General features: G+C 38.6%; 5 protein-coding genes and 1 pseudogene across 13 annotated transcripts; 2 read left to right on the top strand and 4 right to left on the bottom strand.

The window, feature by feature from the left end:
• Positions 1-7,495: 7,495 nt before the first annotated feature.
• Positions 7,496-66,381, bottom strand: LOC127444912 (prostaglandin F2 receptor negative regulator-like). 2 transcript variants are annotated; one of them, XM_051704567.1, is made up of 9 exons: positions 66,258-66,381; positions 60,265-60,630; positions 51,847-52,254; positions 40,771-41,136; positions 26,755-27,171; positions 25,166-25,576; positions 21,754-21,861; positions 13,810-14,115; positions 7,496-12,542 (listed from the first exon to the last, which is right to left on the bottom strand). In XM_051704567.1, the coding sequence occupies exons 1-9, from the start codon at positions 66,298-66,300 to the stop codon at positions 12,379-12,381; spliced, it is 2,589 nt and encodes an 862-aa protein (XP_051560527.1). In that variant the 5' UTR covers positions 66,301-66,381; the 3' UTR covers positions 7,496-12,378. The 2 variants fall into 2 exon arrangements, with proteins under 2 accessions (XP_051560527.1, XP_051560528.1); XM_051704568.1 differs by having other exon boundaries at positions 25,166-25,573.
• A 9,799-nt stretch (positions 66,382-76,180) lies between these two features.
• On the bottom strand, positions 76,181-155,806 carry LOC127444973 (proline-rich protein 7-like). Its single transcript, XM_051704665.1, has 5 exons — positions 155,783-155,806; positions 89,729-89,968; positions 88,708-88,776; positions 81,857-82,009; positions 76,181-77,622 (listed from the first exon to the last, which is right to left on the bottom strand). Exons 3-5 carry the CDS (start codon positions 88,739-88,741, stop codon positions 77,336-77,338), a joined length of 474 nt encoding a protein of 157 aa, XP_051560625.1. The 5' UTR covers positions 88,742-88,776; positions 89,729-89,968; positions 155,783-155,806; the 3' UTR covers positions 76,181-77,335.
• LOC127444965 (T-lymphocyte surface antigen Ly-9) lies at positions 103,637-112,857 on the top strand. 2 transcript variants are annotated; one of them, XM_051704656.1, is made up of 6 exons: positions 103,637-103,801; positions 104,053-104,361; positions 104,787-104,975; positions 111,383-111,457; positions 111,686-111,726; positions 112,152-112,857. In XM_051704656.1, the coding sequence occupies exons 1-6, from the start codon at positions 103,735-103,737 to the stop codon at positions 112,155-112,157; spliced, it is 687 nt and encodes a 228-aa protein (XP_051560616.1). In that variant the 5' UTR covers positions 103,637-103,734; the 3' UTR covers positions 112,158-112,857. The 2 variants fall into 2 exon arrangements, with proteins under 2 accessions (XP_051560616.1, XP_051560615.1); XM_051704655.1 differs by having other exon boundaries at positions 104,715-104,975; positions 112,152-112,847.
• Positions 122,437-173,606, top strand: LOC127444954 (uncharacterized). 6 transcript variants are annotated; one of them, XM_051704643.1, is made up of 11 exons: positions 122,437-122,779; positions 123,588-123,887; positions 124,068-124,307; positions 126,090-126,194; positions 133,404-133,445; positions 133,603-133,638; positions 134,064-134,129; positions 139,826-139,862; positions 151,776-155,839; positions 170,494-170,763; positions 171,960-173,606. In XM_051704643.1, the coding sequence occupies exons 1-8, from the start codon at positions 122,728-122,730 to the stop codon at positions 139,852-139,854; spliced, it is 870 nt and encodes a 289-aa protein (XP_051560603.1). In that variant the 5' UTR covers positions 122,437-122,727; the 3' UTR covers positions 139,855-139,862; positions 151,776-155,839; positions 170,494-170,763; positions 171,960-173,606. The 6 variants fall into 6 exon arrangements, with proteins under 6 accessions (XP_051560603.1, XP_051560602.1, XP_051560600.1 ...); XM_051704642.1 differs by having other exon boundaries at positions 170,969-173,606; XM_051704640.1 differs by adding an exon at positions 160,347-160,619 and having other exon boundaries at positions 170,494-173,606.
• LOC127444956 (uncharacterized) lies at positions 156,772-161,519 on the bottom strand. Of its 2 annotated transcripts, XR_007897898.1 has the most exons (5): positions 161,273-161,519; positions 161,036-161,144; positions 160,170-160,602; positions 159,295-159,454; positions 156,772-158,793 (listed from the first exon to the last, which is right to left on the bottom strand). XR_007897898.1 is itself a non-coding variant. In XM_051704644.1 (4 exons), the coding sequence occupies exons 1-4, from the start codon at positions 161,517-161,519 to the stop codon at positions 159,383-159,385; spliced, it is 861 nt and encodes a 286-aa protein (XP_051560604.1). In that variant the 3' UTR covers positions 159,042-159,382. The 2 variants fall into 2 exon arrangements, 1 of the variants encoding a protein (XP_051560604.1); XM_051704644.1 differs by lacking the exon at positions 156,772-158,793 and having other exon boundaries at positions 159,042-159,454.
• Positions 173,332-183,465, bottom strand: LOC127445579 (sodium/potassium-transporting ATPase subunit alpha-1-like; annotated as a pseudogene).
• Between the last annotated feature and the right edge of the window lie 54,199 nt (positions 183,466-237,664).

Raw genomic sequence — 237,664 nt, 5'->3', positions numbered from 1 at the left:
CGATGTGGCAGTCTCCACGGGTTACGAGGACAGGCCTCTTCATCCCCCGTCCCAGGCTGTTCCAGGGGTGGTCACAAGGAGCCAGGTAAGTGCTTCGATGTCCCTAGACTCAGCACGGCCACGACGTGATGTGGCACCTCAAGCTCCGCACCGCCGCGAGGCCCCACCTGCCTGTACGTCCATCGACGTTGTCCCCTTGGTCCCCCTTGCACGGAACTTGGATGCGTGGCTTGCGATTTCCAATCCGTCGCGTTGGCTGATCTGGACCGTCTGACTCAGCCACGCGATTCAGTTCACCAGGCGCCCGCCCAGGTTCAGCGGTATTCACTTCACCTTGGTTAAGTGCGAAAATGCTGCTACCTTGCGCGCGGAGATCGCTACCCTCCTACGGAAGGGCGCGATAGAACCTGTCCCTCCAGCCGAGATGAAGAAGGGGTTTTACAGCCCCTACTTCATCGTACCGAAAAAAGGCGGTGGGTTGCGGCCAATCTTGGACCTGCGAGTACTGAACCGGGTCTTACACAGACTCCCGTTTAAGATGCTGACGCAAAAACACATTCTGGTGAGTGTCCGGCATCAAGGTTGGTTCGCGGCGGTAGACCTGAAGGATGCATACTTCCACGTCTCGATCCTTCCTCGACACAGACCCTTCCTGCGGTTTGCATTCGAGGGTCATACGTATCAGTACAAAGTCCCTGTCTCCTCGCGTCTTCACGAAGGTCGCAGAGGCTGCCCTTGCCCCGTTAAGGGAGGTGGGAATTCGCATTCTCAACTAGGCAAGCACATGTTAGTTCGGACAGACAACACGGCAACGGTAGCATATGTCAACCGCCAAGGTGGTCTGCGCTCTCGTTGTATGTCACAACTCGCCCACCGTCTCCTCCTCTGGAATCAGCAGCACTTCAAGTCGCTGTGAGCCACTCTCATCCCGGGCAACCTCAACACTACAGCGGACGCGCTGTCACGGCAGGTTACCCTCAGGGGAGAGTGGAGACTCCACCCTCAGGTGGTCCAGCTGATTTGGAGTCAATTCAGACGGGCACAGGTGGACCTGTTTGCCTCCCAAGAATCCTCCCACTGCCCGCTCTGGTACACCCTCACCGAGGCTCCCCTCCGCACAGACACGCTGACACACAGCTGGCCCCCTGGCCTATGCAAGGTCAGGGAGGACGAGGAGCAGGTCATCCTGGTAGCACCCTACTGGCCCACCCAGACGTGGTTCTCAGACCTCACGCTCCTCGCGACAGCCCCCCCCCCCCCCGGAGAATTCCCCTGAGGAAGGACCTTCTTTCTCAGAGACGGGGCACCCTCTGGCACCCGCAACTGGAATCTCCATGTCTGGCCCCTGAACGGGATGCGGAACCACCCGTGGTGGTAGACACAATCACTCAGGCTAGGGCCCCCTCTACGAGGTGCTTGTATGCCTTTAAATGGCATCTGTTCGCTAAGTGGTGTTCTTCCCGACGGGAAGACCCCCAGAGATGCGCAGTCATATCAGTGCTTTCCTTCCTGCAGGAGAGGTTGGAAGGGAGGCTGTCCCCTTCCACCTTGAAGGTGTACGTTGCCGCTATAGCAGCACACCACGACACAGTCAACAGTAAGTCCTTAGGGAAGCACGACCTGATCGCCAGGTTCCTAAGAGGCGCCAGGAGGCTGAATCCCTCCAGACCGCACCTCGTTCCCTCATGGGACTTCTCTGTAGTTCTTCAGGGTCTACAGAGAGCCCCCTTTGAGCCTTTGCAGTCAGCCGAGCTTAAGGCACTCTCCTTGAAGGCTGCTCTCGTGACTGCACTCACTTCCATCAAGAGGGTAGGAGACCTGCAAGTGTTCTCTGTCAGCGAAATATGCCTGGAGTTCGGTCCGGGTTACTCTCACGAGATCCTGAAACCCCAACCGGGCTGTGCGCCCAAGGTTCCCACCACCCCTTTTAGGGACCAGGTGGTGAACCTGCAAGCACTGCCCCAGGAGGAGGCAGACCCAGCCCTGTCGTTGCTGTGTCCGGTGCGCGCTTTACGCATCTATTTGGATCGCACGCAGAGCTTTAGAATCTCTGAGCAGCTCTTTGTCTGTCTGCTTTGGTGCACAGCGGAAAGGAAGCGCTGTCTCCAAGCAGAGGATCGCCCACTGGCTCATTGACACCATAACTATGGCATATCACGCCCAGGACATGCTGCCCTCGGTAGGGCTGTGAGCCCATTCTACCAGGGATGTAGCGGTTTCCTGGGCCCTGGCCAGGGATGCCTCTCTAAAAGACATATGCAGAGCAGCGGGCTGGGCAACACCCAACACCTTTGCAAGGTTCTACAACCTCCGGGTGGAACCGGTTTTGTCCCAGGTAGTGGCACGCAATACAAGCGGATAAGCCCGGGATAGCCAGCCGGGTGTATCACTTGCACATAGTGCCTTCCACCTCCTTTTGAGCTGAAGACATGTGCCATTAATTCCCAGTAGTGTTCACAAACTATGTTCCCTGGTTGACTTCCTCCGAGCCCTGTGGCAGTCGAGTTTTCGGAGAGACTCGCTGCCGGCCCAGTACACGTGCTAACTAAGAGTCCTGTTCTGGGGTAGGTGCTCCGCATGTGGCGGTTCCCTGTAAGGCTAACCTCATGCGATATATATCTTCCAATAATTTGTTTCCCTGTTGGCAAACTGCGTCTTCCTTGGGAAGAGCCCCTCTGCCCCAGTCTCCATGTTTGTAGTAACTCCTCCCCTGTTGGGTAGGATCTACCTTGAAGACTCTCCACATGGTTGGAAAGACCATGTGACGTATTCTTCCACTTAAATATCCCCCCCTCTCTTTGGGTGAGGTGTGGTCTCCGCGGTGTCATCCCCTTGGGAAGGACACCCCCCGACTAGACCTGGCGGCCCAGTCGGATAATTCCCCTTCTTTTTTAGGGAGTGGAAAAAAGAGAAGGGGAAAAGAGGCCACGACTGGGTTAAGCCTGTCTCTATCTCTTGGGTAGTCGACTTGTCCCCAAAGGGCCATTCGACACTCATAACTATGTTGGGGGAGGTTACGTGTCGACCTGGTGTGCTGGCTATGAGGCACACAGAAGTCTGCCCACCACACACCGCCAGTTCACGTAACACAGTTCAGCCAATTGTGGCGTTTCGTATAGGGACCCCTAGTGTCACTACATCGACACAACGTCGAGTGAGTGACAGATAGGGAACACCATGGTTACTTGTGTAACCTCCGTTCCCTGATGGAGGGAACGAGACGTTGTGTCCCTCCTGCCATAACGCTGAACTACCCGCTGAAATGGCCGGACCTTATATCAGCTCCTCAGCATAAAACCTGAATGAGTGGTTGCATACCAGCTCCTTTTATACCCGTATGTCTGGGGGAGTGGCATGCAAATACCACTCGCCAATTTTCATTGGCCTTTTATCAAGGACCAGAGATGTCTCGGGCTCCCAAGAGTGACCCCTAGTGTCACTACATCGACACAACATCTCGTTCCCTCCATCAGGGAACGGAGGTTACACAAGTAACCATGACGTTAGATCCAGTGTACACAAGACCTCTCTCTCCATCAGAAGATATCCACATATCACAGTTCTGTCTGATATCCAAAACCAGTCAACATCAGCAGCTTTTTATGTTAACTCACTCTCCTACCAGCCCAAGAGTCAGCAGGGGGGAATACAGAAGAAGGCAGGAGACAAAGCGATGGTAAAAATGAGCAGAGTTTATTGAATAATCTTGAGTTCAGTCTATAGGCATGCGTGCGAGTACTTCAAAACAACATGCGAGACATTCAAAACTACAATGGTGGACTATAGGACTGTGTTTGTGCTGCTCAAGATTTTGAGTTTATTGACACTTCTCCAGCAAAGTAATTATAGTAATAAAGCAACCTCATTGTCTGTCCAAACAAAATTGCTCGATACTTTCGCCATCTTCATTGTTCATATTCACCGCTCTGTGGAAGAATGCTTATGTGCGCAGGTGCGTAGTGTTTCTTTACAAAGTGACATCGCCAACTACTGGCCTGGCATGCATAATACAGCGTTTTTAGTCGTTTTCAAGGATCCATGTGAACGGGGATCGTTTTGACAACGTTGTTGTCTGTAATTGAAACTTTTCAAAAACATAGGAAAAACGTTTCCGTTTATAGTACATCGTTGTCATGTAAACTTACCCTAAGTACACTAATGCCAATCTGTTAGTTGGAACTCTAAAGTCTCAGTCGGTGTGCCCCATGCTCCACTCAGAACTGAGCTTTAGTCTGCTACTAACCTGGTCATAGATTTGCTGAAACATGGACTTAACATAATCTACTAAAGACAAAAATTTCAGAGTAAATCAGAATAAACTCAAATGTAACAATTTATTTACCAGGTAAAATAATACATTCATCAATTCCAATTAGACAATAATAAGTCAAATTTAAACATTTATCAAAACATAAGAAATAAGAATTGCAAACCTGGTAGAGAAAACGACACACAGCAATTGTGCGGGATATCTGACTGCAGATTCACCGAGTTCCTTGCCAACCTTCCTTAAATATCCAGACAGAAAACATTGTGTATCAAATGAATTTATAACACTGTGGTGATATTCAGGTGAAGATTTCAGCGTTGTAAAACAATGCAAAGGCGATTTGCAATTTATCACACGTGGTGATATTCAGGTGTAGATTTCAGCTTTTGTGAGAGAGTTCAGATGTTGTCTGAAGTCGAAAGTTCTTTGTTATTCCATGAATTGATGTGTGTTGGGCTATCAGACATCTTGGCATCAACCTTACACAACCATTGGAGCTCGACTGCTTGAACAGTACTACCGTAGTATGAAAGAACACTTCCGCCCTTAAAGCCACACTGCACTGGTAAGTTTTAGAGAAAAGTGGTTGTTTAATATGGTTCTGGGCACAAAACTTCTTGCATGTTAAAATAATGAGGACATGCTATTTTAGTCTCACAAACAATGATCAAAGTACACAGAACGGCTCACCAGTGCCTTGTTTGATAGTTTAAAATCACAGTAGTTTTGGCTTTGCTAAACACTTACTGTAAAGGAGTTTACCCCAGAAATAAAAATTCTGTCATCATTTTCTCTGCCTCAATGTGTCCCAAAGACCTATGACTTGCTTTTTTTATGTGGGACATGAAAACATTTATTTATAGCTGTTCTTTTTCATGAGGGTGAGTAAATGATCATTTTCATTTTGAGTGAACCATTCAGATCGAATAGTGTGCTGATAAGACATGGCTACAGAATGGACATACAGTACTTTAACACCGCTAATGATTACGTTACTCTAATGGTCACAAGTTTTAAGAATTTAAAATGCACATTAAATTAAACAGTTTTTGGACAAAATTGGATCAAAAATGCATATTTCCAAGATGAAAACTTGATGCCACTTGCTATATTGAACATGCCACATAATGAGGTCATATGACAACAAAATAGCATACTACTGTTTGAAATGTTTATCGTTGAAAAATGTGTTCCATTTCACTTTTTAAAAAAAAAGAAAAAAAAAAAAATTAAGTAACCAGCAGTGTGTAGAGGTCTGAACAGGCCTTTCAAAGAAACTCGAACCCGACCCGTAGGCTACCGAGACCATGTGACCCGACACTACCCAGCCCGAACGATACCGTCAGATTTAAGCCCGAACCCGACCTGAACCTGCTTACTATCTAATTTCTTCTCATAGCTAGTACTGTTGCAATAGGCTGTATCTTATGCAAGCATATCGCAACATTCATATGACTACTGAAACATAAACATACAGTTTTAAAAAGGCACGGCAGCTCCTTAGTACACCAAAGCAGAAGGGGAAAAAAGCATTGACTTACCGTTTATGCGCTGAAACGTCACCTGGTGCAGAACGATCTGCAATAAACAAACAATCTGCAATGCAAAATGTTGAATCTTTGTGACACCTGCGCTAAAAACAATGACGCAAAGAATGAAAGAGAGAGCAGGTGCATTTCTTTTTAACTTGACATGGTGTTTAAAATATGCCAGTCCTGCGCAAGACGCTGAGAAAAAAAAAAAAAAAAAAAAAAAAAAAAAAACGAGATGCGGTGAAAATGTCAAAGATATTCGTCCAGCATGTGTTTAAACAATGGGAAAACAGAACAGACACGCCAAAAACACATTCGGTGTGAATGGCCCCTAAATCGTTCGCGCGCGTCTGTGAGTGAGAGCGCCTGCGCGAAACAAGTTCCATAAGCCTGGTTATTTTTCATTAATTACAAACCCGAACCCCAACGGGTTCTCGGGTCCCGTTGGGCCCGGGTCGGGTTGCAGACCTCTAATAGTGTGTACTCAGCATGCCTAAACTGAATGCTAGTATTCCATTCTGCACACAGCCTTTTTCATTCTGGCATGTAAAGTGTCATATGGGTAAGGCTGGTGGCATCATTCCGTGGGGAGTATGTGGGCACAGACTTTAGTAAAAGAAGCAGTAGGTTGTGTGATGAAATTACGCCCTTCACAGCAGACTGCCTTACAAGTAGAAGAGGACCTGTTTGAACACTTGCATATCTAGCCAGCATTGTCTGAGTTATGAGAGTGTGAAAGTATTTTCCCACTAATATAAACTATATACAAGTGTACCAGTCTTTTTGTGTGTTATTCAATTGCAACACTTGCATTATGCATGCTAAAGTTTATGTAACCTGAGCACAAAACCTGTCAAGAACATGTCAAGGTCACATTTCTCCAAAGTAAAACATTTAGCATGAAGAAAATTAACTCATTTTTTCTACAAATAAATGTTTTTCTACTTTTATGACAATCAAGCACCCCAAATTCTAATTACAAATCCTTTATCCATTACTTTAATTAAAAACAAAAAATATATTTTATTTGAATTGTAATATGATGGCATTTGTTGTGCACTTGCTAAAGCAATTTTTTAAAGTCAAACTGTAAAAATCACTGTAATAGTAATGAAAATCACCACTGAGAATATAATTTATTGTACTCATTCATATTTATGCAAATATATATCTTTCAGAGTGAAATATGACCCAGACATGCTTTTCCACACATTCATACATATCTGTTTGTGTTGGTACAATAAAATACATTTCTAAAAGGACCTTGGAGTGACAAATGTAATATAAATGTGCAGGGGTGGGGCCAGATGGAATGGGGTGGCATCTGCCACTCTAAAAATGAACTTTGCCAGCCCACTAGCCATCCCAACTTGTGGCAAACTTATCTTGTAAACACAACAATTTGGAGTCAAATGGCATATTAATCAGTGAAAGAAAATACTCATGTAGAAGTACCATGCCCTGTTTTTTGGACACGTATTATGGAATCTCCTTGGAGTATTGTGTAAATACCAAGGTATCTGAATATGGCAATCATACAGTGCCATGATATAAACACACACGCACGCACACACACACACACACACACACACACACACACACACACACACATATATATATATATATATATATATATATATATATATATATATATATATATATATATACAGTTGAAGTCAGATTATTACATACACTTAGGTTGAAAGTCATTAAAACTCATTTTTTTAACCACCACAGATTTCATATTAGCAAACTACAGTTTGGCAAGTCGTTTAGGACATCTACTTTGTGCATGACACAAGTAATTTTTCCAACGATTGTTTACAGACAGACTGTTTCACTTTTAATTGACTATATCACAATTCCAGTGGGTCAGAAGTTTACATACACCAAGTTAACTGTGCCTTTAAGCAGCTTGGAAAAATCCAGAAAATGATGTCAAGCTTTTCGACAATAAGCCAATTAGCTTCTGATAGGAGGTGTACTGAATTGGAGGTGTACCTGTGGATGTATTTTAAGGCCTACCTTCAAACTCAGTGCCTCTTTGCTTGACATTCAGGGGAAAATCAAAAGAAATCAGCCAAGACCTCAGAAAAAAAATTGTGGACCAGTTTTCCAAATGCCTGAAGGTACCACGTTCATCTGTACACAAAACACTACGCAAGTATAAACACCATGGGACCATGCAGCCATCATACTGCTCAGGAAGGAGATGCATCCCGTCTCCTAGAGATGAACGTAGTTTGGTGCGAAAAGTGCAAATCAATCCCAGAACAACAGCAAAGGGCCTTGTGAAGATGCTGGAGGAAACAGGTAGACAAGTATCTATATCTACAGTAAAATGAGTCCTATATCGACATAACCTGAGAGGCTGCTCAGCAAGGAAGAACCTTGACCTAAGTTAAACAATTTAAAGGCAATGCTACCAAATACTAACAAAGTGTTTGTAAACTTCTGACCCACTGGGAATGTGATGAAAGATATAAAAGCTGAAATACTCTCTACTATTATTCTGACATTTTACATTCTTAAAATAGTGATCCTAACTGACCTAAGACAGGGAATGTTTTCTACGATTAAATGTCAGGAATTGTGAAAAACTGAGTTTAAATGTATTTGGCTAAGGTGTATGTAAACGTCTTAAACTGTGTGTGTGTGTGTGTGTGTGTGTGTGTGTGTGTATATATATATATATATATATATATATATATATATATCAGAGTATGGTATTACCAACTGATACCATCACTGTACCATGGTACAGCTACAGTGTTTTTAACATATTTTCACGCTGTGTTCCCTGCCTCAACTCATAATAACACATGTAACTGACAATGACAAATAGCGAGGTTAGAGTGACTTCAAGAACAGCAGCAGACTGTAGCTAAAAAAAGAAATGCAAGAAAGAGAAAAGTGGAGCAAGCTGAAACAGAGCGAGCACAAACTGCCTGTCACAAGCGGCAAACGTCTTTCCAATCACACACAGCCAATCAGCAGCAATTATAGCAGAAGACAGCAAAGATTTCTCAACGAGAGGGAAAATTATGACCAAAAAAAAAAACAGGATAATGAAACGTCATATAGAAAACATTTACTGTAATTTCCTTTGAGAGCTGAAGAGGTCTTAAAAATCCTTATTGAAACATGGAAAAAAATATATGGCACAGTTATACAGAATTTAGTACAAATGTGCTGTTGGGAAAAAAATAAATAAATAAAACTACAATGGGGTCCCAAAAGCCCACAATGAAAATCTGGGATTCAAAATGTAATTTACACCTTTTAAAGTTGTAGAAGTTTTAGGAACAACTGAAAACACAGAAAAAATAATGATGCAGTGATGCAACATGAATAAGAAATGTCAGAATACTGAAATTCATGTATGTTTTCCACTAGTGATCTCAGACTTATGGACCCCACTGTATGTCAAAAAATATGTTCTAAATAGTAAAAAAAACAAAAAAAAAAAACAATAACATGAATCCATAGCAACAACATATGCATCTATTGTAAATGAAAGCCTTTTCTGTCTGCAATATCTCACAAACATATAAAACCAGATTTATCCAGATGCAGCTCTAGTATATATCTGCCAAACACTATCCAAGAACACATATGGGGCAAATCTTTGTTTGTTTGTTTGTTTAAAGCATACAATACATCTATTAAAATTTAGTGAAAGACTATTTGCCAATGGTTAAGAAAAATAAACATAATTCAATATGTATTCTCTGAAAACAAGTGTAAAAATCTTACACTATTTTGTATAATTATTTCCCTTTTAAAATTTGAGCAATTAGCAAAACAATTATTTAGTGCACCTTTAAAGACATTTCAGCCTGATCTCATTAAAACTGCATGACTGTGTTGACATTTTTGCCAAATTATATTATGTGGCTCCTAAAATGCATCACTGCAGTCACGAGGTGAAATGTCTTCTGTGTGGCGCTAAAAGAGAGTTCAATGTTCTCCCAAACGGATGAGGTTTTTTTTTTAAGGTTAATGCTCTATCGAGTTTTAAATAAATAATAATAAATTAAAAAAAACTACCTCCCAACCCTAAACCTACCCGATTGTGTCAGAGAAAGCAAACAAAAAACAAGCGCTGAAGCAACCACTTCATTTTAGGTGCTTCTATGACACTTTCAGCTTACGTGTTGACTTGCTAAGGACCGGGGTATGAGTCCTGAAGAGCATGCATCACAAGTGCAACACTATGAGCTGAGCTACCGCACAATTCGATTACACTCAAACAAGCTTGTGAATGCAGTTGGTTATGGAAATGCTAAAGTATATCGCCTTACAAGTCATGCACTATTGTAAAAGTGTTTAGATGTCATAAGACAGCATTGCGTGAGGAACAAAGAAAAAAGTAAGGGTTTATGAACTGATAATCTGATGTTTTACTTCTGATTTGTGGGAAAGTGAATAAAAGTAATTGCTGTAGTGCCTCTAGTGTTAATTTCACCAGGACACCATGCGATACATACAAGCCACGCAAAAGTACAGCTATAGTAACAAGATTCAGTGAGACCAGGTTGAAACGTTTAAATATTTATACTAAGAAAATAATTTTTTTGCAGTGCCATACTGCCTTGCGAGCACTGTAAATCTCTACTATCAGGGCTCTTTCGTGTGAATAGGGCTTTGTTGTCCTTGTGATGGAGAAGGTACAAAATGCTGAGAAAACCTTTAAAAGCAGGCCCAAGGCACAAGTCCATACTAACCAAACCTTGACCTCAATTGCAGTCAATGAGCCAAAACATAGTCTATGCTCAAGTACATGAATGCAAATGCTTGGTTCCCACCCTTTTTGACCAATGAAATTTCAAGACTTTTCCATTACTTTTCCAGTCATTGGTGATTACTGGAAAAGCATTTTTGAAAAGCATTCAAAGTCAGATAAAATCAGAGTTCCGAAAGTAAAAATCCCATAATTTTTTTCCATAGGTGAATTGATTTTTAAAGATAACTTTGATAAACGATAAAACCGATGGTATATGCTTCTGTTGGAGCAATCAGTCCACATTATTTAAACTTTATTTTGAAAAATGTGTGTTTATTAGTGGAATTTCTGGTGAAGAAATACACTTCCCATTATCCTGAAGGGAAACAATCCATCAATAAGAGAATAGCAGTCAACAAAGCGTGCAAAAAGAGCTCTGCAAAAATGTGAATGATGCAATCGAGTCACTCTCCCAACAGTCTCAAACTACTTGTATATTTGTATATATCTGAATATTTAGCAATGAACAACTTTAAATCAATAGTTTTATATTTTTCACTTTTAAATTAGATTACATCATTCATAATACTTCATGGAATTGTAGTTCATTCCTTTGTTAAAGATGTTAAGTACACAGTCTTGTCCCTTGATCTTTTGTCTGATTTTCAAATACTTTTTTGCTTCAAATCAAAGTTTGTAATGTTGTGATTCACCCCAGAGCTGGTTGGTTTGGTTCATGGCTTAAAACGATTTTATGAAATCCCTATGGAAAAAAAATGAATGGGAAAAATACACACGGAACCAAGGCGGACACTATTTTGCTCTCTATATCTAGCCGATTGAATAGTTAAGAAATTTAAGTTAGTTAAACTTAGTCAATCTATAAATTGTTGACATGTTCACAGCTAGCTACCTGAATAGTAACACATACTGTTTAATTGCACAGACATTTGAAGAAAACTCTATTGCCCCCTTGAGTACTGAGGTTTGTTACCGATACAGTAATGCTATAGCGTGTGTGTTAAGTATGTTCAATGGGGCGCTTACAATGCGTTGGCCCATTTGCAAAGAGTACGTTTTTTTGCCTACAAGTCAACATTTCATTACCTTAACCATGGCAACTAACCAGTCGGCCATTCACTCAAACTTTCATTCAATTACATGGTCAGTTTAGACCGATCAGTTTTGATCAAGATTTGTAGCACAATAAGACCGAACAGTGCATAAAGTCTGACACATTAACATTGTGTCACAAAATCAAGGACAAAAAAATAAGCTCATTTTACTCACATTCTACAGAGCTTCAGCTCTTCCAAATGTCTTACGAAAGGGGAGTAGCACCATACTTAGAAGAATTGTGGTATAAAGTAGTATCTTTAAAGTTTATAACTTGCGTCTAACTGTCTAAAAGTATAAACTAGTATTTTTAACCCTGATGTGAAAGCAGATAGGCTCTTTGGAGCATTGATGTAGTGTAAAACAATCGTTCAATTTTGAGAAAACTTGGTAGGTATCTCGTAAAATACTTCTTTTTTTTCCATTTAAAACTGTAGTGACATTGAAGAAACTTCCATTAATCCAAAAAAAACAAAAAAAAAACAAACAAAAAAAACGTGTTCCTGCTGATAGAACAATATGTTTAGTGCAATAAAGTCTGTAATGTCGCCCAGGCAGTTGCCGCTTTTACAGTAGTTATTTCCTCTGAGAGTGTAGCTCCCATTTCCTACGGTTGTCCCTTCCAGCCGTGCGTAAAAAGTAACAGTACTTCATCTCCGATGCTTCGCTTGTTTGTTTAATTGTCACCATGGTGTCCATTTGGGAAGGGGGAAGCTATTTCAACACTGTGCTTGTCAGTCCATCTCCAGCTCCATGAGTTTGTTGCGAGAGCGTGGTGTAGGTGTAGTGTTTTTACAGCAGCAGTGAGCACAGATCAGACCCAGGACGAGGGAAATGACACCCACAGTCACTGAAGCACAGATCCCGTACAGCAAAGGCAGCTTCATTGAGTCCCACACTAAAAAGAGACCAAACATTTGACACATACACACAAATTCTATGGACATCGGAATAGTTCACCCAAAAAGCAAATACTGTTATCATTTTTGTGATACCCTCATGTTATTTTGAAACCCGTTTGACTTTCTTTCTTAGGTGGAACATTCACATCACGTTGTTCAGTGCTCCCCTCCATCATAGCTTTTTGATTTAATTCGTATGGTTGGGAACATAGAAATGTTTCTGAATAAGATTTAAAAAATATATATTTTGTAAAAAATTCCAAGAACCAGAACAAAATTATTTTAATGACTTCCGGTTTAGTTAACGTGTCCGATTCCCGAGCAACTTACTCTTACTATGAGAAACATACAGCAAAATCAGTGCTGTCTAATTACAGAACAAATGATTCTTATGAGTCGTTTGAATCTATACCACAACATACAGTGTTTCCTACCAAACTAATGGCTTTTACCAGCCTATTCTTTTAGTGAATAATAATAAAAAAAAAAAACTTACTGAACCACAAGGAATTATTTTCTTTTTGTTTTTTTTAACATTAATGAATGAATAAAATATCTTCATAAAAGGTCTGCATAAACACACCTTTTGCAAGAATCAGTTCTGTTAAATATGAAATAATCATATCATTTGGTAACAGACTGCTAAGGGTAGAATATCCAATAAGAATTGCATTATTTAAAAAAATATTTATTACTCAAAAGTACTAAAAGAATCAATAATGGAACCAGAATCATTACATTTCTTTTTCCATTTGCTATTACATGGCTTCAGAAGACAAGGAATATAGTGCACAAGTCATAATACTTTTATTAAGTCATACTTCATGGACTACTTATAGTACTTTTTATGGTGTTTTTGGTCTTTTTCGGAGCTTGATAGTCCCTGGTAAATGTATTTCACTGTATGGAAAAAGAGTAGCATGAGCATACTTGAAATATTCTCCTTTTGCCTTTCACTAAAGAAGAAATGTCATACAGGATTTTTAACAACTTGAGGTTGAGGAAATAATCAAAGTATTTAAAGTTCTGAGTGAACCATTCCTTTAACAAGCAAATGCACAAGCTGTCTCAATTTTTACACTTGCAAGTTCCAACATGCATTGAGAATTCTGGCTTAACATAATACTATCGTGGGAACAATGTCAAACATTGCATTGGCAGCTTCCCACTAATAATAAAATTCTGTGTAACTAGTATAACTTCAGGCACGATAAATGTTGCAACTGTTTGTTAGTCATCAGAGAATTTCCTCAGTGTACTCACATGCGAACTTCACGTTCAGGAAGACTCTCTTTGAGGTCACCTCTGGCGCTTTGCTCCAGGCCCCTGTGGCAGTTGATCGTATCCATGGTGTGGCAGTACAGTGATACTCGCCGGCATCGCTGTCCTGGGTGCTGTGGATATTCAGGGTGAAAGCTTGGGGTCCCAGACGCTCCAGGCTACAGTCACTGCTGTCATTGCGCGGTATTTTGCGCACAACGCCCCAGCGATCCATACTGGCTAGCAGCAAGGGGCTGTTCGAACCCCTCAATCGACTCAGAAACCACTTCATCTCATACGCTACATCTTCTAATGGAAGAGACATCATAAAATTATGGTAAAAATGCATCAGACTGAGTGTTTGGTAATACTGTATGTATCGCTGTTAGCCATAAGCGGTTGTGAGTTACAGTGATTTTACTATGGTTAAGGGTTTTATTTTTAGGCAAAACCCAAAGAAGAGTCCCTTAATTGCATTTTTAATTGGTGGAAAAACAAATATGATCAATAATTGTTATGAGAAAAGCAACAGGACTCATGATACAGTCTCAGAGCGAGTCTCATGCACTGTAAAAGCAAAGTGATGCATGTTCACACATTTGCACAATTCCAAACATTTGTAACTGCTACATAAATGTAAAAACTAGGGATGCACTGATACCACTTTTTCTCTTCCCGTCCGATTCCGATATCAGAAATCTTAGTATCGGCCAATACCGATACCAGTGTTGTTTTTTTGCATAATCAGTTTAGAATATCTTTATTGTGTGGAACTAATTGGGAGTGCTCTTTAATATGTAAAGAAACACAAACCTCTAACTACACATTATTTGAATGTAAATGTATAGCTTATTAAGAAACACTTTATTATTAACTAGTATACTGGATAATGTAGCAGCAAAATTAACAGTAATTCCAGTCTTCAAGTCTCCAGTAGAAAAGAAACCAGTGTTTTATTGTTAATAATATTATTATTATTGACTTTTAATTTAAATTTTAAATACAACAGTAATATATTTAAATTGTGCATTTTTTAAACCCTCACACTTTTATTTTGACATTCTAAACTCTCCAGGAAGTCCTGTATGTGTCTGTTTGTAGGCAAGTTCACTGTAGTTTAATTTGCTTCTTATTCAAATTCTGGTAAAATGCACCTCCAGTGTCATTCTAAATGCATATTATAAGTGAACCGAACTATTGAGCATCTACATCTGAGATGCTGTTCTTGAGTAGCGCTCAAATATTGCACACCGCTGTGAAGGCTAAAAATAGCCGCAAGTGCATCACCAGCCTGTGCGTGAGTTTGTGTCAACAAAGCAGCACCATTCACTAATGCGCTGGCGCTGCGCATACTATATATTTACTTATTAATCACAGCCTTTTGTGATTCACCGAGCTATCGCACATCTTCAAGTGGCTTTGAATAAAATGCACGAGTCATATGAACTGCTTTAATGGTGTTTTTATGGTTCTTTTATGTCATTTTTGGAGCTTGACAGTAAAGAACATGACTAACACACAGTATCGGATTTGGATCAGGCACGTCGGACCGATACACAATCCGTCTAAAAGCTTCAGTATCGGAGCTGATACGGATCCAGGTATCGGATCGGTGCATCCCCACGCAGCATTGTATCACTGAAATGGAGATGACTTCGTTTCATCTGATTCTATTTATTTTTATTTTGTTTTTATTTTTTTACTTTTATTAGAAACAAGCCAGAGGTATACATAGTACACAATAATTCAAATATACTTTAGAAGAGTGCAAAGACATTATATTCACTACACAGGTTTCACCTGATTTGTAACGAGAAACATTGTAAACTGTCAAATTCACTCCAGGTGAATGAAGTAAATATGACAGAAATATTTTACTAATGTGTAAAAAAAATTATAATCCTATATTACATTATAGTAATAATATCCTATTATATTATTAATAATAAGATACTGTATATATTTAATGTATTACATTAACTTAACTAGGTCCCATAATAATAATTCAGTATATTACACATATTTGAAAAATGTGTGAAGTTGCAGTTTTTGCACATCATGTTTATTCACAAAAATAATATCTTTTAGCAAAAATATATGTATGTACATAATGCTGTTTATTATACATCTATGTATTATTTTACATTGGTGCATATAATTGAAAATTATTAAATATCATTCTTATCATTTTTAACAATATTTGTACTTCATGCATTAAATAGTTTAAATGTACTTGCCAACAAATGGCTGATATGAAATAATGGTTTCCATGATTTAAAAAAAACAAAAAAAATTCTAAGCAAATACATAATTAAAGATACTGAATATCATCAATAGGCTGAAAAATATCAAGATATCTTTTTTGTAGCCATATCGCCCAGCCCTACCAAGAAATATTCATCAGGCTATCTGTAGACTGTGATGCTTTAATGGTTTGTATTAATATAGAATTCAAATGAAGCAAAACAGATTAGTTTACTATATAGCTAACCAACAGATTTAGAGCTTTAACACTGTTTTATAAAACTTTTTTATAGAATATTCACTTACAAAGCTTAAAAATATTTAAAATATTGCTTCATGTTTTTTTTTCTCTCAATTTAATAAAATAAAATAGATTTATATTTCTTATCTGCCTCAATAATAGATGTTATAACAGCACAGTTTCCCTAATAGAAAGAAAATAAATTGCCTCTAAAAAGACAGTTGTGATTCATAGAAAACCCGGACATATTTTTAGAAATAAAAATCTCCTTTGAGTTGCTTTTACTTGAGGATCCACAACTATGTGTATGATATGCTTTGCTTTTTTTCTGTTTAGCGTATAGCTTTAAATTTATGGAGGTTGTGTCAACATTTCTTCGAACTGCAAATGTTTCAGCTCCATTTCTTGCTAAAGTCTTTTACTGGTTCAAAGAACTACAGATCAATTATAAAATGTGACATCCCATAAAAATAACAGACTTTTGCCCCTTCAGATAAACTGCAAGAGAGAGTATAAAGCTACGCCGGTCCCAAACTAGCAATTAGACTGACTGTACAACAGCCCTCCGCTGTCAAACCCACGCACAGACCTGAACAGCGTCTGCCTTCAGAACTGCCTCCTCGGAGAAGACAATGAAAATAGAAAAGAGGATGAGGGAGAATGAGAATGAGAAACAACCACATTACATCAGTGCTTCTCAACTGGTTTGGCATTGGCCATCAAGTGGTGACCAAACATATACCAAACTGAGCTTGTGTAGCCAAAAGCGTCTGTGTTCATGTACTTACGCAGAGTCTGTTTTGGCCTTGAATAAGCATGTTTATATTTAATCGCAGTTTATTATTTGCATTTACCATTTCTGCATCTGAATGACACAAGCCTGCTGTAAATTTCTTAGATGTTGCTCTTTCAAAACTCTGGAGACTTCATGGAGTACTTTGTTATATTTTATTTAAGTATCAATTTGGTCTCAGATGCTTCTGCTTAACACTCTAATGAGAAATAAAAATAGAAACAAATGCGTCGACATAACAGTAAAGAGCTCTAAAAAGATTGTGGTCAGCATAGCTCTGATCATTTGTTCTCGGGAGAATTTGATGAGAAATGTTTGAGCTCATATTGAGTGCTCAGGTCTTTCAATGCTCAGAGTCTATGGGATTTTTTCCCACACATTTTAGAGCACAACAGACAAAATGTCTTAATCCAATTGCTTAGAAATCATAGCACACCCCTACTAAACAAAATCATACACATCCGTAACACAACCATTGTAAGATCAGTTACATGCTTAAATTTAGTATTTAAGGTTAAGCCTTTTTTTAATACTCAGTACACCCTCAATAATTTTGATGTTTGCCTTAATAAACTCAATAGTTGAAAGAAGGGACTGATGTGAATCTAAATGGTCCACAATTTACTGATAGAGTCAACAATGGAACATTTTATCATTATGCCTTCCCACAATCACTATCCAGTGTCCATCCTGAGCTGATGTGTTTGGAACTTGACTTACAATAATGATGAGGACAAGGTCAGTGGATTGAGTGATGTTTATAGAGTCTGTAGGGTGAGAACAGAGAATGGATCATGGTTGCTTCTGAGGTCATAGCTGGTAACTCAGAGATATGGACTGACATGCCTGTGCACACAATTGGCCTGAGGGACTTGTAGTGAATAAATAGCAAAAAGGCATTTAATTTAATGTGCTTAACCCAACTGATTTTCAACAATGGCCATAGATCTTTGTAAATCCTTTTTAGAGGTCCTTTTTAGAATTATTCTAGTGTTACTGACAGTTCAACCGAAACAAATTTTCGCTGCGACAGTTGTAAAAAATAAACAGCCCATCTGGCACCAACAACCATCCATGCGATTATCTAATCAGCCAATCGTGTGGCAGCAGTGCAGTACATAAAATCATGCATATATGGGTCAGGAGCTTCAGTTAATGTTCACATCAACCATCAGAATGGAGAAAAAAAAATGTGATCTTTGTGATTTGAACCATGGCATGATGGTTGGTGCCAGATGGGCTGGTTTGAGTATTTCTGTAACTGCTGATCTCCTGGGATTTTCACCCACAACAGTCTCTAGAATTTACTCAGAATGGTTCCAAAAACAAAAAAACATCCAGTGAACGGCAGATCTGTGGACGGAAACGCCTTGTTGATGAGAGAGGACAACAGAGAATGGCCAGACCGGTTCGAACTGACAAAATCTATGGTAACTCAGATAACCACTCTGTACAATTGTGGTGAGAAGAATATGATCTCAGAATACTATTCTGAGATGCGGGTTGGCACTGTTTTGGTGGCACGAGGGGGACCTACACGATATTAGGCAGGTGGTTTTAATGTTGTGGCTGATCGGTGTATAGTAAGTTTCATTGTGAATTTGTAAATGTATGTGAATGACCGCAGTTTACTTTTGTTTACGTATGCAAAGATGAACAAATATTTGGATAGTTTTATACAAATCTTCTATTGCGATTTTTGTCAGTATTGGTTTTGGTGTGAATGGGCCTTAATATTGTGAGCCCCTTTTCTCTTCCTGTAAAGTTTGATGATGTTCGGAAAAACGTAAGGATTTTAATACAGAGGTCTAACTATGGCCTACTCTTTTAATTTTTGCAGTTTCCAGATTTGTTTTCCAGGACAACAGGCATGCAGAGCATTACATAAGACATGAAAAATGGCAACAAAGATCCACAACCAAGAGGAAGTTCAAGCTGTTTCATCCCTCTAATCCTAGCGCTAATGATGCGGCAAGCCTTTAGCCTTAAGAAATAATAAAGCAGCAGCGAATGAGAGATATTAGATGAAGGAAAAACTGCAATGAGTCAAAGCATCCTTATGGGGAAACAATATGGCATTTATGTGTCTTCAAGAAATATTGCAAACATTTGAATTGGCACACCCTGAACTACAAGAGGCGATTAGGCTATAAAGTTTTTAAAACATATGCACATAAACTCACAAGCATACATTGCACTCCCAAAGGAAATGGAAATCACAAATGAGCTCTCTTTAATATCTCAAATGCTTCTTTGGAAAGCTATGGAATTCAATGGAGAGCAAATGTACATCTTTTAATTACTGTAACATTAACCAAGATTAATAAATGCTGTAAAAACTGTTGTTCATTGTTAGTTGATGATAGCTAATTCACCAATTAATGTTAACGTATAGAGCCTATTGTAAAATTTTACCAAAACACTACATAATTTCCCCATCAGCATATATATATATATATATATATATATATATATATATATATATATATATATATATATATATATATGATCTATTTAGCATTAGTAGTACTTTTATCGTAATATATGGTGTTTAATTCTCCATGCAGCGTGGCATGTTAGTGCATGTTAAAAAACAACACATTGTGACTAGGTTCCCAAGACATCAGTCCTATTGCAAACTGTTTTCCCAACATTAAACATTAATTTCAACTTTTGTACTGCAAAAAGGACAAGAATAGACACGTGTGAACTTGATTCCATTCAGGAAGTAACATCATAAAAAAATTGCAGTTTATTACCTAATTCTGATTAACATTTATGCTCTGTGAGTTGTGCAACAGGTTGTAGGTGTTTCCTGAGCAAACTGACAAGTAGATATTTCCAAGCATTGTAGTAGACAAAAATAAATTGAGGCTATGTAAAAATTTAATTCTCACACACACTTCTAGTTACTCAGAATAATGCTTTGAAAGTGCCACAACGTTTACACACTTTAGAAAGTCAACCTACAAATGGTTTACTTATAGCTGGGATACGAGAAACTTATTTGAACATAGAAAAAAATGACACTCATCCCTTTAACATATAATAAAAAATGTATTTGTGCTCATCTTAAAGGTGCAGTATGTAAGATTCAGAAACCCTTGTTATTAATGACACTTGTGGCCATTAAGTGAACTGCAGCCAGCTACCTGTTGCTCATGCTCGCGCTACGTGCACACACTCCATAGGGATGCGAGAGAGCATCGGCTAAAACAATGATGTAATGTACAAAGAGGCTGAATGTGATTCACCGACATCATGCTGACAGATGAGGTAGCCTAATTAAAATTACACAGTTATTATTGTTTTACAACAAACTTTGAATCTGTATATTATATTTGACTCTCCAGTGCTGGAACAGGGCTAAAAAAAAGTGTGGATATAGGTCTGGCTTTGCGAGACTGTAGTTTGAAGTAATCACTTTTCTTTGCATGATACATAGGCTATCGTATAAATGCAGTCAGTGTCGGCATTAGCTAGCTAGCCAGCTTTATCAATAGCTGTTAGCTAAATTTGGTGGATGATGACAGTAGCTGTTTATAAAATAGACTGTACATTGTAAATATGTTGACACAATTCAGTACTGATGTGATTCCATCACAACTGTCATTTTGATATATCGATGCGCTATTGTTTTATAACAATAGAATGTACATATTTTCTGTATAACCAAGTTACGTTACACTAATGAATGGAGCTTTTTGCATTATCTTGAACATTGTCTAGCATTCATTTCATGTGTTATTGTAGTTTACCTTGCTGAATAATTACATATTAACATTATGTCAGTTACTGTGAATCAGCATACCTGACTTTTAGTATAAAGAGAAGATAGTTGAAATTATTTGAAAGTTACGAAGCAAGGTAGCTTACAATTCGTCAGCGTTAGTAGGCAAAAATTACACAGATCAATCCTTATGACACTATATTTCACATGCTTTACAGTTATGTAAGCTTACCTGTTCAATAACAAGAATGCCAAGTCAGGGTCAGTTTTGATCCACAAAAACAAACGAAGGTCCCTCCAGGAATCAAATGCCCTGCCGATGTTCACTCTAGTTTTCGCTCGACCACAATCACGTTCCTGCTTAGCTAGACGGGATTCAGTAGATAAATGTTTTGTTTTTTTGGCTTACTCTGAGTTTGTGTAGGAGTCAGTGTTGTGCTGGGAGCCGGCCGTTTACTGGTTTCCATCTCAAAGATAACGTTACCTAGTGTTGCATACAGTTGTCGCTGTTGAATAGTGGAAGAGAAGCACTGAGGCAAGGCTTTTTGGAGTACACATAAACGTCACATCCTTTGGATTTTCCCAGCAAATCCGGCCCACTCCCTTTTCATGAAAATCAGTCTACAGGCTTTAATAGGCAACCTAGGAAGTCCAGGAAGGGCTAATTTGTTAAGTTGCGTTACGAGCCGTTCACACATCGGCAAATAAAAGGTGAATATTACATGAAAATTGTTACATACTGCACCTTTAAACATGTTTGCTTTCAGCTCAGAGATGTCTATATTAACATACTCGTATGATGTTTAGATAAACACAGAATAATGGCCATTCTCAAATAGAGAATTACAACTGACACTGTAATACAATCCATAAATAGCCTTAATCTGTGCTTTTATTTTTTCTCCATGTGTTGATTACAAAAAAATGATGTGTACTCGCCTGTAGCAGGGGACGTGCCGGTAACACTCACATCACACTCCATCTTGGTGGTTTCCCAGGGGCTAACACTCGTTGTGTCAGAACCGATGGATACATCAAATACTGGACCTTGTGAAATTTGATTAAACAAGATGAAAATAGCTTCAGCTGTATGGCAATGACCAACATTAAGAAATTTTGCTTTTACATACTCTGGCAGCCAAACAGATTTAGCTGTTTCAGAAGGAAATTAGTACTTTAATTCACCACAGTGGCATTCAACTGATCACAAAATGTAGTCGGGACATTACTGATGTAAAAAACAGCACCATCACTATTTGAAAAATGTCATTTATCAAATTTAGACAGGCCCCATTTCCAGCAGCCATCACTCAAACACCTTATCCTTGAGTAATCATGCTAAATTGCTAATTTGGTACAAGAAAATCACTTGCCATTATATCAAATACTACTGATTTGTTAAATGAAGCTTAACATTGTCTTTGTGTTTGTTTCTGAGTTGCCACAGTATGCAACAGACTGGCATGTTTTAAAGATAATATTAGGTAAAAAATGGCAAAAAAAGAAACAGCTTTCTCTAGAAACTCGTCAGTCAATTATTGTTTCGCGGAATGAAGGCTACACGATGCTTGAAATTGCCAAAAAAGATTTCATGCAAAGGTGTACACTACAGTCTTCAAAGACAAAGGACAACTGGTTCTAACAAGGACAGAAAGAGATGCAGAAGGTCAGATGTACAACTAAACAAGAGGATAAGTACATCAGAGTCTCTAGTTTGAGAATCACATGTCCTCAGCTGAGAGCTTCATTGAATTCTACCCGCTCAACACCAGTTTCTTTTTTTTTTGGGGGGGGGGGTTTCACCTTTTTCTCCCAATTTGGAATGCCCAATTCCCAATGTGCTTTTTAAGTCCTCGAGGTCGCGTAGTGATTCGCCTCAGTCCGGAAACCCAATTGCCTCTGTGTCTGAGACCATCAACCCGCTCATCTTATCACATGGCTTGTTGAGCACGCTGCCACGGAGACATAGCGCACGTGGAGGTTTCACGCCATCCACCGCGGCAACCACGCTCAACTCACCACGTGCCCCACCGAGAATGAACCACATTATAGCGACCACGAGGAGGTTACCCCATGTGACTCTACCCTCCCAGTCACTCAGCACGCCCTGGGATTCGAGCTAGCGAACTCCAGGGGTGGTGGCCAGCGTCTTTACCACTGAGCTACCCAGGCCCCCTCAACACCAGTTTCACGTACAACAGTAAAGAGAAGACTCAGGGGTGCACGCCTTATGGGAAGAATTGCAAAGAAAAAGCCACTTTTGAAACAGAAAAACAAGACACAGACATTGGACAACAGTTAATTGGAAAAGAGTGTTATGGATCTTAACCACATTGAGCTTTTGTGGGATCAGCTAGACTGTAAGGTGCATGAGAAGTGCCCGAGAAGACATCCACATCTATGGCAAGTCCTACAGGAAGCGTGGGGTGAAATGTCACCTGAGTATCTGGGCAAATTGACAGCTAGAATGCCAAGGATCTTCAAAGCTGTCATTGCTGCACATGGAGGATTTTTTTGATGAGAAAAAGTAGTTTAAGAAGTTCTGAATTTTTTTTTTTCAAATTGTAATAGTGATTTTTCTCATTATTAATGTCCTGACTATACATTGTGATTAGTTGAATGCCACTTTGGTGAAAAAAAGTACCAATTTCTTTCCATAAGAACAAAATCTGTACATTATTCCAAACTTTTGGCCGCCAGTGTATATGAAAGCAAATGTTATAAGACATGACAGGTCATGCGTTACAGTGACGGTAATATGATAGTACAAGACACTAAGTAAGGGATAATGTACATTCAGCTGGTTATCGCACAATTAATCTTGACAGGGTGATCAGGGTTTGTATCAGCCTGAAGGGGTTTATTTTGCGATAACCTGCAGACTGTACATTATCCCGCTTATTACATGGCTACTAACCAAATAAATAAACACATAAACATGAAACATTGATTTGAGTTTAAATTATTTTAATAGCTTATTGTAGAGTTCGCACAGTGATCCGAGAAGCAGGAGAGACAGCTCGCAGTACCAGGATGAGCGGTCTAATATGTGGATGTGCAGTTGTTACAGTAGAAATATAGGACCACTGGATGGCATCATTGACCAATCAGATTTGAGTTTTCCAGAGCGGCGTGTAACAGTGTTTAATAAATATAGGAATTCACAATTATCGCAAAAATGTGTTAATTCGCCAAGAAATACAGTTCATTAACTTTTTGTAGGTCAACTTGTCTGCGCCACTAGCCTCACCAAATGGAACTGCAAAAATAAATATTGTTTTCCCAACTGCTCCCTCCATGTGCCATTGACCGAACAAACAGATAGTGCCACCCCAAACTCCCCAAACTGGTAATGGCAGAGTAAGCAATATTTTTATAATGCCAGAACTATATGTTTTTTAGGTAAAAATGGAAAAATCAGCATTACTTACCAATGAAAAAATTTACCATTACGAACACATCAACGGATAATTATTATTATTATTTTTGCAGATTATAATTGTTTTGTACAATAGTAATATAATTTTGTCATGTTTACTTCATCTGGAGCTTTTATTTTGGTAAAACACTGCATGTGCACTGTAGTGTCAGTGTGTCTTGTTTTTAATGTTGCTCGTTACAAACTTGGTGAAAAGCTGTCACCTTGTTTTCTGTGATACGGTGTCCCGTAGCGGTTACAAATTTTCGGAATTGCGCAAATGTGTAAACCTGCAGCACTTTGCTTTCACAATGCACGCAAACTGCTCTGAGACAGCTACATTGCGTCACTCGTTCACTCTAAAGTGCACACAGACCATGTATTCATTGAAGTAAATCGCAGCCATTTGTGGTTTAATAATCACACATGACAATACTGAGATTTTAATGTTATTTTGATGAACTGTGCAGCCCTGAACAATTGTGAAATTAGTCTAATGTCGCGTTCTTTATGAAACATAGTGGCCCAATAAAATGCACATTACAGTCATCGCGATATTCACGATATTGCTTAATTTTACAGTGTATCGGCAGCAAAATCAATGCAATAATATTGTGAATATTCAATATATCATCCAGCCCTACCCACATACATTTTACATTTTCTACCCTGGTGCTCAAAAGCCACGTGAAGCTTATTGGACACTGATTTGTCCATCTCCAACCAGTCTTCCAACAATCTTCTTCTATGTTCATCTTTTACTCATCCTCATGTGACTCAGGCTAACATTATGTTTAAAATCTGCTTTTGTGTTCCATTTACCTATTATTTGTTTACCCAAACAAGGGTCAATTTGTTTACAGCTAGCTATCTAGAGAGAAACGCTAATGGTTTAATGGAACAAACATTTAAAAAATGCCTTAAATTCTCTACCTTTGTGCTCGAAGGCGATCTGAACCTTATTGGACACTCCTTTGGCCATCTCCACCCAGTCTTCACCAAGTTGCTTCGTCCAGACTCTCATCTCACATGAGTAGAACCCACGATCAGTCACCTGCACCCCTTGAATACGGAATTGGAACTCCTTCTTCCCAGTCTTCACCAGCATCAAGCTGTTCCGTCGACCCGGTTCACCCAAGTCCTCCAATCGAAGAACCATGTCTGGACCCAATGAGGCCAGTTTGTGGCTGGGTGACCCTACGGCCTTCTCAAATAAGATAAGAATGGAAAAACCGACTCCTTGCGGGAGGTTTTGAGCGTTGGCCTGGCAGCTCATCTCAAATGTCGATCCGGCAGCCGTCGCTTCTCGAAGACGTCGGGCCACTACACCGAGGACAGGGCCTGCTTTTCGATTAAAAAAACAAAGCACAAATAAGTTATTTTTATTATTTCAACTGTGTCTGCTGTAGACTGATATATTGATTTTACCGATTAATCGGTGCAGATAGTTGATTTTTGGAACTATTGGTTATCGGCAAAATCCACATATAATATACCACATATGGAATTTCATTCATTTTGGACTCTTTTTCTGTGCCCGCAATAATAAAAATAATAATGTTAACATTCTATAAATTGATTTTAAAAACTAATCGGCCAATTAATCGGTTATCAGCCTTCCCACCACCTTAGTTATCGGTTTAAGGAGAAACATCAGAGAAAAGGTTAATAATTTAAAGAAACGTAAGAACTCCATGAAGTCTCCCAAGCTGCAGAAATTTCAACATAAAAATACATACATAAGAACACTCAGTTTACAGCAATTCAGACATTTAGTACTTTGCAACATCTTATTGGACTTTTGTAAAAAAAGACAAAGTACTGCCAAGTGTCCTGAGATACAGAACAAATCTAAATATAGGAGTGACAATATAAGATAATGGCAAAATTATGCCAAATGTTCTTAGAGTTGTTATAGCAGCAATTGCAACTGTAATTGTCAGTACAGTGATATTGTTTTGAAACTGCACAGCACATGTCAGAATAAATTGTGCCCTGCAGAGACATGCATCAGTCCTGCATCTCAAAAAACACATCAGCATGTAATAGAAAACTGCATTGGTTTACTTCCTCATGAAAATGACAATTGCCCATTACAGAGGACAAAGAGATGTTGTTAGCGTAAGTCAACCGGTACCAATGTGTCTATGGATATTGGATGTGGAAAATGCATTGGATTGATGCAGAAAATGAGCTGCAATGTGTCAGACAGTCAAAGAGTGGAGGTAACACTGCCATCAAGAACAGAGGCGTGAACATTTCATCTGTGATATTAACAGCAGGTGTTTGTAGAGCCTTAATAACATAGAACTCTTTTATGAAAGACTTAATAAAATCTGTATGGGAAAATACTTCCGGAACCATGGCAGCTGAAACAGTGGGCGGGCACCGTTGGGCTCTATAGAGATTATTTTCTTTTGTGTTCGATGGTGGGGAGAAAGTCATACAGGTTTTGTGAGTAAGTAAATGATTTTTGGGTGAACTCTTTAAGATTTATAGAATCCAAACGCATGCTTACTCACGCTGGTTAGCAAAGCTGACTTTGAGTCCAGGGGTCAGGAACTCTGCAACCTTTTTCCAGTTCCCATGACGAGACAGAATCCATGCTGTGACGGTGCAAGAGTATTCTCCAGTGTCTGTGTCCATTGTGTGCAGGAGACGGAGCTTGAACGTGTAAGGTTCTGTTCGTGAAGCTGTGATATGTCCCACCTCTATGCGACGCTTGTATGACTTTCCTGGTACAAGGGTTCCATTTTCATCCAATAACGCAATTGTTTGAGCAGTTGCCGGGTCAACTCCAGGCAGAGTTCCTTTGTATAACCACGACACTCCTAGTCGTACATTGTGAAGGTTGGACTTGTTCACAACTTTGCATTCCAACTCTGTTGGGTCACCTGAGAACTTTGCCGTCACAGGTGCGTTGAGAACAACAGTGTAATCTGGAACAAAAAGAGAAAGAGAAAATATTAAAGATGATTTTTTGAAAATAACAGTGGTGCTTGCCTATGCAGAAGTTGTCATACAATGCTAGGTTGTGGGTCGTTGTCAGAACAATGCCAACAGGTTCTTCGGATGTTCAAAACTATTTTTAACACATTGCTAAGTTGTTGCTTGAGTATTCTGGGTGGTTGCAGATAGATGATGAAGTTTAATACTTTGGGTTAGATGTTTAAAACAATGTGGACAAAACTTTCTGCTTTAAAGCTAGGGTATTTTTTTCATGTACCGTCACGTGTCAAGCATGGTCGAGCGCTCCTGCCTTTTAAGGTATACTCTTTTTACCATGAGCCCATACAGACTGCTTTGTGATACTCTTAAAGCCCTGTCAACTCCACAGATACGTGCACAGATACAGACATTTTGCATCATTGTGTGTCTAGAAAAACTGGGCTGTACGCAGACAGTCCGCACGTATTGCGCTGATGCCGGAATTTGCGCAAGCTGTAGCAGCACACGACAAATCGCAGTATGTTCTGGCTTTTAGTCTAGAACTTAGAAGAGACAGGGCATTTCTATTAAAATTTATGAGAGAAATTGGAACGCCTAACCAAGAGGCTCTAAGCACCCAACAGTCAACAGGTGTAGAAAGGAAGTCCCGCCTTACATTTAAAATAGACAAATTATCTTTTAGATGCAGACATCGCCTGTCAATCAACTCAAAAACGAGCATGCACATTAGCAATACAAGCCAGGAAAATGGCGTTTTTTTAGTGTAATATGAGGTAAAGAAGCACAACTTGTGATTCCAGTATCGTCAAATTTTATTGCTAATTTAAAATATGTTCTTTGATCATAATCTTGACCAACCATTTTTGAGATTTCTGTCTTTCCCCATTCAAGCTGCACTGTCACGACTGGAAATAGCCTCCTGAGAGCATTCCAAAGATGGCCGCCAGTGGACTGACTTTCTAGAAAAACTTTGACAAAACCCCGCGTCCTGCAACATGACAATTTTCCCATCTTTACTCGAAGATTAAAACGTATCTCTTGCTGGCCATCCAACAACTTGACCTTGACTTGAATATATTTATTGTGGAAATCACACAAACATAGCTTTGAAAGTGCCACAAAGCCATAGTGTTTTTACTCGTCTAATGTCTTAAGGCTTACTTATAGTTGACTGTGCAAATTAAACTAAATTAGGAGGAAGTACTTGAATATAGACAAACATTACACACTTCACCATTAAATAGGTGAGAAATCTGAGACAGTGCAATTGTTCCTCTTCACTTTCAAAATATACACACAAATGCACACTCATTAAAGGTGTACAGTGACCCTGCTACCAGGCTGTTAATACAACACTGTCAAGTGTTTCTGGGCTGTGTGCCCAGCAGCATGATGAAAGGTGCACACTTGGTGAAGGACTCCCTATGTCTTTTCCTATACAGCTGGCACCTTCATGCTTGGGTGAGCAGTACAAGACACACATATACACACACGGAAAAACTAAGACTTACATGGTTTGCCTAAGAAAACATTCTCTCAAACTAGCACAAGACTTTAACTTTTAAGGGGCAATATTTGCCAACTAAATTGATTTTCAGGGGCATTTTTACCTTTTATAAGGGCATACTAACTATATATATATACACACACACACACACACACACACACACACTACCATTCAAAAGTTTGGGGTCACTTGCCTGAAATGTTTCTCATGATCTTACAAAGCTTTTGATCTGAAGGCGTATGCTTAAATGTTTGAAATTAGTTTTGTAGACAAAAATATATTTGTGCCAACATATTAATTTATTTAATTACAAAACTAAAATTTTATAAAAATAAAAAAAAGTTTTTGAAATGGATGACTTGGACCGAATAATTAAGAAAAGCAGCCACTAAGTACCCAGCATATAGATGGGAACTCCTTCAATACTGTTTAAAAAGCATCCCAGGGTGATACCTCATTAAGTTGGTTGAGAAAATGCCAAGAGTACATTTCTGCAAAATCTAGGCAAAGTTTTTGTAGATGCAACATAGTTTTTAGTCACAACATAATTCTCATATTTCCATTTCTATTATTCCATAGTTGTGATGACTTTACTATTATTCTAAAATGTGAAAAAAAAATAAATAAAAAAAATAAAGAATGAGTAAGTGACCCTAAACTTTTGAACGGTAGTGTATATATAAACAATCATTCACTAAAATTAAATCTGAAAGACACCTTAAAATTACTGGTGCAGTTTTTTGTCCTAATGAAACAGGAACTTGAGGCAGGACATTTCGAAGGTTAGTGTTACCCTAACACTAACAGTCAATGGGTCACATTCATCACATGTCACATTCATGAACTATGATTTGCTACCTGCTATAGGGAGCAAAAGTCTGGTTCTGGAAGTAAGATTTGCATTTTTTTTTCTTCATAGGGGAATTGATTATTAACGATTACTAGGGCTGGGCGATATGACTCTATATATCGTGGCAATGATATAAAGTGTCAATCGATAGAGATTTTGCTGTATCGTGTACTGTATATCGCGATATATAAATATCCATGTGCTTGTGTAAATATGCTTGTCATCTGACGCGCACATCTCTATATCTCGTGAATGTTGCGCACACTATCTCTGTAACACGCAACTGCGTGTGAGTACAGCAGGCTTCCCGACAATTGTGCTCCACAGACAGGAGATCGCAGTGTGGGATAACTCGCGCTACTCATTTTTGACACAGTAAAAACCATAATGGAGAAAGACATCTCCACAGAATGAGACGACTCCCAAACAAGTCATGAAAATGAAGAGGAGCTCACTATTAAAAATGGTGTGACATCTGTGGTGTCTGGTGTGGGTTCCCAAAAGCCGACACTGAAAAATGTCATCTGCAAACTGTGTTGCACGACAATAATCACTTGAAATACAAGCAATCTGTTTTATCTTCTCAAAATGCCTCCTAACCCTAATGCAACAGAATACTATGAAAGCCAAATGGTGCACTCTGCAAAATTAGCTAAATTGTTTTTCACAAGAAGTGTTTATTGTTAAGGTAATAATAATAATAATAATAATAATAATAATAATAATGGTTAACAACAAATCTGACTAATGTGGCATAATGTGAAACTTTTTGGTAAGTTTTTATTTATTTTTTTACTTTGACTATATTTGTTTGGAGTTTCTAACTATAGGTATTACACTACATTTATTTAATATTTAAACACATTTTTATAAATTTTCCAGAAAGATTTGACTATATTGTGATTGTTATCGTTGTACAAAAGTTTTTTTGTCATATCACCCACAGTTCACAATTACTTATAAACCTTTAAAGACAGACCTGTTTGAGTTCCATATGCGCTTTTGGGTTTTGTGTTAAGCTTTTGGATGTCACAGTGATTGAGTCATTGTGACCATCTGCATGGTGTGGCTTTGATCCGCATCACTTCCTGTTTTTTATTTAGCTCCTCCCAGTTCTGCTTTAATAAGCAGCAGCTATTCTTCACTGGACAATTCATTAAGACAAAGGCAAAAGAGGTGAAGTTTTATCAGTTTTATCTCTGCTGGGCAAAATAAAAAAAACAGCCAAAGCTCAAACAAAGCTCATGACCAGCTTAAATGACCACTTAAACTATATTAAAGTCTAAAATCTTACTACAGTTAAAAGACGGTGTAACGAGGAGGAGGGCGTGGCTGGGCCGTGAGGGTGCACGGCCGGCACTGAGTCAGCTGATCATCAGTAGAATGAGATAAAGGGAAGCCAGAGACGCCAGTTCGAGAGAGAGAGACACATGCGGCCACTGTGTGTGTGTGTCTGTGTGTCTGTGTGTTTGTGTTTAAGTTGATTTGAGTTAATTTATGTCATGAAGGTTTACGTTGACTGTTCATTTGGTTCTCGCCTCCTCCTTGACCACCTTACCCCGTTACAGATGGTTACAAAAATCTTGTTACTTATTGTTTTGGGCACTTTCATGCTGGTTTATACCAGTTAAAAAGATTTACCTGCAACAATAGCTTAAGACATATATTAAATTCTTTATTAAATTCACTGGCATAAGCCTTCGGATCGAAAGGTTTTTAATATCAAGAGAAACAAATCCAGTCAAGAATGTCCAAACTTCTGAATGGTAACATTTGTAACATGCTATTCTGGTTCAAGTAAAGTGATCAAGTTAGTAGAACAAGACAGCTAAAGCAAGAGAAAGTTCAAGTTAAAGAAAGATAATAAAAAGAGGCAGAGAGGGTCTACAATGTGTTTCTTTAGCCAGACAAACAGAGTGGACAAGATGAATGTCTCTTAGTTGCTCTTTAGCCGGTCGCTATGGACAGTTTTAGAGTGTCCTGGGAACAGAAGACGGTGACGAGGGAGGGTCTTAAAGTGAATGCCAATCAAACAAGAGCCTCTTCACTCAAGACATTCAATGTACATTATCAGATATGAAAGGTTTTATTTCCCGCTAGCTCTCTCCTGGTTTTCAGAATGCTTTTGTCTTCTTTCCTCCATTTCTCCCTTTCATTCTACTTTTGTTTGCTGTGCTACACACCTGTCCAAAGATTCAGCTTCAGTGCTTTTACGGTACCAGGTTTGATTCAGGTTGAAGCATGTCACATTTCCTCCTATTTGGAATGACAAATGCAAACATGTCAAAGGTGAGTTTAGATTACAGGTCACATAATTAAGGTTAACTTGAGAGAAGCAAGAAATAAAAAAGAAAAAGGGAAAAAAAAAAGAGCACTACACTGTTTAATGTGGAGCCCGACCGATATAGGATTTTTGAGACGATACCGATTTTAGAGGGGGAAAATTCACAGATTACGGATATGGTGGCCGATATAGTTAATTTTTGAGCTGGAATGAAAACAGACCATTTCTATGTGGATTGTGCACCGATTTTGCACCGATATGACTATGCAAAGGCTGCTTTCTTAAATATTTTTTTATCAAAGAATATTTGACATTATTATTATACATTGTCAACAAATTCTAGAAATGAACACTGAGAAAATAAAGAATAAATAAAAATACAATAAATAGCTTAAAAAAACATCAGTACTGCATGTTCAGTATTAGTCAGTTCCTGACCATTTAAATAAAGAATAAATAAAAATACAATAAATAGCTAAATAAGGATCAGTACTGTTTAGTATGTCAATTGCTGACCATTTAAATAAAGAATAAATAAAAATACAATAAATAGCTAAATAAAAATCACTACTGTATGTTTAGTATCAGTCAGTTGCTGACCATTATAATAAAGAATAAATTCAAATAAAATAAATAGCTAAATAAAAATCAGTACTGTATGTTTAGTATCTGTCAAATGCTGACCATTAAAATAAAGAATAAATAAAAATATAATAAATAGCTAAATAAACATGCATACTGTATGTTTAGGATCAGTCAGTTGCTGACCATTAAAATAAAAAATTAATTGAAATAAAATAAATAGCTAAATAAACATCAGTACTGTTTAGTGTCAGTCAAATGCTGACCATTAAATAATCAATAAAAATAAAATAAATAGCTAAATAAACATCACTATTACTGTTTAATATCAGTCAAATGCTGACTATTTTAATACTGCTAGTCAATTATGGGCAAGTTGTAAAACAAGAAGCATTTACACCTGTCATGAGATAAACATCGGCAGCGGTGTTGTATTATATTCTGCTATACAAGTTCAGGGGAAACTTTCAACGGTGGAAACCCAGACTTTTAAATATTACATTTTATACATGCAATGACTGGAATTGTTCAGTTGAAGGGGGTACCAAACTGTGAATCCTGAACAAAACAGTTTGGTGAATACAAGTTTACACATTAGCTTCCACTCAGCTGAAAAGCAATGAAAGTAGCTATGTGGTTAGCTAGTTAGCTTTAAGCTCGTTGTCACGGAGAGTAAAAGATGGACCAGCATTGCATCTCACCAACTAGGTAACTACGCAACGTGAAATCAACATTCAACAGACACAATCTACCACCGCACCGTTGTCTGCTGAGCTGCAAAAAGATGCTCTGATGTTTATCTTTCAATCTGCTACATTACTTACTGTACTGACAAACTTTAGCTGGCTAACATAGCAAACAGATGTGATAAACATGAGTGACATAGTTGTCAGGGACAGGGTTAACGTTATATTAGTTATATTGAACAAGGAAAATGATGGGGTCATTGTTTATTAATTTTCCAGTATGTATTTCACAAACTATTTAGCAACTTACAGAGAAGACACAGCTTAACTCCGCACTGATTTAACACTGCACCGCTTAACTCCGCACTGTCTGCAGAACCACCATCAGCTCAGCTCTGTAAACAGTGGAGTCAGAGTGCACTCTGATGGACAAACTACATTATGATAACAATTCTAAAGCATTGTTTTCTGCATTATATGTTCTGAAAAAAGTTTTCATATCTGCGCATATCGTAAACATACGCCGATACCGATATATCAGTGAAAGGCTAATATCGGGCACTAATTTAATGACACCTGATAATCTTAATTTGACCAATGGAGAAAAATTAAATCAAGTAAAACAAACAAAAACAACCCGAGATCTAACACAATATGAAACAATTACAACCTAAACTCAAACCCAAAATAAAAAATAAACAAATAAATCTAACCCAAAACGGAAAACACAACCTGAATACTTACCCAAAGCTAAGCAAAACAAAACAACCTCAACTCCAACACAAAAGAGACAAAATAACTACAACTCTAACTGCAAAAAATAAAATAAATAAAAATAACCAGAATTCTTACCAGTGAAACAAAACAAAACAAAAACAACCCCAACTCTTAGTCAAAAGTATGCAAACAAAAAAACTCAACCAGAATTCTAACCCAAAATGAAACAACAACAAAAACAAACTCTAATCCAAAATAAAACAAAACCTGAAATCTAACCTAAAATGAAACAAAACACCCCGAACTCTAACCCCAAGCAAAACAAATAGAGCAAAACAAAATAACCTAAAATCCAGCACAAAAATGAGATGAAACAACCCTAACTCTAACTGAAAACTTTACAAAAAATCAACTGAATTCTCAACCAAACCGAAACAAAAACATCCCCAACCCTTACACAAAACTACACAAACAAAACAGTGCTAAGCCAAAACAACCCAAAGTGATGCAAAACAAAGCTAAAACTACCTCAAATTCAACACAAAAATGAGACAAAAGAAAACCAACTTTTACCCAAAATGAAATAAAAAAACCTGAATTTTTAACAAAAATGAAACAAAACAAACTCAAATTAAAAACAACAACCTGGATTTTACCCCAAAATGAAACAAAACAACCCCAAGTCTCTGGAAGACTTGGAATACAGTATATTGCATGAGTTGTATGGACTACCTTTATGGTGATCTTTGTCTTTTTTGGAGCTTGACAGATTCAACTTTCATTGTATGAAACTCTTACCCAAAACTCCACAAAACAACTCTAAGGCAAAACAAAATGAAACGAGCAACAACAACAACAACAACAAAACAACAACTCCAACACAAAAATGAGAAAAAACAACCAAATCTAATGAGAAAAAAAAAAAAATTACAATTAAAACCCAAAAAGAAAACTCTAAATCAAAATTAAAGAACTTAAATTAAACTAGAAACCTAAAACTAAGCGAAACAAAAACAACCCCAACTCTTACACAAAATTACACAAAACAAGTAAGCCAAAACGAAATGAAAAAAGCAAATACTAAACTCCAACACAAAACAAATAAATCCTAACTATTACCCAGAATGATAATAAACCCATAATAAATAAATAAAATAAATGCATAATGACCATGATCCTGGTAGAATACATCTTTTATGTCTTTTCTACAAACACGCAGGACAAATAGGCCTGCGTGTGAGTCTAGAAAGAATTAGTATGGTTCTTGGTCATTAGGTTATGAGATCTTCAAAATATTAATAGTTGTGAAGTCATCCGTCACTGTACAAAAACATCTAGTTAAATCTATTATAAATTCTCAAACCTGATGAAATTAAGGATATTAACAAGAAAAAAATATATATTTCCAAATGTCTCACACAAACACATTTTCTTGTGCAAAAATATTAGCTGCTTTACTAGTTAGGTGTTTCAGCAAGAGACCTGTCACTTGGAATTGTATGTGAGCACCAAGAGCCTCTGGCAAGATGTTTTCAGAGCTGTACAAATAAATGTTTGGGTTTCAATGAAAGGTGAAAAGGACAGTTTTGGAAGTTCCATCAGCAAAACCTTGCTAAATCTTCTCAAATGATCCTTGCGATAAAGCCAGATGGCCAAATGAAGTCCATGATGGCCCTTGTTTTTGTTTTTTTCTGTCAAGTTATAAGGAACAGACCTTTCTGAACCTTAACTTTCATTAATTTTGGAAATGAATGTATTCTAGAAAGAAATAAGTGGGATGTGACTCAGTTCTGTTGTGACTCAAATAGTCTTGGTGCAGGAAACTGTGTGACATTAGATCAATAAACATCTGATGTACAGCAGGAGAGACAATGCAATGATAATACACTGTAAATTTAGCTGCAGTACATTGCAAAGTGAATTAGAATTGTCAAATTTTATTCAGGACTAGGGCTGCACGATTATGACAAAAATCATAATTGCCGATTATTTCATCTTATATTGTAATTGCGATTATTCAAATCTGATTAATAGAATTTACATTAAAATACTTATTTTGTGTATTGACGCTGACTACCACTCCTGGAGTTGCGAGTTCGAATCCAGGGTGTGCTGAGTGACTCCAGCCAGGTCTCCTAAGCAACCAAATTGGCCCGGTTGCTAGGGAGGGTAGAGTCACATGGGGTAACCTCCTCATGGTCACGATTAGTGGTTCTCGCTCTCAATGGGGCACGTGATAATTGTGCGTGGATCGCGGAGAGTAGTATGAGCATTTACATGCTGTGAGTCTCTGCGGTGTCATGCACAACGAGCCACATGATAAGATGCGCGGATTGACGGTCTCAACTGAGCAACTGAGACTTGTCCCCCGCCACCCGGATTGAGGTAAGTAACCGCGCCACCACGAGGACCTACTAAGTAGTGGGAATTGGACATTCCAAATTGGGAGAAAATGGGATAAAATATAAATAAATACTTATTTTGTTTGGGGCAGCTGCATGCCATATTCTTTATGTGGGCTGTGCATCAAAACATGCTGAGAACTGTGTTTCTGAAGTGCATTATTATTTTAATTGCATGAAAAACAAAGTGTTATTCACTTTTGAATAAATTAAACACAGTATTCATTTAGATATTTAGCATTACCGATATGTCTTTAGACTAATTTAAATGCCTCTGATTTACTTTTGCATTCATGCACACAAAGGGCCAAAAATGTTTTTTACAAAATTTTTACAAAAATGTTTTACTGCAATGGGAGTACACCTAAATGGAATACTGTAATTGACACTTTTCACAATTGTATTTTTTGTATTAATTTTGCAGCACAAACAAAAGTTAATTCTCATCATTGCGTTGTTTTTAATGCTTGTTCTTCACACAAAAGCTCTAGCTTCAGAAGACTTGAAGTATATTGCACGAGTCGTATGGACTACCTTTATGGTGATTTTTGTCATTTTTGGAGCTTGACATATTCAATTTTCATTGTATGAAAATCATTTTAACTAGTCATCTCCTTTTGTGTTCCACAGAAGAAAGAAAGTCATATGGGGTTGAGACCACATGAAGGTGAGTAAATGACAAAATTATAATTTTAAGGTGAACAATCCCTTGAATTTTCTCCTTAGACAGCCTGAGGCTCTCCTGTTAATCACAGTGCCACTGGGATCCCAAACGATTATCACCAACTTCTAACAAGGACAACTGGCTTTTATCCTGTAAAGTTCGACCACCCACAGCCTTTGATGCATTAGCTGTTGACAGCACGAATCTGTAGAACAACTGTCTCATTACACTCCCCCCCTTTAAAGAGTGAAACAAGAGACAAACACGGATCATGTCATATGGTCGAAGCTTATATATTAACACCCCAGTGCTAAAGACCAGGCAGACCTTTAACTAAACGGCATATGGTCAGTAGGTCAAAAACGCAGCTTATTCTAATAACAAAAACACTCACTATGGGTCTGTTCCAAAACCTAGTGAGCGTCCTCTGGAGGCAGCATTTTAAGACATCAAAGGAGCGCTCCTGATGCGAAGGCTGTTCCAAAAGGTAGGCATCATAATTATGCTGCTGTCTCTTATGAGGCATCATTTCATTAAGGATGCTGCCATAGAAGACAGCTGCCTATGTAGACAGGAGACAGCGAGGCAGCTCACTAAGTTTTGGAACAGACCTTTAGACAGAAATAGACTGTTTCATAGACATGTAAAGCAACCAATCACAGTCTGTTGTGCTTTTATGCACAGTTTAGGGGTGGGTTTATCTGAAACAGATTAAAACACAATAATAGACTGGAGTGAGATCTTTGTGCAATTTTTGATACAAATTTATGTGAATGTGTACTTCTGGAAGCAAGAATGCTGAAAACTGGTACTCAAAATAGGTCATCCACATTTTGGTGACAGAATTGTGTGCTAAAACACGACCAAAAGCCATAGCTTACGAGATTGGCCTGACATATAGAAAGCTATTTCTGTTAGGCACCATTATAAATGTCAAATATCAATTTTTAATGTCATTTAAATACCAAATAATCACCATCAAATTAGTATTCTAAGAATGAGGGTAGAAGCTGTAGGTAAAGCAGAACACATTTGTATTAATCTGTAAAGTACTTCAGATGGCATTTCAGAAAATGGCATACTTTGCCACATAATACAAGACCCTCCGGCCGTTTATGTAAAAACAAACAACAGAACGCATAATATTAATGACACTCCAGTATAAAGGGAAAAAAACTTTCATTTTGCTGTGTGTGTGACAAGAGTTGCGAAGCTCCTTTGAAGCTTGTCAAACTACTTGTATAGGAGTTTAACAATAGTCAAGAGAAGCTAGAAAAATAGTTAGCTATTTTTCGAGCAACTAATAAAAAATAGCTAACTACAATGATGTTAATTGCTAAACTTTAAAACAGAAAGAAATCGTAGTAGTAAAATTTTTGACAAACACGTTTAAAAAGACATTAAATGACATGTAAACACAAGTCTGCTTCCCACAAGACGACAAGGAACACCCACTACATGACACACCCACTCCAAGTAACAGCCCCCTTGGATCATAAAGCGATTCTATTGGCTAAAAGAACTACTAAAATCCAATGCAATCGCTGTATTATTCATGTTCTCTTAACTGTGTAAACTTGACAAAAATTTACTTTAACATTATATGTCACTTAATATTATTAAACTGAAGATATAAGTGGTGAAATTAAACATTTATTTGTTCTGTTTTCTGCAGTTAGCTCTTAAGTTAACCGTTTAGCCTATTAGCTTAGCATATCACTAGCATCTTCTCCTATTCATTTTCATCACATTTGTCCTCACTGTCGCCACCTAGTGATACATTGTATGATTGTATTCAATAGAACCTTTAAAGTCTGCATGTAATCAAAATTGACCCTATTTACTTTGTTAGCACACATTACTAGTCTTGTGGTGAACAATTCATCTGTGCAATTTAATCCACAGAATAAAATTGTTTGTCTTCATAATCTTCAATCAAAATCTAAAAATTAGCTTTGCGGACATTCCTTCTCTGATGATGTCAGTTTGACTGCTTGGGCAGAACATCCTTTAACCACTCCCCTCCAACCGCCAGTCTGCGTTGAGCTTTGACAGTGAGTAAAAAAGACGCATAACAAACAGAGATGGCGATGAGTTGCGTTTTAGGTTGTGGCTCTCCCAAAACTCTTTTCCCAATCCCCCAAATACCCTGGATGAGGGCCCGATGGCTTGATTTTTTGCAATTTGAAGAAAGAGGGATATCTAAGAGGTCACGGATGTGTTCGAGGCATTTCACCCGTGAATGCTTCAAAAATTGGACAGAACACAAAATGGGGTTTGTGAAATTTCTGTCCTTAACAGATACAGCTGTCCTGTCAGTGTACACCACTGGTACCTCACAAAGTTTGAGGGTAAGTGAAACTAGCTAGCAAGCTTGTCAGAAACATAGTTTTAGGCTACTGTTCTAAGCAATGCACCCTATTTAAAACCTTGCCAAAACGCAGTAATTAAACACCAGTTAATTTAATAAAGGTTGCAGTAGTAATAGCAAATAACAATTAGCTTTACCATTGGGAGACATCGAGATGCTCTCAAGGGTGAACTTGCTCCAGATCCTCCATGTCCAGGTCACCGTTAGTACTCTCAGCAGGTAATGGCTCAAACATATAAGGCCTGATTCCCGCAATAAAATGATCCTCTGTGTGCTCCTGCTCCTCGTCCTCCTCCGCCTGCTGGAAACAAACTTCTTCCCCATCGAAAGCGCTTGCTGGTGGTGTGTCAGATGGCGAGTAGTCCTCCACAACTGATTGTAAACTTGCGTTCATATCTGCCTCTGTATGGAACGCCTACTTTTTTAGATCCAATCAATTCCCAATGGATAAAATCCCATAAAGTCCCGCCCTCTATTTTTTCTCATTCAATATTCCGTTTCACTCGGAAATATGTCACGATACTGAAGACGGTCGCAACTTCCGTTACATGCGGACTTTAAGTTTTGGTATATTAATAATTTTACAAACTTTTCATTTGTAATCCTTGTGGTTATGGTTAGGTTTAGGGGTAGGGATAGGTGTAGGGTTGCTGCAGGACTCCAAATAAACACAAACAACAGTGTATAAATGTGACATCCAACTGTTACAAGACTAAGCATTTCTCTGGTTATTTGAAGGTGGCATGCCTTGTAGTGGGTGTGTCTTGTAGTTGTCTTGCAGGATCCAGGTAGACCCTTCTCATGGTTTTGGCTTCACATTCATGAGCGCTGCCATATTTAGATCACATGACTAGCTTAATATAACTCACTTTATCACAATAATCCCCTGTAATTGGATATTCAATTAAATCACTTTCAGAGATCAATAACTGAGAACGTCTGTTTTTGCATGATGGTGCATCTAGGTGTCAGCGGAACAAACACGAATATTACAGAGGGCGCATTTACAGAATTTCATTTAGATATCTTTTATTTTACAATTGATTGCAATCTTCTTTTGAATGATCCCAATACTGATTCTTTAAATCCTAAGATCTATCTTTCACTTTAAATTTACTTCCAGTCTGGTTGTGTTGATTATTATATCTTTTATATACATGGCAATTGAACTGCATAGTTTGGGCCCTGTTGTTAATTTTTTTAATTAATATTTTCATAATGTACCAAGGTAGGTTACCTTTATAAATAACAGCATTATCTGAGAGAGAATTACTTATATATGCAAAAAAAAAAAAAAAAAAATTGACATTATAACTGAAATACTGTACATCCTAATGAATCAATCAAATTGAGCTTGTGAATCAAAATTGGGAAATCTGTATCGATACCCAGCCCTACTTGTTAAATATATATTATTTTGAAAACAGGTGAACTATGGTAATGCTACAGTGTCATCAACATTCATCCATGTAATCAGGAAAATGTAAGTGTATGAATTGGATTTTACAAACTGTCGATCTACTTACTTTGCTTAGTTACATGAACTCGCACGGGGGCAGATATCTTCTCTGCAGCCTTGTACCATTCTCCATGGTTGTGCTGTAGCCATGCGCTCACTTTACATGAATAAAGTCCTACGTCAGACATGTCCGTGCTGTGAATCTTTATCTGGAAATCCCATTTCCCCAACCGTCTCACATCCACAACATCAGACGTGTTGGTCAGCACGCCGTCACGATCCATGTGCGCCAACACAAGGGTGGTATTCAACAGCCACGTCACTTCCAGGTCAAATGTGGGCACGTCGTCAGTCGTAATCGAACAGGTGAGGAGTACAGAATCTTCCGTTGACAACGTAGTGCCATCCTGGACTTCAACACTGAGGGAGTTCGCTGACAATTTAAAAAGAAAAAGTAGAAAAAACATGTATCAGAAATGGATCTGATATAATTAAAATCGCAATGTGCAACCTAAAAGTATAGTTTACCCAAAAAAGAAAATACTCTAATTTTTATTCACCCTCACATTGTTTAAAACCTGTACGACTTTCTTGGGTTACAAATAAAAAGAGAAGTTCATACTACAAGCTTGAAGTGTGTATTAAATTTGAGAGGTGCAACAGAGAGGAACATACTGTAATTAGTGAATAACAACTTAAATTTTCAATCCGTTTCTCACAAAAAGACATGGAATATAGCGCACAGTCCATACAGACTACTTTTATTTAGGAATACACAACGTTTTGACTGCAATTTTTGGCAAAAAGATTTCGGTTTTCGCAGAAAGAAAAAAATAGGACGAAAATCTTGGACGGACCTTTGAACAGAAACCGATACTTTAACATTTCGGTAACAGAAACACTTGTATAGAGAAAAAGCTTTGTTTATGTTGCACATTAACGTCCACATCCCCAAAAGTAAAGTAATTGTTCTCTTGGTTATTAGCGCATTTAATTCAGTGCTCCGTTATTTATTGTGTGTCATGGTCGTTACTGTCAAGCTCCAACATGGCATTAAAGAAGCATAAAGGCAGCATTAAAGCAGTCTATATGACTTGTGTATTATATTCAAAGTGTCTTGAAGCCATATACAGTAATAGTTTTGTGAATCGCAAAGGTATGTTAAATAAGTAAATATACTTGAATAATATGAATGTGCAGCACAATTCAGTGAATGAGTGCTGCTCTGTTGTTGACACAAGCATGCAGTGCTTCCTGGAGTGTTCCAACAAAATAAAATCCAGAGGGATTAAAGTAAAAAATTAAATAAATAATGACTGAAATTGTATTATTGTATAATATAACTATTTTCTTGTTATTATTATATTATTATGATTACTATTAATATTATTATTAATAATAATAATAATTTTTCTGCTGCATTTTTCAGTTGAGTAGTTAACAAAAAAGGTTTTATCAAGTTGAATAAGTCTACACATTTTTTTTATTATTCTTCTTCTCTGTATACTCTATTTTATAATGAAATGTGTAGTTATAGAAAAAGTATTTTCGATGCATCCCTAATAATACACTGATTCTTGAGATAATGGACAAAATATGTCTTACATACAAAAGTCATTTTTATCTTAAAAATCAAGAAATTCATAATAATAAATATACTGGAAAAGTTACATCTAAAGGAAATGTGTATACTCAGGGCATTTATTACTTTTAAATAATTTCATTAGATATTTTTTTTAAATGCATGCTCTATACTTGGAAGCACATGTATCTTAACCTGTCCTCAGCAAGAGGTCACAATGTTAAACTGCCAAACAAAGTGTTTAAAAATGAATAAAAAATAAATAAATATACAATGAATGGTAAGGATCTGCAAGATATAAAACAATCTAAAAAGTAAACTTTAAATTATATTTTACTTTTAAAACTGCCTATAAAATTTGTGTAAACTTTTTTTTATAATCCTGAATAAATCAGACAGTGTCATGGTCAGCTATAACTATGAGTACCATTTTCACACTTCCTGCTCATGGTGGATGCAACAGTAGGACACATGGTCTGGTAAGTTTTATATATTTTTATATTTTAAACAAACAATGTCTAAATCTCTGCAGTCACAGCTTTAACATGTCAACTCAGTCATTCCCATTATGATCATTTCTGTTAGAATTGTGGAATAATTTTGGCATTTTATAAGACAACAAAATGTTTTTTTTTTCCACATTTTAGAATAATAGTAAAGTCATTAATGGAATAACATAAATGGAACTATGGGAATTATGTTGTGACTAAACAAAACTGTGTTATATTTGAGCATCTTCAAAGTAGTCACCCTTTGCCTAGAATTTTCAGAAATGTACTCTTGACATTTTCTCAACCAACTTCTTGAGGTATCACCCTGGGATGCTTTTTAAACAGTATTGAAGGAGTTCCCATCTATATGTTGGGCACTTATTGGCTGCTTTTCTTAATTATTTGGTCCAAGTCATCAATTTCAAAAACTTTTTTTTTTTTTTTTTTATAAAATTTTAGCTTTATATTGAAATAAATTAATATGGTGGCACAATTATATTTTTGTCTACAAAACTAATTTCAAACATTTAAGCATACGCCTTCAGATCAAAAGATTTTTAAGATCATGAGAAACATTTCGGTCAAGTGTTTCAAACCTTTTGACCTGTAGGGTATTTTATCACTTATCTCCTTTACTGAACACCATTATTAGATAATTAAAGACTTTACACTCTTGTTGGATGGATTAAATTAAAATAGCATGCTTTACATTGTGTCTAATGGATTTGACACAAATTACAGAAGTTATAAAGTGAATAAATGTCAATTTTCAGAAAAAAGTGTTTTTATTAGGGATGGCCATTTAAGTACCACCTGTTTTCTCCAGGAGGCAGTAAGCAAAACTTTAGCTTTATAGGCAATGTGCAGCTTATACACAGAACAAAACAACCATTCAGCAGACAGCACAACATGTTCTTGCGTTCAAAACACAACTTAATGTAGCACAAATCCGAACTAAGGGATCTCAAGACGTGTTCTTCAAAGTATTAAACTACATTTAACTTGACACAGTGACCTAAAAATTGTATTTTTATGACGCGATGCATTTATCACGATATCACGGTTCGATTTCGCTTTTAATTTCAATTATTTGGGTATAGTTCAGTTATAATGTCCATTTTGTTTGCATACAGTATGAAAGAAATTCTCTTTAAGCTAATGCTATTATTCATTATACAGGAGACCTTATAACTTGTTAAATTACTTTGTGTCATTTCTGTGACATTTTAGCTTTTTTTTTTTTTTTAAATGTTGTCCATGTACTACATCAATATATAGGGTATATTGAAAATGCATATATTATTTTGCATATATACAGTATATTGTTACATGTTTGTTGTTTACACGCCTAATTTGTTCTATTTACAACTATTTGTTTAGATATGTAGAACAAGTGCTAAAATGGTACTGTCTCTTTAAGACCTGTGGCAGGTACTTTGACAGTAATGTTTGTTTAGTTGAATGGTTTCTTTACAGCATCAATGCTATGTGTGATTTGAATTTAATGTTTCATTTGTTGTTTTTGATAAATAACTGACTGTAGAGAACTGAAAGTATATTAAAAGAGACATTATTAAACAAAAAAATGGTTTACTTGGATCTAGTATTTGGACACACATCACACAGAAAGAGTCAAAACTGTTCCTCTCAGCACACAGTGAAAAGATCTCGGTGCTGAACGTCTTCGCCACTACACCACTCAAACACTTGTGAGTGAAATCTAAAAAAATGACCAGCCAGTGGCTAATCACAGACATTTTTTTGTAACATATGGGAAGTATTTCCAAACGTCTAATTGTTGAAGATTGCAGCTAGAAAGAAACAGCAATCTTGGCATTTTAAGAATTGACACTTGGCTTGTACAAATGAAGATTACGTAGAAGATCAATATTTTTTCCCGGCCCTAGATTCAAATGTGTGAAAGAGTTCCAGTGTGTCCATGAGTGAAACCGTGAATCCTACAGGATTCGTGCCTCATAGGAGCATCTCTGACGGCACTGAAAATATCACGATATCTCACGATACATAGATCTAATTATCGATTCAATATTGTAAGAAAAAGTATCACGATATATCGATATTTGATTGTATCAACACTAGGGATGTGCGAGACTGGTCGACTAGTCGACTAAACGGTTCTGATGCTGCTAATCGACACTGGAATTACTAGTCGGTTAATATTTCCCCCCATTAAAATTATCATAATTTTTACACATTTACGTTTGGCTTTATATTTTTACAGAGGCTGCACTTATATTACCATCATATTAATGTTACATATTTTAAATAGAATTAATAATAAAAATATTATTTAAAAAGAGGATTTCTGGAGCAGATACAGAGTTTAATTTCACCTCAGGCTGCGCGTGCTTCTTCCCTCTCTCACTCGCGGCGCGAGCAGGAAAATATCCTCTCGCTAGACAAGCAAACTCAGCAAAGTAGTAATGAAATCACTTTGGTGGTGCGGGAATGGATGTTTTCATATTTGAGTCTTCTTTAAATTTGTGCATGCTTGTACGTTATTTTTCCACTGAGCAGGCTTTTTCAAGCACAGGATAGATGCCTCAGGTGAGTCAAGTCCCATCTTTCACCGGACCATGTCGGCAGGTTAATTTTGCTCATCCAAAAAATTATGCTTTTGAGTAAGTAGCCTAGAAAATAACTGTTTTAGGCTAGGTATGCCATTTTTTAATCTGCTGATTAAGAAGGCTATTTTCAACAAGGTGCCGACTGCTGAATGGGTTAAACTATATTTTCTTCTGTGTACAAGTCATGTTTAGAATACATTAGGTTTATTGTAGGCAACATCACAGGCCTATTTTTTTCTATCCTATAGCTAATTTATTTATTTTTTTTTTACATCGTAACTGTTATTGGTTAACGTTCTTTACCAAACAGCTGTCATATTAGATCAATGGTTAATGCACGACTGCACGTCGTGAAATACCCGCAACTTTTCAGTGCATTTTTTTCTCTCTCATAGATTTGGCATAGTCTACCTGTTAATTATTTTCAACAATGTCCTGACTGTTTTAATATGTTAAGTAACTTGGTGATTTCCATTTAGAACAGGCTTTTAGGGTTGTTCCATTGATCCTGCACTATTCATTCAATTGTTTTTCAATAAATATGTTAAATATTTGCAAACGTTGATTCAGTGAATGCGTGTCATGTTCTATATTTAACGTACAATGATCATAATTCAAGGCGAGGATGTCGCAGATAAATGCCCCTTTTCAGTGGAATTTCGCATCGGATTTGGAATAGATCAAGTATTTTAAATGGGTCACATAAACACCCTTTTTTTTTTTTTTTTTTTTTTTTTTTTACTGTTTTCTGAAGGTTAGTTTCTCTTTAGACTAGTCGACTAGTCGGTTACAAAACTTCTGTTTAAACGACAGTCAAATTAGTCATAGCGCACATCCCTAATCGACACAGCCTTACTCCAAAAGCATCCATCTGACGCATGTGTACATTGACGGGTCCTTAGACAAGCCCTCATAATAAATGACTGATTGACAAAATTCACTTGCAAAATGGATTGCTGTGAACTGTATGCCAATGATTAACTTATGTTCAATAATATGCAAATAAACAATGCATTGGATTCTAAAGCTGCTTTTTGTATTGTCTTATCAATGCTTAACTCCTATGCCACAATAATGTAATACATTGTATTTATCGATGTAATACATTGTATTTATCTGATGTAATACATTGAGTTATATATATATATATATATATATACACACACAGTTGTGCTCAAATGTTTGCATACCCTTGGAGAATTGGTAATATATGTACCATTTTTAAAGAAAACATGAGTTAGCAGGCAAAACACATTTCTTTTATTTCTTATAGGATTCATATTCAACTGTAGGTTATAACAGAATGGCACAATCATAAAACATAACATGGCAACAATGAAAAAAATGAAATGACCCCTGTTCAAAAGTCAGCATACCCTTAGTTCTTAATACTGTGTATTGCCCCCTTTAGCATCAATGACAGCGTGCAGTCTTTTGTAATAGTTGTCTATGAGGCCCCAAATTCTTGCAGGTGGTATAGCTGCCCATTCATCTTGGCAAAATGCCTCCAGGTCATGCAAAGTCTGTGGTCGTTTTGCATGAACCACACGACTGAGATCTCCCCAGAGTGGCTTGATGATTTTAAGGTCAGGAGACTGTGATGGCCACTCCAGAACCTTCACCTTTTTCTGCTGTAACCACTGGAGGGTCAACTTGGCCTTGTGCTTAGGGTCATTGTTGTGCTGGAAAGTCCAAGAGCGTCCCATGCGCAGCTTTCGTGCAGAAGAATGCAAATTGTCTGCCAGTATTTTCTGATAACATGATGCATTCATCTTGCCAACAATTTTCTCAAGATTCCTCATGCCTTTAGAGCTCACACACCCCTAAAACATCAGTGAGCCACCACAATGCTTCACAGTGGGGATGGTATTCTTTTCACTATAGGCCTTGTTGACCCCTCTCCAAACATAGCGCTTATGGTTGACCATAAAGCTCTATTTTGGTCATGTCACTCCAAATTACATTGTGCCAGAAGCTGTGAGGCGTGTCAAGGTATTGTCGGGCATATTGTAACTGGGCTTTTTTGTGGCATTGGCGCAGTAAAGGCTTCTTTCTGGCAACTCGACCATGCAGCTAATTTTTGTTCAAGTATCGTTGTATTGTGCTCCTTGAAACAATCACACCGTCTTTTTCCAGAGCAGCCTGTATTTCTCCTGAGGTTACCTGTGGGTTTTTCTTTGTATCCCGAACAATTCTTCTGGCAGTTGTGGTTGAAATCTTTCTTGGTCTAACTGACCTTGGCTTGGTATCAAGAGATCCCCGAATTTTCCACTTCTTAGTAAGTGATTGAACAGTACTGACTGGCATTTTCAAGGCTTTGGATATCTTTTTATATCCTTTTCCATTTTATAAAGCTCCATTACCTTGTTACGCAGGTCTTTTGACAGTTCTTTTCTGCTCCCCTTGGCTCAGTATCTAGCCTGCTCAGTGCATCCATGTGAGAGCTAACAAACTCATTGACTATTTATACATAGGCACTAATTGCAATTTAAAAAACCACAGGTGTGGGAAATTAACCTTTAATTGCCATTAAAACCTGTGAGTGTCACCTTGTGTGTCTGTAACAAGGCCAAACATTCGAGGGTATGTAAACTTTTGATCAGGGCCATTTGGGTGATTTTGGTTATCATTATGATTTAAAAAGGAGCAAAACAACTATGTGATGATAAATGGCTTCATATGATCACTATCCTTAAATAAAAAAGTTTTTTTGCATGATCAGTCATATTTACAAAATCAATGCCAAAATTTCACAATTTCTGCCAGGGTATGCAAACTTTTGAGCACAACTTTATATTATTTGAAAATATTTAAAGATAATTAATTCATCTTTATATATTGAATTATTGTTATTTGAGGTGCTCTCAGCAATTATTTATATATGCGATTAATTCGATAAATTAATCGGGACACCGTGTAATTAATTCAGTTAAAAAAAATTAGCGATTGACAGCCCTAGTTTTTATAAAACCTTGTTTCCTTACATTGTTCATTTGCTGAAACATCTACAAATCTATCGATTTCAAATTAATTTAATAGAAAATAAATAAATAAATAAAAAACTCATATTTTAAACAAGTTTTGTACCTTAACTCAAGAATCAGGGAATAACATTTAGAATTTGTTTAATTATTCCACAAAATTCTAATTTAAGACAATCAGTTATGGCCCACAATAATCATTTCAGTGCATCACTACCTTTATTGTACTTTTTTTTACTTTTTGAAGCTCAACAGGTCGTGGTCACTATTTGCTTTCGTTGTATGGAAAAGAGCAGCATAAACATTCAGAAAAAAAACTCCACTTGTGCTCAATGATAAGAAGTCAGTCATACAGATTTAGAATGACATGAGGGTGAGTGAAGTATTCTTTTAATTAAAAAAAAAAAAAAAACTTAATACCTTACCCTTAAAAAGGGATTGGTGGAACAATGTGATATTAAGTACATCACGTTTAGACTGCATTAGCAAAGCATACCGTATATACAGTTGAAGTCAGAAGTTTACATACACCTTAGCCAAATACATTTAAACTCAGCTTTTCACGATTCCTGACATTTAGAAAACATCGTAGAAAACATTCCCTGTCTTATGTCACTACTTTAGTTCAGGATGTTTTAGTTAGGATCACTACTTTATTTTAAGAATGTGAAATGTAAGAAAAATCATAGAGAGAATTAATTATTTCAGCTTTTATTTCTTTCATCACATTCTCAGTGGGTCAGAGGTTTACATACACTTTGTTAGTATTTGGTAGCATTGCCTTTAAATTGTTTAACTTGGGTCAAACTTTTCGGGTAGCCTTCCACAAGCTTCTCACAATAAGTTGCTGGAATTTTGGCCCATTCCTCCAGACAGAATTGGTGTCACCGAGTCAGGTTTGTAGGCCTCCTTGCTCGCACACGCTTTTTCAGTTCTGCCCACACATTGTCTATTGGATTGAGGTCAGGGCTTTGTGATGGCCACTCCAGTACCTTGACTTTGTTGTCCTTAAACCATTTTGCCACAACTTTGGAGGTATGCTTGGGGTCATTGTCCATTTGGAAGACCCATTTGCGACCAAGCTTTAACTTACTGGCTGATGTCTTGAGATTTTGCTTTAATATATCCACATAGATTTTCTTCCTCATGATGCCATCTATTTTGTGAAGTGCACCAGTCCCTCCTGCAACAAAGCACCCCCACAACATGCTGCTGCCACCCCCATGCTTCACAGTTGGAATGGTGTTCTTTGGCTTGCAAGTCTTACCCTTTTTCTTCCAAACACAACGATGGTCATTATGGCCATACAGTTAAATTTTTGTTTCATCAGACCAGAGGACATTTCTCCAAAAAGTAAGATCTTTGTCCCCATGTGCACTTGCAAACTGTAGTCTGGCTTTTGTATGGTGGTTTTGCAGCAGTGGCTTCTTCCTTGCTGAGCAGCCTTTCAGGTTATGTCGATATAGGACTCGTTTTACTGTGGATAAAGATACTTGTCTACCTGTTTCCTCCAGCATCTTCATAAGGTCCTTTGCTGTTGTTCTGGGATTGATTTGCTCTTTTCACACCAAACTATGTTCATCTCTAGGAAACAGAATGCATCTCCTTCCTGAGCGGTATGATGGCTGCGTGGTCCCATGGTGTTTATACTTGTGTACTATTGTTTGTATAGATGAACGTGATACCTTCAGTCATTTGGAAATTGCTCCCAAGGATGAACCAGACTTATGTAGGTCCACAATTTTTTTTTTCTGAGGTCTTGGCTGATTTCTTTTGATTTTCTCATGATGTCAAGCAAAGAGGCACTGAGTTTAAAGGTAGGCCTTAAAATACATCCACAGGTAAACCTCCAATTCAGTACACCTCCTATCCGAAGCTAATTCAAAGACATTAGTTATTAATCTTAAAGTTCATTAAAAAATATATATATTTTTTTTCTTTTTAAAACACTGGACCTTAACTCTCACTTAATATACAAATTTAAAACCATGACCTGCACTGCACATAAATAACTAATATTGGCATTATATTCATGTTGTTTAGCCAGAGGGGAACTGGCCCCCACAGTGAGTCTGGTTTCTCCCAAGGTTATTTTTCTTCATTAACCAACATCTTATGGAGTTTTGTGTTCCTTGACACAGTCACCTTCAGCTTGCTCACAGAGGTTCTAAATACAATTATTATTTAATTTCCATACACATTTTACAATCATATTTAATCAAACTACACAATGATCACTGTAAGACTTATTTTTTTTTATTATACATATTACAGTTTAATTGATTAATTTATTTTATTTTTTTAATGCAAGATTTCCTGTAAAGCTGCTTTGAAACAATGTGTTGTGAAAAGCACTATACAAATAAAAATGACTTGACTTTTTGGCTAATTGTCTAAAGGCTTGACATCATTTTCTGGAATTTTCCAAGCTGCTTAAAGGCACAGTTAACTAAGTGTATGTAAACTTCTGACCCACTGGAATTGTGATATAGTCAATTAAAAGTGAAACAATCCGTCTGTAAGCAATTGTTGGAAAAATTACTTGTGTCATGCACAAAGTTGATGTCCTAAACAACTTGTCCAAACTATAGTTTGCTAATATTAAATCTGTGGAGTGGTTAAAAAAATTATGTAAGTGTATGTAAGCTTCTGAATTCAAATGTACACACACACACACACACACACACACACACAGATATATTATTATTACTTTATTTTTATTTTTTTTGGTGCATTGTAATCTCTTTAATACTTTTGGTTACATTCAGAGTTTTCTCAAAGAACACAAAGACACTGCGAGTCTGTGTTTGTGTAATGTCTGACACCCGTAGTCTTCTCGTTTTTAATTAAAACCTCCGCAGTAACATTGACAGTCTATATGGTAACCGGGCAGGAATTTCAGCAGCAATGAAAATTCAAACACTCGGTTTGTGAGAAAGGTCTGGAGACATTAAACAAGATAAAACTGCACAAGAGAGCAGTTACTGTCCTCAAGCGAGGCGCACATGACTCGAACAACCATAATCAAAACTCATTCTCTCATTTTCTCATTTTCTCTCCATCTCCAAATGAATCTCTTTGCACACACTTTCAAAATCTAATGGCACGACTGATGAAACAGCCTTTGGGAAACTTAATGGCCAAATTAAAATCACAGCGATATTCACAATGTTGCTTATCAGCAGCGAAATCATTGCAAAAATATACCCACAAAATAACAGAATAAAGCCATAACACAACAAAAATTGGCCACAACACAGATTAATAACTTTAAATTTTTATTAATAAATAAATATTTACCTTCAGTCTTCTTAAGGTCAGCTTTTCCTTTAAACTTCCCTTGTGAAATTGAAATGCAGTATTTGTACGACTATTCCATTTCTATTAATTCCTTTGTGGTATATTTTATTGCATTATAGGCTATTTTCATTGGGTTGTGGCTTAATTCCATAGTTTTGCCTCTTCTTTTGTAACACAGTTAACTCTCTGAAGTACACTAACCTGTAGGGGTGACGGCAACTTCCCCCATCTCCATCGATTTCTCCTGAATCCTCTTCCAGGCACCCTGCTCTCTCGTCCACAGTCCAGCCTTACACACATACATCCCCTCATCTTCTGGCAGAGCTCCGGACAGCACAAGACTGTGAGATACACTGTTTCCCATTTCTAGACGTATTCCACCATCTTTGTAGCGTTGCATGGAGTTGACTCCAACCGTCACACCCAAATCAGGACCAAAGGTGAGTAATTCCTTCAGTACAAATTGTCCCTCCTTGACCAACCAGGTAACAGACACGTAAATTCCCTCGATCAGGTTACGAGAGACGTTGCAAAGGAGCCTGATGGATCCACCCTCAGGAACAACAGAGTTTGGGGCCTCAGGTGCCACAATTAGACTATTAGGAACAACTGCAAATTTTTAGAGAAGCAGATAAAAAGGTTTTTAAAATCATGAGAAACAAATTCAGAACAAACTTTTGATTATGTACAGTATATTTACACACAGTGGACCCAAAATGTATTTGGACACTTAAGCAACATTTAAAAATGCCATTGCATTAGAGAACAAAATATCAAGCCAAGTGGCATTTAATTAAGAAAGACAGCACAAGTACAATTTTAAAGCAATACTTTTCACCAAAAGAAATATGACTTGGAATATTTCCAAGTCTTCTGGAGAAACACCTGGACTATACAATATTTTTATGTAACCAATAGAAGTCGACCGATAGTGGATTTTTCAGATAGTGATAACTAAGGTGGTGGAAAAGGCTGATAACCAATTAATCGCAGAGATAAATTCTGTAACGAGGAATGTTCCTACTACCATTGGAGCAATTCAAATTCGATGTACCACCTTGATGCATTAGGGGGCAGTCAGTGCTCTGGCTGTACAGGCAACGCACCTTGTCAAACCAATCTCAAGATGCATTTTTCAGAGTGTCAAACAAAGTTTAACTTTGCACATCATCCTAAAAACACAGCGCTTATGACTATAGTTGCTGATAACTATGACTGATGACCAAAAATGTAAAATAGAGCAAACTAGGCCAATAATTGGGATATCTTCAATGATATGAAATTAAAACAAATTATATTTTGACTTTTAAAGACACTTTTTCTATTGTCTAAATGCTTCACTCGACTGTTGCCACAATATATAGTATGTATATGATGTAATGTATTTGACTTACAATAGTCTAGTCTACGATGTAGCCTGAAATTCAATATTTATTATACATATTTATAATTATTTGAATTATTTTATTCTAAATTACCTTTATATGGTGGCCTTTCACTGGAAATATTGATGTGTGATTAATTTGATTATTTAATTTAATTTAATTAAAATTTGAATCGATTGACAGCCCTAATATTGACATAAAACCTTACATTTTCTAATTTTCTAAAAGGTGTGGCAAGGTGGTTTCCAAGTAGCCCAAGTCAAAAGAGCCCACCTTCAAGTATCCATGATTTTCTGGTCCCTCCTTCAATGTAAATCTATGGGATTATTTTGCCTGTTTTTTTTTGTTTTTTTGTTGTTTTGTTTCCACCAGGTGAAAATCTGATCATACAGAAAAGTAATATCACACAAAACAAACAAATAACAAGCTTTGAGGTTTGAGGTTCCATTCATATACATAACAAAAAATTATGCGGAATGAGTTAAGCACCAAAGTTTAATAATTAGGGAGTTCGAAAAACCCCAAAATGAGCAATTGTAAGTGGTGCTTGCTTTAGCAAACACTACTAATAATAAACCTTAGCATGTGGGGAAACTATTTGATTTAGCACACCTTACTGCGTCAATGAATTACGGTAATTACACTTAGGGAAATTCCGTTGTACACAGTCATCATAATGCACCAACCACTGAATTAGGCATACAGTTGAAGTCAGACGTTTACATACACCTTAGCCAAATACATTTAAACTCAGTTTCACAATTCCTGACAATTAATTGTAGAAAACACTCCCTGTCTTAGGTCAGTTAGGATCACTAATTTATTTTAAGAATGTGAAATGTCAGAATAATAGTAGAGAGAATTATTTATTTCAGCTTATATTTCTTTCATCACATTCCCAGTAGGGCAGAAGTTTACATACACTTTGTTAGTATTTGGTAGCATTGCCTTTAAATTGTTTAACTTGGGTCAAACATTTTGGGTAGCCTTCCACAAGCTTCTCACAATAAGTTGCTGGAATTTTGGCCCATTCCTCCAGACAGAATTGGTGTAACTGAGACAGGTTTGTAGGCCTCCTTGTTCGCACACGCTTTTTCAGTTCTGCCCACAAATTTTCTATCGGATTGAGTTCAGGGCTTTGTGATGGCCACTCTGATACCTTGACTTTGTTGTCCTTAAACCATTTTGCCATAACTTTGGAGGTATGCTTGGGATCACTGTCCATTTGGAAGACCTATTTGCGACCGAGCTTTAAATTCCTAGCTGATGTCTTTAGATGTTGATTTAATATATCCACATAATTTTCCTTCCTCATGATGCCATCTATTTTGTGAAGTGCACCAGTCCCTCCTGCAGCAAAGCACCCCCACAACATGATGCTGCCACCCCCATGCTTCACGGTTGGGATGGTGTTCTTTGGCTTGCAAGCCTTACCCTTTTTCCTCCAAACATAACAATGGTCATTATGGCCAAACATTTCAATTTTTGTTTCATTAGACCAGAGGACATTTCTCCAAAAAGTAAGATCTTTGTCCCCATGTGCACTTACAAACTGTAGTCTGGCCTTTTTAATAGCGGTTTTGCAGCAGTGGCTTCTTCCTTGTTGAGCAGCCTTTCAGGTTATGTCGATATAGGACTTATTTTACTGTGAATATAGATACTTGTCTAACTGTTTCCTCCAGCATCTTCACAAGGTCCTTTGCTGTTGTTCTGGGATTGATTTGCACTTTTTGCACCAAACTACATTCATCTCTAGGAGACAGAATGCATCTCCTTCCTGAGCGGTATGATGGCTGCGTGGTCCCATGGTGTTTATACTTGCGTACTATTGTTTGTACAGATGAACGTGGTACCTTCAGGCATTTGGAAATTGCTCCCAAGGATGAATCAGACTTATATAGGTCCACAATTTTTTTTCTGAGGTCTTGGCTGATTTCTTTTGATTTTCCCATGATGTCAAGCAAAGAGGCACCGTTTGAAGGTAGGCTTTAAAATACATTCACAGCTACACCTCCAATTCAGTACACCTCCTATCAGGAGCTAATTGCCTGATGGATTTACATAATTTTCTGGAATTTTCCAAGCTGCTTAAAGGCTCAGTTAACTTAGTGTATGTAAACTTCTGACCACTGGAATTGTGATATAGTCAATTAAAAGTGAAACAATCTGCCTGTAAACAATTGTTGGAAAAATTGCTTGTGTCATGCACAAAGTAGATGTCCTAAACGACTTGCCAAAACTATAGCTTACTAATATGAAATCTGTGGAGTGGTTCAAAAATTAGGTTAAATGTCTTCAACCTAAGTGTATGTAAACTTCTGAATTCAACTGTACATAAAAGAGAAACAAAACATAGAATTTTTTTTAGAAAGACACACTAAAAGCTTTGTTTCCCAAGTCTAACCATGTGAACACCATTCAGGAGTGACAGAACCAGATCTGCAAGTTTTAACCAACAAAAGAGGACCTGTGTACAAACAGATGTAATTAAAGTTCAGTATAAAAACCAGAAACAAAACAGTGCTATATCAATATTATCGATAATCATGCTCTATCAAATCTTTTTATTATGAACCACAGAGTAATCTTAGACACACCAGTACATCAGATAAAGCAATAGCTACAATCTATACTAATCAGCTAATTATAGATCTTAAAGGAATATTTAGAATTCAATACAAGTTGAGCTAAATCGACAGCATTTGTATAATGTTGATTACCACAAAATTAAATCACGACTCGTCCCTCCTTTTCCTTCAAAAAAAAAAAAGCAAAAATCGGGGTTAAAGTGAGGCACTTACAATGGAAGTGAATGGGGCCAATCCGTAAACATTAAAATACTCACTGTTTCAAAAGTATAGCCACAAGACATAAATAATACGCGTTAACATGATTTTAGTGTGATAAAATCGCTTATTAACTTTTTCTGTGTGAAGTTATTTCCAATTTTATAGCTTCATTGCCATGGCAACCTGGCGGCGTAAACCCTGTAATCTTGATTCAATGATTTAAACAACTTTACAGCTCAAATAATACACAAGTTTTAACAGAAGAATTAATGTATGCTTTTATAAAATAAAAATCACTTCCAACCTTGAGAAAGCAACACGTACATGCGTTCTAACACATTTTGGAATGCAATTACACACAAAATCAAGCATGCATAGCTACTAGCTAGAAGCTCCTGCAATCACAAACTTGTGTAGAGTATGTTTCGGCCTTTAGAGTCACGTAGCCATACTCATACAGAAACAAATTTCTGAATATCTTTTAAAGATCTGATGCAACTAACCTGGAAACCAAGTGATTAGTTTATCCTCAAAATTGCTCAATGTATTAACATGGCCCCTTGCAAACACGACTTCCCGAAAGGTTCGTAGCAACCAGCCAGTCAGATTGGAACTGTGAATTTCAGTCAGCTTGTCACAATATTATTATACGCATATTATTTGTATTTCGTGTATTTGTCTCAGATGCTGTCCATAGCATCGTAACTTTCATTGAATCCAGAGCATCCAGCTTGAACTGCCGAGGCTAGCAAAGCACACCACAAGGATTCCACTGATCTGAGCTTTAGCAACTCAAGAGTTTCTAGAAACACTCTGTTGGTGCTGGTGTAGTCTGCCAGAGCTCTCCACCTGGTACAGAAGGTATGTTATGTCATGGACAGTTGAACAGGAGGGAACACAGCACCTAACAGTAGGTAGTTGGTATGAGTATAAGTGTTCATCATCTTGTTTGCAACCCAGGGATGCTACTTAGCTATAGGGATGGGAATCATAAGGAATTTAACAATCATAAGAAGTCCAGTTCCATAATGGTTTCATTAGTGATTATTTTCATACATTTGAGGAAGAAATATTTGGAAAAACTCTAATTAATACTGGATTTACTGCCCTCAGCAGCTTGTTACAAAATACAGATTCTTTAACAGATTCTTGCAAAAGTAAAAGAAAAAATGTATTCATTCTTTTTTATATTATAATAAAATACCACTAATTACAATAAGACACATAAAGTGTATCTCTTCAACAATCATATCAACAACCATCCAGTAATGACTCTGATTAAAGTCTCACAAACCTTAAATACACATAACACAGTCTCAATGGTTCTCTCCTTTAGAGTTAGACAGAATGAAATGAATCACTTGTGGTTCAATAAGTCATTCTCTAAAAAGATGCGGCTGATAGGAGTAATTTGTTGGGGAATCAGAATACACTGGTCACGTTGTATGTTTTGCGCTGTAGATTCAAAAGAACCAACTCATAAGAGTCATTCATTCAGGAATCAGACTACACTGGTCATGATGTAAATTCAAAAGAATCAGCTCATAAGAGTCATTTGTTTGGGAATCAGATTACACTGGTCACACTGTATGTTTCGTGTTGCAGATTCATAAGAAACAACTCAGAGTCATTCATTCAGGAATCGGACAACACTGGTCGCGCTATATGTTTTTTGCTGTAGATTCAAAAGAACCGGCTCATAAGAGTAATTCGTACAGGAATCAAACTACACTGGTCACGCTCATAAGAGTCAATCATTCAGAAATCAGGTAACACTGGTCAAGCTGTATGTTTCATGTTGTACTTAAATAAAAACTGGCTCATTATAGTCATTTGTTCAGGAATCTGGCTACACTGGTCACGCATTCATGTCTGAAGCACAAACGGTGCAAATTACACACTGAAATGTAATAGTATGATATTTGAAAAAAAAAAAAAAAAAAAAACCTACAGGGGCGGTCACACTTAGGGGTGTAGATTCCAGGGAGGAATCAAAACAAGCAAGTACAACCCCTCCAATATTTATACCATGATCAATGGAAACATGTAAATGCTTTACACTGCAACCCAAATCATGGAAAATGTTCAAACCAAATCAACGCCCTTGGTCACACTAGGCTTTGAGCACACACATTTTTTCTGGACAATGCAACGAACTAGTATATGATGTCTCATGGGAGGGCTTCTGGTGTAAGTAAAAAATACATCACAAATATCAAATAATATTATATTAAAAATGTTAAAATATATTGTCTACTCACTGCATCAATAAAACACGCAACTTTAAAATACACTATATTGCCAAAAGTATTCGCTCACCCATCCAAATAATTGAATTCAGGTGTTCCAATCACTTCCATGGCCACAGGTGTATAAAATGAAGCACCTAGGCATGCAGACTGCTTCTACAAACATTTGTGAAAGAATGGGCCGCTCTCAGGAGCTCAGTGAATTCCAGCGTGGTACTGTGATAGGATGCCACCTGTGCAACAAGTCCAGTCGTGAAATTTCCTCGCTACTAAATATTCCACAGTCAACTGTCAGTGGTATTATAACAAAGTGGAAGCGATTGGGAATGACAGCAACTCAGCCACGGAGTGGTAGGCCACGTAAAATGACAGAGCGGGGTCAGCGGATGCTGTGGCGCATAGTGCGCAGAGGTCGCCAACTTTCTGCAGAGTCAATCGCTACAGACCTCCAAAGTTCATGTGGCCTTCAGATTAGCTCAAGAACAGTGCGTAGAGAGCTTCGTGGAATGGGTTTCCATGGCCGAGCAGCTGCATCCAAGCCATACATCACCAAGTGCAATGCAAAGCGTCGGATGCAGTGGTGTAAAGCACACCGCCACTGGACTCTAGAGGAGTGGAGACGCGTTCTCTGGAGTGACGAATCACGCTTCTCCATCTGGCAATCTGATGGACGAGTCTGGGTTTGGCGGTTGCCAGGAGAACGGTACTTGTCTGACTGCATTGTGCCAACTGTGAAGTTTGGTGGAGGGGGGATTATGGTGTGGGGTTGTTTTTCAGGAGCTGGGCTTGGCCCCTTCGTTCCAGTGAAAGGAACTCTGAATACTTCAGCATACCAAGAGAGTTTGGACAATTCCATGCTCCAACATGACTGCGCACCAGTGTACAAAGCAAGGTCCATAAAGACATGGATGAGCGAGTTTGGTGTGGAAGAACTTGACTGGCCTGCACAGAGTCCTGACCTCAACCCGATAGAGCACCTTTGGGATGAATTAGAGCGAAGACTGCGAGCCAGGCCTTCTCGTCCAACATCAGTGTCTGACCTCACAAATGCGCTTCTGGAAGAATGGTCAAAAATTCCCATAAACACACTCCTAAACCTTGTGGAAAGCCTCCCCAGAAGAGTTGAAGCTGTTATAGCTGCAAAGGGTGGGCCGACGTCATATTAAACCCTATGGATTAAGAATGGGATGTCACTTAAGTTCATATGCGTCTAAAGGCAGATGAGCGAATACTTTTGGCAATATAGTGTATGTATTCCTTGTATTGAGCCAAGAGGTCAGGCTGTGACGTTTCGTTCTTCTATTGGTCACGCATCCTCTTGCAGTACGAAGCTTGAACTTACTAACTGACCCTTTGCTAAGCTCCACCCCCTCGGTTATGGTTGCTCGCTCTGATAAGCTCTGCAGAACTCCCCATTTGAATGAATGGGAGACTGCCGTGAACAACACGGTTTTTGGCAAAATATTCTCATAAACGGAATGGATAATATTTTTACGTGGGCTGGTATAAAGAGTGACATTGTAATGCATATTTACCTGAAGTTTTTTGTAAAATAATTTGTTAAATTACATAATAATTTGATTAAAAACAGTGGAGACTGTGAATCAGAATCAATGCAAACCATTATTACAGTCACTTGAAAACAGAAAAACTTAATTTAATAGCGATTACACATCTGCTAACATTAGCGTAAGTGAACAGAGCTGTTTATAACGTCTCATAACACTCATTTTGATGCTGTGAACTGTTTATTTACAATCGTTTTTACTATGACTTGAATCAATACATAAATAATCAACATTCATTTATTAGCTTTTATTTACTTTGGAGCAAATGTAGGTGTCGTTGCAGATGTTATTTGTTTATTTGGGAATGAGGGCTGACACACTTTAATCCATAACTATTACTATTACAAATGACATGGCAACAACATGTTTTAAATTTTTTTAATTATTTTTAAATTAAAAAGTACTTAAAAGTACTCAAACACACATTACTTCCATAGGCTGTCATTGGAAAATAGCAAACGTGTGTCAGAGTAATGGCGGCAGGGCAACAGTTGCTAACGCAGGATTGGTCAGAAGCGCTTTTAAGGCAGGGCTTAGCGAAGGGTCAATTATTAGCATTATACTATTTTAGAGCAAATGCAGGGCTAAAAACATGCATTCAAAAACACCCTTACAGACAAAAACCCACCTTGCAGTTTGACAGCAGCATTATAGTTCCCATTAATAATTGAGTCTGTGCTTGGAGTACTGCATCTGTAAGTGGCGCTGTCTGTAATCCGAGCATCTTTGATTCTTAGTTCCACTGCATTGTCACCCAGTCGAATCACACTAATGTCCCCACTGCGTATTCGGTCCTTAATTGAGCGGTCCGGGAATGTAGGGTCAAATGTTGAAATCACATTGACGGTTTCAGTCCCTCGTGTCACTGTCCATTCAAATTCCTGCTCTTTAGGGCCTTCGTAGTCTGATACATCACAGCGAAGAGACAGCAGCTCGCCCTCCACACGGAGCAGGGGGCCCTTAGGCACCGTCACCACTCTGCAGTGGCATAAACCTTGGTAAACAAACACAAATAGTTACATATTTATGGACTGTACTTTACATGAATACATTTAAAACTTCTTAATCTACTAATTATCCAACATGCAAACTTCACAACTTCTGAATATTTTAACCTCAGGAGTGGCACTAGGATGTGATCTCTGGGGGGCATTTTGAACTTTAGGGTGGGCAACTGTTTATCTCTGTCACACCTCCTCCTTGGTAATTTCACTTGGGTTGGTACCCCTTGATTGTGTGTGTCAGAAGTTTTAGGTGGCACAAGGAAAGATCAGAAATCTAGGGGGGCAATGTGGGTTGTTGACACACAGATAATTAATACTTCAGATGCTGTCAATAGAGCTTCTATTCCACAGTATAAAGTCATGTGGATTTGGTACAACATGAAGGTGAGTAAATGATGACTGATTAGAATTGTTTTGGCGGGGGGAGGGGTGTTATACTACTGTATCTCTTTGACTTGTAAATGAACCCAGAACATTCCTTTAACAGTCCAGATTCAAGCACCTACTGAGTAACTTATTTGCCATACACTTATTTATTCTCTGTTGCTTATTTAAATATATCAAATTGCATTGGTAATCTTGTTAGCATGGGAAAACAAGTGTAGAAAATAACAGGAGTGTTATACATCAGAGACTGGTCTATAAAAGATGTTGAATATGCATAGCAAGCAAGAAAGAAAGGTGATATACAGTATTCCCCATTTGGTATAACAACAGTTTTTGTTTATAGTGCACAGGTTTAGTCCATAGTTGGTAAATACTGAACATATGCATATATGCAAATAAATAAATGCACAAAAACACAAGCATGTGACCATCTCATGCTGAACCAAATCAGGATTTGAAATGCTGTCAGAGTAATTCACATTATGACATACATATGCATAAAAACAGATACTAAGAAACTGACATTGATTTATTTATTTTTTTATTTTATTTTTTGTGGTGGACATCTATGTGTATTATCTTACTGTATTAATATGCATTAAATATATTTACAGGGGTTTCATTAGGTTATACATTTTGACCATGCAAATCTACAAATCCTGAGAAATCAAATAATGATTCGAAGGTGTAGTTAGATCTCACTTAATGTGCAACTCTATATTATAGTTTTGATATGCTTCTCTATTTTGATCCTGCAAATTCTAAACTTTTAAAGAATCAAGGTAGAACTATTCTACAATGATTAAAAGGTCTGGTTAGATCCAATTTAATATGCAAATCTACACTATACTATACTTTAGTATAGAAATAATATACATCCATTTAGGAAGGCTACTATACAGTTTGACTGTGCATATAAAAAAAATGGCAAGAAATCATAGAACTATTCTAAAATAATTGAAAGGTTTGGTTTGTTCTCATTTTATATGTAAACATACAGTATATTAGCCTAAGCTTTACAAAACTGTACTATACTATGCAAATACTTCCATTGAGGTAGGTAGGCTATCATATATTTTGACCATAGAAATGAAAAAAAATGTAATAAATTAAAATCTAATGATTTAGAACCTGTGGAAAGCAGCTTGATACTTTTGATACAGGTTGATAAACTGTTAAAAGAGTGAAGAGGTGTTATCTTAAAGGAATGTTCCAGGTTTAATACAAGTTGAGCTCAATCGACAGCATTTGTGGCATAATGTTGATTACCACAAAAAAAAAAGTGACTCATCCCTCCTTTTCTTTAAAAAAAAAAAAAGACCAAGGTTACAGTGAGGCACTTACAATGAAAGTGAATGTCACCAATTTTTTGAGGGTTTAAACACAGAAATGTGAAGCTTATAATTTTATAAAAGCACTTCCATTAATTCTTCTGTTAAAACTTTTTAGCTGTAAAGTTGTTTAAATTGTCATTTTTAAGGGGGGCCTGTGTAGCTCAGCGAGTAAATCAGAATGAGCTTTATTGCCAAGTATGCTTACACATACAAGGAATTTGTCTTGGTGACAGGAGCTTCCAGTACACAACAATACAAAAACAGCAACAAGACTTTTAAAAAATAATTAATTGAATAAAAAAAAAAAAAATAGATAAATATTGAAAAGAAAAAAGGTATATATATAGAATACAAAATATATATACACACACACATATACAGTGCATCCGGAAAGTATTCACAGCGCTTCACTTTCTCCGCATTTTGTTATGTTACAGCCTTATTCCAAAATGGATTAAATTAATTATTTTCCTCAATTCTACAAACAATACCCCATAATGACAACGTGAAAGAAGTTTGTTTGAAATCTTTGCAAATTTATTAAAAAAATAAAACAAATAAAAAAAAATAATAATAATAATAATTCACATGTACACAAGTATTCACAGCCTTTGCTCAATACTTTGTTGAAGCACCTTTGGCACCAATTACAGCCTCAAGTCTTTTTGAGTATGATGCTACAAGCTTGGCACACCTATTTTTGGGCAGTTTCTCCCATTCTTCTTTGCAGGACCTCTCAAGCTCCATCAGGTTGGATGGGGAGTGTCAGTGCACAGCCATTTTCAGATCTCTCCAAAGATGTTCAATCGGGTTCAAGTCTGGGCTCTGGCTGGGCCACTCAAGGACATTCACGGAGTTGTCCTGGAGCCACTCCTTTGTTATCTTGGCTGTGTGCTTAGGGTCGTTGTCCTGTTGGAAGATGAACCTTCACCCCAGTCTGAGGTCCAGAGCGCTCTGGAGCAGGTTTTCATCAAGGATGTCTCTGTACTTTGCTGCATTCATCTTTCCCTCGATCCAGGCTAGTCTCCCAGTTCCTGCTGCTGAAAAACATCCCCACAGCATGATGCTGCCACCACCATGCTTCACTTTAGGGATGGTATTGGCCAGGTGATGAGCGGTGCCTGGTTTCCTCCAGACATGATGCTTGCCATTCAGGCCAAAGAGTTCAATCTTTGTTCTCATGGTCTGAGAGTCCTTCAGGTGCCTTTTGGCAAACTCCAGGCAGGCTGTCATGTGCCTTTTACTGAGGAGTGGCTTCCGTCTGGCCACTCTACCATAAAGGCCTGATTGGTGGAGTGCTGCAGAGATGGTTGTTGTTCTGGAAGGTTCTCTCTCTCCACAGAGAAACGCTGGAGCTCTGTCAGAGTGACCATCGGGTTCTTGGTCACCTCCCTGACTAAGGCCCTTCTCCCCGATCACTCAGTTTGGCCGGGCGGCCAGCTCTAGGAAGAGTCCTGGTGGTTCCAAACTTCTTCCATTTACGGATGATGGAGGCCACTGTGCTCATTGGGACCTTCAATGCTGCAGAAATTTTTCTGTACCCTTCCCCAGTCCGTGCCTCGATACAATCCTGTCTCGGAGGTCTACAGACAATTCCTTGGACTTCATAGCTTGGTTTGTGCTCTGACATGCACTGTTAACTGTGGGACCTTATATAGACAGGTGTGTGCCTTTCCAAATCATGTCCAATCAACTGAATTTATCACAGGTGGACTCCAATCAAGTTGTAGAAACATCTCAAGGATGATCAGTGGAAACAGGATGCACCTGAGCTCAATTTTGAGTGTCATAGCAAAGGCTGTGAATACTTATATACGTAATTTTTTTCGCTTTTTTATTTTTAATAAATTTGCAAAGATTTCAAACAAACTTCTTTCATGTTGTCATTATGGGGTATTGTTTGTAGAATTTTGAGGAAAATAATGAATTTAATCCATTTTGGAATAAGGCTGTAACATAACAAAATGTGGAAAAAGTGAAGCGCTGTGAATACTTTCCGGATGCACTGTACATATATACACACACACGTACACATACATATATATACATATACACATATACATATATATATATATAAAACCAATATTCCTCTCAGCAGTCCGAACTGTCCTTTGTAGCCTTCTGATGTCTGATTTCATAGCTGAACCAAACCAGACAGTTATTGAAGTGCAGAGGACAGACTCAATGACCGTATCAGCAGCACCTGTGGCAGGTTGAACTTCCTCAACTGGCAAAGGAAGTACAACCTCTGCTGCCACAGTGCTGTTTAGAATGGTGAGGGGGGACAATGTTGGGGGGTTCCTCCTAAAGTCCACAATCATTTCCACCATTTTGAGTGTGTTCAGCTCAAAGTTGTTTTGACAGCACCAGACAGCCAGCTGTTTAACCTCTCTTCTGTATGCAGACTCATCATCATCTCGGATGAGGCCGATGACAGTGGTGTCATCTGCAAACTTCAGGAGCTTGACAGAGGGGTCCTTGGCAATGCAGTCATTGGTGTAGAGGGAGTAGTGGGGAGAGCACACATCCCTGGGGGTTACCAGTGCCGATTGTGCAGGTGCTGGAAGTGAATTTCCCCTGTCTCACAAGCTGCTTGCTGCCTGTCTGTCAGAAAGCTGATAATCCACTGACAGATAGACGTGGGAACAGAGAGTAAATACACTGACTACCACCCCTGGAGTCGCGAGTTCAAATCCAGGGCGTACTGAGTGACTCCATCCAGGTCTCCTTAGCAACCAAACTGGCCCAGTTGCTAGGGTGGGTAGAGTCACATGGGGTAACCTCCTTGTGGTTGCTATAATGTGGTTCCTGCTCTCGGTGGGGTGCGTGGTGAGTTGTGCGTGGATGCCGCGGAGAATAGCGTGGGCCTCCACATGCACTACGTCTCTGCGGTAACGTGCTCAACAAGCCACATGATAAGATGCACGGATTAACGGTCTCAAACGCGGAGGCAACTGAGATTCGTCCTCCGCCACCCAGATTAAGGCGAGTCACTACACCACCACAAGGACTTATAGTGCATTGGGAATTGGGCATTCCAAATTAGGGAGAAAAGTGGAGAAAAATAAATAAATAAATAATTTCTTGTCATTTTTACAGTCGTTTTAGGATTTTAGTGTTTGTTGACACTACATTGTAATGGTAACGAAGTTGTAAATTTGGTTATAACTTTACACAGAAAAGGTTAGTAAACGACTTTATCACACTAAAATCATGTTTTCATGCATATTGTTCATGTCTTGTGGCTATACGTTTGAAAAAGTGAGAATTTTAACCTTTAAAAATTGGCTCCACTGGGGGCCTGGGTAGCTCAGTGGTAAAAGACGCTGGCTACCACCCCTGGAGTTCGCTAGTTCGCTAGATAAGATGCGCGGGTTGATGGTCTCAGACGCGGAGGCAACTGGAATTCATCCTCCGCCACCCGGATTGAGGCGAATCACTACACGACCATGAGGACTTAAAAGTGCACTGGGAATTGGGCATTCCAAATTGGGTAAAAAAATTAAAAATAAAAAAATTTGGCCCCATTCACTTCCATTGTAAGTGCCTCACTGGAACCAAAATGTTTGCTTTTTTTAAAGAAAAGGAGGGGAGAGTCAAAATAATTTACTGTGGTAATCAACATCATGCCACAAATGCTTAACTTGTATTGAACCCAGAACATTCCTTTAAGGAGTTATTTCTAAATGAGTTGAACCTTAAAAACGACTTTATTGATGTAATCTAATGTAATCATATTGATTTGGTCATATTAAGCAATACATTTGATATTAAAAAAATAAATGAGGTGAACTGACTTGCGAATCAAGACAAATTCTCTCTGTTCAACGGTTTACAGTTGTTGTTACAATTACATTTTTAATAAATCTCAATTGTTCCAAAACCTCAAAACTCACCGACAGCGGCACACAACAGGATCAGGGCTCGAGTCTTTCCCATGTCGTGAAGGCGCGTGCAGTCCGTGTATTGCTTTGGTTTATTCCTGAAATGAGCTTAACGCGGACTGCACGAGAGACAGACAGGTTTAGGAATGCACTTGCGATCCGGAGACCCTTGGTGAGATGACGTCAAGCTGTTAATGTAAACGCGACCGTGAGATGACAGAAGCATTTCCAACGTGCGCTCCCGTGTTTCTCGCTCTTGGAGGGACTGAATGACGGAAGTGAAGCTGGAATTCCCTACGAGTGACAGGAGGAGGGGCACTTTCTGCTGGAATCGTTGCGTTCAATAGAATGACAATCAGACGCAAATATGAGAGTCCTCCATTTGAAACTATTTAAAACAGCAATACTTTTATAATTATTATGCATTTTATGACCTCATGTTAATTGAGACAAAAACTGGAATATTTGTTTAGTTAACATATCATGAAAATTACGTTTATTTGAATTCAACAAAGATTTTGATTTTTTTATTATTATTATTATTTTATTATTTTTTTATGTTTAAGGAAGAGTGTGTATTTAGTTGCAATATTAAAATGTTCGAGGTTGTGAGGGATAGTAGTTTGTTAAATATGTGCTAATCTAAATCTGGTAAGAACTTAGTCTCATAGAATGAATGTTCTTGTGTAACAACATTTTTGCAAACTGATTTGTGATCAGTTTCCTGGTGAAATGAACACTAGAGGCGCTACAACAACTGCTCGGGTTTTTTATTATTATTATTATTATTATTTTTTTATTATTTTTTTTTTTCCACTTTCACACAAATCACGACTACAACGGCTGATTATGACTTTATTAACTCTTAATTTTCACTCTATTACTTACACACTGCTACGATATTATATCAAAACACTTACTATAATGCATCATTTAAAAAAAAAAAAAAACTATACATTTTAACACTTGTATTAAAGACTCACCTACTTTACACATTCCAACGAGCTTGCATGGTAGTTAACTTGATAGTGTTGTACTTTGAACTCACAGAAACATGCAGACTGACAGGTGAGAAGGAAGCCTCATAGAAACAACAAGAAATGTCATGGTTGTTTCAGAAAATGCGCTTTTTTATTTTGCATTTTGGTTTTGCACACATGGAGTAACCTTCTCTGTCGTTTAGGTTTATGTGTTGGTTTAGGGAAAGGATTTTTTTTTACCTCTCATTTGCTTTAGTTGGTTATGTCTAGGCAAACATTTTAGGTTAGGGAGGTACATTTTACTCATTGAAACCTCCATCTAATACTTACCTTAAAAACCTTGTGCTGGATTCACGAAAATGTTCTTAAGAAAAAAATGATGATACATTATAAGAAGTTTGTAAGAACGTTCCTAAGTGCAATTCTTTTTTTTTCTTTTCTCCCCAATTTGGAATGCCCAATTCCCAATGCGCTCTAAATCCTCGTGGTGGTGTAGTGACTCGCCTCAATCCGGGTGGCGGATGATGAATCTCAGTTGCCTCTGCGTCTGAGACCGTCAATCTATGCATCTTATCACGTGGCTTGTTGAGCACGTTACTGCAGAGACATAGCACGTGTGGAGGCTTCAAGCTATTTTCCGTGGCATCCACACACAACTCACCATGTGCCCCACCAAGAGTGAACCACATTGATGTTACCCCATGTGACTCTACCCTCCCTAGCAACCGGGCCAATTTGGTTGCTTTGGAGACCTGGCTGGAGTCACTCAGCACGCCCTGGATTTGAACTCGCGACTCCAAGGGTCAGCATCTTTACTCGCTGAGCTACCCAGGCCCCCCTAAGTGTAATTCTTGAAAAATTCTTAAGAAGTTCTCAAATGTTTTCTTAAGAACATCTTAATTGTTTTCTTCAGAACAAAAAGACAGGCTTTGACATTGTCTCATCAGCCTGCTCATGGAGTTGCCTTGTCAAATAGCCTACAACAAATCCAATACTTCAACACTGGTAAATTGTAATGATAAATTTATCTATTAACTTTTTTTTTTTTTTTTTTTAAGTAGCAAGCACCGCGATCATTTTTTTGAATGTAAAGTGCATGAGATGTGTTAGTTTAACGACATTAACCATCATAGGAGAATTTACTTGCTGCTAACCATTTGATAACTTTTAATTTGACATGGAGGAAAAGAAACAAAATCTACAAGAGCTGGATGTTCTTGTTGAGGAAATTACTGCAAGGAAAACGTTCTCCTTGGGAAGCTTGATAATAATATCATGTCGGAAAGTACGATCGGGTAAATGGGAAAAGGTGGCGGAGGCTGTCTCTGCTGTGCCCAACTCCGATTGAGATGTGGATGGTGTGTGAAAAAGAAAGTCTCAGCTTTCTAATGTTATAATTATTATGTTTCTATGAACTCTAAAGATCGCAGAAAGACAGCGCTATGCAGCACATCCATTTGAATTAGCATGATTGGTCACCACATTAATAAGATTCAACACAAAATTTATTGTTTGAATTTGGTGATAACATTTACATGGTTTACAAGCTGAAAATAGAAATATAATTAAACACAACAGTCAAAAACATTTTCTGGTCTAAAATATAATTTCTACGTAAACAACCCATTGTGACTTGAGACTCAACATGAAAACCCAGTAAATTCCTTAAACATTTTACCTTTTGGGATTTAAGACAACTGTGAGGTTATCCTAACTTTAAGTTGTTACTTACAATGATTTTTACGAAAATGCTTCTTAAGTTTTTTCTTAAGAATAATCTTAAGGAAAAGATAAGAACTTTCTTAAGAAATTTTTCGGGAATACAAAATATTCGTAACTTTTTTCTTATTTTAGAAATTAAGAAGAAAATGGTAGTTAAGAAGAAATTTCTTCTTAAGAATGTTTCGTGAATCCGGCCCCTTGTCTGATTACAAGTCCATTTCACTTGCTTTTGGTGCCCCCCGCTGGACATTTCACTGGGAAACTGCAGCGAAATGTGTGATAAGGCACATAATCTCACTTTGCAAAAATGTCGCCACTGTCACGTAATATTCACGAGATCAGGCTGGTTTTAAATCACATTTTCACAACCTATATTTTCAGGAGTTTAATGTTCACTGGAATTTTTGGCACAGTGATTTTTAAATTAAATATGGCATCTAAGCCGACTAGGTCTAAGGCTCTGCTAGGGCTCTTTTGTTTACTGGGGCACAAGCAAGTTTTTAATAAATCCTTGTCTGAAGAGTGATATTACCATATGACCTGATTAACATTTTACCTCACTAAACTTCAGCAATCATGTCGCCTGTCGTGTAGTTTCTGTCGTCATTCCATTTTTGTACCTTCTGAGTCAATTATTTTCTATGAATTGTTCGAAAGTGTTGGCAAAACAGACTAAATCAGTTCGCTCGCTCATGAATGGAATAGTCTGGATAGTCTTCTCACTCTGTAAAACAGTAACAAAATATTTAAAAATACAGAGAACAAATAGAGCGCTGAAATATTTATACTTCATTCAACTGAAACAAAACCCAAGTACATTATATTGTTTGCCAGCAACGAAGGTCTTCTTTAATTCAGCATAGGTAAAGACCTTTCAAAACACTTAAAGTACTAAGGCATTAGCATGTTTTAGACATACCTTGGAGTACCATGTTAATATCATGATACATCATGGATAATCATTGAGAAATATAGGCTGCATACGAAAACCTAAGCAGCTGACTTGCTGCCTAATCAGTTAAATGCTTAACTGACAGCTGTTTTTAATGACTGGAAGTCTTAAGAACCTTATTTTCATCCTGCCTCCTTATACAGCCACCAAAGCAGCATTTTCCTGGTTTCGGACGCAGCCATAGTATGTATCAAAGTACTATTTTTGGGGGTTTGGGTAGCTCAGCAAATAAAGACGCTGACTACCAAACCTGGAGTCGCCAGGTTAAATCCAGGGTGTGCTGAGTGACTCCAGTCAGGCTTCCTAAGCAATCAAATTGGCCCGGTTGCTAGGGTGGGTAGAGTCACGTTGGGTTAACCTCTTCGTGGTCACCATAATGTGGTTCTCGCTCTCGGTGGGGCACGTGGTGAGTTGTGCATGGATGCTGCGGAGAATAGCATAAAGCCTCCACACGTGCTAGGTCTCCACGGTAACATGCTCAACATGCCACGTGATAAGATGCATAGATTGACGGTCTCAGACACGGAGGCAACTGAGATTCGTCCACAGCCACCCGGATTGAAGCGAGTCACTACGCCACCACGAGGACTTAGAGTGCATTGGGAATTTGGCATTCCAAAATCGGGGAGGAAAAAAAATAAAGTACTATTTCTGGTTGACTTTTATTAGTTTTTCATCATTTTCACCATTTTTAATAGCACTACCTAACTGCTATCACTTAAATTAAAAAACAACACACCTTGATCTTTTAGGACAGTGGTTCTCAACCTTTTTTTGATGAACACCCCCTACTTCATTTGATGCTGCTAACCAGATACTTCAGATGCATCACTAGACTTCAAAATCAGATGAACCGTGGTACAAATGCGTACTAATTGACAACCAACTGATATACTCCAAGTGTAGATAAACGTTTTAATGCAAAGAGGACCTTGACAGTAGATTTGATTAATATGACTAATCATAAATGCCCCCCATTTGTAACCTAACGCCCCCCTCTCTACTAATATGCTCTCAGTGCCCCCTGGCATGAACGCCCCCGTTGAGAACCCCTGTTTTAGGAGGGCAGTCTGCGTTTTTTAGCCAATCGGAAATGCTCTCTTCCTGTTAGTCATTGCGTGCATTTGGGATTGCTGAAATTTGGTTGGCTGACATTTCTTTAGAGGGCGGGATTGTGGAGAAAGGGCGTGCCTTGTGTTTGACATCAGCAAAATGGCAGAATTTGTAACAATTAACAAAACAGGTGAAAACACTTAGCACAGTGGTTCTCAAAGTTTGGGGGCACCCTGTAGAAGAATCGCCCGTTCTCAAATCTCTTTCACACATTCAACAAAAATACTGACACTTTTCTCCTGCCTTGTTTAAACTTTCACCTGGCTCCGCAGCAAGTCCTGCGTACGCAGCTCAAAAGCCCAAAGCGTTCATGGTGTCAGGTGCACTCACAGTGCTAATGTAAACAAGCCGTTCTGGTGTGTGCACCAGTTTCAAATGGGTGAAGAGGTGAATTAACTCTTAAATTCGGTCTGTTCCTCTCTCTACGCTATCACATGGCTTCAGAAGAATTCAAATCTAAGGCACGAGTGTTACGGAGGACTTTAAGGTGCTTTGTTGCGTGCTTTTGGAGATTGGACAGCCACAAACACTCATCTCAAACCTCAGTCTTGTTTCACGGATGAAAAAGTCATACTGGTTTTGAACGACGAGGGTAAGTAAATGATGGCAGACAGGTCCGTTTTTATTTCAATGGTAATTAAAATGTGTCAGTATAATTAATCAAGTTTAAAGGAGCAACATGTAACATTGACATGAAGCATTTGAAATGGGTACTGCGGTCCAAATTCAAAATATTGGAGAGAGTTGTCTCCCCCGCCCTGTCCTCCCCAGACTCAAAGCTCACGCAGGTTGCCAGGTGAGAGGACACGCAACAGGAACGAGCAAACTGACAATGGCTAGCGACAAGCCTTACACTGTAAGTTGATCAGCTAATTTGTACGTTTGCAATGTTTTTATTGTTTGCAAATTATAAACCAGCTCATGTGAATTTTTTATAACTCTGTCAATGTTAGCTAGATGTATGGCTTCCATGGCTGCAGCGCGCCGTGTTTGCCAGCTAACTTGTTTCAAATTTGGCAACCTGGGGTGTCAAAATACTATTGGGAAATGGGCGCCGGGATCACACAGGCCAAAACACAAACAGAAATTCCAGCCCGGAACGGACATTTCAAAGTAGAATATACTGGCTGTAGCATTGTTTTCTGAGAAGCCAGTATTTCAGCTTAGCATATTTTCAAAATCTATGATAACATATTATGATAATTGTATGCTTTAGTACAGTAAATATATTACATATTGCTCCTTTAAATTATTGTACATTGGTCCTGACCGCAACCAAAACAGCGCATAGAGCCCACTGTCACGTGATCCTTGTTACTTTTTTCAGTGCTGGTCAGGATGGCCAATCACAGTCGTTTATTACTGGATGAGGATTTTAAAAATACTTTTATAGAGACTGCTGAGGCTTATTTCCATTGAAATGTTTGAATCCTTGCAATTATATATATATATATATAATAAATAAATAAATAAATAACTGGTGTAAAAATGTATCCAAGGAGATATAAAACTTTCTAATAGTTAAATGCAGATGAATGGAGGATTCGGTTTTCTGAATCCACTGACTTGGCACATATTATTTTAATAAAACTGAATGAAAATGTGACGAGTTAAAAGTACAATTATTTAATGTCTTTCAATTAATTAAAATAAACTAATGCATTTACATGTACAATTTTGAAAATGTTTTTATTTTTATTTTAGATGTAGTATAACATGTCAGCTGCCCAAGACGTTATAAAATTTTATTTTTAACAGCACTATCTGATAGCTTTTTCTGAAATAAGTGACTCTTAACAAATGACATCGGTTTCCGACTGTGTAAACAGCGGAAAAAAACGCACCTTCAGAAGGCCAGCCCGCGTTTTTTAACCAACCAGAAAGGTTCTGTACCTGTCAGTCATTGCGCGTGATTGGCATTGCTCAAATTTGGTTGGCTGACATGTCTTTGAAGGGCGGGGTTTTGGAGAAAGGGCGTGCCGTGTGCTTGACGTCAGCAAAATAGCGGAAGATATCGCAATTAGCATAACAGGTGAAAACGCTTAACACATTTACAAATAGCCCTGAGTGACAAATGTGACCAATTAGAAGTACAATAATTCCACGTAGTCTCTAATTTATTAATATAAACTTATAAAACTGCATGTGTAATTTTAAACATGTAGCCTAGCTGTCAGCTACCCAAGATGCAATCAAATTTGTGTGGTAATCATATTTATACGTAGAAAATGACCGGTCATTAGTCTAGCGCAACAGAGGAGAGTTATAGGAGCCTTTTGTGCCATCTAGTGTGTAGTAAAAAAATCAATAATACCAGAGCAATCACTTGCAGTACTTTGCTGTGCCTCCTGTAGAAAGCTTTGCTGCTGGCATTGTCAAGAAGACAAATGTTTTTCACTTGATTGCTTTACCTTTGACATAGGAATAGTGTAACTCATGTTTAAATGAAATATTCTCTATCACAGTTGTTTTACTGAGTAATATTAGTGTCTTTAGGTTATCAGTGACTGTTTGTGGTGCATCTGGCTATTAGCAAGTCTCAGTGTTGATTAGCCTACAGTATTTCAAATGGGGAATAGCAAATTGAGTGAACAATGCAATATATCAGACAGCATAATTCATTTGAAAAGAATGGAATTCGTGTCTTACTGATAATACATAAACCTGACTATGTACTGGTCCAAAACACAATATAAAACTTGAGTTCTGATTGACAAGAAAACAGCGAGGAAAAGCATGAGTGCACATGCATGTCATTTTAATACTTGTGTTGCAGGCAAGGTTAAAGGAATAGTTCACCCAAAAATGTAAATTCTCTCATCATATACTCACCCTTATGCCATCCCAGATGTGTATGACTTTTTCATCTGCTGAACACAAATCAAGATTTTTTAGAAGAATTTCTCAGTTCTTTTGTTCCATACAATGCAAGTGAATGGGTGCCAATGAGTGAAGCTCCAAAAATCACATAAGTCAGTATAAAAGTAATTCATGTGACTCCAGTGGTTAAATCAATGTCTTCAGAAGCAATATGATATTTGTGGGTGAGAAACAGATAAATATTTAAGTCCTTTTTTTTTTTTTTACTATGAATTCTTCTCCCTTGCCCAGTAGCGGTCGATATGCATGAAGACTGAATCACCAAAAACAGAAGAGGAAGAAAGTGAAAGTTAAAGTGGAGATTGAAGCTGTGTCCGAATATTCATACTTCCCAACTATATAGTATGCCAAAAATATTATGCCCAAATCCACAGTATTCATGAAGCAGTAAGCAAGAAAACTTCAATTATTATACTCATTCCCAAGACAACCAAACCTTGTGAGCTTAATTATTATTGCCCTATTGCACTAACATCCCTGGTGTTTGTGTTTTGAAAGGCTTACCGGAAGTTATGTCATTTCAACCACTTAGAACTAAATGGACCCTTACCAATTTGCCTATCAGTCCAGAAAAGTGTAGAAGCTCATATTTTCGCTCAAAGATTGTAAAACGAGTTCTCCCTAGATGATGGATTGATAGGTGGCTTTTAGACTGCGTAAGCTGCAGGGTTCAGCAGGTGTGAGGGGGAAGCTCTGTGTCCGATGAAGTGCTTACCAGTGTAAGTTCACCCCAAGGTTGTGTTCTCTCCCCTCTGTTGTTAATTGAACCTATTTTTGAATATTTACAGAAGCTTGGTGTTTAATGTTGTTTGTCTCCTTATTTATTGTAAAGAATGCCCATGCTGAAATCTACTGAAAGAAAAATTCACCCTGGGGATAAATAAAGACACTACTATTAGAGCATTGTGGCTTTTAGACCATGTCTGTTAGATTTGAAGCCATCATTATGCTAGTGTACTTTTAGCTAACCAATAGCTGATGTCTCATCCTGCACTACACAGATATTTGTTCAATCAAATGCTAGTAAGAATGTTCCTACCCCCCGGTACCACCTACCTCTGACTAGCAAGTTGCAAAATGTGGTTCATGGCTGTGATGTAAAGAAGTGTTGGGTAAAGCCTCACTGCACAACTTGGTCATCGACGGCTGATTAATTGCCTTTGCAATAAATATTAGCCTCCGACGAAGTTCTGAGTCAGAAATGACCTTACAAAAAATGTTGAGTTGCTGCAAACTTGCTGCAAACTTTTCGCAAATTCGCCACTCATTACTTTCACATGCAAATGAGCTTTGTGGCAAACTATTCATTGTTGTCAAAGGTTTGCTGCAGGTTCACCACTACCGGTGAAGAGCTGCAAACTTCTGGCAAACCTTTGCGGCAATAGCAAGCTAATTTGCATGTGAAAATAATGAGTGGCGAATTTGCGGCAAGTTGCGGTGCAAATTGAGTATAGTCTTGTACAAATTTTTGAGTGTTGACTTTCACAGTTATGCAAAGCACAGCCACATTGGAACCAAATGTATGTTACAATAAGAAGTTGTGCTACAAATAGTTATTATATGTCACTTGGACGAACATTTTTTACTTTCATTATATCTATTTTTTGAATTGCTCTTTAATAAAAATATGTAGAATGTGATATTTGGTCCAAAAATTTGTGCTTATATCGCCAAGCCCTAATGGTGACATAAATATATTGTCATTTAGCATTCCCTCCATTCATGAGCAATCCATGACCTCGTTTGCCCATCCACAACTAATTCTTTGTTTTTCTTTCTTATTTTCCAATCAAAACATTGCCGACACTTGCTTATAGGATTTCTTGGGTTTGTGTGGTACTAAATCTTAGCATTCCACAATGGGCACACACCGGTGACTTAAAACCAGAGCCGGTACTAAGATGCGATCTTTGGTGTGGCACTTGTTTGTTTAGAGAGGGCAACGTTGATCATTTCACCGCCAGTCCGGAATGGGAGTACCCCATAATAGTTTCACTGTCAGTCAGGGTGAGGGCATCAGAAGTTTCTCAAGGCAAATGTATGGGGTCAGTCGAGGGGTGCCCCCTCTAGCAACCCCCCCCCCCCCCATAAGTTGTTACTCATGTCGGACCAAGCACAGTCTGCCTTGGCTGGGAAGTTATCGAAGAATCAGCACAATCATAAATAGAGAGAAAAAAAAGACGTGAGTAGGAAATAGATGCTCCGCACACTGATATTAAAGCTCTAAACTTTATTTGAACAAATAAAATACAATCTATATACATTTCATCATTATTTATAAGTGCTGTTAGTAAGAAAACGAATGCTTTGGGAACAAAAGTATGTCACAGGCTAAGCATGGTAGTTAACACTATGGCACAATTATGGTTAACTTTAACTACTTAGAACAATTCTGCGGTATATAGTCCTTAACATTCTGCCTAACATCTCCTTTTGTGTTTTACAGAAGAGAGTAATACAACGTTGGAACAACTTGATGGTGACTAAATATTAACAGAAGTTTCATTTTGGGTGAACTATCGCTTTAAGTGTAAGAAACATCTCCCATACACAGGTAGAGAGCAAACAATAGAATGTTTCTCCCACAGTTGTGTGCTAACCACAAAACCACTTACTTTGCACATCTTTGCACATTTTTCAGGAGGAATTCTTTTGTGAAAGATTGGTATACCTAGACAAATTTCAATGTGCAACAACCTGCTCTTAGATTAACAAAACACTACTACTTAAAGGTGCGCCAATTTATTATTTATTTATTTATTTTTTACTTCTTAAAAAAAAAAAAAACAAAACAAAAAAAAAAAGAATAGTAATTTTTTTTTAAATTATGTACACTCATTAAAGAATTCAGTCATATTACTGGCCTAGAAAAAGCTGTTTTATTCAACATAACATAAGGGTGGTTCGTTCTCATGCTGGCCACCATGTTACAATCACATGACCAGCTGTGCCTTACAAAGCTGATCAAGTTAATTGTTTAGCCCGTGAAACATAAACATGGCTATATATGGAATGAAATACTAGCTTGCTTACTGAATATGGTGCAGTATACACTGTATACTGCCTACTATTTAAGAAAAATATCAAGTAAAAGTTGGCATTAGTCTACGAAAATGATTTTTTCATTGTGGGGGGTTATTTAGCATTTTTGTTCCCATTTTGGGTAAGTGTGTCACTCTGATCAAATAATGAGTCACGAAATGGATAAAACTGATAAAAATCACAGTTGCTATTAATTCATTCGTCATAAATGGAAGGACAATTTGATCATCTTGCATTGTAGTATGGTAGTATGCTATTTCAAATATAGCCCATTAAATTACTTCGTGCACCCTTAAAGATGTTCTTACCATCAAAATATGGCTTTAAAAATCAATGCAAGTCATTCCACCAAGAGTTCCATTTTATTACCCATCAGTTGGTCTGGCATCTCATTCCACTGGTCAGTATAGCTCTTGATTCCTCCTCTCCCGGTGATGTTTTTTCATGGGTTGAGGTAACGGAGGAAGATTTTCTTCATCTTCATCCTGAGGGGGTGGTGGAGGATGAGCATGGACATGGGCTTTGGGTTGAGCTTGGGTTTGAGGTGGGCCTTGTGTGGTCGGGCCGCAGTTAATGGGTTCTTCTTGCGGTAGGGGGGGTGCCGGTCGCCCCCTCACAGTGTTTTTGGATCTGTGTTGTCCAGATGGAGGTGAAGCGTGAAGATTTCTCTGCCTGAGCTCCTCTTCATCTAGGGGATTTCCAGAAATATATTTTCGTTAAAAATCGACATGTTTCAGTTTCTAAAATAGGTGTAAGATCTACTAGAGCATCATCGGTTTGAGAGTAAATTTCAGACAAAATGTAGCTACTCTCAAGAAAAAGATCTGCTATTGTATTATCAGGCCTTCATTTTGTTTAGCATCCATCCAACCATCCTTGAAGCCTGATTGAAATCTGATTCTTTTGACTAACTTTACCATTTAAAGGTCTGTTCCGGATTCAATACAAGTTAAGCTCTATCGATATGATAAAAAAAAGCTAAACTTTTGGTTACAGTGAGGCATTTACAATGGAAGTGAATGGGGCCAATCCGTAAACTTCAAAATACTTAATGTTTCCAAAATATAGCCACAAGATGTAAACACTGTGCGTTAACATGATATTAGTTTGATAAAATCGATTACAAACCTTTTGGGTGTAAAGTTATGTCCAGTATTACAACTTTGTTGCCATGACAACACAACACCGGTAAAGCCTGTAAGCAATTTTAGTATATTGTTCATGTCTCATGGCTATACTTTGAAAAGTTGTGCATTTGAATGTTTATGGACTTGCCCCATTGACTTCCATTGTAAGTGACGTAATGCAAGTGCGATATTTGCTTTTTATATATATATATATAAATGAGGGACGAGTTTAAGTAATTTTGTGCCAATCAACATTGTCCTACAAATGCTGTCGATTGAGCTAAACTTGTATTGAACCCAGAACATTCCTTTAATGGTGTTTAAAGTCAATATGAAAGCAAAATTGATGCTTGTAAAAGAGGAGGCGAGAAGCAGCTTTCCTTGTTAAGGTAAGGATTTATTTTCCCCTCTTTGCAGCACAAATTTTCAGTTTCACTTTAAGCACTAAGTTTAAGAACTATCACACACTGCTTCACAAATAAACTCTCATTACTCAAATCTTTGCTCTAGCTCGACTCTATCGTGTCCAGTCTCTCTCCCCGACTAAGTGCTGTGTGGCTTTATTTATGCCGCTCTTCCGGTGCTCACTGAAATTAGAGACAGGTGTTAGACATAATTTAGCTCAGGTGTAGCGCCCTTACCGCTTTCTCTCTCTCCGGAGAGATGCTTGACCACGCCCCCGCTGCCACAATGCTATTTACTTTCCTTAAACATGTTCCTATTTTGCACTACTCAGCAGTGCACGTTATTCCAAAGGAATAAAAATGTTTGTCATTTTATATTAAGATTTAATAAGTTGCTCCGCCTCTGACACGACTCTTCTTTTTTGTCGACATCATCAAGCCCTCATATTTCTTCAACCATCTGTCATACAGAAATACTTTTCACCATCCAATCAATTCCTTGGTGGATAAAATCAAGTCAACCCAACCATTTTTTTCTCACTAAATATACTGTTTTGGAAATAGGTCACAATATGGAAGTCAAATGAGTTGTGAGTGCTCTTTCATGCTAATTTTAACAAACTAAAAGCCATATTGAGTCATTCATCCTCAAGTTCATTCTTAAAGCTGAAACATACTCTACGCAAGCACATGAACGCAGACGCTTCTAGCTACGCAAGCTCGATTTGTGCGTTGTTGCGTTCCAAAATGCGTCTGACCGCAATTCACTAAACAACGGCAGTATGTTGCATTCTCAATGTGTCCACAAAGGGCGCTATAGCAAACGTTAGTGTCCGCATCTACCGTGATTTTTCTCTTTCAAGTCAAATACTGTCATGGCAGATCAATAATTTGAAGAGACTATTTAGCAGAGATGGGCCATTTCTATTAAAATGAATGGGAGATATTGGAATGCCCAACCAAGGAGCTATAAACACCCAATGGATGTAGAAAGGAAGTCCTGCCTTACAGGTAAAAGAGCCAATCACCTTTTAGATACAGACATCACCTGTCAATCATCTCGAGAACGCGCATGCGCAATAGATATACGAGCTGGGAAAATGCCGTTTTTTAGCGTAATGTGAGGTAAAGTATCACAATTTATTATAAGTGTTGTTTGATTTTACTGCTGATTTGAAATATGTTCTTTGATCATAATCTTGACCAACCATTTTTGAGATTTCTGTGTTCCCCCATTCAAGTAGATAGGAGCTGCACTGGAAATAGCCTCCCGGAAGCATTCCAAAGATGGCCGACAGTGGACCGACTTGCTAGAAAGACTTTGATATAGACCCGTTCAAGACGGTTTAAGGAAGTGACGTTTTTTTGTTCCTTGAACATTTCCTGCTAGTTGTGCGTTCCAAACGGCATAAATCACCCTCCGAAGGGCACTTTGAAGGGAGAACAGTCATGATAGTCATGCTGTAAGATCGCTTCAGATAGAATTTCTAATAAAAATGACTTAAAAAGTGAGTTCCGAATGACCCTTATTTTTGAGCCACACACTTTTTAGCCTTTCAAAGCTCTCACAGTGAATGGTAAAGTCTTCGAAGTGCATAGGATGATTACTTCTGAATAGAGCGCACCCTCATTCAAAACAACAGCACGAGGCGCTTCATTCATAGCGACTTTAGCTCCGCAAGTCATTTACTTTTACATTTAGTCATTTAGCAGATGGTTTTATCCAGAAGAAAGAGACAAGAAAAGTATTTTAATCATTCAAAAAATAAATCCTTGCCTTGTCCGGTGGTTGCGCAGACTGCTTCGTTGAACGGCTTCATTGATTATAACCAGAGATTATTTAGCAGAGACGGGTCACTTCTATTAAAATGAATGGGAGAAATTGGAATGCCCAACTGTCAATGGATGTAGAAAGCAAGTCCCGTCTTATAGGTAAACGAGCCAATCACCTTTTAGATACAGACATCATCTGTCAATCAACTTGAGAACACGCATGCGCATTAGCTATTCAAGCCGGGAAAAATAGTTTTTAGCGTAATCTGAGGTAAAGAAGCACAATTTATGATACCAATGTTTTCAGATTTTACTGCTGATTTGAAATATGTTCTTTGATAGTAATCTTGACCAACGATTTTGGGGATTTTGGTCTTTTCCCATTCAAGTAGATGGTAGCTGCACTTGTATGCTGCTTGTTTACATAGTAAATTGCTGCCCAAGAGTGTTCCAAAAATGGACGCCGAGTGACCTGACTTGCTAAAAAGACTTTACAGGAGCGATCATTCCCGAGCTCTCTGTTGAGGAAATAATTGTGAGCATCAAACTGTGATACATTTTCATCTCCTCGCTCGTGTAGACGCTCAGTATCAACAAAACGTCTAGATAAGTCACATCAGGTAAACGTTTGACGTTATTTGAGGAAAATGTTAACTCGGAGCCCTATTTACAGGATCTGTTAATGATACCAGAAGTACTGCAGGAAAACTTGAGTTCTAGTTCCTTGTTATTGTTTACATGCTTGAAATGGTCTATTGCAGAGCAAGTTAATGTCACTATATTTAGAGCAACTTACCTGAATAATAATAACAGTAACACTTTACTGTAAGGTTCCTTTCGTTATCATGAACAAACAATTAACAATAAAACATGTTAAACATTTATTCATCTTTATTTATGTTACTTAATACAATGTTATTTGTTAGTTCATGTTAACTAATGTTGTTGTTAACAAATGGAACCTTATTGTAAAGTGTTACAATAATAACTCTATCGCCCACTTGAGTACTAAGGTTTGTTACTGCCACAGCAATGCAAGAAAGTATATTAGGTATGGTCAAACTGAATGTGCATTTACCAAGTGATCATATCTGCAGATGCGTATTTGCATAAAGTATGTTTCTGGCCTTAGACAACCTGTTCCTGTGTGAAAAATGTTCAGTGGTCTTTGAAATGCATTTTTAAAAAACTTTTTTTTTTATCTAGCATGACAACAAATCCGTACTCAGGAAACCACAAATCATAAAGACAGGATATTTAGCTGTGCTGCTTTGATCTAAATCTTTCTCAAACTACCTTAAAAGATGTTCAAATCATCTCCAACATTTGCAAAATATGTAGTTATTAAACATTTAATGATTAATGTAAGTTTTTTTTTTTTTTTTATTCATTCACAGAACGTGCCTCTACCTCAAGATCTAATATTTATTCGACTACAAGAACCTATTGTTTATTAAATCGATTAATTAAACCAACTATATCAGTTTTTGAGACAATGTATTTGTAGGTTTGTTCAGTAATATATATTTCCAGCCGTTATACATTTATTTCACTCTGAAGTGTGTAATTACTGCACCACTAGTTTTCAAACACGTTTCCTGGATGCCACTTCTCTTACCTTGCTGGTGTTTCTCCCGTCGTTTATAGCTACAACAAGCACAGATCACCAGAACAGATAATAGAAGCAGTAGAAGAGCTCCTCCACCAGCTAGAATGCTCACCATCATCCAGAAATCAAAGCCAAAGAGCTCTGGACCAACTGAGCTTTTACCTGTTCAAGAACAGACTCTTATGAAGTCAGTAGCAAACATGTGGATGATAAAAACATCTCATTAATATGCTTTTTAAAATCAGCATTATGCTATGAATAATGCATACTACTGTACAGGCAACACAATTTCGACAGAGGGTTACTTTAAATGTTCTGTACCTGTCAAAAGTTTAGATGCACGACTGAATCTATTTCTCGTGATCTTAAAAACCTTTTGATCTAAAGGCTTAAGCTTTAATGCTTGACATTTGTTTTGTAAACAAATATAAATTGTACCTAAGTTTTTTTTACAAAACTTAATTTACAGTTTAAGAGGAGGTCATGTCAAGGGGTCACATGATGCCATGCGAGGAGCAGACGTGTGAGCGACGAGCTCTGCGCACTTTGCTATTTTTAAAATTATTTTCATGTTATAATCTGGTGAGATTCGATACACCCAGTTACACATTTGTTCTTTGAGGTAAACATGGCAAAGAAGTCAAAATCCTCGGGCTCTGGAGACATTAAAAGACACTTATGTGCTCAAGCTGAAACCTCTGACGGGCCTGCACACCGGGGACACGATTTGGATGGCGCAGTGAGAAAAATCCAGCGTCAACTGTCCAACATGTCTGTGATGCTTACTTGGAGGATCTCGCTGTAATACGTCGATCGATTATGGTGATTATCTGAGTTGGTTACAAGAGTGGCAGATGTTGAGAAACGGATCGATTATCTGGAGTCATCAGAAAGGGAATTATCCGCTAATCTGCTCGCGACCAAAATAGACGTGGAAAACATTTTGGAAAAACTGGAAGATCTCGAAAATAGGAGCTGAAGAAATAACATATGGATTGTTGGAATTCCTGAGCATAAAGAAGGCAGAGGTTTGGTGAAATTCCTAGACGAGCTCTTCCCAAGTCTGCTCGACATAACAGGCCATAAGCTGGAAATCGAGCGAGCTCACAGAGTCCCAGCTCGCAGATCTGCTGAGGGAAACAGGCCCCGATCAATTCTGGCCAAATTTTTGAGATCATCTGATAAAGATCTCATGTTGTGCGAGGTGAGAAGCAAAGGAAAGCTTTCTTGGAAGAATCACAATATTTTCTTGTTCCCGGACTTTGCGAATTCGACGAGAGAAATGTGATCGGTTCAAGGAGTGTAAGAAACTCTTGCATCAACAGAAGATCGCTTGTGCACTGATGATTCCGGCCAAACTGAGAATAGATACGAAGGATGGCCGCAAAGTATTTACGTGTCCCAAGCAAGCACTGTCCTTCATAAATACATTGGAGTGAGTAAGCCATTTGGTGTTTCTCATGTGAGTGGACTGACTCGCTGAACATACACTCGATTGTCTGAGGAAGCTGGGCATCAGTTTTGCTTCTGTTTGTGTTGGTTCCGCTTAGCGGCTGGAGTTTGTTTTGTGGAATAACACTTCTCCTTCAAGAAACTTTTACATTGACGGAGGATCGCTTTTGCACTGGGGTTCCCGGCCAGATTGCGAGTGGATGCTGGGGATGGCCGCAAAATATCTACATGCCCACACAAAGGATGTCTTTTATAAAATTGACAGACTGAGTAAGTCATGGTGTATTTTTTTATGTGGCCTTCGAGTGAATTTGAATCTTGACCATCCGAGGAACCGGGATGCCTGTTTTGTTTCTTTTTGTGCTGGTTCCACCTAGCAGATGGAGTTTGTTTTGTGGAATAACACTGCTTTGGGACAGTTGTGGATGAATCTGTTCATTCCTTGTGCTTATGCCTCCTGTTGGCTGGAGTTTGTTTTGTGGAGTATTTTTGCGGGACACTGGAATGATTATGTCATTTGCTGCACTCATAAACAGCCAGCTCACTGAACACTTGTTTGTCTGTCCGAGGAAACTGAACAGCTTTATATCGGCTGGAATTTGTTTTGTGGAGGAACACACCTTCGAGACAGTTCTGTGAATGAATCTACACGTTCATTGTGTTTATTCTGCCTATTGGCTGGGGTTTGTTTTACAGAGTATTTTCTTTTATGTAGTTTTGCCTTACAAAATTTGTGCAAAAGCACCGGTCTTGAGCGATCCAATGGCAAAGTTGTCGCGGGGCTCTCGTAGGCATACATGGACCTTTTGTGTTTAGAGGGATTGACGCCTTTTGGTGCTGTCGTACGCGGGGTTAATGCGCACTTTTCTCTTTTTTCTGTTTGTTTGGTTCGGGGGTTCGGGGTTTGATTGTTGCACTAATGTTGGAATGTGGTCTGTATAATCTTGTTTTTGACACACAATTTATTTTGTCTATTATATCAAAATGTCAAATAATTATATGAGTGGGTTATCTATCTTCACATGGAGTGTGAATGGGTTGGGGCACCCCATAAAAAGAAGGAATGTTATTTCTTTTCTTAAGCATAAGAAATGTGATATAGTGTTTCTTCAAGAAACACATCTTTCCTCGCAGGAAGCTGAAAAATTTGGGAAGATATGGGGTGGACATATTTTCTTTAGTGCTGGCTCAAGTAAGAGCGAGGGAGTCATTACATTGATAAGTAAGCATCTACAATTCAAAGCTCTCAAACAGATTAAAGATAAATTAGGGAGAATCATTATTGTTTTAGCAGAAATTCTGGGGCAAAGGTTAGTTTTGGCTAAAATTTACGCACCTAACATTGATGATAAGGGCTTTTTTATAGATCTTGAAGGGATGTTGCAAGATGCTGGCACCCCTCATAATATAATATTGGGAGGAGACTTTAATCTTTTGATGGACTCAGTCCTTGATCATAGTGAAGCAAAATTGTGTAAGCTCCCTAGAGCAACATTGATGCTTCACAGGATGTGTAAAAATCTTGGTCTTGCAGATATCCGGTGACTTTTGAACCCATTTGGTAGGGACTATACATTTATTTCATCAGTCCATAAGATTTATTCTAGAAGAGATTTATAGATTTATATGTGTATATATATATATATATATATATATATATATATATATATATATAAAAGTCCCTCATTTCATCTGTTGTTCGGCTCAGTTGGAAACATCTTAGTCTCAGATCACGCCCTGGTGAGTTTAGAGATGTTGCCACATACGCAGAAGAATAAATCATATAGTTGGTGCTTTAATGTATCCCTTTTGCAAAATCCTGATTTCCAACAAATGTTAAAGACTGAAATCAATGTTTATATGGTGACCAACTGGTCCTCAGTATCTTCTGTGGGCGTGGCTTGGGAGGCACTTAAGGTGGTTCTTAGGGGTCGGATCATACAGTATGCCTCATTCACCAAAAAATCCAAAGCACGAGAACTCGTGGAGTTGGAAGGGAATATTAAAAGTGCCGAGGCAGAGTTGAAGCACCAAATGTTGTCTGATGGCCTCAGAGAATTGACCCGTTTTAAATACAGATATAATACTATTTTGTCACGGAAAGTGGAGTTTTGGTTATTCAGGGCAAGACAATCATCCTTTGAGTCAGGGGATAAAGCAGGGAAGCTTTTGGCTAGATATATAAAGCAGAGAGAGTCTTTTTCTACCATTCCCTCAGTGAAATCTGCTGGTGGTGAAATTTTTACCTCAGCCATTGATATTAATAATGCCTTTAAAGGGGGGCCTGGGTAGCTCAGTGGTAAAAGACGCTGGCTACCACCCCTGGACTTCACTAGTTCGCTAGTTTGAATCCCAGGGCATGTTGAGTGACTCCAGCCAGGTCTCCTAAGCAACCAAATATGCCCGGTTGCTAGGGAGGGTAGAGTCATGGGGTAACCTCCTCGTGGTCGCTATAATGTGGTTTGTTCTCGGTGGGGCGCGTGGTGAGTTGAGCGTGGATGCCGCGGTGGATGGCGTGAAGCCTCCACACGCGCTATGTCTGCGTGGCAACGCGCTCAACAAGCAATGTGATAAGATGCACGGGTTGGTGGTCTCTGATGCGGAGGCAGCTGGGATTCGTCCTCTGCCACCTGGATTGAGGCGAATCACTACGCAACCACGAGGACTTAAAAGCACACTGGGAATTGGGCATTCCAAATTGGGTGAAAAAGGAAAAAAATAAATAATGCCTTTAAAGAATTCTATCATGATCTTTATAGTTCTTCATAGTATATTAGAAACTTTGTGGAACCACTAGAACTCCCTAAATTGACGACTAAGCAAAAAAATTCTCTTGATTCTGAGATAAACTTGGAGGAGCTTGACGAGGTAATTAAGGCCCTGCCTACTGGCAAGGCTCCGGGGCCAGATGGCTTTGCAGCTGAATTTTTTAGATCTTATGCTACAGAACTAGCTCTACTTTTGTTAGAAGTTTATATGGAATCATTAAAGAATGGAAAGCTTCCTCCAACCATGACACAAGCCCGGATCAGTCTGATTCTTAAAAAAGACAAAGATCCAAGAGAGTGTAAAAGTTACTGTCCAATTTCCCTGATCCAGCTAGATGTAAAAAATTTGTCAAAACTTCTGGCTAACCGATTAAGTAAAGTTATGACATCTCTTATACATATAGATCAGGTGAGGTTTATTCGGGGTCGCAGCTCTTCTGACAACATTAGGTGTCTCATCAATATCATGTGGACAGTGGCGAATGATCAGACTCCGTTCGCGGCCATCTCACTTGACACTGAAAAGGCGTTTGATTAGGTAGAATGGGATTATCTTTTTAAGATTTTGGAAATATATGGGATGGGAAATACTTTTATTGGATGGATTAAGTTACTTTATAGACACCCTGTAGCAGCGGTACAAACAAATGGATTAATTTCTGGTTATTTTACACTGAATAGGGGCACTCGGCAGGGTTGCCCTCTTTCCCCATTATTGCCCTGGAACCATTAGCAGGCATGATAAGAAAGGAGGATGATTTTCCAGGGGTGACGGCAGGAGGTGTGGCGCATAAGCTTTTGCTTTACGCAGATGATATTTTATTATTCGTCTCCGACCCCACTAGATCTATGCCTTACCTCCACAGAATTATCAATTCCTTTTCTAAATTTTCGGGATACAGGGTTAATTGGTCTAAATCCGAAGTGTTGGCTCTGACTGTGTACTGCCCAGTAACAGCTTTTCAGCCGGGTGCCTTTCAATGGCCCAAACAGGGCATTAAGTATTTGGGTATTTTATTCCCAGCAAATTAATGTGATTTAGTCAGAGTTAATTTTGACCCTTTAATAAAAAGTTTTTCGAGCGATGTGGGCAGGTGGGCTTCATTACATTTATCTATGATTGGGAAGGTTAATGTTATTAAAATGAACTGTATTCCAAAATTCAACTACCTGCTACAATCTCTCCCTGTAGATGACCCCCTCTCTTATTTCAAACAATTTGATAGCATAGCGAAGTACTTCATTTGGAATGGTAAGCATTCCAGATTACATTTCAGTAAGTTACATAGGCCGATTGACAAAGGTGGGCTAGGCCTACCCAAGATTTTGTTTTATTATTATGCATTTGGTCTCAGACATTTGGCTCATTGGTCACTTCCACCTGAGAGAGCCCCTCCCTGGTTTCGTATTGAACAGGAAGTCCTTGCCCCTATTTCGCCATTGCAAAGCCTTTTGATCAAACTAACCGGAGAGGTGAAGTCACACCGTGTTATCTCGCATTTGCATGCGGTATGGACAAAAGTGTCCAGAGTGTTTAATTCAGACATTTATTTAAATGTAGCCTTGAGCATATGGCTGAACCCTAAATTACATATTAATAAGACCCCTTTCTGTTGGTCAGAGTGGATTTAGAGGGGGGTTACTACACTGTACAGTGACCTATATGAGAGTGGAGTGTTGAGATCTTTTGATAATTTGGTTCAACATTTTAAGATTCGTAGATCCCAGTTCTTTAGGTATTTACAGCTGCGCCACCTGCTTTGTACTATTTTTGGGGGTAGTGTACACCCCCCTAAAGCGGCAGATACTCTGGGAGAGGTGATTACTGCTTTTGGTAAAGGTCATGAAGCATCTGTGTATTACTCCCTGTTAATTCAGAGTCTGGGGGATGGAGCTTCATCTTCTCTCAAGAGATTATGGGAGAAAGATTTAAACTTGGTATTGGAGGAGGGAGTGTGGGCTAGGATCCTAAAAAGCATCAAGTCTACATTTAGAGATGCAAGGGTCCGTCTGATGCGATTTAAGATTTTGCATCGGTTCTACTGGACCCCCTCTAGATTGTCTTAAGAACACCCACCTGCTGGTGGTGCCAATCAGAAGATGAGGACACAATACATGTATTCTGGGGATGTGTAAAGATCCAAGAATTTTGGTTGGGGGTTTAGAACTTTGTGTGAGGTGTTGAACACTGATCTTTCATTTAGCCCCAGACTCTGTATCCTGGGCGATGGGTCGACACTTACCATGGAGGACAAATATTTAAAAAGTTGGGTCCTAGCCAGAGTTATGATTGGTTAGAAAATCATCCTCAGGGGATGGAAGTCGGCTGGGGCACTGTGAATAATTGATTCCGTTTTTTATGTTGTGTTTTTATGTTTTATTTTTGGAATCAATAAAATTGTAAAAAAAAAAAAAAAAAAAAAATACCTAAAATTGAATTTAACCATTCAAGTTGTTAATTGTTTTCAATAATAATTAGGGTTTTTCTATAGGACATCTACCTGCATAGGTGGCCTTGTTTTTTGTTTATGTTTTGGTGGCTGAAAGCACAAATTAGGGTTTTATTGTATATAATTTAAGAAAGAATTCATACATTGGTGAGGAGGTGAATATACTGTTAGAGACTTTAACTGAATATACCAGAATTGTTTGTTTCCATGGTGCTCGAGATCATCTTCTCCCTCTTGAGTGAATCCTCACACAATGTATCTGTAATATGAAGAACTCAATTATCATTACAAATAAATACCTTAAGTAAGCTGTATTTATGTACATACTATATGTCAAACACACTTGTCAATTTCCTTATGTCCTTAATGTTAAACTCAGAAATGTTTTCATGTTTGTATTTCGTGGGCCTTTTTAATTTCATCCATTAATTAATGGTGCACTGGGCACTTTAATTTCCAAACAATAGAAACTTTCTATTAAGCAAAATCAATGCTTAGATAATAAAGGTCAGCACTTTTCAAAACTAAACAAGAAGCAAAATGGTCATGCTTTACATGCTGCTGATAACGGATTTGCTGATTTTTTTTTTTTTTTTTTTTTTTTTTTACAAAGGAGAGGTCTATGTAAGTGTATTCTGCAACAAAATATTCACAAAAAGATCATTATTTATTTTATTTATTTTTTCTCCCCAATTTGGAATGCCCAATTCCCAATGCGCTCTAAGTCCTCGAGGTGGCATAGTGACTCGCCTCAATCAGGGTGGCGGAGGACGAATCTCAGTTGCCTCCGTGTCTGAGACCGTCAGTCTGTGCATCTTATCACGTGGCTTGTTGAGCGCATTACCACAGAGAAGTAGCGCGTGTGGAGGCCCACGCTATTCTACGCGGCATCCACGCACAACTCACCACGCGCCCCACCGAGAGCGAGAACCACATTATAGTGACCACAAGGAGGTTAACCCAACATGACTCTACCCACCCTAGCAACCGGGCAAATTTGGTTGCTTAGGAAGCCTGACTGGAGTCACTCAGCACACCCTGGATTTGAACTCATGACTCCAGGTGTGGTAGTCAGCATCTTTACTTGCTGAGCTAACTAGGCCCCACAAAAAGATCATTATTAAATTATTTATTATAAAGCAGAGTTGTAAGCTCAAATGTTTTGGAAGTTAAAATGCAAATTACAAGTATGTGAAATGAAAATAACTTACATTGGACTGCTATTTTCTCACTCTGTGCTGTGTTGACAGGATTGGCCACTTTGCATGAAAACAGGTTACTTTCCTTTACTTGTGTGGGTGTCAAGGATAGTTGATTTGTATTTTGTCCCTGGATGATTTGCTTTACTTTTGACCAGGTTACTGTTAAATCTTCACTGTTTTCAACATTACAGGTGTGTGTAGCATTTTCACCTATGCACACCGATTTCACTGTTGGTTTATGGAGCTTTACTGAAAAATACAGGACAATAACAGTCACTACTGGTTATTCTCAAATGCTTTTCATGACTTATTCAGGAACACAACAGAGATTTAAAAGTATAGTTACGTGGCTGACACTTACCATGAATGGGGTACACTTTGATTTATATTACTTGAAACAAACTAGATATGTACTAGAGTACTAGAGAGTACTAGAGAAACTATTAGAGATAAAAAGTAAAAATAGCATGTAAAATTGTGATTTGAGCCTGTCCTCACCTTAAAAAAACAAAATCATACAGCTGTCATAATTTTGACCTAATCTGCTGAATTGAATTCAAGTCATTGCAGTAAATGTAATTTTTTAATTTACCAATTTTTAATGACCAAAAACGTAATACAGTGGCTAGCTTTTGCATGTAACCCTGTTACCGCATGATTTTACCCCTTTACAAAACATGTAACACTTCTTATAATTGTGACACCCAGGAAGAAACATAAGTTGGACCCCTTCTACATAAAGGTGGAAAGATGATCAAATAATCTCATTCCATTTTCAAAATTTTTACATATTGTAGTGTTGACAACTGTCAAACGATTCGACCCTGTTGCCCAAGTAATTGTGAGAAAAAAAGATAAAAACAAATACAATTCTTTAATTTGTACTTAATTTGACATTTATAAAGCAACATTTGGTCTCAAACTAGTTTGATCCTATGAGCAGTAGCTTAATTTAGGCTAAATGTGCCATTTTCTCCATACATTTTATCTAATTTTTGGATGCAGTATTAAAGGAAAATAACAAAATCATACGAATCAGGGTTGTAAACTGTAATGAGACCTACATTTTGGTGTCAAGGTTACAAAAACATCAAATAAAGTAAACGTAAAATAAAACAGTGCATGTAATATTTAGTTTGACTTTCTGAGGTTGACGATCAATATTTTCTGAAGGTTAAGCACCTTCTTTCACTTTTTGAAACAAAAAAAGGATTTTTGAAGAGTTTCAGGCCCTTTTTTGTACCCCATTCACAGAAAGTAGCTACCTTTCGAATACATGTGATACAATCTTATTTTGTGTTTTGAAAACGTCATGGTTACTTGTGTAACCTCCGTTCCCTGACGTTGTGTTGATGTAGTGACACTAGGGGTCACTCTTGGGAGCCCGAGACACCTCTAGTCTGATAAAAGGCCAATGAAAATTGGCGAGTGGTATTTGCATGCCACTTCCCCGGACATACGAGTATAAAAGGAGCTGGTATGCAACTACTCATTCAGGTTTTATGCTGAGGAGCCGATATAAGGTCCGGCTATTTCAGCGGGTAGTTCAGCGTTGTGGCAGGAGGGACACAACGTCTCGTTCCCTCCATCAGGGAAAGGAGGTTACACAAGTAACCATGACGTTCCCTATCTGTCACTCATTCAACGTTGTGTCGATGTGGTGACACTAGGGGTCCCTATACGAAACGCCACAACTGGCTGAACTGTGTTACGTGAACTGGCAGTGTGTGGTGGGCAGACTGCTGTGTGCCTCATAGCCAGCACACCAGGTCGACACGTAACCTCCCCCTACATATTTATGAGTGTCGAACGGCCCTTTTTGGGGACAAGTCGACTACCCAAAGATAGAGACAGGCTTAACCCAGTCATGGCCTCTTTTCCCCTTCTCTTTTTCCACTCCCTAAAAAAGAAGGGGGATTCTCTGACTGGGCCACCAGGTCTAGTCAGGGGGTGTCCCTCCCAAGGGGAAGACACCGCGGAGACCACACCTCGCCCAAAGAGAGGGGGGGATATTTAAGTGGAAGAATACGTCACATGGTCTTTCCAACTATGTGGAGAGCCTTCAAGGTAGATCCTGCCCAATGGGGGAGGAGTTTCTACAAACATGGAGACTGGGGCAGAGGGGCTCTGCCCAAGGAAGACGCAGTTTGCCAACAGGGAAACGAATTAGCGGAATATATATAAATCGCATGGGGTTAGCCTTACAGGGAACCGTCACATGCGGAGCACCTACCCCAGAACAGGGCTCTTAGTTAGCATGTGTACTGGGCTGACAGCGAGTCTCTCCGAAAACTCAACTGCCACAGGGCTCGGAGGAAGTCAACCAGGGAACAAAGTTGTGAACACTACTGGGAATTAATGGCGCACGTCTTCAGCTCCAAGGGAGGTGGAAAGCACTATGTGCAAGCGATACACCTGGCCAGCTATCCCGGGCTTATCCGCTTGTGTTGCGTGCCACTACCTGGGACAAAACCGGTTCCACCCGGAGGTTGTAGAACCTTGCACAGGTGTTGGGTGTTGCCCAGCCCGCTGCTCTGCAAATGTCTGTTAGCGAGGCACCCCTGGCCAGAGCCCAGGGAGCCGCTACACCCCTGATAGAATGGGCTTGTAGCCCTACTGGGGGCGGCATGTCCTAGGCGACATATGCCATAGTTATGGTGTCAATGAGCCTGTGGACGATCCTCTGCTAGGAGACAGCGCTTCCTTTCCGCTGTGCACCAAAGCAGACAAAGAGCTGCTCAGAGATTGCAAAACTCTGCGTGCGATCCAAATAGATGCGTAAAGCGCGCACCGGACACAGCGAAGACAGGGCTGGGTCTGCCTCCTCCTGGGGCAGCACTTGCAGGTTTACCACCTGGTCTCTAAAGGGGTGGTGGGAACCTTGGGCACATAGCCCGGTCAGGGTCTCAGGATCACGTGAGAGTAATCCAGACCGAACTCCAGGCACGTTTCGCTGACAGAGAACACTTGCAGGTCACCTACCCTCTTGATGGAAGTGAGCGCAGTCAGGAGGGCAGTCTTCAAGGAGAGTGCCTTAAGCTAGGCTGACTGCAAAGGCTCAAAGGGGGGCTCTCTGTAGACCCTGAAGAGAGGTCCGATGAGGGAACGAGGCGTGGTCTGGAGGGATTCAGCCTCCTGGTGCCTCTTAGGAACCTGATGATCAGTTCATGCTTCCCTAAGGACTTACCGTCGACTGCGTCTTGGTGTGCTGCTATGGCGGGACAGCCTCCCTTCCAACCTCTCCTGCAGGAAGGAAAGCACTGATCCGACTGCACATCTCTGGGGGTCTTCCCGACGGGAAGAACACCACTTAGCGAACAGACGCCACTTAAAGGCATACAGGTGCCTCGTAGAGGGGGCCCTAGCCTGAGTGATCGTGTCTACCACCGCAGGTAGCGGATATGTGAACCAGGGAACAAGCAAACCGCTCTTGCTGAGCTCTTGAGTACTGCAGCCACTTGGGTATGCAGCGCAATTAAATGCAAAAGGTAACAAAAAGATGGAGAGATCTGCTTACCAGCTCCAGAGCAGCGGGTTTCGTTGTCCCTGGGTCGTCCGTCTCAAGGGTGCTTTGAAGCCTTTCACGGGATCTGGGCGGCCGCGAGACGGGTGGCGTCTGCTTCCTGTGGTGGGCTCCACGCCGGGGCCGGGTCGAAGGGTCGGGCTGCGGCAGAGCCGGTGCAGTCACAGCAGGGGACGCCCTTGGCGATGAGTAGACGGGGTGCGGGATCTTGAGCCGTGCCAAGGCAGGATGTGCCGGCTAGCATCCGTCTACTGCTCCACAATCAAAAACTGCTGGGCAAAGTCCTCGACGGTGTCGCCGAATAGGCACGCCTGGGAAATGGGGGCAGCAAGGAATCGTGTCTTGTCAGCCTCGCCCATCTCATCCAGGTTGAGCCAAAGGTGGCGCTCCTGGACCACTAGTGTGGCCATCGTCCGCCCGAGAGACCACGCCGTGACCTCCGCCGCTCGGAGAGCGAGGTCGGTCACCGAGCGCAGTTCCTGCATCAATCCCGGGGCGGAACTACCCTCGTGCAGTTCCTTTAGCACCTTGGCGGACTTGCAGGAGAGCCATGGCGTGAAGGGCGGAGGTGGCTTGTCCAGCGGCACCGTAGGCCTTGGCCGTCAGAGACGACGTAAACCTACAGGCCTTGGACGGGGGCTTTGGGCACCCGCTCCTTTATCCACCGGGGGATTGCCAAATAGCCCTTGGCCGCCCCACCATCGAGGGTAGTGAGGGCGGGGAAGCTGAAAAGGTCGGGACTGGGCAGTAAAAATTGCCTCCCGTGACCTTGTCAGCTATTCATGCACTACCGGGAAGAAAGGAACGGGGGCGGGGCATGGCTTTGAGCGGCGCCGCGAGCCCAGGAACCAATCAATGAGCCGCGAGGGTTCAGGGAAGAGCAGAGGGTTCCACTCTAGCCGACGCTCGTGGCTGCCAGGGAAAGCATGTCGTCATCTCCGCGTCAGCCTGTGACTGGGCAATTGTCCCCGAAGGGAGGAGCCCAGCTGAGGCTTCTGACTGGATGAGCCCACTCTCCGATGCTGCGCTCGAGAGCTCATCACTTTCGCGGGCTCCGAATAAGAGGTCAAACTCGCCATGAGACGAGCCGGCGGACTCATCCGGAAGCCCGATCGGGGCAGACGAGCGTGTTGGGGAATGGGAGGTCCGCGGGGAATACCCGGCGGAGGCGGTCCCATTGGGGTCCCCAAATCGCCCCCAGTGCTAGCCACGCTGGCCTCATACCTGTGGGTAAAAGGACCGAGGCGGGGAGCCTCTGGGGTGGCTTGCTTTCTTATGAAGGCGAGCCGCGACCGCAACGTTGCCATGGACATATCCTCGCAATGAGAACATGACCATCCACGAGCGCTGTCTCCGCGTGAGCAGTGCCCAGACACGAAAGACAGTGATCGTGACCGTCAGAAGGCGAGAGATAACGAGCGCAACCAGGAATAACACACAATTGGAAAAGCATCTTTAGAAAGACGCGTCTTTAAAAATACGTTCCGTGTGTGCCGCTCTTTTAGAGAAATATACTCTTTTAGAGAAATATACTCTTATTTCTGCTGAAGCGCCCAGGGGCATTCTCTGCATTGCACCAGTGCAGAGGGGGGAGAAGCCACTGAAATGCGCCGTCAGATCCAGCAGAGGTGAATGAACAGTAGTATTCAGCTCAGTGAGCATGATCATTCGGCTCCGAAGAGAAAATCTGAATGAGTGGTTGCATACCAGCTCCTTTTATACCCGTATGTCCGGGGGAGTGGCATGCAAATACCACTCGCCAATTTTCATTGGTCTTTTTTTAAAGGACCAGAGGTGTCTCGGGCTCCCAAGAGTGACCTCTAGTGTCACTACATCGACACAACGTCGAGTGAGTGACAGATAGGGAACTTCTTAGGGAATTTCCTGTTCTCCAACACCAATCCTTGTGCCTGCATTGTAAGCTGCATAGTTATATTTGCCAGTGCTCTTCAGACTCACACTTTTAAATGTTAATGATCCATCTGTTTCCATTTTTAAATCATCAGCTATTTTTTTGATTGTCCCACCTTTCCACAAAGCTACTACCAGGATGGAAGCCCTAGATTCATGGGTCCACTTTATGTTATCAGGGTTGTCATTTTTTGTCTTTTGCAGTTTAATGGTGCAGGATGTTCCCTCTAGTAGATTCTTATCACATATCTTCTCAGAGACTACAATAAAATTAAAATTTAACAGCAAAACAGTGTCATAAACGGTTTATTGTCAGAAATAAGAATAAACGTTATAGGGGAGATCGGGGCTAGTTGTCACACTTTTTAGCTTTTTTTAAATCATTTTTTTGTATAGACATAAACCTACAAATTTAAAAAAAAGCTTTTGAACATTTCCACTGTTATTATCCAGGATACAGCTCATTTCATGCATCTTGACATTTTATGACAACATAATTCAATAGCAGGGCATAAGTTAAAGCAACATTTCAAAAGTGTGAACAATTGTGAAACAAAACATTTCATAAATCAGCAAAAAAATTTAAAATAACATTCATCCACTGTTTTGGGCAACAGAAATTATAATAATAAATTGTGTACAGTTACAATATATACAACACATGACACTTCTAAAAAAAAAAATACAGTTAAGCCATTCGATTAAAATCTGCCCTTGTTAAATAGTTGACTCCTGTCTTAATTTTTGTCAGGTAACTTAAATTTTTTTTTTTTTTTAAATTGCTGTTAGATCAGTAAGTTCAAATCTACACTGTAAAAAAAAAAAAAACTTGCAGCTGTGGTTGCCAGAATAATCATGTAAAAAATACAGTAAAAATTTAAACAACTTTACAGAACAACCTGTAAATTTTAAAGTTTAAAACTGTTGTAATTTACATGACCATGCTGGCACTGTAAAAAAAAGAAAAAAAGAAATAATAATAATAATCTGTTAAATTTACAGTAAAAAAAAGTCAAACCTGATGTTAACCTTCTGAAACTGTAAAAATCTGCTTTTTACTTCATAATGTATTGTTAATCACCGTAGTAATTACAGAAGGGCACATGATGACATGATGTTCATCAGTAGTGGCTTTTCCAGAAACAATGACCAATAAACATGTAGAGACAGTGCTCAGTGTCACTCACACAAACACTTAACACCATCAGGGTAACACATGTGAAATTAAAATGATGCATTAAACATGAACTATATCAAATATAAAACAGAACACTCCAATGTACGTAACTGATATTAAAAATAAGAAGAAACATAACTATTCCCATAAAATATAATGAACTATGATGGGTCAAGCAGGGAATTTACTGTAAAAAGTACATGAACTCTCTTGTTAAACATAATGTACATTTTTACCATTAATTATACAGGAAAATCATACTTTTATCTAAATAAAAAAAAAATTTGTACAAACTTTTATTGTAAAAACTACTGTATTGTCTTTTAAAATATATTACTTTTTTTACTGTATATTTTACAGTTAATACTCGTTAATCAATTAACTTTTTTCTGTAGCATTTTAGTAGACATTTTTTACAGTGTAGAAATTAAACCACCTATATTTAACATAATCTACAATTAGACTGCGTATGTACAGTATATATTCAATTATGAATAGGAAAATGGTTATAAAATAACTCAGTAATCATGAGAACAAATGTTAATATGGATCAATGACCTTAAAATCTGTTAATCACATTGTAAGCTTTGAATGTAACAATTCATCCCTAGAATGAATAAGGGGGAAAAATTTAGCCTTACACTCTATTGCTCTATTAATGTCTTTATAAAAAATACAATCACAACCTACCAGTGAGCACAGTAAATTCACAGAGGAACAAAAATATAAGCTTGTGTTTACAGCTCATAACTCATCTGAGGGTACGTTTACATGACAACGATGTACTAAAAATAGAAATGTTTTTCCTTTGCGTTTTTGAAACGTTTTGTGTACAGACGATAACGTTGTCAAAACAATCCCCGTTCACACGGATCCGCGAAAACGACTAAAAACGCTTTTTATGCATGCCAGGCCAGTAGTTGGCGATGTCACTTTGTAAAGAAACACTACGTGCCTGCGCACATAAGCATTCTTGCACAGAACGGTGAATACAAACAATGAAGATGGCGAAAGCATTGAGCAATTTTGTCTGGACAGACGATGAGGTTGCTTTATTACTACAATTACTTTGCTGGAGAAGCGTCAATAAACTCAAAATCTTGAGCAGCACAAACACAGTCCTGTAGTCCGCCATTGTAGTTTTGAATGTCTCGCGCGCTGTTTTGAAGTACTCGTACGTATGCCTATAGACTGAACTCAAGATTATTCAATAAACTCTGCTCATTTTTACCATTACTTCGTCTCCTGCCTTCTTCTATATTCCCCCTGCTGACTCTTGGGCTGGTAGGAGAGTAAGTTAACATAACAAGCTGTTGATGTTTATTGGTTTTGTATATCAGACAGAACACTGATATATGGATATCTGACGGAGGGAGAGGTCTTGTGTACACTGGATCTAACATGCATTTTCACTGCCTCATGTTTTCATATTCTAAGCATATCACTGAATACTGTCCATGGCATCACATCTCTGTCTATAGGCTATAAACATAAGCGGTGGGTGAATGAATTGCAGGGTAAAGGTACATCAATAAATAAATAAATAACATTTAAAATACAAATAAATTTTTTCCCATCTGAATCCATACATTAATTTCAAGATTTTCAAATTGCAGGTTCTGCCTACTGTACAATATTCACACTCCATACAAAACACTCCAAATGAATAAATTGTTGATTATTGTTATTTGCACAGACACCAGTATTCATATTGATAATTATACATCTCAAACTGATGCCTATCAATCCATCATTCTTTATATAACACGTAATACACGTGCGCATGACATCATCGTTTTCACAAATTTGTTTTTGTATGTTTACACGAAGACGATAACAGCATCATTTTCAAAAACGTGCACTTTGAAACCCGTTTTCAAAAGTTAGTGTTTTCAGGCCCCAAAACGGCGTTGTCGTGAAAGTGAACAGCCAAAACGCATAAAAAGTTTTCCATTTTTAGTTGAAAATGTTGTTGTGTAAATGGCCCCTGAAAACAGAAACTGTTCCAGAACGTTTTCACAGACAATTGAAGGAAATTGAGGCCTGAGGCCGTTTACACGACAACGTTTTCAACTAAAAACGGAAAACATTTTATGCGTTTCAAGATTTTGAGTTTATTGACGCTTCTCCAGCAAAGTAATTGTAGTAATAAAGCAACCTCATCGTCCGTCCAGACAAAATTGCTCGATGCTTTCGCCATCTTAATTGTTTGTATTCTGTGGAAGAATGCTTATGTGCGCAGGCGCGTAGTGTTTCTTTACAAAGTGACATCGCCAACTACTGGTCTGGCATGCATAATACAGCGTTTTTAGTCGTTTTCGCGGATCCGTGTGAACGGGGATTGTTCTGACAGCGCTGTCGTCTGTATGCAAAACTTTTCAAAAACGCAAAGGAAAAACTTTTCCGTTTTTAGTTCATCGTAGTACGCAGAGAGAGGCACAGTATGACATCACAGGTGTAAAAAGAGTTCTTGTGAAGTGTTTAAAAAAATAGAATGAATCTGACACTTCAATTGCTTCAAAATGTTGGCAAGTTATTTTAATGTTGATCCTGAAAAATGGTAAACTGACAAGCATTAAATTCAAATAGTTTTTGTGGTATATCATGTACTGTAGGTAGATGAATATTAAAGTAAATTTGCTAGATTAGAAACAATTAAATGCTTGTTTTGTTTGTATATGAACATTTATATTATCTGATCACTATTGAATCAGTTTAGGAGAAATTTGTATCAAATAATGAAACAGAAAAAATATTAATTGAATAAACAATATATTAATAACTTTATGGGTTAATACAAATATTTAAAGGTATACATCAGTGCACTGTTGGTTTCATGTAGACCAGTGGTTTCCAAACTTTTTCAGTCATGCCCCCCTTTACTAATCGAAAAAATGTAGAGCCCCCCACCCCCCCACCCCCCTTCATAGTAAAATTAGTTTTAATTGTTGTATAGTCAGACAAAAAGCTATGTATTGTCTCTGTAAACAAGAATACAAAAGATAAAAGTAAAGTTTCTGTCATTTTGTTGAAATGTAATTGTAACTAATTACTAATAACTGATTTCAAAATAGTCAATATGCTGCACATTAAAAATAATTCTCCAGGGTTTTTCCTGGGTCAAAAATGGTCTTCAGTGGTGGCTGACATACATGGTCAACACATGCGTGATGCAGTTTTTTTTTTTTTTTTTTTTTTTTTTTTAGTAATTGTAATCAATATTTAAGATATGCAGTTGCATTTCATGTTTGTAATTTATTTGATCATCTGAGCATCTAGAAACCTCTGAATTCAACAGAGTTTTTGTACTTCAAGGTGCTGTGGGAATTCAGACTAACTTAACACCTTATTTCTATAGGCCTAGTTATAATATTCATGAGTAAACCACTTTACTGATTTGGAAACTGTGCTTCTATAGTAAATTTGTTTGTTTACATCTCCATAACAGATATTGTTTTCCTTTTACCAGACCCTTAATGATTTGGGACTCATTTTGATTATAGGAATATCTGATGCCAAACCAGGCCAGTTTGTTTCTGAATCTCAAACATCATCAGAACAGGAAATGTATTAAAAAGAGTTTGTAAAAAAAAAAAAGGTCCAGACTTTTATTCTACATTGTACACGCCCTTATGTTTCCCATCATTTTTTCATTGTTTAACAGTAGTCTTTGTAATGTCATAATCACAAGAAAGACCATGGATTGCTCCTCATTACAGTGGTCAGTTAGGTAGCAAGTCTTTCTTAAAAAAATAAATAAACTGTTTATTTGTTAAAAATAATAGCCTAAACACATTTAACACTACTTTTTAAATACAACTTCCACAGTTGTAATGACAAATTCTGTGACAGTTTACTGTGGTAAATGTAAGTAAGGGTGTTGCAGATGTGTAGATGTGAAAAGTCTTGTAATTGATGCTGGTGAAAAGCAGGTGTTTTCCCTTTCCCTCATCAGTGCTGTTCAGAATGTCAGTGCTGTAGCCGTTTGAAATGGTTGAATTGCTCTATAGCGCTTTAGAAATTTAATGAGTTTAATGAGACATTCATGTGATCTGCCTTGCGCTATCACTGGAGCTCACATATAGAGGGAAGCCTGGTTGATGCGCATCAATGCAGGAAAACTGTTCTCACAAAAGCAGAGGATTTAACAGTGGATTTAATACTTTAAAATGTACAACATGAAAACAAATTGGCATGGCAGCCATCTCTCTTCACTGAGAGTCTCTGTCCTCTACAGACTTAACAGTCCAGCTGAAATACAGTAAATCAACCAAGTGCACAATTGACACTCAATTGGATTGGAAGTATGCTTCAAAATTGTATGCTTAATAATAATAATAATTATATACCGATTTCTTTTTTTTTTATGGATTTCTCCTTTAATCTCATCGTCTCCCTGCACCTCACACTTTGGGAGCCCCTGGTGTAGACTAATGCATGAATTTTTATTTCGTGCAATACTGATATCTTGTGGGCGACTGTCCTGTAAAAACCTTTCAGATTTTATGCATAAGGAATGTTACAAAGCTAATTATACTTGCTCTCAAAAACTCTTGCAAACAGATTCCGATTATAAATATGTACACTTTAAAAAAATCTGTCTTACATTTTTTAGTTGTGCCAGCTTAAGAGGAAAAGTTGTTTAAACAGAATGAACATTAAGTTGACAAATCAATATAACGAGTTAAATAAGCTTAACTTCTTTTTAAGTAAACTTGACTTTCTTAGTTCAATCAACTTCTAATTAAATTCAAAGTGAATATAGAGGTGCAATTACTTATATTGCCATTTAATATTATAGACAGGGACTAAAAACAGTTCAAGGAATGAAAATGAAAACAAAACATGCATACACTTTTTTGCAGAACGAACCCGAAAACAAGAACAAAGACCATTTCAATTGTTCTGGAGTGAAACATTATTTTTAAACGCTGGTAACCGGTTAATAACCGGTTAATTTCGTTCCAATAAGTTTTTCATGAAAAAAACAAATCATCATGACCAAAGGGTTTATCACAGTAAATTTTCAGAATTATACCACTTCCTGTTGTCCTGTTGTTCTTCTCTCTCTTTCTAGTTGAAGATGATGAGCATGTGCTTTGATCCTGAAGGAAACTGCTCCATCACACATTTATTTGCCTTAACACACGTTGTGGATGAAGCCTTCTGTGACATGCTGAAGACCTTTTTGGCAACTATATATAATTATTACATTTATGTACATGCACGATTATTCAGATGCAAGAAAAATATCGACAAATATTGAGGTGAAAAGTAAAAGTCTCCACTGAATTATTTTTGTAAAAAAATTCCGTTATTACCCACACTTGGGGTAAAAGGCTCCCTTACTTGGGGTAAAATGGGGTAAAAGGCTCCCTTACTTGGGGTAAAAGGCTCCCTCACTTGGGGTAAAAGGCTCCCACACTGGCCGTAAAAGGCTCCCACACTTGGGATAAAAGTCTCCCTTACTTGGGGTAAAAGGCTCCCACACTTGGGGTAAAAGGCTCCCTCACTTGGGGTAAAATGGGGTAAAAGGCTCCCTTACTTGGGGTAAAATGGGGTAAAAGGCTCCCTTACTTGGGGTAAAAGGCTCCCACACTTGGGATAAAAGTCTCCCTTACTTGGGGTAAAAGGCTCCCACACTTGGGGTAAAAGGCTCCCTCACTTGAGGTAAAAGGCCCCTAGGGGGTTTAAAGTGATATCATGTAGATACAGGGGCAATAGTTATAGTGCAAAATTTGTCAACTAATGCAAGTAATTTTGAGACACCAAGATGCTTTTTTGAGTAACAAATTAAGATGATGCTCACTCAAAATAACTACTTCAGAAACCTTAAACAAAACTGAAAACGATAAATAAAATCATTTGCAAAAAAATGTTTAAAATATTACAAATTAGATCAAATTGCCTCAAAATCAACCTTTAGAAACCACACACAAAGATCTCATGGATAAGGAAAGTTTTGCAGTGTAGTGACAAACAGGTGTTTAGGGAAGTACTGTGGTATTTTTTTGTTGCTATTTAGTGTTTTGGGAGAACATAAAATCAATGGAGCCTTTTACCCCATGGAGCCTTAAGCCCCATTGAACCCTATATTTGAAATATTAAAAAAATGTAAAATATTTTTGGGGGATGTATTTAATATAAATAACACATTTATTGAAACTACGTTGTTTTATATAGGTGTATACATTGCTCTCACGATTTCTATGCTGATAATTCTCCCACATGGGGAATTTTTTATTTATTTATTTTGCTCATTTTGGTGAGGAATGTCCCTTATTTTGAGCTTGTTTTTCCAGATCAGGTTGCTTGTTTCTCTTGTGAGATCTAGCAACACTGCAACAATATCACCTATTCTTAGCACAAAGTACAGTTCATTTCATTCTAATCAATTGCAAAGGAGGCTGCGGAACATCGAAACCAGAACAAAAAAATACTGTTTCTGCTCAGAACAAACCGAAATGAAAAATATTTCATTTTTAGTCTCCTGACTATAGATTACCATAGAAGTAGATTGGTAGAAGCAACATCTGTTGTCTCTATAATATGCAGACTTCAGCTTATCAATGAGACACAAATGGGCCTCAACATTTTAAACGTAACTCACAGTGATGGTGACAATCAACAAACACATAGGGTAAAAAGATAAGCTTTTAATTATTGCTACATGACAAATAACTGAAAGTGATTTAAACACAACAACCAACAGCATAAATAAAAGAAGCAAACAGTAACACAACAGTAACAGTAATACAACAGTATTTGCAGTAACACTGCAATTTGCATAATTTATTTATGCCACCGTGCATGCTGGGAATCTGAATACGTGAGTGTGATGTGTGTTGTTCTCTTGACTTATATTTTTTATTTCAGCTGAATAGTTTTTCTTTGTTTTATAAGTAACTACTTATCCCATGTTCATCCAACAACAACTTATAATTGAGTTATCTCAAGATCAATCCAAGGCAGTTACTTTAAATCTACATTTTAAGTTATGATAACTAAAAGACAAAATAATTTTTAACAGTACATAAATTATTTTATGGTTTAATTGAAAGGTTAAATTGAAGGATGTCAACCCCAGGTTGAAATCCCTGACCTTAGATGAAAATAAAATCACATTCTGTAGCCATCCTCGCAGGAATCCAGATCATTCTGGTTAACAAAACGGTTCACAAACCCACTGAAGTTTGGCACAAAATGCACAAGCAGGCAGAAATCCTTCTGTGTGCCTCAAGAGGGTGTTAAAAGACTGTGAGAATCCTGTGATGGGCCAACCCAAAGTACAGAATAGGAAAAAAAAACAGTTCACAGTAATCTGTGTTTGGCAGGATAACGGAACTCTCAGTAGATTATTCATTTGCCTCTAAGATAAAAAAAGAAAAGGAGATCTGTGCAAAGATGCTTCTCAGATGCTGTCATATTCACAAATTACTCTGGATTTTGATCATCGGAGAATCTGTTTTAAGTAAGATTTTAGTTTTTTTAGTTGTTGTTGTTAGTGCATGTCACTAATAATTATTAAGTTATTATTAAGTCTAAATAAATAAGATTTAGTACTTTTTCAGCTAACTTAATGTTACGTATTGATCTATTCCATCTGAACTCAATTCACATCAGATATGAAGTAATGAACTAGCCAGTAATGTGAGAGACTTGCTTGTAAATTTTGTCTGTTGTCACTATATTATCTAATCCCACATTATTTTATTTTTATAGGTGACAATGTGCAGAAAGCAGTGAATAGTGAAGCTAAATTCACTCCTCTCTCTGGATCTGTTCCTGCCGGTACCAGCAGCATTATATGGAAACACAGAGACAATGCTGGGGTTGTTGTCAAAGTCATTGAATGGGACAGAGAAGAGGGCAGCACTGAAATTCCCAATGCAAAATTCAAATCCCACGCAAGTCTGGACAAAAACACTGGAGAACTCACATTAAAATATCTACAGCTCAAACACTCTGGAGTTTATTCTACTGAAATCAATAGTAAAGAGCAAAAACGACATTTCGTTTTGACTGTTCTCGGTGAGTGAATGTAGATTATTAGAATACTCGCACATACTGTAGGATCCTGAACACACACTTATAACGAAAAGTTGATTTAAATATTAAAATCAGTGCATTTATGAATAATATTGCTATTGCCGATGTATTAATGTTGTTGTTGCTGTTTACTTTACAAAAATGATAATGTGGCAATACCATGGTACTTTTATATCATGGCTCTGAATGATTACCATATTCATATACTATAGATATTACATTACAGTATTATATTTTATAATATAATAAACAATTTATTGGATCAGAATACTGTGTGTGTGTGTGTGTGTGTGTGTGTGTGTGTGTGTGTGTGTGTGTGTGTGTGTGTTTCACAGAGCCTGTTCGCAAACCTTATATTACAAAAGAGTGCTCAAGATCTCCTCCTGTCTGTCACATGACCTGTAAAGGTGATGTCACTTCTGAAAGCACAATTACCTGGAAGAATTCTGCAGGACAAACGCTGAATGAACAAGATCAGAATATGAGATTAACAGTCACTAACAGCAGTGACCCAGACACTTACTACACCTGCACGCTCCAGAACGCAGTGAGCAAAGAGACCAGTGATCCAGTCTATGGGAGGGATCTGTTTACTGGTAAGACAGCATTACAATATTATTCATCAGAGAGGATAAGACATTGATTTATAATGTTTATGATCCATGTGCTACAGTTAACTGTTAAACATTATGTTTGTTTTGTTCATATATGCTGACTTATATATATAGATATATTAGGGGTCCACAACTCTGTGACCACATTCAAAAATCTGGGATTTAAAATCAAATTTGAATCTAGCAATAAACAGAAAGTTTTAGGATTTTGCTAAATTTAAAGCATCGAAACTTTGATGTGAAAAGAATTATATTTACAAACTTGAATTGTTCATAATAAACTGTGATGTGTAATGGGAATTCTTTTATTAAAATAGAAAAATGCATAATAGAAGCATTATAGCAGACTTTGAATGATCGCATTGATATCCCTTGCTATGCCACATTAGAGCCTTTATTGGGGTGTATCATATGTACATTTATGTTTATGCAACTGCTGATCACTTCTAACAATGATATCCTCATGCTGTCCTCTAGATCAGTGGTTCCCAATCTGTCACTCACTCGACGTTCATAAGAAAGCAAGCCACCCCGGCGGCTCCCCGCCTCAGTCCTTCTACCTATGGGTATGAGGCCAGCGCGGATATCACTGGGGGCAATTTGGGGACCCCAATGGGACCGTCTCCGCCGGGTATCCCCCCACGGACCTCCCATTCCCCAGCACGCTCATCTGCCCCAATTGGGCTTCCGGATGAGTTCGCTGGCTCATCTCACGGCGAGTCTGGCTTCTTGTTGAGCCCGTGAAGATGATGAGCTCTCGAGTGCAGCATCGGAGAGTGGGCTTGTCCAGTTGGACGCAGAAGCCTCAACTGGGCTTCCCCCTTCAGGGACGATTGCCCAGTCACAGGCCGATGCCGAAATGACGGACATGCTTTCCTGGGCTGCCGCGAGCGTTGGGTTAGAGTGGAACCCTCCGCTCTCCCCTGAACCCTCGCAGCTTGATGATTGGTTCCTGGGCTCGTGGCACCGCTCAAAGCAGCCACGCCCCACTCCAGTGCCATTCTTCTCGGAAGTGTACGAGGAGCTGACGAAATCATGGGAGGCGCTTTTACTGCCCGCCCCCGATTCCTACAGCGCTGCTGGACAAGCCACCTCTGCCCTGCATGCCATGGCTCTCCTGCAGGTCCACCAAGCCAAGGCGTTGAAAGAACTGCACGAGGGTAGTTCCGCCCCAGATTTGATGCAGGAACTGTGCTCGGTGACCGACCTCGCTCTCTGAGCGACGAAGGTCATGCCGCGGTCTCTTGGGTGGACAATGTCCACACTAGTGGTCCAGGAGGAGACGAGGGAACCTACTCACCTGGAGCTGATAAAAGACCACTCCATCCCCCGGTGGAGGGAAAATATTTTGTTGCATTTTTGTTTGATTTCGCCGCATGCCCAAGTGGCTGCGATACCCAACAGTTCAGCAAAAGAGCGGCTTCCTTCCTCCCTGGGTCACATACCCGGTGTGCACGGTCGTCACCACGATTACCATCCACAGGTTTTTTCTTGCAGGATTGGCGCTCCAGCGGTGGCCTTTCCGCCCCTGAGCGCCCAGCTGTGGCACACAGCCACCTCCGATGTGGCAGTCTCCACGGGTTACGAGGACAGGCCTCTTCCTCCCTGTCCCAGGCTGTTCCGGGGGTGGTCACAAGGAGCCAGGTAAGTGCTTCGATGTTCCTAGACTCAGCACGGCCACGACGTGATGTGGCACCTCGAGCTCCACCCTGCCGAGAGGCCCCACCTGCCGGTACGTCCGATGACGTTGTATCCTTGGTCCCCCTTGCGTGGAACTTGGACGCATGGCTCGCACTTTCCAATCCGTCGCGATGGCTGATCCGGACCGTCCGACTCTGCTACGCGATTCAGTTCACCAGGCGCCCGTCCAGGTTCAGCGGTATTCACTTCACTTTGGTCAAGAGCGAAAATGCTGCTACCTTGCGCGCGGAGATCGCTATCCTCCTACGGAAGGGCACGATAGAACCTGTCCCTCCAGCCTAGATGAAGAAGGGGTTTTACAGCCCCTACTTCATCTTACCGAAAAAAGGCGGTGGGTTGCGGCCAATCTTGGACCTGTGAGTACTGAACCGGGCCTTACACAGACTCCATTTCAAGATACTGACACAAAAATGTATTCTGGCGAGCGTCCGGCATCAAGATTGGCTCGCAGCAGGAGACCTGAAGGATGCGTACTTCCACGTCTTGATCCTTCCTCGACACAGACCCTTCCTGCAGTTTGCATTCGAGGGTCATACGTATCAGTACAAAGTCCTCCCTTTCGGCCTGTCCCTGTCTCCTCGCATCTTCACGAAGGTCGCAGAGGCTGCCCTTGTCCCATTAAGGGAGGTGGGCATTCGCATTCTCAACTATCTCGACGACTGGCTAATCCTAGCTCACTCTCGAGACATGTTGTGTGCACACAGGGACCTGGTGCTCTCACACCTCAGCCGACTAGGGCTTCGGGTCAACTGGGAAAAGAGCAAGCTCCTCCCGGTTCAGAGCATCTCTTTTCTTGGTTTGGAGTTGGACTCAGTCTCCTTGACGGCGCGCCTTATGAATGAGCGTGCCCAGTCGGTGCTGGCCTGTTTGAAGGCGTTCAAACAGAAAACAGCGGTTCCACTGAAACTTTTTCAGAGGCTCCTGGGGCATATGGCATCCTCGGCGGTGGCCACCCCACTCGGGTTGATGCATATGAGGCCGCTTCAGCACTGGCTCCAGACTCGAGTCCTGAGATGGGCATGGCACCACAGGACACGTCACGTGGTCATCACACCGGTCTATCACCGTCTTTTCAGCCCTTGGACCGACCTCTCGTTTCTACAGGCAGGTGTTCCTCTAGAACTGGTCTCCAGGCGCGTCGTGGTCATGACAGACACCTCCAAAACGGGCTGGGACACTGTTTGCAACAGGCACGCAGCCGCTGGCCTCTGGACGGGTCCACAACTGCATTGGCACATCAACTGCCTCGAGTTGTTGGCAATTCTGCTCGCCCTGCGGAGGTTCCGGCTGTTGATCCAGGGCAAGCACGTGTTAGTTCGGACAGACAACACAGCAACGGTAGCATATGTCAACCACCAAGGCGGTTTGCACTCTCGTTGTATGTCACAACTCGCCCGCCGTCTCCTCCTCTGGAGTCAGCAGCACTTCAAGTCACTGCGAGCCACTCGCATCCCAGGCAACCTCAACACGTGCTGTCACGGCAGGTTATCCTCGGGAGAGTGAAGACTCCACCCTCAGGTGGTCCAGCTGATTTGGAGTCGATTCGGACGGGCACAGTTGGACCTGTTCACCTCCCAAGAATCCTCCCACTGCCCGTTCTGGTACGCCCTAACCGAGGCTCCCCTCGGCATAGATGCGCTGGCACACAGCTGGCCCCCGGCCTACGCAAATATGCGTTTCCCCAGTAAGCCTACTTGCACAGACCCTGTGCAAGGTCAGGGAGGACGAGGAGCAGGTCGTCCTGGTAGCACCCTACTGGTCAACCCAGATGTGGTTCTCGGACCTCACGCTCCTCGCGACAGCCCCCCCCCCGATGAATTCCCCTGAGGAAGGACCTTCTTTCTCAGGGACGGGGCACCCTCTGGCACCTGCGACCAGACCTCTGGAATCTCCATGTCTGGCCCCTGGATGGGACGCAGAAGGCCTAAGCGGTGGTAGACATGATCACTCAAGCTAGGGCCACTCTATGAGGCGCCTGTATGCCTTTAAGTGGCGTCTGTTCGCTAAGTGGTGTTCTTCCCGACGGGAAGACCCCAGAGATGCGCAGTCAGATCAGTGCTTTCCTTCCTGCAGGAGAGGTTGGAAGGGAGGTTGTCCCCTTCCACCTTGAAGGTGTACGTTGCCGCCATAGCAGCACACCACGACGCAGTCAATGGTAAGTCCTTAGGGAAGCACGACCTGATCATCAGGTTCCTAAAAGGCACCAAGAGGCTGAATCCCTCCAGACCACGCCTCGTTCCCTCATGTTCTTCTGGGTCTACAGAGAGCCTTTGAGCCTTTGCAGTCAGCCGAGCTTAAGGCACTTTCCTTGAAGACTGCCCTCCTGACTGCGCTCACTTCCATCAAGAGGGTAGGAGACCTGCAAGTGTTCTCTGTCAGCGAAACGTGCCTGGAGTTCGGTCTGGGTTACTCTCACGTGATCCTGAGACCCCGACCGGGCTATGTGCCCAAGGTTCCCACCACCCCTTTTAGGGACCAGGTGGTGAACCTGCAAGTGCTGACCCAGGAGGAGGCAGACCCAGACACATTGCTGTGTCCGGTGCGTGCTTTACACATCTATTTGGATCGCACGCAGAGCTTTAGAATCTCTGAGCAGCTCTTTGTCTGCTTTGATGCACAGTGGAAAGGAAGCGCTGTCCCCAAGCAGAGGATCGCCCACTGGCTCATTGACGCCATAACTATGGCATATCATGCCCAGGGCATGCCGCCCCCAGTAGGGCTACGAGCCCATTCTACCAGGGGTGTAGCGGCTTCCTGGGCCCTGGCCAGGGGTGCCTCTCTAACAGACGTTTGCAGAGCAGCGGGCTTGGCAACACCCAACACCTTTGCAAGGTTCTACAACCTCCGGTTGGAACCGGTTTCGTCCCAGGTTATGGCACGCAACACAAGCGGATAAGCCCGGGATAGCCGGCCGTGTGTATCGCTTGCACATAGCGCCTTCCACCTCCTTTTGAGCTGAAGACATGCGCCATTAATTCCCAGTAGTGTTCACAAGTTTGTTCCCTGGTTGACTTCCTCCGAGCCCTGTGGCAGTCAAGTTTTTGGAGAGATTCGCTGCTGGCCCAGTACACGTGCTACCTAAGAGTCCTGTTCTGGGGTAGGTGCTCCGCATGTGGCGGTTCCCTGTAAGGCTAACCCCATGCGATATATATCTTCCACTATTTCGTTTCCCTGTTGGCAAACTGCGTCTTCCTTGGGCAGAGCCCCTCTGCCCCAGTCTCCATGTTTGTAGTAACTCCTCCCCCATTGGGCAGGATCTACCTTGGTTGGAAAGACCATGTGACGTATCCTTCCATTTAAATATCCCCCTCTTCCCCTTGGGAGGGACACCCCCCGACTAGACCTGGTGGCCCAGTCGGATAATCCCTCTTCTTTTTTAGGGAGTGGAAAAAAGAGAAGGGGAAAAGAGGCCATGACTGGGTTAAGCCTGTCTCTATCTCTTGGGTAGTCAACTTGTCCCCAAAAAGGGCCGTTTGACACTCATAACTATGTTGGGGGAGGTTACGTGTCGACCTGGTGTGCTGGCTATGAGGCACACAGTAGTCTGCCCACCACAAACCGCGAGTTCACGTAACACAGTTCAGCCAATTGTGGTGTTTCTTATAGGGACCCCTAGTGTCACTACATCGACACAACATCGAGTGAGTGACAGATAGGAAACGTCATGGTTACTTGTGTAACCTCTGTTCCCTGATGGAGGGAACGAGACGTTGTGTCCCTCCTGCCACAACGCTGAACTACCCGCTGAAATGGCCGGACCTTATATCGGCTCCTCAGCATAAAACCTGAATGAGTGGTTGCATACTAGCTCTTTTTATACCCGTATGTTCAGGGGAGTGGAATGCAAATACCACTCGCCAATTTTCATTGGCCTTTTATCAAAGACCAGAGGTGTCTCGGGCTCCCAAGAGTGACCCCTAGTGTCACTACATCAACACGTCTTGTTCCCTCCATCAGGAAACGGAGGTTACACAAGTAACCATGACGTTCTCAACCCTGTTCCTGGAGGTCCCCCAACACGGCACATTTTGCATATCTGCCTTTTCTGACAAACCTAATTCACATCTTGGAGTCTCCACTAACGAGCTGTTGAGTTGAATCAGGTGTGTGTGATTAGGGAGATATCCAAAATGTGTAGTGTTGGGGGGCCTCCAGGAACAGGGTTGAGAACCACTGCTCTAGATAATGCCATAATTTATTATTCAGTTGATGTAAGATTTTTAATCATTTAAATGTGTTGGGCCTGGGTAGCTCAGTGAATATTGACGCTGACTACCACTCCTGGAGTCGCGAGTTCAAATCCAGGGTGTGCTGAGTGACTCCAGCCAGGTCTCCTAAGCAACCAAATTGGCCCGGTTGCTAGGGAGGGTAGAGTCACATGGGGTAACCTCCTCGTGGTCATGATTAAGTGGTTCTCGCTCTCAATGCGTGGTAAGTTGTGCGTGGATCGCGGAGAGTAGTATGAGCCTCCACATGCGGTAAGTCTCTGTGGTGTCATGCACAGCAAGCCACGTGATAAGATGCATCACAAGGATCTAGTAAGTAGTGGGAATTGGGCATTCCAAATTGAGAGAAAAGGGGATAGATTTTTTTTTTTTAATCATTAAAAAAACAAAAAAACATTTAAATGTGTGTTCCAGGAATTCATTTGTTTATAGACCTAATGGTTATTTTCTTTTTTTTTTTAGATTCAAAGGCAGGAATTGTCTTCGGGATTGTAATTTGTCTGATTGTTGTCATTCTAACTGTTATCATCATTCGTGGTAGGACTCCTGTTGTGTTTTTTGATCCTTTAAAATATGTTTGTCCTTTTGAAGGTTGTTTTAATTCTTCTATCTGTGATTATTATTTGCTCAAAATTTAATTGCAATTAAAAATTATTTTATTTATATATATATATTATATATTTATTGTTATTATTAGTTTAAGAAGTTTTTTAGTTTGTTTTTTAGTTTTTTATTGAGGGTGCTAACTTCATTGTTGTTCTATAGTTCGCAGTGCTGTTTGCATTGGGAGACACAAGAATTACAGGGTAAGTGCATTTTCTTAAGTAATTTTTGTGGCAAATTTTCACTCTGTGCAATGTCAAGGACATTCTAAATTAAAGGCATATGTTTGTTTGAAAATGTTCTTAGTTCTGTTTCCTTCAGCAATGCTGAATATTTTGAATTGAACTATTGGGAAATCCATTCCACAGAATTCAGGAGATTTTGTGTCAGCCTTCCATTAGAACATCTAGTCCCTGCATGTAAAAAGCGAATAATAGTTGGTCACTTTGGGTGTTGTGCAGTGATACACACAGTAGCTGGTGAACTGGTGTTTCACATCACAACTGATCCTATATTATGTATTTTAGCACAACTGGAATGCTGTATTGTTCAGCATCCAGGACCGGAACTATCCATTTTAGCAAGTACATTACACAATTTGCATTGTACTGTTGTTTTATTTCCTCAGAAATGACAGCCAGACAGTTCTGTAGACCATGGCTGCTTGAGTCCCATCAGATGCAATCCACATGTGGATCTTCTCAACTGCTCGTCTCCCTGCTCATCGGACTCTAAATGCTAGCTTTACTAAAGACACTGAACCTCTCCACGTTAACGGCACGATCACTTTGACTGTTGCTTAATTTTGTCCTTTTCGTCTTCTGGGCCAATTTATGAATCCCATTCAGTTTGGAACAGGACAAGACTAACAGGGTTATGATGGTGTGTAGAATTGATTATTTGTTTATTTATTTATTTTATTTTAACTTCACTTAACCATGCAAGAACAAGATTGTTAACAATAATGGCTGGCCAAGAAGATTATTGTCTTCTTGATTGTGTTGGTGTAACCTTGGAAGTCATACAGTGTAAACAAAAATGTTAGTAGCTTATAATAAGAAAGCATCAAATACATTTTTGTGACAATAAAAACTTGTGCCTCATTTTCTTTTTCCATGGGGGTAAGTACAAAAGACAAAGAAGTTGGGAACTGTTGGAAACTGTGTAAGAATGAATGAATCAATAAAGTCAGGCAATGAATGAAGACAGGCTGGGTGTGGTGGTGACACATTTGGTATGGTATTCTAAGTTAATATTTAAGCACATCAAACTGTGAAACCAGCAATCATGTAGGGAAAACTGGGGCTTTTTGTCACAAGGGCTATTTGATCTCCGTATCTAGTATCTTGCACAAATACAGTGCATTCGGAAAGTATTCACAGCGCTTCACTTTTTCCAGATTTTGTTATGTTACAGCCTTATTCCAAAATGGATTAAATTCATTATTTTCCTCAAAATTCTACAAACAATACCCCATAATGACAACGTGAAAGAAGTTTGTTTGAAATCTTTGCAAATTTATAAAAAATAAAAAAATGAAAAAAATCACATGTACATAAGTATTCATAGCCTTTGCCATGACACTCAAAATTTAGCTCAGGTGCATCCTGTTTCCACTGATCATCCTTAAGATGTTTCTAAAACTTGATTGGAGTCCACCTGTGATAAATTCAGTTGATTGGACATGATTTGGAAAGGCACACACCTGTCTATATAAGGTCCCACAGTTAACAGTGCATGTCAGAGCACAAACCAAGCCATCAAGCCATGAATTGTCTGTAGACAATGCTGTGGGGATGTTTTTCAGCAGCAGGAACTGGGAGACTAGTCAGGATCGAGGGAAAGATGAATGCAGTAATGTACAGAGACATCCTTGATGAAAACCTGCTCCAGAGTGCTCCGGACCTCAGACTGGGACGAAGGTTCTTCTTCCAACAGGACAACGACCCTAAGCACACAGCCAAGATAACAAAGGAGTGGCTACGGGACAACTCTTTGAATGTCCTTGAGTGGCCCAGCCAGAGCCCAGACTTGAACCCGATTGAACATCTCAGGAGAGATCTGAAAATGGCTGTGCACCGACGCTCCCCATCCAATCTGATGGAGCTTGAGAGGTCCTGCAAAGAAGAATGGGAGAAACTGCCCAAAAATAGGTGTGCCAAGGTTGTAGCATCATACTCCGAAAGACTTGAGGCTGTAATTGCTGCCAAAGGTGCTTCAACAAAGTATTGAGCAAAGGCTGTGAATACTTATGTACATGTGATTTTTATTTTTATATATATAATTTTTTTTTTTACATTTGCAAAGATTTCAAACAAACTTTCACATTGTCATTATGGGGTATTGTTTGTAGAATTTTGAGGAAAATAATGAATTTAATCCATTTTGGAATAAGGCTGTAACATAACAAAATGTGGAAAAAGTGAAGTGCTGTGAATACTTTCCGGATGCACTGTATGCGTTTCCTCGAGCAGTGGTTTTGTATGTTGGTTTCAGATACCTAGTTCAAAAAATGTTTTCTAAAAACATAAATAATTTTTAAATGTGTGTGTGTGTGTGTGTATATATATATATATATACACACACACTGGTGGCCAAATGTTTGGGATAATGTACAGCTTTTGCTCTTATAGAAAGAAATTGGTACTTTTACTCACCAAAGTGGCATTCAACTGATCAAACTGTATAGTCAGGACATTAATAAAATTACAATTGAAAAAAAACACAAAAAAAAAAAACAAATATCAGGATTTTCTTAAACTACTTCAAAGAGTTCTCATCAAAAAATCCTCCATGTGCAGCAATGGCAGCTTTGCAGATCCTTGGCATTCTAGCTGTCAGTTTGTCCAGATACTCAGGTGACATTTCACCCCACGCTTCCTGTAGCACTTGCCATGTGGCTGTCTTGTCGGGCACTTTACAGTCTAGCTGATTCCACAAAAGCTCAATGGGGTTAAGATCCATAACACTTTTCCAATTATCTGTTGTATTATTTGCCCACTCTAACCTTTTGTTTTTCTGTTTCAAAAGTGGCTTTTTCTTTGCAATTCTTCCCATAAGGCCTGCACCCCTGAGTCTTCTCTTTACTGTTGTACATGAAACTGGTGTTGAGTGGGTAGAATTCAATGAAGCTGTCAGCTAAGGACATGTGAGGCATCTATTTCTCAAACTAGAGACTTTGGTGTACTTATCCTCTTGTTTAGTTGTACATCTGGGCCTTCCACATCTTTTTCTGTCCTTATTAGAGCCAGTTGTCCTTTGTCTTTGAAGACTGTAGTGTAGACCTTTGTATGAAATCTTCAATTTTTTGGCAATTTCAAGCATTGCATAGCCTTCATTCCTCAAAACAATGATTGACTGACTGAGTTTCTTGAGAAAGCTGTTTCTTTTTTGCCATTTTTTACCTAATATTGACCTAAAAACATGCCAGTCTATTGCATACTGTGGCAACTCAAAAACAAACACAAAGACAATGTTAAGCTTCAATTAACAATCCAAATAGCTTTCAACTGTGTTTGATATAATGGCAAGTGATTTTCTAGTACCAAATTAGCATGATTACTCAAGGATAAGGTGTTGGAGTGATGGATGCTGGAAATGGGGTCTGTCTAGATTTGATCAAAAATGATGGTGGTGATGGTGCTGTTTTTTGTTTTTTTTACACCAGTAATGTCCTGACTATACTTTGTGATCAGCTGAATGCCACTTTGGTGAATTAAAGTACCAATTTCCTTCTGAAACAGCAAAATCTGTACATTATTCCAAACTTTTGGCCGCCATTGTATATATATATAACTGACAGGTGAATTGAATAACATTTATTATTTCATTACTGTGGCACCTGTCAAGGGGTGGGATATATTAGGCATCAAGTGAACAGTCAGTTCTTGAATTTCATGTGTTGGAAGCAGGACAAACGGGTAAGTAAGGATCTAAGCGACTTTCACAAGGGCCAAATTGTGATGGCTATATGAGTGGGTCAGAGCATCTCCAAAAGGGCAGGTCTTGTCATGTGTTCCCGGTATGCAGTGGTTCGCACCTACCAAAAGTGGTTCAAGGATGGACAACTGGTGAACAGGCGACATTTAATGTGCGCCCAAGGCTCATTGATGGCTAGCCCGTCTGGTCCAAACCCACAGAAAAGGTACTGTAGCACACATTGCTGAAAAATGTAATGCTGGCCATGATAGAAAGGTGTCAGAATACACAGTGCATGGCAGCTTGCTGCGTATGGGGCTGCGTAGCCGCATACCGGTCAGAGTTCCCATGCTGCTGCCTGTCCACCACAAAAAAACTCCTATAATGGGCACGTGAGCGTCAGAACTGGACCATGGAGCAATGGAAGAAGGTGGCCTGGTCTGATGAATCATGTTTTCTTTTAGATCATGTGGATGGCCGGGTGCGTGTGCATTGTTTACCTGGGGAAGAGATGGCAGCAGGATGCACCATGGGAAGATGGCAGGCCGGCGGAGGCAGTGTGATGCTCTTGGCAATGTTCTGCTGGAAAACCTTGGGTCCTGGCATTCATGTGGATGTTTCATTGACATGTACCACCTACCTAAAGATTGTTGCAGACCACTTACTTCATGGCAATGGTATTCCCTGATGGCAGTGGCCTCTTTCAGCAGGATAATGCGCCCTGCCACACTGCAAAAATTGTTTAGGAATGGTTTGAGGAACATGACAAAGAGTTCAAGGTGTTGACCTGGCCTCCAAATTCCCTAGATCTCAATCTGATTGAGCATCTGTGGGATATGCTGGATCAACAAGTCTGATCCATGGAGGCCCCACCTCGCAACTTACAGGATTTTAAGGATCTGCTGCTAACGTCTTGGTGCCAGATACCACAGGACACCTTCAGAGATCTTGTGGAGTCCATGCATCGACAGGTCAGAGCTGTTTTGGCGGCACGAGGGGACCTACACAATATTAGGCAGGTAGTTTTAATGTTGTGGCTGATCGGTGTATATACAGTATATATACAGGGTTGGGAGGGACACTTTTGAAGTGTATTCCACTATAGATTACAGAATACATACTGTAAAATGTAATTTGTAACATATTCTGTTAGATTACTCAAGGTCAGTAATGTATTCTAAATACTTTGGATTACTTCTTCAGCACTGGTAGATTTTTTCACTTGTTTTGACTATACAAACTCTGCCAGTACAGTGAGCCAAAATACATTCTCTGAAAAACCTAAATATCTTATGCAGTGTTGTTTCTAAAACAAGATAAATCAAATTAATCTTGTTTTAAGGATTTTTAGATATTTTTACAGGAAAACAATACAAAAAATATTATCAAGAATACGATTTTTGCAATAATGTCAAAAGTTTTACTAGAAAAAAAGAAATTATGATCCAACGTGAATTTTCTTGATAAAAAACCCCCAAAATGATCATGCCAGGGAACATGTACATGTAAAATGGCTAGAAATAGCATTTTAGCTTAGCGTAAAGCTGACAATTTACACGTTTATTTTTATTTCTTCTGCTCTAAACTTACTTCAAACTTACTTCTCTGTCTGCTCGTATGAATTTAACACATCATAAGAAAGTGTTTCACCGCTGTTCAAATGCACTTTGGATCGCATCATTTATATGTATAAGTGTTTTCCATCTGAAAGGAATAAATATTAAATGAAACAAATGACAATCAAATGCAAAGTAATCTCTTTAGCAGAGACGGGCCATACATTTAATGTCTAGGCCTTCAGTGTGATTCACGCCATTAAGAAAACACAGTTTTACAATGAATAAGACACCCTATACGTTTAGGCATCATACATTATGTCACAGCTAACTAGTAATTCCAATTGACATTTTAAAAACAGGTCCACGCACGAAAGCCAGAACTTGAAAGGACACTTAATGCTCAAGCAAGCCTAATTTTAACTGCAGCATAACTGTTTTGTGAAATGAACATCTCCCGAACAGACATTCAAAAATCATAATTTTTCATATGAATCTACCAAGGAGGTCTATAATACCTGGAAAAATCGATCTAATAATAATTGCAATTTAAATGTTGCTTGCAGTAAATTTCATTTCGTCAGGGTCCTGGTTTTGTTGCGTTCCATTCAAGTTGGATGTGGGATATTCCTACCTGATATCTCTGACCATGAATGCATTCCATTCCCCGATATTCGGAAGATGACGTTTAAGAAAACAAAACTGCAACCTCCCGTTAGCTTAGCAGGGTTTTGACTCTCACTAGAGATGTCTCCTAGCAACCCAACTGATAAAAAAAAGCAATGCTGCAGCGCTAGCACTTGTGCTTCAGGTGTACAATTATCAAAAGAGATTATGTTTTATACACCTGTTTCTGCAGGTGTTTGTTAAACAAGTTTTAATATCATGTAATGTGGAAAAGAACCAATTTATCAATATTACTTAATAAAGTGAATGTTTATCACTTACTATGTATATCTCCATGTGTCGACATGTTTGTGTGACATCATATCCCTGCATTCTCCAGTTGAGAATTTCTGCACAAGCCTACAAGTTGTAATTCTGACTTAAAGATGCATTCCATTGCACTTTTCCTAGTAGAAAGTTGTAAAATCCAACTTTCCGAGTTGAATGGAATGCAGCACTACTTTTCAAAACTTGATCCGACAATGACTGCTCAAGCAGCCTAATTTACACTTAGAAAACTCACGATGTTGCTATAACAAAGCAAAAAGCACTCACTAATTTACTTGAAGTGAAAATCAGTCCTCCTTTCCTGTTTAATAATTTAAGCAATCACACGGTCATGCAGAACATCTCGTGTTTTTAAATGCATAAAGATCTCTTTCTCAACGGCAATAACAGCAGTGATGACAGCCATCTCGTCAGCAAGATCTCGCGCTCTTCGCTTTCAAATTATTACGTACATCACTTAAAGCGTGATTGCATCACTCAAGGCCAGCTAGAAGGCCTTGACCAGGACATATCTATAAATGACTTTAAATTATATGTAAATCTTTTGGAACAAACAAAAAACAAAAAAGCACTGAAAACATGTAATGCTCTGAAAGCATTGAAAGTTATGTAATTTTCTTCCTTTATTTTTTTTCTCTCTCTCTGGCAGCTAATGTTAATTTGATTATGTGCATATGTAATACCTCTTGTTCTTGTGGCATTGAATCAATAAAGCATAAAAAAAAAAAAAAAAAGACCAGGACATATCCTAAAGATCACACCCACCGAGAACAAATAAATAAATCTGATTGGCTGATGAATCTGACAATCTGACTTTAGTTGCCCATTCATTTGCACTATTGAGGGATTCTGTGGAAATTCTGAAGGCCTGACGGGGTGCAGCTCAAACTCAGGCCTGCTTCGGGCATGCGATTTGTGAAACAGCTGTTACACTTTGCTTGTAAGCATCAAGGGATAAATTCTGACTGGATAAACTTTTAGTTTTTCTCTGTTTGTTTGTAGATTAATTAAGAATAAAAGCGATTAAAAATACATAGGCAAAAAGGTGACTGAGAATGAAAGGATGAAAAATATTTATTTATTTGGCATGTTAGGCCAGCAGAGAAGGCTTTGCTTGCCCTGAGAATTCGCTACTGCGAATTCACCACTGCTCTTTAGTAATCAAAATACTTTTTGAATGTAACTGTATTCTAATTACCAATTATTTAAATTGTAACTCTAGTGGAATACAGTTACTTATATTTTGTATTTTAAATACGTAATCCCGTTACATGTATTCTGTTACTCCCCAACGCTGTATATATATATATATATATATTTAGAATTGTATCCTCCAAACTAAAATTCCAATACCATTATATTTTTGTTGTAGCTGGTGAACAGGTTAACACAATAAAACTTGAATGAATTTCTTCTTTGTTTTCAGGACAAGTGTTGTTGTTGTTGTCTTATTGTTTAGTTTTTAATAATCGATGTAAGGTTAGATCAAGTAAATGTGTCTTCAATCAGAATTTACACCACCGATTATTAGATATAAAAAATATTTTTGCCTATTTTTAAGATTTACACATTTTAATTTTATAACAAAATTCCACTGAATTCAACTGTGTAATTTTTAACTAAATTAAATTAAAAGGCTATAACTTCAAATATTATTTTAACAGAAAATGTGAAAAAGCTCACGTATTTAGTCTGGGCCTGGGAATAATGTACGAGAAGTCGTGCTATATTATGAACAAATTAAATTATTAAAATGTTAAAAAACGTAAAATGTAAAAAACACATTTTTTTATTTTTTATTAATTATTTCCTAATGTTTTAACGGTTTCATTCACAGAGCCTGTTTCCAAACCGGTGATAATGACAAAGTGTACTGGTAATCCTGATGACAAGTATTTAACATGTGAGGGTGATGGGGGCACAATCATCTGGAAGAATTCTGCTGGAGACAAACTGAAGGGCTCGCCCCTCCCCAGTCCTAACAAAGGAGAGTCCTTAACTGTTAGAAAAACTGGTAACCCAAACACCTACTACACCTGCACACTGCAGAACGCAGTGAGCGAGGAGACCAGTGATCCAGTCTATAAGGGAGATCTGTTCACTGGTTAGACAATATTTTTTTAAGTGCCATGTGTTGAAATGTCCCTTTCTATCAAAGTTTAATTCATATGAACTAATGTTGTGGTTAAGTAAATGTAAAAAATATTGTTAATTGATAGTTCATGATATGTAATGCATTAATAAATGTTAACATACAGCTGAGATGTTAAAAGGATAGTTCAGCCAAAAAAAGAAGTCTGTCACGTTCTTCCAAACCTGTATTACATTTTTTTCCTGTGAAACACAAAAGGAGATGTTAGGCAGTATGTTCAGTCTCAGTCAACATTCACTTTCAATACATCTTTTTCCCATACAATGAGAGTGAATGGTGACATGAGGATAAATGATGACAGAATTTCCATTTTTAAGTGATCTGTCCCTTTAACCTTACTGTAAAATATTACCTTGATGGATGTTAGTGATAGTAATAGAATGATTTGTAGTATATCTGTGTAGTTTTAAAGGAATATTTCAGGTTCATTATAAGTTCAACTTAATAGACAGTATTTGTGGCATAATGTTTATTACTACAAAAAATAATTTCGACTCATCCCTCCTTTTCTTCTTCTTCTAAAAAAAGCACAAATCTGGGTTACAGTGAGGCACTTACAATGGAAGTGAATTGGAACTATCCGTAAACATTAAAATACTCACTTTTTCAAAAGTATAGACACAAGACAAACAATATGCGTGTTTAAACGTGATTTCGTGTTAAAATCACTTACTAATATTTTCTGTGTAAAGTTATAGCCAGTTTTACAACTTTGTTGCCATGACAATGTAATGTCAACAAACCCTTAAACCCTAAAATTGTAAAAATGACAATTTAAACAACTTTACACCTCAAATAATTCAAAAGTTTTAACAAGAATTAAAGTGTTTTTATAAAATTATAAGCTTCACATTTCTGCCTTTAAACCCTCCTATTCACTTCCATTGTAAGTGCTCCACTGTAACCCAGATGTTTGCTTTTTATATATATATATATATATATATATATATATATATATAGAGGGATGAGTCTAAATTAATTTGTCGTAATCGACATTATGCCACAAATGCTGTCGCTTGAGCTCAACTTGCATTGAACCCAGAATATTCCTTTAATGTAGGTGAAAATGAATATTTTTTTCTTGCCAGTTATATTTCCACTGATACCTATTTTAAATAAATCACAGAATGATTATACTGTATATCATGTTTATAGTCATTTTAACCTATAGGATGCATTAACATTTTAAGTGTAAGATTTAAAATGTTTCCTCAGATGTTTTAAAATGACACTGGCTGTTTTCATGTTATTGACACCTGTTTATGTAATGTTTGTTTTTATAGAAAAAACTCTTATGAAGGAAACTGCTTCCTAGAAGCCATTCAAGTTGAAAATGGAAAATTTTAACGATGAAGGTAATTGTAAATTTATTAGCAGAATGATGAGGTCAAATAACACACAAATTACACACATTCACCTGTTTCAGTCATCTTTTATTTCTTTTTCTTGCTGTCTCAAAGAAAAGACGAATATAATTAGAATTTCTTTTCATCACTGATGTGTCTGTATGTATCTGTAAAATGACATGACTGTGACAGCATGGCATGCCACAAAATTATTTACTGCCCACAAGTTGTTCCTCATTGTGTTTTTACTCCCATGATAAGCTTAACACAATATTTTCTTCAAGAATCCTAACACTGCTCTTTTCTATACAAAAACAGTTCATATTTAACAGCATTTGGGGTTTGAACAACATATGGGTGAGTAAATGAGTAAAAGTTCATTTCTGATTTTTAGGTGAACTACTTTAACTGGACAGACCTCACAAGGACATACTAAAAAAAAATGTATCTTTTAAAAGAGGACTCTTAGGAGATGCTGTACAAAATTCAGAATTAAAGACATATATAAATTATTTAGAAAATCTTAAATTGATTGTAAATTATTACCTAATAATATTCCTGTAGGATGGCATTGGCTGGTTTCAAAATGGCATAAAGATGAATCAGAAATTTACCAACTTCAAAAAAATGGCGTCGCTTCAGCTAAGAGAGAAGCCTAGAAGCTTCTTCTGCAAGGTCAACTGAGGCATTGTCATCATCGGAAACCTTGGACAGAATGTCAAAAATGACTTCCTCGTTCGTCACAACACATTTGGTAACTTCAAAATGACTTGTCCAGCGGATTTCTAACAACCTCTTGAGATATAACACAAACACAGTCCTGTAGTCCGCCATTGTAATTTTGAATGTCTCGCGCGTTGTTTTGAAGTACTCTCGCGCATGCCTATAGACTGAACACGTAATACACGTGCGCATGACGTCATCGTTTTTGTATGTTTATATGGAGAGGATAACGGCATCGTTTTCAAGCACTTGCAATTTGAAACCTGTTTTCAAAAGTTTGCGTTTTCAGGCCCCAAAACGCCGTTGTCGTGTAAACGAACAGCCAACACACATAAAAAGTTTTATGTTTTTAGTTGAAAACGTTGTCGTGTCAAAAAAATCGATATTTTTGATACAACATCAAAACCGGAAGTATCTTTAGGATCGATCCGCCCATCCCTATCCTGTAGTCGGATGGCTTTTCGACAGTGGGGTGTGTCTTTTGAGTAGTTGATTCCTGTATTTTCTGAGCGAAATATAGGGTTATACGTTTATGAATTCGTGCTGTGTACGAATATGTCGCGACAATTCTTATGGATCTTCATCTTTCTCTTCGGATTTATGTCAGGTAAGCGATGTTTTCGCAGTTATCGCTCTCGCAATAGGCGCGGAGCGTCTTGCGGTCACATTAAAGCCCTTACAAAAATCGAGAGTTCACTGCAAAATTGCCACTGAACATTTTCACATGCAAATGATCTTTGCGGCAAATTGTCCATTGTTGCCAAAGGTTTGGCGCAGGTTCAGCACTACCGAGGAAGAGCTGCAGACTTCTGGCAAACATTTGCGGCGAATCACAAGCTCATTTGCATGTGAAAATAATTTGCGGCAGGTTTATATATATATATATATATATTTGTAAGGGAGTGTAAGGCGTAATTTGCTTTGCACGTTAATTTTTCAAATATTGTATAATTACAATGTTTCATTTTTGGTTATGTAGATAAATCAGTCACAATCGCTGGCTTGTTTTTATAACAGTTAGCTGAGTTATTAGCCGCTGAACAGGGCCTACACCCCTTACATAGAAGTATTATGGCGTTGGCTTGGTATTAATTGGTAATATCATTGTACTTGTAGTAGCCTATATCAGGTAGGTATATCGTCAGTATATGTTTAAATAACGTGGTACTTTTTTTACCTAGTGACGACGTGTTCGCTCAAGGACTTCCCTGAGACCACACGTTCAGCTGATGTCTTTGAATCGTTTATGATTTAGAATGTTTGTAGATCTGATCTTTTTAAGATGCTTAGCAGGTGTTCATTCAGTTTTGGTGCTTTCCAGATGAAAGGATCTAAAACAGGCATCTCGGAGATGTACGTGTGCTATCTGGTTTACTTATTAAATGTTTATTAACGTATTCTTTTTTTATTCACAGGTGAAGATGTGAAGAAAGCCGTGGGTGATGTTGTTACCTTTGGTCCAGACAGTATTCCTTCTATTACCAACAGCATTTTGTGGAAACACAGAGACACTACTGGAACTGTTGTTAAGGCGATTGAATGGGACAGAGATGATGGTTTTGATGTTCCAAATTTAAAATTTAAAGACATCACAAGACTCAATGAAAGTACTGGAGCAATCACTATAAATAATTTAAGACTTGACCATACTGGACTTTATACCATTGAGATCAACAGTAAAGAACAAGAAAAAAAAATCCAGCTAACTGTTATGGGTGAGTAAATATAGATTAATAGTATAGAAGTTCCCTGGAGTTGCACTTTGTGTTAATGTTAATCGTTGAGTTACTGTACTGTATATAAGTATTACATGACTATTGTTATTGTTTTTGACTTATTTATTTAGTTGTTGTCTCAGTTTAGTTTCATAAAATTGTTAATTGTTGTCTTTACAGAGCGTGTCCCCAAACCAAAGATAAACAAAGAGCAGTCAGGTAATCCTAATGTCATGTATTTAACATGTAAGGGCAGTGCGACAGTCATCTGGAGGAATTCTACTGGAGAGCTACCGCTGGTCTCAGAGTCCTTAACAGTTAGAAAAACTGGTATCGGAGACAACTACTACACTTGCACATTCCAGAACGCAGTAAGCAGGGAAACCAGTGATCCAGTCTATGAGAGAGATCTGTTTCCTGGTAAGATAGCCATTTACTTCTACACAGGAGACTGTACACCATTGTTTTAAAGAAGAAAGTCATTGATGGATTTATACATTTTTAAGTGCCATGTCCCAACAATTTGCATATAACGTGTTAACCTAAAAACCATAAAGCATAGTCTTCATGTGATGACATGTAAATTAACAGTTTTTATTCAATATTATTCAACATCTGAATCAGCCTGAACACACTAGGTTACACCAATGTTAGGTCAGGAAGAAATAGCTCCTAACAATTGCAGGTTACCACTTTTGACAGAATCACATTTTGTCATTATGCGAAGACTCGCTGGCCAACTCAATGAAAGTATGCTCTGAAAGCGCATCCCTCTACTCTTCCTTCAGGTTTCCATAATTATCTTAAGTGTACACCGATGTATTCGTCAAGAGTGGCTGGATGGTGTATTTGCAAACCACAGTTGGCTTGACGAGAGACACCATAACCATTGCATTACAAAACCAGTCTTCAGTCACTCAGCTCACATCCGCATCCACATGAGAAGCATATTTAGCGCTTATAAAGCGTCGAAAGCAAGATGAATGTCATAAAATTTGCTTCGGCGGCCCGAGATTTTGCTTCAGCAGCCATCAAAACATTTTCAATGCAGGAAAAACCCTTGCATGAGGTCACCCTGTTAGATAATATTATGGGATATATTTTCATGAGTGCTCAAAGCGCAGCGCTACGTGCAATGACTATGCGCTACATCTTACTACATTTTCGTTATAGTGCAAATTCTAAGTGCAAATTTCTTGCTAGTGCAAAGTGCAAGTGGTCATGAGTGGGAAGGTATGCGCGCAAACTGTGGGTGTATTGTATGTTAATGATGTGGCTCAAAGCACAATTTGCTATTTTCCTGAGAAATAGGTCATTGCGCTAAGACGTTTTAATACCACCTCTATTTTCAGTGCAAAGTCCAAACTCAGTTCTTAAATTAGCAGTTTGGAGATTCCACCAGCTGGTAGTAATAAAGTTAATGTCCAAACTCTGAAAATATTGTGGAACATCAAATGATGTCCCTGACCATGACCCTGAGTTGTTGCTGTCTTATGAAACAAAAATTTATGAGATTTGTGTTAAACTAGGTCATTTGAATTTAGAAATATTTTTGGTTGAATTTTTTCGTGTTTCAATAAATTAATGTAATTGTTCAAAATCAAAATTGACCAGTAGAAGTGAAGTGTGTGCCAATACAATCACTAATACTAGCCATGATTTGTGTGTCAATAGGTGAAAATGATTAATAATAATTATTACTTACATTCCCTATGATTTAATGGAATGTACATTCAAGTCCTGACAAGAATACAATTTTCCAAGCATATAAAAGGAGCGTGTCTATATTTTTTATTCTTCTAATTAATTGTATGCAGTCCATTTACACTTCCAACTAATTATGAATGTGCTTTTTTTTTGCGTATGTCACTGGTGCTTGATTGAATGAACTATATAATACGGCGTAGACACTGCAATAACCGGAAAAGAACCTCAGAATTACATTGCACTTGATCCAGCTCAGTAGCGCGTTGCACTCGTGATTTTGCCAAACTCACTTGCCCCTAGACTTTGCACATGCTTACATGAAAATATCAAAACTTCATGGACATGCCCATTGATTTTGCAGTTATGACTTTTGACATAGTGCTCTGCTTAGCACTAGCAATCTTAAAATAGGGCCTTATGTATCATGTTGAACTCTTATATATAATTTTGTTGTGTTATTGAGCAAGGATATTTTTTTCTTTTTCTTAAAATTAGAATCAAGCAATGCAGTTGTCTTGGGGATTGTAATTTTCATCATCATCATCATCATCATCCTTATCGTGCTCCCTTGCCTTTACCTGTTCTTGGACTGCTTTCACGGTAGGATTGCTATTGTTTTTTTTTAAAGTATTATAGGAATGTTCCAGGTTCAATGCAAGTTAAACTCAGTCAACAGCATTTGTGGCATAATGTTGATTACCATGAAAAATCATTTCGACTAGCCCCTTTAAAAAAAAAAAGAAGAAATGGTGACACTAAGGCACTTACAATGGAAGTTAATGGGACCAGTCCATAAACACCAAAATACACATAGTTTCAAAAGTATATACACTAGATGTTAATATTATACGTTCACATGATTTTACTATGATAAATTGTTTACGTATATCCAGGGCATCGTTGTCATTACAAAAAAGTTGTAATATTGGGTAAAACTTTACACATAAAAGGTTATTAAGCAATTTTATCACACTAAAATGATGTTAACATGTCTAATATTTAGATCCTGTGTCTATGCTGTTGAAATTATGTGTATTTTAATGTTTATAGACTGGCCCCATTCACGTCCATTGAAAGTGTCTTACTGTAAAGCCGTAGGTGTCACACTTGCCGGCTGTTTCGCTGTGATCTCGCTCTCTTCAGTCGGAGGTATGACACACTTGCCGATAAAGAATGGTGGTGGGGTGACAAACATTCCGACTTGTAGGCCTGTCACGATTATTAAATAATCGTCTCATCGCGATTTGAGATAACCGTGATTATTGGGCATTCAAATGCACGCTATGTCAGCAGAGGCTCGTGCCAAACTCCCGAGAAAATCGAAACAAGTATAAACTTTGATTGTGAACACAAAGTGCTCCGGCTTCACTTTAAACCAGAGATGCCCAAACCAGGGCCCATGGGCCAAATTACATTATGCAATGTAGAGATCATGCAATTTTGTATTTATTGAAACATGCCATTTTAAAATTGAATTAATAGTTTAAAGTATTTGACATAAAAGGATGACAGAGTTATTTTATAAGGTTAGAAAAAGGTAAAAAAATATGACCCCACACACACACACACATTTTCAGAAATGAATTTCAGGCCCTGAGTTTGATACAATGCAAAGTTTACTTTTGGCCCATGGCCAAAAAGGGTTTGATCAAAGAGCATTAAAATAATGTGTGAAAGTGAAGAAATTAGGACAGAAATATTTTACTATTACATAATGTAATAAAATATAAACATAATAAAATGTATATATAAATTGTTTTGTTTTATAAAAAAATATATAATAAAAATATTTGAGTTCAAACAACAACAGTGTAAATGTAAAATTGACCAAAACTAAAGTTGACCAAAAAGAGAGACATATTCTAAGTATTTAGAAATATTTTTATATTAAAACATTTTCATGTCAATCATAAGTTTTAAAAGCCTTAAAAAGGAAATAATATATCCCTATTTTAGTATTTAATTATATATTTGAAGTTAAATATGTAAAAATGACTTCTTAAGGTGTATGAAGCACACATGCAGAAAAAAGCACACCTTAAGAAATATGAAAATTTTTATGACAGTTAATCATCAAAACCCTAAAACAGACAACTAATCGTCATAATCGCATTGATTTGTTTGACAATTAATTGTCAACCAAATTTTATAATTGTGACAGCACTACCGACTTGCGATGGCATGATATCTCGATTCGATATAATAACACTTAAATGACAAAGTATGACAGAAAACTGTGTAATTTATTTTAAATGTTTGAGAAAAATGCACATTATAATTTCTCATAAAAAATAAAGTTCTTTAATGCACAACATAAATGCTCAAAGTTCAGATAATAAAGAGCATATCATATACCTTTCTCTGTAAGAAAAAATATCTAACAAATAAGCCTACAAAAATAGTGGGCTATATTCAGGCTGATCAGATGCAGAACAAGTAATTGAACTGAACAGAACCTGTACTGAAAAAAACATGTGAATGTGTATATTTTGTTTTTAATATTTTTGTTTTTCATCATTATTATAATCATATTTAAAATTTTTAAAGATATACAAATTCTACATTCTATCAATTAATAGAATATCATGAATTTTTTTTCTATTATAAAATGAGCTGTAAATGATATGTACAATATACAAGTAATAACATTCATTTTGCATTACTTTGAATTACAAGCGCTAAAATGGTACTGTCATTTTAAAGGTTTAACATGCATCTCACAGACTCGCACAAGTGTTGCAGTTCATTTATTAATGAGAGAGAAGTCTCGTTTTTCCGTGCATCCGTGCTATTTAAAATTAACATTTCTTTTTACTTTTTTATCTGACTGTAAAGAACAGAAAGGAAATTGAAAGGCACATTATTCAATAAAAGTAGAGTGCAGGATCTCATCTTTGATGGACACACATTACACTGAAGAAAAATTCTTTTCAAAAAACACTTTTCAGCAAAATATGGCAATTTTCCAGGTATTTCGTACTTAAATTTCTCAATGCTAAATTCAAGCACTTTTAGCATTTGTGAAGCTGAGTGCGATGAAAACGTTCTGGGGTGGGTTTTCCATATAACGACGTAACTCGCTGCTTAACCACCATTGTAATGATGCATCGTTGGAGAAATTAACTAGCTAGTCACGACTGTTTTCCGAAATTGTATTAACTATGGCACACAACCATAATTTGAACCACGATGGTTCAACAATATAGAGCTGTTGTTAATGAGGTTACGCAGGGGGTGGAATATAACTTCGGCAGAGATCATATGTATACCAAATTATAAAAGCTTATTTAAAGGTGCAGTATGTAAGATTCAGAAACCCTTGTTATTAATGACACCTGTGAGTCAAGGCTTTTAGGAGCGTGCATAAATGTCACATCCTTTGGATTTTCCCGGCAAAAGCAACCCGCTCCCTTCGCATGAAAATCAGTCTACAGGCTTTAATATGCAAACTAGGAAGTCCGGGAAGGGCTCATTTTTAAGTTGCGTTACAAGTCGTTCACACATTGGCAAAAAAAAAGGTGAATATTACATGAAAATTGTTACATATTGCACCTTTAAACTTACACCAGCAAGACGTTTAATGAGAGAAAGCTGCTGAAGACAAGAAAGCGACATGCTCTGTGTAATGAGACAGATGCATTGCGCTGCAATAGTGGCGTTTCCCTCAACATCAGACTTCGGAGTTCACATGTGCACTCTTCAATGGGTGTGTTCCATTCATAAGTAATTATCCCTCTGCCCTATTCCCTTCAAAGTCTTGACCATCCACTGTGAGAGCATTGGTGGACTGAAAGATGTGGGGCTTCAAAAAAACAGTAATTTGAAACTTACTTTAAAGCATTTTTGAAGCGATCTTACAGCATGACAATTATGATCCCTTCATAGTGCCCTTTGGATGCTGATTTATCGCCTTTGGAATGCAGCTGAGAATGCCACTTATGTGTTAACATTATGGATGTTAGTGCATAAGTGTGTCGTGCTTTCTCTTAACAGCTTTCAATCCCTTAAACTGCGTTAGGAAGGCTGCATTTCTGTTTCCATGACATTTCAGAACAACGCTTTTTGCAAACAGTGAGTGCGTTTACATGGACACCAGAAAGAAGCATATTGCGAGAACACGGCTTATTGAGAGAAAGCTGCGTTCCTGTTTACATGTACTGTATAAGCGGCACACTCTTCACTCGTGTGGAGAGTATGTGGCTTGGTGAGAAAGCAGCATGCTGCATAGCAACGTAATATCCCCGCAATGCTTGTGTAAATAACGCACACACCATCTGAGAAAGACTTTGCTATTTTACTCTCTGTTGCTTCACTTTATTTACATATATTCCACAGTTGTTGCTGTGTTTGTTTCCTTAACTTTCTGTTGCAACCAGCAGCGGAATTGCGCAGCAATAGTGGGATTTTCTCTCTTAAACATGGGTACACATGGATATACGCAGAGATAAGGGACAGCCGATAATTTGCACTGGTGTTTATAAATGAGTATAGTTTATTGTGTATGTGCTTCCCTACTGTACTCCCGGAAATGTTGAAGTCTTTCTTCCTTGTTAACTTATTGTTCGGCTCCATCTGATGATGTGTGTTACGTTGGTCTATTCACACACATGTGCACACTTCAAAAACCTGTGAAAAGGCTGCTTGCATGTTTTCATGGCCAGATAAGCTGCGTTCTCTGGGAGAAACCTAGGTGTGTTAAACCGCATAGGACCTAGGTGTGTTAAGTGGTGTGAGGAATCCCGAATTCTCATTTACATGGTGTTTCAGAATGCCGCTTTCTGCAAAAAACCCCTGAAATAAACTGTTTTCTTAAGTGCATGTAAACGGGGTCAGTGAAATAAACACTTTTTTGTAAATGTATATAAATGTGGTCTAAAGTATAATGTAATTTAATATATAAATGGAATTAAAGATATAGAAGCCTCAATGAGGTCCATTGATGCGTGCACAGCAAAATAATAATTAACTGTTCACCTAACTACAGGTGGAGAGCTGTAGTTCCAACCACACAATTTGCAATGCAGTTTGCGAATGTTCGTTGGAACTACAGTTTTGGGAAACACCAAATCATTGAACTACATTGGTAACAATGGAACTTGTGACCATAGTTGGCTAACAATTAGGGCTGCAACTAACGATTATTTTGATAATCGACTAATCTAACGATTATTAGAACAATTATTCGGCGATTATTGCAGCGATTAATCATTAGCTCTTAACCGATTATTCAGCTTGTGCCCCAACTTAAAAGGTTGTATTAAATGTGTTTACTAACAATAAAGAGGACAAAATCCTCTTTTGTACCTCTAAATGACATTCACTAAATTAAAGGAAGAAATAGTTTTTAAGTTTAATTCAGTAAAAATTTAACTGCACAAAATCCTATTGTTATCAAGTGTTTTTGTCTTGTTTTCCATTTAAAATTGTCTAAAAATCTTTAAAACAAGATACATTTACTTGAGAAGCAACATATAAGATATTTAGACTTGCTTTAAGAGAATGTATCTTAAATATAGTGTATTTTGTATATAAGTGTATTTTGTATTTAAGTGTATTTTGTATTTAAGTGTATTTTTTCACTTGGCTATACTTCTGCAAGTGCAGTAAAGACTAAATATACTTATATTCAAGATCTATTCTCTAAAAGCATGTTTAAATATCTTATATGCTGCTTCTCGGGTTAACATCTTTTTGAAAGCTTTTTAGATATTTTAAAATATTTCTATTTTTAACATTAAATTCAACATTCTCAGATAACATTTTTTATGTTGCAGGATAAGTGCATAATGGGGCAAAGACTACCTCTCTCAACTTTCTGTTCACTTCAATCCATCTTTAACTCACAAAAAAATAAAGCTGTGTATGCCAATTTTCTTCATGATAAGAAATGCACAGAGACACATATATTATGATTCAATAAGTTGCGAGCCATCACGTTATAATCTAGCTGCATTAAGCGTGTGCACTCGAGGGATGAGCATCCCCGCGACAGAGGGCGTTTTCCAAACTACATTTATGCGCCCTTGTAGGGCACTTCAGGAAGGGGACGCCACTCGAAAGGTTGTTCCAAACAAAAGTAAGGACGTTTATTATTTCACAAAGGGCCCTTTCACAATAGTGAAGGCTACATTTAAACTGTGATGCAGTGCTCCCCTTAGAGTGCCCATATCAAGAGCTCTGGTTTGTGAGCTGTGTAATTCATCCTCTCCTCAGTCAGGCGTGAACTGCAGTTCTGCTCTCATCATCATTAGAGTTTAATGTGATCTCATGTTACGTTAAATGAGATTAAATGACTATTCGACAACGGAAATGAATTTTTTGTCAGCAATTATTTATTGTCGACGTTGTCTATAATGTCGACTAATTGTTTCAGCCCTACTAATGATAATGCTTTTGGGAACGCACCGTTCTTCATTGGTCACTTGAAGAGAACGCAAGAGCCCGATCCGGCGACAGAATGTTTTTTTCTTTCATGTTTGATCCTTTTTTTCGTGTTGTTGTAACCATTAACTCAGCAAGGAGTCCCGACGGTCTTGTGAAAAACGACCTCCCACTGACAGACGCTATTGTGTGCTTCGTCTCCCTCTGCCTGGCCAGTGATTATGTAAATAAAGCCACACCTGTAAATTACTGGAAAAAACAACTAGTGTGGTGCTGGCCTAAGAGTGATTTCTGCACATTTTTTATTAGTATTTTTCAAATAAAGGTTGGCACAGGTTGAAATTTTTTTGTGGTAATCAACATTAAGCCACAAATGCTGTTAATTGAGCTTAACTTGTGTTGAACCCAATTTTTTTTTTTTTAAATGTCAACAGGATAAAAAAGCAACAGGATAGGCAGCAAACAAGTGTGTCAAAAATAAAGCGTGTTTTTTTTATTTTTTTTAAATCAAATTAAATTAGCCTGATTTTTGCACTTCTAATGATGTTAATACAGGGGAATGGCATTCCACATACAGCTATGGAAAAAATTAAGAGACCACTGCAAAATTATCAAGGAAGCAAGTTTTCTTCCAGGATAACCTTGTACGTGGCTTGATTCATGCGTCCTTCACAAAGACGAATCTGCCCGATTCCATCACCGATCCTCCACCTGGTCGTCTAATGGTTAGATGGAGACCTGGAGAGGCCTACAAGTCACAGTGTCTCGCACCCACTGTGAAATTTGGTGGAGGATCGGTGATGATCTGGGGGTGCTTCAGCAAGGCTGGAATAGGGCAGATTCGTCTTTGTGATCGAAAATCAAGGTTATTGCACCAAATATTGATTTCTGAACTCTTCCTAAGTTAAAACATTAGTATTGTTTAAAAATGAATATGAACTTGTTTTCTTTGCATTATTCGAGGTCTGAAAACACTGCATCTTTTTTTAAGTTTGACCAGTTGTCATTTTCTGCAAATAAATCCTCTAAATTACAATTTTTTTTTTTTGGAATTTGGGAGAAATGTTGTCAGTACTTTATACAATAAAACAAAAATGTTCATTTTACTCAAACACATACCTATAAATAGTAAATCCAGAGAAACTGATAATTTTGCAGTGGTCTCTTAATTTTTTCTAGAGCTGTATGTGTGTATGTACATGCAAAGTTTTCATTTTTAATTTAAGCCTTATTTTATGAACTAATTGCATTCATAGGAATCCCTTTATCACTGCAAATAGTTAGCTTTTTTCACTTGAAACAGAAACTCATGTACGAGTAAGCAGAATTATTGTAAAGTGTACAGGTTTCATCACAACAATTGTATTGTGTTAGTATGGTAAACTGATTGTTATGTAATGGCATGTACTTGTACATTCTCTACACCAGATCCTGTTCAGAATTGCGGTAAAGATGTAAAATGTTTCGGAGGTAAGATGTTTGTTTGGAGTGATCTTTTTTTCTCTCTCATCTAATTACAGTCGTGCCATACCAGGCAACTTAAAATAAAATACTTGATACAAATCATTCAATGGACAGGTTGGAAAAATGTTGAAGATATTTATTTTAACAATTTTTATGTCTTCAGGAGTGTTGACGTTTCTGGATAGACACAGAAAGACAAGTATGTTGTTTTCCCCCCATTATTTGCCTTGAACTCTTTTTTTTAAATTTATACTATGGCATATTCTTAAAGGGATAGTTCACCCTAAAATAAAAAATCTGTCATAATTTTCTCACCATCATGTTGTTTCAAATTTGTTTGACTTTCTTCTGCAAACCACAAAGGGAAATAATTTAATGAATGTGCTGTTGTCTGAATTCAGTAGAATGGCAGTACATAGTGACTCACTTTAACACTTAATAAAGCATATCATTAAAGTGTCATTAAAGTATTCATGTGACTTGTGTCACATACAAAGTCTTCTGAAGGCATATACTCACTTTGTTTGATAAACAGACCATAATTGAAGTCGTTATTCACACATATTATTAATATATCTAGTGCTATGACATAGATGAACATGTTTTCTTCCTTTCTCATAATAGATGGCTCTTCCTCTTGTGATCAACATCCTAATGCTGAAGGACAAACGATGGTATCAACGAGTAATAGTAAGAAGAATAATGTGGCATCTCTTTTTTTTTTTTTTTTTTTTTTTTTATATATTGTAAAATGTTCTGAAGTCCTGGTCAGTGAAGCTAATGTTGTTGCTGTTTGTCCTGGGACTGTTTTTAATATAATGATGCTTTGATAGTTCTTAAGTAAGTACACTGTGTCTGATATACCAATGAACACATTTATGTGGTGTATGTTATTTATATATGATATTAAGGCTAATTAGTTCGTTAAACCTTTTTTTATTTAAAAGTACACCATTCACACACTGGATTTATTGCAAACAATTTTTTTTCAGAAAACCCCCCAAATAAAAAAGAGAGACCCCAATTATTCATAAATAATATTGGGATGTGTTTAAAATCTTATGATAAACAAAGTTGTTTTATTTAATCTTCCCCACCCCCACCTTTGGTTCATCATCAAGTAGCAGAGACGAACGCAAATGCAGAAGTTCAGTTAAGATGATAAAAGTATTTTTTTAAAGCTCTCGTAGACAAAGGAATGCAATGATAGTCCTTTACAAAGAAAAAAATATTAACAGTGTACATTTATTTTATTGACTTAGTTTGCACTGAGATGGGCCAAAACATTTTTACCTGCAGTTAGTTTTGAAAATAACTCCAAAAATGACAATTCTCTCATCATTTATTCACCCTCATGCCATCCAAGATATGCATGACTTTATTCTTCTGCAGAAATCAAATGAAAGATTATCTCAGCTCTGTAGGTCCATACAATGCAAATGAATGGTGATCAAAACTTTGAAGCTACAAACAGCACATAAAGGCAGCATAAAAGTAATCATAAGACTACAGTGATTTAATCCATGTCTTCTGAAGCGATTTTGGGTGAGAACAGACCAAAATATAGGCCTGTTACGATAATTACGTTATCGACTTATCGTACGATATATGGACACGACCTCAGTAATTTTTGCTGACTTTGATATTGCCCATTGTGTTTGCATGCATGTTTGTTTACGTAAGAATGAATGTCACCAACATTTTAGACAGTCGCGCTGCTTTTGTCCTCTTGTGCGCTCTGTGTCGGAGGCGGGGCTCAGGCAGCTCCTCCACACACAGAGTGGACAGTGACAGGTGAAGATTACGTGTTACTCGAGGCTAATAGGTGTTTTAATAGGTATTTTTCCAGATGACTGCATAATTCTAGCCAGAAAGTTTGGAAGAATAAGTCCAAATGGACTTGGTTTCAAAGCTGCATTCCTCAGATCCAGTGTGGGATCATTTAGGCTTTAAGCCGAATGAGAGAGGAGAGCCCATTAACGTGAACGAGCCGATGTGTCGACTTTGTTTAAAAACAGTGGCAATGAAAAGTGGCAATACAACTCAGGGCTCGACATTAACGCTTGTCCGGGACAAGTGGATTTTTGCAAGGACAAGTCAAAGTTGCCTGACTGAAACCTTAATAATGAAAGAAGTACCAGGTTTATTTGTGATTTAGCATAAGCCTGTATCACTTATTAAAAGAAATTATATCCTGCTGTTGAAAATAATCTACAGTGCCTGAAATTCTGCACGGGATTCTAAGTATTGTCTTTGTATTCCAGAATCTGCGCAAATACAGGATATCCACTTTTGTGCGTCCTTCTCCCTCTCTCGTGCAGCAGCGCTTGATGAATTTGGTGTGAGCACGAAGTGGACCCATTTTTTTCGACATGTGAATGTCATTGTACTGCGCCTGTGTTGAGCAATGCGATAAAACTATTGCACCTATTTACAGTTGCAATTGAAATTATACATCCCCCCAAGAGAGTTAAGGATTTACAAAGGTAAACATTTCTGATGACCCAGAATTTTTAAATTTGACACCTATATCAGTTGATTGACAGATTCAAAGTCATAGTGTGAATATATAACCTAATATTTGTAAATAGCAGGATTTTTAAAAAATACAGCCATGTCATAATTATTCAACCCCTATTGCATGTAGCAGTTTCTTAAATATGTAAGGCTACACAAGTAATTGTTTTAAAACAAAATTAAGTCATCAATCTGCAATGGCACTTAAGTTTTGTAATTTAAGTTTAGCGTTGTAAGCAAAAATGTATTTCTATGCAAAAAATGCAATTAAAAATAAGCTGTCTCAAAAGCTAATATAGGAGATTATTTCATCACACAAGAAAGGTCATGGCTAAAAGTACATTTCCAAGGCACTTCAATTTCCAATAGATAAAGTTGGCAGCACCATTCATACATTTTTTAAATATGGAACAACAGCAACCTTCTTGGGGTGTGGAAGAAAGCAAAACTTCACCAAGGGAAATGTTGACTTGAATATTCAAGAAGTAATTAGGAAAGACCTGTGGAGTCCTGGAAGAAGGTTTTATAGATGTATGACACTAAACTGAAAATGAGTTTTAGACCCATGGGTCAGCAGTATGTCTGGAGTAAGATGACATGGTGATGACAAGAACGACACCATCCCCACAGTAAATCATGGAGGTGGGTCAGTCCTGTTATGGGGGTGTTTTGCGGCTGCAGGAAACGGCTATCCTGACTATGTGACTGACACCATGGATTCTTTCAGGTATCAGGCCATTTTGGCATGAAAAACGTGATGCCTTCAGTGTGTAAATTGAAGCTCGGTGATCACTGGACTTTCCAGCAAGACAGTAACACCAAGGATACATCCAAGTTGTCCAAAATCTGGATCAGGGATAGGTCGTGGAATGTCCTTAAATGGCCCTTTCAGTCCATCATTAAAATCCCATTGCAAACCTTTGTTGGGAGTTCAAGGAAGCAGTGGCAGCACAGAAACCAAAGAATGTCAATGAGCTGGAAGCTTTTGCTCATGAGAAATGTGTAAAAATTCTAATAGAGAGGTGTCCGAAGCCTGAGAACACTTACCTGAAACATTTATTTGCTGTTATTAAGGTTAAAGGATGCTCCACAAATGATTGACTTTGGGGGTTGAATATTTTTGACATGACATTTGTGGATAGAATTAGTTATTTTTTATTTTAAAATTTGCTTAAACTGAACTCTTCTCAAAATCACTCAAATGTGTATCAAAAACTTTGACTGTTTACTGAGGTTTTAGTTTGTGTTTTAATTCACATCACCAGAATGTATTGCTGGTCAGGGGGGTTGAATAATTTTGATTACAGCTGTATAAACAACAAAGCTGTCAACGCTGCAAGCATGTAACTTCGGAGCGATCCAGGTTTGCAGCCTTTCATATCGCGGCGCTCTGTTTTAAGTCATAATACAACACATTTGACAAGAACTGCAGAAATAGCAAACATGCTTTGTGTAATGCTACCTGCTGCAGGATGAAGGGAAATGTTTAAAAACCTGTTACATCTCTCATCACCATCTCTCTTGAGCAGGTATTCTCTGCCATGTGAATCAGTCAATTTTAATATGTAATATTATACAAACAAAAATAAAATGGTAATATACACACTATAATATTAACAATATACATAAAATGAAAATATATTATCTGTCTTTAAAATACATATTATGGAGATTAAGGTTCTCCATAATGAAAATGGAAAATCTACATAATCTAAAAAATAAAGAAAATCTTATATTTGTTTCATGTGGTTTTGAACATACCAAATATTTTGAACACATCCAGATTTTTTACTTAATAACTAAAATATCAGGTTGTACAACCATCAAGTAAATAGTATCATTTTCCTTACAACTGATATTTTTTTATATATTTAATTATTTTAATATATTAAAAAAAAATTGTTGAGGTAAAAGTAATTTGAACAAATACTATTAATTTTTATGTCATGAATATTATGATATTTTTTTTTGGTGGGTTGTTCCATCTGACATTTGATATCCTGCTGGGACATGCCAAATACCTCTATGTTGATATATCTTCAATCTTGATAAAAGTTCACAGTTATGTTATTTGTCAACGAATAAACAAGGTACTTTCTCAGGATTTGTTACAATTTTTATGCATTATGTTAACATTAAACAGCCATTTTTAGTGCTAATTTTAGAAAACACAACATAAAAAAAATAATAATAATAATTCTTTCCAGACAAGTAACTTACTCGGACAAGTGAATGACCAATTTACTTGTCCAAAGGACAAGCACATCACAATACTTAATGTCGAGCCCTGCAACTAACCTAAAAACTCATCTAAAACATAACCATCCCATCCTGTTCTACTTGTTACTTATATCTAACTTATAGCTAATATGTTGTTACTTTGCACTTTTTGTTAACAAAGGTCCTAACCATTGAGAACTTGGCAGTATATTGCCTGTTACGGAATGAATGACTCTCTATACCCCTGTGCCAAATGTTTAATATTTAGTGCAATTTTTGTTAACGGAGCCCGAGAGTCCATTTTATTTAATGTTTTGGTTGTGTGGTTTTATTTTATTTATGTTTTATTTAGGATGTTTAATTTTTTTTGACATTGCAATCCCAATTCCATTGCTCTTTGAAATGGTGTACTTGCATTGTTATGCTATTATATTATAATTATATCAGTGGCATAAAATGGTCTTAAAATGACAATAATATTGTTTATCGCAATTATTTCTGGGAAAATTTATCGTCCAACAAAAGTAGTTATCGTGACAGGCCAACCAAAATATAACTTTTTTTACATCTTACCATTGTAGTCTTTTGGCACGATCATTATTTAAAACTTGATTATACATCCTAGTGCTTGACGCATGCGCATAGCGCTAGATGGCGCTAGGAAGTGTAATTGAGCTCAGTGATCACCAAGGAGATTGCTGAAGTCAAGTTTTATAGTGAAAAAGGAGTTTTGGTCTGTTTCTCACCAAAAACGGATTAGATTGCTTCAGAAGACATGGATTAAACCACTGGAGTTTAATGGATTACTTTTGTGCTATTCGCACTATTCGCATACAGTTGCTTGCAATTTTTGATTGTGAGTTAAAATTAGTGTACAAATTCCGTTACGTGCACGCACACCAAGAAAAAACACTCAAAGGTCTGTCTATTATACAATATTTTGTGTTGTTATAATTTAAAATGATTTTTAAATATTATTTTAATAGTATTTTTTTTTTTTTTATTTATTTATTTTTTACAGTTAATTGAATAAAGGACATTTTTTTTGCTTTTCAAACTATTTCTCAAATAGTCTCGCTGGCCTTAAATGGCCCTGAGGCCTGACTTTCCCCACCCCTGATTTATAATAAATAATTGACGTCACATGACAGCACATTATTTTTATATCTATCTGTTGACATGTAGTAACTGCAAGCTCAGACACACATATTGTGACAAAATGAAAGTAGAAGATTGCACCATAACATTATTAAATACCTGTGAGCACATTTAACAGATCAGTCCAAAAGAATTCCTCTAAACTTGCATTTGCTCTGTTTTTAGCCTGTTTTGTGCTAAGAATCTAAAGAATCTGTTTGTTGTGTAATGACTTTACGATCAGTTATATTTATAGCTGTCTTTTTTGCCATTTACAGTTCAACTGCATGTGCTTTTATTGTAAACACTATCAACACATTAATATCAACACATAAATAAAGGCACTGGAAAACTGGCTTTATTTTGACATAAGCACTGCGATGTTCATTGTACTTTTGTAGTATAGTACTTACTGTAAGTACTTTATTCTTCAGGTTTAAAAGTTTCCTTAGCTAATGACATATTTTATAATGACAATGGCTGTGTCTTTACATTTACTATGCCTCTTACAGAGCCCAAATCAGATGACACTGAAAACTGAAATGATAGGTAAGTTTACACATAAATTACATTGCATGTCTGTTGAGGTCTGATTATTCTGATTTCTCTTATTCATAATCACTGTTGAGTGCTCATTGCAAGGTTCATATAAATGACTGTCATCATTTATTCACTCTCATGTTGTTCCAAACCTATAGAACATTCTCTCGTTAGAGGAACACAAAAGGAGATATTTTGAAGAGTGCACTAGGTGTTCTTTATCATGCAATTACAGTGAATGAGGATCAGAGCTTAAAAGCTTCAAAAAGCAACATAAAATTCTGAACAAAATGTTCAAACCAGTTTTGTGAAATGGATCCACAGAATCATTGAAAAGTTCCAAGGTAAAAGAAAGATTAGTTAACAACTGGGAAGACGCTATAGCTCTCATGCTTTCTTTTTGAAACTTGAACACGTCAGTCCCCATTCATTGTGTCTGAATGCAATAGAGCAACCAGTAAGTTTATTTTTCTCCATTAAAGCTGCACTATGTAAGGTTTTTTGGTTAAAAATGAACAAATTGCCATTATTGATTAAGTACATAAACAATCAGTGTTAAAAACAATGTCCTTACCTTACCCCAATTTATTTCGATAAGCCTATAAAAATTATTTGTATTTTGAGCTGTCAGTCAGATTTGGTGCAAAATCTCTGGTTTGTGTCGCTCCTATTTGTGTAATTACGTCATGTCCGTGTTTTCTGGCTGAGGATGCTGTTCAGTTCAGTCAGTCACAATCACACAGTTCAGGACAGCATCGTTGCAGTCTGGATGGATGTTTATCTGTTATCCGTTTGACGAAGTTGTTTACCTGCTATAATGCTTGGAATTGGATATAGTATGTTGTCTAGTAGGGTTGTCTTGCTTTTATAAATCGAATATTACACGTGTTAACAGATCGATATGTACAGTATCTACGTTGTCAGGGGAAGTTACCGTTTATATTTACTAATATGTATGACTTCTGAAATTGACTTCTTGTACATATTATTTTCATGTTTATTAAAATATATTTTATCCCCATTATTGCACGTTATGTTTTTATTTTACAGCGTTATTAGGCCTATATTTTCACTTTATCAACTGCCATTTTTTCCTTTGTCACAGTTTTAGTTTTTTACAAAAATTTCCTTGAAAAATAGCTCATATTTTGTCATTTCATATTCATTAATTTTAGTCAGTTTTACTCTGACATAGTCTACGAAAATAATATATTTTACTAGATGATGACGTGCAAAATGGACAAAAAAAAAGTGTCAAACCGTAATAGAAACTTTTTCTAATGTAAATATGTATCAAAAATACAGTATAAATCTACATAGGCCTTGTCCTTTTTGTGAAAAACCTGAGCTCCTGAAATAATAATGTATCCACCTTTTTCCTGAACTCGGATATGTTCCACAATTTGACAGTTTTCAATTACCGGTCTCCAGTGTTTCACTCGCGTCGGCCTGTATTCTTAGCGGGTAATGTGATATTTAAAGTATTAAAATTTTTTCAATTAATATTTTTTTATTGATTCGTAGACATATAACAAAGAAAAAACACAACATATACAGGTGCTGGTCATATAATTAGAATATCATCAAAAAGTTGATTTATTTCACTAATTCCATTCAAAAAGTGAAACTTGTATATTATATTCATTCATTACACACAGACTGATATATTTCAAATGTTTATTTCTTTTCATTTTGATGATTATAACTGACAACTAAGGAAAATCCCAAATTCAGTATCTCAGAAAATTAGAATATTACTTAAGACCAATACAAAGAAAGGATTTTTAGAAATCTTGGCCAACTGAAAAGTATGAACATGAAAAGTATGAGCATGTACAGCACTCAATACATAGTTGGGGCTCCTTTTGCCTGAATTACTGCAGCAATGCGACGTGGCATGGAGTCGATCAGTCTGTGGCACTGCTCAGGTGTTATGAGAGCCCAGGTTGCTCTGATAGTGGCCTTCAGCTCTTCTGCATTGTTGGGTCTGGCATATCGCATCTTCCTCTTCACAATACCCCATAGATTTTCTATGGGGTTAAGGTCCGTCTGTGCGTAGTGGTTCTTGAAGCACTGACTCCAGCTGCAGTCCACTCTTTGTGAATCTCCCCCACATTTTTGAATGGGTTTTGTTTCACAATCCTCTCCAGGGTGCGGTTATCCCTATTGCTTATACACTTTTTTTCTACCACATCTTTTCCTTCCCTTCGCCTCTCTATTAATGTGCTTGGACACAGAGCTCTGCGAACAGCCAGCCTCTTTTGCAATGATCTTTTGTGTCTTGCCCTCCTTGTGCAACGTGTCAGTGGTCGTCTTTTGGACAACTGTCAAGTCAGCAGTCTTCCCCATGATTGTGTAGCGTACAGAACTAGACTGAGAGACCATTTAAAGGCCTTTGCAGGTGTTTTGAGTTAATTAGCTGATTAGAGTGTGGCACCAGGTGTCTTCAATATTGAACCTTTTCACAATATTCTAATTTTCTGAGATACTGAATTTGGGATTTTCCTTAGTTGTCAGTTATAATCATCAAAATTAAAAGAAATAAACATTTGAAATATATCAGTCTGTGTGTAATGAATGAATATAATATACAAGTTTCACTTTTTGAATGGAATTAGTGAAATAAATCAACTTTTTGATGATATTCTAATTATATGACCAGCACCTGTATAGATTGAATCAACATTGAACATTTAACCCCCACTATTACCCCTCCCCAATCACCAACCCCACCCTGACCCCCAACGATCACCCCTGTGGTCACAAATAAGAATACACACACAAAAAAACACAAAAGAAAACAAAAAATAAAATAATCATATATAATTAAAACTAAACTTCTCTCTCCACAGCCCCTCCCCGAGAGTCCCCCAAAAACACTAAATAATTGCCCCATTTCCTATCAAACAAATGTCGAACCCCCAGCCTTCTGCTTGACCTCCTCGAAAGCTGCCAACCTCCCCATCTCTGCACACCGCTCCGGAAATGAGGGCGCTCCATCCGACTTCCATCCCCTTAAAATAATCTGCCTACCAATCATAATACTGGTCAGAACCCAATTTTTGTGTTTATCCTCCAAATTTATGACCGCCCCATTGCCCAAAATACAGAGTCTGGGGCAAAATGAAATTTGAGTGTCCAAAACGTCACATATAAAACTCTGAACCTTCAACCAAATTTCTTGGATCTTAACACACTCCTAAAAACGAGGGTTGTGTCTCCATCTTCTGATTGGCATCGCCAGCATGTGGGTGTGTCTTTAAGGCCAAGCCTATACAATCTAGAGGGGGTCCAATAGAATCAATGTAACATCTTGACTTGCATAAGGCAATCCCTTGCATCTCTAGATGCAGACTTGAAGTTTTTTAGAATCCTCACCCACACTCCCTCCTCCAATACCAAGTTTAAATCTTTCTCCCATAATCTCTTGATAGAAGTTAAAGCTCTGAACCCCAGACTCTAAATTAGCAGGCAGTAATACATTGATGCCTCATGACCTTTTCCGAAAGCAGTAATCACTCCTCCCAGAGTATCTGCTACCTTAGGGGGGTGTGTGCTGCTCCCAAAAACAATACAGAGCAGGTCATATGCTTGAGGCAACATTTAAATAAATGTCCGAATTAAACACTCTGGACACTTTTGTCCTTACCATGCAAATGCGAGATAACGGGGTGTAACTTTTCCAATTAGTTTGATAGAAAGGCTTTGCAATGGCGAAATAGGGGCAAGAACTTCCTATTCAATACAAAACCAGGGAGGGGCTCTATCAGGTGGAAGCGACCAATGAGCCAAATGTCTGAGACCGAATGCATAATAATAAAACAAAATCTTGGGTAGGCCTAGCCCACATTTTTCAATCGGCCTGTGTAACTTATTAAAATGTAATCTAGGATGCTTACCATCCCAAATGAAGGACTTCGCTATGCTATCAAATTGCTTGAAATAAGAGACGGGGACATCTACAGGGAGAGATTGTGGCAGGTAGTTAAATTTTGGAATACAATTCATTTTAATAACATTAACTTTCCCAATCATCGATAAATGTAATGAAGCCCACCTGCCCACATTGCTCAAACCTTTTCATTAAGGGGTCAAAAGTAACTCTAACTAAATCAGACAAATTTGCTGGGAATAAAATGCCCAAATACTTAATGCCCTGTTTAGGCCACTGGAAGGCGCCTGGCTGGAAAGCCGTTACTGGGCAGTATGCTGTCAGACCCAAAGCTTCAGATTTAGACCAACTGACTCTGTATCCTGAGAACTTAGAAAAGGAATTAGTAATTCTGTAATAATAAGGCATAGATCTAATGGGGTTGGAGACAAATAATAATATATAATCTGCGTAAAGCAAAAGCTTATGCTCCATACCTGGAAAATCATCTTCCCTTCTTATCACGGCTGCTAATGGTTCCAGGACAAGACAGAACAATAATGGGAAAAGAGGGCAACCCTGCCGGGTGCCCCTATCCAGAGTAAAATAATCTGAAATTAATCCAGTTGTTTGTACCGCTGCTACTGGATGTCTATAAAGTAACTTAATCCATCCAATAAAAGTATTCTCGAACCCGTATATTTCCAAAATCTTAAAAAGATAACCCCAGTCTACCATATCAAACACCTTTTCGGTATCAAGTGAGATGGCAGTGACCGGAGTCTGATCATTTGCCACTGACCACGTGATATTGATGAAACACCTAATGTGATCAGAAGAGCTGCGGCCCCGAATAAACACCACCTGATCTATATGTTTAAGAGATGTCATAACTTTACTTAATCGGTTAGCCAGAATTTTGACAATATTTTTACGTCTAGCTGGATCAGGGAAGTTGGACAGTAACTCTTACACTCGCTTGGATCTTTGTCCTTTTTAAGAATCAGACTGATCCGGGCTTGTGTCATGGTTGGCGGAAGCTTTCCATTCTATAATGATTCCATATAAACTTCTAACAAAAGTGGAGCCAGTTCTGTAGCATAAGATATAAAAAAATTCAGCGGCAAAGCCATCTGGCCCCAGAGACTTGCCTGTAGGCAAGGCCTTTATTACCTTACCAAGCTCCTCCAAATTTATCTCAGAATCAAGATAAGTTTTTTGCTCAGTCGTCAGTTTAGGGAGTTCTAATGGTTCCACCAAGTTTCTAATATCTTCATCAGTAGATGAAGATAGAATTCTTTTAAAGCATTATTAATATCAATGGCCGAGGTAAAAATTTCACAACTAGCAGATTTCACTGAGGGAATGGTAGAAAAAGACTCTCTCTGTTTTATACATCTAGCCAAAAGTTTTCCTGCTTTGTCCCCTGACTCAAAGTATGACTGTCTTGCTCTGAATAGCCAAAACTCCACCTTCCACTACAAAATAGTGTTATATCTGTATTTCAATCAGGTCAATTCTCTGAGGCCATCAGACGACATTCGGCGCTTCAGCTCTGCCTCGGCACTTTTAATATTCCCTTCCAACTCCACGAGTTCTCGTGCTCTGGATTTTTGGTGAATGAGGCATACTGTATGATCCAGCCCCTAAGAACCACCTTAAGTGCCTTCCAAGCCACGCCCAAAGATTTCAGCCTTTAACATTTGTTGGAAATCAGGATTTTGCAAAAGGGATACATTAAAGCGGCAACTATCTGATTTCTTTTTCTCCGTATGTGGTAACATCTGTAAATTCACCAGGGCGTGATCTGAGACTAAGATGTTTCCAATTGAGCAATCAACAACAGATGAAATGAGGGACTTGTGTGTGTATATATATATATATTGCTTCACTATGATCAAGGATTGAGTTCATCAATAGATTAAAGTCTCCTCCCAATATTATATCATGAGGGGTGTCAGCGACTTGCAACATCCCTTCAAGATTTATAAAAAAAGCCCTGATCATCAGCGTTAGGTGCGTAAATATTAGCCAAAATCAACCTTTGCCCCTGAATTTCTGCTAAAACCATAATGACTCTTCCTAATTTATATTTACTCTATTTGAGACATTTGAATTGTAGATGTTTACTTATCAATGTAGTGACTCCCCTGCTCTTACTTGAGCCAGCACTAAAGAAAACATGCCCACGCCATATCTTCCCACATTTTTCAACTTCCTGCAGGGAAAGATGCATTTCTTGAAGAAACACTATATCATATTTCTTACGCTTAAGAAAATAAATAACCTTTCTTCTTTTTATGGGGTGCCCCAACCCGTTCACATTCCATGTGGAGAGAGACAATCCACTCATACTAACATTTGACATATTAGAAAAAATAGATTGTGTGTCAAAAACAAGATTATGAAGACCACATTCCAACATTAGTGCAACAATCAAACCCTGAACTTCCCCCAAAACCAAACAAACAGAAAAAAGAAAAACGAGCGCATTAATGCCGCGTACGACAGCGCCAACTGGCATCCATCCTTCTAAACTCAAACAGTCCATGTACGCCTACGAGAGCCCCCGCGACAAATTTGCCTTCGGATTGCTCAAGTCCGGTGTTTCTATACAAATTTTGTGAGACAGAATTACACAACAAAGATAATATATTAAACAACCTCCAGACAATAGGCAGGATAAACACAAAGAACATGTAGATTCATCCACATAACTGTCCCGAAGGTGTGTTCCTCCACAAAACAAGCTTCAGCTGCTAGTGGAACCAGCAAAAAAAAAAAAAAAAAAAAAGCCGTTCAGTTTCCTCAGGCAGTCAAACGAATGTTCAGTGAGCCGACCCATTCGACTGTTACATGAGTGCAACAAATGACCTAATCACTCCAGTGTTCTGCAAGAAATACTCCACAAAACACACTCCAACCAATAGGAGGCATATGCACAAAGTACATGCAGATTCATCCACAACATTGTCCCGAAGGAGTGTTACTACACAAACTCCAGCCGCTAGGTGGAACCAGCACAAAAAGAAACAAAAAAGGCACCCAGTTTCCTTGGACGGTCAATGTTCAGTGATTTAGGCGCACTCGGCTGCAACATGAGTATCACACAATGACTTACTCCATTGACTTTATGAAGGACAATGCTTGCAGGAGACATGTAAAACTTTGCGGCCATCCTTAGCATCTGTTCTCAATTTGGCCAGGAACATCAGTGCAAAAGCGACCTTTCGTTGATGTAAGAGTTTCTTGCATTCCTTGAATCGATCACGTTTCTCTCTTGTTGAATTCGCAAAGTTTGGGAACAAGAAAATGTTGTGGTTCTTCCAAGAAAGCCTTCCTTTACTCCTCGCCTCGCATAATACAAAATCTTTATCGGATGATCTCAGAAATTTGGCCAGAATCGATCAGGGTCTGTCTCCCTCAGTGGATCGCTGAGCCGGAACTCTGAGCTCGCTCGATTTCCAGCTTATGGCCTGTTATGTCGAGCAGACTCGGAAAGAGCCCGTCCAGAAATTCCATCATATTCTGACCCTCTGCTCGCTCAGGAATTCCTACAATTCGGACGTTGTTCCGTCGACTACGATTATCCATATCCTCCAACTTTTCCAAGACACGCTCCAAGTCTGCTTTGGTCGCTAGCGGATTAGCAGCTAATCCCCTTTCGATCACTCCAGATAATCAATCTGTTTCTCGACATCCCCTACTCTTGTCTCCATGTCCGTGATCAATCGACATGTTGCAGCAACGACCTTCGTCAGCATTACCAAGCAATTCACGCCGAATCTCTTTCACCTCTCCGGCCAAACTGACTCCCTGGTCCGAGGCCTCCGGGGTTGGGGGGTGGGGGTGTACAATTTTGAATTATTTGACATGTTGTCTTCCTAGAACACTTATGGATCAGGGTGTATCATATCTCACCAGTTTATATCATTAAAAGTATCAAAACTAGCAAAGTGCACAGAGCTCGCCGTTCACACATCCGAACCTCGCATGGCGTCATGTGACTCCTCCTAAAGTATTACATTTTTAAAAATTGCCAATAAACATGTGGCTGTAAAGTGCTGATACTTCACAGAGTCGAGATGTCCACCTTTCCCGTAAAATACAAGATCGTTCTGTATTTAAATATGAAATGATGCATACCCTGTCGAATCAGTACGGACGTGATTTGTCCTGTTAGCTGGACAGATGGCGTCACGGCTAAATTGTTCCAGATCATTAATTTAACATTGATACAAGTTGGACATTTTTCATTAGGTTAGTTAAGGGACCGTCTGAAAAGTCCACACATTGTGATGAAAAATGCTACTATTGTGGAGGGTGTGGTGATTGTCTGAAAACTGTGAATTTCTTTTTTTATTGAAAAACAGAAGGTTCAATATAAATGTTCAATAAGATGTAAAAAATTACACAGATCCAACAATGTATGAATACAATCACTGAGTCATAAAGTCAAGTACAGTTGAAAGGAATTTTTTTTTTTTAAATAAAGTAAATAATATATATTTTTTTTAAATATTTCTAAACCAACACAGATGTATAATAAATAAGATAAATAATCGAATCGGATATACACTTTGTATTATTAATAACTCAAAAAGCATTTATTGCTAAAATTGTGAAGGGACCATTTGATGTCACACTGTAAATTTCTTGGCGAAATTACAAAATCTGTCGTCAGCTAACGTTTTCGTCAGTGATTTAACACAACATAATGTAAAAATAATAAAGTTTACATTAAACTCAAATCAGCAATATCACGAGTTTCACCTCTTAAATTGATGTGTAGAACAATACAAACATTAGAGTAGATGAAACACTGGTAACTGGTGGTGATTGAGGAGAGTCCTCTGTTCTCGATGTAAAAGCGCTTTGAGTGTAGTGTCAGAAAAGTGTAAAATTAATTCATTCAAAATATGTAAATAAGAATGTTGTTTATCATCATCAAAGCAAGTAATACAGTATTTAATTTTTTAATATTTAATCATATAACAGAACAATATCAACATGAAAATAGCACATTATGACTCCGGCTCTGAATATCTTCCAGTCATGATCAGTTAACTGCCGAATACAGCAAAAAGTCATATGAGGGGAGACATTGGCTCAGATTATTGCTGATTCATTCAATACGCTGTCAATCAATCAATGCGATAAAGCCCGTCTCTCATGCTCTCGTCCTCACAGTGTGTCTCTGCAGATCTCTATGATTGGGATGAACTGATGGAAGTGGAGAAACTATTTGCACAAAAAACAACTAAGTGACACAGACAGCCACACTTTTGGTCACATCCAAATCAAAATTAACTTAGAATTAAGAGCAATTGCTCTTAAAGGTACAGATATGTGCCATCACGAACCCTGTATTTACCAAGGAGTAGATGATGGATGATCCAAAAATAAGATGACTATAAAATAATAGGTAAACAGATGAAATATACAAGAAATATGGTTGTTGCTGTATTGTTGTAGGTATTGTTTTTGTGGCAATGAAAAAATAATAATATTAAACAATGCATTTACTTGATGAGTCTTTGATTTGACTTGATTTAATAAACAGTGTTAATATCAACTTACAAAAATTTTTATTTCATGCTATTTACAGTGTCAAATTGTTATTTCAAATGCCTTCCCGTATAGAAATCTGATATGACAATTAACATATGTAATGTTAATTTTTTTGGGCTTATACAGTTGTGTACAAAAGTTTGCATACCCTTGGAGAATTGGTAATATATGTACCATTTTTAAAGAAAACATGAGTGAGCAGGCAAAACACATTTCTTTTATTTCTTATGGGATTCATATTCAACTGAAGGTTATAACAGAATGGCAAAATCATAAAACAAAACATGGCAACAAAGAAAAAAATGAAATGACCCCTGTTCAAAAGTCGGCATACCCTTAATTCTTAGTACTGTGTATTGCCCCCTTTAGCATCAATGACAGCGTGCAGTCTTTTGTAATAGTTGTCTGTGAGGCCCCAAATTCTTGCAGGTGGTATAGCTGCCCATTCGTCTTGGCAAAATGCTTCCAGGTCATGCAAAGTCTTTGGTCGTCTTGCATGAGCCGCACATTTGAGATCTCCCCAGAGTGGCTCGATGATATTAAGGTCAGGAGACTGTGATGGCCACTCCAGAACCTTCACCTTTTTCTGCTGTAACCACTGGAGGGTCAACTTGGCCTTGTGCTTAGGGTCATTGTCGTGTTGGAAAGTCCAAGAGCGTCCCATGCGCAACTTCCGTGCAGAAGAATGCAAACTGTCTTCCAGTATTTTCTGATAACATCTTGCTATCAATTTTCACAAGATTCCCTGTGCCTTTAGAGCTCACACACCCCCAAAACATCAGTGAGCCACCACCATGCTTCACAGTGGGGATGGTATTCTTTTCACTATAGGCCTTGTTTACCCCTCTCCAAACATAGCGCTTACGGTTGTGACCATAAAGCTCTGTTTTGGTCTTGTCACTCCAAATTACAGTGTGCCAGAAGCTGTGAGGCATGTCAAGGTGTTGTCGGGCATATTGTAACTGGGCTTTTTTGTGGCACTGGCGCAGTAAAGGCTTCTTTCTGGCAACTCGACCATGCAGCTCATTTTTGTTCAAGTATCATCGTATTGTGCTCCTTGAAACAACCACACCATCTTTTTCCAGAGCAGCCTGTATTTCTCCTGAGGTTACCTGTGGGTTTTTCTTTGTATCCCGAACAATTCTTCAGGCAGTTGTGGCTGAAATCTTTCTTGGTCTACCTGACCTTGGCTTGGTATCAAAAGATCCCCAAATTTTCCACTTCTTAATAAGTGATTGAACAGTACTGACTGGCATTTTCAAGGATATGGATATCTTTTTATATCCTTTTCCATCTTTATAAAGTTCCATTACCTTGTTACGCAGGTCTTTTGACAGTTCTTTTCTGCTCTCCATGGCTCAGTATCTAGCCTGTTCATTACATCCATGTGAGAGCTAACAAACACATTGACTATTTATACACAGATACTAATTGCAATTTAAAAAGCCACAGGTGTGGGAAATTAACCTTTAATTGCCATTTAATCCTGTGTGCATCACCTTGTGTGTCTGTAACAAGGCCAAACATTCAATGGTATGTAAAATTTTGGTCAGGGCCATTTGGGTGATTTCTGTTGTCATTATGATTTAAAAAGGAGCCAAACAACTATGTGATAATAAATGGCTTCATATGATCACTATCCTTATATACAGTTTTTTTTTTTTTTTGCATGATCAGTCATATTTTCAAAATCAATGCCAAAATTTTACAATTTCTGCCAGGGTATGCAAACTTTTGAACACAACTGTATGTACATGGCCTATACAAATTTGATGATTTAAGGAAACTATGTTACATATAGAACAACAGACATTTTTAGCATTTTGTTATGTTGTTGCATTTATAAGGAAAATATGTGACTTTTTATATTAAATATTTTAATGCAGGCCTACTTTTTCATATCATATGTTGTGATAAATCAGATTTCAAATTTGTATGAGTGGGGAAGAAACACTGAGATGGCACACTGCCGCCTCATTTCAAAAGTCCACCACACACCACAGCTCAAATCGTGCGATTCATCCACAAGGAGCAGAGTCGAAGCATGACTGACGTAAAGTGTTCTTCTGAAAATTGCTTGCAATTTGTAATTTTCAACCACAGATATCGCTAGATAGCACAAAGTTACATAGCGCAGCTTTAACCAACATATGGAGTTTTGTGTTCCTTGACACAGTTGCCTTAGGCTTGCTCACTGGGGTTCTAAAAACAGTTATTATTTACTTATTTATTTTATGACACAATTCTCTTGACTCTGAGACACTACAGATATTACAGCTTCATTTTCTGTTAATGCTTGATTTTCTGTAAAGCTGCTTTGAAACCATGTGTGTTGTGAAAAGTGCTATACAAAAAAAAATACAAAAAAATTACTTGACAGTACATACTAATAAATGCAATGCCATCGTGTTGTTCAGTACATTGTTCCTGTTTTTTGATGCTCTTGACAAGACTTCCTCCTTGCATATTTTATTTTCTAGAAATAGCAACTCTACTACTGCATTGTTGGGGAGAAAGTGCATCGATGCTGCAGAATGAAGACTTGTCAGCTTGAAAAATTTCTTTCACAGGAACAATCTTTGTTGTGTGAATTTAGTTTGTTTGAGAGGACCAGACTTCAACCGTTGCTTAATATTGGCATTTATTCATAAATCACTCATGATTAGTGCTGTTCTATGGTCTCACTGCAGACAGTCCTGATTGTTTTTTTTTAATCTGATCTGACTATCCACACTGTTATTTGTGATCAGTTCAATCTGGGATACAGCATATCTGCGTTGACTGCTGTGATAATGATATAGGCGTCTTCTACAGCATAAGTCCTCAACCTTAGGGTCAGAGATGCAGATGGGGTCACAGGAGATTTCCATGAACTGTTAACTCCATCTTATTGATGGTATATTTTAAAAAGTTTTTAAAGAGCATCCTGAAATGTATTATTTTTTCACAGCAGGTAATGTAAACATGTCTATTTAGTTTTTGTTTTTTAAATAAGTTGCAGGATGTTGCATGTTAAAACTGAGATGTCATGATTGTTAGGGGAACACCAACATTGTGCTACACCAAAATTAAATAAGGAAATATAAAATAAATTGCTAGACAGGATTGCTCCTCTTTAAATCACAAATTATAGTGCATCTCAATTCTGAATTTAAAGGAACAGTTCAGCCAAAAATGAAAATTCTTTAATTTATTCACCCTCATGCCATCCCAGATGCGTATGACTTTCTTCTGCACAACACAAATAATGATTTTTAGAATAATTTTTCAGCTCTCTATGTCCTCACAATGCAAGTAAATGGTGACCAAAACTTTGAATCTCCTAAAAGCACATAAAGGCAGCATAAACGTAATCCACTCCAGTGGTTAAATCAATGTCTTCAGAAGCGAGCTAATGGATTTTGGGTAAGAACAGAACAAAATTGTATTATTTTTTTGCTGTACATCTTGCCATTGCTGTCTCTTAGCACAATCACAATTTCAAGCTCAATTACACTTTCTAGTGCTTGACACATGCGCAGAGCACTAGATGGCATTATAGGAAATGTAATCAAGCTTAAAATCATGATGTCAAGATTTATAGTGAAAAAGGAGTAATATTTTGGTCCGTCGATTAGATCGCTTCAGAAGCCATGGATAGAAATACTGGAGTCGTATGGATTACTTTTATGCTGCCTTAGTGCCTTTATGTGCTTTCTGGAGCTTCAACGTCCTGGTCACCATTCACTTGCATTGTATGGACTTACAGAGCTGAAATTTCTCATTTGTGTTCTGCAGAAGACAGAAAATCATACACATCTGGGATGATGTGAGGGTGAGAAAATGATGAGAGAATTTTCATTTTGGGTGAACTATTGCTTCAATGTGTTCATCCTGGTTTCAGAGTACTGAGAGCGATTCAAATAAACTGGCATCTTTAAAATGAACTAGACTATTTTTATCAATGTCAGGATGGATCTTGAGAGTTATAAAAATAAATAGTGTGACTGGAAAGACTATATAAATAAGGTCAACTTTTAAGACGATGAACCATCTGAATGCCTAGAGAGTGAAAGACTCAAGTGTGAAAACGCCATCGGTCAGGAAATGTCATTCTAGGTCAGTTGTGGTAGCTGGTGCAGTTGTGCAATTACTGTGGAAATTCAAAGGTTTTAAAATATGAACAACAATGTAACTATCAATTTCTTTTTTCTACATTTTCACATTTAAATGGTCTGCATCTACCTACATAAAAATGTGCTACTTTGTATTTGATTGTATGAAAAGAGGAACTCATGTACGTTGATTCTTGTTTTAAAATTCTTATTAAAAGAACATTCAAAACCAGAATCATCACTGTTAAACAGTTATACAGTTTCCCTTTTCTAGGCCCCAGCTGCTTTGGGCCAAATGGGTAACTCCCTGTGATGCATTGCTTGGACTTTCCCCTTAGTGTTTGGGTGCGGTTTTGATTGAGGACTATCTTGCTCACTGAATTCAAATATTTATTATTTTTTCGAGATGTGGTTTTAAAGTAAATCAATAATGACTTGCAATCACCTATTAGCTTTACTGTTTTTCAAAAAATTGTATCATCATTTTGTGCATGTCTTCTGTTAAACTTGGTGTCCATTATTTCAAATATACGAATGTAAATGTCCTTCTTCCATGTTCATTCAGAATGCTCATTCTTGTTTATAATGTAAAGTTCGTGCTTCTCATTTGAATCAGTTTATGCGTTTTGCAACGTGTCATACATCAAATTAGAATAATTGTTCTTCATTGGCTTTTTCAGTAAGTACCAGCATAGAAAAGTGCTCCATTAAATGACCACACTGACCTAGAGGTTTTTGACAAAGATGGAGAATAATAGTCTCCATCTTTGTCAAAGAGATTATAGTCCTGAGGTCTGTGCATACATAATATTGTCAAGTTATTTTTGTATGGTGTTAAATGTATGCTGCCGGAAAAAAAAAGTAATAAAATGCTGAAACACTAACACAAAAATGTTTTGCTTAGATCAGAAAAACAAAAAAAACTAAGGAAGTACTTGGGTCACCATGCTGCACTATTTTTACTGTGACATGAAGCATGCAAATGAACTCTTGGTGACAGTAGGGGGATGGCCTCTGCTTTAAGTTAAAGGGAAAGCCATAGACTTTGAGGTCTGCATATCTTGCATAAGACCTTTGCTTTTTTTATTCCCTTAGTTCATTTATATTAACTAATATTTTTTATTTATTAAAAAGTAGAGTGAATATTATGCAATGTTGTAAGTTGGCATTTGTGAAAATTCTTATTCATCCACATACATGTGAAACTTGTAGAAAACCCACTAGTGAGGACATTTTAGGTGGTCCTCACTAGTAAAAGGCTTATAATTCAGCCAAATCATGTTTAGCTTTAAATCTATTGATTTGCACAGGTTTCTGTGGGGGGTAGGGAATAGAAAATATCATTAGCCTGCTATGAAATCAGTGGAAGTCTATGAGATGTCACTTATCAAATATTTTGAGGGAGAAAAAATGTCCTCAAACAACAATAAAAAAGTAAACTTTCAATGATTGTTAAATGTGTTATTTTGCAGTTTTGTCTATAAAATTAGCATGCATGTAAATAATGGCAAGTGCAATGAATACAGACAGTAACATTATATTCACTTTGTCACTGTATTCCCTATATTGTATTGTCTATTTACATTTATTTACTTTTTATTTAAAGTAAAATAATAATAATATAATCAGTTGCTTTTCTGCAAAACTAACAAAAGGTTGAATGATGTTAACATGATGATAATTTGGCTTTTTACCAAAAGTATTAATGCTTTTTCAGCTGCACTGATGAATAAAAATGTATGAACTTTTCTTAAAAGTGAGATGTTTACTTGTCAAATAAAAATTTCAGTAAATATTGCTTTATGCCACCCCCTTTGATGCGTGTATTCATTTGTCCAATAATGAATTTATCAGAACCTTTATACATCAGAAATTTAGGTGTAAGTTGTTTATGCGAGTATACCATTGTTTCTGTGAAAATAATCTTTCACATGGACTGTACTGGCACGTAGATATATTCATATTTTATTATTATTTATTATTATTTTTACGTTCATTTTATGTTTTACTTGTTGTTATTCTCTGTTTCACATACTTTGAACTGTACCACAATGCCTTATATTTGCCTTGTACTTTTTGCATTTTACTTGTCTGTAACTGAACTAAATAAAAAAATAATTAAATTAATTAAAAACTGTACTGGCACGTGGTAGCCGTTACTTTTCTCAGCACTGGTCAGGATGGACCAATTACTGTCGTTTGAGATTACTGGACATGTATTTAGACTACAGAGGCTAATTCCCGTTTGTATACCAGTCACAAATCATTGGAATTAACAGATTTCAACAGTCACTAATAGTAGAGGTTACATATGTTCTCAATATTTAAAAAAATGACGGCTTCACGAAGGTGTCTGTAAGCGCCCTCTGGTGGAAGAACAGTCACTCACTCACCATTTCCTGCCCATTCGTTGTCACTCTGGTGTACCCGCGCTCGGCAACGACAGACAGGTAAGACTTTCCTTCTACCTTGCCCAGTTTTGTCCTGGTTGTGCAAAATGTGTTGCTGGCTCCACACAAGCAGACTCAGAACAACTCGATTTGGGTGGGGGGTGTCACACACACTTGGTGACTGTTTTCACTGATCTTGTCCTACTAGTCAGTGAGTCTGTCATACTTAACCGATTAAAAATGAAGGGATGGTGTCACAAAGGTGGAGTGTTTAATTTTATTCCAATACACTTTGTCAAATTCTGCAAATATCTCTTCATGGTCCACTAGCTGTCCATTCTGTGTGCGCTTAAAAAAAATCAGGTGTTTGTACACAGCCCTGGCTCTGTAAAATAGAAAATAAACCAAGTGGATCAGACCAATCCACACAGCACTGGCAATGCTCTTACATGAATGTGGGGGGCAGAGCTTCTGAAAGAGCACTGAAGGTAGGGGTGTGTTTGGTTGGCTGTTGAGTTCAAATATCAACGGTCTTTCTCAGGAATTGCTTACTCCACCTTTAACATGAAAACCAGATGAACCGTAACACTGGCAATGGTATCGGACGAGCCGATTCCTCTGCAACGCTTTTTGTCTGGTGTGTTTATGTTCTAGTGATCTTGCTTATTACGACGTTAAACGTTTATCATCTTTTATTTGGAATGGCCTATTTGTTCATAGGGAATCAAAGAGTGCGAAAGGGCGTGATGAGTCTGAGGGGTGTTGGCAAGTGATGTTTGAAAATATACTTTTTTTAATTCTGTTTGGTGCCAGTAGTAGCGCAGAAACTACACACTCCACCTTTAACAGCTGCCTTTTACTTTTCTCAAGGCTTGAATGTCACACCCCATTTTCACAGCCAGAAGCCATTTATCAACCAGAAGATTTAAAATACACAGGTCTTTTTCAATATTAGTCCAAAAGAGGTAAAACAAAAGGTATGTATATCAGGGATGTGCCATCCATATAAGAAAAGCAGTGCTTACCTAACAGAAGGGTGAAAAGAAAAATGACAGTATGAAATATTTAAATGTAATTGTTAATATAAACTACTGTTTTTGTTCAAATTCGTCATCTTTTCCACAGTTATTCATTTATTTGCTTTGGCGCCACCCTCAGGTATAAGCACTTTATGTTTTGCTTTCTCTGATTCCATTGTTTACCGCCCTTTCATTTATTCAAACTGAATCATGCCCATTACTACAAATGGCCAAGGTAAGCATGCTTACCATATTGTTTAAGCCAATCAGAAGCTCCTTCTTTCAGTCATCTGATAGGCTAGATTTTAGTTTTGTGTCAACACATACAAGTTCACCTAATGCGTTAGTAAGTGCTAAAATGTATATACTGCAAGCATCAGCGACCTACGTAGATTTGGCAGTTAGTTAGTTTCAATTAAAAATAGAGAATGAGAGGCTATCAAAACTTCGACAAGAGGTCGACTTTTACAACAAAGTGACGGAAATGTTCATTCACAAGGATAGAAGCATGGATTTTGTGTTCAAATAAATGTAAGTTAATGTATTTATTTTAAAATCTTTGTTGTTGATACTAGGTCATAGATACTAGGTCATTGTTTCTGATTAGTCTGAGGTTATGAAGTGGTGATCTGGCAGTCATGTTCTTCTTGTGTTATGTCTGTTTTATAGTTCTAACATTTAAAAATAAATATATTAAGGAATGTATACTGCTCCCAGCCAGCACTCCCATGTGGGGCCCAAAGGGGTTGCACCTGGGCTGATATTTGGGGCCCAGTCAATTTTGTCCTCATTTTCCATGGAGGCCTCACATGGGTTAGCCCAGGTTTCTCCCATTTGGAGCCTACAGGAGTCTGCCTACATGGGTTGATGATGGGACCCAGCGAGGTCTTGTCTAATGGTCTTATGGGCCACAACAGGTATATAAATGGGCTACCATATTTGTCTGCTTGGGTTACCTTATTTTACAGTAAACCCCTAAATACAAATATTACATTTAACCGACTTAAGTACACTAAAATGTAAAATGTATTGCTTCAATGAAGAGAGACCAGTCATTTTTGTGGGAATAATTTGTACATAACTTGCATAACATATTAACATAACTTTAAGTTATGTTCTAAAGTTATTAAAAACTCTGAAAAATAACATGTATAAAACTTATATAAAAAATAATCTGAATAACTTGAGTAAAACAAAATTGCAGTGCAGCTCCTCACTCCTCCGTCCTCACCCTCCCAACGGCCCTTTGAATAGAGAAAATAAATGAATCAACCATTTTGCCACTCTTTTTATTCCCTTTTTCACAGTTAAAACAGATGTGTCAGGTTAGCCTTAGGATTTGAATTCATATTATTTATTATATTATTATTTTATTGTATCATGGGGCTGGCCTTTTTGTGTTGACCATGACCCTGATCCGGCATTTAACAGACTTTTTAAAAGTGGAAATGCTGTCTCAGCAGAAAATACATAAACACTATGACAGGCAGTCAAGTTTTGTAGTTTAGGGCCCTATGATATCCGCGATGCGGAAAACGTGGACGGAAGCGCGGAATCAAGTCATAAAAATGGAATTTACTGTATAACGTGGAATGTCACGGAATTTGTCTTTTTTTTTTATTAAAAAAATCAATAGTAGGGCTGTTAATCAAATTATAATCGCGATATGGACTATTGTCTGTGATTAATAAATGCAAAAAAATTATTTAAATATGTATTATTCATGTTTCATAGGGCCCTACTAGTTCAACTACAGTAATTTGCATATTAACCAAATACATAAAGATGCCCTGGATTTATATTTATGTCAACATTTTGTTCATTGTAGTTCCATTTAAAGCATAGCGACTTATACCCATCTTGCTCTCCTGCATGTGCCCTTGCAGTACGGGTTCCTCACCTGTCCCTGGCACCAATTAGCCACTTTGACACTGCCTTTTCAGCATCTTTTCTATTTATTTGGTTTGTAAGGCCATTTTTTTTTTTTCAAGCTGCCTGTGAAATACACATACATAAAGAGCATAAACGTGAGATTAAATTCCATATTTGAGCCCTTGCAACAAAGAAGCATTTTATCTCCACTTTGACATTTTTCAGGAAATAGATTTTTTTCATTGTCAGACTATATATATAGCATAATGTGCAAGGTGATTTTACATTTTAAAGTAACAGAAAACAATAATGGTATCAGATATAATATTCTGTCATACACAAACAGTTTTCTTAACTTTTGATTCTTAGCATTGTGTTTTTTTTTTTTTTTTTTTTTTTTTAACCAAAGTGGATATAGCAAAATTTTTGTTGCAAGGGTTTATTAACTGAACAAGCACAGAAACATGGGCACAGAGCAATATTGAAGTTAAATTTTCTATTGTTTGCATACGATCAAATTGTTTTTATTCCGTTGATTTATGAACAACAACAACTCAAATCTACTGAATAAACTCTGTTCAAACATGAATATGTTATAAATAATCCTACAGCAAGTAAACATACCGTATAAAACCTCAAACAGTTTGAGTCCCCGGAATTCTCCCTTTCCATGGCGCCCAACAAAATTGTACTCTCTTGATAACGGGTGGTCCTAAAGGAAGGCCATCATTCTCCGAGTGGCTTCATCCACAGTACTCCCTCCAATATCTGCCACCACGGCAACCTAAGGGGAAAAAAAAGGTTATCATTATAGGGGGAGACTACACAGAAACACTTTAAGAATTTTCCAAAAAGCCTTAAAGTGTTTCTGTGTTGTCTCCCCCTATAATGATAACCTTTTTGTGTCATATTTCAGAAAGCCCAACTTGACATGATAAGTCCTGTATTAGAGATATTTTAATTTTAGGACATTTTAGTAAGAACTCTGGACATTGCCATTTTGCTGAAGTTGTTTATATTCAGGAAGCTAGCTAGCAATTTGACTAGCAGCATGCTAGCAGCAGGAAGCTGACACTTGCGACATTGGTATCCACTAATGTAGTGCCCGTTTGGATAGAGTCACATCCAGAAAGGCAATGTACACAAAAACTAGAGTGTGAAAATGTTTCCGTTGAGATGTCTGTCTTGTGTTCACATCAAGTTTTATATTCACGTCGAGTTGCTACAGGTTATTAGCTACAATTTACAGTCCCATAAATGCCTTAAATATAGGCAATTGGTTGTTGTGAAAGTGTAACAGAAAACAGCTTTTAGCCAGAACTGCTCACCCAAACGACTTCAACTGAACGGTTGTCGAGATATGCAAAGAACACACACACACAGAGATTCCTGTATTTTATAGAGATATGCCTGACATTTTTTATTGAACTCAGTGAAGTGTATGGTACTCTATGATCATTTGGTGAACTTGCTAAATAGTAATATTAGGACATACTTACCACTTCTTTGTGAAAGGTGGGGTCTGCCAATTTCCGCTCCATTGCTTCAACATCCGAGACCGTTTTAAGGGGGAAAATGACATCAGGTAGTGCTGCAACAGTGGTTGCATCACGTTGTGTGAGGAGTGATTGTATCATCTTCCCATGAACCCTCTGCGTCTCCTTGATTTCCTCCAGGAGGGTTAGGAGGTGTACAAACATGCCATCTCTAAATGCAGAATTGACACCTTGCAGACGTCTACGTGGGTTATCTGGTGTAACAACTGAAGGTGTTGAAGGTGGAGAGGGCTGGATAAATGGACGGGTGTTGAGCGAGTGGGGGGCCTCTGGTTGGAGGTTCTCTGGAACTGGGGGAGGTGAAGGCACATTGGATGGTGGATGATCATGCCCAGCACCATCTGATTCCTCATCTGAGCTTGACAGAATCACTGGCCTTGAAATGCACAAAATGTAAAGCATAATTATGTACTTTATAAATTTCTATATACATTTCAGATTAGGGCTGTATATGCGTAATGTTCTTAGCTGTTAACATCTTTGGTTTACTGATTAATTACAGTCTGTAAACCAGTGTTAATAAATTTATCAGGTGCCAATTATGGCTATGGTTATTGTGGGATCTAGACACAGGTAAGCTTGGATAAAAGGACAGATCCCCCTGTGTTAGCTATTTTGAACAAGAGCAGATGCCAGGTGAGAAAACTATAGGTTTCATTAAAAAAAAAAAAAAAAAAACTGGTAGGTTTATTTTGTTTTTGTTTGTTTGTTAGCCTATTCATCAATCATTATTACCAAGTTAATTAATAGTCCTTTTCATGAACATTCATTACTTTTAAAATCGATGCATCCAAGAAATACAGTCTTACCTTCTTTTGACCTTCCCTTTTCCCATCCTTCCTCTGGAATCTGACTTTGTCTGCAAGTCAGAGTTCACCTGAGACTTCAAAAGCTTTGCTGTGGCATGGGCATAGTTTCCTGTAGGTGATAGACATTTACAAATAAAAAAATAAAATAACTACTATTTCAGAAGTATGCCTTGTTTGTGTGTAATTAATTGATACATAAATATTATCACCACCACCACTCAAAAACAGTCACATTACCTGCTTTTCCCAAGATGCGCACTTTAAACTGCGGCCAGTCAGTGTTTGGAACAAGTCCATCCTTCACTGCCTTGCTGATGTTGACTCGTCCTGGTGGCCAGTAACAAGCATCTTCCTCTGGTCCTGTAAACCACTTGCAGTGTACAATAGCTACACCTCCACTATACATAAAATCCACAACTGCAAATGGTAGCATGCTGGAAAAATGCAAAACAAGCAGGCTAGTGCAGTTGTGGCAATGCCACATATCCAGACTTTAATGGCAAGAGGACCATTTTTCTCCTTAATTCCTCAACCGACACAACACACAAGTCTTTGGATAAGTTTGAAACAAAGTGAATTCCAAGGCATGCTGAGTCAGTTGGGTAGCTGAAAAAAAGAGTCATAGTTTCAAAGAAATGACACAGTACTTTGACAGCTTCACAAGAAGAAAGCAAAATATTTCTCACAATGAGAATTCTTCCCCCTACGGAAAAACAGTTATCGCCTTTAGAGCAAGAAATTAATGTCTGTCCATCATTGTACTGCTTACATGTTCCAAGTTCATCAGTCACTGGTCCAGAGAGATGGAGCTTTTTAATGGGAGAGGAAATAGATATTTTCTTCTGTTTTGTCACTCTCTGCTTCTCATGGATGTGCCTGACAATTTGCTGCACAGGATTTTGGGGCCTCCGTTCAATCCTTTTAAGTTTACGTAAAAATGTTTTGAAATGCTATCCAAAGGACCAAATTTCCGTGCATCTTGGGCAACGTGTATCAAAGAATGTATGTTATATCCAATAAATTCAAGGCCGTAAATCAAGCCAAAATCTTTCACAACATTTTTCAAAATATCTTCAGCATAGTCACAATTTTCGGTACACAAATCAGGGCTAAGAAGAATTCTTACAGATACAGACATAATTATAAAGTTCCTATACATTCTATTGGGTATATTATTAAGTAGGACAACGGGAACGGTGTAAAGCAAAAACTGCCTCAATTCAGTTGCTTTCCACATGCTAATTTCTAGGAGAGACCTTGGTTTCCTTGCAAAATTCCTGGGTAAATACTGCCTGACAAAAGCCATAAATGCTGAAATCACAGTGAGAATTTGAATGGATTGCCTGCATTTTAGAGGCCCTTTTAACCAAAGATAAATCAGCTTGCGCATTGCTCCTAAGCACACAAGGTGCATATAGTCAAACACAGAACTTGAAACTAACCCTACACCTAACTCACTTAGGGGTGAAACTCCTGTTTGGTGCTCTTCATAACCCATATCCCTAAAAGTCTGGTGTCAGTCCTTTGCTCAGCAGACAACTCAGGAAAACACATTCTTCTGTTTACATATACACCCATTTGAGTGCAGCGCTCACATGCATAATAGCCAGTGTGACCCTTCACACATTTGAGGAAAGCGCGTGCTGGAGCATCACAAATGAATGCATCGGGAGCAGCAACTCTGAAATGCACTCCATTATATTGAATACCCTCCTGTACAACAACTTTAATATCTTGAATAAATTCATTCAAATACTCTTGCAGATGAGATGGTTTGGTCACACTCAAGTACAAGCCAATCACAAAGACATTTGGATTTGTAATCTCCTTAATCCTACCTAAAATAGGCCACAAACTCACATTGGTGCTGCGGAATAAAGGTAGACCATCGATATTAACTCTTAAGCGTAAGAGTGTCTGTCAGATCTCTCAGATCTAAATCTAATGATGCCAATTCTGCTACGACCGAATTCTTAATTCCAAAATGATAGTACGACCCCCCCCCGGCTACATTTTTCACATCACATTTGCGGTCTGTGGACATTAGAGTTCTAGCATCCAATGGCACATTAAGGCCTTTTTGTCTGAGAATTTTCAGAAGAGCAGACAATGCATTTTGTGAAATATTGTATTCTGCAGCCCACTCTGCAAGCCCATTTGTATCATCTAGTGTTTCTGAAGCTTCAACTGAATCTGAACATCCAAGATCCTGGTCAAAGTCATTGGTATCATCAGGCATCCCATTTTCAAAATCATCATAAAATATGTCAGTGTCAAAAGCATCATAAAAAATGTCTGTGGGATATTCATTCACTACATTGTGTGCTACATGCTTGACACAATCATGATAGACAGAATCCTCCAATGGTTCATTATAAGCAGATTCTGAATTAAAATCCAGTAGTTTTTCAAATTCATTCTATTGTGAAACGAGATGAAAATGTTCAGCCACTTTTGCAGCTATTTTTCTTGTCTTTGTTCTCTGAGAATGCTCCATTACTTTCTGTAAGAAAAAAAGCTTATTACTTTAAAACAGTTAATGTTCTAACTGAGGCAAAAACAGGCTGTATGTTAGGCTTGCCATGGTATTCGATAAAACTGGTTATACCGGTTATGAGGGACAATACTGGTATACAATTTTATGACGGTTTAAATGGGGAAACATGAAACTTACTTGACAACAACAGTTCCTATATTAATATCATAAGGAATAGAATAGCCTTAAATAATGTATAGTCACCTAAAAGGCATCTTACACAGTATGCGGCAAGCTTTTCTTGTGATCTTACCGCCTCTCATGTGTTCAGGTACTTTTTATACATAGAAGCACGTTCAACGCGGATGCGCAAGCTGTTGCCGTGGTAATGAACAACAATACCTGCTTGTGACAGCGAGTGAAAATATCCTGAATCTGAGGCTAAATCACTAAATATTGAGAATAAAATGAGGAAAATCAGCAACAGCGCGTATTATATTTTTCTATATGTTGTTTTAGATCACGCATATGTTCACTTGTTTCTGTTAAAGACCCAAGTTACAGGTAGGCTTGCAACTTCAGCAAAGGAAAATAAGGGACAATCTTTATTCTTTATAGGAAAATAAGGGACAGTATAAAGGACACTCAAAATATTTGTACTGTACCACATAGTTTATGTCATTTCAGTGTCTGAAGAAGTATGTGTATAAATGTCTCTTTTTTTGCCTGAATTAAATGCTAAAAGGAATCTCAGACATAAACACGTTTTGCTTAAGCTGTTTATGTACAATTTAATTCTAAAAAGAATTATAATGTCATATTAAAATGTCACATCCGTTACACACAAACCACCTGCCTGAGCAGTACCACTATAGAATTGGGACTGCAAAAATGATGAGGAACAGACTGTTCTTTTAAGTGCATGTTGTCATTTTTTTTTTATAGTACTTTACATGACAGTTGAGCTTGTTAAAAAGTGAATGTGCATGTAATAGGCTTTGATAAGCTCAACTTCTTTTTTTATAAACACAGCAACTGATTAAATGTAGACATGTATGTAGAAATGTTACTTACAGTAAATGTAGAAATGTTTTGTCTTTTATGTTTCACATTTTTTATGAACAGTGCAAACAAAAGTGCAAAAATTCAACAGATTAAAGTGAAAAAAAGAAGAAAGAAAGAAATAAGATTGTAACCTTTTCTTTCTTTTCTTCTCAGAGCCCACTCATTTTTTCCATGAGTACTTCATTTCTCACAGCAGCAATGATTTGTTGGCATGAAGTACAGTTTTGTAAAATTCATAACATGGTGTGTTGAAGTTCATGGTGATAAGCAGCTCGCTTTTCATGAGTTCAACAGAGCATCTGTTCCTTGAGTCACTCCACTTGTTTTTCATTATGGAGAATATCCTCTCCATGTAGGCTGTGGATGATGGAATGCTCAGGAGAAATGAGACTAAACCAGTATGTTTGGAAGATTTGGTGCTTGAAGCACTTTCATCCACTTTTTAGCTGTGTCTGTATGCTGCCACTGGTCATGTTCTCTCAGCTTCTCCATAATGGGGTTGGCAGTGACAAACTCATCATAAAGTACATCCACGTTGATTTGTAGCTTTTGAATGAGGTTAAGTGTCTCTGCAACCTTCTCCATATCACCAAAGGAAAGTTTCTCAGACTGGAGAGACAAAGGTTGCAGGTGAAAAAGCCAGTTGTCCTCAGAGAAGTCAAACCATTTCTTAACATACCTGATGACAGTGCTGAAGAAGGCTTTGAACTCCTCTTTGGCAGTGTTGGCATCAGATGGGAGAAGACGCTGGAGCTTCAGATTTGTCAAATATCCATAGAACTCATCATCTCTCCTCTGAATCAACTTGTCCATGAAAAACTTCATGATGGCATACAAATCAACAGATGTTGTGGCATCTTTTTCAAGATTCTTCACCACCTCTTCAAAGAGGGAGAGAATATTATTGCAGAAGAGAAGATAAACCTCTACAACATCTCCTTCCTCTTGCAGCTCTTCTGCATCCATGTTCAGGTTCAGCAAAATCCTCAGGCGCCTTGGACAGTCATCTCCAAGACTAATTAAGCAGGACTTAAGAGCAGTCCAGTTCTGCATGAGGCGAGTGATCGCAGGGTTCAGGGACAGCCATCTGGTCACAACATGACGCAAAAACTCACGGAACTCAACATCACAGAACTCACAAAATTCTTTACGTTTTTCTCTTCTTTTTGCAGCGCTTGAGAAGAATGCATAGATTTTGAGAACAATATTCTCTACATCAACTGAAAACTCATCTAGTACATGTTTTACTGTATTTTGTGGACAATGTGGGCATGACAGTTGCCTGTCAGGAGGTAGCTATTCTTCTTCTTCAACTGTGTGTAAACAGAGATGTGAACACCATAATTCACATTTGTATTGTCTGCACTAAATGCAGACACTTGATCTAGAGTAAGTGACAGTTGTTCAAGACTGTGCTCTATACATGTCACAATGCCATCAGCAGACTCATCAGGATTCTCCACAAAATCAATCATTTTTTGGCTTACTCCACTCTCAGGAGTGAAATACTGAATAGACAGAGGAAACATCTTTTGATTGCCCTTGTTAGATGCATCTGTTTGAAGGGAAAATGGGATGGGTTTCGAGCCCTTCAAAATGTTAACCACTTAAGCAACTGACTTGGGGGCAAGGATGTTTTTTACAATGGCTCCGCTTTTGTACGTCAACAGTAAATTGTCTTCACTATCTTTGAGTCACTGACTGTCCAATTAAGTAATTTGTTAGCACAGTCAGCACTGACATAGCTCATATTGCAATTTACAGTGTGGTAAACGTGGGCCAACTCCGCTGCAGTAACCTAAAAGTAAAAATGCAAATATGAGGATCAAGATCACAGTTATTAGCATCAAAGTGAACAGTATAACTGTTTTGTGATTTCAGTATTACAGGAACTGTCTGTATGGGTAAGCCCATCACCTGACTAAGCAATAATGAAATATTTTAAAATTAAATAGGCAAAATCATATCTGAAAGCATATACTATATACATGATGTACAATTTATTATTCTGTTGTTTTATATATATATATATATATATATATATATATATATATATATATATATATATATATACACACACACACACACACACACACACAGAGTTGACTGGGAGGGGGTTACTACACTCAGTGACCTGTGTGAGAGTGGAGTGCTGAGATCTTTTGAAAATTTGGTTCAACATTTTAAGATTCCTAGATCCCAGTTCTTTAGGTATTTACAGCTGCGCCACCTGTTCTGTACTATTTTTGGGAGTAATATACACCCCCCTAAAGCGGCAGATACTCTGGAAGTGGTGATTACTGCTTTTTGAAAAGGTCATGAGGCATCAGTGTATTACTCCCCATTAATTAAGAGTCTGGGGGATGGAGCTTCGTCTTCTCTCAAAAGATTATGGGAGACAGATTTAAACTTGGTAGGAAAATCATCCTCAGGGGATGGAAGTTGGCTGGGGCACCCTCATTTAGTGAGTGGTGCGGGGAGACGGGCAAGGTGGCGGTGTTTGAGGAGATTATTTATTTTATTTTGATGCTGTAGTTGTTGGTGACCACAGTAGTGCGTGTTTGTGTCGGGTGGGGGGGAATGTTCGGGGGGAGGGGGTTTAATGTTAATAATTGATTCAGTTGTTTATGTTTGTGTTTTGTATGTTTTATGTTTGGAATCAATAAAATTGTTAACAAAAAACAAAAAGAGTTGGCACACACACACACACACACACACACACACACACACACACACACACACTACACACACACAAACAAATAAACCTCTATGAAAATTGACATTTATTGGCTGACAATGACCAAGTTTTGTTTCATTTGGATGTCCCCTTGCATAATATTTCCACAAGTCTTCTTGTTTTAGTAGTATGTATCTTGTTCCATCCAGCCTTAAACAATAAAAGGGATTCTAAATAATTGATTAAATTATTTTAACCGACGGGTTACTAGGGCAGGTCTCGAATTCAAGTAAAAAGAATGACATCAATAGAGGTCCAGACCTCTGTCTAGATATGGATGCTCCAAATTGTAAATACATGTTAACCAACTACGGAACAAGCAGCTGCGCTCAATTAGAGATCTGGGTAGCTGAATGTGGTTTTCCAAAGATTGGAAGTTTTAGCACAAGACAGATGAAACAGTTAAAGGAGAAACTGATAGAGAAGGAAAAAGTGGGAAGCGCTTTTGCGTGACTGTTTCCTCAAAGGACTGAGATCAGAGATAAGAGAACATGTGAAAAATCATTGTGTAAACTGTGAAACGGGAAGGTTGCGGGATGTAGAAAATCAAGCTGTACATGCTGAAAAAAATTGTAGAATAAGAAAATACAACGGAAAGAGAAAGCTACAACTTTGAGATTGCAAGCATAGAAGAACAGAGCAAGAGAGGGCACGGGCTGGGCAGAGGAAGAAACCGAGGAAGGAAAAAAAAGGCTGCTTCAACTGCGGGGCAACAGATCACTAGATCAGAGAATGTCCAGAGATTAGAAAGGAGATTAAGGAGCACCCGCAGCCACCTATTAATTGAAAGGAGGATTGACTCCCTGGGGGGGCCGAGGACAGGGGATGGTGAACCAAGGACACGTGAGTCAGAGTATAACACACACACATGAACAAACGATGTATGCAATACTTTCCAATTCAGCCTATAGAATGATGCCTACCATCACATTGACAGTTAGAAAGAAACCAATTACATTTTTAGTGGATTCCAGTGCCACAGAATCTGTAATCATGAACAAAGAATTCACACCCCCTCCCAAATTTAGTGGTCGATATATTACAACGATTGGGGCGACTGGTAATTCAGTAAAAGAGTTTTATACAGTGCCACTTTCAATCGAAGATGATCTGAAGGGCATTGTAAAACATTCCTTCTTACTGTCAAAATGCTGCCCAATAAATTTGTTGGGATGCGATTTAATGTGTACTCTGGGCATTATGTTAAAGGCTAACAAAGAAGGGGTAGTAGTGACCAGAAATACTGACTCTGAATTGAACTCACACACTTACACCATGCTGAATAACACTGTCCCCACCCCCTATGAATGGCACCTCACAGAAGCATCACAAGACATGGTGGGCAGAGAGTTGATGCAACACGAACACACACCACAGGAAACATTAGGTTTCTTACAAGAGGGTGACTTGCATTGTACTGCTTATGTGTCAGAAGGAAGTGATGAGGATTTTGAGATTTTTTTTTTATTTTTATTTTAAATGTGTGAACAATGATTTTATACAGACAGATTGGCTTTATTGGAAAGATGCACGGCTGGAATTCAGCTACAGAACCTCTAAGAGCAAAATTTTACAATGTTCCGGGAGCTAGCCCACATATTTCATTAGCTAAGTCAGCTGACGTTAAGTGGGAAGATTTAGGACCGTGGGTGCTTAATTGTGTATTTGAAACAGATTGGCAAGACACCTCTAAAAAAGGGGTTCAATACAATGTTAAGCATGTTACCCACAGATTACAGATGCCCTTAGGCATTACTGTAGACAGAACTGTTCAGATTGTTGAGGAGAAATGTTTAATGGTTAACCACACGTCTGGTGAAGACCCTACTGAGCTCTCTGAAATACCAAGTTCTCTTTGGGCCCAAAGTAAATATGATGTGGGATTAATGAAAGGTGCTGAACCGGTTGTAATCACTCCAAAATCCACTTTTCGGCCGTGTAGAGCACAATATCCAATCAAAACCGAAGCAATGGAAGGCATTTGACCAGTATTTGATTCATTATTAAAATCAGGCATAATTTTGCCATGCCATATGTCACCGGAGCGTACTCCTTTCCAGTTAAAAAAATAAGAGATGCTGGCCAGCAGTTAGAATGGAGATTTGTTCAAATTTACAAGCTGTGAATGCAGCCGTACATGCGCGTGTCCCAAATGTGCCCAACCCACACACCATTCTGTCCCAGGTCCCATCAAATAGCAAGTGGTTCTTTTATCGACCTGTCTAATGCTTTCTTTAGCATACCGATCGATAAAGAATCACAATATTTGTTTGCATTTTTCTTCGAGGGGAAAACATACACCTGGACAAGATTGGCACAGGGTTATTGTGAAAGCCCTGCAATTTACATTGCGGCCCTTAAAGATAATTTAGAAGGCCTTGAGGTCTTACAAAATAGTGCACTGCTCCAGTATGTTGATTATTTATTTATCTGCTCTCCCACAAAAGAGGCATGCAAAGCTGACACTCTGACCCTTTTGAAACACTTGGCTGAGAATGGCCACAAAGTAAGCAAAACAAAATTGCAATGGGTACAGCCTCAAGCTACATTCCTGGGCCATGTGATCACAGCTGAGGGTAAGTCCCTCTCGCCCAAAATAATTTTGGCCATTCAAAACATTCCACGGCCTATCACTAAAAAACAGGTTATGAGTTTTTTAGGAATGACATAATTTTGAAGGCAGTGGATCCTTAATTATGCAGAAGTAGAGGCTCCACTGTCTGCAATGATACATGGTAAAGGATTGAATGCACACGACAAAGTAGTTTGGACTGAATCCAGACATGACGCTTTTTCTTATTTGAAGGTGACTACAATCTGCACCCACATTTGCAGGTTACATGACTTCTGTTCTGTCACAAGACCATGGGGGGAAATTAAGGCCAGTAGCTTATTTCTCATCTAAATTAGACACAGTGGCAGCTGGGCTTTCCCAAATGCTTTAGAGCTGTTGCTGCTGCAGAAGAATCAGTGCTCGCTTCCAGAGATTTGGTGGGTTATCAACATTTGACCTTATTGGTCCCACATGCAGTATTAATCACACTGTTAGAACAAAAAACAGCTCACCTGTCTGCAGCACTATGGTTAATATGCTAAGATAATATGCTGTATTATTGGAAATGCCAAACATTACTGTTAAAAGATGTACAGTTCTTAACCATGCTACTCTTTTACCCACAGCAGATGATGAAGATCCACACGACTGTGTTGCTTCGATAACAGCAATTTGCTCCCCCAGGCCTGACCTCAAGGATACACCACTATCCAGTGCTGAGTTGGAACTGTTTGTTGATGGTTCTGCCTCAAGGGACCCTATCACGGGAAAAACTAGGGCTGGGTTTGCTGTTGTAACTGCATTTAATACTACCATTGCACAATCCTTACCCGGACACACATCCGCACAAGCAGTGGAATTGATAGCTTTAACTGAAGCCTGCAAACATGCTGCTGGTAAGTCCATTAACATTTACACTGACAGTAGATATGCATTCGGGGTGGTGCATGATTTTGGGTCGATTTGGAAGCAAAGAGACTTTCTTACATCTACAGGCAAACCCATCTCTAATGGACCCCTGGTGGTGGCCGTACTGTCACCATCCTCTGTCGCTGTGTGTAAATGTGAACAACACTAACTCGCTTGATCCCATCTCTGTAGGTAATTCACGCGCAGATGCTGCAGCAAAGAAACTGCTCAACAGGAAGTTCAAAACAACAGTTTTGTTTCTGTTCCACATCCTGACACACACACACACACCAAATGCTGATTTAATTGATTTACAGAGCAGAGCAACAGCAGAGGAGAATGCCGCCTGGAAGAATAATGACTGTTCTAAGCGAGACGGTATTGGGTTGATCCAAAGTGTAAATCATGCCTGTCACATCATGTATTTCCACATTATGCAGAACTGACACACTGTGTAGACCATGTGTCAAAAGGAGGGATGTTGAGTGAAATACATAGGTACTGGTTCACAAAGGGGATTTCCATTTATGCCCAAAATTTTTTGTCAAAAATGTGTAATATGTGTCAGATTGAATGTAGGAAGAGGGCAACAGATACCTATCTGTTGAAAAGCCATTTGACCACCTTCTTTATTGAACTAAGTATGCAAGAAGGCAAAAAATATTGCCTGGTGATGGTAGATATGTTCTCCAAGTGGGTGGAAGCATACCCCACTAGAAAAGCAGATGCGAGTGCAGTGGCAAATATTTTAACGAGAGAAATAATACCCAGATGGGGCATTCCAGGAAAAATTAGCAGTGATAATGGAACCCAGTTTGTGAATCAAGCCCTATGTCACACTGGTCAGTATTTGGGAATTGATATGACAACACACTGCGCCTACCACCCTAAGAGTGGAGGAGCAGTGGAAAGAGAAAATGGCACACTAAAAAACAAATTGGTCAAATGTTCGGTTGAAACTGGACTAAATTGGGTTCAAGCATTACCATTGTTGTTAATGCAAATGCGGGCAAGGCTCGGGAAATGAAATGGTTTGAGCCCATCTGAAATTTTGTTTGGCAGGCCCCTTAACACAGGAATTGGACCACAAAAAATGCAGTTGCCTGATACCGTCCAGTGTGAGGATGAAATGTTGTGTTATTGTGCAAACCTCTCTGCTGTGCTTTGTGATATTCATTGACAGGTGAAAGTAGCACTCCCTAGAGAGGTGAAAGGGAAATTGCAGGATCTGAAGCCCGGAGACTTGGTGGTGGTAAAGGATCACAGGCGAAAGAATTGGAAGTCGCCAAGGTGGTTGGTACCATTCCAAGTTCTGCTGACAACCACAACCACTGTGAAGGTCGATGAGAGAGCAACGTGGATACATGCAAGCCATTGCAAAAGGATTCCAGAATTAGAGGACAGCCCGTCGAAAGGTGTGTGACAAACCTCGGCTGACAACCAAAGGGGGTCTCTTCACCACTCTGTGGCATAGTCTGGGAAGGAGGGGGCATGTACTTTCAGTTGCACGAATCCTGGCCCCAGTAAAGAAACCAACAACGTCCTGAGCATAGGAAGGGCCCTCAGTGGAAGCAGCGAGGCAAGATGACACCCCTTAAGCACCAGAAGGGTGGCCTGTGGACAATCATGGGCGCCCTGATGGTAACTGTATTGACCCTTATCATGGCAACATGAATTTATTAACTATACTATTGCAACTCTAGAAGCCATAAAACAGCAATTACACGCAACCTCATTAATGACAATGCAAAACAGGTTGATCTTAGAGACCATGCGAGCACCTGATGAAGTGGTCTGTACAGTAATTGGTGACAAGTGCTGCACGTACATACCTGTAAACACTGGGTCTGATGGAAATTTGACAAAAGCATTGGAGATGCTAAAAGAACTATGGGATGAACATGTGTGAAACACTGACCCTGGGGCAGATCCAGCCAGTTGGCTGTCATGGCTATTCTCATCAGATTGGAAGGCTGCATGAATTAGATTAGGGACACTGCTTGCTGTTGTAATAATGATGTTGTTTACTCTGTCATGTTGTATCATACCCTTGCTGCAGAATATGGTAAAAAGATTGACTGCCTATTTAGTAGGTCAATATACAAAGATGCCTGCTTATGATCCATATAATCTTGAAAAGCAGCCTGATTTGAATCAAATTCCACATTGGGTACAAGCATTCCATGAGGATACTGAATCTGAAGATGAAATATGAATAATGTGTGTTTCTTTTTAAAGCTTGCTATTTCTTACAAACAAAAAACAGCTATTTTTGCAATAGATGTGATATTACTATGATGATTATGCTATGGATCAACTTTATCAGAAGGAGGAAAATTTCTAATCATTAGTATGAGCATATAATTCTCACAGGAGGGATTGTAATAGAAATGTTAATACTATATATTAAGTAATGAGTAATCACAATCATACATTACGTCTTGAGTGAATATACTGTGTGTTTTTCAGTGTTTCTCTCTGGATGCATGAATAAAACACACTCCCTGCACCTGTGGAGACAGAGTGGCCTTGTACCACTCTCAACTGCTTTCTTCTTATCTAACAAATGGCTGGGGCAGGTTGGAGAGGTTGGAGCTGGGGGTGGCTGGCCCCAGAGAGAAACCGGCTGGCCCTAGAGAGAAACCAATTATTAGCTGAGAGTGAGTCTGTTATCAGGAATGCTGGAATGATGAAATCCAGCTGCCTCCTAGGGCCCATATAAGCTAGAGAATTTGGAGGCTCATTGCTCACCACCAGTTGGAGTTAGAGTCTCCGTATGTTTTTGAGTCCACCTTGCAATATTGCTCATTAAAAACATATTAGAAAGGCACCTCCGTCTTTGAGTTTTTATTACAGAATTTCCACCACAGTAAAGTTTTTCCAGAGCTGAGATACCTACCCATTGCTGGACAATAGCTATCTTCCAGGTCATTGAGATACCTATCTTCCCAACCCATTCGAATTCCTACCAGATCCCTGGGCAAGAATCCATTCTCAGCAAGAATTACAAAGTAGGTAAAGAACCCTCCTACTGCTTGCATCATACCTAAAAATAAGTATGACATTAAAGTGTGGAATTGGAAGCCTGTAAGCGATAGTTCTATCAGGAAGACTACAAGAACACATTACATAATTTATTCAATTTAGGCATCTCGTCCAATCATAATACATCCTATGATTTATAAGCTCCGCTCTGCTGTCCTGTGTCGCTTCGTTATGCCTTTGTTGTTTCCACCCCAGTCATCACCAGTTTGGGACTCGTCCGGCTATATTGATGTGACAGTTCAAGCGAGAATCTGAATGCAGAACACTAGGAAGGAGCTTGCGCCAAGTAAATTATTCTCTCACTTTATTCGCATTCATTATTATATTCTCAGAGTCTTTCTAGTATTAGTAACTGCAATGAACATCCAGAGTGCTATGTGCAGAAAGAGCATTCTCTTACCGATTTGACCATAGCTCATACTGATTAGCCCCTCATTCACCAGGTGGTCTGCTTTAGCGTCTCTGGGTTGTCTCTTCATGATGTCACTTTCAGGAGTTTCATAGGCCAATGAGATAGCAGGAACCTATGGCAAAAATGAAAACAAATTAAATGTACTGATTTTACAGTTCTCTACATTTCTATAACTATTTACCTACCATGTCAGTGCCGAGATCAATACAGAGAATGGTGACTGTGCCCAAGGGTAGAAGAATACCCACAAGGACAAACATAAGAAATGGTGACATCTCAGGGATCTTACTAGTCAGGGTGTAGGCAATGGACTTTTTCAAGTTGTCAAAGATCAAACAGCCTGAAGTGGAACATACATTTTAAATCAGTTTTCCATCTACCATATATAATTGTAAAGTTAAAATGTCATTAGCATTCCATACCTCCTCCTACTCCAGTGACAACTGAAGCAAAGTTGTCATCCAGCAAGATCATGTCAGCAGCCTGTTTAGATACATCAGATCCAGCAATACACATAGCTACACCAATATCAGCCTTCTTCAGAGCAGGAGAATCAATGACACCATCACGTTACAGCGGCAATGGCACCCTGACAGAAAAAAATTCATTAAAAATGTACACCAACTTCTGGCTAAAATACCTTAGTATCGGTGGGATAAAAGAAAAATTGCAGATTATTGTCTGGCGATACCTGTCGCTGGCAGCCCTCCACAATTATCAGCTTTTGTTGTGGAGAAGTTCTGGCAAAAACTATTTCTGTATGGTGTTGGAGGATCTCATCCAACTTTTCTGTACTCATATTCTTCAGTTCAGCACCATTGACCACAGGCCTTAGCATCTCTAGAGGCACACTTTGAATTATTAGACATCCAGAGCAAATTCAAAACTTTTGTTTGCTGTATATTTTGGATTGGAAAGTATAGCCTTGGTGTAAATGGTTGAAGTGACAACCTTGACCTTGGATTCATCTCCCCATTTTTAGCCGAGCTGCAGCAATATCCACAGTCTCATTGCCTTCAGAAATAATGCCAACTCCCTTTGCAATGGCTATAGCATCTGGTACAGCAGCATGAGGAGGGTCAATCATGGACAGAAAGCTAATGGTTCTCGATGGGGAAGTTTACTTCATCAGAGTCAAATGCAAAATCCTCAGGAAACTGTTCATCAGGTAAGGAAATTGGCAGAAACCTGTGAAAGAGAACACAGAATTACTAATGTCTGTTGATGCAATATACCTTTCTTTGTGTTTGTATTCATTTGAGCGAAAACTTTAGAGTTGTTGCTGCAGTGCGATGAGATGAGATGAACTTCAAAAGGTGTCTTTACCCAGCACTCTTTCTCCAAGGCCTCTGCGTTCAATAAAATTATCTTTTATTTCAACGTCTAAAGCCTATTCTTTTCCTTCAATCAAAATAGAGGAGCATCGAACCAAGATTCTCTCAGGGTCGCCCTTCATCAGCAGCAGGTGCTTAGACTCTGAAGAATTGGGATTCTTGTGGATTGAGAGCTTGAACAAGGCAGATTAAGTGTTGTAAGGTTGATCATTCCAGTCTGTACCATCTCATCAAGACAACCTCATCATGTAAAATATTACCTGGTATTTGTTGGTGGAGTCGAAAGGGATCTCAGCAAACTTTGTGTACTTCTCTCTCATTTCACTCACTGAACCACAGCAAAGCTCAATACACTTCAACAGAGCAGACTCTGAGGTGTCACCCGTTGTTTGTCTCTGCACAACAGAATGTATTGGGAAAAACATTTCACTTAAAAGAACACTAATGGGAGTGTATATTTGCTGCTGGAACTCTAAAAGTTTCAAGCCTGTAATGCATCCTCAATGAAACTGATTTCGTCAAAATATTAACATAACTAGCACACCTGAAGAACTGGTAGATGACTCTGTTCATATTGGAAGACAGCACGATTGCACAGGCCAGCGACACGTGCAAGGGTGGCCCAAGTAAGAGACCTCTTGTCAAAGGCAGTTCCACTTTGGTTCTCTGTAGTGTCGGCTACATGAATTTGGTTGTCAAACCACATGTGAGCCACGATCATTCGGTTCTGGGTCAAAGTTCCAGTCTCGTCAGAGCAGATGGTGGTGGTTGAGCCAAGAGTCTCCACAGCTTCGAGATTTTTCACCAGACAGTTCTTCTTTGCCATACGTTTAGCAGTCAGAGTCAGACACACCTACATGAGTAGACACAAGTTAAGGAATAATTTTTAGTGCAGGCATACTAGAAACTTTAGGATTTAGAGAAGTCTGAGGATTACAAACAGGAATAAACTATTGTACTGTAGATCTAGTAGATTAAACAATAAGATGCCTTATTAATCAATGTGTGACAGTACAGACTTACAGTTACAGTGGCAGGGAGTCCCTCAGGTACATTAGTAACAATGATTCCAATAAGGAAAATGACACTTTCCAACCAAGTGTAGCCAAGAATTACAGAAAGGATTAAGAAGGTCACACCCAGAAAGACTGCTACACCAGTGATGATGTGGATAAAGTGCTCAATCTCTTTAACAATTGGTGTTTGTCCACCTTCCAGACTGTATGCAAGGGTGGCGATACGACCCATGATAGTACGGTCACCAGTGTTGATGACAACACCACTGGCAGTACCTATTAAATAATTTTGTGTTAAATAATGTTTCATTAATTTCAGGCAATTTAGTTATTCATTTAACATCTAACTAAAGTTTGTACCTTCAACACTGTTCGTAGAGAAAAATGCAATGTTTATTGTCTCCAGTGGGTTTTCACTGGAGAAGTCAGGAGTCTGAGACTGGGGCTCAGATTCATCAGTTAAGGAAGAGTTGTCTACCTGGAAAGCAAGGTAGGCAGTTTTATGAAACATGTACAGGTTGCATATTATCTTTGCAATGAAATGCATTAGGTTTTAACTTGCACCCTTGTGCAGAGACAATACGAAGATCAGCTGTAATTCTATCTCCGCCTTTGACCTCTACAAGATCACCTACAACTACCTCCTCAGCAATGATGATCTTTTTCTCTCCATCACAAACAACCAAGGCTTGCTATTGACCAGGATGCATTAGAATGAATATCATTTATTTATTGAGAAAGCTATTTTTTTTTAAACATGGAATGAATTTATGTTTCTATACTGTACCTGGGGAACAAGGTTCTTAAAAGATTCCATGATCCTAGAGCTCTTAGCCTCTTGATAGTATGAGAAGATGTGACCACAAAAGCAAGCACAAGTCCCAGATACAGCTGCAAAAATATTGTAAGTGGTCATTTAGCAGATTCTATTATGCAAAGTTATTTACAGTATTTCTTATAAGTATAAAATAGAAAATAATTCCCCTGGAGCAACTTTGCATTAAGTGCCGTACTTAAAAGCAAAATGGTCAGAGCTCACAGATTGTCCCTTTGAGGTTTAAAACCTACAACCTGTTGGTTATCAGCCCAGGTCTTGAACAACTACACCACATCTTTCCAAAAAAAAAAAAAAAAAAAAGCCAAAGTAGGATATAATAAAAAATTATAATTCTAAGTTTGTTGACATATTAACTATTTATGCCAAAGTAGAAAAGATTTTCTTTCATACATTGTCATTTGCTGGTTCATCTTCAGAGGCAACCTGGATTGAATATGCAAAGTAGCAAAGAAATGCACCAATCCACAGTAGAGTTTGGAATCCACCAAAGAGCTGTTTGCAGAACTTGACATATCCTGTAGTAGTAACAGGTGGAGTCTTTAACATTATCACAATAAATAACATGAATTATCTAACAATGAGCATTCATTTTACAGCATTTATTAATCTTCGTTAATGTTAATTTAGTTGTATTAACATTAGATAATGCAGCATGAATCAACATGAACAATGAACAATAGTATTTTGACAAATTAACAATAACGAAGAATAATAAACGCCGTACAAAGTAATTTTTTATTGTTAGTTTGTGATACCTAATATATTATATAAACATATGTTACCTGTTGATGTATGTTTTTGTATTTGAGTTACATACCAGTTCCACTTCTTTCTTTAGATCCTCCATGTCCTTCTGCTTCTTTTTCCCTTTTTTTTCCCTTATTTTTTTTTTTGGCTTTTTGACTCCATCTTCTGAAGTTGCTGCCAATTTGTACTTATCACACCCTGTCTATCAAACATAAAAATATACATAGTATATACACAGAGCAGAGCCAAAAACCTGGAATATAGAATATCTACAGAATGGGATAAATAAATTGTAAGCCACTTTTAAGGGAAGTGATGAAACCAGCAGAAAATTGTAGTCTACTTACCCCAAGAACCATTTTTCTTATTTTTGACGAGTCCAGTTGGTCCCCCTGTTAGCCTATGGGAGACATTTCTCTGTGTGTCCAAGACAAGTTCGCAAATGTATACCCTGACATCTCACCTATTTAATGGGGAGGTGTTCTGGGAAAATTAGGGAGGAGTTTGGTAGGTGTCATTTAGTTTTAACATTTATTTAACCTTTATCCATACAGGCAGGTAATTTCTGTGACACCCAGGTGAAGGACTGGTCTATTAACTATTCTCTTATCAATAGATCTGTGGCTGGTTAATAATAATGCATGAACTTCCTTTTAAGGTTCATTCAAGCCATAATTTGTCTGCAATGCTGGTTTTTGAGTATTTCCTTTGTATAAAACATTTCTATGTTAATAATGATGTACTTTTTTAATATTTATTTTGGCCATTCTTCCATTGTAAGTGATTGACGACTGTGTAATTCTGTTCTGTGGCATCCAGCGATAAATCTGATTAATCAAATAACATCTTTACATGATATCAAGCATAATACTATAAGTTAGAATTCTGAATGTGAATTTCATGTCTGTTGCCAGTCAAAAGAGCCTTGCAGCCCCCATGTCCTTCACAGTGCCTCAAAAGTTTAGTCCACACTTACAGTACAGTAACTTGACATATCCTGTAGTAGTAACAGGTGGAGTCAGGGCACTTGGTCCATCACGAGCTAAGATTTCCCTTGCTTGTTAAGCGGACAAGCCCTGGCACAGGATATGAAAATAAATGGAGTAATACAGAAAACAGAGTTGCCCATGAATACAAATATTACATGCATAATATTATATGCATAGATAGGCTTCAGATCCATTATTTTTGTCTGTATTACAAATTGAAGGTAATATGTAATTTTGGACTTACACTGATACCTAGGGGCCTTGATGCAGCATCATTCAGATGCAATAGTTTTTAGTTACAGATGCCATTGTTTCATTGTTCAGTTCATTATTCACTGTCAGACATGATTAATTTAATCCATGAGTGAAAGTGTCCAAAACACAATCTCGAGCAGTATTCAACTGGTAATGTGATTCTAACATGGCAACCCCCATTTGAGGACCATTTCCATGTAGAATAAAACATCTTTTTTAATGTCACCTTATAAAAGGGTGGAACAGGTCAGGTGCACCTTAAAAGGATACCACAACAAAATATATACAAAAGCAATACATTGAAAACAACTGCTAAAATTACAAACATACACTATATTGCCAAAAGTATTCGCTCATCTGCCTTTAGACGCATATGAACTTAAGTGACATCCCATTCTTAATCCATAGGGTTTAATATGACGTCGGCCCACCCTTTGCAGCTATAACAGCTTCAACTCTTCTGGGAAGGCTTTCCACAAGGTTTAGGAGTGTGTTTATGGGAATTTTTGACCATTCTTCCAGAAGCGCATTTGTGAGGTCAGACACTGATGTTGGACGAGAAGGCCTGGCTCGCAGTCTTCGCTCTAATTCATCCCAAAGGTGCTCTATCGGGTTGAGGTCAGGACTCTGTGCAGGCCAGTCAAGTTCTTCCACACCAAACTCGCTCATCCATGTCTTTATGGACCTTGCTTTGTGCACTGGTGCGCAGTCATGTTGGAACATAAAAGGGCCTTCCCCAAAAAGTTCCCACAAAGTTGGGAGCATGGAATTGTCCAAAATCTCTTGGTATGCTGAAGCATTCAGAGTTCCTTTCACTGGAATTAAGGGGCCAAGCCCAGCTCCTGAAAAACAACCCCACACCATAATCCCCCCTCCACCAAACTTCACAGTTGGCACAATGCAGTCAGACAAGTACCGTTCTCCTGGCAACTGCCAAACCCAGACTCGTCCATCAGATTGCCAGATGGAGAAGCGTGATTCGTCACTCCAGAGAACACGTCTCCACTGCTCTAGAGTCCAGTGGCGGCGTGCTTTACACCACTGCATCCGACGCTTTGCATTGCACTTGGTGATGTATGGCTTGGATGCAGCTGTTCGGCCATGGAAACCCATTCCATGAAGCTCTCTACGCACTGTTCTTGAGCTAATCTAAAAGCCACATGAACTTTGGAGGTCTGTAGCGACTGACTCTGCAGAAAGTTGGTGACCTCTGCGCACTATGCGCCTCAGCATCCGCTGACCCCGCTCTGTCATTTTACATGGCCTACCACTTCGTGGCTGAGTTGCTGTCATTCCCAATCGCTTCCACTTTGTTATAATACCCCTAGAGTTGACTGTGTGAACAGAAGAGTTACTAAACCTCTACTCACCCTGGTCAGGTCAGTGCTGTATTTGCGGTGAAGTTCGTCCAAGGTCAATCAGTGGTCTTCCTGCCAAAAAGCAAAGAGGCTTGAATTCTCAGTTCCCACACTTTCAGCAAACAATTCAGGGACCACACAACAATGACGTAGTCATGTTCATAAGCATTAAAGTACATTTTAGGTAGGTATAGTGTATAATTCTAATCTGTTAGAGAGCTACAGTGTGTATTATATGTATTAAATACATGTACAACACAGTGATATTAGTTCTGCTATGAATGTCAGAGTTCAGCCACTTATGTTGATTGTGTTTTGTTGTTTTTGTGGCTGAGCTCCGACATCCTTGTTTTATTCACTCTCTTGTCTGGTTGGTTACTGGCACGAGTGCATTGCTCTTATGCCATCTTGCGGCATGCACTCGTGTGAATTGTTTTGTGTTTGTCTCTTACAACCTTGGGCACGCTCGATAACTTACCTGTCAGTTCTGTTCTCCCCTGTCATGGCCAGTGCCCACGACCATGGAGGTCGTTCCCCTATCACAGCCAGTGCCCACGACACTGGAGGTCATTCCCCTATCACAGCCAGTGCCCATGACCATGGAGGTCGTTCCCTTGTCTCTGCCTGTGCTCACAGCCATGAAGGCCTTTCCCTTGTCACTGCCTGTGGTCACGACCACGGTGGTCATTCCCCTGTCACTGCTAGTGCCCATGACTATGGAGGTCGTTCCCCTGTCACTGGCCGTGCCCACAGCCATGAAAGCTGTTCCCCTGTCACTGCCTGTGCTCACGGCCACAGAGGCAATTCCCCTGTCACTGCTTGTGCTCACAACCACAGAGGTCACTCCCTTGTTACTGCCAGTGCCTACGGCCACAGAGGTTGTTTTCCTGTTGCCTGACCTTGCTCCTGTCCTGGAGCCATCTGTCCTTGCTCCCGTCCTGGAGTCGTCTGTCCTTGCTCTCATCCTGGAGTCAACTGTTCAGTTCCCTGTGATCATCAAATCTGTCACTTTCTCTGTGGCCATTGACGAACCTGCCCTGTCCCCTGTTCCTAACCGCTCCCCAGCGGCCATTACCCTGCCTGCCCTGCCTATTGTGTCTGTCCTGTCATCCCTGGTGAGGCCTCATCCTCTGACCATCTTCACAGGCTTCCACCTTGGCCATTCTTCTATGAATGTCAGAGTTCAACCACTTATGTTGATTGTGTTTTGTTGTTTTTGTGGCTGAGCTCTGACATCCTTGTTTTATTCATTCTCTTGTCTGGTTGGTTATTGGCACAAGTACATTATTCTTATGCCATCTTGCGGCATGGACTTGTGTCAGTTGTTTTGAGTTTGGCATTGCGCTGTGTGTCCGGGTCGCGATTGTGCTGGGAATAGGCCACTTCGGTCTTGGTTACCTGTTTATCTGTGGCCGAGCCCTCACACAAATGTCCCGTCATGTCTGTCGTTTGGCATGAGCGCATGTTGCCATTGTCTCTGACGATATGTGCTCGTGTCATTCGGGTGTTTGTTTTGTGAGAGCACGCGGCTTTGTTTTGTTTCTGTATTGCTGCGTGTCTCTCAGTCTCGCATCACACCCCGCCTCCTTGTTTGCCCATTAGTAGTTAATTTGCCCCACCTGTCACCTGTTAACCTGTTTTATTTTTCTCCCTATTTTAGTTCCCTTGTGTGCGCTGTCCTGTGCCAGTTCGTCTTGTTAACTTACCTTTCGGTTCCTGTCGGTCTTGTTCTCATGTATGGATTTCTGTTTTCTTTGTTCTGTTTGTTTTGTTTCTTTTTTGTTGTATTTAATAAACCCCATTTTCTGCATTTTTGAGTCCTGCCCTTTTAACATGGTTCACGCAGTGCAAAAATGCTTTTTTTATGTTTTTATTTTTGTAGCTAATTTGCAGGAATTGTTTTGATTACATTTTTCTACATTTGAAATAATTTAAATATCTTGAAAATCTACTTTATCTTATTATTTTAAGACAATTCCATAAAAATAAAAAAAAAATAAAAAATAATGTCCAGACCACCTGTCACCTTTTTCACCTCTCTCTGAATATCTCAATGTACTTGCTGACATTTTAATGAGATTTATTAATTTATTAATTTGTAACACTTTACAATAAGTTTGGATTCTTTAACATTATCACAATAGATAACATGAATTATCTAACAATGAGCATTCGTTTTACAGCATTTATTAATCTTCGTTAATGTTAATTTAGTTGTATTAACATTAGATAATGCAGCATGAATCAACATGAACAATGAACAATAGTATTTTGACAAATTAACAATAACGAAGAATAATAAACGCCATACAAAGTAATTTTTTATTGTTAGTTTGTGATACCTAATATATTATATAAACATATGTTACCTGTTGAAGTATGTTTTTGTATTTGAGTTACATACCAGTTCCACTTCTTTCTTTAGATCCTCCATGTCCTTCTGCTTCTTTTTCCCTTTTTTTTTTTTTTTTTTTTTTTTGCCATTTTGACTCCATCTTCTGAAGTTGCTGCAAATTTGTACTTATCACACCCTGTCTATCAAACATAAAAATATACATAGTATATACACAGAGAAGAGCCAAAAACCTGGAATATAGAATATCTACAGAATGGGATAAATAAATTGTAAGCCACTTTTAAGGGAAGTGATGAAACCAGCAGAAAATTGTAGTCTACTTACCCCAAGAACCATTTTTCTTATTTTTGACAAGGAGTCCAGTTGGTCCCCCTGTTAGCCTATGGGAGACATTTCTCTGTGTTTCCAAGACAAGTTTGCAAATGTATACCCTGACATCTCACCTATTTAATGGGGAGGTGTTCTGGGAAAATTAGGGAGGAGTTTGGTAGGTGTCATTTAGTTTTAACATTTATTTAACCTTTATCCATACAGGCAGGTAATTTCTGTGACACCCAGGTGAAGGACTGGTCTATTAACTATTCTCTTATCAATAGATCTGTGGCTGGTTAATAATAATGCATGAACTTTTAAAGTTCATTCAAGCCATAATTTGTCTGCAATGCTGGTTTTTGAGTATTTCCCTTGTATAAAACATTTCTATGTTAATAATGATGTACTTTTTTAATATTTATTTTTGGCCATTCTTCCATTGTAAGTGACTGACGACTGTGTAATTCTGTTCTGTGGCATCCAGCGATAAATCTGATTAATCAAATAACATCTTTACATGATATCAAGCATAATACTATAAGTTAGAATTCTGAATGTGAATTTCATGTCTGTTGCCAGTCAACAGAGCCTTGCAGCCCCCATGTCCTTCACAGTGCCTCAAAAGTTTAGTCCACACTTACAGTACAGTATACCCATAGCAGCATACCATAGCTGAGTGGAAACATCGATTTGCTTGTTAATACAGCTTGAACAGTTCTTTCTTTCCTCTGTTTGTAAAGTCCCTGTGGCCTCTTTATTTGTTTGTCAAGTACAAAAATAATGAAGATAGTAAAAGCACTAAGTGGAACATGGTTGGTTTATAACGAGAAATCCTAAGTAAATGGTTTATGTTGGTTGAAGGTGAACGAGATTGTAAAAGCTTAATGCATAAATGTATCGCAATTACTGCTGATTCTGATTTTGTCATTTGGACTGTTTGTTGCAAGGGAATGCAATGAAAAAAAAACTTTAAATGCCAATATAATCTGTCATGATGTTTATTCAAGATTTATTGAACTACTGTAAATACAATTTAGAATAGAATGTTTGGTTTATGAAATAAAATGCATGATAAAGTGACAAAATGCATTTCCCCTAACATACTTATGATGGCAAGAAATATACATATATACAGTTGTGCTCAAAAGTTTGCATACCCTGGCAGAAATTGTGAAAATTAGATCAGGTAGACCAACTACCAGAAGAATTGTTCGGGATACAAAGAAAAACCCACAGGTAACCTCAGGAGATATACAGGCTGCTCTGGAAAAAGATGGTGTGGTTGTTTCAAGGAGCACAATACGACGATACTTGAATAAAAATAAGCTGCATGGTCGAGTTGCCAGAAAGAAGCCTTTACTGCACCAATGCTACAAAAAAGCCTGGTTACAATATGCCTGACAACACCTTGACACGCCTCAAAGCTTCTGGCACACTGTAATTTGGAGTGACGAGACCAAAATAGAGCTTTATGGTCACAACCATAAGCGCTATGTTTGGAGAGGGGTCAACAAGGCCTATAGTGAAAAGAATACCATGTCCACTGTGAAGCATGGTGGTGGCTCACTGATGTTTTGGGGGTGTGTGAGCTCTAAAGGCACAGGGAATCTTGTGAAAATTGATGGCAAGTTGAATGCAGCATTTTATCAGAAAATACTGGCAGACAGTTTGCATTCTTCTGCATGAAAGCTGCGCATGGGACACTCTTGGACTTTCCAGCACGACAGTGACCCTAAGCACAAGGCCAAGTTGACCCTCCAGTTGTTACAGCAGAAAAAGGTGAAGGTTCTGGAGTGGCCATCACAGTCTCCTGACCTTAGTATCATCGAGCCACTCTGGGGAGATCTCAAACGTGCAGTTCATGCAAGACGACCAAAGACTTTGCCAAGACGAATGGGCAGCTATACCACCTGCAAGATTTTGGGGCCTCATAGATAACTATTACAAAAGACTGCATGCAGTCATTAATGCTAAAGGGGGCAATACACAGTATTAAGAACTAAGGGTATGCAGACTTTTTCTTTGTTGCCATGTTTTGTTTTATGATTATGCCATTCTGTTATAACCTACAGTTGAATATGAATCCCATAAGAAATAAAAGAAATGTGTTTTGCCTGCTCACTCATGTTTTCTTAAAAAATGGTACATATATTACCAATTCTCCAAGGGTATGCAAACTTTTGAGCACAACTCTATATATGTTCTTGCTGACATTTTAATGTCACGTAATGTGTGTACTGTGTGTATTTGTATATGAATTACACTCCAGATCCACTTCTTTCTTCAGTTCATTCATGTCCTTCTTTCTTTTCACTTTTTTGGGCTTTTTGACTTCATTCTCATAAATTGCTGCCAATTTGTACTTATTCCATATCTGTCAAACATCTAAAACAAAATACAGTATATACTGTATATAACATACAGTATACAACCAACACCTTACCTTATCACAACAAAGCAAAGACAAGGATATACACAACAGATGGAAAATCACTGAGTGATGACACCACCATAATACCTGCTGAAAAGACCAGCATATACCTGCATACATTTCCATTCTGGTCCAGGATGGTTTATGCTGGTTTGGTGCGAGTCTAGTTGGTAAACCAGCATGGTCTTTCTAGTGAAGCTGGTTGACCAAGAACTCTTTGCTGGTTACAATATTTAAGCAGCTTGTTGGCACACCAGATGCTGGTTGGCACAAACCAGCACACCAGCATCCCATGCTCGGGATCAGCATTTAAATCACCAAATATGCTATTCTTTTCACCAAATATAACAAAGAAAACCATAGTCCACTCATGGCAAGACCCATTATCTAATGCATTTCAACCCAAACTCTGCTGCTTTGGATTTCAGAAGACCCCCCAACAAGTCCCTGTGTGTCCAAGCCAAGTTCACAAAGATAATACCAAACAGGTAATTAATGGCCTACATAATAATCCACACTACTTGTGTGCATTATGTCCACTTGAGAGGATCTAATCTTGAAGTAAATCCATGCCTGGCAGTAGGACAGGGAATTTGCTAGAGCTGTTTCCACAAATAGACTAAAGATGAAGACATTGTTTCTATGGAAGCAAAGATAAAATTGATAAATATCACTTTCCCCATTGTGGCCTTTCAGGCTTTTTGAGCAGTCATGAGCTGGAACTGAACAAATAGTCCACTCTGATTGATATTTTTACGGCTTCTTTGAACCTACAACTCTTTTTTTAAATTTTTTACGTGAATTCATTCCCTGCTATAAGATGGAAATCCTCCTGATCTTAGGTCTCTTAGGTCTCATGTAAAAATGCAAAAGTGATATAACAAGATCAATATTTCAAATTATAGAATGTTTGAGTATTGCACTTTGCAATATTACTTTTGTCTGTTTTTATGAAAGATTACTATTTTCCTTGATAAATAGACCAGCATATGTTATGTTTTGGATGCTGGTCCCCAGCACGAGATGAAGAAATTGCTGGTGCTCTCATTAGGCTTTTTAACTAGATGAAACAGCCAAGCTTCATTGGTTCACCAGCTTCACTAGAAAGAACATGCTGGTTGACCAGGTTTACAAGCTAAGAACATCACGGCTGCACTGATCCACAAGACAAACAGGCATCAGACCATCATAAACAGCATAAACCAGCTTGAACCTGGTGAATGCTGGTGTAAGCTAGTCTTTTATAGGGGTTGACAATGATAAGGGTTGACAATAGTTTTATGACTTAAGCCAATACTCCATTTCCAAGGTAAGTGAGTGATTGACTCCGTAAATTGTGTTCTTTGACATCAAACATCCTGTGATAAATCTATGAAATCAAATTTCCTCTCTATTTGGGCAGAATCAAGCCATACAAATTCTGATTAATCTGGGATGGACCTTGTGTGTGTTTTGTAAATGGTTCAGTTGTTAGTCAACAAAGCCTGACAGCACCCATGTCCTCTAAAATGTCCTTTAAAAGTTTTGTCCACACTTTTGTCTGTAGGATTATAACACTGTTAAGGGTGTGACTTTTTATGTAATACAGAATTTGCTTCCAAATTCGATGAACTTAGTCGTATCAATTTCTGTCTACCATCTTTTTGACAGATTTAAAAATTTTAACTAAAGAATTTTTGCTGCTTCTCCTACAAATTTTGTCCAGTCTTCAACATGTTTGGTTTTATGATTTTCAGAACATTCCTCACAAAAGTTGCCAGATTTTCAAAACTTCCCTAGTAATGCCCTAATTAATATGACAGTGAAGACAAAAGAGTTTGGCTGAAGACATGCTATGTCCACACTAAGTTTGAAACCTATGTTTGCAATTCCCTATTGTCTCTACATTGTTTTCCAAAGTATGCAGTGATGCTGAACATTTTCCAAAGTCTCCGTTTTTGGTGAAGGAAATTGGCGTTCTAGTGTAGATGAGAGGCTTAATTGTAACTAAATTAATACATTTTCCTATGAAAACTTGTTAGTGTGGATGTGGCCTCATTGTCGCATACATTCTTATGCCACATCCACACTAATTCGATTTTGTTTAAAAACACATAAATCTACGTTTATGCCTCCCAACCATACTAGAATGGCATTTTCCTCCACCGAAAACTGAGCGTTTAAAATTATCACATACATTGGAAAAATATGAAGCTAGAAAACTGAAAATGGAGTTTTAGATGAAAATGGATTGGTGTGGATGTGGCGTTGGCTCTCTGTGATGCAACAGTATATGTTAAGGAATGGGCAATATAGTAATGCAACATAACATAATGAACCACTTGATTTGTACAAAAAGGTACAACTTTTATTCCCATAGAGATTAACCAATCAACAAAAATAATTTCAAATCGATACAATACAGGCATCACATTTTAGCTATAGCCTACTATCTCTCTCCTCTCTCTTCTCTCTCTCCCACTGCTGCTCCGCATTAGCCTTTCCCTCTCTTTTTAGATATTTACTATTGTGTTTTAGATTGGTATTATCATCGTTACGGTGTACAAGTACCGCATTTTTGTTGTTGTTGTTGTTTCCCTCCCCTTGTCCCCTCCCAGATCCAGGAAGGTGGGGATGACCTGCCAGTAGACGGGGCTGGAAGGGCACGCCCCACCCAGAAAAGGGGGGGGATTTACGTCATGCCAAGGGCTCTCCGGCCTGAAAGAACGAGGGAGGAATGTGGCAGGGCGGAGGGCGGGGCCAAACTGTGATTCTGCACACACGGCCCCTAATCAGGCTGATCAAGATGATTTATCCCCGAGAGGGATAAAGGTGACTGCAGGCAGTTTGACAGAGAGAGAGTTACGGGCAGCTGCCCGGCATGTGTTTGTGTTTGTCTTTTTGTTTAAGTTAATCATTAAACTATTATTTATATTGTTAAGCCGGTTCTTGCCTCCTGCTTTCCCTTTAACCTTGTAACACGCTGATACAGAGTGGATTTGTGTCCTCTCGTGGGCGGTTGAAGAGCTCGGTTTACAGTGATCTCCTCCAGCCGAGCCAGAAAGATAGATCCGGCTTGCATGCTAACTCACCTTTTAAGTGTTGGCCTTAGAGCCAGAGGACTGCGGATCAAAGCAGCAGTCGACTCAAGCTGATATGTGCCTTACTAAGTCCTGAATGTAATGCGAAAAGCACAAAGCACACAGTAACACGCTGCTCATCCCCGCTGAGTATGCAGCGATGGTAGACACATATGTTTCAGTGTTGTGCTTTCACAAGAAACAGAAATGTGTTTGCTGCTTGTGACATGCACATTCGCACATTACTCATCCTCGCCAGGTATGCTGGGATGGTAGACAAATGTGTTTTTGTGCTGGTTTATCATAAGAAACAGAAATGCACTTGCTGCTCATGACGCACACATTCGCAAGCTACTCATCCTTGCTGGGTACACCAGGATGGATGACAAATGTGTTTCTGTGTTGTGTATTCTTATAAGAAACAGAAATGCACTCGCTGTTCGTGACGTGCGCATTCACACGTGGCTCATCCCAGCTGGGTACACCGGGATGGTAGACAAATGTGTCTTTTATGTGTTATGTTCACATAAGCAATGTTCTCACACAATAGAAAAAGCACTTGTTGCGTCTGCTCACACTGCACCTGCTCGAGATGCACGCGCATTTACAAGCCCTCCCCGCCGGAGTTCACTGTGAGTTTGCATATATGTTGTTTCTGTGTGATACATTTCACATAAACAATGTTCTTACAAAACTGAAAGCGCATGCGTATTGTTCGCTTCCCCTCCCTGCCGGTGTTCAACAGAAGGCTTAATGCAAGCTGTTTCTGTGCATTGCATTCACATAAACTATGTTGCATGAATCAGAAATGTACTTATTTTGCCTATTCAAGAAGCACACATTCACACGCTGCTCATTCCCTGCCATAGGAGGCTGGTTATTGCTATTGAACACTGCTTTGCTATTCAGTTCGTATGACGGCCACCTCGCTTCAATATCATTCTGCCATCTGTGGTCCCACTACAGGACTTGCCTGTATTACTTGCAGAAATTCACAATCTCCTCACGAAGAACGTGATAGAGACTGTCCCAGACTGCGACGGCACTGTGGAGTTTACATCCGTTATTTTCTCCAAATAAAGGTGGCTGCTTCGGCCCATTCTAGATCTGAGATGCTTGAGTGCACTCGCAAAGCATCCATTCAAAATATTAACTCAGAAACAGGTATTCTCGTACATCCGTCCACAGGACTGGTTGGCATCAATAGACCTGAAGGATGCGAACTTTCATGTGCCAATTGCGCCGCATCACAGACAGTTTTTGAGATTTGCGGTTAAGGGAACTGCGTATCAGTTCAAAGTCCTTCCTTTCAGTCGGTCTCTGACTCCCCGCACATTCATGAAATGTATCGATGCGGAGCTCGCCCCATTGAAATTGAATGGTGTGCGTGTGTTGAATTACCTCGACGATTGGCTGCTACTAGCTCAATCAGAGGCTCTGTTGAGCAAACACAGAGACTTGTTGTTTTGCTGCCTAAAAAGCCTGGGTCTGAATGTCAGCTGGGCAAAAAGCACACTTTCCCCAGCCAACAAATTCAACTCAACTCCGTGAGCATGTGTGCACACCTCACAAGCGAGCGGGTTCAGGCCATTCTTCAGTGTATGTCTCGGTTCAAACTGGGGAAAACACTTCCACTGAAGTATTTTCAGAAAAAAATTGGGGTTTTATGGTGGCAGCATCCACCATCATATCATTAGGTCTGTTACATGAGTCCTCTCCAGGATTGGCTCAAACTACATGTACCACATCAAGACTGGTGCCATGGGCACACACGAATTTGGGTAACTCACCATTGTCTGGCTGCTTTAGCAGTTTGGACAGCTTCAGTCTTCTATCAGCAAGGTGTTATGCTGGGTCAAGTTTTCAGATGGAAAGTGGTGACCACAGACACATCAAAAACAGGTTGGGGCGTAGTGTGTGATGCACCCCCCGGCTTTCGGCACCTGGACAGGTGTGAAGCGGGCATGGCATATCAACCACCTAGAACTACTGGCTGTCTTTCTAGCCTTGAAGGCTTTCCATTCCAACATCATGAATCACCACATTCTGATTCGTCTGAACATCACAACAATAGTGGCATATATAAATCAGCAGGGCAGAATCTGATTGCCACAAAGGATGAGAACGCCTCCTCCAATGGAGCGAGCGTCATCTCCTCTCCCTATGCGCGACAAATTGCTTGCAAAATGCAAAAATGCATTTACCCCGGAATGCCTCCTTCATTCTGTCATCAGCAAAGTCCAAGAGGACAAGGAAATGGTTCTGTTGATTGCACAGAAGTCACCCAATCGGTCCTGGTTTCCAGAGATGATAGAGGTATTGGACGGCCCTCCGTGGGAAATATCACTGAGGAGGGACCTTCTCTCTCAAGTGCAAGGCACGATTTAGCATCCCCAGCCAGAGCTGTGGAACCTGCACGTGTGGCTTCTAAACGGAGCACATAGAACCAGCCAGAATTGGCTCAGTTGTTGATAAACATGATTTTACAGGCTAGAGCACCATTTATGAGACACCTCTATGCACTAAAATGGCAGGTGTTTGCAAACTGGTGCTCTTCACATGGTGAAGACCCAGTGAATTGCTCCATAGCTGAGATTCTTACATTCCTTCAAGAGCTATTAGATGCTGGTCTTACCCCGTCAACGCTTAAGGTTTATGTAGCAACTATTTTGGCATTTAATGCCCCGGAGGCGGGTTCCTCTATAGGCAGACATGACCTGATCATAAAATTGCTTAGAGGAGCGAGGCGACTGAATGCTCCTCGCCCTGCTATGTTGCCTTCTTGGGACCTAAATCTAGTGCTGAAGGCACTCACGAGCCCCCCGTTTGAGCCATTGGAATTTAATATTAGCAAACTATAGTTTTGGCAAGTCGTTTAGGACATCTACTTTGTGCATGACACAAGTAATTTTTCAATCAATTGTTTACAGACAGATTGTTTAACTTTTAATTGACTATATCACAATTCCAGTGGGTCAGAAGTTTACATTCACTAAGTTAACTGTGCCTTTAAGCTGCTTGGAAAATTCCAGAAAATTATGTCAAGCCGTTAGGCAATTAGCCAATTAGCTTCTGATTGGCTAATTAGAGTCAATTGGAGGTGAACCTGTGGATGTATTTTAAGGCCTACCTTCAAACTCAGTTCCTCTTTGCTTGACATCATCGGTAAATCAAAAGAAATCAGCCAAGACCTCAGAAAAAAAAATTGTGGACCTCCACAAGTCTGGTTCATCCTTGGGAGCAATTTCCAAATGCCTGAAAGTACCACGTTCATCTGTAAAAACAATAGTACGCTAGTATAAACACCATGGGACCACGCAGCCATCATACCACTCAGGAAGGAGACGCATTCTGTCTCCTAGAGATGAACGTAGTTTGGTGTGAAAAGTGCAACTCAATCCCAGAACAACAGCAAAGGACATTGTGAAGACACTGGAGGAAACAGGTAGACGAGTCCTATATTGACATAACCTGAAAGCTGCTCAGAAAGAAGCCAGTGCTCCAAAACCACCATAAAAAAGCCAGACTACAGTTTGCAAGTGCACATGGGGACAAAGATCTTACTTTTTGGAGAAATGTCCTCTGGTCTGATGAAACAAAAATGTAACTTTTTGGCCATAATGACCATCGTTATGTTTGCAAGCCGAAGAAAACCATCCCAACTGTGAAGCATACATACCTCCAAAGTTGTGGCAAAATGGCTTAAGGACAACAAAGTCTAGATATTGGAGTGGCCATCACAATGCCCTGACCTCAATCCAAAAGAAAATTGTTTGGGCAGAACTGAAAAAGCATGTGCGAGCTAGGAGGTCTATAAACCTGACTCAGTTACACCAGTCTGGAGGAATGGGCCAAAATTCCAGCAACTTATTGTGAGAAGCTTGTAGAAGGCTACTCAAAATGTTTCAACCAAGTTAAACAACATAAAGGCAATGCTACCAAATGCTAACAAATTGTATGTAAACTTCAGACCCACTGGGAATATGATGAAAGAAATAAAAGCTAAAATCATTCTCTCTACTATTATTCTGACGTTTCACATTTTTAAAATGTCTGGAGTTTGTACCAGGTCTTTCAAAGTCCACAATTAAACCTAGAAAAGGTTTTGTGCCTAAGGTTTTATAAAGGCCCTTGAGGGCTTAGGTGGTCCTTATGGAGGTTGCATGAAAGGCATGTTCGTCTCCAAAAAGAGGCTCTTTCACTGGATTGTTGAGCTTGTTTATGAATAACAGGATATGAATTGCCCTATTGGCATAAAAGCGCATTCAACTAGAGGCATGGCCTCTTCATGGGCATGGACAAATGTTGTGTCCTTACAAGACATATGTCTGGTATAAGACATATGTCTCGCGAGATTTTACAACCTGGACTTGGCATCTATCTCTTCATAATGGCGGTTACATCATGATGGCGCCACGGATGGCCGCCTCGGTGTGGAGGGCTTCTATTGTTTTGTTATTTTTGTTTGTTTGTCCTGTGTTTAGTAATCTTTTTCAGTCAGTTTTACCAGAGACGAACTGCTGAACATACGACAACATACACCAGTCAATCTTTTCCCGGATTTTGAATATTTGGACGTTTTGTTTGACATTTTAGTCGGAGGCGCGGCTGTGTTGTTTAAACGTGCTATGAGACGCAGGCGAGGGAGACGAGCCGGTGCGCTGGTCAAACTCCGTTGGCGGGGCTTTCGAACAACGCTGCCGAGCATTCATCTTGCAAATCTCCGCTCTCCCCCTAACAAAACGGACGAACTACATCTCCTCACCCGCACAAACAAGGAATTTTCAAACTCTGCTGCCTTGTGCTTCACAGAAACCTGGCTGAGTGAAGCCATTCCGGACAGCACGTTACATCTGCCAGGCTTTCAGCTGTTCAGAGGGGATCACATCACGGAGTTAATGGGGAAAACGAGATGCGGTGGAACATGATTTTACATCAATGAAAGTTGGTGTACAGATGTAACAACGTTAAAGAAGATGTGCTGTCCTAATTTGGAAGCGCTCTTTATTAACTGTAAGCCTTTCTACTCGCCACGGGTTTATTCTGGTAAGTGTGTATATCGCGCCAAACGCGTGTTTGAATGCCGTGCTGCAACAGCTGGCTGATCAAATCACAGACATGGAACAACAATACCCAGACTCAGTTATTATTATTCTTGGGGATTTTAACAAAGCAAACCTCACACGTGAACTGCCCAAATACAAACAGCACATCACATGCCCAACCAGAGACAGAAATATACTGGATCATTGCTACACAACAATAAAGGATGCATATCGCTCTGTTCCTAGAGCAGCTTTGGGACTATCTGATCACTGTATGGTTCATCTTCTTCCAACCTACAGGCAGAAATTAAAATCTGCTAAGCCTGTATTAAGCACTGTAAAGAGATGGACCAATGAAGCAGAGCTGGAACTACAAGCCTGTTTTGACTGCACTGATTGGAGTGTTTTTGAGGCTGCAGACACCAATCTGGACGAGCTCACAGATACTGTTACATCATATATCAGTTTTTGTGAGGATATGTGCATTCCTACTACGACTTATTTAACATTTAACTATGACAAACCATGGTTTATAGCGGAACCCAGGCAGCTTCGTCAGGCCAAAAAGGATGCTTACAGAGTTGGGGATAAAGTCTTGTACAATCAGGCCAGGAACACACTGAACAAGGAAATCAGAGTGGCTAAAAGAAGATACTCTGAGAAGCTGAAAAACAAGTTTTCAGCCAACAACCCTGCATCAGTGTGGAGTGGCATGAAACAACTTACGAATTACAGGACTCCTGCCCCCAACCCTGTGGTGGACCAACAACTGGCTGACGACCTGAATGTGTTCTACTGTAGATTTGAAAGGCCCTATCTCACACCCCACAACCACTCTGACCTTCACTTCACACAAACACCAACACCTACTGCAACCACCCTCCTCCCCCCTCCTGCTACTCAACCTGCACTTAAGATCTGTGAAGATGATGTGAGCTGCGTCTTTCGACAACAAAGGATAAGGAAAGCACAGAGCCCAGATGGTGTTTCACCTGCATGTCTTAGATCCTGTGCTAACCAGCTGGCCCCCATCTTCACACAGATCTTCAATAGATCACTGGAGCAGTGTGAAGTCCCATACTGCTTCAAACATTCCACTATCATACCCATCCCAAAGAAACCAAAAATCACAGGACTTAATGACTACAGACCTGTCGCCCTGACGTCTGTGGTCATGAAATCATTTGAGAGACTGGTGTTGGCCCACCTGAAGAACATCACTGGACCCTTTCTAGATCCCCTTCAATTTGCTTATCGAGCAAACAGGTCTGTGGATGATGCAGTCAACATGGGATTGCATCATATCCTGCAACATCTGGACAGACCAGGGACATATGCAAGGATCCTTTTTGTGGTCTTCAGTTCGGCTTTCAACACCATCATCCCAGCTATACTCCAGCATAAATTACACCAACTCTCTGTTCCATGTCTATCTGTCAGTGGATTACCAGCTGTCTGACGGACAGGCAGCAGCTTGTGAGACAGGGGAAATTCACTTCCAGCACCTGTAAAATCAGCACTGGTGCCCCCCAGGGATGTGTGCTCTCCCCACTACTCTTCTCCCTCTACACCAATGACTGCATCACCAAGGACCCCTTTGTCAAGATCCTGAAGTTTGCAGATGACACCACTGTCATTGGCCTCATCCGAGATGACAATGAGTCTGCATACAGAAGGGAGGTTAAACAGCTGGCTGTCTGGTGCAGTCAAAACAACCTTGAGCTGAACACACTCAAAACGGTGGAAATGATTGTGGACTTTAGGAGGAACACCCCAACACTAACCCCCCTCACCATTCTAAACAGCACTGTGGCAGCAGTGGAGTCATTCAGGTTCCTGGGCACTACCATCTCACAGGACCTGAAGTGGGAGACACACATTGACTCCATTGTGAAAAAGGCCCAGCAGAGGTTGTACTTCCTTCGCAAGCTGAGGAAGTTCAACCTGCCACAGGTGCTGCTGATACAGTTCTACTCAGCAGTCATTGAGTCTGTCCTCTGCACTTCAATAACTGTCTGGTTTGGTTCAGCTACAAAATCAGACATCAGAAGACTACAAAGGACAGTTCGGACTGCTGAGAGGTTTATTGGTTGCCCCCTGCACCCCCTTCAAGAAATATACACTTCCAGAGTGAGGAAAAAGGCTGGAAAAATCACTCTGGACCCCACTCACCCTGCCCACTACCTTTTTGAACTGTTGCCTTCTGGCCAACGCTTCAGAGCTCTGAGCACCAGAACCGTCAATCTCATGAACAGTTAAATTGCCCCATTGAGCAATAACTATGTGCAATATACAGTTTAGTCTTTCTTATATTTATCCAACACATCCAACCTCTTCTGCCATTTCATTCCTCTGGAGAAAAAAACAAAAAACATTTGCACTGTACATAACAGATTTGTATTTACACTGTACATAACAGATTGTATTAGATTTGCACTACCCATAAAGATCTGTAAAGTTCACAAAATTATCTTTAAAATACAGTGTCCTGGAAAAGGGATGTTTCTTTGTTTGTTTAGTTAAAAGATTCAAGGAATCTTGTCAAATCTTGGTGCATAAAGGGCAAGACGAAAACCACTTCTGAATCCCTCAGACATCACTGTCTTAAAAAACATCATTCATCTGTAATAGATATCATGAACACGGGCCTGGGATTACTTTAGTAAACCTTTGTAAGTCAACACTATTCGCCGCTGCATCCACAGATGCAAGTTAAGGCTTTACTATGCAAAGCAGAAGCCCTACATCAACACTGTCCAGAAGCGCTGCCGACTTCTCTGGGCTCGGTCTCATATTAGATGGAAAGTATAGCAGTGGAACCGTGTTTTTGGTCCGATTAGTCCATATTTCATATAGTTTTTGAAAAACACAACCGTCATGTTAACCAGGCCAAAGAGGAAAAGGACCATCCAAGCTGTTATCAGCATCAAGTCCAAAAGCTAGTGTCTGTATGGGCCAGGGGTGTGTCAGTGCCTATCGCATGGGTAACTCGCACATCTGTGATGGCACCACAAATGCAGACAGATATGTACAAATTTTGGAGCAGCATATACTGCCATCCAGCACCGTCTTTTCCAGGGACGTCCTGGCATTTTCAGCAGAACAACTTCAAACCACATAATGGCCGAATAAGTAGTGAGTGCAGGTGCTAGATTGGCCTGCCTGCAGACCTGACCATCTCCAAATGAGAATGTGTTGTGCATTATGAAGTGCACAATACGGCAACGAAGGCCCCATACAATTGTGCTGCTGAAGATGGATGAATGGGGGAAAATTCCACTTTTTAAACTTAACAAACTTGTGTCTTCAGTGCCTAAATGCTTAATAAGTGTTATTAGAAGAAATGCTGATGTTTCACAGTGGTAAACACTTGACTGTCCCAACTTTTTTGGAGTGTGTTGCAATCATCTGATTTGAAATTACTGTAAAAAAAAAAAATTTTAAAAAAATTTAAAAATGTTTTTAAAAAAAAAAATGAAATTCGCAAAGTAAAACACCATATAATGTTTAGTTGTAGTACTTTCAATATAGCAAATGGTGAATATAATTTACAAACCACTCCTTTTTGTTTTTATTGTCATTTTGCATACTGTCCCAACTTTCATTTCATACTGGAACCGTTTTACAGACAATATTGTTTGGAAAAAGGTTTGGCTTATACCTAATCAGTATCTAATTACAAATAAAGTTAAGGAAGTATCATTTAAACTCATATACAGGATCTGCCCAGCGAAACATTATTTTGTAAAATTTAAAGATAACATTGATATAAGCTGCACATTTTGTGATAGCTGCTCTAAAACTGTGGTTCATTTGTTTTGGCATTTCCCATTTGTAAGGCCTTTTTTGGCAAAATGTATGTAATTCTATAGTCAAGTATATTGATGGTCAGTTTGTTTTATTGCAGAAACATATATTGGTTGGTCTCCTGGAGAATCATAAAAACCAACATAGTCATGTTCATATGATAAACCTTATTTATTACTGGCAAAATTTCATATTCACAAATGTTAATTTTCCTGCAAAAACCCCCCTGCTTTATATATATATATATATATATATATATATATATATATATATATATATATATATATATATATATATAGTGTATAAATACTGTATTACACCCATGGTGTTGCAAGTTAGAATAGATAGAATAGAAAAACTGTATCATATTATGAATCATGGTCTCTCTGAGACACACAAAGTGTTTGGCCTAATGTGAGCAGATCTGCAGTGACTTCAATCTCAACAAAAAAGAAGAGGGAGAAATGCCACTCCTCTGCATGCCAGTCAATCAGTGTCCACAATTACTGTACCATCTGTGTTTATAGTGCTGCCTTAGGTCCATACAATTTAGTTTGTTTGTTGTTTTTTGTTTGTTTTTTGTTTATTTTTTTACAGTAAACTTCTTCATCATCCTACCAGAGGAAGAGCAGGAACAACTAGAAATTTAGAGCCATTTTATGAAAAAAGGCTTTATTGTGGATTTTTATGATAAATGCGTTATTTCAATCATAGAGTTGCATGTCTATAGCTGAAAATGTTATGAATTCAATAGAGAACACATCTATAGTTTTGATGCTAGTATTTAGTTTTAATAAATGCATTATCAGGAAAGAATATGTTGTTTCATTATACAGTGAAATTGAATTGTTTTGCAAAACTGAGTGTCTGTTTCGTCTGCTGTGTGAATTGTTTTGAGAGCACTGATTATAGTTTGGAGAAATGTTTAAAATTGACTGAGAAAAACTGTAACTTTAACAACCAACTTCTCAGTGGGTTGCTTGGAATTTTTTAAATAATAATAATAAAATAAAAATGTGTTCCTTTACCCTATCTATCAATGTAATGACTTTTAAAATAACAATTTGTAAAACTGCATGCACATGAAAAACAATGCACAAAAAATGCATCACTTTTATTAATCCTGCACCCTTATGGACTTGCTGACTAGCGCCCCATCGGTCCCAATTCTGTAATGGAACTCCAATAAAAAATTATTATTATTATTTATTAAAAAAAAACAAAAACAAAAAAAAACAACTTCCATAATTTCACTACCCTTATTTAACCGGCAGATGTCGCTGTCCCCATTTATTTTGTGTGCTTTCATTTCTTGCCACTAGATGGTGCCGAAACTCCTAGTAATCTTCATTAGGCCAAGCTCAGCGCTGGAATGAAAAAATAAAAAGCAACATGTTAAAAGATAAAGATCACACATATTTCAAAAGAATAATTTCCTTGTGTTGGTAAGTTTCATTGTGTGGACAGATATAATAAACTCATTGCTTTTTTGTTATTACACAGATTACCGTAATTGCGGGACAGTTCACTAGGAGAAATGCATGCAGTTTCCTGGCAATGTAGATTTGGGACAATTGCAATGTAGATCTAGTTAACAGGTCACTTAATCCCAGGAATATAAATTTGCCAACAAACAGAAATAATTTACATATGGAATATTATAAAATTGCCCAGTTCATTTGTCTTTATATTTTTGTGTCACAGTTGGGAGCATTTTTGTACATTGTTTTTCATATGCATGCAGTTTTACAAATAATTATTTTAAAAGTTTATCCATTTGGTGTTTTAAGTGCTTTTTATTTTCTGTACTAAATCCGTTCAGCTCAAATGAACTAAATAATTGCTGCACCAGTTTCACCATCTGACATGTGACTTCTGTGTAACAGATTAGCACAATCTCTTACTTTTAGAATGCTACATTACAGTCATTGTACAGTCATTCAGTGTTAATGTGCATACAGTTGAAGTCAGAAGTTTCATACACCTTAGCCAAATACATTTAAACTCAGTTTTTCACAATTCCTGATATTTAACCGTAGAAAACATTCCATGTCTTCGGTCAGTTAGGATCACTACTTTATTTTAAGAATGTGAAATGTCAGAATAATAGTAGAGAGAAAGATTTATTTCAGCTTTTATATCTTTCATCACATTCCCAGTGGGTCAGAAGTTTACAAAACATTTTTTAGTATTTGGTAGCATTGCCTTTAAATTATTTAACTTAGGTAATGCTTTATGGGTAGCCTTCCACAAGTTTTTCACAATATATTGCTGGAATTTTGACCCATTCTTTCAGACAGAACTGGTGTAACTGAGTCAGGTTTGCAGGCGTCCTTGCTCGCACATATTTTTTCAGTTCTGCCCACAGTTGTTCTATCGGATTGAGGTCAGGGCTTTGTGATGGCCACTCCAATACTTTGACTTTGTTGTCCTTCAGCCATTTTGCCACAACTTTGGAGGTATGCTTGGGGTCATTGTCCATTTGGAAGACCCATTTGTAACCAAGCTTTAACTTACTGGCTGATGTCTTGAGATGTTGCTTCAATATATCCACATAATTTTCCTTCCTCATGATGCCATCTATTTTGTGAAGTGCACCAGTCCCTCCTGCAACAAAGCACCCCCACAACATGATGCTGCCACCCCCATGCTTCACAGTTGGGATGGTGTTCTTCAGCTTACATGCCTCACCCTTTATCCTTCAAACATAATGATGGTCATTATGGCCAAACAGTTACATTTTTGTTTCATCAGACCAGAGGACATCTTTGTCCCCATGTGCACTTGCAAACTGTAGTCTGGCTTTTTTATGGCAGTTTTGGAGCAGTGGCTTCTTCCTTGATGAGCAGCCTTTCAGATTATGTCGATATAGGACTCGTTTTACTGTGGATATAGATATTTGTCTGCCTGTTTCCTCCAGCATCTTCACAAGGTCCTTTGCTGTTGTTCTGGGATTGATTTGCACTTTTCACACCAAACTACATTCATCTCTAGGAGATCACATGCGTCTCCTTCCTGAGTGGTATGATGGCTGCGTGGTCCCATGGTGTATCTACTTGTGTACCATTGTTTGTACAAATGAACGTTGTACCTTCAGGTGTTTGTAAATTGCTCCAAGGATGAACCAGACTTGTGGAGGGCCACAATTTTGTGGAGGTCTTGGCTGATTTCTTTTGATATTCCCATGATGTCAAGCAAAGAGGCACTGAGTTTGAAGGTAGGCCTTAAAATACATCCACAGGTACACCTCCAATTGACTCCAATTAGCCTATCAGAAGCTAATTGGCTAATTGCCTAATGGCTTGACATCATTTTCTGGAATTTTCCAAGCTGCTTAAAGGCACAGTTAACTTAGTGTATGTAAACTTCTGATCCACTGGGGGTAAAGTCTTGTGATATAGTCAATTAAAAGTGAAACAATCTGTCTGTAAACAATTGTTGGAAAATTACTTGTGTCATGCACAAAGTAGATGTCCTAAACAACTTGCCAAAACTATAGTTTGCTAATATGAAATCTGTGGAGTGGTTAAAAAATGAGTTTTAATGACTTCAACCTAAGTGTATGTAAACTTCTGACTTCAACTGTGGGTGTTTGGCAGACAGCACCATACATATGAATTGCAAGAATTGTAAATTTGTGAATTGAATTGTTGAATTGTCATGTCAAAAATGCAAGAAACTGATGTGACTTTAAGGCAAAACAATCAAACAAATGGACAAATATATAAATTAAAAATTAACTTTTGGTTACGTTATAAAAATTCAAACTCTATTACATTAGATTTATGGTAAATTGTGTGGGTTTGGATGCCACAAATTGTATACTGTACACATTTTTAAATATTTGCCCAGTATGAGAGAAAGAGAACTAAAGAAAATATAATTTTGTTCCTGATTTAAACACAACCGTCTGAAATGTAATCATGTATCCAATAAACGTTTATTATAACCTCCCCTGTTGCTCTTGCGGGAACTAGAGTTTGGACAGACTTATGTTTTGGAATCTCTACAACCTATTCCATTGTTCAAAGCCATGTGAAATGGAGCCAGGGGGCGAGGGTCATCCACAGAGATGTGCAAACATGAGTGACAAAAAAGGGGTGTTAAGTACAAAGGAAAGGAGGGCAAGTGGCAGTTGTATCAGTCAACAAGATCATTGAAATGATCTTTAGTAGTGTTTGTTAAGGCAATCATTATTATTATTCATGCTCAGGGTTAATGATTTAAACAAACCTGTACGACACTGACTGTGCTTCAGACATAAATGAGACCATCGATTTTGCCTGGCAGATGATAATTTAGGCAAAAAATCCCATAGACTTAAATAGATTCCCGCCCTTCTCTGAGGCTGAAGTCTCTAAACTTCTCCTCTCCAGTCAGCCCACTACCCTCCCCCTTGACCCTGTTCCTTCCCATCTCCTTCAAGCTATTTCTCCTTCAATCTTATCTGCACTCACACACATCATTAACACATCTCTTCTCACTGGTACCTTCCCCACTACATTTAAGCAGGCTCGGGTAACCCCACTGCTTATGAAACCTACACTAAAACCTGCACTTTTAGAAAACTACAGACCTATCTCTCTCCTCCCATTCATAGCAAAAACACTTGAACAAGTCCTGTTCAACCAAGTCTCATCTTTTCTCTTCCAGAACAATCTGCTAGACAGCAACCAGTCTGGCTTCAAAAGCGGACACTCTATGAAAACTGCCCTGCTGTCTGTAACTGAAGCTTTGAGACTGGCAAGAGCTTCATCCAAATCTTCTGTTTTCATTCTGCTGGATCTGTCTGCTGCATTTGACAAGATAAACCACCAGATATTCCTGTCAATCCTCACAGCAAATGGCATCACAGGAACACAGGGTTTGAGTCTTATCTCACAGGTAGGTCCTCCAGGTTGTCTTGGAGGGGAGTGGTGTCTAAGTCTCACCAACTAGCTACTGGGGTACACCAGGGTTCAGTACTTGGGCCCCTCCTCTTCTCCATATACATATCATCTCTGGGATCTGTCATTCAGGCACATGGCTTTTCCTACCATTGCTTCACTGATAACACACAACTCTACTTCTCATTCCAGCATGATGATCCTGCATGGATCTCAGCCTGCCTGGTAGAAATCTTGTGTTGGATGAAAGAACATCACCTCCAACTCAACCTTGCTAAAACTGAGCTTCTTGTGCTTCCTACAAGCCCAGCAGTTCAGCACAATTTCACCATTCAGCTAGACTCGTTAATGATCACTCCATCAAAGACAGCCAGAAAATCTTGGGGTTGTGTTTGACGATCACTTAAACTTCACGGACCACATCGCAAGGACTGCTTGATCATGCAGATTTGCTCTGTACAACATTAGAAAATCAGACCCTTCCTATCTGTGCATGTCACACAACTCCTCCTCGGTGTTTATGCTGTCCAGTCTAGAATATTGCATTGGTCTTCTGGCAGGCCTTCCTGCATGTATAGTCAAACCTCTGCAATTGATCTACAATGCAGCGGCATGATTGGTCTTCAATGAGCCCAAAAGAATGCAAGTCACGCCACTCTTCATCAAACTGCACTGGCTGCCAGTGGTTGCTTGCGTTATGTTCAAGGCATTGATGCTTGCTTACAGAATAACCACTGGCTCTCAGTCTCATGAAAACTCTTCAGCTAGACAGAGATCGCAGGATGGCAAGAACTTTAACACAAAATTCACACTGTTCAAGAGTGAGCGTGAACCCACAGCTGTTACGCAACTACTATAATAGGTTCTAAGCAAAAGGGATTATATCCCCTTCCATAGAGGAAAATCACAAATGAGATCCTTTTAATATCTCAGTTGCTTCTTACAGACATCAATGAGATGAAATCGAGAGCTTCTGGTTCTCAGATGTTTCTCCTGAGGAAAAGACTCAGTATTCTCAGAGAGTATTTTTAAGAAAGTATTCTCAGGCGTCTCCTCTAGAGGTTCAGAAAAGGTCCCAGCAATGTCTCAAACTGTGCTCAGATTTGCTGAGACACCAAAGTCTGCAATCAATTTTCCAAGATCTCAATATAAATCAAAGTAAATTCTACATAATCTTACTGTATGTCAACAATTAACTCATCAGTGTCTGTTTTAGTTTTTCCTAAGGAGAAACATTTGAGACAAAGTTTATACTTCAATGAAACATATCTGAGAAAACGAGTTTGATCTTTGGGTGTGTGACAATGCCTTGAATTAATTTTTGTCATAGTGCGCTTATGACGCAACAATGCTTAAACATGCTGACAAGATGTTAATGTAAGAGATGCTGGTACTGCATGCTGGTAATGTGTTAAAATGCTCAATATATGGAAATTCAGTTGCATGACAAGTGCATTTTATGTCTACTCAGGGTTTTTCCTCACTTTCGTAAATCAGGCCCAGTGTGGTTTAAATTAGTGAATTGTGACCAAAGAAGAAAGACCTTTACAAGTCGGCCTTATTCTAAGCTTTTAATCCTTTGAGCTGAGGTTTACCATTTCAAAACCAAATATTTGGTTTGATCAAACCCACATCCATGAAAATAGTTTTGCAACCTGACTCAAAAAAAGATTTGAAAACAGAAATATATATAAAATATATTTTATTTGATTTAAATCTGCATATTTCATTAATATATGATGTTTTTTTTTCATATTACATAATGAGATTTTTTTGTTTGTTTTATTGTTTTTTTTGTTTTTTGAGAATTGAGAGCATTTTTGGCATAACGTTGATTTTCACAAAAAATAATTTTGACACGTCCCCTCAAAAACAAAACAAAGCAAAAATCAAGGTTACAGTGAGGCACTTACAATGGAAGTGAATGGGGCCAGTTTTTGGAGGGTTTAAATGCAGAAATGTGAAGCTTATACTTTAATAAAAGCACTTACATTAATTCTTCAGTTAAAACTTGTGAATTATTTGAGCTGTAAAGTTGTTAAAATCATAGTCCTTGTGATCGTTTTATGGTTTACAGTGTTACGTTGTCATGGCAACAAAGTTGTAGAATTTGTTTTTATTTTTGTAATTATTATTTTTTTGTGCCTTTTTAAAAAATAATTTTTTTAATGAAAAGTAGGGACGAGTCAAAATACATTTTTGTTGTAATTAACATTATGACACAAATGCTATCGATTGAGCTCAACTTTTGTGGGGAAATGTGCTTAAAATTACAGTGTAACTTTTGGCCCTCTAGTGGTTGAAGCAAAACTGCAAGTGTGATTCGGTACTGCTCTTGTGGCGGACGAATCTTATGGTTTGAGCGAGGACTCGGAGATTACCTGCAGAATGGAGTCATGACAAGCTATGATCGTGCTGATATTAAGTTATTTTCTTAAACATTTATAACCGAAATATATAAACAACACTCTTAATTATATTTTAATATGATTATTAAAGTGTTTCATCCACTACAATACACATTAATGTTTGTATTGGACTACACATATCAATTTAAGAGGTGAAACTTGTAAAATGATATGAGTACAGTTGAAGACACTATATTTTTATATTACAATCTACAGCCTCAGTGTTGAATACGAGTGAACCGTAATACTACAATAGTAGGTCTATGCACGGCAAATAAATAGCACTGTAATATACAAATGCAAAATGAGGATTTAATAATGACGAAATACTTTACTGAACAAAATTTGCAGAAATATGCAATATCACAATTACAATAAAAAAAATGTAATCACCCCTACCAGAAGTAAAGTTTCAAGAGAGAGTTGGTGCATGCTAAAAAAAAATAATATACAGTACATTATTGTGCTGTGATATTTTGGTACATTATAAACAACTTGAGATAAGCATACGTTCATGGGGATCTGTTTAAAGTGAAAAAATTGCAAGTGTCTTGCTGGAAAATCCAGCTCAAACTGGTAGCTGTGTTTTGGAACATGGTGGCTGGTACAAGCTGGTCCTTTACTGGTCCAAGTTAGTCATGAGCTGGTGCTTAGTTGGTTGACCAGCTACCATGTTTCAAAAACCAGCTTCACCACCTTAAGCAGATTTGACAAGCTGGTAGCTGGTCTAAGATGGTCTCCCAGTTTGAACCAGCTAATGACCAGCGTAGACCTGCTAAAGACCAGCTTGGACCAGCTCATGACCAGCTTGGACCAGCTAGAAATCAGCTACCATGTTCCAAAACACAGCTACCAGCTTAAGCTGGATATTCCAGCAGATTGCTCAAAAAATACTTTATTGGCTTACACTTGCTTGCAACATTTAACCATTTGTCAGACAAAAAATAAATAAACAAAAATAATAATTTTTGTGACTGAAGTAAAGCCTAAGAAAACAGCAGCACTCACACACGTAGAGACACAATTTGGGAATCTTGAAACTGCAGCAATGTTATAAAACACTTAAACATCTGTGAGGAGAGTGATGTCAAGCCACTGCTAAACAGCTGTTGCACTTGCTTCATGCTTCTCTGACACTCACGCGAGTTGCGCCACAGCCAGACCTACTTTCTGAGCTTACGGACATGACTTAAACACACAAGGATGAATGATGTACATTGGTGGCCAAAACTTTGGAATAATGTACAGATTTTGCTCTTATGGAAAGAAATTGGTACTTTTATTCACCAAAGTGGCATTCAGCTGATCACAATGTATAGTCAGGACATTAATAATGTGAAAAATTACTATTACAGTTTGAAATTTTTTTTCAGAACTTCTTAAACTACTTCAAAGAGCTCCACGTGCAGCAATGGCAGCTTTACAGATCCTTGGAATTCTAACTGTCAATTTGTCCAGATACTCAGGTGACATTTCACCCCACGCTTCCTGTAGCACTTGCCATAGATGTTAAAGTCTTGTCGGGCACTTCTCACGCACCTTGCAGTCTAGCTGATCCCACAAAAGCTCAATGGGGTTAAGATCCATAACACTTTTTTCCAATTATCTGTTGTCCGATGTCTGTGTTTCTTTACCCACTCTAAATTTTTGTTTTTGTTTTTCTGTTTCAAATGTGGCTTTTTCTTTGCAATTTTTCCCATAAGGCCGGTATCCCCGAATCTTCTCTTTACTGTTGTACATGAAACTGGTGTTGAGCGGGTAGAATTCAATGAAGCTGTCAGCTGACGGCATGTGAGTTTTTTTTTTTTTTTTTGCCAATTTCAAGCATTGCATAGCCTATGTTCCTCAAAACAATGATTGACTGACGAGTTTCTAGAGAAAGATGTTTCTTTTTTTTGCCATTTTTGACCTAATACTGACCTTAAGACATGCCAGTCTATTGCATACTGTGGCAACTCAAAAACAAACACAAAGACAATGTTAAGTTTCATTTAACGAACCAAATAGCTTTCAACTGTGTTTGATATAATGGCAAGTGATTTGCTAGTACCAAATTAGCAATTTAGGATAATTTTAAGGATAAGGTGCTGGAGTGATGGCTGCTGGAAATGGTGCCTGTCTAGATTTCATCAAAAGTGACTTTTTTCAAATAGTGATGGTGCTGTTTTTACATCAGTAATGTCCTTACTATGCTTTGTGATCAGTTGAATGCCACTTTGGTGAATTAAAGTACCAATTTCCTTCCTAAACAGCAAAATCTGTACATTATTCCAAACTTTTGGCCACTAGAGCATGCCTGTGTTTTCGTGCCAAATCCGTCCCAACAGCTCAATTTCTATTGTAGACTTACCATAGTGATTCGGGGTAATGCAAAAACATGGTTTGGAATACGGGTTGTTGGTGTACTCGCTCATTAATGAAATTCTGTTCATTTTTTAACAAAAAAATCTTACATGGTGTAGCTTTACTTGCCAAGTAAAAAAAAAAAAAAGGTCACAATGGAAAATATCTTAATGCTTCTTTTTTAGCAAAATCAAATTTCTCATTTATTTGGGGTGGAATATGACCCAGACAGTTTTTGACTCAGACAGGGATCGTGATGCATTGCCATTTATTAGATATTGTCAATAATATTTAGATTTTATTGAAACACGTGCATTACATTAAAAAAAAAAAATTCCCTAAGATGAAGCCAAAACAACTACATGATAACCCACTGTTTTCTTATAAAAACTGAAAATGTTTCTCACAAATTTGATCCACTAGATGACTTTATGCCCTATACAGTCATGATATCTACAGAAAAGGTCTGACTGAGATGACTGTGGCAGCATTAGCTTCTGAGAATATATTCGCTGGGGCTTTTGCTGCTTTTTATTGGCTCGTACATCACAGGTAGCGCACGCTGCACTCCACTCTTCAGCTCCCTGGGGACCGCAGATCTTGCGCTGCATCAGTCCATCGACAAGCACTAATGCCCCCCACCCTCCTTGACTGCCATTGCAGCACATCGCAGGCAGTGTAGAGCGAGCAGGGGCGGCTGCGGTCAGGCTGAAAGGTATATGGCATAATCTGCAATCAGCAGGATTTCTTTGCACTACTAGATCGACTCTTATTGGACATTAAAAAGCTTTTAGTTGAATAGCCAAGATGATGTGTGTGTTCTGTTGTGAGTGACTTATAAACAGTAGGTAGAGCTACAGTTTTTCTTAAGCAAAACTCAGCACCACACGGCTAAGGTGTGCTATAGGTTGACACAAAGGCATTGCTATTGTTTGCCAAGGTTTTCTGAGTGTTTTGTAGTGCGCTGCCATAAGGTGCCAGGGGGTTTTATAGGTGGTTAATTACTGGTCCAAGTCAGAAGAGCTCTATGATATTTTGGTCTTTATATATGGCTCAGGTCCCTCCTTTAATTTAAGGTTAGGTTTTTTTTTTCCCCCGCCCGTTTAATTGTCCATCAGCGCAAAATTGAAAACTGAAAGTCTGATTGCTTAGTCAAGTTAAATCACACCTTTCTTCAACAAGCTGCAAGATTTCAGGTATCTTTCATGCCTGCAGCACAAACGGTGCTGGATATGCAATGGACAAAGTATGCTTTTTGTGTGTGTGTGTTGCTACGTCTCTAACAGTGATGTGTGTGATGCAAATGTCATTGTCAGAACAGGATGTGCAGACAGTCCACATCTGTGTGTACTGTACATCGTCTGCATATGTGCCTGGTGTTGACTGTACTAAAAGCAGCCTGATCTCATGAAAATTATGTGACTGTGGAGACATTTTTGCAAAATGAAATTAGGTGGTTCATTACATATTGCAGCAGTTCCGAAGAGAAATGTCCACTGTGTGGTGAGTTATATTTTCTCCCAAACATATGAGTTTTAAGGTTAATGCTCTATCAGGTTTTAAAATCACCAAAACTGCCTACCAAAATACCTCCCTACCCTAAACCTTAAACCTAAACCTAACCGATAATGTCATAAAAAGCAAAAACTCAATTGCTGAAACAACCACGTAATTTTTTTGTGCTTATGTCACTTTCTCTTCAGGACTCGTACCTCAGTCCTTTGCATCACAACTGCAACGCTCTTTCAGTTGAGCTACAATGCAGTTTGATCGTGCTTGAACAAGCTTGTAAATGTAGTTGGTTATATAATACAAACATTTAAATGAGTCATCTTAAGTGTTAAGATGTCATAAGATAGCATTGTGTGAGGAACAGGGCAAAAAGTAAGTGTTTAAGAACTGATAATCTATCGTTTTACTCATGATTTGTGTGAAAGAGAATACAATTTCAAGTTATTGTTGTTCTAGCACCTCTAATGCTCATTTCACAAGGAAACTGTCACAATACGTACAACAAGCCACGTAAAAATCCTTTAAATGTAAAAATGTAGGTATAGTAATGCAATTATATTAGACCAGCTTGAGTAAAAGAGTATCACAAAGTAGTGGTAGTGTGCAACAAGTGTGTTGAACATGTCTGTATGTGGCTCACGGTCAAAAGAGTATACTGCAAAAGGCTGAGCGCTCGACCGCGCACAAGGTGAAATGCCGTGCAGAAAAATAAAGTACACCCTAGCCTTTATGCGCAGTAGATTATTACTTAGGGTTAGCGGTTTGTTTGCCTTAACAAAACCACTAATGAATGCAGAATGAAAACGTTGTTTTGGTCTGACGAAGCAAACAGAGCGTGCTGATAATGCTGTAAACACAAGTTAAAGCTGGACTATTGTACCCTGTGCTATTTTCCTTACATATCAGCAATTTTCCTGGCCAGGGCAAAACAGTCTTTGACTTTAATTACAACTGTTTTCTGCAAGGATCGAACAAATGCTGAGTCTAAACCTGTGTTAACATCTTAATGTACACAAACAATTCAATGTGTGCCTGAAGTCTCAACTCAAAAGACCAGCTTACGCTGGCATGAATTTCCATGATGGTCCAGACTGGCTTATGCAGGTAACTAGTACTGATTTGATGGTAGTCTAAAGGGTGAACCAGCAAAACTTATCTGAGAAGTGGGTTGATCAGCGTGGTCTTTCCTGTGAAGCTGGAGTAGAGTAGCTATTTAAGATAATTAAGCAAAAATTAAGTTTATTGGGGACACCAGCATCTAAAACATAACACATGTTGGCCTTTTAACCAGGGGTGTGGAGAATGAGATTATGTGTATTGTTTGTACATGGGTTTAGCCATTGGTGTACAATCATGGAATTTATGAGAAGTTGTTAAAAAAAATTATTGTGTTGAATTAAAGCATGGGTGAAAATCTGATATGGTCATTGTTGATGCCATAGTTGTTGACTGTCTACAGTCAAATACAATTTTAATTGACCCTTTTTACATCTTAACACATGGACCTAGGTCTTATTGTGCGCATGCTTGTCATTCTAAAGAAAAAACATGTCTTTGTAATCTTTCATGTAATAACTTGCTCCACCTGACATCAACAAGCCCTCTTATTTTAAATCCAGCCACTTTTCACCATCCAATCCCAACCTTTTTTATTCCTCGTTGAATATTATGTTTTACTCTGAAATACGTCAGATTAGGGAAGTGAAAACGGTTGTCAATGCTATTTCATGTTGACTTTAAAGGCTTAGTCATCCTTTCATGAAGGGTCTAAATGAACACAGATTTATTTGTTCACAGTTATGCTTTATTCTTATACTTCCACAGTAAACAATCATGTGGTGATTCTTTTATCATATTCTCTCTCTGTCAAACACATAGGTCTCTCTGTACATTTCATTGATGTTTGTTGATTCATCCCCCATCCACTAATAAATCATGAGCTATTGTTTAATGTGCAGTGGTGTTTAGGAGACAGCGATTTCATCAACCACACTATCACTTTTCATTTTAGAGAGGTGCACATTTGTTGGATCCAAACACAACCTACACTGTTGGAAAGAAAAATCACAAATTACATCTTTATAATATCTCAATTGTTTCTAAATAAAGAGCAATGCCTATTTAGTTTACTATCCTAACTATGTGCAATTATGTGGTTAAATGCATTTTATTATTTGGATTTAGCATTTTTTTTCCCTTGCTCTCCACGACTCTATCAGTTTTTTCATTTGTGTCTGTGTCTGTTTCTCTTAAGGAATTTTAGCATAAATATCTGAGACAAAGTTGATACTTAAATCAGAACTTAGGTCTCTTGAGCTATGGAAGAGCAACTTCTAGCAATAAGATATTCGTTTGGGACCTTATTGAAATTATTAATACAACAGCAGTATCATACTACACACAGTACCTGGCATTATGGCGAGTTTGTCTCTCTTAGATTCGTCTGTTTTCGCCTGCAGGCAGATGAAAGCATCATCTTTTCTTTCGCATCCATATGTTTATTTATTTAGATGCTTATACAATGTGCTATTACAGGCAGTCTCGGGATATGCTTCATGTATTTCACAGAAAAACTGATTAGTGTGCCACAGCACAGCTGCTGCTCTTGCTCCTGGGTTGTCATGATCATTTCAAGCTTCTCATTTTATCACAAAAAATGTGTTTTAAATTTGCAACATAACTGGCATTTTTCTTTTTTGGACATATAATATACGTCATAGTATAATTTTACACATTTAAACACATTTAAAAGAATAGTTCACCCAAAAATGAAAGTTGTGTCATCATCGAATTACGACAACAATGTAATTTTTGGGTGAACTAACCCTTTAAGCCAAAATGTATAAGATGCTATTCATTATTGTCAATATTAACGTTATTTAGACATTACAAAGTAGAACATGTTCCCATTTTAACAACTTTGTTAGTTCTGGAACTATTATCAACCAATCAGATGTTAGGTTTAAGGAACGGGTTAAGTTAGGGGTTTCAACAGCACCCCAAAAAAAATAAAATAAATGAATTTACAAAACTAAGGAAAATTTTCCACTCAGTTTTCCACACAAATGTTTTACATTATGTATTTACATTAAACATACAGTATATATACATATAGATATGAATGATTCGATCTAGTCTTGTTTCATTTCACATTCATTCATTGTTACATCTACTTGACAGAAACGTGTCAAAGGCATCATTTACATTCTGTTGAAGCAACGTAATTTGCAGTTTTTTTTTACCACATGTACATCTGGCTAATGAAAATTATATATGTTGTCCTGAGTCTGACTCAAATGGATTCAGTGAACTTCTTATTTACAAATTGAAATTGATTGCACACAATCAAATTAAGTTGTGACAACAATATTGAAGAACTGTGTTACACCATATGGTTAGGATTATTATTATTATTATGTTTCTTCCACAAAAGTGTCATCCCAGGACCAATAAAAGATGTTCAACATGTCCTAAACAAGGGGTTTTCAAACTGGGGTCCAGGAAAAAAATTAAAAATAAAAGAAAGACCAAATCTGGCAATATTATTCATAATTGTATAGTATAAATACATTTCAATTCAATTAAAAAAAATTCTTCAGGTTTGTACATCTAATATTACTCTAGCAGTAGGTAAAAAAAAAAAGAAGAAGATATTTTTAATATTATATTTTAATCATTCTTTAAATGTTCTTAATTTCCTTTATTACAAAATAACAGCCAATTACTTAATTTTGCAAACCACACATTGTCTTTATAATATAACGCTAACTATTTTTCTCACACAGTATGGAAAGGAATTTATATCTAAAATATAAAGCTGCCTATATATTTTTGAAAAGGGGTCCTTCACGAGGGGATCATCATGTTTGAGGGTCCTTGGCATCAAAAAGGGGTCTCTTGCTTTGTTTACATTGCTACACAAGACATCTGTGGTACAAAAGATCATTATGCATAATACATGGGTTGGTATAATGATAATGCTGACTACTGATCATTCACATAATGTTGACACAACATTCTCATATCAGTGATAGTGTTTTCATAGTGCCGACAATCCCAAGGATATCGTGTAGTGTTTATGGAGGGAGGAATGTTGACTGAACCCGAGAGCATTATGTTCGATAGTTCTGTTTTTCTGCTACAATATAATAAATAATGACATTTTAGGGTGATTCTCAGGAAACCTGTCAAGAAAATGTCCTGGTATAACTCCAAATCAGTAAAAAAAATGTGAAATTATATTTTGCATATAATAAATATGAAGCTTATTTTTAGAACCATTGCCATTTTTACATTATTTTCAGCACATTTTACCCTCCAATTCTCATTACCGTGGCATGTACAGAAAGTTTATTTTTACTGTTCCCGTTGTTATCAAAGATGATTCTCATTACTGTAACACAGTCATTTTGTTTCTGTATTACAAAGATTTTTTAGTATCAAGGGAGTACTACTATGATGTAAAAATAATTTGCAATTTAAATAATATATAGAATTTATTTTTCATGTTGCAGTAATGAGAATATCATAATGCCATCTTTTTTGCATTGCATTAATGAGAATTGGGGGTAAAGTATGTTTAAGTGTCATAAAAATAAATAAATGTAAAAAATCTTAATGGCCCAAAAATGGATTCATTTTCTATTTGCAAAATATAATTTCTTATTTGTTTCTTTTGATTTTGGAGTAAAATAGGACCAGGACATTTTCATAAAAGGTTTCGTGAGAATCACCCTTCAAAACATTTAAGCAGTCCATTTAAAAGGAACATTTCACCCCAAAAAATTACATTTTATCATCATTTAGTCACCCTCATATCGTTATAAACTGTATCACAGCTTTCTTTCTTTAGCAGAACACAAATTAGTTATTTATAGCAGAATGTCCAACCAGCTTTTATCCATATCATAAAAGTGAATGGTCATTTTGAAACTCGGTTTGGAATGAGGTTGAGTAAATAAATGAAAATTTTATTTTTGGGTGGTTTTTTCCTTAAAATTCAGAGCTGTTAAATTGTGGAATTATGTAACAGGACACAATAAACAAGATTAAATAGAATTCCACGAAATCCTGCTTGCAGGATGATTAAATTAACCAGTGCTGTTCATTTATATTTCTTTGTTAGACTTTTATACTATTCCCAAGGCAATGTGAATAATCACATTTATGAATACCAAAGAAAAGGGATGAACTCAGCGTAAAAATTTTATTTTTCACAGTATGCCAATAATTTCTGCTTGTGCAGACTAGCCGCTGTATTAGGAAATGAATTATATTCCTGTTAATTCAATGATTTTCACAATCATCATTGTAATTTCATTACTCTAAGGTTTGGCACGCACACGTTTGATGGCTCCTTGACCCAATATCTCTAAGCCGTTGATGTGGTATGATGGATTTGTGGGTGGGCATTGACAGGAATGGTCCGATGCTTGCTAATTCCCGCCATCCAGCTTTTATAGAGATGCCAGGCATGATGCCAGTGAGTCAGGCCAACAACTCACTCACAACCAGGGCAGGGAATGCAAAATCAGTGGCACATATGCTCCGGCCTGGCAGAACTAGGGTTCAGAAAACTGTTAGGACAAAGGCCTTTGAACAAGCTATTGTTTATTGTACTGCCATACTTTGTGTCTATAGTTGGCTGTCAAAGGATGCAGTTTGTACATTTTATAAAACTATACTTTGTTCTATAAAGTTGTTTTAGTGTGCTATATATGTTTGTGACAAGAGGAGGGCGGGGCCGGGCCGTGACTACGCACGCCCGGCCCCAAATTGGGCTAATCAGCCGAGCAGAGGGATAAATGCAGCGGAACGCGGCAGTTCAGGAGAGAGAGAGCCACAAACACACACACGGCAGCTGCATGTGGCTCTCTCTCTCCCGAACTGCCGCATTCCGCTGCATTTATCCCTCTCCTTGTCTGATTAGACCAACTGGGGGCCGGGCGTGCGTAGTCACGGCCCGGCCCCACCCTCCTCCTTGTCACAATGTTCTATACTTTTTCATAAAGATGTAATATGCTTTTGTTGCTGTATTCCTCATTTGGAAGTTGCTTTGAATAAAAGGAACTGCTAATAAATAAATGTAGATATTCAGAGAAGCTGTCAACAAATATGGGTTTTTCACAGTGTTGGGCAAGCTACTCAAAAAATTTAGTAAGCTAAGCTAAAAGCTACACTTAAGAGGAAGTAGCAAGTTACACTACAAGCAACAAGTAGCTTGCTACATTTAAACTTTTTTTTTCTTTTTTTTACCCGATGCACAGAGCATACCGTCACAGACAAAGAATCTAAAAGACATCACATGATGCTTATCTAAGCCATGGTACAGTATAGTACAGTATAGTGCAATGCAGTATACATGTATACAGTATGGTGCAATATGAAATGTATGTGCGTGTAAAAAAAAAACATGTAAATTCATATTTATACATGCTACCTATACAAACCCATGTGTTCAAAATGAAAAATCACTATTTCTACATTTTATTTTTCATATTTATACTACTATCTCTACCAACCCATAGCCATTTGATTTTGAACATAATTACCTTTTATTTTTTCCTGTAATTCTGTGTCTAGCTGTTGTATTTCTGTACTAGAAGCATCTGATCAGAGGCCAAATTTCTTGTGTGTGTGAGCACAATGTGAGATACAATTACCATATTTATGTACCATTCTGTATTTACATGGTGCTTCAAAGTACTTCAAATAATACCATGTTACTACCATTGTAATTTGATATACAGTTGTGCTCAAAAGTTTGCATACTCTTGGAGAATTGGAAATATATGTACCATTTTTAAAGAAAACATGAGTGAGCAGGCAAAACACATTTCTATTATTTCTTATGAGATTCATATTCAACTGTAGGTTATAACAGAATGACACAATCATAAAACAAAACATGGCAACAAAGAAAAAAATGAAATGACCCCGTTCAAAAGTCTGCATACCCTTAGTTCTTAATACTGTGTTCTTAATACCCCTTTAGCATCAATGACAGCGTGCAGTCTTTTGTAATATTTGTCTATGATGCCCCAAATTCTTGCAGGTGGTATAGCTGCCCATTTGTCTTGGCAAAATGCCACCAGCTCATGCAAAGTCTTTGGTCGTCTTGCATGAACCGCACGTTTGAGATCTCCCCAGAGTGGCTCGATGATATTAAGATCAGGAGACTGTGATGGCCACTCCAGAATCTTCACCTTTTTCTGCTGTAACCACTGGAGGGTCAACTTGGCCTTGTGCTTAGGGTCATTGTCATGCTGGAATGTCCAAGAGCGTCCCATGCGCAGCTTTCGTGCAGAAGAATGCAAATTGTCTGCCAGTATTTTCTGATAACATGCTGCATTCATCTTGCCATCAATCACAAGATTCCCCGTGCCTTTAGAGCTCACACACCCCCAAAACATCAGTGAGCCACCACCATGCTTCACAGTGGGGATGGTACACTTTTCACTATAGGCCTTGTTGACCCCCCTCCAAACATAGCGCTTATGGTTGTGACCATAAAGCTCTATCCAAATTACAGAGTGCCAGAAGCTGTGAGGCGTGTCAAGGTGTTGTCAGGCATATTGTAACCGGGCTTTTTTGTGGCATTGGTGCAGTAAAGGCTTCTTTCTGGCAACTCGACCATGCAGCTCATTTTTGTTCAAGTATCATCGTATTGTGCTCCTTGAAACAACCACACCGTCTTTTTCCAGAGCAGCCTGTATTTCTCCTGAGGTTATCTGTGGGTTTTTCTTTGTATCCCGAACAATTCTTCTGGCAGTTGTGGCTGAAATCTTTCTTGGTCTACCTGACCTTGGCTTGGTATCAAGAGTGATTAAACAGTACTGACTGGCATTTTCAAGGCTTTGGATATCTTTTTATATCCTTTTCCATCTTTATAAATTTCCATTACCTTGTTACGCAAGTCTTTTGACAGTTCTTTTCTGCTCCCCATGGCTCAGTATCTAGCCTGCTCAGTGCATCTACATGAGAGCTAACAAACTCATTGACTATTTATACACAGACACTAATTGCAATTTAAAAAGCCACAGGTGTAGGAAATTAACTTTTAATTGCCATTTAAACCTGTGTGTGTCACCTTGTGTGTCTGTAACAAGGCCAAACATTCAAGGGTATGTAAACTTTTGATCAGGGCCATTTGGTTGATTTCTGTTATCATTATGATTTAAAAAGGAGCCAAACAACTATGTGATAATAAATGGCTTCATATGATCACTATCCTTAAATAAAAGACAGTTTTTTTGCATGATCAGTCATATTTTCAAAATCAATGCCAAAATTTCACAATTTCTGCCAGGGTATGCAAACTTTTGAGCACAACTGTATGATTACCATATTCATATACAATTGAATTTACAAGGTGCTTCAAGGTAATTCAAAAAATACCATGGTACTACTATGGTACGTCACTGTGTGATTAACTTGTTCATATACCATTGCCTTAACATGGTGCCCCCCAGGTAATGGTACATGTCCAAAAATTATGGTAATGCCATGGTACTTTTTTGATGTGTTTTCATGTAGGCTGCTGAATGTTTTGATAGACTTTTGGTGGTAAAATATCTTTACCTGCAGTAGTCGCTCACAAGCTGCACACGTATTGAATTTAATAAAGACCTTCTTCATCACTGGCAAACGACAGGACTCATTTGCAGGTTTGGTAATCTTTTATTGTAGATCCACTGCAACCAGCATTATGTTTATTTTCCATATTTTAAAATATACTGTGAGCGTGTTGCCAAGTGAGAGCACGCAACCAAATGATTCAGCAGTGCACGTGTGAGCTTTCTGAGTCATTCAGATTGAATCGCAAACTGATTCAGACTGCTTTGCTATCACATTTGACCAATTCATTGTAAAGAACCAACTCAGATGAGCAATTAATTTGAGTCTTACATCTTTAGTTCTGATTCAAAACTAGCGATAGTAAACACCAGGTGCATGCATGATGTAGTGGTGTAGCTTTTTTCCGCTACCTAATCAAAAATATAGCTTCGCTACTGAAAAGCTACTTGTTTTATAAACTAGCAAAGCTACCAATTCGCTACTCAGAAATGTAGTTAAGCTAACATCTTCGCTATTTGTAGCTAAGCTATTGCCCATGACTGGTTTTTCAATGGCTGTTTCATGTATTTTCGGCATAATTCAATCTTTATTTTGCTAAGCAGGGAAAGACTTCAAAAACTTCAACTTCAAATCCCCAGTGCTACTATAAATCTGTGGTTACAGCCTTGTAGTTATGTGTCAACTAATCCTAAACCTAACCCTAAAGTGCTACATTATTTCATCCCAATATCCAAAATATTCTCAGCGAGTCCACTGTATTTCGCTAGGTGGGCGGAATTTCCTGTTGGCTATGTCATGCGGTTAGATTCTTGCTTTTTAAATGTAAGATGTCTTTACAATTTCCCAGACAATGTGTGCAGTTAATGGTTATCCTAATAATTAATTGAAACAAAAGTTTGATCTACAACAGCAATGTTATGATCAGAAACCACTTACAAACAAAGCGCTCCAGTCCCAGATGCACCTTCTTCCATCGGCTGCCTACAGAAGGATTGAATTAGGAACATCTGTTAGAAAAAACTTGGAATAATTTGTTTGTGTACTCTTTTCACTTTATTGGCAAAAAGTCACACAACAGCAGGGATTACTTATATTATCCACTGTTACGGTCCGGCTACGATAGACATCCAGAAACGGAACGCAATGAATTACATATAAACGATAGCATTATTGTGCTAACGTGTGTGCACATGTGCTGAAAGTTCATTAGAAAAGTTGAGAGTTTGTTCATTTCTATTCAGCGTTGGCCTTTGTGAATGCTTCATGTGTTTTGAAATGGCATTATTACCGAGTATAAAATTGAACTGTGTTTTTCCTGAACTATCTGTGATTAGTGACGATGTTTTCAACTGTTTTCATGCTGTGATGCTAAATGGATAAATTCTACAGTGAAAGACCATAATTATTATATGAGACATGTACAGTAGTGAGATGTTTTATCATGTTTGAAATTAACTGTATTATGATTTTCCTCTTTCCTGCATTTTTCCTGCCTGTAATTCACTTTCTTCTGAGTGTCTTTGCAGAATGTGCATGTCTTCCCTTAAGGGGAAAAGGGGATTTGGAAAACAGTGTGGACATTAATTCAGTATCAATTAAATTTATTTGTACAGTGCTTTAATAATACATACTGTTTTATAGTTGCTTTACAGAGAACATTGAAATTTTGTGTACAATGTTTATAATGTATGTCCAAATAAATATGTTTATTTGTATTGCATGTAGTTCTTTTTGTACGGTACAGTTTATTGTGTGGCTGTTAAGACATCGTTATTTCCTACACAAGAACAATAAATTAAATCTATCAACAGGATCAGTTGTTCAGTCAACACTAAAATATTTCATGTAGGTTATAGCATTTAGATACAGAGTTATGTGTGTAAACTCACAATTATAAAGCTAGATTGAGCTTACTACACATTCATCTCCCTCAAAATAATTGTATTTTATCTGAAAAACAGCAGCATGACATTCTCATCGCCTGAGTCCTGTAATACACGAGCAACCTGCTATCCGGACCTCCCCTCCCTTATGCAAAGAATAATATATATATATATATATATATATATATATATATATATATATATATATATATTCCTTATAAATTAAGGCTCAATACATTAAATAATTTTCAGTATATTCATAATTATATAGAATAATACATTGTGTTAATATATTACAATATACTGGGTAATACATAAGGAATTGCCGCTTTTCATATATTGGGAAATATATGACAATATATGTCTTTATATATTGTAATGTATGTCATTTTATATTCAATAATACACTTCATAATATATAGATGTGCATGTGATAAAAAATGGTAGTGTGTGCTTAAATATATTTTAACATATATGTTGTATATATAGTCACATTTATATAAGAATATGTATAAGCAATATACTGTATGTACACAATTCTGAGGATATATATACTGTAATATATATCCATATATGTAAATGTATATATATTCATATAGTTACAAATATATCTATATTGAGTATACATACATTTGAACATATATGCACTATATTTTAACATATACTGTATATGGAAACATGTATGTTAAATATATATACACAAATCTATGAGAAATATATTCTGTAATTATATACATATGTGTGTGTGTGTGTGTGTGTGTGTATATATATATATATATATATTAATGTGTGAAAAATGTAAACAAAAAAAAAAAAAAAATAAATAAATAAATAAATAAAAATGGTTATAGATTTTGTCCAACAGTTTGAAATACTATGTGGAAAGCAAATCTGTCACTGAATTTACATTTATGTCTTCATTTGCCTGAATCTAAAGAATTGGGGACCTTTGTAGGCATATTGGGAATATATTTTTGAGACATTTAATGCTGTAAACCCATGCATTAACTAATGAAAGATAAATGATTTGAGTGTTTCAATAAAGCTATTACATGTAAAAATGTAGTACAGTTTTTGTCTTGTTATTGCTATATATATTTTTTACATGTATCAATATATAGCCATACATTCGTAAGGGCTGTATCTGCAGTAAGTACATAATATCGGTACAACAAACTCTTCTGGTTCAGACTTGACTCAATATATGCTTTAAAATAACCATAATTATCTACAGTTCTCAAAACATATCCAACTTTACAGCAGTGAAGGCGCTAATAAGCTACATAGCTTTTCAGGTTAGTCTGCTTGTTGAAGACTCAACAAAATAACTAAAATGCTTCTATTTGCAATATTTGGCCATCATCATCAAACCCATATGCTATGTACTGCTGCGTTAGTACATAACAATTGTTTACACTTAACCGGAAGTTCCGCCCACATCGCCCGCAAAGCATCATGGGACTCAGGAATATAGTGGATAATTTATATACGGTACTTGAAGAGATATATTTTAGATACAAATTAAATAGATAATTTATTCCTTTATCTTAGTATCACTCAGTTTCTACATGCCTTATAAAAAAAAAAGAAAAAAAAAGAAAATATAATCACACATTTATAAAAAATATATATTTGTTTCAAAACTGTAAATTCAAAAAATTTTGGGGTTGAATGTTATGTAACAGCCACAAACACTTTAGTAACTGCTTAGCAATGCCCTAGAAATCACACAAAAACTTTAGCAACTGCTTAGCAATGCCCTAGCAACCATGCCAAACACTTTAGCAACCACTTAGCAATGCCCTAGAAACCATCCCAAACACCCTAGCAACTGCTTAACAATGCCTAGAAATAACACAAATACTTTAGCAACAGCAATACCCTAGAAACCACACAAAAATTTTAGCAACTGCTTAGCAATGCCCTAGCAACCATACCAAACACCATTGCAACTGCTTAGCAATGTCCTAGAAATAACACAAACACTTTAGCAACAGTTTAGCAATACCCTAGAAACCATACCAAAAACTTTAGCAACCGCTTAGCAATGCCCTAGCAACCATACCAAAAACTTTAGCAACCGCTTAGCAACACCCTAGAAACCATCCCAAACACCCTAGCAACTGCTTAGCAATGCCCTAGAAATAACACAAATACTTTAGCAACAGCAATACCCTAGAAACCACACAAAAACTTTAGCAACTGCTTAGCAATGCCCTAGCAACTTAGCACTATATCAAATGGTACTTCTTTCATAGAACGACTATTCTCAGATCTGTCTGGTTCTTGATGAATTAACAGAGCACTTGCCAATATGTCTCCTTCCCTTGATTTAGTTAAGATTTATGAGTGTGGTGACTTGACAGAAACTGGTCACCAGGTGTTTCAGAATGAACAATAATTAGATTGTCTGGTAATCACACAGAACTTGTGTTTTATATTATTCTCCAGGGATCAAACTTATTGGAACCCCCTTCTGTACTGTGTTTTTACTTGTTGCTTGTTTTTGTGCTTGCACAAGCAGTTCCAAACAAACACTTTGGTGCTCAGGAGACTTTAAGTATTAAATGAAACTTTGCATCAGATGTTCCTCCTAAAAAGTATTTAGAGGGAATAAAAATAGACACCAATGACAATTGTTGTCATAAAGTGAAAATAAAGAGTTAAGAAATTAATGTGCTCGATAATTTGGTCTTGGATGAATTTGATGAGAAATGTTTGAGGTGATATTGAGAACTCTGATTTTGATAGCAGATTTTGGATCTGGGCAAATCTGAGCACATTTTGAGACATTCAGTTGAGATTTCTTCTGAAAATCTGGTAGAGACACACTTTAGGTTACTTGGGTCTTTTTCTCAGGAGAAACCTCTGAAAAGCATTCCTTGTGAAAAATTGAGATGTTAAAGAGATCTCATTTGTGATTTTTCTTTCCTACAGAGCAGTGTGGGGACCATTTCATGACCTTCACCAAAAATTCCAGAAAAAGCATAATGCTGCACTGAGATTCTGATTCGCTTGAGAGTCCGAATCTACTCTTGGTTCATTGCTCACCGGCTCATATGTCCACCTTCAATTCAGAAGGTCATGAGTTTAAAACTAGCCTGATCAAAGTGTGGAGGCCATCAAACCAAGAAGAGCCATAGCTTAAATAATTTCGCACAAGCCCCTGAATCCCCTATACCATTTTCATTATCCAGAATAAAGAAGCATAAGTAATTGTGATGAACAATTAAGCCTTGCATAAAATACTAGCTATGTTCCAAAGACTACAGGTGCATCTCAATAAATTAGAATGTCGTGGAAAAGTTCATTTCTTTCAGTAATTCAACTCAAATTGTGAAACTCGTGTATTAAATAAATTCAATGCACACAGACTGAAGTAGTTTAAGTCTTTGGTTCTTTTAATTGTGATGATTTTGGCTCACATTTAACAAAAACCCACCAATTCACTATCTCAAAAAATTAGAATACATCATAAGACCAATAAAAAAAAACATTTTTAGTGAATTGTTGGCCTTCTGGAAAGTATGTTCATTTACTGTATATGTACTCAATACTTGGTAGGGGCTCCTTTTGCTTTAATTACTGCCTCAATTCGGCGTGGCATGGAGGTGATCAGTTTGTGGCACTGCTGAGGTGGTATGGAAGCCCAGGTTTCTTTGACAGTGGCCTTCAGCTCATCTGCATTTTTTGGTCTCTTGTTTCTCATTTTCCTCTTGACAATACCCCATAGATTCTCTATGGGGTTCAGGTCTGGTGAGTTTGCTGGCCAGTCAAGCACACCAACACCATAGTCATTTAACCAACTTTTGGTGCTTTTGGCAGTGTGGGCAGGTGCCAAATCCTGCTGGGTGAGTTGCCTACCTAGATGGAATTTCAGATGTCTGTTCCAAAACGTAGTCAGCATAATGCAGTCTTCTAAGGTACCGTTTCTGTTTAAATTCTAAGGCAAAACTTGTATTTGATTAAAAAAAATTTTGATTAGAAATATACAGTTTTTCGTTCAATACTGAAAAATATTGATAAAATATGTATTTGTATGCTTAAAGCAGGCTATTGTGACTCTATGGGATTCATTTGTGAGTCAAATCTTCCATGCACTTCAACATTAGTCACGAATGAGGTTCCATTTCACTAGGATGCTGTCTTAGAAGGCTGTTACCTATGTAGACAGTAGACAGCAAAGCATCTTGGTTTTGGATGAGTGCTACTGTGTAGAGAGCTACTTTTGAATGAAATAAAAATAAAAGGAGCCAACCTTCAACTGCAATGTTCATTATGATTATTCAGGCCCTCAAATGGCCCTCAGGATTCATTTCTTTGCTTCAGCGCCCCCAGCAGCCCCTGGAAATGGTCCTAAATCACATTTCATCTCTAGTTGCGACCCTGCAGAATGAAAGCCTGTTCCAAGAAGTCATTAAGAGGGTTCTGTGAAATTGTATTTGGACAAGTTACACAAGCCGAGTCACCATGCCTCAGTAGGTTCTTTAGGAGCACAAATTAGCCAGGATGTAAATCTGCCTGTGAGTGAATTATTCAAATTACTTGATAAAGATAAAGGTATAGCTTTATGTATAACTTTATGTTTTTGTCTGTGTAGGTAAATATCACGTCCTGTCACATTGTTCTGCGAAATCGAAAGAAAGAAAAAAATAAATGTATTAAGTTTAAAGAAAATGAAGCCTATTTTAGGACCATTAACATTTTTTTTTTGCATTGTGTATTCATTAAAATTACTTGTAAGCACATCTCCCTCCCCCATTTTTTACAATTCCAGTAGAGCGCAAGTACCCGCCCACTTTATAAGCCGTCTTGGTTCCAGAAGTATTTTTCCCATTCCTTTTTTCCAAAGGGATTTAATAAAATCCTTCATAAAAGAGTTGAAAGCCATGAAACAAACCAATCAGCTCTGAGGTCACAACATTACAAACTTTGATTTTAAGCAAAAAAGTACAGTACTAGAAAATCAGACAAAAAGACAAAAGGTATAAGACTGTGTCCTTAACGTCTTTAATAAAAGAATGAACTACAATCCTATGAAGCATTGCAAATGACAATCAAATAAAAAAACTACTGATTTAAAGTGGTTGCTTGTAAGGAAATGAACAATGGGCCACATTAATGAAACACATGCAAAATGTATCTTTGTGTAAAGCCGTTCTGATGTAAATTTTCATGAATGCTTTCGTATTTTCAAAATGTTAGTTGGTACAAACAACATTTACACCTTCTCCCGACCATGTGTAAATCATGCGTAAGCCATCCGAAGATTTTGTGTTCTTTTAGACAAACTGCCATGACTACATTTTGATAGAAGTGAAATTAAAGTAATGAAAAAATTAAATGAGAAAAATTTACCTTAAAAATGATATATAGTATATCAGGGGAAAAAAAGAAAAGCGTAATTTTCTTTTTAAACCACGTAGGCTACTTTATTAAAAACGTTCTCTGATGCTTGCACTTATTTCTTCAAATTTTATGTTTTGTCCAGCAGAATTGCTTGTCATGGGGTGAAAAGGTTGTGGAAAGACGTAGTTTTGGTTTGCAGTTCTCGAAAAAAACAAACAAATGAATGCCCATGAACATGACTGATTTGAGAGTTTCTTCGTTTGAAATGAGCTCTATAATATGGAGTTAATTAACAGAGGTTTGTGAGGAGCATGTTAATTTTAATCTGACAAATCACAGCCCGTGAACAGGAGTATATAAGCCGCTGCTTATCTGCTTCCTGTGACAACTCTCCTGACATGAGAGCCTTTCCGGCACTCGGTCCCGCCCATTGCCCATGAACAGACCCAGGCAGTCGGATCATCGGATGCAACTTTGCTGCAAAGCATTCGGCTCCACTAGTACAGCTCTTCCATCCAAACAATCTCGTTATTCAACAAAAGCTGCCACAGCAGTTTTTAGCAGTATTGACGGCTACCATGTTAAGTGTTTCTTTCTATGCTCCATTCGCCAAAGCAGTTTGCTTCTGCAACCTGGCTGCTCCGGCTCTTTAAAAATGTGAAACAGCTCTCTACGACTGCTTATATGTTCTCTTATTTAAACTTTCCATCCTGAAAGCAGTGTGAGCTGCCTCCAAGAACAGGCGCCGTTCTGGCTTCATGCCATTAGAGTTTCATTTTTATTTGAAAGCAAGAGAAACAAAGATTAACTATTCAATCCAACCACCATTTCAACCCCCAGTATTTTTAATCAGGTTCTGCCACACAGGTGATGCCTGTCAGCCTCATTAACTCGCACGCGCAGCTTGCTAAGGGCGTGCTCTATCCAGCGATTGTTCGTCATCTTCTAACATGAATAGCATGATTGTTTCTTCCTCCAAAGTGCCCTTCGGAGCGTGATTTATCCATTCTGAACACAGGGGCATCATGCAACAGAGAACTCCTTCCAATCGACCAATAATCTAATGACAACTTATTTTCAAACCAACGCAGACATTTTAACACAAGCTCAATGCCACGCAGCACTCGCTCTGACCATTCCACAGCACACTGCAGTTATACACGGCCTCTGTCCAAACAGACACGAGCCGAATTCGGCTCCGCAAGAGGCGGATCATGCACTGGGTCCCAACTCATACATAGGCTGTGTCTCATTTCGAAGGCTGCGTGCTAATTATGATGCGTCCTTTGAAGGCTGCAGTATACCGAGCATCCTCCTTTAAACAAGTCTCATTTAAACGAGACGGCCTTCACAGGACAAATGGAAACAAAACATAACATGGTTGCTATGACAGCACGCCACTCTTTAACAAGCGCGAGCGCTTCGAGTGAGAAGGTAACAAATTCCCTTTGGAAGGGTATGTATTAGGTACATTTTAGGAGAGTTATAATGATGTAGAGAGAACATCATATTTATGGGCAAATTGGCATTATTGTTTTTAGACTTTTCCATTTAAGCAAAGAATTGTGGGTTGTGAGTGCCCACAAAGGATACACCTCATCCTCCGAATTCCCGTGAAAGAAGTTCGCATTCGCAGGCTGCATTCGAAGTGTCCTTCTCGCTTTTCTGAAACGAGACAGCCTCGATGTCGTATGCGGCTGACAAATGCGACCTCCGGAGGACACAGCCTTCCAAACGAGACACAGCCATAATCATCCTGCAATGTGTCTCACTTCCTCTATTAGTGATGTATAATATTATAAAGCAGGGAGCAGTCATACTCCTAAGGAGCAAATGCTCTTATTTCTCAGATAATTTTATGCTGTTTTGTCACATTTTATTACATCCCAGCACATTTCTTCTGCATTCCTGTATGCAGTGCAGAGCTGCAACTCAATGAATTCCTAGATAATTTCATGCTGTTCGCACCTATTGCTATGCGATGCATTTCCTATGCAAGACGTATATTGTACTGCAGGTGACAGTCATACTCCTTAGGAGTGAATGGCCTCAAGATGATTGCAAGTCCATTTCTCCTGCATAACTGTACTGTAACAAAGCTGCAACTCTCTTTTTATAGATCATTATGCTTCTGGTCACATTTTTTCTAAATGTTACTAATATTTATTTTCTCTTCTCTCTCTCTCTTGACTCATGTCCCCAAAATGTTGACTGCATGCTTTTCCCTCTAATAAGCATTAGCAGTCCACATGTTTTCCCCTCAAATAAGCATTAGCAGTCTGAGGTTACCCCTCTATCGGTGCAAGTGCAGCCCACACTCTAGTGGCCGTGGATCTAACTTCTCACAGATTTCTTAGGGTCATGAAATGTGTATGTTTCACCTAAATATGAATATTTTGTAGTTTCTACAGAAACACCTGAAATTGCGCCATCCGCAATTTTACTTCCAATATTACTTCCAGCAGGTCTCTACAAAAGCCCATCTAAAATCCCTTCAATGGGATTGTTCACAGGTTTTCCTCTTGCTTTTGCCAAGACTTCACCATTACCTTCCAAGGAGCCAAAGATGGCAAACATTTAAGTTGCTAGAAAGCACAACCGCGGTACTCCTTCCATTGGCTCAAAACATCCCTAAGTAACACAAATGTGCTGTACAGGTGCCAACTGCGGCATATTTCAAGACTTTCAGTAGAGCGCAAGTACCCGCCCACTTTATAAGCCGTCTTGGTTCCAGAAGTATTTTTCCCATTCCTTTTTTCCAAAGGGATTTAATAAAATCCTTCATAAAAGAGTTGAAAGCCATGAAACAAACCAATCAGCTCTGAGGTCACAACATTACAAACTTTGATTTTAAGCAAAAAAGTACAGTACTAGAAAATCAGACAAAAAGACAAAAGGTATAAGACTGTGTCCTTAACGTCTTTAATAAGAGAATGAACTACAATCCTATGAAGCATTGCAAATGACAATCAAATAAAAAAACTACTGATTTAAAGTGGTTGCTTGTAAGGATATGAACAATGGGCCACATTAATGAAACACATGCAAAATGTATCTTTGTGTAAAGCCGTTCTGATGTAAATTTTCATGAATGCTTTCGTATTTTCAAAATGTTAGTTGGTACAAACAACATTTACACCTTCTCCCGACCATGTGTAAATCATGCGTAAGCCATCTGAAGATTTTGTGTTCTTTTAGTGTGTCTCACTTCCTCTATTAGTGATGTATAATATTATAAAGCAGGGAGCAGTCATACTCCTAAGGAGCAAATGCTCTTATTTCTCAGATAATTTTATGCTGTTTTGTCACATTTTATTACATCCCAGCACATTTCTTCTGCATTCCTGTATGCAGTGCAGAGCTGCAACTCAATGAATTCCTAGATAATTTCATGCTGTTCGCACCTATTGCTATGCGATGCATTTCCTATGCAAGACGTATATTGTACTGCAGGTGACAGTCATACTCCTTAGGAGTGAATGGCCTCAAGTGAATCCTTCAATGATGATTGCAAGTCCATTTCTCCTGCATAACTGTATGCAGTACAGAGCCAAAGCTCTTATTTCTTATTTCTGTTTTTTCACATTGTTTATTAAGATGTACTGTATTCCCCAGCACATTTCTCCTGCATTTCCATATGCACTGCAAAGCTGCAACTCTCTTTTTATAGATCATTATGCTTCTGGTCACATTTTTTCTAAATGTTACTAATATTTATTTTCTCTTCTCTCTCTCTCTTGACTCATGTCCCCAAAATGTTGACTGCATGCTTTTCCCTCTAATAAGCATTAGCAGTCCACATGTTTTCCCCTCAAATAAGCATTAGCAGTCTGAGGTTACCCCTCTATCGGTGCAAGTGCAGCCCACACTCTAGTGGCCGTGGATCTAACTTCTCACAGATTTCTTAGGGTCATGAAATGTGTATGTTTCACCTAAATATGAATATTTTGTAGTTTCTACAGAAACACCTGAAATTGCGCCATCCGCAATTTTACTTCCAATATTACTTCCAGCAGGTCTCTACAAAAGCCCATCTAAAATCCCTTCAATGGGATTGTTCACAGGTTTTCCTCTTGCTTTTGCCAAGACTTCACCATTACCTTCCAAGGAGCCAAAGATGGCAAACATTTAAGTTGCTAGAAAGCACAACCGCGGTACTCCTTCCATTGGCTCAAAACATCCCTAAGTAACACAAATGTGCTGTACAGGTGCCAACTGCGGCATATTTCAAGACTTACGACAGCTACCCGACTCTGCAAAGTAGCGCAAACATGCTGTACGGGTGCCACAACTGTGGCGTCATTCCTGCAAACGGCGCAAATGCACTGTCCAAGCACTGCATTTATGGGCTTGTTTTCCTCTTATCAAAGTCTAGGGGCAAATTTGACTGGCCTGCACAAAGCCCAGACCTGAACCCCACTGATCACTTTTGGGGTGAACTGGAACAGCAACTGTAAGTCAGGCCCCATCGACCAACATCAGTTCCTGACCTCACTGATAGCCTTGTGTCTGAATGAGAGCAAATCCCTGCAGCCATGTTACTACATACAGTATAGTTGAAAGCCTTCCCAAAAGAGTGGAAGCTGTTATTACAGCAAAGGGGAAAATTGATGCCTAAGGTTTTGAAATCAAATGTTCATCAAGCACATATGGTGTCCACAAACTTTTGGCAATATAGTGTATATAAAGGTAATAAATTGACATATTACTTACTAACCATTTGCTCCCCCTACAGGTAAGTACAAACTAACCTTTGCTTCCCTTACAGGTGTTGATAAATCTAATGAAGTCTTTTGTGTCCTACTTGATACCACAGCAACAGTGCCCCACCTGACCCTGCCGCAACAGTGCCCCACACATGCCAAACATGTGTACACGGTTATTAATATTTTCTCCACAGGCACCACTGCTCTCCCACAGGAGCCCCTTTACCATGCCCCCAAATACTCAATCCACTGTGGCAACAGTACTCTAAACTCTGCTCCTGCAGGAGGCCCACTTACTCTACAGCCGCAGCAGCGTTTTACCATGCTTCGGCCGAAGCCCACTGTCTTCGCTTCTCAGCAGCTGCAGCTAGCATTACAGGAGATAGCGGTCACCACCTCCTCCTGTTCTTCTCAAAGCACCATATTTCCCTGTCTATGGGTAGTCTGTTGAGTGAGGCTACCTCTGCAAGCAAGCCCCGTTCGATTGCTTGCTGGGCTTATCCGTTCGAATGCCGTGAGCTCTCTCTCTCTATAGAGTAGTCTCCCATTTGAATTGCAGTGTGAGCCCTCCGTTTCGAACACAGCACGACCAACTCTCGTTCTCATTTTCCCTATTTGATTTCTTGCTGGGCTTACTCATTCAAATGCCGTGAGCTCTCTCTCTCTCTCTATAGAGCAGTCTCCCCTTCGAATCACAGTGTGAGCCCTCCCTTTTGAACGCAGTGCAAGCCAACTCTCATTCTCACCTTCCCCGTTGAAGTGCATGCTGGGCTTACCTGTTCAAATGCTGTGAGCTAAACCTCTCTCTTTAGAACAGTCTCCTGTTTGAATCGCAGTGTGAGCCCTCCCTTTCGAACGCAGCACGAGCCAACTCTTGTTTTCACCTTCCCCATTCGCATGCCGTGAGCCCATCCACTTCTATGACAAGTGGTGGTCTCCCGTTCGAATCGCAGTGTAGCCCTCTTGACCAGCTATCGTACAAGAATGCACCTTCAAACACACGCATAAAGCACTCCCTCTATACAGATTTTGGGGGGAAGTACAATTCAGAAGTATCCACCAAGCCAATTTACCAAATAGAATTGTTGCTGGCTCGCTGTCCTAAATAATTCCTGCCATAGTCATAGTACCGACCTTTCATGTTAATGCCTTTTTGGGGGTAATCAGGACTCGAGTCAAGTCTCGAGCTCCGAGCCCTCCAGTATCCGGACAGCAAGCCAAATACGTTTACTGCTTCAACACAAGATTACATTAATATACAAACAAATGAAATGGAGTTAATTAACAGAGGTTCGGGAGGAGCATGTTAATTTTAATCTGACAAATCACAGCCCGCCAGCAAGAGTATATAAGCCGCTGCTTACCTGCTTCCTGTGACAACTCTCCTGACATCCCACCTCCACCCTATCTCCACCATTTTCTAGATTTATTATCTAAATAAGTAAAGTCCGGGGGGTCATCAGGACTTGAGTCGAGTCTCGAGCTCCGAGCCCTCCAGTATACGGACAGCAAGCCAAATACGTTTACTGCTTCAACACAAGATTAAATTAACATACGAACTACTGATATAGGTTTCATAATTCTGTAAAGGCATCAATAAATCATGTTTAGTTGCTAATGTATGGTCAATGCTAATGCTGTTAAACACATAAATAAACATGTCGTAGGCAGGTGCGTTCACAATTCAACAGAAAATAAAATAGAAAAAGTCTTTAAAAAATCTTTATTAGCTTACAGCATCTTGGTCAAAGATCTTCAGGTACTCTGTTCATTTCTGTGAAGATTCTTCCAGTTGCAAGGGAAGTATTGTGACTATAACTGTTACCATCATAATTTATCAGAGAAGTTCACCAGTAATGCTGGCAATGCGCTCAACTGAAGCAGATATGGTTTATGGTGGTGGCCTCCTGCCAGCGTGAACTGAAATCTTTTTTTACACTAAAGCTTCATGTCAGACCACTTTTATTGACCTCTTGGCTATTTATTTCACATAAGAACCTCTGGCAGCCAGAACATTATAGTATGATGACAGTAAGTTCCTCACTTTCTTTGTGACCACACCAGAGTTGTTGCTAAATAATAATTATGTGATTTGAATGCACTTCAGTCTTCATTTTAAAACTCTTTCATTACGCAAATCCCTATTCTAATATACAAGCTCATATGTTGCCTTCATTATAGGGTGTTTTCTTTGTTGTGGATATATGTTATGATCATTGTGAATGAGCGTGCACACACCCCCTATTTACGAATCCAGAGGAAAGTTTTCAGGAAGGTCCATTCTACATGCAATTATTCAGAATGTACTCGTATATTAATGAATGAATAAGGCCTGCCATTCATAGTGCATCAAGGAAGTGGGCAGTCGCTGCAGAGCTTTTTTGGCGCACTTTGTTTGCCGCAATGTTCCGATTGGTGGATCTTTATCTTCAGGATTATGGGTAATGTAGTCTTTCACCAGGAGTTCCACAAGTTAGATGTGATTTTTTTTTTAAATAAAGTTGAATGATGGCTTCAACAGTAGCATATGCCATTGATTAACAACCTGGGAGCTCATGGTAGGTCTGTTATTTCAAAAAATGTGCATATGGAGAAAATGAATGAGATTAAAACTTCTGGAACTAAACTGTTGTGCTTTGTCATTTTCAATGGTGATTCTCATTACTGCACTACAGTAAATTAAAGCAGAGGCTGTTTATCAGAGACAGGCCACTTCTATTAAAATGAATGGGAGAAATTGGAATGCCCAACCAAGGAGCTATAGGAAGTCCCACCTTAAGGGTAAAAGAGCCAATCACCTTATAGATACAGACATCGCCTGTCAATCAACTCGAGAACGTGCAAGCGTATTAGCTATACAAGCGGGGAACATTTACTGTTTTAGCGTAATCTGAGGTAAAGAGCACAGTGATGTCAGATTTTACTGCTGATTTGAAAAATGCTCTTTGATCATAATCTTGACCAACCATTTTGGAGATTTTGGTCTTTCCCCATTCAAGTAGATAGGAGCTGCACTGTCATGACTGGAAATAGCTTCCTGGGAGCGTTCCAAAGATGGCCCCAGTGGACTGACTTGCTAGAAAGAGTTTGATTAAAGGCAGTACAACAAATTCTATGATGTATAAATACTCAACAATTTCAATAATATATCATTAGTTTATGAGAATTTATCTATGGAGAATTAGATGGGGAAATGTGCTTAATTGGCCAGTCCGATCTCACAGTGAAATAGTAGGAAATAGTAGGTTGACTTTTCTTTATCTATAAATCGGTCTATGCTTACCAAAATTTGAAACAGTGACCAAAGTGATAAGTGGGTATGTGTGAGCTCCATCTTCTGGGTGAAATGTCCATGGAGGGGTGCAAAAAACGAGTTGTGAAGCAAGTTGTTTTCAGCTGTACATGATGTAATACCATAGGCGAAGGGTGAATGAACTGCAGGGTAATGGTATTTACTGGATCTCCCACGCTGCTGGTTGCACCACAAGGGAAGGTAAACATGCTTGAGCCAATGCAAAAATGTCTGAATATTAGATGGCACTTGTGGCCAATCCTATGGTACTGGAACTCTTGGAAACAGCATGTCGAATTCCTTTGTGATCATGTTGCTCTAAACGAAATCCTTCTTGGAGGCCCTCCAGTCATTGTATTCTCCCTTCCCTCTCGTGCCACAAGGGGGCCCCTACACCTGTGTAATCGAGCAATAACAGACGCCTGAGTCTTACTCAAAGCATTTACTATATTTACAAAAAAAGACCTTGCTTTGTGGGGCCCCCTGGTGGCTTGGGGCCCTAAGCACCCACATATTCTGCTTATAGCCAGAAAAGGCCCTGTGTTGAATTGTCATGAAAGGATTTCCTAATGGTTCTAAAAATAGTCACTTCGTTTAAGCATTGTGATTTCTTTCTTTTGATTTTTCAGGTGAAATATGACTAGGACATGTTGTTGATAGGTTTTGTTAGATGGACTGATTTAGCAATATTAACTGACTGCTTTCAGTGACTGTTCTTTGTCTTGTTCATCTTCTTCTGATGTCTGAAAAATTACTGTTATGCCACAAACATCCTTTCCACAAATACGAGTATGCAAATGCGAGCGTGTGTGGTCTGATTGAACAAGTCTAATATGCATTTTTGCGTTACTGTAGCGGTAACGTACAATCCTCAGTACTCAGGGGAGCGATAGAGTTACCTTCAAAAGTTTGTGCCATTAAACTGGATGTGTTGCTATAAATATATTGATTCTAACTTACTTGCTCAGCAATATTCTTTTTAAACTGTTGCTCTGCCATGACTTGAAAGAGAAAACTCACCATAGAAGTGGACAGTTTACATTAATGTCTGCTATAGCGCCCCTTGTGGCAGCATTGAGAATGCAACATACTTGCATTGTGTTATGAATTGCGGTCTGACACATTGTGGTATGCATCAATGCAGAATATCGAGCTTGCATAACTAGAAGCACCTGCATTCACATACTTGCACAGTATATATTTCGGCCTTTACTCATTCCCATGAGGGGGTTTTCTTAAATGCACAGCAGCAAAACACAACAACAACAACAACAACAACAACAACAACAACAACAAAAAACAGCATGTTTAATTCTAAGAGTACAAGTAGGTGGAAAACAATCATGAAAAACTAAATTATGGGCTGAAAATCTTTGACTAGCATTATACTGTAAATGGACCACAAAATTAGATTTTTTTTTTGCAGCATAATTTCTGTCATTGACATCTCCTCTTCCTGAGCACAAGTGATGCTTTGTGGAAGTCTGATAGATGTTGATTAAATGCCTCTATCCTCACATATGTATCTCTCGTAGGACAGATGACTGATAGTTTAAATAGAGGCTATGCCTAATCTCAGCTGAAATTGCCAAAGTTATTGTCTCAGAAAAGTATGATGAAGTACCACAGCTGAATACTTTGCTTCTCAAGAGGATAAAGCTGTTCGCTATAAAATCTGGCACGCAAACCATTCATCAGAATTTTCTTCCTTCAAGAAAACGATTCAGAATCAGAATCAGAATGAGGTTTATTGCCAAGTATGCTTACATACAAGGAATTTGTCTTGGTGACAGGAGCTTCCAGTGTACAACCATACAAAAACAATACAAAAACAGCAGCAAGACATAGATAATAATAAAAAATAAAAAATAATTATACACATACATACAGACACACACACACACACAAACATACACATATACACATGGGTAGTGCAAATCTAATACAATCTGTTATGTACAGTGTAAATACAAATCTGTTATGTACAGTGCAAATGTTTTTTTTTTATTATTTATTTATTTTTTTCAGAGGAATGAAATGGCAGAAGAGGTTGGATGTGTTGGATAAATATAAGAAAGACTAAACTGTGTATTGCACATAGTTATTGCTCAATGGGGCAATTTAACTGTTGATGAGATGGATAGCCTGAGGGAAAAAACTGTTCCTGTGCCTGACGGTTCTGGTGCTCAGAGCTCTGAAGCGTCGGCCAGAAGGCAACAGTTCAAAAAGGTAGTGGGCAGGGTGAGTGGGGTCCAAAGTGATTTATCCAGCCTTTTTCCTCACTCTGGAAGTGCATAGTTCTTGAAGGGGGGGCAGGGGGCAACCAATAATCCTCTCAGCAGTCCGAACTGTCCTTTGTAGTCTTCTGATGTCTGATTTCGTAGCTGAACCAAACCAGACAGTTATTGAAGTGCAGAGAACAGACTCAATGACTGCTGAGTAGAACTGTATCAGCAGCGCATGTGGCAAGTTGAACTTCCTCAGCTGGCGAAGGAAGTACAACCTCTGCTGGGCCTTTTTCACAATGGAGTCAATGTGGGTCTCCGTTTTGAGCACGTTCAGCTCAAGGTTGTTTTGACTGCACCAGACAGCCAGCTGTTTAACCTCCCTTCTGTATGCAGACTCATCATCATCTCAGATGAGGCGGATGACAGTGGTGTCATCTGCAAACTTCAGGAGTTTGACAGAGGGGCCCTTGGCGATGCAGTCATTGGTGTAGAGGGAGAAGAGTAGTGGGGAGAGCACACATCCCTGGGGGGGCACCAGTGCTGATTGTACAGTGCTGGAAGTGAGTTTTCCCTGTCTCACAAGCTGCTGCCTGTCCGTCAGAAAGCTGGTAATCCACTGACAGATAGACAAGGGAACAGAGAGTTGGTGTAATTTATTCTGGAGTATAGCTGGGCTGATGGTGTTGAAAGCCGAACTGAAGTCCACAAAAAGGATCCTTGTATATGTCCCTGGTCTGTCCAGATGTTGCAGGATATGATGCAATCCCATGTTGACTGCATCATCCACAGACCTCTTTGCTCAATAAGCAAATTTGAAGGGGATCTAGAAAGGGTCCAGTGATGTTGTTCAGGTGTCTCTCAAATGATTTCATGACTACAGACGTCAGGGCGACAGGTCTGTAGTCATTAAGTCCTTTGATTTTTGGTTTCTTTGGGTTGGGGATGATAGTGGAACGTTTGAAGCAGCATGGGACTTCACACTGCTCCAGTGATCTATTGAAGATCTGTGTGAAGATGGGGACCAGCTGGTTAGCACAGGATCTAAGACATGAAGGTGAAACGCCATCTGGGCCTGTGCTTTCCATATCCTTTGTTGTCAAAAGACGTGGCTCACATCATCTTCACAGATCTTAAGTGCAGGTTGAGTAGCAGGAGAGGGGAGGAGGGGGGTTGCAGGAGGTGTTGGTGTTTGTGTGAAGTGAAGGTCAGAGTGGGTGTGGGGTGTGAGATTGGGCCTTTCAAATCTACAGTAGAACACATTCAGGTCGTTAGCCAGTTGTTGGTCTACCACAGGGTTGGGGGCAGGAGTCCTGTAATTCGTAAGTTGTTTCATGCCACTCCACAATGTTGCAGGGTTGTTAGCTGAAAACTTGTTTTTCAGCTTCTCAAAGTATCTTCTTTAAGCCACTCTGATTCCCTTATTCAGTGTGTTCTTGGCCTGATTGTACATGACTTTATCCCCAACTCTGTGAGCATCCTCTTTGTCCTGACGAAGCTGCCTGAGTTCTGCTGTAAACCATGGTTTGTCATTGTTAAATGTTAAATAAGTCCTAGTAGGAATGCACATATCATCACAAAAACTGATATATGATGTAACAGTATCTGTGAGCTCGTCCAGATTGGTGTCTGCAGCCTCAAAAACACTCCAATCAGTGCAGTCAAAGCAGGCTTGTAGTTCCAGCTCTGCTTCATTGGTCCATCTCTTTACAGTCGTTTAGCAGATTTTAATTTCTGTCTGTAGGTTGGAAGAAGATGAACCAGACAGTGATCAGATAGTCCCAAAGCTGCTCTGGGAACAGAGCGATATGCATCCTTTATTGTTGTATAGCAGTGATCCAGTATATTTCAGTCTCAGGTTGGGCATGTACTGTAATGTGCTGTTTGTATTTGGGCAGTTCACGTGTGAGGTTTGCTTTGTTAAAATCCCCAAGAATAATAATAACTGAGTCCGGGTATTGTTGTTCTGTGTCTGTGATTTGATCAGCCAGCTGTTGCAGCACTGTGTTCAAACACGTGTTTGGCGTGATATACACACTCACCAGAATAAACGAGGAAAACTCCCATGGCGAGTAGAAAGGATTACAGTTAATAAAGAGCGCTTCCAAATTAGGACAGCACATCCTCTTTAACGTTGTTACATCTGTACACCAACTTTCATTGATGTAAAAGCATGTTCCACCGCCTCTCATTTTCCCCGTTAACTCCGCGATGCGATCTACTCTGAACAGCTGAAAGCCTGGCAGATGTAACACGCTGTCCGGAATGGCTTCACTCAGCCAGGTTTCTGTGAAGCACAATGCAGCAGAGTTTGAAAAGTCCTTGTTTGTGCGAGTGAGGAGATGTAGTTCATCAGTTTTGTTAGGGAGAGAGCGGAGATTTGCTAGATGAATGCTCGGCAGCGCTGTTCGAAAGCCGCACCGATGAAGCCTGACCAGCGCGCCTGCTCGTCTCCCTTGCCTGCGTCTCCTAGCGCATTTAAACAACACAGCCACGCCTCCGATTAGAATGTCGAACAAAATGTCAGAATATTCAAAATCTGGGATAATATTGACCGGTGTATGCTGTCGAATGTTCAGCAGTTCATCTCTGGTAAAACTGACTGAAAAATTTAACTAAACACAGGACAAACAAACAAAAATAACAAAACAATAGAAGCACTCCACACCGAGGCGGCCATCCGTGGCGCCATCATGATGGCCT

This window comes from Myxocyprinus asiaticus, chromosome 8 (genome assembly GCF_019703515.2).
Source record: "Myxocyprinus asiaticus isolate MX2 ecotype Aquarium Trade chromosome 8, UBuf_Myxa_2, whole genome shotgun sequence".
Classification (NCBI taxonomy): Eukaryota; Metazoa; Chordata; class Actinopteri; order Cypriniformes; family Catostomidae; genus Myxocyprinus; species Myxocyprinus asiaticus.
This window is presented reverse-complemented; position numbering and strand designations above follow the sequence as displayed.

Bases quoted from the DNA above. Each gene is read 5' to 3' on its own strand.
- LOC127444912 (XM_051704567.1), bottom strand. From the start codon at position 66,300: ATGGGAAAGACTCGAGCCCTGATCCTGTTGTGTGCCGCTGTCG. The intron at 60,631-66,257 runs GTGAGTTTTGAG...TTGTTTACCAAG, and splicing joins CCTGTTGTGTGCCGCTGTCG to GTTTATGCCACTGCAGAGTG. The intron at 41,137-51,846 runs GTTAGTGTACTT...TTAAATTGTCAG, and splicing joins AGTTGCCGTCACCCCTACAG to CGAACTCCCTCAGTGTTGAA.
- LOC127444973 (XM_051704665.1), bottom strand. From the start codon at position 88,741: ATGATCTCGAGCACCATGGAAACAAACAATTCTG. The intron at 82,010-88,707 runs GTATATTCAGTT...GTTCTTGAACAG, and splicing joins CATGGAAACAAACAATTCTG to GTAAAAGCTCAGTTGGTCCA. The intron at 77,623-81,856 runs GTAAGAGAAGTG...GAAATCCCCTAG, and splicing joins ACGGGAGAAACACCAGCAAG to ATGAAGAGGAGCTCAGGCAG.
- LOC127444965 (XM_051704655.1), top strand. From the start codon at position 103,735: ATGCTTCTCAGATGCTGTCATATTCACAAATTACTCTGGATTTTGATC. The intron at 103,802-104,052 runs GTAAGATTTTAG...TTATTTTTATAG, and splicing joins CATCGGAGAATCTGTTTTAA to GTGACAATGTGCAGAAAGCA. The intron at 104,362-104,714 runs GTGAGTGAATGT...TGTGTTTCACAG, and splicing joins TTTCGTTTTGACTGTTCTCG to AGCCTGTTCGCAAACCTTAT.
- LOC127444954 (XM_051704639.1), top strand. From the start codon at position 122,728: ATGTCGCGACAATTCTTATGGATCTTCATCTTTCTCTTCGGATTTATG. The intron at 133,639-134,063 runs GTATGTTGTTTT...TTCTCATAATAG, and splicing joins GGATAGACACAGAAAGACAA to ATGGCTCTTCCTCTTGTGAT. The intron at 134,130-139,825 runs GTAAGAAGAATA...TGCCTCTTACAG, and splicing joins GATGGTATCAACGAGTAATA to AGCCCAAATCAGATGACACT.
- LOC127444956 (XM_051704644.1), bottom strand. From the start codon at position 161,519: ATGTGGCATTGCCACAACTGCACTAGCCTGCTTGTTTTGCATTTTTCC. The intron at 161,145-161,272 runs GTAATGTGACTG...TATCACCTACAG, and splicing joins GCGCATCTTGGGAAAAGCAG to GAAACTATGCCCATGCCACA. The intron at 159,455-160,169 runs GTAAGTATGTCC...TTTTCCCCTTAG, and splicing joins CCACCTTTCACAAAGAAGTG to GTTGCCGTGGTGGCAGATAT.